This window comes from Emys orbicularis, chromosome 19, assembly GCF_028017835.1.
Source record: "Emys orbicularis isolate rEmyOrb1 chromosome 19, rEmyOrb1.hap1, whole genome shotgun sequence".
NCBI lineage: Eukaryota > Metazoa > Chordata > Testudines > Emydidae > Emys > Emys orbicularis.
In genome coordinates this window covers 9150406-9438763 of record NC_088701.1, presented here as the reverse complement: position 1 = coordinate 9438763, position 288358 = coordinate 9150406, and the positions used below count along the sequence as shown (strand labels likewise).

Sequence of the window (288358 nt, the reverse complement as noted above, 5' to 3'; positions counted from 1 at the left end):
CCAGGAGTTGGCAGAACTCTATTGGACAGTTTAAATATGACCCCAGGAGTTGTTTGAATGCTATGGGTCACTCTTTCTAGCAATTCAATGCCATTAAACGTTTAAAATAATATATTTACCAAAAAAACAAAACAAAACAAAAAACAAAAAAAACCCCACACACAAGGGTCTAACCCAAAACGGAAATGTTTCAAGGGTTCACAAACCTTCACCGTGCTTTAGAACAAGCATTTGCTCTAAAGACAAACAAACATTTAAAAGCTCTGGGTGCTTATTATGGTTGTGATACAACCATTTTATTTCAACCCCCCACCCCAAACTTTAAGCATGAAAGAAACATGTTTAAAGAAACAAGCCCCAAAGACATGTATTGATATCTGCAAAGGGTCCCCACTTGGGAATGGGGCAGTTACACTAAGGATTGGGGATTTGCTGTTTAATACTGTAAGAAGGCCCTACAGAAAAATGTATTTGAACTAAAAGGGAAAAAATGTAGCCAGAAGCAGCTCAGGTGTGCAGACAGCTTAATTCTCTCCCCCCCCCCCCCCCCCCCCCGATCACAAAAGGGAATGTTAGGGAGGGGCCTAAAGGTCTTAAGTGTCTATTATTTCAGAGTTGTAGCAATCAAATCAACCTGATAGCTACTATTTTGAAGTCTGTTTAAAAGAAAGGGTTAGGATGGCATAAAAACCTCAGGTATTTTGGAGACTGTCTTTTTCAACAGAAGCTCTCTTGAACGGCTGCTGGACTGCAAGAGGAGGTATGCTCCCTGTTAACTCTGAAAATATATATGATATAATATCACTCGTTGGCCATGTTGTCTTAGTAAATAATGATGCCTATGTTTATTGCAGTGTGATCTGTTTAGCATGGAACCAGTAACTTTCAATTGCATTTCATCACCAGGCCAAGGTAAAAACCATTTTAACTGTAGTTTTGCTTAATAACTTCAGGTATTACACAGGTTGTATAGGGTATTGGGGGTAATACTAACAAACATTTTTGCTTGTTCTTTAATCCAAAGGCCCAAACACACATGGGGGGAAAACAGAACAAGTATGTGCCTGCAACACTTTATCCTGTAGTAGAAGGTAACTTTCTGCAATTGGCTTTTAAATGCATGTGGATTTATTGAACAGTATTTTGTTGCAAACTGTGTTTTAAACTGTGTGTGTGTGTAAAACATAGGTGGGTTTTTTTAAGTATATGGCTGCAAACTGATGGTAATGGTGTGTTTCAAACTAAGAGGGTGGTTTTTTTTTTCCTGTGCAAAATGGTTTTAAACTGGATTTTAAAAGTTGATTTTAAAAGCAGTTTGGTTTTTATTTTGCAAAATGAGGTGTATTAAAAAAAATGTGGGTTTGTTGTTTTTTGTTTTAAAGTGGTAGAAATAAACTCAAAACTCCTGTTTGTTGTACAGCCTGAAATGGATTTTGTTTTAAAGCTATGACTTTTTAAATAGAAAAACACCCAAATAAATATTTTATTCTTAAGTTTACAAGACAGCTTCATGTGATTTATAATAATAATATTGTCTGCTCCACAGTACAGTCAAAACATGAGAGACCCTTAGACCAGAGGGTAAACAAGCTTAAAAGAAAAAGAAAAGAGACAGCTGAAAAGAAAATGTCACCAGTATCAGTGACCGATGGATGGATGAAGCCCAGTAAATATATTGTGTTTATTAGTTTGGTTAATGTATGAGGTTTTGTATTTTAAGTAAATGCAAAGGTGTGGGTGAGAAAGATGGTAAAGTTAAGTTTTGTAATATGTTCCTTCCCCCCTAATCAGGCACGTGCAGCTCTCCTGACAATGTTATAGTCAGAGCTACAGGGACACCTCCACCAGAACTGCCAAAGAACCAGAAATCTGCTTTGAGACCTTTAACAAGGCAAAACAACACAAGAGTGCAGATGAAGCATCAGGGCAGTCCAAACCTCATATGCGTCAAACCCAAGGACAAAACAAAAGACTCCGGTAAAAACCAACCATGCAAACACAACTCCAGTTCCTCAGTGACCACCACTACACCAAGCCCTGAAAAAACTGAGCGAAAACGCCCACATTCACAAACCCGGAGCATGCGCTCTAGGGGTTGTGAATAAAAAACCAAGGACTGACAAACCATTCCCCCAACACCATAAGCTCCAAACAGCTCCCCCATAGTCTAGTATGTGGGAAAAGTATGACGGTTCCATCAGAAAACTGATGGACGCAGTATCCTCGGGGGTTCTATAAGAACGGTATTCTAAAAACATTTGGGCAAAATATGACGCTTCGTTCAGAATACTGGTGACCGCTGTATCTTCAGGGGGCCTAAAAGGAAGGAGGGCTGGAAACCACATCAAAAATGCAAAAGCTTTGGCAGGTGACTTTTTGAAAAATACTTCCATTTTTCCAAAAGGGTGGCTCTGAGCAGGCGTGACTAGTCATGGAAAGGGGCCTGGGTAAAAGGGGCACCCTCAAGGCTACACATCAGCTCGGGTGTAAACAAAAGGGGGGACAGCGCTGGGTGGACAAACACATGGGTGCCAAAAAGTTCCAGGCCAGGATCGCTGTAAAAATTTTTAAAAGGGCTAAAGAGGTAATGAGGGGGGAAAAACAAAAAGAGATGCCCCCTACTGGAGGCTCTCAAACTGGCTTGTCAGAAAATGGGGAGGTGGAATCAGACTCTCACGCAGAGTCTGGTTTAGAAAATTCCCCAGAAGGCTCTCTAGATGGGTCCCCATCTACGCCCGATGACCCTCACGGAGGCACCTCGGAGTCTGACTCTCAAATAGCATCTGATGTAGAAAGATGCCACTGATGGTCCCGTAGAAGAACCCCCAAGTAACCCTGAAAATGCAGAGGTGTATATGGAGAGAGAGAGATGTTGGCAACATGAATTACCTAGATTTGGGAGGGGGGAGGGTTGGTGTATTGTGCAGAATTTCGTTTTGTCAATCTTGAGCGAATAAATTCAGCTCAGCAGGTTGTTGAAGCCATACACAGGGGAATACAGTTAGTGCTCGATGACGTTAATGGTAGGGTAGGCCCTGATGATTATGTTCAGCTACGTTTAGAGAGCTGTAATTTAACTAACCCTTTGTTTTTGGTCTGAAGAACTAGAGATGAGCTTTCTGCTGAGGATTTCTTAAATCAGACCTCAAAGCTGCTACAGAGCAATAGAGAGTTGCATGTTGATGGGACATTGCGCCTCGTTGTGACCATTGTAAAAACCAGGGGTGGGGGCATTCGTAGAGAATCCTCAGTAGTCAAATCATCCATAAAAAGAGACAATGTTCAGTAGACCTGACTTACACGGGTACCAATCTGTGTTTTGCGGGTGGGCTCTTGGCCGTCATGTCCGACCGTAAACCTAGGGATGTGGAATTGTTAGTGGGGGGCAAAAAAGTTGCATGAGAAACTGGGGTGGTCAGATCAAAAAAAGATTATGCTCAGTGACGTAGCAATGTTTGAGCAGCATTTAGGAGTCAACATACAGGTGGTGCAGTATGCGGCGAAAGGTGGATGGATCTTTTTTAAAATGGGGGCCCAGTGTACCCCAAGACTTATTTCATCCTGTTGCATAAAGAGAATTACTATGGGGTTCTGGATGTGAAAAAGTTGTTCGGCGCGAAACATTATTGTGAGATTTGCCACACGGTGTACAGTCACGACCACTCTTGCAGGTATCGTTGCCGCCTCTGCCTGAGCGTAACATGCTCAGACAGCGTGGGCATGCAGCTGAGGTGTCCTAGCTGTAGACTATATTGTCAGTCCAAAGAGTGTTTAGACAGACACATCGACTGTGCATCAAAAAAAAAACTAGTCAAATGCCTGTCTAACACTTTGTGTGATAAGTGTCAGTCTTATGTGGACAAGCGGCACAGGTGTAAAGAGAGGCGCTGTAAGCAGTGTCAGGCTTTGATCGCTGGTGATGTAGAAGTCACCTCTGTTTTATGGACCGCCTTAGAAAGCCTGAATCCTTAGAAAAGTATATTTTTTATGATTTTGAATAGACGGAGGAGACTGGGTTGCACACTCCCAATTACATTTTCACTATGTCCCTAAAGCCGGAAAAGTCCTGGGAATTTAAGGACAATGAGTGTCTTTCTATGGCTGTTAAGACCTTTATTGGCAAAGAGTTCCAGGACTACACATTCCTAGCGCACAATTCCAAAGGTTACGATGCGTACTTCATCGTTAGACAGTTACTGAAGGAAAACATGTGCCTAGAACTGATCACTCAGGGTAGTAAACTAATGTGTGTGGAAATTAAGGCCCTGGGCATTCGTTTTATAGACTCTCTTTAAACTTCTTCCCCATGAAGCTTAGCAAGCTCCCGCAGGCGATGGGGTTAGAAGGGTGCAAAGGGTATTTTCCACATTTTTTTAAACACTTGAGAAAATCAAAATTAAGTGGGGCCTATGCCCGGTGTGGAGCACTATGGTGTAGAAAGCATGATGCCCAGGGAAAAAGCAGAGTTTCTCAACTGATATTGGGACCACAGGTATGAGACGTTTGACTTGCAGCAAGAGCTCGCGTACAACTGTCAGCAGGATGTCAAAATTTTGAGACAGGCTTGTATCCTATACAGAAAAGAGATTATGAAAATGACGGAGAAGGGAGATATAGTAGAGACAGAACCTGGTACATTCACGGAGATAAAACTGTGTATAGATCCATTCCGGTACATAACACTGGCATGTGTCTGCATGGCTATGTACAGGTTTATGTTTTTGAAGCCTAACATGGTAGGTCTTCTCCCTCCAGATAACTATCACAGGCAGAAAAAGATATTCGACCCCAGCTATTCAGTGGCTGTTGTATACCTCTCACAAAGAAAATATACAAATACGGCATGCTTTACAGGGTGGGGAACTACAGGTAGGCCCCTACTGTTTAGACGGTTATGCCAATGTTGACGGGGTACACACAGCCTTTGAGTTTAACAGTTGTTTTTTTCCATGGTTGTGTCACTGTCATTGTGAAAAAGCACAAAACCCTATGACGGGGACAACTTTTGAGTTTCTTTATTACAAGACGCAGCTCAAGATCGACTGTCTGAAACGACTTGGTTTTGTAGTGAGGACTCTTTAGGAGCACGAGTGGCAGATGATGAAAGAAACAGACAGGAAGCTTGCACGTTTCTTAAACCGAGCCCAGCTGCCCCAGCCTCTCGTGCCTAGGGATGCGCTTTTTGGGGGGAGGACAAACGCTATCTGCCTATATTACAAACCTAACCCCAGGGAAGAAATCCACTATTGTGATTTTACCAGCCTGTACCCTTTCGTAAGCAAAACCAAAGAATACCCTATCGGACACCCCAATATAGTTTATGACGAATTGGGACCCCTTGCAAATTATTTTGGAATTGCAAAAGTTAAAGTGTACCCCCCACGAGGCTTCTTTTTCCCATTGTTACCGGTCAGAGTAGGTGGCAAGCTTACGTTCCCGCTATGCCGAACCTGTGTGGAAACCAAGCAGCGGGAGATGTGCACCCATACTGACAAGGAGAGGGCCATCCTGGGGACTTGGTGCACGATGGAATTGAACGCGGCCATAGCGAAGGGGTACGGCGGTGGCTAAAATATATGAAAACTGGCATTTTAATGAAAAATCTGATGAACTCTTTTCAGAGTACATAAAATTACACCTCCACCAGAAACAAGAGGCTTCAGGGTATCCCAGCTGGTGCACAGACAAAGAAAAACTAAATAAGTACATTAACGATTTCTACCAGAAAGAAGGCGTGCATTTATGCCAACATGAGATCAGGTTTAACACCGCTAAACGCCAAATCGCTAAACTGTTTTAAAATTCTCTGTGGGGTAAATTCGACCAAAGAACAAACCTACCCAACATCAGCATCGTGAGAGACCCTGACCAACTCTTTCAGTACCTGTTTCCCCCCAACTACGAGGTTTCATCCTGCGAGTTTATCGACAATGAAACAGCGTGCCTGTCTTGGAAACACACAAAAGACCGGTACTCTGGAAATACCAATGTTTTCATAGCCTGTTTCACCACTGCTTACGCCCGCTTAGAACTATGCAGCCTGCTAGACGGTTTGCAGGAGCGGTGCCTGTACCACGACACTGACTCGGTGAGATCTGTGAAAAGGGAGGGTGACTGGAATCCCCCTCTGCGGGATTATTTAGGGGACCTCACAAGCAAGGTCCTGCCAGATCAACACCCAGTTTGTGTTGGCAGGCCCGAAAACATACGGGTATAAGCTGTCGGGAAGAAAGGCCTGCATGAAAGTCAAAGGTATTACCCTGAACGTAGCAAACTGTGAAAAGACCAACTTTGACAGTCTGAAAGATCTAGTCTTGGACTATTGCACGAGCCTGCAAGAAAACACCTCAAAAAAGATAGAGGTGCAGCAGCCCTCTATCGTAAAGAACAAAAAATCAGTGGCAAATAGAGACAAAAACCCTTAAGAAAACACAGAAAGTCGTTTACAACAAGAGGGTCCTAGGAGAAGGGTTTAAAACCTTGCCCTACGGCTTTTAAAATAGATATGAGGTGGAAACACCTCTTTTCTGCAATTCTCGTGGGGCCTAGCAACTGTGGGAAAAGTTACTTTATAAAAAATGTGTTGGATAATGCCAAACAAACATTGTTATGCCTGAGAATATTGGATAACATGGCTATTAAAATCATTGCAAGATACGCATGTCTGGGCTTGTTGAAACATGTTTTGAGCAAGGCTAGGCATGCCCAAGAATTTAAATTTAGTTTTTACAAAATTCATCACCATCCGGTCGTTTTGCACTGAAGTCATTAGAATACAATTTTAAAATCTGGTCAAAAGATAAACCCTTGCTACGATTATGTAAGAAAAACACGCAGTGATAGCCGCAGGCGACAGAGCAGGGGTCTTGTAATTGTCTATTGTGAAACACGTCTGTGGCATTTTTGTTTAAAAATTTCATAATGCTTTTAGGAAACAACACGCTGTTTGGGGGGTGCCCGTACGAGTCAAAAAACTCTCCACGGTTCCGCTCCGCCAGATATAAGGTGAGCCAGTGTTCACCAGGTTGGTTGTGTGGATGCGTGTTGACCACCAAACCTAAGGGTCTCTGAGACAGCTTGCCGCCAGGGAGCCAATCGCAAAGGAACACATCTAAGAAATTCTTTTTCGTGTAAGGGGCCGTTGATAAGACACATGAGAGCTGCACGGTGTCCATGTTCACATATAGTCAAACAGAACGTTTCTCCTCTGATTTATCTCTATGACATTGTCAAAAACCCCATACACGATCATATTGACGGCGACGGTTAAAGCCTTCCCAAAACGTATTTCTGCTCTCAGGTTCCCGGTTTTAATCAGGGAATCCTGATCGGCGCATTCCTGGTCGGGAGACGGGTCAAAGGCAAATAAGGTGTAACCCTGTGCAAACTCCTCACGGTCGATTAACAGTGAACGACCTTTCATGTGTTTACCAGCTGTCTGTACCAGATTCATGTATTCTCTCATGCAGCGCCCTGCCTCGAAGTCTGGTTGCAGAGGCTTGGTTGGTATCTGTTCACCATCTACATACAAGGCCACAAAATTAATATCATAATGTTTAAAATGAAAGGGATTTGTATTGTAACTTCCGCTAAAGGCATCATTATCCACAAACCCTAGGACAAGCATTTTGGGTTACTGTCCCCAAAACAGGTTCTCCTGGTTACTGACCCCGCTGCTCGCAGGGTTGCTAAACACTTTCATTCCCACACGGTCCACGGGATATTTAGCATTAGGGGTAAGCAGGGCCTCTGCATGCCCCAGACGAACGCTCGGGGCCACCCATACTTTTTTCACAAAAAGGGATGCCGATACAATACGCAATTTAAAGCCTTCGCCTGCACTGCCCATTAAACAGAAGGCGTCTTTATTGTGCGTCGGTTTAATTTTCACATCCACTCCGTTCAAGAAGAGTTTTTCTTGAAAAAACAGGTCACTGCGTAGATGACCCAGCAGCTCTACCATCCTGCTCTGGGCTGTCAGCTTTGCAAGCCTCACAAACCCTAGATTCCCGCCATCCAACTCTGTTTCTTCGTTTTGTCCGGTAGCGTCTTTGTAAAACAGGCCAGCGGAAAATTGCGTGTCAAGGGTGTCGTCGCTGTAATTGAGCACCGATTCTATAAAGGCCCTGTAAGGGTAACAGTTGTTGCTTTGGCTTACAAGGCGGTCTCCCAGCATGACATCCAACTGACTGAAAACAGAGGCCACGGGGTAATTCACCAGGCCCACTTTGGCGTCCATGGCGAGTTCAGTTCCGTCTCCTTTTACAATCTTGCAACATAGATACAGCAGCGTGTTGTTTAAATCCATATAATTGATGCCATTCCGTGCTATAAAAACATCAATGGGGACAGACTCCGTAACAACCGATAGAGGCGGCACCTCGATGTAGATGCTTTTCTCAATGCTGGTCTGGGTAGGGGCTATTTGAAACAAGTCTAGTTCGGATTTGGTGCACTCTTCAGACCCGCAGTGAACAAAAGCCATGTTGATTAAAATATCGCTCTTTTACCAGGCGGAGAGCGTCTTCTCTTTCGCCCAGGCTTCCTCTTGGACTTTCGCTTATGGCTGACCCTGCGCATCAAAGCCCTTCTTTTAAAGGGTATTGGGGGACCTGTGCATTGCAGGTATGATACATTTCTCTTTCTCTTCCTCCTTTTAATGTACATCAGCCCCGATCCTTCCTGTGAAGCTGTATTCGAGCCAGTTTGTGTAAAGTGTAAGCATCCTGGTCTGAAAGCCAAGCTGTTACCTGTCTTCTAGTTAAAGTTTTACTATGCTTTTTGGCCACTTGAAAAAGAGGATTCACCGCGCCAAGCTCCCAACTTCCCTGGGGGTGTAATATATTTTCTTTAACAGAGCCATAGGTGAAGACATGACTGTTCCCGGTACCATCTTTTACTAACACAAGTATGGAGGGGGACACATTCATATGGACACATTTAAATAAGTTTTATTCATTGCCTGGTTTAACACAACCTTTTACAGCCGCCTGTAAAAATGGATGCTATGACCCCTACAATGAGGGAGTCTGATCTGGTTCATTCTTCTATTTTGTCCTTTTCTGGATTTTCCTCTTGAGATCTGTGTCTCAGACAGGAGCAAAAACAGCTGATGCATGATATATTTACTCCCACAGGGCTACCGATGTGTAAGTTCTCAAAGGCCTCTAGAAAGGCATCGTCGAGCTGTTGAGAGATTTTCAGACAAAAAACAGTGTAAGCACCCCACTGCTTGTTTTTACATTTATGCAATGTTAGGTCGATTCCTAACCCCATTACACCCCCATGATCAACCGTCGCTTCTTAATCATTCATTTACCTGAGCGACGTCTTTCCCGTTCACCTTGTCCGCTGGTGACTCCCCCAAACCATGATCCTCTTCCAACTTTAGGGGGGTGGACAATGAGAGGCCGTCACACTCATTGGTTTGGGTTTCGGGGTTGGGTTCCAAGGTATCTATCAACGGTGGAGTCAAAGGGCCCTCCTTGGAACTGTCACTGCTGTAGCACTTTCTCCATACAAGTCCAAAGGTCCTCGGGGCTAAAACAAAGTCTGAAGTTCTCACGGGGGTGGTAGAGGAGTTCATGTTTCCTCTCAGCCTTTCCACAATTTCTAAAACATGTCTTCTTGATAAGAGATGGCTTCCTCTGCCCGGTACTGGGACTTATGGGGTGATGGTTCTGCACTCTGATTGGCAGAGGGCATTGGGAGGAGTCCTTAGAGGGGTCGCATGACCCTCTTCTGGGCGGTTCACCCCATCCAAGAACCTGCCCTATTTTGGCCAAATCTCCTCTTGGGGTGGTTCTCTGCAGCCAAAACCCATCGCAATTGGTAAAGGGTGGTGGGAGGAGTTCTTAGAGGGGTCACACGAACCACTTCCGGATGGGTCACCCCACCCCAGAATTCCCCCCCAATTGGTCAGATCTCTCGGGGTGGTCCCCAGTGGCTGAAACCCCTCCTGATTGGTAGAGGGCGGTGGCAAGAGTTCTTAGAGGGGTCACAGAAACCACTTCCAGACAGGTCACCCCGCCCCGGAACTCCCCTTGATTGGTCAAATCTTCTCTCGGGGCTTTCCTATCAGGGTGAAACCAATCCTGATTGGTAGAGGACGGTGGGAGGAGTTCTTAGAGGGGTCACATGAACCATTTCCAGACAGGTCACCCCGCCCTGGAACTCCCCCCAATTGGTCAAATCTCCTCTCGGGGTGGTCCCCAGTGGCTGAAACCCCTCCTGATTGGTAGAGGGCAATGGGAGGAGTTCTTAGAGGGGCCACATGACACACCTTGCTTCTGGTTATGTGTCCGCCTTGACCCCGGGAGTAATACCCCATGGGTGTGGGACTTCTGGTGACCGGTGGGCAAGGGGTGGGTTTAACGTTTGATTGATGGTAGGGCCCTTATACTACTGGAGCGCCTTCTTCTGTTGTCTCCGTTCCGCTTCATTCCCCAATCACTCGGCCAGAACAGATGTCACTTATGATCTCAGTTGCCACCAGCTGGACAGTGGGACTTGGGTCTTTCTGTAGGACCTGGAGAGCTGAAATTACAGAGGACAACACGTTAGTGAACAGACTGTCAAATCACAGCTAAGTGTGATCACAGAACCTTGAGCTACCTAAGCAGAATGATCACATGGAAAAATGTGAAACTGGGCTCAGTCCTTCTATTGGGATGGAAAATACATGAGAGATCAATATGCCTCACTTTTCATATAGTCACCTGTGCCTGAAATAGCTGGAGACTTATTACCTCTGAATACCACGCTACAGCAGCTCTCCAATACAAACAAAGTTTTAGGTTCCTCCACTGGGTCCCTTCCATGCTCCCAACTGGGGGGAGACCCTGACTCTACCAGAAAGTCATCCACTCTGCTGTAAATGGAAGAAGGTCCATTGTTTCAATAGCTTCCACTTTTAAGTTTATTTTCCATCTCTATTCAGGAGACACTGCCTGAGCTCAAATAAACCTGGAATTTAACAGAGGCCAGGTCCAAGCAGGTTTATGCATGATACAGGGCACCTACTGGAAGAAAAATTGCTGGTGGGAAATTTGAGGTAGCAGAAAGTGGCTACAACTTCTTCTCACCTGGGGAGTCCACAGAGAGCCAATAAAGCCCAAAGAGTGGATAGCACTGGCTGTGGAGGGGGCATTGCCAGGACAACCAGGAGATGTACTGACTCATATCACACCTTCTGCAGCTTCCTCCTTCAGGGAAAATTAAAGCGGACTTTCTACTGGGCAAGAGTGAATTTGTCCTTTGCTGTGTGGCTGATGCACTTTGCACCAGTGGTATCGGTTACTGCTGCTTGCCAGCTAAATTCCTTTAGAACTCACTAATGAGCAGGACTTCAGCTGTATTTATTACTTACACATCAGCAGATGTTCCAGGTCCAGCCATTTCATACGCTGCCTGTCTGTGTGTTCCAGGATGATGCCTAAATACACAATGTAAAATAAATAACAATAATAATAAAACCTTCCCTTGTTGAGTGCAAAGTGATATTAGCAGCCCCTAGACACGTCTTTGGTGTCTCCTACTGTGGGCCTAAGGGTGAGCTGTGGGCAAGAGGATGCTAGAGCAGTTTAGAGTCCACACTGAAGAGAATGAGAGAGACATTTTTTTAAAAAGAATGTTTCCATAAAACCCATTTGCTTGAAACAGTCTGTGTTCCTCTTGCCACTGCTGTCAGTTATTGGAGACATACTAAGATAGTGTCTTGGTCTAGTGGTCTGAGCAAAGGACTGGGGCCAGGAATAAGTGAGTTCTAAGCAGGGATCTCACAAGGTGACTGATAGGTGAGACGTAGGCCACAATGCCTGCCTGTCTCACATGGGTGTGCTAGGGTGAAGAGGGCACAGGGCCAAAGAGGAGGAACCTAATGCTTCCTTGTCAAGATGGTGTGGCCAGGAACCTGAAACAGCAGGCGCTATGGGGAGGTGGGCTGCATGCCTCCCAATGATGAAGTAGCAGTGAGGAGCACTGAACAACACTGTGGGTAGGTCTGCACTTTGATCTAGGGGTTTCACTCCCAGTTCAATGGGACATGCCCACACTGGCTCTGACAGCGATAGCATGCTAACATTAGAATGTAGCTAAGGCAGCACGAGCAGTGGGAGGAGCTAGCCACCTTGAGAATAGACATTGGGGTTTGGATGGGATCATACTTGGGGTGGTTAAACCTCCTGCTGCTCCTGCCATCGCAACTACTCTATTTTTAGCACGCAGGACTAGTGCGGGTACGTCTCATCAAGCTGGGAATTATACACCCAGCTCAAAGTGTAACCATGCCCTACGTGACAATGTCCCAGCCTCTACTACTAAATGACTGCACCGTGCTTTCCCTGCAACGATCCCGAAGCACTTGATAGCAACTAATCCACCACACTGGAGAGGTAGGGATATTAACATCTCCATCTATGGATGGGAAGCTGAGGCACAGAGAGATTAATGGCAGCTCAGCGCTGCACAGTGGGATTGTTTCTGTCTCTCTCAATGGAAATACCAAAAGGGACACTGGGCATCATCTCTCACCAGCTAAGTTGGCTGCAGCTGCCCGGATCTCTTCCCAGCTGCTGTGGAAGTACATGGTGGTGTTTTTGTATAAGTTCTCCAGCAGCTCTGCATTCTCTTTGGCCTAGAGGAAATCAAGGACACATGAGCTCTCTCTGGCTAGAAGTGCCCCTTGACTGCCAGCACATGCTTTTACGAACCACAGGTAAATAAGATAGAGAACAGGTGGCTGGGTAGAAGTGGGAACAATGGGAATCTGTGGCAGATTTACATTTCCCATCACCCTCACTCAGATATCCCACTCTTACAGTTATTTACATTATCCATCACACATCCCCCCCCGCACACACACACACACCTCTACACCACCACTCCAGTCAATAATCTCAGACAGTTCAACAGCTCACTCACAAGGTGTCTGCAAATGTCCACCTGGAGCTCTTCAGGCTTCAGCTCGGCTGTGCCACCAAGGTGCTCATTAATTGCACTTTGGACTCTCTTCAGTCCCAAAAATGGGAAACAAAGGTGAAACGTAGCTCTGCATTCCTGAAAAAGAGTGTCACACCATTGGATTGTTCCCTACCGAGTGCTATGTTCATTCAAAGGGAACTCATCTGCGTGACTGCTCATCTATTCCAGGATCAAAAAAAGGGATTCATCTGGATATAATTGGCAGAAAACATGCAGGAATGACTAATAGACGGGAGAGCTTCAACTGAAACCTGGAGGTAGCATCAATGTCTTTTGGGAACAGATATACCGATGAAAGCTGCTGCACCAGGCATAGCTGTGGTCTCTCTGTTCTGGGGAGGCAGGGGCCTGGGGTGCAGAGACAGACAGGAACAGAGACCTGTCGGGGTCAGACCCATGACCTCTCCTGGATTCTGGTGAGGCAGCCATGGACCAACCTGGCTGGAACTGACTCAGCAGGAGGGCAATGAACTGAGGGGAGAATTTGGGCCTCCACAGCAGGCAGGAATAGCAGAGCTCCCCTGGCATTGGGAGGAAGATTCCTTTTGCTTAGTAAATAAGTCACTGTCGGTCTTACCATTGAAATTTCAGGGTTTGGGTCTTGCAGGTGCAGCAGAAGTGTGACCCAGCTCTTTTTAACCTGGTCGGCGAAATAGGTTTTCCATTTTTTCTTTGTCAGCCGGGCCAGGATGCCAAATAGGACAAAGGCCATTGAGCGAAGAGCATCATCCTCCTACAGCCAAGAAAGCGCCGCAAGTTAGTAACTAAGAGACAATCACATCATGCACTTTGCACAGCCATCTCTTCTACGCTAAAGTAGAGTGATTCCAACTACAGCTAGTCAGAAAAACGGTAATTAACCAATTTTTTGTTCGAATTTGCTGACTCGTCAAAATATTTTAGAGACAGTTCAGTTTTGATGAAATTCCTCCGGAAGCCAGGTAGGGGTCCTTAAAAACTTGCCTGGTGTCTTTCCAGTGCACCCATCCAGCTCTGTAGCAGCCAATCTAGCAGGCTGATTGGGATCGTGGGCTTCCAGGCCCCCAGCTTCTGGGACCCTGGGAGTCCTGGCTCTCAAATTTGCAACTCCCTGGCACCTCTAGCTCCCAGAGTTTCCTGGGTTCCCAGCACCGGGATAGTCTGAGAGCAGACTGCCCTGGGCCAACGCTTCCAATAGAGCTAGGTTGAGAATAGTAATTCTGTTTCACAGAGTTTTGAACTTTGGGGAGAGGGGTTCCCACAAATAGGAACAAAACCCAAATTTGAAATCTCTAAATTCTGTGCAAAACAGAATGATCATTCCAACCCTCTCACATAAAAATGGTATAGAACAGGCCCAACACTCTCTATTGTACTCTGTAACCCCCATTTCATGGTTATCTAGCTACCTAATCTAGTATTCAGACTTTCTTTGAGGTTCTCAGTGGCAATAAAGAAGAATAGAAGGGTGAGACTGTGGGAGCAGGGATGTCATCCCCATCCTCCTAATGTTCTCCTCCTCCGTAAAACACCTCTCTTCCCTGGGGCCTAAAATCTCTTCACTCCGACATGAGCAATGCCCAGGGAGTCCACATCACGCATTGTAAATGGAGTCTAATCAAGATCGGTTGAACTGGGGTTGGAGAGATCTGTTCACATACATCGTCAAAGTAAGTCCGGATCTGTTGGGTGAGGTCTTTGAAGGAAGAACCTATGTCCTTCTCTTTCAGCTCCTTCAGGACTTTGGCCAGTGCTTTCATGCTCTCGCCAATGACTTCCGAACTGAAAATGTCACGTAAGGCCCCGATCAGTATGTCCAGAAGAAACTTCTTGTACTTTTTCACCTGTACAAACATATGACATTAAAAAACACTTATCACTGATCACACTTCTAATAAGTTTTCTTTAGCAGTTATGAAGCTGTGGGAATTTCATCAACCCCGTCTCCCCCCCAGAGACCTATAGCTATATTTCAGACCAGGTGCTAGCTACAATGAGCCCAACTTGGTGCCATAATACACCTGTGTAATCCTATTATTAGATTCCTAGTTACTTAGATTCCAAGGCCAAAAGGGACCATTGTGATTATCCGGTCTGACCTCCTGCATAACATAGAACTTCCCCGAAATAGTCTCTGTTTGAACTAGAGTGTATCTTTTAGAAAAACATCCAATCTTGATTTTAAAATTGCTAGTGACAGAGGATCCACCACCACCTTTGGTAAATTGTTCCAATGGTTAATTAAAATTACCATTAAAAATGTATGCCTTATTTCCAGTCTGAATTAGCCTAGCTTCATTTTTCCCCCATCGAATCTTGTTATACCTTTGTTTGCTAATGTGAAGAACCCATTATCAAAATTTATTCCCCATGTGAGTAGTTATAGACTGTCCTCAAGTCACTCCTCTTTGTAAAGCTAAATAGATTGAGCTCCTTGAGTCTATCACTAAAGGTATATTTTCCAATCCTTTGATAATTCTTGAGACTCTTCTCTGAATCCTCTCTAATTTATCAGCATCCTTCTTGGATTGTGGATACCTGATCTGGACACAGTATTCCAGCAGTGCTCACATGAGTGCCATATTCAGAGGGAAAATAACTTCTTTACTCTTCTTCAAGATTCCTCTGTTTATACCTCCAAGGATCATTTCAGCCCTTTTGGCCACAACTTTGTATTGGGAGCTTATGTTCAACTGATTATCTGCCATGACTCAAGTTTTTTTCAGCATCATTGCTTCCTGGGATAGAGTCTCTCATCCTGTAAGTATGGCCTGCATTTTTTGTTCCCAGATGTATACATTTACATATGGTCATATTAAAGTGCCCATGGTTGACTTATGCCCAGCTTACCAAAGGATCCAGCTTGCTCTAGATTTACTGCAAAGAGGTTACTAGGGTATATGAGAGAGCAGAATTTGGCCTAGTGCATTTTGTGCAGCCTCTGTAAACTCTGAACAACTCTCTCTCTTGGTTTCTCTAGTTATGCTGCATTCTATTCAGTAATCTCTCTTACCTTCTCAGGTGCCCCATAGACTAAATTTCCCAGGCCTCTCACAGCCATCTGGCGGACAATGCTGTTCCTATCGTGTGACCTTTCTTCCAAGATCCTCAAGACAGACTTAAGGAACTTCTTCTCCCTGAGCATGGGATCACTCATTAGCTGAAATAAAATCAACATGTCCATTAGCCCCAATATGATCAGTAAGGTTGGGAATATAATTTGAGCAGACATGGAATACACTAAAAACAACAAGGAGTCCTCCTACAGCCACAGTCTTGTGGCTACAGACTAATATGGCTACCCCTCTGATACTTGGCACATAAGACACTGTAACTTTATTATTCCACACAAATGAGAAATGTCTTAAAACATGGAGCTTTCCTTTTGGGCACTATAATAGGGATCCACTCACCTCTTGAGAGCCTCTTAGTGGTTGGGTCTGGTACCACAGTCCTTTTCTCACCCCTGGCGCACCCTGCCAGCCAACCTCAGTGAGTCTTCTGTGTCTCAGGCCTCTGGCTGCGTCCCAAAGTCCAAATGAACCCCTTCTGGGGTAGTCAAGAACAATCCCATTGCCCTCACTAGGGTCTCCAGCCCCAACTCTGGGTTCTTGAAATTCTGCCCTTTGTTCAAGCTCTCCATAAGCATTGTCCCCTCCGTGGGGCTTATGCCACTGTAGATGGTAGGGGAACCAGGGCCTGCCCATAACTCTGGGTTCCAAACCATGGACCCTGGAAACAGTAGCTAGGCACTGCTTGATTTCAGTTCATTTTTGCTTCTTCCTACCGGCCACTTTTAGCTTCACCCTCACCTCCGGGTTAAAGTTCTTAGGGACCCTCTTCCTGCAAATCCAGCTTAAGCAAATGCTGCCAGAATCAAACTCTGGCTATCCCCTGAATTTCTGTGGCCAGAGAGCAGCACCCTTTCTTGCCCCTCCAGGTCCTGCCAGGAACTGACCTGCTAAGGCCCTGCAGCTCCTTTTAGCTGAGCCTGATGGGCTCTGATTGGCTGCTTTCATGAGTCCTCTCTAGTCAGACCCAGATTTGTGGCTGTTTTCCTGGGGCAGGGTGTAGTAGGACCACGGGGCCTCTTGTAAGGAGCCTCAAAGCCCAGGTACAGCCCACCACAGGCACAGATCGATTGTTTTTCTTAGAACCAGATGAGCCCCTAAGATAGTTGCTCAGCATAAGTGGGAAATATGATGCCGATGTTAGAGGAAGGCTGTGGAAAGGGTGGATGGTCCAGCTGTTATCACACTAGCCCAGGACTTAGGAGACCCAGGTTCAATTTCCTGCTCCCTCAAAGACCCTGGGCAAGTCACTTAGCCCTTCTGTGCATCAGCTCCCTGCCTGTAAAATAGGAATCATTGTGCTTCCCTACCTCGCAGGAGTGTCGTGGGGATACATACATTAAAGAGTTTTGAGGTACTCAGATACTACAGTAATGAGAACCTAAGATAGATGTGAATGTATTTGTATGTTGCTTGTTTTATAGTATTAGGACACTAGGTTCATTCAGAAGATCTGCTGAGCTAAACCAAAATCAGGAGCTGTTGGTTAGTATCAGCACTAGGACTTGGCAGAAGAGGTCCAGGAATTCAAACTCTGTCTGTATCTTTCTCAGCCAGCACCAGTGGTTGTGTAGCTAGCATAGGCAATGACAGCAATAAAAATATCAGAGAGAGAATGACTCAGAAAGGTGTAATGAAATTCCTTGTGAGCTTTCCATATAAAGGAGGACCCATTCTACTATCTAAAATGACAATTACTCCTATGAACTGAACTGTACAACTCCCGAAAGAAAGGCAAACATGAGACAACAGTCTAATGGTGAAACTGCTCTTCAGAGCCCTGTGTCTTACCTGGGCAAGGAAAGCTGTGCTGGTGACTCGGAGGTTTTCTGTTGGGGAATTCACCCAGGGGAGGAGGCTCTGTAAGATCTCAGGTGTTATTAGTTCAGCTCTTAGCAGAACACTGGAAGACAAAATAAACCGCTTATGGGGTAGATTGCACACTTCAAAAACTCAGCTGCTCTGAGCATACAGCACTGATATCTATGAATGGGAGCTGTGTGTTTCCACCCAGGGCACCCCCCACAAAGCTATAAACTGGAGGTTCCCTCTCAGCCACTCTATTTGCTACTGATTCCCAAGGATAAAATGATGCCTCCTAGATCTCTTACCTCACCAGCAGACACACTCCCTCATGGTGAGTCTTGGGGTTTTCAAGCAGACTCCATGTTCTCTGCTTCCTGAGCGCTCTCACCAGTCTCTCATTCCCAGCTTTGAAAAGCACAGTCTCCAATGCTTGGATAGAAAGCCTGGGGAAAGAGAGGCACAGAACTGCAGCAATCAGTAGGAAGGTGCAGCCTGAACAGAGCGAGGAAGCCCCGGTTACTTGTCAGGTCTGCTGTTCATCGACAGTTCATCCATTGGCAATATCCTGGACACCAGTGTCCCTGGAAGGACTTGATGCCGGGAGGTAAGTTTCAGTCTCATACATCTCATATGACTAGTTTTGCTAGGGACAAAATTTTGCAGTCATTTTTCCCTTTCTGCAAGGAGTATGGGCACTAGCAGAGTACAATGATATGGAAAGATACATGATCAGGACCCAAACACTGGGGGCATAGAGTGTGGTGATCACTAATGGACATTTTGGGGTCATATCTCCAGATATGATGTGACAGAGAGCTGAGGGTTTGCACTTGAATCAGCACTCTGGTCACTATTAGTACTAATTTGGTTCCTCACAGAAGGCCTAATTGGACAGAGGTGTACCTGATTACGAGGTCAGATTGGGGCTAGTGAGTCAAGGAACCAATCATTCCATTAACAGGGAAACTGTATAAAGGACATGGGCAGGAGCTCTTTGAGGGGAACAGACAGAGAAAGAAACTTGGGTGACCAGGTGTCCCGATATTTGGGGCTTTATCTTATACAGGTGCCTATTTCCCCCCACCCCCTGTCCTGATTTTTCACACTTGCTGTCTGGTCACGCTAGGAGAAACAGAAAGACAAAAAGCTAGGACAGCCTGACAAAGTGAGGTCTCTGAGTGGAAACACCTTACCCCCCACTTTTGGAGAAGAGTTTAGAAAGTTGAGATACAATATAAAGGTGGCAAGGAGTCCTGTGGCACCTTATAGACTAACAGATGTATAGGATGCGTCCGAAGAAGTGGGTATTCACCCATGAAAGCTCATGCTCCTATACGTCTGTTAGTCTATAAGGTGCCACAGGACTCCTTGCTGCTTTTACAGATCCAGACTAACACAGCTACCCCTTTGATACTTGAATAGAAAGGTGCTATGTATTGGTAGGGGGATTAAATAGACTATATGTTGGTGTTTACAAGCAAGAAAGTCTCAACGCGGTCTGTGTTTGTGGAAGATGTGGGGGTGCAACACCCCTCTCTGTCACAGCTGGGGGCTCATCAGGGATTTCCCTGTTATCTATGCAAATGGAGAGCCTGCTGGAGAAGCCGGTGTAGAGGTTTGGCAGTCTGGGTGATGGAGGGAACACTGAAATGGGTGGTGAAGCAGCAAAGAGAAGTGTAGAACAGGGGTTCTCAGCCTTTCTGTTTCTGAGCCTCCACCCACCCTCAACATGCTACAAATACTCCATGGCCCAGTTCCAGGCCTCTGCCCTGCCAGGCATCAGAGTTTGGGGCTCCTGGCTCCGGATTTTAACTCCACAGGGTGCAGGGGCTCGGGGCTTTAGTGCAGGTGCTGGGCCTCAGGGCTCCAGCGTGGCTGGGCTCAGAGCTTCAGCTTTCTTCCCTGAGCCCCAGCTAGTCTAATGCCAGCCCTGCTTGGCGAACCCCCTAAAACCGGCCCGGTTGAGGACTGCTGGTGTAGAATACCCTACAGACCTTCCAACAATCCCACCATGCAGAAAAACAGCCTTTGCTTGCCTGGTAGGTTTAACAGCAAAAGAGCCTTCAGGAATTTATATGGGAGCAAGCCCAGGTCTGGCAACAACTCCTCCAAAGTTTGGCCAGTCCTGTGACAGGAAATGGAAACCAGGCATAGGAGATCAGACTCTGTAAAATGGGACCTGCGAACAACCCTGATGTGTTTTTGGTTACTCTTAAAGGAGCAGCAGTGAGACCTCATAGGGATAGAACAATGTGGGGCCTTCGACTGACACCCTATTTAACTGGGGAAGCACATATATGGCTCTTAGTGATTAGCGGGCAAGAGATTATGACATGATTAAGGCAGCCATGCTGGATTAGGTGGGGCCTGTCCACAGAAAAGTACTGCCAGAAATGGAGAGTTGAAAGATGGATTGAGGGATTATGCCTCTGTGCATTTGGACAGAAATTAAAAGATTGGGCCACTCACTGGTAAGGCCAGATACTCAAACTGTGGGGGAGATCATGGACTGCATGATACTGGAAGTTTCTTCAGAGTCTCCCTGAGCATACCCGAGCATGGGTTACGTGGCGCCAGCCAGTTAATCTGGACCCCACAGTTAAAGTTACAGAGGAATTTGCAGAGGCGGACATTCCCAGAGTGAGTCAGTGGTTTAAGGGACTAGATTTGAGAAGGACCAGAGTGCCTCCAGCTGGGAAGGGCAGCAAGAAGAAGAGGGAGGCGCCTCAAAGAACTGTAGTGGGAGCTTGGCCTACAGTGTGCTACCAACATGGACATGAAGGACATCTAAAAAGAGACTGTCCTAAAATGGAATGTGGGTTTGCACAGTTTTATGGCTGGGATAAGACTCCCAGGCAGGGAAGAAAAAAGAAAGTACCTACCATATCGGTATGGGTAGGGAGGAGCCACCAAAGGGACTAATGGACACAGCTTCATCCTGTTTGTTAATCGGGCAGGAGTTAGTGAAACCCCACTGGATACTTCCCAGAGGTAGGATCAAAACTGACTATGTACATGGGGACACTAAATACTGTCCAATAGCAGAGGTGACTCTGGAAATCAAGGGGAAGTTTAGGCAGAAACATGTAGGGGTAGTGGATGGATTGCCCCACTGCCTTCTACTGGGCATGGACTGGGATCCCTTTCTAACAGGGACACCAAGGCATCTATGGAGGCCCAGGAGGGTGGAAATAAAACATTCAGGGCCAGGTAAAGAGGACATGTATGTAAAGGGGGTGGAGGAACCTAGACACGAAAGTACAAGCCACAGAGAAGGTGAGGATGGAGAAGTCCCCTGAGAGACAAGAGGGAGGAGAAAGAAAACAAAGGTCAAGAGTAAAGGTGACTTAAGATCATCCATTGGGGTCAAACAGTCATCAGAGCCCTTATCACCAGGATCTCAGGAGCAGGCATCCCTAGAACACTTTGGAGGTACTAAGTGCAGTCTGTGTTCATGGAAGAGGCTGGGGCACAGCATACCACCCCTCACATATAGGTACCTAAAATGGGCCTGCACATGGGCCAACAGCATGAGCAGAATATACACTTGTATCTGCAGCGCCAGCAATCACATAGCTAGGTACCCATCCATGTGAACAAATTCAAGTTTTGTGGACAAAACTTAGGCACCCATGCTTGAAAACCTGACTGACTGTGGCCACTACATAAGATCAGCCTTACTGGGTCAGTCCAATGGTCCATCTAGTCCAGTATACTGTCTTCCAACCATGGTCAATCCCAGCTTCTTCAGAAGGAATGAACAGAACAGGGCAATCATGAAGTGATCCAATCCCTGTTGTCCAGTCTCAGCTTCTGGCGGACAGAGGCCTAGGGACACCCAGAGCATGGGGTTGCATCCCTGATCATCTTGCCTAATAGCCATTGATGGACCTGTCCTCCATGAACTTATCTAATTCTTTTTTTAACCCAGTTATACTTTTGGCTTTCACGACATCCCTCGGCAATGAGTTCCACAGGTTGACCGTGTGTTGTGTGAAGTAGTACTTCACTATGTTTATTTTATACCCGCTGCCCATCCGTGAATAGAGTTTAGAGCCTGGTTTCCTAGGAAAAGTCAGAGACATGATAAAATCATGAAGTCTGTAATTTGAGCACCTTGTTGGCACGGAATAAAGAAACACAACAATAATAGAAACTAATAATGTTGTGAGATTGGTGGGAAATGTACATTAATGGGCTACCAGAGCTGAAGTCAACTGATGACTCAGGAATCTCTTAGTGTTAACTGGCGAGGGGCACAGAGTGGGTGCCGAGGGGTCTGGTATGTTAATTCTAGTTCACTAAAAGATTGCCATATGAGTCTCAAATAAAAGCCCATGTCACCAATATCATTGTGAAACACATGTACAGATGCGGTGTAAAGAGTCATGTATATGCATTGAAAATTACATTCTTATGATCTGTGTCTAGGGACTCGTCACCAGGAAAAGTGAAAAAATGGTTTTCTTTCAGGCAAGAAATGTTTATCCATCTGTTTGTTTACCTGTAAATTAAGCATGTAGGGTTCACATTCCGTTCAGAAGGACTGTGAGAACTTCAAAGAAAGAAAAGTAACAGGAAGTAGACGGGGGTGGGGACCCAATTTTGGGGTACACATCAAAGGTTTGCTCTAGTATATTTGGGGAACAAAGAAGACACCCTGGCATCTTTCACTTAGGAAGTCGATGGACAGCGAGATGGACAGTGGGGTCGCGATCAGGCTTGGTTGAGAACTTTGGGTGAGAAACATCTTTAGACAGGAGGTTAACCTGTTGGTTAAGTTTAGTCTCTAGGAGCATGTTATGATTTCATTTTACATGTAACCATTTTTTGCTCGCATTCTTACTCACTATCACTGGAATCTCTGTTCTTTGATCATCTCTGTTCTTGTTTTCACTATAAATATACCTAAGTGCTGTGTGTTTTGCAGTATAGAGTATAAGTAATAAAGTATAAAGTCTAAAGTATAAGTAATAAACTGGTGTGTACTGTTCCATTGGGAACAGCAGGCCTGGTAATTCTGTGGGTGTTCAGTGGATAAAGGTCTGGACACTATACGGAACGGTCAGAAGACTCGGGGGGTGGTGTGTGCCTATCACTAACCTGTACAAAGAGTCTGAGGTCTGAGGAGGCCTGGATGGCACTGTTTGTTTTGCCAGAGCCTGGTCGTTTCAGGGAACTGACCCACAGCAGACACAGACAAGATTTCCTCACTCTAAGGGCAGGCGATGGTAAGGTGCCTCGTAACCCTGGGAACTCCTAAGGAGCGTCACACAACTCTATTGGAATTCTCTTTGTTTCTCTCCCTTCCTTCTAATTACCGGCAAGGGTTGCCCTTAGTATGTTGTAGGTCTTTTCGGAATTGCCTCCGGCTGCTTATCCTGGGCAAAGGCATCTCTTGTCCTAGGGTTCGGCTGATCTGCTGCAGGAGAACAGGAAACAACTCTGGGAGCAGCTCCTGCACAGCTTTGCTTGACTGCAGTGCTGACACCACCTCAAAGATGGCACATGTTGCCTGAAAGGAGAGAATGGTAAAAAATGAGAGCTCTTCCCAACACCATCACACCCTCTCTCCCCTTCTGAGATCTGCTGTATGAAATTCTCACTTCTGCCAGTAACTTGAATGACTGCGAGCAACTCGCTTAACTCGTGGCTCAGTTTCCCACATCTGTACAGATGTGTATGACCTACCAAGGCATGTTGTGAGTCCTAAGGAATGTTTGCAAAGCACTGTGAGAAACCTGGTTCAAAGACTTTCTAATTGCCAGATGTTATTAAGTAAATCAGCCACATACTCTAAAACTGCCGTATTTGTTCCACAGACAGCAGAACTGGACTGAGGGAAATAGTACATCAGAGGAGAAGTGCCCACACAGCAATATTATACCACACTTCTAGCTTTCCATCAGCAGGATTGTCACAGGGCAGAGGAAAGCCTGAAAGACGTGTCTGTCATCTAACTTACTGAGAGAGGTTCAGCAGCTGCAAAATGCCTGTCGATTTCAGTCTCTGAGGTGAGGCTGTCTTCTTGGCTTGTTGGAGTCTTTATCTTGTCTTTCAGGACCTGTAGGACTTGAGTGGCAAGCAAGGGGTCTCCCCCCAGAAATCTCCACAGCTCAGTGGTGTAACTGCAATTTAACAGAAGTTACATGTGACCCCTGGACACTTTTGTGGCTCAGACTGAATGTGTCATATTTAAGTAAAGACCAAATTTTTTCCTTGCCAATGATGAGAAAGTTAGGAGTACTGTCCTCCTTTAACGCTCCTCGTGTTTAAATATTGAGTTTCCAGTTACAGAACTAGGTTAAGTGACCTAGTCGTACTGCAGCCTCACCATTAATACTAGACTGCAGAAGGACAGGACACAGAGCGCCAACCTCAGTTCCTGCTTTCCCTCTTCCCAGTAAATATGGAATCATGAACATGTGGCTCCAAAGATCTGGGGTTTGGAAGGCAAATTGATGAAAGAAAAGCCATATTCCTACTAACTGGATATACAACTATGAGAACGAATATTCATGGCCATCCTATGTCCCCTTCACAAAGGGTGTCCCTACCCTCTGTTTGCCAGAAGCTGGGACTGGGCAACAGGGGATGGATCACTTGACATTTACCTGTTCTGTTCATTCCCTCTGGGGCATGTGGCACTGGCCACTGTCGGAAGACAGGATACTGGGCTAGATGGACCTTTGGTCTGATCCAGTATGGCCATTCTTATGGTCTTAGATTCCAGCACTGATAACTGATAACTCAGTTAGGGATCTTTAAATGAAATGATGGATCTGCTTCCAGTCCAGTTTTAAGTACCCAGGACAGCAACTCTATTCTAGCAGCCACACCCTCACTGATACCAAGCGGAGGTCTGATGACAATATTGGCCCTATTCTTTGTAATTAGCCAGGGATTTGGACTTGAAGCTATCATGCTATCAGGAAACCAACAGCCACTGCTAATTTCCAGAGTCAGGTCAATTCAGGTGTCTAGAGAGGTAGATGTTTCCAACAATATACTCCAGTTATACCAGTAAAGATAGGTCTTTAGGATGTCAAAGCAGCTATTAATTAATGGAAACAGAATGACACTTAATTTCTCTCCGCACCCCACCTTAACATGTTCTTGGACCTTCCTGCCGAAAGACCCAGGCTATTAAACTTTAGGAATTATCCCAAACTCTCTGCTGCTTAAAGAAAGCCCTACATCTCCCAGTAAAGCTGTGGGATCCATGTTTTACCAAGAGGAATGCAATAGGTAGCGGTATATACCTGTCCATCGGCAGACGTTTTGTGAGGAGGCTGGAAATCACTGCCTCTACGTGATGGTGAGCGAGACTGCACACTGCCTCCACCAGGAACTGCCTCAAGCTGCCCTCCTGGATATTAGGCATGCAGCTATATATTTTATTCACGATATCTGGCACCTGGAAGGAACAAAACCAGAAAGAAATGTCTCTTTCTTTCTATCCATTCATTCTACAGAATAAAAACCTTTATTTAGCCATTTAGCCATTTGCTGCTTTTTTAGAAATTCCTCACTTCAAGAAACAAATGTTCAAATATGTCTGCGTAACTTTAACCCACAAAAATTGCCCACACTTGGCTGTAAAAATTAACACTGACACACACATATACATACCAGGTAATTTAATGTGGTGGTGCCCAGCTATGCATTAAATAAACCAGTTTGCATGCACAAAAGAAGGCTTTGCTTGCCCACATTTTGCAGGTGTGATTTAAGCAGCCAAATCCGACCATTTGCGTCGAAGAATGCGGAGTTCATAAACAACCACAAGCACAAAATATGCAAGTGCTTTAAACACAGTGTGCAAATGCCTGGGACTATGAACAGATGACGACCTCTCATAGTCATTCCAAGCCCTTCACATCTTCAAAACACTGTGCAAACATGGCAGTTCTGCTGCGAGGGTTCCCTGTCCTGAGGCCTTTCACCAGCCTTGTTAGAAGATTTGTGGAGTGCTCCTTTCATCTAGCCCTAACGCACTGGGCTCCAGAATAAGGCATATAAATAGTGGATCCCAAAAGACACTATAGTTTTCTCCCTCCCTCCTATTCTTAAAGGGTGCGTCTACACAGCAAAAAAATCCCACAGCAGTGTAAAAGTGTAGCTGTTCCTGCTTGGGCTGGAGCCCAGGCTCTGAAACCTGGCAAGAGGGTGGGTCTCAGAGCCCAGACTCCAGACTGACTGGGAATGACCACAGTGCTATTTTTATCCAGGTAGCCCTTAGCCATAGGCCTCCTAAGAACTGGATGATTCCAAGTGCCAATCATTCTGTCTTGTTGTATTTTCCCCAGAGTCTGTTTTTTCAAGCCTTTCTTGGCTGAATACTGTGGCAACAAGCTAGACAAATAAATAACCAACCATCTTCCTTTTCCCTTGGATTATCTCTGTCTACTGCGATTGATTCTGCCATTGCCTATCTTAGGGTAGGAACAGAGATGGAATCGACTCTATGTCCGAGGGGGAGAAACAGCAAGATTTTTGTTCATTACACATGAGGGCAAAGCTCTAAAAGCCTAGGGTTTAGGCAGAAAACCTCTCCAGTTTCCCGTTTTACCTGGTCCAGCATGGCATCTCCACGCTCCTTCAGGATGATCTTCATCCACAGTCCAGCTGCCGTGACACAGGTGGGGCTAGCAGACAGCATACCATCCAATGTGGCGTTAATAAAGTCTGTGGCCTGTTCTGAGGGAAAGTACCCACTAACAACCTGGGAACAAATCAAAAACAGCAGAGACTGCAATGATGTTTGGCTCCAGCACTTTTAAAAATGGAGGCCTAATATCTCTATGGAAAGATATATGCATCAGCAAATTGTTCATTAGCCTCATGTCTAGCGAGCCATTTGGGATGACAATTCTCTCGACAGTCTAGAGACGACATTTTTGTATTCGACACGAATGAGATCAGGTTAGAGCCAAAGCCTCTGTGGCACAGTTAGCACAACATTTTCTTCCCCAGGACAGAAGCGACTTTGTCTGTACCAAGTGCAAGCTGGTCTCCATATTGGAAGAGAAGGTTCGAGGTCTGGAGAAACAAGTATCGACCCTGCGTTGCATAAGAGAAAATGAAGATTTCCTGGACAGACGTCAGGATATGCTTCTACAGGCACAACGTTCTGAAGAATCGGAGCAGGTTGCGCAGAGGGGACTGAGGGATGGTGAAGAAAATTGGCAGCATGTGACCTCCAGAAGAAGAAAGAGGAACGTCCATGTACCAGCAATGGAGATACAGGTGAGCAACCGTTTCCATGTTCTCTCCAGAGGTACTAATGTGGAGAGTGGAGTAGATGATACAGTTGAGGGAAGGGAGCAGAGGGAGACTCCACCGATTGGAAGGCATGAGATGCACTGTCCTAGGGATGGGGGTTCCACGACCACCGCTCCCAAGAGAAGGAGGAGGGTGTTGGTGGTTGGGGACTCCCTCCTCAGGGGGACTGAGTCATCTATCTGCCGCCCTGACCGAGAAAACTGAGAGGTCTGCTGCTTGCCAGGAGCTAGGATTCACGATGTGACAGAGAGACTGCCGAGACTCATCAAGCCCTCGGATCGCTACCCCTTCCTGCTTCTCCACGTGAGCACCAATGATACTGCCAAGAATGACCTTGAGTGGATCACTGCAGACTACGTGGCTCTGGGAAGAAGGATAAAGGAGTTTGAAGTGCAACTGGTGTTCTCGTCCATCCTCCCTGTGCAGGGAAAAGGCCTGGGTAGAGACCATCGAATTGTGAAAGTCAACGAATGGCTACGCAGGTGGTGTCGGAGAGAAGGCTTTGGATTCTTCAACCACGGGATGGTGTTCCAAGAAGGAGGAGTGCTAGGCAGAGACGGGCTCCACCTAACGAAGAGAGGGAAGAGCATCTTCGCAAGCAGGCTGGCTAACCTAGTGAGGAGGGCTTTAAACTAGGTTCACCGGGAGAAGGAGACCAAAGCCCTGAAGTAAGTGGGGAAATGGGAGGAAACACAAGCAGGAGAGTGCAAGTGGGGAGGACTCCTGTCTCAGACTGAGAAAGCGGGACAATCAGCGAGTTATCTTAAGTGCCTATACACAAATGCAAGAAGCCTGGGAAACAAGCAGGGAGAACTGGAAGTCCTGGCACAGTCAAGGAACTATGATGTCATTGGAATAACAGAGACTTGGTGAGATAACTCACATGACTGGAGTACTGTTATGGATGGATATAAACTGTTCAGGAAGGACAGGCAGGGCAGAAAAGGTGGGGGAGTTGCATTGTATGTAAGAGAGGAGTATGACTGCTCAGAGCTCTGGTATGAAACTGCAGAAAAACTTGAGAGTCTCTGGATTAAGTTTAGAAGTGTGAGCAACAAGGGTGATGTTGTGGTGGGAGTCTGCTATAGACCACCAGACCAGGGGGATGAGGTGGACGAGGCTTTCTTCCGGCAACTAGCAGAAGTTACTAGATCGCAGGCCCTGGTTCTCATGGGAGACTTTAATCACCCTGATATCTGCTGGGAGAGCAATACAGTGATGCACAGACAATCCAGGAAGTTTTTGGAAAGTGTAGGGGACAATTTCCTGGTGCAAGTGCTGGAGGAACCAACTAGGGGCAGAGCTCTTCTAGACCTGCTGCTCACAAACCGGGAAGAATTAGTAGGGGAAGCAAAAGTGGATGGGAACCTGGGAGGCAGTGACCATGAGCTGGTTGAGTTCAGGATCCTGACACAAGGAAGAAAGGAGAGCAGCAGAATACGAACCCTGGACTTCAGAAAAGCAGACTTTGACTCCCTCAGGGAACTTATGGGCAGGATCCCTTGGGAGAATAACATGAGGGGGAAAGGAGTCCAGGAGAGCCGGCTGTATTTTAAAGAATCCTTATTGAGGTTGCAGGAAAAAACCATCCCAATGTGTAGAAAGAACAGTAAATATGGCAGGCGACCAGCTTGGCTTAACAGTGAAATCCTTGCTGATCTTAAACACAAAAAAGAAGCTTATAAGAAGTGGAAGATTGGACAAATGACCAGGGAGGAGTATAAAAATATTGCTCAGGCATGAAGGAGTGAAATCAGGAAGGCCAAATCACGCTTGGAGTTGCAGCTAGCAAGAGATGTTAAGAGTAACAAGAAGGGTTTCTTCAGGCATGTTAGCAACAAGAAGAAAGTCAAGGAAAGTGTGGGCCCCTTACTGAATGAGGGAGGCAACCTAGTGACAGAGGATGTGGAAAAAGCTAATGTACTCAATGATTTTTTTGCCTCTGTCTTCACGAACAAGGTCAGCTCCTAGACTGCTGCACAGGGCAGCCCAGTATGGGGAGAAGGTGACCAGCCTTCTGTGGAGAAAGAAGTGGTTCAGGACTATTTAGAAAAACTGGACGAGCACAAGTCCATGTGGCCGGATGCGCTGCATCCGAGGGTGCTAAAGGAGTTGGCGGATGTGATTGCAGAGCCATTGGCCATTATCTTTGAAAACTCATGGCGATCGGGGGAGGTCCCAAATGACTGGAAAAAGGCTAATGTAATTCCCATCTTTAAAAAAGGGAAGAAGGAGGATCCGGGGAACTACAGGCCAGTCAGCCTCACCTCAGTCCCTGGAAAAATCATGGAGCAGGTCCTCAAGGCATCAATTCTGAAGCACTTAGAGGAGAGGAAAGTGATCAGGAACAGTCAGCATGGATTCACCAAGGGCAAGTCATGCCTGACTAACCTAAGTGTCTTCTATGAGGAGATAACTGACTCTGTGGATGAGGGGAAAGCAGTGGATGTGTTATTCCTTGACTTTAGCAAAGCTTTTGATACGGTCTCCCACAGTATTCTTGCCACCAAGTTAAAGAAGTATGGGCTGGATGAATGGACTGTAAGGTGGATAGAAAGCTGGCTAGATCGTCGGGCTCAACGGGTAGTGATCAATGGCTCCATGTCTAGTTGGCAGCCGGTTTCAAGTGGAGTGCCCCAGGGGTCGGTCCTGGGGCTGGTTTTGTTCAATATCTTCATTAATGATCTGGAGGATGGCGTGGACTGCACTCTCAGCAAGTTTGCAGATGACACTAAACTGGGAGGAGTGGTAGATACGCTGGAGGGTAGGGATAGGATACAGAGGGACCTAGACAAATTAGAGGATTGGGCCAAAAGAAACCTGATGAGGTTCAACAAGGACAAGTGCAGAGTCCTGCACTTAGGACGGAAGAATCCCATGCACTGTTACTGACTAGGGACTGAATGGCTAGGAGGCAGTTCTGCAGAAAAGGACCTAGGGGTTACAGTGGAGGAGAAGCTGGATATGAGTCAACAGTGTGCCCTTGTTGCCAAGAAGGCTAACGGCATTTTGGGCTGTATAAGTAGGGGCATTGCCAGCAGATCGAGGGACGTGATCCTTCCCCTCTATTCAACATTGGTGAGGCCTCATCTGGAGTACTGTGTCCAGTTTTGGGCCCCACACTACAAGAAGGATGTGGAAAAATTGGAAAGAGTCCAGTGGAGGGCAACAAAAATGATTAGGGGGCTGGAGCACATGACTTATGAGGAGAGGCTGAGGGAACTGGGATTGTTTAGTCTGCAGAAGAGAAGAATGAGGGGGGGGATCTGATAGCTGCTTTCAACTATCTGAAGGGGGGTTCCAAAGAGGATGGATCTAGACTGTTCTCAGTGGTACCTGATGACAGAAGAAGTAGTAATGGTCTCAAGTTGCAGTTGGGGACGTTTAGGTTGGATATTAGGAAAAACTTTTTCACTAGGAGGGTGGTGAAGCACTGGAATGGGTTACCTAGGGAGGTGGTGGAATCTCCTTTCTTAGAGGTTTTTAAGGTCAGGCTTGACAAAGCCCTGGCTGGGATGATTTAGTTGGGAATTGGTCCTGCTTTGAGCAGGGGGTTGGACTAGATGACCTCCTGAGGTCCCTTCCAACCCTGATATTCTATGATTCTATGAACATTGTACTAGATATGCAGGAGGTAAGTTTCCAGTTTGTATTCTCTTATATACACTGCATCTTTTTACAACATATAAAATGAAGTAAAGAGAGGCATGCACACAAATATAGGCTAAGGCAAACCCACAAAGTGACAGAATGAAGACTGGGTGGTTTCTCAGCTTGATGTTCCACTAACACAGTTTTTTCTCGTGGATGGCTGGATAGGTACATGTGTGCGCAGCTGCGTGCGTATTTTCATGTGCGTGCAGCATTCTGTGGAATCTGTTTTTTACATGGCATTCATAGCACACATCTATGAAAAGCATCTTGCTGGTTACTAGCAATGAATGCCCCGCTCCCACAGCTCACTCCAAGTATGGAAAGGCATCATGAAAGCGTAAATGTAAAATGAATGGTGCCCCGTCACTAGAACATCCGCACAAGCTTTTTGAGTCAGTTACCCTGGCCATTTTGGAAGATGCCTGAAACAGAGCCTCAGGGTCTGGAGCTGTTAGTGCTTCACGGAGACATCTCAGCTCCTCCGCCACTGACCCCAGGTTCATGGACTGGCCTGGAGTGGAGAAAAGGAGAAAAAGTACTGTAACGATTAATGAAACTGAACCTCTACTGCATGGATATTCATACAGAAGGATCCATGTGCTATGCTGTTATCAGCATAGTGTAAAATCTTGGCTCCATCGAAGTCAATGGCAAAACTCCTGTTGACTGTAATGGAGTCGGGATTACACCCTAAATGTCTGAAAGTTAACAGTAGTGGTATGCTATTGTGAATGATACAGGATTGAACAAGCACTGTATTCAGCTTGGAGCAGCTTTCTGGGTGTGTCTGGTTTCAGTAGCCTCTCTGCTCTCAGTATTTAAATCTAATCTCATAATCAAGTACAACTCATGCAGGTAGATCTGAGGTTCCAATGTAGAGGTGAATCCCTCCACCAAACTCTCATTGTAAAAGAGATGGGGCTGGACAAAACCTTCGGCAGGAAACCCAGGCTCATCAGTCACTTCTAAACAATGCTGGGATTTCTATGTTGTACATTCAAAGATTGGAGTCCCTTCTTCTGTTTCTGAATCACCAACACTGTTTTTAGGACTGATTAATAATTGGAAATAGGGTGACCAGATGTCCCGATTTTATAGGGACAGTCCCGATTTTGGGGTCTTTTTCTTAAATAGACTCCAATTACCCCCCACCCCCTGTTCCAATGTTTCACATTTGCTGTCTGGTCACCCTAATTGGAAATGGCCTTAAACGATAACCAAGCTCTATCCCTTTACATCTAACCATTAGGTGAAAAGAATATCCTACTCTTTCACAAAGGGGAAAATGGCCTACACTTACTCCAATAGCTTTGAACGCTCATGACAGAGGGCTGCTAGAAGAACTTTTTGTTTAAAGAATTATTCCAGGAAACCCCTCCAATACAGTCAGTGGCAGGGTAAAGAGAATGAAAATGTTTAGTACCAAGGGCTTGTCTACATGGAGATAGTCAAGAAAGCTAATCCAAATTAATTTTCAAAATGCATTAGTTAAACTTCATTAAACTCCTATGGGGACACACTTATTTAGAATTAAAGGGGCCTTATTTCAGGTTAGTTTAATTCATGTAATTCACTAAAATTAATAAGGGCCATTTTAATTCAGAATCAGAGCATCCACACATGTGTTTAATGCCACTTTAAATTTACACCTTTAGTTCATTTGGATCAACTTTCCTTAGTTGTCCCTGTGTAGAGAAGCCTTAAGGAATTTAGCAGTTATCTACCTGTATGCAGACCATTTATTATTTGTACAGTTCCCAAAAGTGTGCTAGGCTCTTTACACATCATAATCTTCTCTTCTAATGAGGTATTTACAAGATGCCACCATTCTGTTATCTAAATACCAACAGACAGGACAGAAAGAACTAGACAGGCAGAAAAATGGACATTACAACAGTGAAAGAAGGTGAAGAGTTACTTATACCTGTTAATGGTCTCCTCACCTTGTATACAGAGAAGGCAGCTGATACAGTCAACCACCCACTGACGGGACGTGGCCAGTGAATCACAGCTGTATGGTGCTATTAGTCCAATCAGAGATCCAAACTGATTAAAAGTTTCCTGAGTCGAATTAAAAAAGAAAGAAGAATGAACGTTCTCCAGCTGTACGAGACTTCACTTGCCATCCTTATTGTTGATACCATAACTGCGCCCTGTGTTTTTGGGGAACCAGGGCGCAGTATCTAGCCAGTGTGACTCATGAAGGACACCCCCCACCCCCGTCTGTTTGAACCAAAACCGATCAGAGAAAAGGCTTGCAGAGAACAATGAAGGGTTTGGGGAGACACACCTAGACCCCTCCTGACAAGGGTGACAAGATTAAGACATCTCCATTTGCATACAGAATGAAGAACAGAGACAACTCCCCTAGCCTCATCTGCATGAAAGATGGAATAGGGATTAGCATAAAGAATGAAGAATAGAGAATCACACTGAACTCTGGGACCAGAAAAGCAGGGACGCACTGCATCATGGGAATCCCTGCTCCAGATGCTAATGAACCTACACCTGCACACACCCAGCTCAGCAATTATCAGACCAATTCTAGTAATAAATCTTTGACTGATATCCCAAAATACTGAAGCAGCCTAGTTGCCTTGTGAGCTCCCTGGAAGAAAACAACACCCATAGCCAAGAGTGATCAGCTCCTATTGACTAGTCTAAAGAAACCCTTGAGCCATCAGTTTACCCATAAACAAATCTAGTGTTCTCCCTTGAACCATTGTATTTTCTCTACAAAACCCCCGAACTATGCCCAAGTAAGGGTTCTGATGTATAGACCCAAACTCTGCATCAGTTCCACTGGGATTCCATCTCCTGACTGATCGTGCTGGGGGCTCTGCCTGTCTCCAGCACTCAGGACCCTGAGCTACCACCATCACCTGGGAACCCCGACCAGTTCAAGCCTCATGGAGTGAGAGAGAGAGAGAGAGAGAGAGAGAGAGAGATCTCTCTCTCTCTCTCTCTCTCTCTCTCTCCCCTTTTCTACCTCAGGTATTAACCTTTAAAATAACAAGGAGTCTGGTGGCACCTTAAAGACTAACAGATTTATTTGGGCATAAGCTTTCGTGGGTAAAAACCTCACTTCTTCGGATGCATACTTTCACTCTATGCACTTAGTCTTTAAGGTGCCACCAGACTCCTTGTTGTTTTTGTAGATACAGACTAACACGGTTACCCCCTGAACCTTTAAAATGTAACTGTTATGTTTGTTTAGCCCTCCTTGTGTAGTTATCACGATTATTCAATAAATAACTTTTATTGTTCAGCTGATTGCTTCTCTCTCTCTCTGAATTTTACTCTTTTGTGTTTTTAGCTTCCCCCATTTACTCTGCAGCAACGCTTCAAGTACCTAAGCTAAAGATCCCTGTAGTGCCCAAAAATACAGTGGGGTTTGCTCATCAAGTGTGTTACTCCCAGTACAATTGTAATGTGAAAGTGTGATAGGGATGTGTTAAACTTGGGGCACATAAGGGGGGGCAGCTGAAAGTGCTGCTTAACCCAATCCATTGAGTACAGGGACATATGAGGGGATCAGCTGGGGAGTGCTGATTGACTTGCTCTGCTAGTGTGTGTGTGCGCGTGCGCGCGCATGCTCATCTAGTTCTAGTTATTAGCCCTGGGGAACCTAGGTCCTGCAGGGTAGCTCCATTGGGAGGGGACTTGTAGAAGGAAGGAGTAGAGCTCCATATGAACACACAAGTGACATAAGCCCCACATTAATAAAATTACAGGAACCCCCCCCACACCCCCCGAAGTGTAACCCTAATCAATGAGCCTACCCAAAGTAACGGGCACATCCGGTAACATTGTGCCTCTGATTCCTGTACTGAACTGGGTAATGCACATTGGAAAACATAATCCCAATTGTACATACAAACGGATGGGGTCTAAATTAGCTGTTATCACTCAAGAAAGAGACCTCAGAGTCATTGTGTACAGTTCTCTGAAAGCATCTGCTCAACATGCAGTCAAAAACGCTAACAGCATGTTAGGAACCATTAGGAAAGGGATCGATAAGACAGTAAATATCATTATGCCACTGTATAAATCTACAGTACCCCCACACCTTGAATACTGTGTGCAGTTTTGGTCATCTCATCTCAAAAAAGATATGTTAGAATTGGAAGAAATACAGAGAAGAGCAACAAAAATTATTAGGCGTATGGGACAACTTCTCGTACAAGGAGAGATTAAAAAGACAGGGACTTTTCAGCTTGGAAAAGAGACGACTAAGAGGGAATATGATAGAGAACTATAAAATCATGACTGGTGTAGAGAAAGTCATTAAGGAAGTGTTATTTAGCCCTTCACATAACACAGAATCAAGGGGTCACCCAATGAAATTAATAGGCTGCAGGTTTAAAACAAACAAAAGGAAGCATTTCTTCACACAATGCAGTCAACCTGTGAAACTCATTGCCAGGGAGATGTTGTGAAGGCCAAAAGTATAACTGGGTTCAAAAAAGAATTAGATGAGTTCACGGAGGATAGGTCCATCAATGGCTATTAGCTAACATGGTCAGGGATGCAACCCCATGATCAGGGTGTCCCTAAGCCTCTGACTGCCAGAAGCTGGGGCTGGGACTGTCCAACAGGGGATGGTTCACTTGACAATTGCCTTGTTCTGGTCATTCCCTCTGAAGCATCTGGCACCCACCACTGTCAGAAGACAGGATACTGGGCTAGATGAACCATTCTTCTGGGGGATCCAGGATAACCACTCTTATGTTTTATGTTCTTAGCTGATTAAATAGAAATTCAGCTTTAGCATCCTGGGAGCATAAGAACCAAGAATGCATTTGTGACACTGGCAGACCAGTCAAGCTGTGTATGACCCATAATAACTTAACAAGAGGCACTTCTACTGTATCAAGACAGGTTTCAGAGTAGCAGCCGTGTTAGTCTGTATCCGCAAAAAGGACAGGAGTACTTGTGGCACCTTAGAGACTAACGAATTTATTTGAGCATAAGCTTTCGTAGACTACAGCCTACTTCATCGGATGCATAGAATGGAACACACAGAAAGAAGATATTTATACATACAGAGAACATGAAGAGGTGGGAGTAGCCATACCAACTGTAAAAGGCCAATCAATTGAGATGAGCTATCATCAGCAGGAGAGAGAAAAAAACCTTTGAAGTGATAATCGAGATGACCCATAGAAGGTGTGAGGATATTTTAACATATTTCAACATGAGGAAATAGACAGTTCACTTGCATGTGAATTTCAAAGAGATGTATTAGACTAGCAATCAGCAACTCATTCAAAAATGAACACTAGTTGCTAAGTGTATTTGTCTGTGTTTATCTATACCCGGTTAGAAGTTTCACAATGTAACCAAATTAGCTTGTAGATGCTAATTCCCTTTCATATCTTAATTGCCTTAATTATGTATGCAAGGTCTTCAGTTAACCTGAAAATCAAAGATGTAAGACACTTCAGGAAACCAATAATTTCTACATTATCTTCAGCTTAACTATCTGTGTTATAATGGAAGAACGACTAATTACCTTATGTGAATGAATGTAACTAGTTTACTGTGTATGCACAGGAAATAGAAGATTATCTTCAAAGCAAAGTACAACAGGCAATCTGCATTGGGGGAAGGTCCTTCTGTGACAATTTCTGTGAGGTAGGCTTGTCAGCCTGCTAGAATAGCTATAAAAGAGAAGGCTTGGGCCTGATCCTATCATCTCTAGTCTGCTTAAACTTTGAACAGGGAAAGTGTAAGTCATAGGACAGAGATTTTCCAAATAATCATTTGGAATAACCTGAAAAATGCATGGAAAAAACTAACAGACTTTACATCTAAGCTGCCTTTGGATTCTGATCTGTTGGGATGATTCCAGAGAGACTTTTACAAGCCAGCAGTTTATTCCATCACTGTTGTGATCCTGAACTATGAACATTGAAAGTCACTTGTATGGATATTGATCTTTTAACCATTTGTAACTCTCTTCTTTCTTTTAACAATAAATCTTAGATTTAGTTATTAAGGACTGGCTGACAACATGATATTTGGGAAAGACCTGAGATTCACATTGACCTGGGGATAAGCATCTGGTCCTTTATGATCAATGAACCTCACATATGTGAATCAGGTTTTCAGTAACCCCTCACTAGATTAGATATAGAATATCAGGGTTGGAAGGGACCTGAGGAGGTCATCTAGTCCAACCCCCTGCTCAAAGCAGGACCAATCCCCAGACAGATTTTTACCCCACTTCCCTAAATGGCCTCCTCAAGGATTGAACAAGAGATGTTAAGAGTGACAAGAAGGGTTTCTTCAGGTATGTTAGCAACAAGAAGAAAGTCAAGGAAAGTGTGGGCCCCTTACTGAATGAGGGAGGCAACCTAGTGACCGAGGATGTGGAAAAAACTAATGTACTCAATGATTTTTTTGCCTCTGTCTTCACGAACAAGGTCAGCTCCCAGACTGCTGCACTGGGCAGCACAGTATGGGGAGAAGGTGACCAGCCCTCTGTGGAGAAAGAAGTGGTTCGGGACTATTTAGAAAAACTGGACGAGCACAAGTCCATGGGGCCGGATGCACTGCATCCGAGGGTGCTAAAGGAGTTGGCGGATGAGATTGCAGAGCCATTAGCCATTATTTTTGAAAACTCATGGTGATCGGGGGAGGTCCCGGATGACTGGAAAAAGGCTAATGTAGTGCCCATCTTTAAAAAAGGGAAGGAGGATCCGGGGAACTACAGGCCAGTCAGCCTCACCTCAGTCCCTGGAAAAATCATGGAGCAGGTCCTCAAGGAATCAATTATGAAACACTTAGAGGAGAGGAAAGTGATCAGGAACCGTCAGCATGGATTCACCAAGGGCAAGTCATGCCTGACTAACCTAATTGCCTTCTATGATGAGCTAACTGGCTCTGTGGATGAGGGGAAAGCAGTGGATGTGTTATTCCTTGACTTTAGCAAAGCTTTTGATACGGTCTCCCACAGTATTCTTGCTGCCAAGTTAAAGAAGTATGGGCTGGATGAATGGACTGTAAAGTGGATAGAAAGCTAGCTAGATCATCGGGCTCAACAGGTAGTGATCAATGGCTCCATGTCTAGTTGGCAGCCAGTTTCAAGCAGAGTGCCCCAAGGGTCGGTCCTGGGGACGGTTTTGTTTAATATCTTTATTAATGATCTGGAGGATGGTGTGGACTGCACTCTCAGCAAGTTTGCAGATGACACTAAACTGGGAGGCATGGTAGATACACTGGAGGGTACGGATCGGATACAGAGGGACCTAGACAAATTAGAGGATTGGGCCAAAAAAAAAAAAAAAAAAAACCTGATGAGGTTCAACAAGGACAAGTGCAGAGTCCTGCACTTAGGACGGAAGAATCCCATGCACTGCTACAGACTAGGGACCGAATGGCTGGGTAGCAGTTCTGCAGAAAAGGACCTAGGGGTCACAGTGGACGAGAAACTGGATATGAGTCAACAGTGTGCTTTTGTTGCTAAGAAGGCTAATGGCATTTTGGGCTGTATAAGTAGGGGCATTGCCAGCAGATCGAGGAACGTGATCGTTCCCCTTTATTCGACATTGGTGAGGCCTCATCTGGAATACTGTGTCCAGTTTTGGGCCCCACACTACAAGAAGGATGTGGAAAAATTGGAAAGAGTCCAGCGGAGGGCAACAAAAATGATTAGGGGTCTGGAGCACATGACTTATGAGGAGAGGCTAAGGGAACTGGGATTGTTTAGTCTCCAGAAGAGAAGAATGAGGGGGGATTTGATAGCTGCTTTCAACTACCTGAGGGGGGGTTCCAGGGAGGATGGAGCTCGGCTGTTCTCAGTGGTGGCAGATGACAGAACAAGGAGCAATGGTCTCAAGTTGCAGTGGGGGAGGTCTAGGTTGGATATTAGGAAAAACTTTTTCACTAGGAGGGTGGTGAAGCACTGGAATGCGTTACCTAGGGAGGTGGTGGAGTCTCCTTCTTTGGAGGTTTTTAAGGGCCGGCTTGACAAAGCCCTGGCTGGGATGATTTAGTTGGGAATTGGTCCTGCTTTGAGCAGGGGGTTGGACTAGATGACCTCCTGAGGTCCCTTCCAACCCTGATATTCTATGATTCTATGAACTCACAACCCTGGGTTTAGCAGGCCAATGCTCAAACCACTGAGCTATCCCTCCCCCCGCTTCCAAGACGTGGATGTTTAGATGGGAGCCAAGGTCTGGAATGCCAAAAGGGGGCTGCATTTGGCATCTTGTTAACTAGGGTGGAAGCTCTTTTGTTGTTGACTTGGTGAATCTAATTATAGAATAAGCCATCAGTTTGGGGGATTGGCTGCCCTCTACTTTTTGCAGTCTGCCCAGAGTGTGGTCACGGCATTGTTGTGTAAACCTCTCTCTTATGGAAACAGAGGGATCTTAGTCGCCTTGAGATCCCAGCTGCTGCCCTGGAAGAGTTTTTCATGCATTTGCGTTGAGTGTCAGATCGGATATAAGCAGGGAAGTCGCTCAAGGAAGAGTAAGAGGCTATACTCACTGTGCTATTAACTGTCTCTTGATAGGCAGTCAGCAGTTGGGTGCTGGCCTGCAAGGCCCTTTCTCTCTCCCACTCCTTCCCTGAACTGACCCATGGCCTTAGTAGCTGTTGGTAGAGCAGGGGAATGGACAGAGTTAGTACCAGAAAATCCCTCCCAAAAGTTCCTCTTAAACAGGTTTAATTGTCACTAAAATCCCTCTCCAAAGCATCTGACCTCAGTGTAGCAAAGGAATTACATGTCTAAGGGAAGAGCCCCTTAGATATACAAGTCCCAGGGACCAGATTCACCTCTGGTGATTGAAGCCAAAGGAGTTACATGAGAGATGAATCTGGGCCCGTGTATGTGATGCCTGCTGTAGACTGTCTGATGGGAGCTGTCTAGCACTTTGCCTGCTGTTTGATGTCTGCTGCTGTGGTCTGATTCCTGGGCAACTTCTCCCACGTCGAGTGGCAAAATGACAGAGAGGAGCATTTCTTTTTATTAATTTGAATAAGAGCAGAGAAGTCCCCCCCAGCCCAGCTCCTTTTATAACTTCATTTTTATACTGAAGGTGCAACAAACTCCCCACCCTTCAGCTCTTCAAGATATTCTGTTCATGTCTGAGGACCGGGAAGTCTCCTCTGAATGAGTTTCCATACACAGGGCGTAACTCAATAGTAATGAATTCCTCTTCGAAGAAATGATCAGTTTCAACTGGTTCTCTTGGATTTGGCTACTGCAGTGGTGATTTTCTTGCCGGTCCAAGTAGTGTCAACTCCATTGTAAGAACTCGATCCCAATCCAGCCCTGGCATAAAATGGCATAGCTTCCGTGGATTTCAATGGGGCACATGCCCACTTATCACAAGGAAGAATGTAGTGCTTTCTCCCTAAAATTCACTCCGTTGTGGAAAATTCCTCCACAACTGAAGCTTGACCCCCTAAATCTCTGACTCTTCCCGGCTGTAACACAAGAAACAATCTCCACCGCGGTTCAATGGTCTACTCACTTCAAACATTTCCTGGAACCAGTCTGCGGTTGGTTCTTCCTCCAGCAAAGTCTTCATTAGCTTGCCAAGGGCTTCCAAGGACCTCACGTACAGTGACTGAAACCAGAAGAGAAGGAGTGAGGCTCAGCACAGATCATTTATGTGTGTGGGCCGGGGAAAGCTAACCATAACCTTGCCAGGGAGGCCATGTGTGACTGCCATCACCCAGTGCCTGCTGGGCAGAAATACAGTGGATGGTGCCAGAGGAGAATTGTTGTCACGTACCTGTCTATGCAGAGCATCCTTTGCTGTCTCACCTTCCTCTTTCATCTTCTCCAAGGGAGGAAGGGGAAATAAACTTTTGAAACACTCATCAAGGAGTTCACGGTTTTCCTCCAAGGTCAAAGATGGTTTGAGTTTGCTGGCAGAAGAAAGATAGGGAGAAAAGTCATGCATTAGACTCAGTACCACCTCCAAGTACAAGAAATGGGTCCAATGACTAGAGATTGCCCCAGTCTAGAACCCCAAATGCAAACAACCCTTCACTTTGCAGCTAAGCACCTCTTTGCACCTCTATTAAGTATTGGCTCATCTAGAAGTAAAGCTAAAGCTTCAAGTCCCATTTTTAGAGAAACCCACAAGCTTCCTTCCCCCTGCCAGCTAGCCAGACACCTCCCTCCCCATCTGAACTCTCCTCCATTGTACTGCATGCCCCTCAACCTCCAATCTTGTGTCTTTCAAGCACAAACCTCCAAATGGACACATTCAAACCCTCAAGAACAAAAGTTCTGCTGGTGAGCAGCATGTGAGCCAAACCCTGCAGGCATCAGACTGCTCCCAACCTGACACTCATGAATTAACAAATAAGAAGTCATCACAGTGCCAGGAAATATGGCAGAAAATAGCCTACCTCAGATGTTCAATGGCAAGAATTGCCTTGTAGCGAACTGGAGATGCCAGGGAATCCAGTGGTTCCTTTTTAATGAAGTCCTGAAATACATTAATAGGGACATAAAAAATGGGAAATGGATTTGAAAGGCAGAGAGGTCTTCCTCTCACACCCTGAAATAGGGCCATATGCCAGACCTGTAATAAACAGACACCGGGCTCAGCAGGCTCTCTGCCTCTGAAATGGACCGTAGGGCCATCTGCAGGCTATACGGAGGACAGAAAGATAACTCACCAGACACAAGCCATTCCTTCCAGTTACAGCCCACAATATGTCAGCATCCCTGCCGAGCTCAGAGTGGACCCAGCATTCGGGGTGCCATGCAGGTAGCTCATGAGACTGCAGTAGTACAGTCACAGCCAATGGATAAAATAACATCTCCCTGGAAAACCAGTCTTATTGCATTACAACAAACTCCTTTGTACTTCAGTCCTCAAAGCTCCTAATCACTCACCAGCATGTAGCCAAGGAGCTCCTGTTTGTAAGAGAATTCGAACTCCCGGGAGTCTCTGGTCTCCAAGATGGCACAGCTAATCTCCGTGACATTCTGGATGAGGGTTAATTTTAGGTACCTGTCCTACATAATCCAGAAGGAGAAACAAGAGGATGTGGATGAGAAACTAAGAGAAGAACCAGAGTCCAGAAGATAAAGATCAGGAATTAAATCTAGCCTCAGGAGAGAATAGAGGTGTCCGCAGACCCCAGAAGGCAGAGGACCCCGGCTCTGCACCCACCTCAGAAGAAAAGAAAACCCAGGTTCATCAAATAAATCCAGGTCCACTTACACCAGAGCAGCCAGGACTCCTGCTTGATGTAGCAAGGAAATCAAGCTCTGTGCAATTTAAACAAGCAACTTTTGTATAGAAAATGCAAGAGCTGAGGGCAGATTATTTAGAATTTACCTTGTTCCCAACAGTGATGCCCAGCACCTGAAAAACAAAATGCAAAACAGCTATTAGCAATGTATGTCCAACATAACACACATCCTCAAAATGTCCTGGCTGGTGAATATGGAGCAGAGAGAAATCACTATTGTTAAATCTTCCAAAAGGCAGGAAATGTATCCAGAGGGGGTGTTTTGTAGAGGTCAATATCAGGGGCCATCCTATGTAATATTTGCATTTGTGAACTACTGGAAGATATCAGTTTGGTTCAACTGTTTTTGACAATGCCTAAATGAGAGTCTCAGTCAGACAGGGCAGAATTGAATGGCAAAGTGACGTGGAGAGGTTGCTCTGAGATGAGAGTCAGTGCCAGCAGTCAGACACCTAGGGAACAGAAATAAGGAGCACACAGACAAACAAGAAGACAGATAAGAGGTAAGGGAAGTAGTGCGTCCAAGAAACAGAGTGACAGCAAATCAACTAAATACAAGCTAGCACTAGTCTCTCTTGGGTAGCGAAAGATAGCGCTAGATACACATACATATTAGGGGAGTTAGAGTGTTATTCTGAATAGCCTGAGTCTGACTGCATCTGAATTACTGTGTAGCTGTGGTCTACAGAATTTCAGAAGAATATAGAGAAACTAGAGAAAATACAAAGAAGAGCAACAAAAATGATACAACATGTGACAGCTCACGCTCCATCCATTACAGTTTTAAATTTGAGTTATGTGACAAATTATTGCTCAAAGGAGAGTTTTAGAAAATACAAGCCCTCTCTCTATAAACTCAGAGGCAATGCTATAACTTCAGGGTAATGCCCCTAACACTTATCATGCAAAAGCTCTTACCCGACAACTGGCTCTGTAATGGTGAAGGATGTTCCCTGTGATGTCTGCCTCTACTCGGGAGAGAAGCTGCTCTTTTGGAACATGGACAGCCACGTTGCTGTATGTCAGCATCAGGGTGCTGCGAGTCTTGCCTCTTTTCCCATGGTGGTAGTCCTAGACAATCGGAAACGTCACTAGAGACAAGTTCTTCTGATTCGTTTTGCCTTGGAATTCTGATCTGCTGCTGACCGAGGAATTGCTCACAGCAGCAATGGCAGTTTGCACTTGCAAAGCTCTTTTCAGCCGAAGATCTCAAACCACGTGCAAACAGTATTTAAGCAATATAACAACTGTGTGAGGTAGGGAGTTATTAGTATCTCCATCATTCCCACGGGTCACTCTGACACAGAGAGCCTAAAATGCTGAACCTACAGCAGTGAAGTACACCGGAGCTTAGTCGTTGACACTGATGGGTACAAGATCAGGCGCTGAATGTCTTGCCTAAGGCTGCACAGTGAGTAAATGCAGAGCCAGCAATGGAAGCCCAGAGGCCTAGTCTCCTGCTCTATCCTCTAGATCAGTGGTTTTCAACCAGGGGTACTTGTGTACCCCTGAGGGTCTGCAGAGGTCTTCCAGGGGGTATATCAACTCATCTAGATATTTGCCAAGTTTTACAGCAGACTACAAAGAAAGTACTTGCAAAGTTACTAACTAAAATTTCATACAATGGCTTCTTTATACTACTCTATATACTACACACTGAAATGCAAGTACAATATTTATATTCCAGTTCATTTATTTTATAATTATATAGTAAAAATGAGAAAATAAGCAATTTTTCAGTAATAATGTGCTGTGACACTTTTTAATAATTTTATGCCTGATTTTGTAAGCAAGCAGTTTTTAAGTGAGGTGAAATTTGGGGTACACAAGACAAATCAGACTCCTGAAAGGGGTACACTAATCTGGAAAGGTTGAGAACCACTGCTCTAAATCAGAGGTTCCATAATTGTCATCCGTAGACCTCTGGTGGTCTACCTACAGCAGGTTGGTTAGCCATATGTTGCTTACAACACCTCCTCATTTCCAGCTACTAACCGGGATTAAAAAACATCTAAAAATACCTTAAATGCTTTTCCATGCAAGCAACTGATGTAGTTCCCACACATTGTGCATGGGAGGGGAGCTCAAGCCATGAGACATCAGACGATAAAAATCATTTGAGAGAACCCCAGCTCCAGATTGTGCTCCTCTCTGCTTAACTGCAGGCATCACGCAGAACGCATACATTGGGGGACAATGCTAGCTGACCAGAGCAGACACTACTGCAGGGTTGCTGCCCCTGCTTTAGAGGGAGAGGAAGTTTGAGAGAAGCCCCTGGCTCCTTTACCTTCAGACGGTCCATGAGCCCAGAAATCTTAACCTTGCTCATTGCAGCCCCAAACTCCTGAAGTGCGTTCAAGGTGAGGTCCAAGTGGCTCTCAGCAGAGAATGCGAGGATGGAAATGACTCCCTGTCACCCAAGAAAAATACTGGTTAGGATCTAACCAGGTGCCTGATAGACCCCACGAGTCCATTCCTTTCACCTGAAGTGGTGTAAAGTGCCAGTGAGGCCTGAGACACATGGGCAGCGGGGGCTGAATGAAATAGCAATGAAGAGGATATGAAGCAAAATGGCATCTGTCCCAGGCCAACTCAGAGCTGAGCCCCACAGGGAGCATTCAGGGATTACTTGGTAAAGTGGGGAGAGGGACAGAGTCCTCACCTCTCTCTCAGGGTCTTCCATATAATTTGTTGTCGTCAGAAATTTATTAATCTGTGATTTCACATGGACCAGGTCCTGACAAACTGCTAAGGACATTCCTAGCGCCTTATACAGGAAACTCTGAAAGAAAGAGACCAGCACTGAGATATCAGTAACACAACGTGCCTGTCAGTACAGACCCAGCTCAGCAACACTCAGGAAGGAACGAGATAGCCAAGTCCAAGCATCCATACTGCAGAAACATCCCATCATCTAGCCCAGCCAGAGAACCAACAATGCAGTACAGACAAGCAGCCTGTCCAAGCAAATATTGGAAGGGCGGGTGGGGGGCAAGAGAGCAGGGAACAAGTAAAAACCAATTTTATATGCAGAATAAAATATAAAGTAATGAAGCCTTGAGAGAAGCCTTATGCAGCCCCCCAATCAGAATTTCAAGGGAAATTAACTAGAAACTAAGCCTTAACAGATAACAAACCTTCTCTTTGGAGGGGCTGGCATAGCCGGCCATCTGCTGACTCAACTCAAGGCTTATCTGGCTGCTCCAGGCACTGTTGTCTATCCTCTCCAGAGATGTTCTTAGGAACTGAGTGTAAAACAAGAGGTAAAGCAGATGGTTAATTGCAAGAATTTGGGGGTTGTGGTGGGGTTGGTTTGTTTGTTTGGTGGTTTTTTTCTTCCTTGTTCTCTATTGTAAACTTTCCAATATTCAGGTGTCATGGGAAGATTATTTCCCTATTGAGAACTAGAAACATCAACAACCCAGACTTCCTCTGCCTGTTGTTCTTTAACCTTTGCCTGATGATTCCTCTCAGTCTCCAAACCCAGATGGACAGTGAATTGGAGAATGAGCTGGAGCCAAGAAATCGGACCATTGAGGAGTGATTTTATAGTGGATGGAGAATGGGTCTAATAAATTTTGAACAAAGGGCCCTGGACTATGAACTACCAGGAACCTTCTCTGAAGTGCTGTGGACCCTTTATGACACCTCCCGAGGGTCCCCAGGGTTGTGAGGTACCTCACTACCACCTGCCCTTAGCATGAGGAAGCCTCCTCTGTGCCTGCCAGGTGTCAGCTCCTGACTCTGCCAGCCACAGGAAACACAAGCACACCCTTCTCACCCCATCCAGCTCCACTGTCCTTCTACAGAAGAGCAATCGGTACACTCCAACCGCCGAGCCCTCTGTGCAGCCCCAGAATGTCCAGCCCCTGTTCCACTGGACACTCACAGAATTCATAGGTTTGCTACACACCACGTCACCGGTGTCACCTCAGCATCACCGCTCCATTTAACACACTTAGATACGTTTAGAGTGAAAACAACTATGCTTCACTTAGATACGTTTATAGTGAAAACAAGTAGAGTTTAATTCATAAAGAACAGAGATTTGAGAAGCAGCAAGTAAAATTAATGTAAACAAATGGTTACATAAAAATAAAATCATAACACACTTCTAGAGCTTAAACTTAGATAACCAAACATTCCCCTGTCTCACAAAGGACAGCTCCCCCAAATCTCTCTCCCAGCATGAAACACCCAGACCAAACGTGATCCTCCATTCATGAGACAAACCAGCTGGCAGTTCGTCCAATAGGTGAAGGATACCTGGTACAGGATACCTCTGGACCTCCAGATATAGTTCCAAGCATCCATTGTCTTCACTTGTAAACAGGGTACCCCCTATTGTTTGTTTGTTTTTCTTGTATCGAATCTCCTCTGGAGACTTTGCAATCACTTGATTAGAATGTTGCTCTACTGATTAGCATCCACTGTGAATAATTACTCATCTACATACAGCCATTCAGGCAGATAAGCATCTCCTGCCTGAAAGAAACTTGTTTATCACTTTCTGGTGACCAGCCCCAACTCACAGACCTTAAAAGCATAAATTTCAGTATACAACCATAACGCCTTATATATTATCCATCCAGTCACTGTGCAATGATTATGATGATCCGTGTGGCACAGGTATCCAGTAAAGTCTTTACATGACACCCTTTGATTATATAGAGATCAGATCCAGGGAATCCTGGTAATCCTATGCACTCCTGTGGCCTCTGCCACTGGGCACCCAAAGGACCCGGGGTCACATTCTCAACTCCCATTGAAGTCAGCGAGAGGTTAGTAACTCTCAGCACTTTGCTGTTTCAGGCCCGAATTTTGAACAGCAGCCAGGAAATATCAGAAACCTCACAAGAAAACCTAATCTTATTTGATTTTTTAGCCCAAAGAATTTCAAATGAGGCTGGATCTGGAATGGGAAATTCTAGAGTGTAATCCAACCCCAAATGGAACTCCAAACCTTCTGGGGCTTATTTGTCACTAGGTCCTTTCCTTTCATTTTCAGCGCTCGCCATAAAAATGTTCCTTGTCTATCCATGAGGCTGCAAAGAGCTCTTTCTGACCAGAAAGGCTTCTCCATGAGATACAGTCACCAAACCTTGTCTTGTCTCTTTTCCTTTTTGGGTTTCTCCGAGCAAATTTTCTTTTGAGTGGCAAATAGAAAAAAAGAATCCTTTAGATGTCCCCCAGTGATGCATTAGCATGCTGGTTTTCTGGTTAAGTTTTGTGTTGTTCCCAGTGGTAATACAGAGTTATTTATAAGTAGAGCTGGTTGAACAATAGTAAGTCCATTTCACAAAACAAGTGGGATTTTTCACCACACAAATGAAAAGTGAAAGAAACAAAAATATTTTGCTTTTCAAAATCAAAAATGACCATTATTCAATTCTTTGTTTTCCCCCTTTCCTTCCCTTTATCCCTCGTCCCCGTGCCTTTTTCCCCTCTTCCACTTTGTGACTGAAAAAGCCAGAGAGGGGAGGAGACAAACAGGAAAGCAACTAGGAAAAAAACCCCAAAAATCAACTTCAGTTTAAAAAAACTGAAACATTTTCTATTTGGGTTGGGGTTGTTTTGTTTTTTGTAAAAACTGAAAAATTTGAAAATGTCCCATGAAAATAAAAAAGGCCATTTTTCACTGAACAAAAGTTGCAAATGAAATGGTTTGACCAGCTCTGCTTATAATGAATAATTTATCATTAATTTTTTCCCCAGCTGGTACATTTGGAGGGGGGAGGGAGGGCTGTGACAATACATCTGAAAGCCATCTTGTACCTGAAGCAGCATGTGCTCCCACCGTTCATGGTCCAGGGAATTCTCTGTGTTTCCTATAAAGCAGGAGGCAAAACAATAACGTCACCTAGGTTAGCAAGAGTCGTCGTCCCAGGTATCTCCTTTGCATAGGGTGACCAGACAGCAAATGTGAAACATCGGGACAAGGGGTGGGGGGCTAATAGGAGTCTATATAAGAAAAAGACCCCAAAATCAGGACTATCCCTATAAAATCGGGACATCTGGTCACCCTACCTTTGCAATCTGTCCTTCTAAAACCCCTGGTCTGCCAAGCTGTAACATACCTGGGCTTTCAAGGCTAAATGGGACCTACGCCAACGTTCTTTGTTGGACCAACAGAAAGTATCATGTTATGTACCCTGCTGGCATTTTTATTCAGGGTCAGTCAACCCACCAGGAGTGAGATGCTGAGCACTCCCAATTCCTGTTGACTTTCATGGGAGCTGAGGGTGCTGAGCACCTCACAAAACGGTTTAGCACATCAGAGGACTGGGTTTAATGTGAATACAAACTTTTCCTGCATAATAAGAGATTCTGGACTTGATCCTAACTTGATGTAAATCGGTGTAGCTTCACTGAAGTCAATGGAATTATACTGATTTACATCAGCTGAGAATCTGGCCCTGTTTCTGAATGTCCAGCTCTAACTACCCTTCTTTAATGTCGGCACAATGTAATACTGGGGACTCTGTACAGCAACAACAACTAGGGAAGATACAGCTCATTTCGTAAATCTTTTTTTGAATATCAAACCCACTTGAACATTGTGGGGTCCGACGTTCATCAAACACATATCGGGTTTGTGCTCCACGTAGGGTCTGTCATACTCCACAGAGACTACACTGGCACAGCTACGTCATTGGAGCTCTGCTGGCATAACCCCATACTATAGACGCAGCCTACACTGACTGAGGAGGTCAATAGATTCATACCACTGTAAAATTGGTGAAAGACATTATTAGGCCCACAATACCTAGATTCTACAGAGGGCAGCCACTTGGCCAACCTAGCTTTTATGGCTCCGGTTTCCTTACAGAAAGGAAACTCTGGGTTTTTTAATTGAATAACCATTGAAAGTAAACATGGGGTTTAATTTTCAGAAAAATTTAGTTTGCAAAATCAGACTATATATGTAACCCCAAAATATTTCACTAACCTCCAGCTTCGTGGGTATTCACCTTCCCAACTAATAACCTAGCAAAGGTGTGGGGGGAACTGCTGTATAATTTCCATTCAGCTGAAACCTTCCTGGCCTGATTCTGCCCTGATTGAATTGGCCTGAGTGGTTCAACTCTGGATTTACCCCAGTGGTTCACAGTTATCCAGGTGAAGGAAAAGTGAGGGCCCAGAACCCCAACTTCAATTCCCCACTGTTCTCATGTACTGCAACAGGAATGGCACAACACGTGTCAATACGAAGCTGCATTTTGTGGCTTCCCCTCTATTCTCTATGGACCGCACTCCTCCTAACTAGCACTTTACCTTCAATGTACTGCAGCAGAGGTGGGATCTTTAGTACCCACATCTCACCCACTGCTGCATGGATAGTTTCATGCAGGGCCTTAAGTAATTGCAAGGCAGCATATCCATGTCCTTCTCTTTCATAAGGGGATGAGGCTACTACCTGTCAATGAGAGAGAAAGAACAGGCTAAGTTTTGTCAGCACAACACCAGTTTGTTCCTGAAGGAGGGAATAGTTCAGACTCTCTCATTGTGGAGACCATACAATAGAGTTTTTGCTTCTACGGCAGTGTCTTCCTGAAGAAGCAAGCATTCTAGCTAGTACGAGGATGCAGAACATTGTGTCTCAGGAGAGGGTGGAGAGAGAGAGACCCAATCATACACATTCCTCAGCCTGTCTATAAGCATCTAGCTATAAAACCGATTTTTATAGTTAACTGTCCCACTTCACATTTTGCAGAAACCCTATTCTCATGGTCTACTCACCAGGAGTCGCGCCAGCAGCCCCTGGGGTGTAGGGAGTTTCACTAGGGAAAGAAACAGAATAGCATTAATTATGCCAGGCTTTGCAGAGAGTCCTGCTGATGTTATTCACCTATCCATTTCCAACCTGCCCACCAATGTTGAATACAGCTGATAATAATTTGCATTTCCATAGTGCTTTCAGTCTGAGCATCTCAAAATGCTTTACAAACAGGAATGAATTCCGCCTTACAGCACCTCTATGAGGTTGGCATTAATTACTCCTTCATTTCACAAGTGGGGAAGCTGAGAGAGAAAGATCAAGTGATTTCCCCCAAGATCACATCAGAATTTTGGTGGCAAGCTGGGAACAGAACCCACGTTTCCTAGCTCCCTCCCATGGCCATGTTGTAATCACAAGACCATCCCTCATTCATTTTAGCCTCCTGATTGCAGATGAGAGAACTGGAGCAGACTGAACCTGTTCATTTCATAGTGTGCCTGGAGAGAATAAATGAAAGTTTCTGTTATAAACCTGGTCCACCGTAGTTGAGGCAAGCAGCTTCTTCTCCTTCCCGCTGCTTTTTTTCAGCCAGTTCCCTAAGGCATCTGCAGAGAGGCTTCAAAGTACCAGTGTACTGAGCTGGCACCACATACTCCAGCAGCCTTGGCCATAACACCTGCAGAGAAGAGCGAGACTGTTCAGTACACAGCTATTTCCATTCCCCCACCTCCAGTATCCTGCTGTCTGAATCCCTCCCTGTCATGTAGCTTCTCCTTTTATTCCTCACTGACCCTTCCCTAACCTATCACCTCATCTCTCTCTCCCCATCATCTCACTCTACCTGTCCGGTGCCCCCGCACTCTGTCTTTTAAATACACTGCCTTGTTTGGTGAATCCTCTTTCCCTGCATTAGAGCATTATGGAGCTATTTAGATAGCACCATAAACTCACCCAGAACTTTACAGACCTATATAAGGCACAGTTCCATCCCCAGTATCTGTTCAAATCCAGGATCACCAAATCTAAATTTCAGAAGGGGGGGTTCAGACAGTGGAAAGAATTAAGGGAAGATCTTTGCAACATGATTCCTTCCAGTTAAGTTGCTTTATATCTTTTCTCTAATGTGAACCACATACTCCATGATGAAGGGGTCACACCATCCCGGACATGAATTTGACATGCTGTTCCTCCATTATGCTGACAGTTCAAAAAGCTTCCTTGCGGAGAGGTACAAGGAACGTAAGGAAGAATGTCCCTATTTCAAGAAGCAGTAGCAACAGGTCACTTACTTGGGTCATTCCACTGACTGAGGTGTCCAGACATTGCAGGATGTCAATGCACAGGGTTTGGATAGTGCTTTCTTCCTCAATATCCTGGGTGAGAAGTGTTGTACCCTGCTGTGAGATAGCTATATAGAACTTATGAGCTAGTAGCAAGACACTGGCTATAGAATCAGTGTCCTTCTCTTACAAAGCCATCTTAAACATTGACCTATGCCTGCTTTTATATTGCACCGGAAGTGCACAAACGTCTGAAGGGAAGAGCATAATAGAAACTCCTAACTGGTGGGTCAGATCCCAGGCTTAGGAAAACCCTAAAGTGAAGGGAATGATTCACTGAACACAAAAGAGTTTCCCCAACAGTGTTAAAAAATTTTAAATTTGAAAAACTGTTTCATCTTTTTATCTCTGAGGAAAAATATTCAGACTCCGCCCAGTGGAAATAAATATGCAGAACCAGGGGGATCCACTCTGTTTGTTCTGATGCCCCAACCAGCTTGGTCATTCTGTGTGTAGTGAGTGTGATTCTACCAATGGGCCTAATTCTGCTCTTACTTACACTGGATTAAATATTGATTTGCTCTCCTTTAAACTGAAATCAGTAGAGTCAAACTGGCCCGATGAGAAAAAGCAGCCTTCTTTAAGATGGGGGTGTGTGGGGGTGTAAAAAAAAAGGCCCTTGGGAGTATTGCCACATGCTCCAACTTAGTAGAAAAGGGGCCAGGCAGAGCTAAGATCTTCAACAACTTACTGTAAAGTTGAACTGTTTATGTTAATACATATCATGGATCCAGTCATGGAGCACAAAGTGTCTGGAGCCCCTGGCTGTGTCCATGGATAGAAATACGGATTGAAGATATTTTTAAACTAGTACATGTAGAGTAGAGTATGTAGTGAGGGAAATATGCAGCAAGCTTTTCCAGGCTCCTGACAGTCTGGGATGCAGCCTGCATAACCTCGGTGTTGTGCTGATAGTTTATGTATGCTTCAACAGCCACAGAATTGGGCATCATTATGTTCTCTGGAGAGTCTATTGAAAACAAAAAGATGTGCTTCCTTGTACAAGAACATTTCACTGAAAAATGGTGTTTTCAGAATTTTCAATGTCTCATCAGAGGTTTGAGTAACCTAGATAACTCTGTTAGATGTAAATACCCAGTGTGAAATTCTGATCTCTGTTACACTAGTATAAATCCAGAGTAATGCCACTAAAGTCAGTGGAGTTACCTTGACTTTACACCAATATAACTGATCAGATTCTGGCTCTAATCATTCAGTCCAGCTGTCCTTGAGTCAAAACTCCCACGGAAGGCAAGGGGAGCAATCAGCATGCAAGAATGGTAGGACCGAGTCCTAAGTGTTAAGAACTCTCCTTACCAGTTTGCTGGTGGACACACTGAACTCGTGGAAAACATATGCTACCATATCCCATGCTGCACAATTCTCCACACTTCCTGAACTGAGCAGCCTCCTGATGAAATGAAGAACTGCCTTCCTCACCTGCAAGGGTAGAGATTACACACAAGAGTTATTGTTATCCCTTCTGCCTGAAATAGGAGATAGGATATGAGAGTCCTTATGCTTTTGAGTTTATCTCCTTGGATTATAAACATGGCTACATTTAACACAGGCAGGAGAATGACATGCCTTTTCTAGTCTGCAGTCTCTCCCCTGGATCTGAATGAAACCTCCACCCAGATCCGTATCCATCCATTCATCCCGTATCATTGAAAAAAACTGAAATATTTCACTGCTCCACACACAATCTTACCTTAGCATTCTGATCACTGAGAGTGGATTTCACTGCCTTCACAATCAGAAACTTTTTAACTCTTGTCTCGGGCACTGAAAGATAAGGAGAGGTGTACAGTACTTCTTTGTTCCACTCACTCACTTTCCACATTGGAATTAATCCTGGATTTCAAAGGGCCCTATTTAAGAATAGTACCAAGCTTCTCTCATCTACAGAATCAGTGGGAAAAACATAGGACCAGACTCTGGTCTCAGTTACACCAGTGTAAATCTAAAGTAATTCCATTTCTATAACGAGTGCCATCATACTACCATGATGGAAATCTTATAAAAGAGTTAGATAGACTGAGGTCACTGAAGTTAATCTGTGTTTACACCTGTAGAACAGAACTCAGAATCTAGTCTATAGTGTATAATACTGACGAATATCGAGTCAGGAGTCCTATTTTATTTGTATCTGATTATTGTCAACATGCATTAGCCCCAAGTTAACTTCTGTATTTGAAGTTGAAAAATATATTGGGCTACATTCAGCACTTAGTTGAACCTGTTGATTTCTGGGTGGCCATAGGTGGGTAACTTAGGACAGCATTTGGTCCCTTAGTGGATATCCAAACCACTGGTGACTGTGTGTTAGAGACACTCTGTGCCCCATTTGCAGAGGCGATGAGTCTGTTACAGCCCTGCCGTGCCTACAAAGCCTTGGTTCTTTAGCTCAATCTATAGTAGCTCATGCTTTTAGCTCTGGATCAGGGCCGGCTTTAGGCCGATTCCCCCGATTCTCCCGAATTGGGCCCCGTGCCTAAGAGGGCCCCGCACCCCACGCCTAACAGGGCCCCGTGCCCAGTGGCCTTTTTAATTTTTACTCACCCAGCGGCGCTCAGGGTCTTTGGCGGCACTTCAGCGGCGGGTCCTTCACTCCCTCCGGCTCTTCGGCGGCACATGAAGGAGCCGCCGCCGAAGTGCCGCCGAAGACTCGGAGCGAGTGAAGGACCCGCCGCCAAAGACTCGGAGCGCTGCCCGGTGAGTACAAGCCCCATGAATCAGACCCCACACTTCCTAAAGCCGGCCCTGCACTGGATGTCCCCAACTCAACCCTCAGCATGTCGGCCAAGAGGGCAGCTGGCACAGTTGCTCCTGTGTTACTTACAGTCGGCACCAACAATAGCACTGAGCAGATTCAAAGAGGCCACACGAACAGCCTCATTCTCAATCTCCAGCTGCGAGTGCAGAAATGCTATCAGATCATCAGGAGACGAACGGGCTGCAAGGGAACAAATCACGTCCTCACTGACAACAGAACTCTTATTCTTACCATACCTGCCAAAGGAAGTTACAAGGAAACCACTGTGCAACTCAGAGTCTCTTCCCCTTACCTAGCAGAACTATACAATCGAACAGCTCTGTGTGATTTTCCGTGCTAAGCGGCTTAGCTTGAGAACAGATCTGTGGGAAGAAGGGAAATGGTCAAAGAAAAACTAATCAGAAGCAATTGAAAAGAAAATGTTCAATTAATTTCTAAGCTTCCACTTCCTACTTGTCCAACTAGAGGTCTGAACCCCAGGTAGATGGTACTGAATGCACAGCAAGAATCAAACACAATGACCAATACATTAGATAAGAGAAGCTAAAGGGTTTTAAGCAGCAGAGCTGATCTAATCAAGACACATCCACAGTTTTTACTATACAACTGCTGATAATCGGCTTATGGTGAAATTGCTTTACAAACTGAGCTGGATATTAGCTAAGAAAATGAGACCGCTACCTGCTTACTCTTGAGCCTGCAGAAATCAGTAAGGCATGAGGAGGTCCCCAGGCTCTGCACTATCATTCGATAGATTTTTATTGTTAATATGCTTCAGATCTGCTGTGCCTAAGCTCAAGGGATCCAAGCAAAACCACCTCTCACCTGGTTGTGCAGAGCACTGCAGATGGCTTGAAACTTCCCTTTAGTAGGTAGAGGGATCTTATATTCAAAAGAGACCTTCAAGAGCTGGCTCAGACTCTGCAACAGAGGGTGAAAGTCAGATGGTGGGCACACAAAGGAGCAATATGTAGTGATTGAAGCAGCTTCAGGGGATTCCTAGATTCCAAGGCTGGAACGGATTATTGCCATCATCTAGTCTGACCTCCGGTATAACACTAGCCATAGACCTTGCCCAGAATAATTCCCAGAGCAGAGCTTTTAGAAGTTTACCAAGTGATCTAGATCACTCTGAATCAGTGAGCTGTCCTCTCCATTATTTACCACTCCCCAATTTTTATCTCATCTGCCAACTTTACCAGTGATGATTTTATGTCCTCTGCCAGCTGATTGATAAAAAAGGTGAAAATCTAATTCCTTCCTGCATCTAAACACTTTTCTCCTTTGCTGCTTGAAGCTTCCAGAATGTCTCTGAGGCCATCTACATATTTTACTATGTTTAAGCAGTTGTGTAGTGCCCTGATGCTATCAAACAAGTCCATGATGCATTGGTTCCCTCCAAATCATGGGTATTTCAACCCCAAAAGTGACCACATACTCTGTACCAGAAAGCTTCAACCAACAGCGATGGTGAGTAAATATCACTACCAAGAAGTTATAGCTGTCTCATGACTTCATTTACAACTGTGTAGCCCCACTGAAGACAGAATATGGCCCCTTACTTCTTGCTCATGTGGTACTGAGGGTAGATGAAATAGAGAGACGAGGGGAGTGAGACAATATCTTTAATTAGATTATCTCACCCACCTTGTCGCTCTAATATCTTGGGACCAACATGGCTACAACAGCACTGCATAGAACGGTAGATGAAATAGACATGCAATGCTTTTATATCGATCTAGTTACATAATCCAAAGAAATCACCCTCAAGCCTCCTTAGTATTAATTTTCAACCATTGACAGTTGGCTTGGTACTGACCAGAGACAACATATGGCAGCCCCTGCTCTGAGCAGCTTATGATCTAAAAGAGAGACACAGAGTTGACAGGATGTACTGGGAAATCACAAGGGGGGAGTATCTTGTTGGGGAGGGGGGCAGATGTTTTGTTTTTTATCTCCTTATCCTCCTCCCCAGGAAACAGAGGATGCTTTTCATAAGAGGCATTTACCTACAAATCTTGTTGCCTGGGTCACCATGTGTATAAACCCAGAACTCGTGGGGATATTTATTATCTAACAAGTCACTGTCTAGACCAGGAAACCCCACTGGCAGCAAATTCCTCGTGCAGTTCATACATGCACACACATAGACCTTAATGAGTGGTACCTCACCTTGATGATGTGAAAAACATCAATGTCCTCCTTATATTGCTCAAGGAGCCATGAGATCAGTTCAAATATCCGATCTTGCTGCTCCTCTTTGTGTAGCAAGAGGCTCATCATGGGACCAAGGGCTTTGATGATGGCCTGCTTGAGCTGCATAGATGAGACACAGAATTTATGTTCCTAAGAATTCATTCAATATCATCCAATGGGCACACCTTTTCTACTTCTAATGAGTGCAACTTCCCTTGTTCCACTGTAGGAACGGCCCTATCTCAATATTTCCTGGTAAAGAACCGGGACTCGTAGGGTTGGTTTCAGGATTATATTCTAATGCACCTCACAACTATACCAGGTAAGATATTCCCCAGATTAGTAGGCATTCTGGGCCAACTCAAAACTGCTGTAACTCCACTGGGGCTGAATGGACTTATACCAGGAATTAATTTAGCCCACTATCCCGTGTTCATCTGCACATTAGTTTTATACACCTAGAATCCATGTACACAGTGTACAGACAGATTATAAATATATGGGTTTTAGATGTTTTACATGACACTCTGTTCCATCCAAAAGGACCTACCATTAAATGCCATCATCACAAAGAGTGACAGACACATAGAATTTAACATTACAATTTCTGCTAAAGGTTTAGAAAGCCAGCAATTCTCACCTCCAGCTCTTCACATTTCAGCCAGCTGCTGGTCACATGGCATTGTAAAGGAAGAATTAGATCGCAGAATCCCGATGCACCCATTCTGGGGAATCTGCACTTTTCCCAGTTAGTCAAATACAGATGGACTGCCATTGACCATTTTTCCAGAACTGCATGGAAGGAGAGAAGACAGGCAATGTGAAAAGGACATATTAGTAACGAGGAGAAGTTGCTTTATCAGTGAACACACCCAGGCCTAAAGTTTACTACACAGCCTTTGTGTCTGTTTATTTTAAATTATATCCGTGAGTCATAAAGGGCCTGAACTTACAAATGCTCAGCACCTCCTGCAAAGTACGGAGCACTCTCAACTTCACTGAGAGCCACGGCAGCCAAGGAACGCAGCACCTGGTGCAATCCAGGGCAGGGAGCACAGTTCAAAGCCTGTTTGCAAACTTGGCCAGTCACTTCAATCTGTACCAAGACCCCCTCAATATCCATTTTGGGCACCTACAGTAAGTGCTGCACTTACCACCACAAAATGCTAGTCTCAGCCTGCTGTCCTTGACTAACTCGAACATGTAGAGCATGCTCTTCAGGGTAGTTTCCACATAAGGGATACACTCAAGTGCTGCAGAGAAAGGCCAGAAGAGAAGGAAGGAAGATAATCAGCTGCTCTCTGCCTTCTTACAACACACTTAGAAACACCGTGGGGCAGGATGCTATGGGCTCCTAGGCCATTTTGTGCTGCGTAAGCAGAGCAGAATGGCTTTAAAGCAGCCATTGAAAGCCAGTGGGGGATTCACCCTGAAGAGGGGAATCCTCTACCAGGGTACAGCTGTGCCCGAAGCCCAACTCACTCCCAGAGTAAGGGGAGAGAGCACTGGGGCAGGATGGGAAGTGGGGTGGAGAAGAGCTCCACTAGACCTGATCTTCCACTCATTCCCATCCTCAAGGAACTTCAGTCAGGGGCATAAGTTAGAGCTTGCACCTCCGTCTGGATAGCTCATGATCTGGAAGCCAAGAACTAGCAACAGCAGTTAATCTTGTGTCTCTCCCCACACACCCCCGCATGCACACACGCAAACAGAGCTCTGTTTAGCTGTAACATTTTTAGGTAGAGAGAGTAATCCCCTGTCCTTAAATGAAAGACAATAACTTTGAAACAAAAGATGGAAGTTACCATACCATAGGCTGATGACAGGTTGCCCAACGTAATGAAAATAAACTCTTCAGGCAGCTCCTGTGATTTCAGATGACACTGCAGCTCGCGCATCACAGCATTGAAATAGCAGCGTGCCAGGGTCACTAAGGTGTTGCTAGCTGCCACTTTTAGTTCACTTGTTGCTTCCTAAAAAAAAAAAAAAAAAAAAAGAGAGAGAGAGAGAGAGACAGACTGAGGTGACTGAAGCCGGTTGCACTAGCCAGAGTCCTTATTTCTGTGCATAAGTTGTGAATGAACCCTCCCAACTTTCTGTGGCTAGAGTCATTAGTCATAAATATTCATAGAGTCATTTGGCTAAACAATTTTCAGCCTTTGAGTTGCTTGCAAGCTGCTTAGTTAGACTATTTACTATTAGCTACTTGTGGTGGATGATTGGTCACCATAGTCACATGATATTTTTCCCTGCCCTTCCCTGAGGAGGTAGTGAGACACAGACTGGGCAGCTTCAAGATATTCAGAGAGCTTTCCTGGAATAAACTTTCCCCCAAAAGGAGGCTGACTTCCTTTGGAACAAGAGAGGGATTTTTCCATGGGTTTTCCTGCTGGCAAACTATATTCTAAATCCAATGCTGCTTCTTTTGGCAATAGCTCAGATTCTGTCTGTCTTGGGGCTTTATACTGCCACTTATCGCTATAGTATCAGAGCGCCTTCCACATAACATCAGGATCAGTAATGAAATCCCTAGTAGACTTCGGGAAAGACTTGCTCGTTAAGAAACCATAGGCCTGTCTCTGTGTCTGATATCATGTGTCTCGGGTCCTGATCCTGCAAAGCACTTAAGCACATGTATAACTTTCGCATGTGAGTTCTCCCATCCTATGCATGTGCACAAGTGCTGTCTAGGACCTGGGCTTTGGTCTGGAGGAAGGTGTGGGCCTCTAACAGGAGAATATATTTTTGTTTCAGTATACAGTTTACCCCCTCAAAAAGAGAGTTTTAATTAGTTAAAGCTTTGGATCCTTTGATTAGTATCTCGGGAGAACTAACTTACCTGAGTCTCTCTGATGTGGTTTGAGGCCAGGGTTATTATTTTCTTCAGTAGCCTACTCTCTAGGCCCCCGGTGTCCTGCTGCAATACTTTCTCCAGGACACAGTAGATGTCTGCTCTGTTTTGCTGGGGACAAAACATAAAAGAGAACAAACAATTGGGAAAAGGTTTTCTTGATGACCACACAGTAATTTGGCTAATAAGCCCCTGCCCTAAAGAGTTTACAATCCACACATGAAATGAGGAGCCCAAGTCTTATCATAACAGAGCAGGTCTGTGGCCAGGAAGAGAATCCAGGTCTCCTGAGTCATTATCCAGAGTTCTATCCACTAGGCCACACTGACTCCTCAGCCTGCATGCTCACACAACTAATCCATTGGCTTAATTGGTGTAAAACAGGCCATGCCCTCCAATCACCACATTTAGCAGCACCTCAGAAGCAGCTGAGCAATTTACATATTTTAATCTTCCTGGAGAGAAAAGCACCAGAATAAGCCTCCTTCACTGCCCCCTTATCGAGTTTCATTTATTTAAAACAAACAATAAAAATGAGCACCTTGCCCTTGCTCTATCCACGCCAGACAGAATTTGTAAATGTGTCATTACAAAATACCCAACTCCCGCAGTACGTCCTCAACAGCTCCTAGGGGAAATTAGCTCAGCAGTTAGATCGACATCTATGTGACCTGCATGCCAAGGTCATAAAGCACTTTGGAATGTTCAAAGCCAATCAGATCTCTTGACTGGCTAAACAGTCCAGTGGTTCTGCTTGAAAAGGACTGCTTCTGCACACTGCAATCATACCAGACAGCTCCCCTGGGGAGACGCTCCTTCCATTCATTTTTAAATGTAAGGAGGATTTGTTTAATTGAAAATTGTCACTGATAACTTACGAATACATAAGCAGTACGTAATTCAAGTAATTAATCAAATTAATTAGCATAATTAATTGAGTAATTCAAATAATTAAAGTACTAGGAGGCCAAGTTCAGTTCTGAACTGAACTGCTTGTCTTGGCCTCCTAGTACTTTAATTGAAACTAAAATGCCTTCTGTGTTGGCCCTTAATAGAGAAATGGACTTGTTGGATGCAAGTATTCATAAATGGAAAAAGGGGTCTGAATATTACTCCTGGGGGAATTCTGCACTACTGCGCACGTGCATAATTAATGAGCCTAGGATTTAGAGCAGGGAGTCAGTTCACTTGGGTTTTATTCACATTCTTTTACTAACTTGCTAAGTGGTGTTGAGCAAGTAACTTAATTCCCTGTGACACAAATCATCCGTAAATGGGGATAATGCTTACCATTCTCACAAGGGTGCTGTGAGTCTTAATTCATTAGTATTAGGTAAGTGCTTTGAGATTTTTGGATGAAGATGCTAAAGAAGGGCAAAGTATTATTGGAAGAGCTTACTGCAAGTCCTGTAGTGTACTTTTACTATATCCAGCCCATGTACTCCACTGTGTGTAAAAGGACAACGCTTTCTTTATAGAGCATTATATCATCCTGATCTGTAATAACAGCATTTTGCATTCTGAGTTTATGCCTGAGGACAGAAGGGTGAATACTGATTATACTGATGGTGCGCCAGGCCAAGTTTTATACTGAATTACCCCCCATGCATTCCCCTATACCCCCCTGAAGTCAGGCAGAATTTGGTGTGGACACATGGAATGCAGATGTAATTTCATGAAACTGCCCTACCTCATCCTGTTGCAGTTTCTCTAGCAGAACTGTCACAACGCTAGCCAGCTTGGTCTCAGCTATACAGGCAATCCTGAGGGCAATTTTGCCCTTATCTTGGTCATCCATATTTTCCAGGAGGGAAACAACCTCATTATAAACACCTGCAATTAAATAAAAGGATTCGGCTGGTTACCACTGATAGTAGAAATTGATGCTGGCCTCTTTAATTCATTATCCAGTAAAGATTCTGCAGGAGCCCAAACACTGTGAGAAGTAGACCTGGGAATCATGTAAATCCTCTTCTTTGCTCCTGATGACCAGGTTTGTTTGCTGAACTACCCAATGTGTTTGGGGGGAAATCATAATGAAGAAAATTTGCTCCTTTCAAGTAGATTCTCACGTAAATTAATCTTCCTTTCCCTCTTTACTATCAATTCAAGAGTTTTGATCACATACAGAATAATAATTTATGGTCAAAATTTTCAAAACTGGGTGCCTAAACTTAAGCTCCTAAATCCATATTAAAGCACCTATGCCCTGAGTCAGCATCCTAATCACATGCTTAACTCTAAGCCAACAAAGAGACCTAAAGTTAAGCACATGCTTAAGAGTTTTGCTTAGTCAGGGCCTCATTTTCAAAAATCCTGAGCACCCAGATGTACCTATTGGCTATGCTGGGAACCTTTTGGGGCTCAGTATCTCTTGAAAATCAGGCCACTTTTTTAGACCTCAGTATGAATTTAGAAGCCTAACTTTAGGCCCCCTGTTTTGAAGAAAGCCTTTAATCTTATTGTATGGTCGTTTAAATACTTGCAGAGAAGACTCATGGAACAGAGTTCATCCGGTTGCCTGTAGAGGTCATAAAGGACTTTTCCCCCCATGCACAATTGACTAGGTGTACGCTGTGAGTGGGGTCAAGTGGTTCCCTCCAACCTTCATCTGAAACATCAGGGACTGACCATAGCAGGAGAAGGGACACCTGGTAAGGTGGACCAGTGCTCCAAGATGGTTCAGAGAATCTGTTTCCTTAGATGTCCTGCTCACATGCTCAGGGTCCAATTGATCTCCAGAGTTGTGGGTGGGAAGGAATTTTCCCCTGCTCAAATTGGCAGGGACCTTTGGGTGGGAGGATGGGACACTGATCACCTGCTAGGATCATCTGGGTATAGCTGACCTAATCAATTCTCTACCGTTGCAAGGGCCTCAGGCATTGGTGGAACCGCAGTCTCTCCTGTCCTCTGCCTATGGCACACAAGAGTTTAGTCTTCTAAAGACTGAAATGTTTTAGTCCAAGACAAGTTTTTGGGTTCAGTGTAGGGTTGCTAGGTGACATTTTAATGGCCTGTGAAATACAGGAAGTCAGACTAGATGATCTAATGGTCCCTTCTGGCCTTAAACTCTATGAAACTATGAAATAGCTGATATATTAAAAAAATCCGGATTTTATCTCCCATGTATCTCTTAGCTGTGGGCAGAAATTCTCCAGGTGACTTAATATTTAACAAGAACTCTGAAATGCCAGATTTATCTGTCTCCATTGTAACAGCATTCCAAAGCATGAAGGAGGAACGAACAAGATTTCCCCTTCCCAGGAAAGACTGCTTGAGGTTAGGTGATTACCCATCCTTTATGCAAATTGCATCCTTCAGTTCTAACACCCAGATGCAAACTGAATCATAATTGTAACCTACACTGCCCATCTAGCTGCAGTAGTGATAGTGTGGGATTAGGAGCACTAGTGTTGCTAAGAAATGTGACCCCATGCTTTCTTATCCTGCATTTAAGATATTAGCAGAACTTCATTTAGACAGCTAGAGGAGAAGTCCTTCTGCATTTTTTTGTTCTAATTTCCCCCATCTCTGGTGGATTCCACAGCTAGATGTTGGCTCCATGGATGCAGAAGACACAAAATGAGGACCCATAATAAACATAAAACAACTGGGAGAAAGATGGAAGATCTCCCCCATAGCATTCAATAGAAACTCAGATTCTCAGGAAAGTTTGCAGGTCCAGAGGCTGTAGGCCAACTCCTCAACTGGTGTAAATCAACACAGCTACAAGGAAGTCAACAGAGCGACACTGGTTTACAGCAGCTGAGGTTCTGGTCATATAAATGGAGAACATTACAGCTAATCTATCTGTATGCCTATGCTTTCTAAATGTGTTTGTGATTATAGAAAGGATATAGAGAATACAATGCTGACCCTTACCTCTGTCGGTTACCTCCTGCTTACTCACAAATTTATTCATTTTTAATACTTCCTCCAGTCCGACCTCCAAACAGCTCCCGTACTGATAGGCAGCTGGCCTCTCAATCAGTCGTGTCCAGGATAGCCAGTTAAGATTATGCAAGCACTATTATGACATCCATGTGACTGTGGCACACCACATAAACTGCTGCTGACCAGGTATGTGCTGTAATTACATGGTCAAAGTTATTTAGGCTCCTAACTCGCACTGAAATCAATACCGTAGATGTTAGGAACCTTAATACATTTCAATATCTGGGCCCATACATGTAAGCAGTCCAATAGGTGGCTAAATTTGCTCCAGTGTCGAATTTCTCATTCTCTCTACATCATTTTGAATTTTGGTTCGGTCCCTCTCTCAGTTTGCCACACTTTCCAATATCGGTTTAATCTGAAAATCTGCTCCTGGTTGAAATTATATAAAATAAAAGCACCAAACAAAGAAAGAGAAGAAACAGCCTTGGAGAATGCACAGTGACACTTGAGTGTGGTTGGCTGGCTGGTTTCCTTTGCTTTTTAATTTGGTTGATCAAAAAGCCAGATGAAACTTTATTGAACTGTATTACAAATATTGATTTTATATTGTTTTACAATGAATTGAAATTTATACTTCATTTCCATGTCCTGCCAAACAAATCAACGACATTAATTTTTATTGTGTTTAATACAGTGTGGTATCATATGTATGGCCATATGTAGAGCCAACACTTGATTTTGGAAGTTATGTTGCCTTTAAAGCATTCAGAGTGATGACACTCTTTGCAGTAAACCATATGGAAAAAGAATTCCAATTACATTTGTCCCTTGCTATGCATAACTTATTTTGTGCCTTACCCTTTCTGATTTTGTCCTTACACATATATGCTATTCTTTTGTACTCCGCCTTAGTAATTCGTCCATGTTTCCACATTTTGTAGGGTTTCTTTTTGATTTTCGTGTCACTAAAAAACTTCGGATGGAGCCATATTGGCCTCTTACTATTCTTCCTGTCTTTCCTTTGCATTGGCAGTTGTGCCTTTAATATTGTCTCCTTGAGAAACTGCCAGCTTTCCTGAACTCCTTTATGCCTTAGATTTTTTTCTCATGGGTGGCTACCGACCAATTCTCTGAGTATGTTAAAGTCTGCTTTTTCTAGTCCTTCTTCTATCATTCTCACTCCTTCCTTTCCTTAGAATCATGAAATCTATCATTCAAGATCACTTTCACCCAAATCACCTTCCACCTTCACAACCAGCTCCTCCCTGTTGGTCAGAATCAAATCTAAAATGGCTGTCCCCCTGGTTACTTCCTCCATTTTCTGAAACAAAGCATTGTCCCCAGTATATTCCAGGAACTTATTGGATAATTTTGTGTTTTGCCATATTCCTTTTTCAATAGATGTCTGGGGAGGTAAAGTCCCCCATTATTATCAGGATTTGTGTTTTGGATATTTCTGTTATTTGTTCTAGAAATGCCTCATCTCCCTCCTCTTCCTGATTTGGTGGTGTCATAAGTATAAAGGGAAAGGTAACAGCCCTCCTGTGTACAATACTGTAGAATCCCTCCTGGCCAGAGACTCCAAAGTCCTTTTGCCTGTAAAGGGTTAAGAAGCTCAGGTAACCTGGCTGACACCTGACCCAAAGGACCAATAAGGGGACAAGATCCTTTCAAATCTTGGTGGGGGAAGGTTTTTGTTTGTCCTCTTTGTTTTGGTGGTTGTTCGCTCTTGGGACTAAGAGGGACCAGACGTCAATCCATGCTCTCCACATCTTTCTGAACAAGTCTCTCATATTTCAAACTTGTAAGTACAGCCAGGCAAGGCGTGTTAGTTTTATCTTTGTTTTCTCAACTTGTAAACGTTTCTTTTGCTAGAGTGTTTACCTCTGTTTGCTGTAACTTTGAACCTAAGGCTAGAGGGGGTTCCTCTGGGCTCTTTAAGTTTGATTACCCTGTAAAGTTATTTTCCATCCTGATTTTACAGAGATGATTTTACCTTTCTTTCTTTAATTAAAAGCCTTCTGTTTAAGAACCTGATTGATTTTTCCTTGTTCTAAGATCCAAGGGGATTGATCTGGACTCACCAGGAATTGGTGGGGGGAAAGGGAAGGGGGGGGAATGATTAATTTCTCCTTGTTTTAAGATCCAAGGGGTTTTGGATCAGTGTTCACCAGGGAATTGGTGGAAGAGTCTCTCAAGGCTACCCAGGGAAGGGACTTAGCACATTGGGAGTGGTGGCAGCAAAAGCAGATCTAAGCTGGTAGAGAAGCTTAGAGGTTTTCATGCAGGTCCCTACATCTGTACCCTAAAGTTCAGAGTGGGGAAGGAACCTTGACAGGTGGTATGTAATAGACCCCTACCAGGACATCACCCCTGTTTTTTCCCTCTTTTATCTTTACTCAGAGACTTTCAACTGGTCTGCTTCTCACCTCCTTCCAGACCTCAGAACAAGTGTACAATGCAATACTTCCTCTTTTTTTTTCCTGCCTGTCCTTCCTGAACAAGCTATAGGCCTCTATACCAATATTCCAGTCATGAGATTTAACCCATCAAGTATCTGTGGTGCCAGTTAAGCTGAGTTATGACTTATGTACTAAAACTCCCAGTTCTTACTGTTTATTCCCCATTATTATCACTCCTTGCATTTGTGTATAGACATCTAACATGTTAAGCAGATGCCCCCATAGATTTCCCTCTCGTTTCTCCTATAATTCGACTGCAATTTTCCACATCTACTTCTCCTCAAATATCTAGTCCTCTATTAAGGTCACCTTTTTTTACCTGGTGGCTTTTTTCACTTGCCCCCTCTGAACTTAGTTTTAAGCTCTTCTCATAAGGTTGGTGAGTCAATGCATGAAGATGTTCTTCTCCTTCTTGGTCAGACGGATCCCATCTCTTCCCAGCAAACCTCCTTCCTGCAATAGACCCATGGTAGAGGAAGTCAAACCCTCCCATAGACCCATCTTCATAACCCTATTATGTGGGGCTAACGTGGCAGCTCTGGGCACTGACAGGCAGGCTGCTGCCCATGGTGCCACACAGCACCTGGGGGGGAAATGGCTCTGCCCGACGGGACAGGTCAGCAGCTCTCATCAGGCAGTAAAGCGGAGTGCCCCAGAGTGCCCTGCCCCCCAGAGAATCCCTACTGCCCCTCACCAGCCCCACAGAGCACCCTGCCCCCCCATCAGCCCCACTGAATGCCCTGCCCCCCGCCCACTAACAGCCCCAACCCCGTTACCTTGTTGAGCTCTCTCTGGTACTCGGGCATCTTCCTCAGGATCTGCGACAGGTCTTTGGCTTCAGCACCATGCAGTGGGGCTTTGGCTTTCTGTCCTGGACCCCCCAAGTCTAATGCTGGCCATGCTTTGTGGACCCCTGAAACCTCCTTGCGGCCCCCCTCAGGGGGCCCCAGACCCCTGCTTGAGAACCACTGTTGTAGATGTCTTATGTGTACAAACTGTAGATGTACTGTTCTTTTTCCTTCATTGGGGGAAATCAGACTCTTGAAAAGGGTACAGTAGTCTGGAAAGGTTGAGTCCCACTGCTCTACAGTGCTTCTTGCACCTTCTTCTGAAATATCTGGTACTGGCCACTGCCTCTCTATTCTGTGGTGAACTTTTAGGAAAACAAGCAGCGAATGTTGCATGCTTCCAGTGACTGACACAATCTTTTTCTGAGTTCAGTAGCTTCCAAAAAGAATTTAAATTCCCAAGTTCAACCAAGGGAAAATAGTGCACACAAGCTCATCTGCTTTTTATTTCAAAGAGGGGGGGATTCCTAAACCCATGTTCTTGGTCAATCAAGAGCAACAATACACTATGCTCTGAGCTGTAGTGCCGCTCTTCTCTCTCCCACCTGCTTCTCTGATCTCCAGTGGCATTGCAGCCATTCGTTAGTGGTAAGTTTGGAACCACTGTCTGAATTCTATGGCTAAAGCTTGCTGCTCAAGCGTCACTCCTCCACTGCAAAAGAAATCGAACTTTCTTTCTTCTGTTGCATATTAGCTCCTTGGGAATGTTCCACCTTTCTTTGTTATGACCATTGTTATGACCACGTTTATAGTCACTGGTTTGTATACCGTTTGTTTGCAAATTACCAAGCATACTTCTAGGTGGTATATAAATGTAATTAACGGTATGATATCGTAGTGTAACTGTCTCTACACTGCAGGTCAACAAGTGGCCCTGGAAGCTCAAGTAGTGCCTCTGGCAGTAACCGTCACCTTGAGCAGACACAACACCACGTAGATGAGGTATGGCTCTTGTATAGAGCAGCTTTACCATTCCTTTGACCTTGGGAAACCTGACAGAGGGAAGACACATGGAAGTGCTGTGTGGGCAAAGAGTAAATTTGTCTGCTTCAGTGTATGAACCAAAAGCTAGAATGTCTTCGTCGTTTGTCCCTCTTGTGATCTGAACTATCATCTTGAGATTCGTTGCAGGAAACCTGTGATACTTCCCAGGTGTTGACCTGATCTTGCAAAGATGACTATCTTGTGAGCCAATGTGTTAACTGCATGACTCCAGTTGGTTTCTGACAGAGAATGAGCTATGCTATGTGGAAATCCACAATTCCCAGGGGTTTCTAGTTCTATATCAAAACTATGGCAAACTTCCTGCATGAGCCAAAAACCATCCTTGACTGAGAGCCTCATTTCTTTCTGACTGGATAGGGTAGCACATCACTTCCTTTTCAGAAGTCATAGGTGCTTTGTGTGTCAAAAGAAACATCGTACAGTAACTCCTCGCTTAATGTTGTAGTTATGTTCCTGAAAAATGCTACTTTATGCGAAACGATGTTAAGTGAATCCAGTTTTCCCATAAGAATTAATGTAAAAGGACGGGGGAGTTAGGTCCCAGAAAAAAAATTTTCGTCCGACAAGAGACTATATTTTAATTTTTATATATGTGTGTGTGTGTGTGTGTGTATGTGTGTGTGTGTGTATATATATATATATATATATAAATATACAATATACATACATACATACATACACACAGTATAAGTTTTAAACAATTTAATACTGTACGCAGCAATGATGATTGTGAAGCGTGGTTGAGGTGGTGGAGTCAGAGGGTGGGATATTTCCCAGGGAATGCCTTACTGTTAAATGATGAACTAGCACTCGCCTGAGCCCTCAAGGATTAACACATTGTTGTTAATGTAGCCTCACACTCTACAAAGCAGCACAGATGCTGGGAGGAGACACAGCATGGCAGAGAGAGACTGTGTCTCTGTGAGAGAGGGAGAGACAGATACACACACCCTGTGTGTGTGTGTGTGTGTGAGAGAGAGAGAGATGTGCCTTGTCCCTTTAAGTACACTCACCCCCACTCTAAGTACACTACCTTTTTAAGAAGATCGGCAAGTTGAGACAGCAGCTGCTTCCAGCAAGCTCCCTCTGTCCTGAGCCCTGTCATGTCCCCCCTTGCTCTGTGGAGATAGGGTACAGGAGCAGGGGGGAGGGGGACACCCTGACATTAGCATTCCTCTTCCCCGCCACCCCCATCCCCCGCACAGCAAGCAGGAGGCTCCCGGGAGCAGCTCCAAGGCAGAGGGCAGGAGTAGCATATGGCAGTGGGGGAAGGGACAGCTGAACTGCCCGGCAATTGATAGCCTGCTGGGCGGCTGTCGCACAGGGAACTTAGGGAGGCTGCTGGTTTACCCTGGTTCCAAGCCCCATCAGCTAGCTCCAATAGGCTGCTCTTTCTGCAAGCAGTGGACAAAGCAGGTGGCTGCCAAACAACATTATAAGGGAGCATTGCGCAACTTTAAACGAGCGTGTTCTCTAATTGATTAGTAATGTAATAACATTAACCGGGATGATGTTAAATGAGCAGTTACTGTATTGTTCAAATGCCAGCTGTGGCTTCCATAACTGAGTTTTTCTTATACAGTGATGACCCTTCTCTAACATGCTAGATTGTTAGTGGAATACTTTACTTTCAGTAGGAGTAAGTTTATAAACAAAGCTTCTGATATTGAAACCCCAAGGCAGGTATTGGGAATCTCCAATTCAATTACTTAGTTCCACAAATCTTTTAGCTCATATAAGAACCTAAATTCAGTATTGTCTACTCTTAATCAAAAAGGCAATATCTTCTGCTTTATTTAAAAACAAACGCTTGAATGATGTTAATGTTATAAAAGGTGTCTGTCAGGATATGCTGCATGCTTAAAGTGTTTGAGGAGATGAACATCTAACACATGAATAACTTACTGTGACTATTAAATCACTGTAGGTGATTGACATCATGATGGTGAACGTGGACAAGGTTTTGGAACGAGATCAGAAGCTGTCAGAGTTGGATGATGCACTGCGGCGGAATTTGAGACCAGTGCTGCCAAGCTGAAAAGAAAGTATTGGTGGAAGAACTATAAGGTAACCATGACTCGAGTATTTCCAATGCAAATTAATGTCACTAAGAACTATAAGTTGTTGAATACTACATAAAGGGAAAGAAATCCAGATAACTTTAACCATGAAAACATATGGCCAATTTCTGCAGCCTTTACTCATGGTGAATAGTATTTAAGATTACAACATACGGTCCTTAATGAGCATTTGGCTTAGTGAAGTAGATGAACTTTCCAAAAGTTGGGTGGCCTGGCCAAGTTCCTTTACACAAAACGTTCTCCAGGCCAGAAATGTGGCTAAGGATAAATGAATGTACTAGTTTAAGGTGTTGGAGATCTAGGAGGAAGAAATTCAGTGCTATGGACTGAATGACGACAACACACACAGCAGCACAAAGAACTTTTAGTCTCTAAGGGTACGTCTATACCCAGCCACTAGTTCGGCGGCTGGCAATCGAAGTTCTGGGTTCGACTTATCGCGTCTTGTCTGGACGCGATAAGTCGAACCCGGAAGTGCTCGCCGTCGACTGCAGTACTCCAGCTAGACGAGAGGAGTACCGCGGAGTCGACGGGGGAGCCTGCCTGTCGCGTGTGGACCGAGGTAAGATCGAACTAAGGTACTTCGAACTTCAGCTACGTTATTCACGTAGCTGAAGTTGCGTACCTTAGTTCAATTTGGGGGGTTAGTGTAGACCAAGCCTTACAGTCATGTGTGCTAATTACACATGCCCTCTTTTAAAAATATCTAAGTGAGTTGTTTGTACTAAATTATGTGCTTTTTTTAACAGATATGGGCAGTATTGATAGCATTTGTTCTCATTATCATCATCATCATTGGTAAGTGTTTAGCTAAAGCACTGTTTTGTCAGTAGGACTAGCGTACATGGGGCATAAGACTGTAAATCGAATGCAAAAAGTTGTTAATGTAACACACTCTGGTTGTGACTGCTAGTACATAGGTCATCATATTCAAAAGTTAAGGTTCACACAGTAACGCTAACTTAGCCATATTGCATGCCTGACATATGCAGTAGTTCAAAGTAGTACTTATGCTGCTAAATTGATGTTTGAATGTAATCTGTGTGATGTGGTGAAGTTATGTCTTCTGTGGGAACCTTAACTGTTGAATCTCAGGCTCTTGTGCATTGAGCAGAAATGGGATCCCACAGGAGACTGGGACCCCTGAGTCCCAGTCCCAGCTCTGCGAGTGACTCTGAGCGTGACCAGGTCACTTGACCACTTCTTTGCCTCAGTTTTTCAATCTTTAAAATGGGGATAATGATGCATACCTCACAGGGGCTTCCAAAGAGTAACATGAAATGCTTTGAGAACTTAGATGACAGGAGCTGTGGACATACACCTTTCTCAAATTCATCTTTCGTGATATTTCTACATTTATTAATCCTTTAGACTCCAGGTTCAACATCCTTATGTCACTTTTCTTTCTTGCAAAGCAGTCTGGCCCTCTTCTAGTGGGTCACACCCTTTTCTTAACCCCCAAATGGGTACTCCAGCCAATCAGACTGCCCTTGCTGTCTTCCAGCCCAGAAGTCAGGCAAAACAAACCACAAAAAAAGTAGGGAAGCTTCATATGAAACTCCTCCTCCAATCCTCAATAGTGCTTAGATAGCAAGGTAGTTAGGACAGGTCTACACTGTAAACTTACCCCCAGGGCCGGCTCCAGGCACCAGGCAACCTAGCTGGTGCTTGGAGCGGCACCTGGAGGGGGGCGGCGCGGCGCTCCGGCCGCCGGGGAGAGCGGGGCCACAGCCGGGCTCGCCGCCCTCCCCCCGGCGCTCTGGCCGCCCTCCCCTCCCCCGCGCCCTCCCCCCGGCCGCCGGGGGGAGAGCGGCGAGCCCCAGCCGAGTCTCGCCGCCCTCTCGCCGCCCTGCCCCCGGCGCTCTGGCCGCCGGGGGGAGAGCCGAGCCCCAGCCGGGGCTCGCCGCCCTGCCCCCGGCGCTCTAGCCGCGGGGGCGGGGGGGAGAGCCGAGCCCCCGCCGGGGCTCGCCGCCCTCCCCCCCCGGCGCCCTCCCCCCGACCGCCGGGGGGAGAGCGGAGCCCCCGCCGGGGCTCGCCACCCTCGCCCCGGGGCAGCCGGCCCTGCTTACCCCTGCATGCCATTGATATAACTGTGTTAAAAATCCACACCTGTGAGCGACGCAGTTACACCTACCTAACCCCTATTGTAGACAGCGCTATGTGGACAGGAGAGCTTTTCCCCTCAACATAGCTACCGTCTCTCATGGAGGTGGATTAAATATGCCAATGGGAGAAGCTCTCCCATCAGTGTAATATTGTCTTCACTGAAGCGCTATAGCAGTCCAGCTGCACTGGTGCCACTGCAGGTAGACACTTAAAACCCTGCCCTTAAACTCAGTCCAGGCAAGAGCCTTGATCTGACTAGCCTCACTTGCGTGCAGGAAATGCCACTGACTTCATGCACTAGCTTTCCTGCTGGAGGAGAATCCTGGGGGAGGAGGAGGAGGACAGACAGTTCTCAAGGATTCATCACCGGTGAACAAGCTGTTTAAACAGAAATATATTGCAGTAGAAGCTTTGAGAGGAAAGAAATTCATGCTCCCTTGTTTGATATCCAGATTTCACTTGTCCCAACTTCTGAATGTTGCCAGATGTACCCGTATGTATCCAACAGCCACGAGCCCATCATTATAACTGGTAACAAACCTGTAAATACAAACGCAAGTGGAGATGTTTCTGGTGGGTGCAAGGAAGACTGTGGATTCATATTCTGGCCATAGTAGAGTCAGGGAGCTTCTGCCTAGTTACACTGCTTGGTGTTCAGCTGTTTGAATTTGTGATGTAGCTGTTAACAAGCTTTCCAGCAGGCTTCATTTACTCTCGAGCTCTGACAGCGTATTCATTTCTCACCTTTGGGCCTGTTTGTAACACAGTCTACAGCAACTAATTGTGATGCTACAAACAGAATTGTGACCATAGGTGAGAAATACTTAGTACATGAATTCTAAAAGCTAATCCTGTGCAAGAATGAAACTATGGTAAAACAAACACAGGAAATTATTTACAATTTCCTTTTGTTGAATATTTTGAGTGTTCCGTAGCTCAAGTCTTTAAGTTGCAGGGTTGTTTTATGCCTCTTTGATGTGGGGGGAAGAGGACTGTCGTTTTTCCAATCCTTATTTTTCTGTTATAGTCTGGAGTGTGTCCTCATGAGTTACAAGAAGAAATGCAAACCAGCAGAAGCCATCTCTCTCCTTCAAACCTGCTGTATTCTCAAGCTCTCACCTACTGATGTATAAAGCAAAATTATTTTGATTAGTCATGTGATAACTTTCTCTCATTTATAGGAAATGTGCCTTTATTTAAAAGTTACACTCCTAATTTTAAAAGACTAATAAGCACAGCCCACAACTTGCACAGTGCCTTGGTAATCTTGAGTATGAGCTGGTGAAGAGGATTTCATGTTTGCATTTCAGAATCTAGAAGCAATGTATTGTTGCCAGTGAGTACTGCGTTCTACATAAATGTGAAGAGTATGTTTGGGTATCTGTCCTCTTCGCTGTCTCCTTCATGCCCCAATTTAAAGGTGTCTCTTCTGACACACTACTAATGGGATGGGAACCAAATCTTAAATTTGTGCCTTCTTGGAAGAAACTCTTAACACGTCTGCCATTTGAACAGACTTTCCCTGCCTTGCCTTACTCCATTAATGCCTTCTGACTAGTTGTGGAAGAGCCTGCCACCCTTGTAAACACTACTTGTCATTCACTACTGTTTTAAGAATATGCAGTTAAATTCTATTATTGAAGTTCTAAATATTTGAGCACTGAACCGTTAGTGCTGCTTTGTGGTATTTGTGATTAAACACTTCTCTATAAGTTGTTTACATTCTCTTCAAAAGACAGTCTGTCACTTTTTGGTGTCAGTTTAATCTGAAAGAGTACCTTTAAAAACGTTTAGTGTTTGTAATGTAGACACTTACCAAAGTTGGTTTTGTTTGAGGTTTTTGTCTTTTGCCAAAAAGTAGATCAGTGAAAACTTTTCTCTCCAAGCCAGCAAGATGTTTCCAGAGTAGAATCAGTGCCAAATGTAGTTTAAAATTTTATATATATTTATATGTAATCTGTTTGCATTACTTCACAAATTATCTTCCCTCTAATCTAGTCCCCTGAGTGAGTGTTCCCTTAGGACTTCAGGAAAGGCTGGTAACAAACGCCGTTGCCTCTTCCCTCTTACCGACAAACTTTTTAGGTATGGGTGACTGCTCTCTATGAGGAGGGAAAGAAATAACTTGGTGCTTCACACAGAGTCACCACTGTGTGTACCCTCTAATCTGTCGGTTTCTAATTTCCTTCCAGTCCTTGTTTCTACTTCCTCTGTATAGTTTTTCCTTTCTCTTGTCTCTTTTTTCGTCCCTTACTTTTTGGGGTAGATTTGCAAGTAGCTACACTGTGAAATTGATTCACAAACCTAATCGACATAGCCTACTTCTTTGAGTGTTGGATGTTGCTTTGGCTGTTATCACAAAAAATGAGCTAGACTCTGGAGCGACAACTACCAGAAAGATGTGACAGAGCGCTCAGAGGGTGGCTAAGCCCAATGGTGGATCTGCCCTCTAAACACCTAGCAAGAAATATTGGCCTCTTTACCCCAAAGTACAAGATGCTTTTTGGTAGTGAGTGTTGTGGAAAGTTGCTCTGTTGGCTTATAATTAACTATCTAAGGCCTTGCCTGTTTCGTTGAGGATGAAGAGAGAGAGAAAGGCAAGGATTTCTGTGCCTACTGAAGTATTTTAATTTCTGCTCTATCTTTATCACTGCAGTGACTTCTTTAAATGTACAAAGTCTCTAGAAAAATAACTCTACTGTATGAATGCACCATGGACCAGTAACAAAGCTAACTGTACAAAAATGTAATCTTATTTACTCACAATTAAGAAACTTTTTACTATTATGTTTATGCTGCAGCTTTTAAAGAAATATCAACTCTCTGTACTAGTTCCTACATTGTCAGAGGTTTCTAAATGTATGTCACCAGGGAGGCGTGTGTCCCTGCACTGTGTTGGCCTTTGTAACGTTTAATAAAGTGGCTGTTGAAACTACTATGTGTTCCTCGGCGTGTGTGTGGGTGGGCGGGCGGGGGTGTTAGGAAGAAAGGTCTCTGCTGCCTTGCGCTGCTGGGGGGGCGGCTGCACCTCCTGGGGGGCGGCCGTTGAGGGCAGAGTGGCCCATGGACGGTTGCTGCGCTGGGCCAGGCTGTAGCCCCGGATCCCCGCCCTGGGTGATGGGGTGGGGGGAGCTAGGTGCTGAAGCGGCAGCTCGAGCCCCAGCCAGTAGCTGGTTCCGGCTCTAGTTCTAGCCCCTGAGGGGGTTGGGGGCAGGACTCCCTGACAGCTGCTCTGCCCCACCCCCACTCGTCTTGCCCTATGGGAATGTGGGGGGAGGCCAGCCTGAGGTCCAATGGGAGGCAGCTGCACGGTGAGTCGGAGGCCGAACCCGCTTGCTGTGGGGCCACGTGAGGCTCTCAGGAAGGGGGAGAGAGACCCCGCTAGCGGCTCGAGCCCGGGGAGTGATGGGGGGGCAAGCTCTGGGGGCTCTACCTATAGAACCGCCAGGCTAAGGGCAAGGGCTGTAACTCTCCAGCCTTGGGGGGGCTTTATAACCCCTCCTAGGAGCTGGGGTGCAGGTGAGGGGTTGGGGGACTCTTTAACCCCCCCCCCGGGCAAAATGAGACATGGACTTTCTTTCACCCTGCACTGAATTGCAGCCACTTCTGGGGTGGAGCGCAGTAGCTGCATAACAACACACAGCAACACTGCACAGGGATTGCCTGCCCAGCACTGAAATGCAGATACCTCTGGGGTGGAGCGCAGCAGTAGTGTAGTAACACAGCAACACTATACAGGGATCACTCACCTGGCACTGAAATGATGCCATCTCTGGGTGGGGAGGTAGAGTGAACAGCCACAGAGCGACACAACTCACTGTTTAGAGCAGGATGTGAAGAAGACTCTCACTTCCATTCGAAAGCTCTGGGGGAGTTTACAGAAACAGAACATGCTGTTAACCTGAGCTGAACAGCAGCCAGGACACAATAGATTGGGTCTGCACTGTGGGTAACCAGACAACAGCTCTGCCATGAGGGATTTGTTCTGATTGATGGAGGAGGGATGGGGCAGGGATCCAGTCAAGCCTGGGGAACAAATTCCTTCTCCAGGACGCTTTGCTCCAGGATCTTGGAGCCCAGGCTCTATGGCCATTAATTACTGCACCACCCAGCCAGAAGGGAAGGGCTGGGGCAGGTCTCTGCGCTCCACATGTCACAAGCAGACAAGGCAGAACGAACCATGTCACAGAATGAATCAATTGCATAGCCTGGACTAGAACCCAGGAATCCTAACTTTCAGCTCTCTGCTCCAACCATTAGACCCCACTCCGCTTGCAGTCAGGATTGAACCCAGGAGTCCTGATTTCTAGGACCCCCTCCCCTCGTTTCTCTAATCCAGTGGTTCTCAACCAGGGTTACGTGTGCCCCTGGGGGTACGCAGAGGTCTTCCAGGGGGTACATCAACAGGCTACATAAAAAGCATTAGTGAAGTCAGTACAAACTAAAATTACATACAGACAATGACTTGTTTATACTGCTCTATATACTGCTGGGTGTGTTTTGTTATAGGATTATAGTCTGTTAAAATATGTGTATATTAAATTCAATGTGTAGTTTGTACAGATATAGCAGCAATCCAAGATGGCGTCTGAACTGCCATCTTGTGACCGCCATCTTGCTGTTTACTGTTATCATGGCCCAGTCATAACTGGATCCAACTGGTTTTTCCTGCCATTGGCCACTCCAAGGACAATTTTACCTCAGACTGTTTTCCACCCTTGCTGGGACTGTACCATATTTTCCCGCCACTAAATGCGGAAAGGGACTGAGCTCCCTGCCGAGTGGTGCAGTCCGTCCCAGTGACTGTGTGTGCGCAGCTCAGGCCGTCCCAGCACGTTCTGGTCGAAGTGAAGAGCGAGGGAAGGAGACATTCCTGCTCCTGGGTACAACACGGGGCCTGGTTGGGGGGCCTGGCTGGGGGGGCTGAGTGGAGGGGGGCTGAGGAGCCTGGCTGGGGCGGGGGGGGGCTGGGTGGAGGTGGGCAAGAGACTTGACTCGGGGGGGCAAGGGGCACTGCTAGGGGGGGGCACTGGTTGGGGGGGACTTGCAGCTCGGTGGGGGGCCCTAACCGGAGTGGGTTGAGGCCCCACTACCCCAACCCAGTCCTCGCTTTAACCCTGCAAGGGGGCCCCGCCTTCCTCTGTGCCCCACGTGACCGGGTGGGGGATCAGCGGGGACCTGCGTGGCCCTGTCACCAGGCGCAGGCCCATGGGTGCCCAGGCACAGCCCCCGCAGCGCCAGAAGTGGGGGGCTGCGGCGCTCGGCCGTCATCAGCCTTGCAGACATCGACCCACCAGCACCCCAGTTGCTTTATACTCAAATCAGTCACTGGGGGGGCTGGGCCCATCCATCAGTGACACTAGAGGGAACTGGGCCCCTCCCTCAGTGTCACTAGGGGCCGTCGCCCAGTGTCACAGACACTCCCCAGAGCACGGCAGGGAGAAGCCAGGGCGCGCACAAGGGCAGGAGCAGAGCAGGGGCAGAACCCAGGAGTCCTGACTCCAGCCCTGCCCCGCACACAGCTGAGTCCCACTTCCATCCACAGGACTCGAAGGTGCGTGAGAGAAGGCGGAGATGACACCATCCGGGCTGAAGGCGGTGGTGCGCGAGAGTGAGTGCAGAGCTGGGGGGTCTGAGCCCGGTCGGGGGCAGAATCCAGTCGGGTGTGGGTCTGGGGGAACAGGACCCAGTTGGGGGGCCCGGGGAGGGCAGGGCGGGGCGCTTATGGGGGTGTCGCACCCTCGGGGAGGATTAGGAGTCAGTCAGAGCAGAAAGAACAGGAGTACTTGTGGCACCTTAGAGACTAACAAGTTTATTAGAGCATAAGCTTTCGTGGGGTACAGACTAACACGGCTGCTACTCTGAAACCAGTCAGAGCAGAGAGCTCCTCCTCCCCCTGCCTGCCTGTCACACACCAGGAGGGTGTCTGCCCCACCCCCAAGGGCTGCCCCCTCCCATAGGAGCTGCACTTTGGGGGGAATCATCGTCATCTCTTTCCATCGGGGTGACTCCCGCCAGGGCCGGTGCAAGGATATTTTGCGCCCTAGGCGAAACTTCCACCTTGCACCCCCTCTCCTCCCCCAACCACCTCCGAAAACTAGTAAACTTAGCATTATAAACAGCCTGTCAGAACGGGTAACAGCTGCACACGAGGAGAAAAATGACGTCATAGCCACTTTGTACCGTAGTGAAGCAGTACGCTTCTGCCCGGCCGCAACGCAGAGCTGGCATAGGCTATAGCTGTAATGTAGGAGAGAACAAGTTAAAGCCTTACACCTGATCAGCATGGCCTCCGCTGCCTTGTGCATGCTGGACTCTGAGGTGTTAGTTGCTATGTGTTAGTCATTATCTTCTGGCAACACCCTGACCCGCTGTGTGGGCTGTGTTACTTCAGAAGCCCAAGCCACTCTGAATCTCCAGCCCCAGCTGCAGTGGACGGGGCCTGTGGCTAAATCCAGACCACAGGCCTGGGGTTTAAAAGACCCTTGGAAAGTGGATTCAGTTCAGATGTTCCATGGTTGCCCCCAGAACTGGGACAGAGCAAAAGTGGCCCACAGGTCAGGACGGCCGGTGGTGCTAATAACCCTTAGCTCTTCTCTTAGTTTTTCCTCAGTAAATCACACAATTAGGAGGGCCTGACACGTGACTTTTGAATACTTGGGCTGGGCCATACTGCCCCGGTTCAAGAGGGGTCTCTGAACAGGAATAGCAGGGGGCTGCAGGTCAGGAGTGAGGGGCATTTGCAGAGCCGTGAGGGGGGGGGGGACCCAGGACTGGAATAGCTGCGGGTCAGGAGTGAGGAGCTCTGGCAGAGCTGGTGGGGACAGACCAGGGCTGGCATAGCAGGGGGCTGCAGTAAAGGGCACTGGCGGAGCTGGGAGTGGGTGGGATCCAAGGGCTGGGATAGCGGGGGCTGAGGACAGGAATGAGGGGCATCTGCAGAGCTGTGAGATGGGGAACCCAGGACTGGAATAGCTGCGGTTCAAGAGTGAGGAGCACTGGCAGAGCTGGTGGGGGACAGACCAGGGCTGGGATAGCAGGGGGCTGCAGACAGGAGTGAGGGGCACTGGCAGAGCTGGGAATGGGAGGGAGCCCAGGGCTGGGGTAGCAGGGGGCTCCAGTCAGTAGTGAGGGGCACTGGCACAGCTGGTGGGGGCAGCCCAGGGCTGGTGTGGGGGGCCGTAGCTGCAGTTCAGGGTTGAAATGCCTGTATTACGGTAGGACCCAGGAGCCCAAGTCATGGACCAAGGCCCCATTGTGCTGGGTGCTGTACATTATTCATTAGGTGTATTACGGTAGTTCCCAGGAGCACCAGTCGTGGGCCAGGACCCCATTGTGCTGGGTGCTGTACATTATTTATTAGGTGTATTACGGTAGTGCCCAGGAGTGCCAGTCATGGGTCAGGGTACCATTCTGCTGGGCATAACAAAAAGATGGTGCTTGGCTCGAAGAGCTGACTATCTAATTGCTTAGCTTGGCCGTGGAAGGTGCCCAGGAGACAGGCCGGCAGTTCCCTGAGCGGGGCATGCCTTGGAGGGGTTCTTTGTGCAGGACTCAGGATTTGAAGTCTTTGTCGTGTTGTCGTCCCCCACACACAGTAGAGGGTCCCTGGATCCCCTCCAGTCAAGAGGTGCTGGACAGGATCTGTTCTCTTGCTGCACGGGGCCAGATCCTTAGTTCAGCTGCGCTCGTATCCAGCCTGGCAGAAAGGAAGGGGGATCAGAGCCATGGCCCATCTAGCCTGCCACCCCACCACGATCGCTGACTGGGGGCTCTGCTAGGAGCACATCACTAGCTGGCCTGAGAGCAGCCTCTGAGCCACTTCCCCAAGGGGTCCTTCCACCAGCCAGTGGGTCCTGGCTCAGGGCACAGCCGTCCCATCCAATCCCCACCACTAATCCCCATCTCTTTCCCTCGCAGAGATCCTCAGCGTTGTCTTTCGCAGTGTGAAGAAGGAAGGAGAATGGAAGGTAAGCAGGCCGGGCCTGCTGCCCTGGTGTTCCCCTGGGGATATGCTGTATCCGTATATCGTGCTCCTTCCCCTCCAGCTTCTTGGGATTCATTAGGACCCTGAGGTTTTCCAGGTTGGATCAGATCCCTGCTCTGTCTAGCCGATCATCTGCCCCCAGCTAGGCTTGGGTATGTCTGCATTCCCGCTGTGCTGGATAAGACCCAGCTGGTCCAGCTAGCCCCATATCTCCCCCCACACACACCGGATCAGACCACTGGGCCCAGTGAGCCAGCCTGGGTGGGAGGAGGAGCAGGAAAGCACCAAGCATGGGGGCAGCATGCACCATTGGGCAGGCAGGTTATTGAGCCCCCGGCATGGACTGGGCTGGGGTGTGTGGAGCAGTGGGCTTGGCCGGTGCGGCAGAGGGAGCACAGGGGACTAGGTTTCCCAGTGGCTGAATCTGGTGCAGCAGGATGCTGGGCTGCACGGAGCAATGGGTTCATTCGGCACGGCAGGAAGGCAGTAGAGATGTTGGGCCGATGGCCTACAGGGCTTTCCTAGGGGAACACGGAGACTCCCCTCGTTCCATTCCTCTGTGCCCTGATCCTGGTTCTGTCCGAGGGCTGGGGAGTGGGTATCTGGTGGATCAGAGGAGGGCACTGGGAGCTAGGACTCCTGGGTTCTGTCCCTGCCTCTTGCACTCACCCTGTCACCTGGGCCAAGAGGCTGATCTCCTCCAGTCTAGGAGGATGGAACCATTCGGAATAGCCGGGTGTCCCAGGTTTGTCTCCGACATCTCGTACCAGCCACTCTGCTCGGAGCCTGCTCTCCTTGTCGCTCCTCACGCAGTCCTTAGCACGGTCAGCTCAGCCAAGTGCAGGCTTGGTAACGGCCCTGCCGCTCTGCTGTGGAAGGGCTGGGCCAGGAGCCGTCGGCTCTGCCGTTAGCAGTCGCTCTGCTCCCTTGGCTGTGCCGTGGATGATGATGGTGGGCGGCTGGGCTCAGGGCAGTGACTAGCTCGTCCGAAGCGGCACGCTCCCCTCTCGCTACCCCAGGTGCTGATCATGGACCACCCCAGCACGCGCATCCTTTCGTCGTGCTGCAAGATGTCCGACATCGTGGATGAAGGCATCACACGTGAGTGGCCCCTCCCTCCCGTCTGCTCCCCCCACCAGGGCTCCCCTCCCCCTTGGATACACCTCACAGTCGGGGAGTTGACTTGTCTACATTCACATTTGCATCTAGTTTTCCCCCTTTGCAGCCCCCTAGATGCCCTCCTTGCTATTGGTACCTTCCCAGCCAGATCTAGTTCCCTTAGCCCAGCGCTTTCAGCCCCTGGAGCCTCTTCACCGCTTTTCTCAGACTCCCGTTAACTCCTCGCTGCTCCTCCCCCATGCTGTGGGCAGGGTCCTGGCAGGGGAGGGGGAATGCTGGCTCCCTGCTCCAGGGTGGAGGAGCCCTGGGGTTGAGGGGCACAGAGCTGAGCCAGCGCTCTAGCGGGCTGTCCCCAGCACAGTACAGAGGGACGTTTCCTCCCTGCTCTGTACTGGGGCAGCATCGCAGCCCATGGCCCCACATCAAAGCTGCTGCTGCATTGTAGCCTGTGGAACCCCTCAGCCTGCTGCCAGCGAACATCCCTGTTCCCCTTGGCTTCCCCTCCCCCCATCCCGGTGGAGAGCGGCTGGGGCGGGTGGCTAGGACATACTGACCCGCGCCCAATGTTTGCTCTCTCCTAGTTGTGGAAGATATTAACAAGCGCCGGGAGCCAATCCCCAGCCTGGAGGCCATCTACCTGCTCAGCCCTGTGGAGAAGGTAGGAGCTCGGGCCTGGGGCAGCTGGATGGGGAGCAGAGGAGACCCCGGGGCAGCACCTAGTGCAGCCTGGAGGTGACGCTGTCCGGGGGGATGCGCAGCACAAGGTCAGGATGGGAATGGGGCCAGTAGGGGCTCCCCAAGAGGCTGTTTCCCCGGAGCTGGGCTTCGTGTTCTTTGCCACGTGAGGCACAGACTGTCCCCTAGACCTCTCCGCAGTGCAGTCCCGTGGGGGTTGGATGGGAAGGTGCAGCAGGCGGAGAGAGGCAACCTCAGCTAGGCTGACCAGATAGCAAGTGTGAAAAACCGGGACAGGTGTTGGGGGGTAACAGGAGCCTATAGAAGGGAAAAAAACTAAATATTGCGACTGTCCCTATAAAATCGGGACATCTGGTCACCCTAAGTCCTCAGCTGAGACTCAAAGTGAAGGAGAATCGCTGAGGCAGAGGCTCAGGTAGCAGGGGCTGTGGGGGAGGAGGCTCCTGCGTCTGCAGCAGGGAGGCCAGTGGAGGGAGACCAGGGGCAGGGGGGTGAAAACCAGCCCACCTCCCGATGGCATCATGCTGGGCCCTGAGTCCCCAGGGGCTGAGCATGGGCTGGGCCCTTCGGGCAGCAGGGAGGGGCCTTGGCTGGTGCTGACAACCCCTCCTCTCCCCCCTTTGCAGTCGGTGCAGGCTCTGATCGATGACTTCCAGGGCACCCCCACCTTCACCTACAAGGCAGCTCACGTCTTCTTCCTCAGCCGTGAGTATCTGGGGCGGGGAATCCCCCTGCCGGGAGCCTGGCCAGCGGCACACTGGAGCCTGGGGGTGGGGGGGTCCTTCTCTGCCAGCAGGCCAATGCGCAGCACCCTGATTACGCTCTGCCCTCCTGCAGGGGGATGCAGACCCAGCAGGCCAGACCGAACGACCCCACCGATCCCTTCCCCCCCCTTCTCCCCCATGGGCCTGCCTCCAGCCAGCACGGCTCACAGACACCTGCAGGGTGCGCCCAGAAAGGCGGCCTCTGGCTACCATTCCCAGCATGCATTGCTCCATCAGTCCCAACTGGGGTGTGGGAATGGTATACCCAGAATACCCAGTGTGTCAAGGTCACATCTGCTTCTCCCCATTACAGCCCAAGTCCCTGTTCCTCCTTGTGCATCATCCTGAGTTGTACACTCCAGTCACTTCCCCCTGCGGTGGGCTGAGGGCAGGGTGTGAGAAAGGGACTGCGTAGGAGAGATTGTGCCCCCGCCCTCCTCGCTGCTGATGCTGCAGAAGCCGAGAACCTGGCGTGACTCTGGTTCAGGGGGGTTGGACTCATAGTTGACTCCTGTGTGGCCCTGCTGACCTGCCCAGGTTCCCCACAGGTGTGCAGCACTACTGCCCCTGCTGTGCCCGTCCTGGCCCCGTCCGTGGGGGCTGGCGCTGTGCTGGTGGTCCTGAGCCCTGTGCCTGTCACCCCCACCCACTGCCTTTGCCTTGCAGCCTGTCCTGACCCTCTGTTCAACAAGCTGCGGAAGTCACGGATCACCAAGGCCATCAAAATCCTCAAGGAGATCAACATGGCCTTCCTGCCCTATGAGAGCCAGGTAAGGGGTGACCGGGCTTTGGAGGAGCAGGGCCGCAGGGCAGATGGGTGACGTATGACACCCCAACCTTAGTGTTCCACATGGCTCAGGGCGGGGACACCTTTCCCTTCTAGGGTCCTGGGTTTGACGCCAGCCCAGGGCAGCACGTTTTCCCCAATGGCTCGTTCTGTTCGTCCAGTGAAATAAGCGACAGCGGCAGACGCGCGTTGATGCCGGGTTTGCCTGTGGCTACGCTGGGGCTTTCGCCAGACTAGAAGCATGTCCAAGCCCCCTCCCCCAACATTGACTTCTCCAGGGCAGAGATACACCGCTGCAGCTCAGTAAGGACCTGAATCCGGGGCATCTTCATCCCAGGCTGGTGCATGAATCTCTGGGCCGCTGTCCCTCTACCACAACAGGAGTGGCTTTGGCAAAGGGATCTCTCCCTCACTAGGGGCTCGTTCCGGCTCCGCCAGGCTGGCCTGGTCCAACAGCGCATCTTAGGGGCGCGGTATGGGGCACAGCTGGCCTGACTGCCAGCAGTTGGCACCAGGGTCTGACCTCTGCTCCCCCCGCCCCCCAGGTGTACTCCCTGGACAGGCCACAGAGTTTCCACAACTGGTTCAGCCCCTGCTGCGCCTGGGAAAGGAACAAGGAGCTGGAGATGCTGGCAGAGCAGATTGCTTCATTGTGTGAAACCCTGGAGGAGTATCCAGCCATCCGCTACAGGAAGTGAGTGTGCCCGGGGGGAGGGGTACCCAGCCATCCGCTACAGGAAGTGAGTGTGCCCGGGGGGAGGGGTACCCGGCCATCCGCTACAGGAAGTGAGTGTGCCCGGGGGGAGTGGTACCCGGCCATCCGCTACAGGAAGTGAGTTTGCCCGGGGGGAGGGGTACCCGGCCATCCGCTACAGGAAGTGAGTGTGCCCGGGGGGAGGGGTACCCGGCCATCCGCTACAGGAAGTGAGTGTGCCCGGGGGAGGGGTACCTGGCCATCCGCTACAGGAAGTGAGTTTGCCCGGGGGGGAGGGGTACCCGGCCATCCGCTACAGGAAGTGAGTGTGCCCGGGGGGAGGGGTACCCGGCCATCCGCTACAGGAAGTGAGTGTGCCCGGGGGGAGGGGTACCCGGCCATCCGCTACAGGAAGTGAGTGTGCCCGGGGGGAGGGGTACTCGGCCATCCGCTACAGGAAGTGAGTGTGCCCGGGAGGAGGGGTACCCAGTTATCCCTTATAGGAAGTGAGTGTGCCATGGGGAGGTACCCAGCCATCCGCTACAGGAAGTGAGTGTGCCCAGAGGGAGACGGTTACCTGGTCATCTCCTACAGGAAGTGCGTGTGCCCCTGGGGGAGGAGCTGTTTCTACCCACAGGGTTTGTCTTTGCTGCAGGGCCCATGAAGATAACTTCCACCTGGCGCATGCTGTACTGGCCAAACTCAAGGTGTTCAAGACATACGAGCCCAGCATGGGAGAGGTGAGCGAGCTGTGCCGGCCACGCCCTCACCATGGGACAGAGCTGCGAGGGGAGGGGGAGTACATGAGAAGTAGAAGGAAGGAGGAGTGATTTAGAACCTGCTCGGAGATCCTGGCGGGGGGAGGGGTGGGGTCTAGACCCCCTTGGAGATCCTGAGGGCTCGGGAGAAAAATAGCATTCCCTGTGTGGTTGGACTAACGGCCCCAGCCCTTCTCTAACAATGGCCGTGGGCGGATCGCAAAGTGCTCTACAAAGGCCAGTGTCCTTATCCCCTCTCTATGGATGGGGAAACCGAGGCACCGACTGGGGAAGTGTGTGCCCAGCACAATCTCTGTTTATAAACAGGGCAGTTCGGTCACAGAAGTAAGCTTTGCACACAGAGCCTCTTCCACACCTGGACACTCCTGTCTGTGTGTGCTCCTACACCCATCACCGTGGTATCGGAACCTCACTAATGAATTCAGCCTCCCAGGGGAGGCAGGGGGGCCTGTGTTACAGATGGGAAACTGAGGCATGCAGGGAGTCTGTCAGAGCAGGAGTAGAACCCAGCTCTCCTGAGCCTTAGCCACAAGTCAGCCCTGACCCAGCTCCTGCCGTCCCCGTCCCACCCCCAGCAGAGGGGAGCTGCAAACCCACCCTGCCCTGGATTCTCGCATGGGAAACCCAGTGGCTCCTGTCTCCCTAGGAGAAGCAAAGTGATGTAAAATCCAAGGCCTGCCCAGATCTCTCCCTCCTGTTGCTTCTGCTCTTGCTTCCAGCCTTTGCCGAGCTGCTGGGAGACTGTGCACCTGTGACCAACTGGGAATGTTTGTAATATCTTTTATGAAGCCGATGCGTGCCTCAGTTTCCCCTATATGTTTCATGGCTTCTCTGGTGGGGCGTGGGGGGAAGGACTCTCAGGGAAGGTAAGAATCATGGTGTGGGGGGGTGTCACATCCCTGTCTTGGTGAAATGAAGAGAATCCAACCCAGATCAGCCTGGGGGCCAGAAAGACCATGACATCTCCAATGGCTCCTGGCTGGACACTCCCAGCAGGGAATCGGAGCAGGGGCCCCAGCTCGAGAACACAGGGTTGGGAAGGTTTGAGCTGGGGGATAAGTGGGGGAAGCTGGGAGCTCTCGCCTGAGAACTGACCAAGGTCAGACTGAAGAGGCCTGGTCTACAGGAGGCAATTGCCTCGCTCGGGGGTATGAGAAAGGCGGCGTCACTGAAGCGGCGCAGCTGCAGGGGTTTACATATAGACAGGCCCTGAGCGAGAGACCCGGAGCCTGAAAACAGGTTTCGCTGCAGCTCGGCCGGGCTCTGGGCTAACCAGAATGGCCTCTTGCTTTAACCTTCAGTGGGCTGGGCTGCCCGGGCTGGGGTCCAGGTGCCTAAGAAACCCGACTGTTCTGACAACGCTGGGGGAGTGGCCCTGTCACCCGGGCTGAGTGGCATCGGGCCCTGCGGAGTGGACGGGTCTGTCCCAGGGTCTGTCTCAGCTGGACTCGCTGGGCAGGGCTCACGGGGTGAAGCCCAGCGGTTCGGTCTCAGGAGGTGGGAGGCCGTATGGCTTGTCCTGGAGGAAGAGAGAGACCTGTTGGGGTCTGGCACAGCAAAGGGCTTCCTCCCAGAGACTTCCCCAGCTGGGGCCCTGGCACCGACCCTGTGGATCCATGAGCGCACCTTTCCTCTCTACTTTCCCATCCACCGAGGCAATGTTGTCTAGTGGCTAGAGCCTTGGACTGGGACGGGAGACCGAGGTTCTATTCCCAGCTGGGTGACCTTGGGCAAGTCACCTCCCCTATTTGTGCCTCAGTTTCCCCATCTGTAAAATGGGGATAATGATACCAGTCTCGGGCAGGGGGGCCCCCTCTGGGATAGCTGGCTGCCATGGCACAGACGCTCTGTAACTCACAGCTGGCAGCACAGGCCTGCCTCCAAAGGGGAGCCTGGCTCACACCTGGCTGCCCAAACCATCTACCCAGGGAAGGGATTGACAGCATGCTTGTTAACCACTGGAGCTACTTGCTGCAGCAGAGCTGGCTCCAGCCTGCAGCCCCCGTCTGATCTGTGCTATTCTCAGGAGCTGAGAGCGGCGCTGGGGAGGGCAAAGTCCTGCTCCGTGCACACCCTGCTCCTCTGAGCCCCCCCAGGGATATTCCTGAGACTCTTGCCAAGCCTCCCTGTCACAGGTGTCAGCACTATCCCTATGTTACACGGGGGAAACTGAGGCATGGAGCAGCGTGCCAGGAGTAGGTGGCAAAGGCAGGAATAGGAGCCAGGAGTCCAGACAGCACGCCCACCGCAGGGCCGGGAGGGCTGACTCAAGCTCCTGCTCTCAATGCAGTGCTGGCTCCATGCTGCACAATCCCGGCTGGCCAGTCCAGTGTGCCCCCGCCTTGCCAGCTGGCGCAGAACCCCAGGGACTCTTGTAGCATGGCCTCTAGCAGTCAGGTCTCCAAAGCCACCCAGCCCACGGTCACGGCGCCCTGGGGCCTTGTCTGCAGTAGTCCCTCTTGCCCTGATGTTTCCCAGCTGCCAGCCCTGAGGGGTAGCTGGCCCAGGCAGTGCTGTGGCACTCACCAGTGCACTAAGCGCCCCTCTGTTCTGGGGGGTGACCTGGTGGTTACGCCAGCCCCCATCTGCACTCGGGGATCCCTCCAGCCGAGCTGAACTGGCAAAGGTGTGAGCAGAGTCCGGGAGGGGCGCTGGGCATAGCAACCCCCCCAGGCTGGGTAGTGCTGGAGAGGAATGATGGTGCCAGTTCTGGGTTCATGTCCCTGCTTTGCCACAGACTTCCTGTGTGACCTTGGGTGAGTCACCCAGCCCCTCTGGGCCTCCATCCCCCTCTGCAATGGGGTGACAGCCCTGCCCAGCCCCACGTGCATGGGGGGGCAGGATGCAGCAATGATAGTGCTACAGTGGTGGGGTCCAGATACTCCTCCGAGAGAGGCGCTCCCCCGTCAGCCTCAACCCATTTACCCAGAGGCTGTGGAGACCAAGTGTGGCTGAAAATCGGGCTACGTACTGAGGTGGGACAGTTGGGGAAGGGTCAGGGGCTGTACGTCCCCGGCCCCCCTGACTGTTTGTGCTACCCAGCAAAGAGCAGACGCAGCCCCTTGCTGAGGTGCTCCTGGGTGGGCTTGGGTTCCACTGGAGCTGCTGGAGCCGGTTTCAGAGCAGTCTGCCATGGGAGCGCAGGGCTGGTCTCCTATCGCCACCTGCTGTGCTAAGAGGGCAGTGCATGCTGATCAGGCAGGGAGCGGGGGCTGGGCCAGCCCCTAATGATGTGGGTCTGAGATGCTGACCATTTGAGTGGTCTCTGTCCAGCTGGATGCTGGGGGGGGCCACCCAGGCTGGGAGTGGGGAGCTAAAGCCTCATATGGGGTCCCAGCTCAGATGCAAGGTGGGGCATCGGGATAACGTCCCATTGTCCCCCTCTGGGACCTTATATCAAAGAGTCTCTGGGCCTGGTGTTGGTTAACGATAGACTAGCCAGGGCCTTCTGGTGTAGTTCCCCCCCTTCCCACGCAGCATATGGGGCAGGGCGCAGTCGGGGGGCTGCCTTGTAAGGGGCATGCTCCCGTTGGTGGAGAGGCACGAGCAGAGAGCGTGCTTGGGGGAGTGGCCATTGCTATTTGCACGAGGGGCAGGTGGCCCGTCCCTGCAGGGGGCGTTGCAGCGCAGCTGGGTGGGGAGCTCTCCCTGCTGGTCAGGGCGGGACCCCAGGGCACGTCTCAGCTAGCTTGGTGGGTGTCTCCTGGCTTCCCCTGGGGTTGGGGGCTGGGCCACAGAGAGGGTGGGTGGTGAAGTTTCAGGCCCACCAGGGCCCATTGGATTGTGCCGTGTAAGCCAGGCCAGGAACCATCCGCCGGAGCAGGGGGTGACGGGTCTCTCGCTCCTTTGCCCCAGGGCCCCGACAAAGCCCGCTCTCAGCTGTTGATCGTGGACCGGAGCTTCGACCTGGTGTCCCCACTGCTGCATGAGCTCACCTTCCAGGCCATGGCCTACGACCTGCTCAGCATCGAGAACAACACCTACAGGTAGGGCCTGGCTGCCAGCAGGGGGCGCCCCGCACTCCTCCTCAGGCGGGCTGAGGGGATGTGACCCAGGCACCGGCACTGCTCTGTAGCTCCCACGCTCGGAGGAGGGGTGTCGCAGCCTGACCCCATCCCCCCTCCGCAGGTACGAGACAACGGGCACCAGCGACTCGCGGGAGAAGGAGGCGCTGCTGGATGAAGATGACGAACTCTGGGTGCAGCTACGCCACATGCACATCGCTGACGTCTCCCAGTGAGCGCGCTCAGCCCTGCCCCTGACACGCCCCTCTGTGCCCCGTCCATCACCCCGGATATGCCCCTCCGTGCCCCACCCAGGGCCGGGACCCATCCGCCCCCGCCCTCCCCGGACACACCACTTTGTGCCCCACCCAATGCCTAGTCCCGGACTCGCTACCCCCCCCTTCGGTACACCTCTCCCCTCCCCGCCCAGTGCCAGGACCCCCTACCCCCACTTTGGCACAGCCCTCTCCTCCCCGCCCACTGCCAGGACCTCCCCCTCGGACACACCTCTCCCACCCAGTGCCAGGACAGCCCACCCCGTTGACACCCCCCCTCTTTTCCAGTGCCGGGACTTCCCCCATCCTCCCCTTCAGACACAGCCCTCCCCACCCTGGGGCCCCCTCGGACACACCCCTCCCCTTCCCTTCCCACCCAGTGCTGGAACCCCACTCCCCCTTGGATACACTCCTCTCCCACCCAGTGCAAGGACACCCCCCAGCAACACACCCCTCTCCTGCTCACTGCCAGGACTCCCCCTTCCCCTCCCACCCAGTGCTGGGGCCTGTCCCTCAGACATGCTCCTCTCTGAGTGCTGAGACCCCCTGGACCCAGCCCCTCTCCCCAAAGGACCCCTGAGCGCTCCCTTCCAGAGCAACTGTCTGCATCTCCTCTTGGGGATCCCCCTGGACACTGTCTTCCCCCGATCCCAGGATCTCCCCAGGCACCTCACAGCCCCTTGAGTGAGTCCCTCACTGACCTCCTGCTGGGCCTGCCTCTGCCCCCAGGCCCCACCCCCATCAGGGCACCAGGAGCCCCCAGAGGTGCACTGAACTCTGCCTTGGGGTAACTTGGGAAGAGCCCCCCCCCCGCCCCATCTGAGACTCTCGAGGCAGAGAACCGTGGTGCCCGTGGGGTGGGGGCTCCATCCCCTGTAGCATAGGAGAGGGCACCCCCTACCTCTAAGGCAGTGCCTGGCTCCAGCCTGACCCCTCTCCCTGCTGCAGGAAGGTGACTGAGCTGCTGCACACCTTCTGTGAGAGCAAGAGGCTGACCACGGACGAGGTGCGGTGGGGGCTGGGAGGGGGAGCGATTGGGGAGTCTGGGACGGGGGGACCCATCCCACTGCCACTGATGGGGAGGGGAGGCTGCCCTGCTGCCCTAGGAGGGGTTGGGGGGGGGCTGTCCAATTGCTCCCAGGGTTTGCCTGTAAAGGGCTAAGAGGTGTATGTGGAGCCCCCTGCCCCGCAGCCAGAGCTCTGGAGCTCCCCACGGTGAGGGAGGGCAAAGGCCCATGGGGCGGGGTCAGAAAGCAGGGTCAGGGCCTTGCAGGGAGAGCTGCAGGGAGCCAATGCTGGCATCTCCCTGGCCCGCTGCCGCTTTACACCTCAAGGGGCACTCGGGTTGCGGGGCTCCCGTCTCATTCCAGCTGGCCTGGGAAGAGCAGGTCTAACCCAAGCCACAGCCACACGTGGCCTGAGTGACCCACCCTGGCACGCGTGGTTGGGCTGCTGCGGCTGTCCCCAGGCGAGGCCTCTGCCTTGCAGGGGGCTCTGTGTGCTGGGAGGGGCCGGGATCTCACCACCGCCTCCCTCCAGGCCGACATCGAGGACCTGTCCCAGATCCTGAAGAAGCTGCCTGAGTACCAGAGAGAGCTGAACAAGGTAACGGGGCTGGGGCTGTTAGTGGGGGGGGGCAGGGCATTCAGTGGGGCTGATGGGGGGGCAGGGTGCTCTGTGGGGCTGGTGAGGGACAGTAGGGACTCTCTGGGGGGCGGGGCACTCTGGGGCACTCCGCTTTACTGCCTGATGAGAGCTTCTGACCTGTCCCATCGAGCAGAGCCATTTCCCCCCCAGGTGCTGTGTGGCACCATGGGCAGCAGCCTGCCCGTCAGTGCCCAGAGCTGCCATGTTAGCCGCAGCAATGGCAGCCCTTGGGTAACGCCCACGCCTTGCTGCTGCAGCTCTCGGGAGAGGGCCTTGGTGGGCTTCCAAACCAGCCCGTTGGAGCCACTCCTGGTGCCACTGGGCCACGTGCCAACAGAAAGCTCCTGGCCACTGGCACAGGTACCCCGACACCTGCTGGTCTCCAAGCCCCCAACCTCATGCTGACTAACAGAGAAGCCGTGGGCTGATTTGGAAGCTGCTCCCTCCTCCTGATCCTCCCCTCCAGCTGCCCCACTCCATCCCAGAGGTGGCTGCACTTCAGTGCTGGGCAAAACAATCCCTATATACTCGGCTTACACAGCCGATTGGGGCTGCTCCTCTGGCCAAGGGGCCCTCCTTGGGGGCTGGGGGTGCTCTGGACCAGCCGGTGATGCAGTGCCGCAGTAAACTCCCCCCTGTCCCGGTCTCTCCCCGCAGTACTCCACGCACCTGAACCTGGCCGAGCACTGCATGCGGCACTTCAAAGGGACGGTGGAGAAGCTGTGCAGCATGGAGCAGGTGGGTCTGTGGGCAGAGCCTGGCTGGGGGCCAGAGTCTGGCTCATGGACTCAACCCGGAGAAAGGGGTCTCAGAGCCGCAGGCTCGCTGGAGCCAGGGCCAGCCCCCCCATGTAGCACCGCGGGTGCAGAAGGGGGACATGGGGCTTGGGTTACTCCCTGGGGGCCCGTTGCTCACCCCAGGGGGAGCTGACCCCAGGGAGGAGGGGGCCCTGGCACAGGGGGTAGGCGACCTGTGGGTCGTGGGGCCATTGCGTCTCCCATCCTGCTGTGGGGCAGGAGGAAGCGGAGCAGCCTGACCTGGGCCTTGTGTGTGCGCCCCCCTCCCCCCCAGGACCTGGCCATGGGGACGGACGTGGATGGGAAGGTGATCAGGGACCCGATGGAGATCATCCGGCCCGTCCTGCTGGACCCCAGCGTGCAGGCCTGCGACAAGACGCGCATCATCCTGCTCTACATCTTCCTGAAGAACGGTAACGCCACAGGCCTGCAGGGCGCAGCTCTGGGAGGCCTGCTGCTGCAGGGGGTGCTCCTGGAGGCGGGGCCCAGGCCTGTGGGGCTGGGGGGGAATAGCACTGCTCAGACTGGCACGCCCCCCAGCCACGCAGGGCGTCTCCCAGCCAGCCGCTTCCCGGGGCCTGTGTCCAGCCTGGCTCTACGGCCCTGTCTCCCCTCTGCCCACCTCTCGGTGCCTGCGAGCCAGACAGTGTGCCGCGCCCACGCTCCGCACTGCCCCCTGGGGTCAGACCTGGCGGCCTTTGCTCCCTGCTGCTGCCTTCCCAGCAGTGTCCGCCCTCCACGATTCCCCCGGCCCATTCTCTGCAGGGAGGGGAAATGGAGACACACCCCCGGAACGGCCCCCCCCCGGCCCGTTCTCTGCAGGGACGGGGGATGGAGACGTACACCCCGAGCAGCCCCCTGGCCCATTCTCTAGCTCCCCCTGGCAGTGCAGAGGGAGTCCCCCTCCCCCTGATCTGGGCTCCCCCATCTGCAGCCAGTCTTAAGGACCCAGGCCTCGGCTCTGACACTGTACCTGACTGGCTGCAGATGGGGGAGCCCAGATCAGGGGGAGGGGGACTCCCTCTGCACTGCCAGGGGGAGCTAGAGAGACCCCTGCCCCCTGCTCCCGAGAGAACCTCTGGAGGGAGGGAAGAGCATCAAGAACCTAAATTCAGTCATTAACTGCGTGCGGTCTAGTGGGTTAGAGGGGGGCTGGGAGCCAGGACTCGTGGGTTCTACCTAGGGTGACCAGATGTCCCGATTTTATAGGGACAGTCCTGATATTTGGGGCTTTTTCTTATATAGGCACCTATTACCCCCCACCCTCTGTCCCGATTTTTCACACTTACTATCTGGTCACCCTCAGCCAGTTCTACCCCCAGCTCTGGGAGGGGTAGGAAGAGCAGGATCTCAGGGAGGGGTAGGAAGAGTTCTACCCCCAGCTCTGGGAGGGGTAGGAAGAGCAGGATCTCAGGGTTTGATCAGGGAACTAGGACTCCTGGGCCATGGACTGAATGTGCCAAGGCTGTGGGTGCGTCCCAGGGGTGCTAGCGCTGACCTGTCTCTCCCCATGCAGGTGTGAGCAAGGAGAACCTCGCCAAGCTGATCCAGTGTGCCAAGATCCAGCAGCTGAGCGGCAGCATCAACAACATGGACTTCCTGGGCATCTCTTTCACGCCTGGGGTAAGGGAATGGGGCCAGGGGCCAGCAGCTGTACCCATGGCAGGGGAGCCCAGGCCATCCTGGAGGTGCCCTCCATGGCAGTGACCTACTCCCAGCACAAAGGTGGCCTCTGCCCCATCCAATGGGGTGACGCCCTCCCCATATGAGGGTGACCCCCGAGTTACTCCCCATCTGGGGTGACCTCTTCTGCCCTGCAGAGGACCCTGGGGGTCAGGACCTCAGATCGCCAGGGAGCTGGAGCTGGTGACCACTGCATGGGGTGGCCATGTGACGAATGGGGGGAAGCGTCTCTGTTCTCGCATCAGTCTCTCTCCCCTCCTCTCTCTCTCTCTCTCTCGCTCAGTGATCCATTCTGTTCTTTTCTCTGCCCCTCCCCTGCCAGCCCGGCTGGAGCGACTCAGGTAGGCTGCGCTCTCCCTGTCTGCCCCCGTTCCCATCCCGCACCCCCTCCCTGCTGCCTCTCACCCCCTCTCCCTTCCTCCCCCAGAGCGGGCAGCTGCGACCCGAGAGGAAGGTGCGGCCGGAGTCCACCTACCTGCTTTCCCGCTGGACCCCCAGGCTCAAGGACGTCATGGAGGTACCAGGCCGTCTGCTTCCTGGCCTTGGGGGTGGGGGTCACACCTGGCAGGCTGGGCCCAAGGGGGAGGGGCTGGTTTGGGGTCAGCCATGTGTGGAGCCCTGCATATCCGTGCACCATTTCTGCGGATAGTGGATCGGTTGCAGATACAACCGGGTCGGGCTCTACTCCCCAGCAGCGCCTGGCCCACGGCATCCAGCTCAGGCAGCCTGGGGGGCACAGCGCGCTCGGGGCCGCCGGCCAGCAGCCAGTGGCTGGGCGACAGGTCGGAGTCGGGGCTGGCTGGCACCCACTCGCCTTGCCACGCTGAGCAGCACCAGCGTCCCCACCAGCTCCCGGGCAGCACCCCACTGTGATGCAACATGCTTTGCTGCTGCCGTGTACCGTCGCTTGTGACCTCCCAGGAGCATCACTTGATGAGAAACCCCTCCCCCCAGCCCCTACCCCCTCCACGCTGCCCCTTCTTGAGACCCCGCCCCCGCGCTACCCATTCTCCTCTAGACCCTGCCCCCTCCACGCTGCCCCTTCCCCCAAACCCCCACCCCTCCAAGCTGCCCCTTACCCCCAAGCCCCACCCTCGCGCTGCCTCTTCCAAGCAAGACCCCTTCCCCCCCTCGCTAGCCCTTGTGAGGGCTTGCTGCTACCCATGAGGATGCGGATACAGACGGCTAGTGGATCGCGGGCTGATGCACATCCACATTTTTGTATCCGTGCAGGGCTCTAGCCATGTGAGGGGCTCATCAGAAAGTGCTCTCCTGCTGCCATCCTTAGGGGTCTTAGGCTAGGTCTACACTACCCGCCTGAATCGGCGGGTAGAAATCGACCTCTCGGGGATCGAATTATCGCGTCTCGTCGGGACGCGACAATCGATCCCCGAATCGACGCTCTTACTCCACCAGCGGAGGTGGGAGTAAGCGCCGTCGACGGGAAGCCGCGGAGGTCGATTTTGCCACCGTCCTTACAGCGGGGTAAGTCGGCTGCGATACGTCGAATTCAGCTACGCTATTCGCGTAGCTGAATTTGCATATCTTAAATCGACCCCCCCCTGTAGTGAAGACCTGCCCTTAGATCATAGACACGAGTGCAGGGCAGTTGTCTTACCCGGTACTGAGATGCTGCCACCTCTGGGGTGGGGCAGAGGCGGTTTATACAGGGGTCCCTCACTGGGGCTGAATTCCTCCTGAGGACTGGCAGGCAGCTGTTAACAGCCGCACAGCAGCACTGCCCGAGAGTCTAGGGCAGGAGGTGATCAGCGTGTGGGGCTGGAAGTGCAGGGGATCCAGGCAGCACACTGTCATGACTGGCACTGGAAACTGAATGGCCGGCAGGGTCCTTGGCCTAACCTCCAGTGAGCAGCAGCTGTTTGACGTTCATCTAAAGGACGAACTCCTGCAGCACAGTACTGGTCACTGACTGACCGGGGAGAGCGCCCCCTGCTCAGCCCCCCGCCCGCTCCCTGCAATACAGCGCCCCCTAGCGCCGCACTGGGGCCAGCACTGACTGACCGGGGAGAGCCCCCCCTGCTGAGCCCCCCGCCCGCTCCCTGCAGGACAGCGCCCCCTAGCGCCGCACTGGGGCCAGCACTGACTGCCAGGGGAGAGCGCCCCCTGCAGAGCCCCCTGCCCGCTCCCTGCAATACAGCGCCCCCTAGCGCCGCACTGGGGCCAGCACTGACTGCCAGGGGAGAGCGCCCCCTACTGAGCCCCCCGCCCGCTCCCTGCAGGACAGCGCCCCCTAGCGCCGCACTGGGGCCAGCATTGACTGCCAGGGGAGAGAGCCCCCTGCTGAGCCCCCCGCCCGCTCCCTGCAGGACAGCGCCCCCTAGCGCCGCACTGTGGCCAGCACTGACTGCCAGGGGAGAGCGCCCCCTACTGAGCCCCCCGCCCGCTCCCTGCAATACAGCGCCGCCTAGCACCGCATTGGGGCCAGCACTGACTGACCGGGGAGAGCCCCCCCTGCTGAGCCCCCCACCCGCTCCCTGCAGGACAGCGCCCCCTAGCGCCGCACTGGGGCCAGCACTGACTGCCAGGGGAGAGCGCCCCCTGCAGAGCCCCCCGCCCGCTCCCTGCAATACAGCGCCCCCTAGCGCCGCACTGGGGCCAGCACTGACTGCCAGGGGAGAGCGCCCCCTGCTGAGCCCCCCGCCCGCTCCCTGCAAGACAGCGCCCCCTAGCGCCGCACTGGGGCCAGCACTGACTGCCAGGGGAGAGCGCCCCCTACTGAGCCCCCCGCCCGCTCCCTGCAATACAGCGCCGCCTAGCACCGCATTGGGGCCAGCACTGACTGACCAGGGAGAGCCCCCCCTGCTGAGCCCCCCGCCCGCTCCCTGCAGGACAGCGCCCCCTAGCGCCGCACTGGGGCCAGCACTGACTGCCAGGGGAGAGCGCCCCCTACTGGGCCCTCCGCCTGCTCCTGGCAGTACAGCGCCCCCTAGCGCCGCACTGGGGCCAGCACTGACTGACCGGGGAGAGCCCCCCCTGCTGAGCCCCCCGCCCGCTCCCTGCAATACAGCGCCCCCTAGCGCCGCACTGGGGCCAGCACTGACTGCCAGGGGAGAGCGCCCCCTGCAGAGCCCCCCGCCCGCTCCTGGCAGTACAGCGCCCCCTAGCGCCGCACTGGGGACATAAAGCACCCTCTGCTGACTCACTAGCACCCCCCAGCACCCACTGGCTTTTCCTTAGAGGTCTCCTATCCAAGCACTGCCTGGGCCCAAACCTGCTTAGCTTGTGAGAGGTGACATGGTCGCTCCTTCCCCCAATGCCTGCTGGGGGCTGAGCCCCTCATCCCCCTGCCCTGTGGGGCACTCTTCAAGGGGGTGAGGGGCACACTTAGTTGCCTTCAGCCTACTGCCTTGGGGCTCCTCCAGGCCAAGAATTAACCCCCCACACCTGAGGGAGGCTCCCAGGCCCCTGCTCCAACACTGTGATGGTTCCTCCTGTGGGATTTTGGGGCAGGCAGTTGTGGTAGCCTCAATCCTGTGCCTAATCCAACCCCCCCACCCCCACCCCCACGCTAGCCGCAGCTCGGCAGGCCTTAAGCCTCACTGTACAAGTCAAGGCAGCGGATTAATGTAAAAGCCCCTATTATGTGGTATTAGGATGTATCATAGCCTGGGCCCCCTGCGTGGCTGGGACACACCTCATGGGGCAAGAGGCAGGGCCTGGATCTGCCCGCAGCAGGGAAGGGGCACTGAGGGCAGCCCCCTGCCTCCCTCCTCCCCCAAGTGAGGGGCCCTGGATCCGGCTGCAGGAGGTCTCTGCCCTCCCCATAACGGTGGATGGGTGGGGAGTTCACAGCAGGGCACTGAGCAGCTGAGGGGAAGGTGGGGAGATGGAGGGGGCATCACGGGAGGAGTCAACGTGCTTTTTGCTGGCTTCCCATGTCCCACCCCAGAAAGGGGGCCCCAGGCTGCTCCCACAGGGACTGTCAATCATTCAGGGAGGAGCCGTCCCAGCCCCTCCCCCCAATGGGGCCTGGCTTGGCCACCAGGTCCAAGGTTCCTGCTGCTTAGCCCCTGCTGACCTGTCCTCTTCCCCCCTCCCCCTGTCCAGGACATCATTGAGGAGAAATTGGACACCAAGTTGTGGCCCTTCATGTCAGACGTGGTCCCTACCACCAGCTCTCAGGCTGCTGTCAGGTAAGGCTGAGCCCGGCTGGGCTGTGGGGGGCAGAGCCCTGACACCCTCCCACCCCCCCGGGTGTAGGAGCCTCTGTGCCTGGGAGTGTGTGGCCAGGACCCTGCCCTCTACGGGGGAGGGGGTGTCCAAGAGCCTGGAGCCCTGGACCCATCTCACCATGTCCCCACACCCCAGCAGGCCCTCAACACACCAGGGCTCAGGATGGAGGAAAGGGACTGGCTGAGCTTTAGACAGCACCCCCAGCCCAGGGCAGGTGCCACCCTCCCCTACTCCCTCTTGCCTCCTTTGGGACTCCTGTCCCACTGCCTTGGGCAGGGCCTGCTCCCCATCCCCCTCCAGGCCCTGCCCTTCCATCTGGCCTTACCTCAGCGAGCCCCTGGTAACCACACTGCCCCTCTCCCCCCAGCCCCCGCTTCGGGCAGTGCCCATCCCTCCGCCTGGCATTCCGTCAGCGAGCCCCTGGTATCTACACTGCCCGTCTACCCCCCAGCCCCCGCTTCGGGCAGTGCCCACCTCTCCGCCTGGCATTCCCTCAGCGAGCCCCTGGTATCCACACTGCTCCTTTCTCCCCCAGCACCCGCTTCGGGCATTGGCACAAGAGCAAGCCAGCGGCCGAGTACCGGACGGGCCCGCGCCTCATCATCTACGTGCTGGGTGGGGTGACCATGTCTGAGATGCGCTGCGCCTACGAAGTGACCCGGGCCACCAAGGGCGAGTGGGAGGTGGTGATCGGTGAGTGGGGCGAGTCCTGGGGGGAGAGGTGGCTGGAATGCCCAGGTCAGGGACAGTCGGGACCCCCTGGGAGGGGGAGACGCTAGAACTGCCTGCCTAGCACCCACAGGGCGCCCCTGCCACCCTCTGTCCTCCCGCACCCGGGGGCCTGGGAATAGATGCACTTGCCCCACCTGCCTCAGCCACGCATGGCCTGTATCTAGACACCTGATCTCCTAGTCCCTGGCTCCCCAGGCCTCTCCTTGCCCAGGGACCATGTGTGAGGGTCCAGTCAGACACCCCCAGTAACACCCATAGGGATATGGCTCACCCCCTGCACACACCCCTCTAAGACTCAAGGGTGAGGAACGCTGTCAGCGCATGGATTCTTGCCTGGCCATGCAGGGTACAGCGGCACAAGGGGTGCGGTGCCAGGCCGCGGCGGGCAGGAGACAGCCCCTCCCCCCCTGCACTAGAGCAGGGTCCAGCTGCAAGGATGGGGGAGATGGTGATGCCAGCCTCATGCCCGCCTCACTGTGCCCACCGCTGCCAACCACCTCTCTCCCCCCCAGGTTCCAGTCACATCCTAAACCCCAAGAGCTTCCTGGATGACGTCCAAACCCTCGACCAGGAGGCCCCTGAGGAGGTCTAGAAGCAGCCCCCTCCCCGCAGAGACTCTGCCCCCCACAGCTCGCTGCCCCCAGAGCCACCTGCTCTTCGCAATAAAGCACCTTCCCCGCTACTCTTGGCAGCGCTGTCAGTTCTTGGGGAGGGACGGGAGAGGGGACGGGACCCCCAGGCTGCTTGGCTGTTAGGGCAGGGGGCAGGCCAGGCTCCCATCTAGGGTTGTGGCCCTCTGTGCCCCATGGCCACCGCCCCACTGATGGGATAGGGGAAGAGTCAGACTCCGTTATGTACAGCCTCAGCCATTCCTAACTCCCCTCCCTGGGACCCAAGGCATAGCCCCTCCCCCTCCTGTCACCCCTCTGCCAGCGATGGGGGGCGCACAGAGGCTGCTACCAGCGACCGGCTTTGGGGGGGATGTGATCCAGCCACTGAGCCCCAGGCTGTGTCTGTCCAGTCTGCAAAGGGTTAAAGAAAACCCCCCTTCTGCCCCCATCTCATCCCCCTTCACTGCCTTGGGGTGCTGGCCCAGCCCTGGCTCCCTGCACCCCTCCCAGCACAGCCTGGCACCCTGCCTCTCGGTGGGAACCTCGGCTCCCCCTCTCCAGCCCAGAGCCCCCCTGCTTCCCAGCTGGGCATCTGATATCACCTCCCCCAAGCCCCGCCTCTGTCCATTGTCTTCTCTTCAGGGAAACAGGGTTGTAAACCGGGGCCTCCTCTCCCCTCTTCTGTCCTCTGGCTGGAATCGGCTGGTTAGGTCACTGGGTGCTCACTCTGCAGCCCATTGTCCGCCCACTGGCCAGAACCGGCTGCAGCTCCTAAGCTGGGCCTCCGGGTCGCCAGGTCACCGGTCGCTGGGGTATCCATCCTCCAGGCCATCGGCTGGGGCCCCAAGTTCTCTCTCTGGTCCTCTGCAACAACAAACTCCCTCTCCCCTCACCTTGTTAAACCAGTAACACCCAGGGAAACTGAGTCCCACCCCCTCCGCATGCAAACCATTGAAACCCCACTGAAAACAAGAAACGCCCCCACTTCGTCACAGCATAGCACAGCTCACAGGCCTGAAGCCTCCCTCCCACCTTGTGGGGTGCACGACTATGTGCCCCCGGGGCACCAAGGGAGCAGGGGATGGGCTGGGAGAGGGCAGGAGGGGCCATGGCCTGTGCGCAGGGGGAGCAGGCAGAGCCGACCGGGGTGCAGAGAGACTGGGGTGTGCTGGGCTGAGGGAGGCCAGGCCTGAGGCCCTGAGAGCTTCCCGTGCTGTGTTCAACTCTCAATAAACCCTCCTGTTTTATGCTGGCTGAGAGTCACTCCGGTCTAGAGAACAGGGTTGCATCAACCCCTTTGGGGGTGGAGGCCCAGGGGTCCAGAGCGAGTGGACTCCCTGAGGGGGCCCACAGCGAGAAACAGGTGTGCTAAGGCTCCGAGAGGTGCGGCTCCAGGAGGTGGAGGGGCCTGACCCCGAGAGAGAGTGTACCCCCGCGAAGGGCTGTATCACTAACAGGGGCACCCCCACGGACTGCATGGGGCCAGGAGTGGGCACGATCTGTGAGTCCGTGACAACGTGGTGTCAGAAGTGGGATTGTTCGTGGATGCACCCTGTAGACATGGGCTGCGAGCGCCGGCGCTTTGCGGTGAGTGGCTGCCAGTGATAGAACGAGGGTATTGAACGGAACCAGCCTGGAAATGGCCTAGAACCAGCTCCGTAAGAGCGACCTGGCACGTCTGTGCAGGGAGAGGGGGCTGAGCGTGGGGAGGCTCACTAAGGAGCGGCTGATTGCTCAGCTTGTAGAGAATGACCCGTCTGAGGTGCAGGCTCCAGACCCCAGGGGGGCTCCCGGGGTGCCCGGAGAGCTGGGGAGTAGCCGTGGAGGCAGTCTGTATAGTGACCGGGAGTGGGTCAGACCTGACTCCCCAGTCAGTACAGGGAGACCCCAGTCAGGTTCCTCCCTAGAGGAGACTGGAACTGCAGCTGAAAGCAAAGGAGCGGAGGCTGGTGGACCGTGTAGAACAGCGGAAGCACGACTTGGAGATGGACGAGAGGCGGGCCAAGAGGGCCTGCCGGGGGGTAAGTGGGGAAGGGCCCCAAGCCGCCAGTGGTGTGGGGAATCTAGACACCAAACTGCTGCCCCAGTTCGAAGGGGGCGGGATATTGATGCCTACCTCACAGCCTGTGTGAAGGCTTGTGAACTGAACCAGATTGACCGCGCAGACAGGCTTCGCTGGCTGACCCCCCTGCTGGGTCCCAAAGCCATACAGGCATTCAGCCAAATGGATGGTGTTGAGAAGGGGGACTATGACCTGTTCAAAGAGGCTTTGCTGCTGAAGTTTGAACTGACCCCCGAGGCGTACAGGAAACGATTCCAGGGCGTACGCAAGACCCCAGGTGTTTCTTACAAGGAGGTCGCCAACCTGCTGGGGGAATATCTCCGCAAGTGGGGGAAGGGCGCAGGGGCCACTACCGCAGAGGACGTGTATAACCTGGTGGGGTTGGAGCAGCTGTAGGACATCTGCCCTCTGGACCTAAAGATGTGGTTAGTGGACCGGAAGCCCAAAGATCTGCGCAGTGCAGGGGCACTGGCAGATGAGTTTGTGGACAGCAGATCGGGGGCAGGAGGGAGACCCACATCAGGGACTCATAAGGGGAGTCACCCAGAGACCTCTCAAAGGTGGGACCCCAACTCAGGGGTGCCCGGGAATGCCGGGGCGGGGCCACCCCCGTCGTGGGACTTGAGGGACCTGAAATGTAATTACTGTGGCCAAAAGGGGCACAAGATGGCACAGTGCCTGAAGATGAAGGAAATGGCAGCCAAGCAGAACCCGCGGGGTGTTAACTGGGTGGAAGCCCACCGAGAGGGGGCACCGCCGGGCCCGGGGGCTGCAGTCGAGAGGGCTGTGCCAGGGGGAGGGGATCACCAGGCCAGCAGGGGAAGGCGGGGTCCCAGGTCCAGAGCACCCGTACCCAATCCGCCGGGTGAGCGTGGGACAGGGCCCGGGGGACAATCTCCACATCATCCCCATTGAGGTGGGGGGAAGGAGCGTCCAGGAGTTCTGGGACACGGGTGCAGAGGTGACGCTGGCGCGGTCCGAGGTGGTGGACCCAGACCAGCTAGTGCCTGATGCCTACCTGACCCTGAGGGGAGTGTTTGAGCCCCCCGTCAAGGTGCCTGTAGCGAGGATACACCTGAAATGGGGGGGCTAAGGAGGGACCCAAAGAGATCAGGGTGCACGATCACCTGCCTACCGAGGTGCTAATGGGTAATGACTTGGAGAACTGGCCGGATGGCATTCAGAGCGCCCTGGTCCTTACCCGGAGCCAGAGCCAGCGAAGGGCACGGGAACTCCTGAGCGGGGGGCTGAAGCGCCGAGGGTAGGGCTCGACAGGGTTGGGCCGGAGCCTCCGTCCCAAGGTGGGGAAACTGAGGCGCCACCAGCCAGGGCTGTATCCTCAGACCCAGCAGCTGAATTCCAAATGGAGCTGCAGGTGGATCCCTCCTTGGAGAAACTGAGGGCCCTGGCCGGCCACAGCAGTGCACGGTCCCAGGAGGAGGACCGCCGGGAGCAATGCCTGTGGGAGAAGGGATTCCTGTACCGGGAATGGGCTGGTTCAGGGCGAACTGAATCTTGGAAAGTCGGGAGGCAGCTGGTGGTTCCCCAGAGGTACTGCCGAAGGGAGGGGGTGCAGTGGGACTGGGAGGTGCAGGCCGAGGGGAGGGGGTGCAGTGAGATTGGGGGTGCAGGCTGAAGGGAAGGGGTGCAGTGGGACTGGGGGGTGCAGTCTCTGGGGAGGGGGTGCAGTGGGACTGGGGGGCAGGCTGAAGGGAGGGGGTGCAGTGAGATTGGGGTGCAGGCTGAGGGGAGGGGTGCAGTGGGACTGGGGGGTGCAGGCTGAAGGGAGAGGGTGCAGTGAGACTGGGGGGCAGGCTGAAGGGAGGGGTTGCAGTGGGACTGGGGGGCAGGCTGAAGGGAGGGGGTGCAGTGAGATTGGGGGTGCAGGCTGAGGGGAGGGGGTGCAGTGAGATTGGGGGTGCAGGCTGAGGGGAGGGGTGCAGTGGGACTGGGGGGTGCAGGCTGAAGGGAGGAGGTGCAGTGAGACTGGGGGGCAGGCTGAAGGGAGGGGGTGCAGTGGGACTGGGAGGTGCAGGCTGAAGGGAGGGGGTGCAGTGAGACTGGGGGGCAGGCTGAAGGGAGGGGGTGCAGTGGGACTGGGAGGTGCAGGCTGAGGGGAGGGGGTGCAGTGAGATTGGGGGTGCAGGCTGAAGGGAGGGGTGCAGTGAGATTGGGGGGGCAGGCTGAAGGGAGGGGGTGCTGCCGGACAGTCGGGGGGCAGCTCTGGTAACTGCTGTCTGGAGAACCGGGGAGGGGATCGCGCCAGCTGTGAGTCCCAGGGGAGCCCCCTCTTCCCCGGTGGTCTCTACCTGCAACCCCCTGAGTTGGGGGTCTGGTGCAGTTTCTGGGGTGGGGGGCACCCCGCTTCCATAGCGGTGGGAGCCCTGGCGTTCCCGGGGCCCTCGTGGCGGGTCTGCGCCGCCCCGGTTTGAAGCTGCAGCTTTGTCTCCTTATTGCCTAGAAGTAACTTTCCCGCAGCCTGCGCCAGCCAGCCTGGGCGCGCGGGGAAACCTGGAGCTGGAGCGCGGAGCCGGCTTCTCTCGGTGCCCCCGGCCGGCGCCCGGCTCCCTTGTCGCCCTTCCCCCACTCTGCGGGCGCGGCCTCCTGCCCCTGAAATCCCCACGAGCCAGGCGCAGAGCGTGGGGCGGGGGGATCCCATTGCATTGTGGTGGGGCTGTGCAATGGGGGGCTCGTGGTGACTTGTTGCGGGGGGAGCAGGGCGGGAGCTGAACTTGTGTTTGAGGTCACGTTTGTTGTGGTTCAGTGTGTGGAACAGGGCAGAGGTTCTCAATCGTTTTCTTTCCGAGCACCCCTGCTCCCCTCCCGCACCAACATGCTATAAAACCTCGACAGCCCACCTGGGCCACAATAACTGGTTTTCTGCATGTACAAGTCAGGACCGGCAGTAGAGGGTAGCAAGCAGGGCAATTGCCTGGGGCCCCATGCCAAGGGGCCCCCACAAATCTACATCGCTCAGGCTTCAGCCCCAGCCCGCGGGGCTCAGGGACCTGGGCCTTGGAAGGAAGCCAGCAGGGATGTTTTTTGCACATGGGACTGGCTGGAAAGGCAGACTTGGATTTCTGATCAAGGAAAGTGGTTGGGGAATGGTCTCTGTTCGTGCTTTGTAAATAAACAGGACTGTACTGCAGAAATACTGGACTCCACCTCAATTTCTCCTCCGAATGGAAACAACTTAGCGAGGCCTCCAATAGCAGCGAACTGCTGAGACCAACAGGCGCACCACATGTCAGGAGCACAGCTGGGAATGGAACTTGGGAGTCCTGGCTCCCAGACCCACCAATCACTCAAAACCAGTCTTTTCCCCAACCTGGGACTAGAACCCAGGAGTCCTGGCTTCTAGCCTCTCCTTCTGTAACTCACTAGACCCTGCATGCTCCCAGACCCAAGGATAGAACTGAGGTGCCCTGACTGCCAGTGCCCCCCTGCTCTAACCACTAGACTCTGCTGTCTCTGAGCCCAGTAATGCCCTTCTTTGTGAATCACTTCAATTTCCTTCCTGCATCTGACTGCAGTGTGAGATCTGGGTGTGGGGGCTGCTCAGGGGGGCAAGGCAGGCCGAATAGGGAGTGGCTCTCTGGGAATCCTGTTTCCAGGGCAGGGCTAGGAGCCCTGATATTGGGGCTGTTGGAACCGGACAGGGCCGAGCCCTGTAGACCGGGCGGCATGCGCCTGGGCGGGCAGGCAGTTAGGCTGGGCCCCCCCGTTGGCTCCCAGTAGAGTCTCTGCAAAGCCAGCTCTGCCCCCCTCACCCGGGTTGTGGGCTCCAGGCAGAAATGGCTGGCACTTGGGGGGAGTGAGGGCAGTCACTGGCTGAGTGGTGTCAGCCTGGGTGGCCCCACAGTCACCACTTCCTGCCAGCGGAGCCAGGAACAGCTGCACGGGCTCGGTGCTGCGCCCTCGCTAGGCAATGGCACCGTGCAGCCCCTTGTGCCTCTAGAGCTAGGCTGCCACATGGGCAGGTGCCAGAGCTCAGCCAGGCAGGTACCCGTCTCCTTGCTGCCTGCCTCGGAATGCCAGACAGGTGGCTGGGCCTCCTGCCACCCTGCCCAGAACAGGTGAATCCAGCTGCTGCCCTGCCTGGCCAGGAGCGGGATGGGCCTGTGCTGCCTGGCTGCTGGAAACCGTGGGCTGGGGCACCTGGCTGAAAGTTGCCATGGCCCGATGCTGAGATGGGCACGGTCCCCCTCCCCCATCCAAGACTGTGGCTCAACTTCCACCCACCCAGCCTGAGAACAACCCGGTGGCCGTCAGTGAGGGGTGAGAGCAGAAGTGTGTGTGAGGGGGGCAATAGCACAGCCAGATCTCAGCCCAGGCAGGCTTGGCTTCCCTCTCCTCCTCTCCCCTTGCCCTGGTAGAGCCCGGGTCAGCCCCTCCTGTCCGCATCTCCAAACCCAGCATGAGGGAGTGGCTGAAGCCCCATCCCCAGTCCCCATTGCAGAGCTCCCAGCATGCACTGCTCTACATTGGCATGGGCAGCTGGCTCAAAATCAGGATGGAGGTGGGTAATAGGCATCTATATAAGACAAAGACCCAAATATCAGGATTATACCTATATATTTGGGACATGTGGTCACCCCAGCTGGACCCCACTTGCCAGGGGGCTGGGACCTGCCCTGTCTCAGTCCCATTGGACATACATAGAATCATAGAATATCAGGGTTAGAAGGGACCTCAGGAGATCATCTAGTCCAACCCCCTGCTCAAAGCAGGACCAATCCCCAATTAAATCATCCAACAGATTTTTGCCCCATATCCCTAAATGGCCCCCTCAAGGATTGAACTCACAACCCTGGGTTTAGGAGGCCAATCCTCAAACCACTGAGCTATCCCTCACAGGGGGCAGAGACAGAGTTCAGGGCCCCTGCATGTCCCAATTTTATAGGGACAGTCCCAATATTTGGGGCTTTTTCTTACATAGGCTCCTATTACCTCCCACCCCCTGTCCCGATTTTTCACACTTGCTGTCTGGTCACCCTACTCTCACCCCACAGCAGGTCGGAGCTGACCCCGGCTCCACTCCCCACAGGAGCCTGCTGCTGGGCTTCCGCCTGCCCCAGCTGACAGCCCACGCCTCTCCTGCCTTGCTCCCTTTCCATGCCCTGGCTTAGCCCACAGTCCCCTTCCCCTCTGCTGTTACCCCCTGCTGGGACTCTTCTTCCCCAGCCCACTGCCCTCTCCTCCGGCTCCTGGGAGGACAGGAGCAGCTAAGGGGGAAAAGGACGTAGCAGAGAAGAGCTGGGTTCCTCCAAGCAGGTGCGAAACCCCTTTGTCCTTAAGGCACCAGGGATGAGGTGCATCAGGAGAGCAGGGGCTGAGCCAAATTGTGCCATCCCAGAGCAGCGAGTCCCTGGGTGAGGCCGAGGCCTAGGAGCTCAGCTGGGTCGGGCCATGGTGCAGGTACACTATTTTCCTCCACAGTGATTCATGTTCTTCCTCCGAGAGACCCCAATGCTCTGCCATTGTCCCCCGTTAGCCAGCGCTCAGAGCATACATCCTGAAGACCTGTGCTAGGACCGACTTGTTCTAACGGGGGGCCCTTGAGAGCCTGTGCTGGTCCAGTGCAGTGGCTGCCTTTTCCTCCGTCTGTCCATCCAAGGCCCCCCCTCATCCAGTCCCATCACAGGCTGGGCGCCTCCCACTCATTCCTGCATTTATCCTCACGCACCCTGGGAGGCAGGGCAGAGCTGTTTTCCCCCTCTGTCCAGTGGGGCTCTGAGGTACAGAGCCACCAAGGGACTTAGGTGCCTAAACCCCAGTTTAAAGTACCCCTGCAATCCACAAAGCTGCCACTCGGCTGCTGCCGAGCACTGCAGGCGCCTAACATCCCCCTACATTTCTGCCTCTGGGCACACGCATGGCAGCCGCAGTTTAAGCATCTGGACGCGTCTCCCACCCAAACCCCAGTGTGAGCCACAAATTCCAACGTGAGCACTGCCCCACTGCAGATTCTGTGGGGTGTCGGGGGGAAGGCACAGCTCCATTCCATGCAGGGTAAAGGGCAGCTGAGCCTGTCTACACGAGGGTTTGGGCTGGGCCAGCTGCAGCAGGGGATGCCAGCATCTGCTGGGATTGGGGCACCCCCGGCAGACCAGGCCCTAGGGGGACGAGCTGCAGTTCCAGCAGGGAGCTCCACAGGCAGCTCTTGGAGGCAGGGTGGAGGCTTTAGCCTAAGAAAGGTGAGCAGAGCAGCCGAATGATGAGTGTGCCTCAGCGAGAGAAAACCGCGCCCTGCTGGAGGGACGAGCACAGATCTATTTCAAGGGGGCTGGGACAAGGTGGCCCCAGTGCTGGGACTCTCCAGTTTCCCTGCAGCAGCAGGCCGAGTGTCACAGCCTCTCCCTGTGCATGAATCGCGTACAGGCCTCGTCCATCCCAGGAGAATGTCTGGCCCAGCCACATGGGGGCGCCAAATGGAATCACAGATGAATCCTGAGACAGTCGAAGGCTCCACCCAGAGCAGCCCAGCCTGGGCACAAAGCTTCCCCCTCACTCCCACCCCCCGTTGCACTGCCCTTGCTGGCTCTAGTGCCCAGCGCTCTGCCCTAGAGCCCCCACTAAGCCCAGCCACAGGAACCCTGATTCTCCATGGGTGGCTCTTAACTCCTCCTGCTTGGGAACTGGGCCCGATCTCAGTGGGAGATGGACTGTGAGAGGCCTCCCTGCCCCCCCAACCTCCTGAATTCCCCCCCCCCAGCCCTCTCCACATGTCCCCTTCCTCCAGGGGACAGGGCTCCCCCCACTGCTTCCAAGCCCACCCCAAGGCCCGGCTGGTGTAGCAGACAGATTCTAGCACAGAGTGTGGCAGGGCCAAGAGCTGCCAAGTGCCTGGTGGAGGGGTCTGGACACGGGCGGCCTGTCCATAGAGGCGAACTAGGCGGTTGCCTAGGGTGCCAAGTTAAATAGGGCACCAAATTCAAGGAAAAAAATAAAGAGATGAAAAAAACCCAAATAAAATAATGAAGATGTCATTATTTCAATTCCTGTGCGTGTACAGAGGGAATATGAATTCTAATTCATTTCTCTACATTTCTGAGAATTTATTAATATGTCAAATCTTGTATTTACTGCAAATATAAATAATATTGTAGTGATTTTTTTTTTCAGTTTGCAACGTAGGGTCAAGATGACCCACTCCGCAATTTTGATAAACAATAACTCAGCCACAATGAACACATCCGCCAGCGGCAAGAGCTGCAATGTTAGTGACACCTAACTTGAATATACATCAAGGTCGCATAGCCAGAAATTCACGTAGAGCGGAGATATCGCAAGTTGATACATGTCAAATGGTCATTTTAACACACATCGCAGGCAGATGGTTAAGAATCAAGTGAATACTGTGGAAAATTGTGTTTCTTGGTGCCAAAGAATAAAGAATAACATCTTTCAGCATTATAAATCCAAAACGGGAGTAGCTTTAAGCGTTATTAAACCTTAGCGTTATTATCGGGCTGTATAATTATGAACTTTTCTTTGTTATAACTGGTTCACATGTAATAAATAAGATCCATAAAAGAAAAGTAACAGCATTAATGCTTAATAGACTATAAAAGTGATGACACCACACTCCAAGAGGGTAACCGTGAGGAAGGGGATTACTTTCCAAACAACCGGTGTCGGGTTATAACGTTGAAAATGGTCATTTTGTTTCTGCGTAAATGCTGTAACTAACTGTTTTAATAGGTAAGTGAGTATATGTTACTAATCATTGAACCTTTAAGTAGTGAAAAGACGTGTTGGGATGGCTGCAATGTGGTTTAAATCACCAACCATGTGGTGGGTGGGTCAGCCATCCTTAACGCTATAATGCTTGCAGTCGGGAGCACAGTACATAATAATATTCAAATGCCCCATGGCAGAAAGAGGAAAAAGAAAACCCTCAAGCGCTGAGTATCGTAAATGAAAGGCTGAGAAGGAAAAAGGACCAAGCAAAACAGCAGGGATCCTTCCTGAAATATCTTCTCTTTAATCCAAATAAAGATGGAAGCAGTGCACAGCATCCAGATGAAGGAATTTTACTTGGAGAGGAGGTTAGCTCACATCTGCATGGAAGCAGTTGTTTGGAACATCAAGATGAAGGTATATTACTTCGAGATGAGGGTAGCTCACATCCACAAAAAAGCAGTTTGGAAACTCAAGATGATGGAAACTTACTTCTAGATGAAGGCAGCTCACAGCATCAGACTGATATGGAAGTGGAGAAAATTTATTCACCTTCAGAGACACATGCAGAAATTGAAGTAAATGAAGAAAGGATGAGGAAGTTACAAACAAGTTACAGTATGGGGACCCAGCTTCATGGCCCAGATGTGCTGACAGCGTGCGGAAAATTCTCATGGAACATGGACCCGAACAAGTTCATGAATTTCCCTTCCCGAAGGATGGAAATAAAAAAATTTTCTGCTCAGCATTACAAGAGGAAACTCATTAATAGGGAAGAAATTCATCGAAACTGGTTACAATATTCAATGTTGAAGGACTCTGTGTTTTGCTTTGGCTGAAAGTTGTTTAGAAATCAAGCAACTGGTACACCACTTACTGAAAATGGTTCAAAGGACTGGAAAAACATCTTCAATTCTCTCTTCACATGAAAAGTACAGGACATTTGGAATGTTTTCAAATTTGGAAAGAACTTGAATTACAATTGCAAAAAGGAAAAACTATCGAAGAAAATTTGTGTGTGATCAAAGAAAAAAAATATTGGCAACAAATATTAGAGAGTCTGATTGCTTTAGTGAGAGTTCTCGATGGGCAAAATTTAGCATTCCGCGGCAGAAAAGAAAAAAGAAAAAATTCCGGGTAAGGGAAACTTTTTAAAATTTGTTGAATACCTAGCTTTGTTTGATCCAGTCATGAAGGAGCATCTACGTAAAATAACTGATCATGAAACAGAGGTTCATTACTTAGGAAAAAATATGCAGAATGAACTGATTCAAATCCTAGCAAATGCCATTAAAAAGAAAATTGTAGAAGCTGCCCATTCTGCAAAATACTTTTCAATAATACTGGACTGTACACCAGATGTGAGTTATGTTGAACAAATGATGATCATTCATTTTGTGGATATGGAAAAGTCTGCAGATGAAGATAATGTTGAAGTGCTCATAAAGGAATATTTTTTGGGTTTCATACCACTGAAGGAGACAACTGGAGCATTTATGACTGAAATTATTCTATAAGAGCTTGAAACTATGTCATCTGTTGAAAACTTACATGGCCAAGGCTATGATAATGGGAGTAATATGAAGGGTAAAGACAGTGATGTGCAAAGGAGAATGATGGAAATCAATCCTAGGGCCTTATTCGTTCCTTGCAGTGAGCACTCTCTGAATTTGGTTGGCAGTGATGCTGCTAGATGCTGTTTGGAGGCAAGCAGTTTCTTTGACCTGGTGCAATGTGTTTGTGTTTTTCTCAGGCTCAACATGCCGTTGGGAGATTCTGACTCGCCATGTAAATTCTCTAACTGTGAAACCACTTAGTCAGACAAGATAGGAGAGTCGCATTGATGCTATGAACTTGGAAACATTTATGATACCCTAATTGAAATTTCTGATGATACTACCTTTACTGGATCATCTGGCAATACTGCACGTTCAGATGCAGAAGCTCTTGCAAATGGCCTTTCCAAGTTCAAATTTGTGACTTCACTCATTTTGTGGTATAATATCCTTTTCGAGATTAACCTCACTACTAAGCAGATTCAGGAAAAGAACTTGAACCTACATTCTGCTATTCAAAAACTGCTGCAAACTAAAAATATTCAGAAGTGCTGAAGGGTTCAAAAGAACACTGGGAGATGCTCTTGAGCTTGCTGAAAAAATAGACTTTCTGACAGAATTTGAACCAGAGCCAGTTCACATTCAGCAAAAGAAACAGCAGTTTTTGTATGAAGGACGAGACACACCCATTCAGAACCCAAAACAAAGGTTCAAAGTGAATTTCGACTTTGGAGTCCTTGATACTGCTGTTCACTTGGTTGACGAAAGATTTCAACAAATGCGGCAGCTGGAGTCAGTATTTGGCGTTCTATAGGATATCCACAGATTGCAAAAGAAAACAGCAAAACAGATAAGAGAATTTTGTATAAAACTGGAGTCGGCATTGACTCATGAAAATTCAAAAGACATTGATGCTACAGATTTGTGTAGTGAGGTTCAGGCTTTTTCAAGACGACTTAAGAAACATTCCACTCCTGAAGAAATTCTGAAGTTTGTTTGTGAAAATAAACTCACAATTTTCCAAACATTTTTATAGCTCTACGCATTCTTTTAACTTTGCCAGTTTCCGTAGCTAGTGGGGAACGTAGCTTCTCAAAGTTAAAATGGATAAAAACATATCTGCGTTCAACAATGGTGCAAGAGAGACTTGTTGGACTTGCCACAATGTCAATAGAGCATGAAATAGCTGGAAAACTTGATCTAAAAGAACTAGAGACTGAATTTTCAAAACTTAAAGCAAGAAAAGTCATGTTTTAAGAGCACAGAGTGTTTTTTATTTGGAGTGTTTTGTAAATACAGGTTAAAGTTCATTGAAGAGTTTTCTTATTTCTTTCTATATTGGATGTGGTGGAAATGACAGTTAAAGCAGTATAGCGTAATGGATGATTTTGGATTTGTAATTATAAAAATTATAAACAACATTTTTTAATGCATTTTATTTGAAATCAGACTGAAACATCATCTAGCTGTCATGTACAAATCTATTCTGAAAATTTCGTGTCTCTATTTTATCTGATCTCAGAAACATTGGTTGGACAGATGGACAGACAAACCGAATAATTAAGCCTCTGTTTAAAGCTTAAAAAACATTAAAAGGAAAAAAAGGGGCAAAATGTTTCCCAGTTTACCAAAAACCTCAGCCTAGATCTGCCCTTGGGGTTTGGGGCGCCGATTGCATGGTTCTCCTAGGATGCCAGTTGCTGGCAGCTAGTCTAGGGCCACCCCTGGGTCTGGAGCACAGGGATGAATCCAGAGAACCCGGCTGCTTTGGACGCTGGCTACTCCAGAGCCAGCTGCTTCTCCTGTGCCCAGCCTGTGCCATCAGCAGAGACACTGGCCATCCCTACTAGCAAAGGACGGGGCCTGGGAGAAGGGGCTGCAGGCCTGCCCAAGGAGGGGTCCGTGGATAAGGTCCAGGCCTAGGAGCTATGTGCCCTGGGTTCTAGCCTAGCCTCTGCCCCATGCTCCTGCTGGGCTGTCAGACAACTCAGCCCCTTTGTGGGGGAGGCTGCTCGTTCTGGCCCTAACCTCTCTGAGCCTCCAGTGTGCAATGCAACTCCAGCCAGGGCTGGGAAAGGAGAGCGTCCAGCGGCAGAGGTGACTGGAGCTGGGGCAGAGGGGTGTGGCTGTGCTGGGGAGAAGGCAGGCCAGGCCTCCCCTGCTGAAGTCTCTTTCTAGCCCTGGGCACTTTAAGCAGGAGGCTGGTCTGTGGTTCTGGTGCTGGGCCAGGCCACCTGGGTTCATTCTGCCACAGACTCTGCACAGCCTTAGGCGAGTCCCTTCCACTCTCTGTACAATGGGGATAAGGAAGCTTCTTCCCTCTTAAACCCAGGGGTGTCTGTGATATGCCCAGATACCCCAGTGAGGGGCCCAGCCTTGGGGACAGGGGAGCTCTGTGCAGCAGCTGATGGAAAAGCAAAAGTGAGCCGTTTTACTGGGCGGGGGCAGCAACAGCCAACTCCCTCCTGCTCAGGGCCGGCTTCCGTGGGGGGAGGCTGGGGCCCTAGCAATTCGGACAGCAAGCAAGTGGGGCAGCCCAGGTGGTCTCCTGTCCCCCGCCAGCCACTTGGGAGGAAGCAGGCACAGCTTTACCTCTCTGCCCAGTCAGTGGCTGTAAGCTGGGCTGCTGCCCCCTACTTACCCAGTCAGCCCCAGAGGCATCCACACGCCCATTTACCAGATCCCTGGCCGTCAGCAATCCCAGCTGGGAACTGCAGCCTCTCTGCAAGCAGGGGCAGCCTGGGGCGGGGAGGGGGGAGGAAGCACAGCCCCACACAGGCACGTTCAGGGCAGCCCTAACTCACACAGTAAACACAGATCTCTGACTAGTCCTGGGAGGCTTCCCGAGGTGCAGATCCCTTGTCCAAGGCTGGCCACACCTGCCGGCTGGTGAACAGCCCACACCAGGGAGGTTTCTGTCCCAAATGTCATTTATTAAACACACTCAGAGCACTGGGACCATAAGGCAGCACTTTCTATCCACGGGCCACTACCCTCTGCAAATGGATTTACAGTCCAGGCGCTAAGGGGCCCATCCCTGGCAGAGAGGCACCCTGAGCTCCAGCCATATGCATGGTGAGCACAGCACAGGGAGTCACTAAGGGGAACGGTAAGTGTGGGGAATCCACAGCAGAAAAGTGCTGCTTGCCCCCAGCCATCCTTTCTAGCGAGGTCAGCGCTAAGCTCCCCCCACCGCCCCGGCACCACTGCAGTGAAACCCTGGCTCCAGGCACTGAGCAGGGGCTCCCACCTGCCAGGAACAACAGAGCTAAAGACCATTGTGACCAGAGTCCCAGGGGAGCCTGCACTGAGGTCACTCAATTAAGGTGAGCTACAAAGAATGGGGCAGACAATCCCCAAAGCTGGTGGATATTCCAATACTTACATTTACCAAGTCAGCGCAAAACAGCTTCTGTTGTACCCCACTGGTTACCCAGAAACTAACAGCACAGTTCCCTTAAAGCAACCCAGCCTCAGGCCTCCACCCAGACACCCAAGTCAAATAGGAGGAGGATCAATGAAAATCTTATTCATCATACCAGAAAGTTCTACCAATCCTAAAGAATCAGATACATTACCTCCCGGGTTAATGAATATTCCAGATCTTACCCAAATACACCCTTCCAGCCAATTCTTCTAAACTACACTAAAATTTATTAAAAGAAAAGAGAGAGGGAATTGGTTAAAAGATCAGCATAAAAGATCAGACACGAGTACAGTTCTTGAGATTAAATTCAGAGTAGAGATGGTGAGCTTTGTAGTTGCAAAGAGTTCTTTCAGAATTAGTCCACGGGGTTCTAGTCCAATGTCCATATTCAGGGCGATTCCAGATTAAAACTGTATTGCCACCCTTCCTTCTGCGCTGTCTTCAGAGCTGGGTGGCCGGAGAGAGGCAGCCGTTGGCCGGGCGCCCAGCTCTTAAGGCAGTGCCCCACCTGCAGAAGCGCAGAAGTAAGGGTGGCAATACCATACCCTGCCACCCTTATTTCTGTGCTGCTGCCTTCAGAGTCGGGCGGCTGGAGAGTGGCGGCTGCTGACTGAGGGCCCAGCTCTGCAGGGAGCAGCACAGAAGTAAGGGTGGCAATACCATCCCATCCTTCTGTGCTACTGCTGACGGCAGCTCTGCCTTCAGAGCTGGGCTCCTGGCCAGCAGCTGCTGCTCGCCAGCTGCCCAGCTCTGAAGGCAGCGCCGTCGGCAGCAACAGCCCAATAGGAAGGATAGCAGCACCGCAACCCCACACACAATAACCTTGCAACCCTCCGACAACTCCCTTTTGGGTCAGGACCCATACAGTTACAACACCCTGATGCAAATAGCTGAAATCATGAATTTTTTTTTTTTTTTTTTAAATCCTATGACTCTGAAATTGACCAAAATGGACCGTGAATTTGGTAGGGCCCTACCTATACGTCTGGGAGTTCAGGGCTCCTCTCTGCAGGAGGGCTCAGGCAGGATCTGGAGGGGTGACCTGCTGCTGGAGGGATGGTACCCCAGGCACAAGACCAATTAGTGCGGGGGGGGAGGGGGGCTTGGCCCAGTGGAGGGTCCGGGGCTGGTTTGCCAGGATCAGGTCCCTGCCTTGCCACACCCAAGCCAGTAAATGGGGCCCAGGCATGGCACCAGCCCCGCTCAGTCACTCTCCCGCAGGAAGCTCCAGATCAGCTGATTGACCTTGTCGGGCTGGTCCTCGCTGACAAAGTGGCTGGCCTCTGGGATGCGCCGCACGCGGCAGCGCTTGCGCACATACTGCTCCAGGAGGGGGATCATCCCAGCCTCCAGGTACACGTCCTTCTCCCCCCAGATCACCAGCGTGGGCACCAGCACGTCCTTGCACTGCATGGAGCTCCTGCTGCAGGGAGGGGGAGAGAGAGGTGACCACTTGCCCAGGGCAGTGGGCACAGAGCCCCCTCACAGCACAGGGATGGTGAGCAAAGACAGGAGGGTAAGCGGAATACGGGGGAGGGCGTTCAGGTTACCTTAGTGCTGATGGGGGGTGGCACAGCCTCTGGGGCAGCTGCCTGACTGCACCTTCCTTCCCAGAACTCCATAGTTAGACCTGCTACCCCAGCGAGAGCCTGGGGGTTTGTCTTGCCACTCACAGGCCTGGCAGCACCTGACTAAGGCCTGGTCTACACTACACAGTTAGGTAGACGTAAGCTGCCTTACATCGACCTAGCTATATCAGTGTCCACCCTACTACTCCTGAGGGCATTCTGCACCAAAAAATTAATTCTGCAAGTTTTATTTGTCAATAAATAAATGCAGAGGCTCCAGCATGGCAGTGGGGAGCACAGGCCGATGGCTGTACGAAGATGGGAGATCACCCTACAGCCTCCCCACCCCCACCCCCAGGAACACAGACTCAGTGGTGAGGCTGCACCCAATCCTGACACAGCACAAGGCCTGGGCCTACTCCAGAAACACACTGGGGCCCTGGCCCTCTGCACCAGGCACACCAGGTCTGGGGTAGGCAGGCTCAACCAGGGAGGATCAAAGTGTGGAGGGGCTCAGTGTTGGGGTTTTGGATTCTGTGTGGGACAATCTGGATGCAGGCAGCTCAGTGTGGGGTCTAGGTATGAGGGAATCTGATGCACAGAGGCTCATTGGGGGGGTGCAATGGGACTCTGCAGGGGCTTCCAGGTGAAAGGGGTTGGGGCCCAGCACGGGGGTCTGGGTGCAGCTAGTTGGGGGTCAGTGGCCTGGGGGTCTGGATATGGGAGCTCAGGGTGGTGCAGGGGGTGGGACTCATCAGGATGGGGGTTTGAGTGTAGAGAGCTCAGTGGGGGGTGATTGGAGGCAGGGGGTCTGGGTGCAGGGGGCTGCAGATGCAGGGGTTGAGGTTCAGTGGTGTTGGGGTTCGGGCATGGAGGTTCTGGGTGTACGGGGTGAAGCTTGGCAGGGGTGTCTGGGTATGGGAGGTCCATATGCACAGGGGTTGAGTGGATGGGAGAGCAGCTCCCTGTACACTGCCCCCCGTCCCCACAGCTTAGGAACGATGGGGGCCGGAAGCAGGGGAGGATGCTGAGCTTCCTGCAGCTGAGGGAGGTTTCTGGGGGTGGGTCTGACACAGCCCCAGCACTCCTTGCAGGGGAAGAGGAAGTCCCGTCCCCTCCTGCCTCCAGCCCAGCCGGGACTAGCAGCTAATCCCAGCTCAGGGTAGGAGCCACTGGCCGGGGTGTTCCCAGCCCTATGGTGATTTACGTCACCACTGGCTACTCCGGATGCCTGAAATGATGTACCTGCGCAGCTAAGGAGTGGTGCGTGACTGCTCTTGGAGCTTCCCTTTGCTTCCCTGCCAGAAAATCATTTTTCTGCAGGGAAGCAAAGAAATCTGCAGGGAACATGAATTCTGCGCACACGCAGTGGCGCAGAATTTCCCCAGGAGTAACACTACAGCCTTGCTCCTGCTGATGTAAGTGCACTACTACTCTGACATAACTACTCCACCTCCACAAGAGGCTTAGGGCTTATGTCAGTGTAGATAGGGTGACACAGCGTCCGTGTCATCCAACATCAGCTATTGGATGTCATTTTTGTTAATTTCACGGCTCCCTCTTAGAGCCCAGCTCACAGTTCAGGCTGTCACCCTGGGGTGGGTGTAAGGCTCCAGCTAGAGCCCGGCTGCCCTCGGACTCCCAGTTCCTGGCTCCCCATCAGGAGCCTGGCAGCCGCCCAGGCTCTGGGTGCGGAGTTCCCTGTGGGGAGCCGTGGCGGGGAGGGGCATCAGGGCTCCCAGCAGTGGGTATCTGGGAGTTGAGAGCCCAAGGAAGGGTGGGGGGCAGCCACGCACAGAGCTGAGAGCCCTGGCTCTCAGCCTCCTGCACTGCCCCACTCAAGTCGGTGGAATCGTGCTGGTAAGGAGGGTAGTGTGGATACGAATCTGCAGTGGCTGTAAGTCAACCTAACATAGGTCAACCTAAGTTTGTAGTGTCAACATGCCCATAGTTACCCCTGGCAGCAGGGCCGGCTCCAGGCACCAGCTTGGCAAGCAGGTGCTTGGGGCGGCCACTCCGGAGAGGGGCAGCAGGTCCAGCTATTCGGCGGCAATTCGGCGGACGGTCCCTCACTCCCGCTCGGAGCGAAGGACCTTCCACCGAATTGCCGCCGCAGATGGCGATCGCGGCTTTTTTTTTTGGCTGCTTGGGGCGGCCAAAACCCTGGAGCCAGCCCTGCCTGGCAGCACCAGACTCTGCCAGGGGCGCCTACACCACAGATTTGGTTCTGGGAGCAGAGAGGGGCAGCAGCTCCCAGTGCAGACAGATCCCCCGGCCCTTGGCTCTGGGCAGTGTCAGGGAAGCACGGGGTGGAATGGGATCCTACAGTCCTGTGCAAGCCCCAGCACTTCCCTTCCCTGCCTCGGGGCTGCCACCCACTAGCCCCTCCACTCATTCCCTGCAGGGCTGCTCGGGCAGCCAGTGGGGCCGCAGCAGCCACTTCCCCCTCCTGCTCCTCCCAGCCCAGCACGTGTGCCCTCACCCGTCCCATCTCCCCAGCATCAGAGGGGCAACTCACTGGGTTCAGTGTGCTGCACTGGGGTGAGCTCCATGCAGGGGCAGGGGCCCTACCTGAGCATGTTCCTGTAGTAATCGAGGGGTGGCGTCAGCGCTCTGGGCTTGGAGAAGCTGAACATGTAGGCCTCCAGCTCCTGTGTCGTCAGGCGCCGCTCAGGGTTCTGGATTCCTCCCTTCCTGCCTCCCAAAGTGTCCTTCAACAGCTGCCTCAGGACAGACATTGCCAGGGTCAGGGACAGCTCAGATCTGGGGCTTGGTGAGCAGCTCCCATCATGCTCCATCCAGAGCCAGGTAGCCTAATCCCTCCGCAGGGATGGCTCGGATCTGGAGCCTGGCAAGCCAAAGGGGTGGGGGCCTGGCTCCTGGCCAACAGACTGTCCTGCCCCAAATCTTAGCTCCCTACAGAGCCCAGTGAGCCTGATCCCCACGGCAGGGATGGGGAGCCCCCATGAAATGCAGAAAGAGAGTTCCAGCTAGTGTCAAAAGCCTGGCGTATGGGGGCTCCCTCTCCCAGAGATGACCCTGCCCGGCTACTGGGACAGGTGGGGTGCTCCCCAAAATTGCCCCCCATTCTTCCTAGCCTGCAGGCTTAGCCTGGAGTCAACGGCCTCCACAGAGGAAACTGACCTATTCCGTCTCCTCTATCCCAGAATGGGCCCCTCGCATGCTCATGCTGCTTCTCCTAGAACAGTGCTGCTCAACCTTTTTCGTACCAGGAACAAGCTTGCTGTCTTCCAAACGTGTCAGGGAGATCTCAGGGACTGGTGCTGGTCCTAGCACTGGTCGTTGAGAAGCACTGCTCTAGAACCCCCACCTAGGGGGACCAGGTGAGGGAAAGAAAAAATTGGGACACATGGGGGGAGCAAAATAAAAAAGCGCTGCCGGCAGATATCGGGACAATTTGTAGGGACAATATCGGGATGTCTGGTCACCCTACCCCCACGTGGCTTTGATCAAGCAAGGGCTGTCTCCCCGGTGGTGGCCCAAACAGTGTGTGTAGAGAGGGCCGAGTCCTGACCCTCCCCATGACAGAGCATCCCGAATCCCAGGGGAGAATCCCAGAATAATGAGGGACCCTAAAATACATCTCCTCAGTGAGTCCTGGAGGATGTAGAGAGAGGTGGTCACACTGCTGAGCTCCTGCCTCCAGATCAGGCATGGACAGGACAGACACAGATGGGGAGGAGGGGACATGGGCATCACCAACCTGGATCAGCCACACACCCCATCTAGCCCAGGATCCCATCTCGGACAGGGCTAGTGCCAGCTGCTAGAGAGGAAGGGGTAAGAACTCACCCCCAGTCCCCACAAGGTCTCCTCCCAGGCTCTGAAGCAGGACTGTCGATCTCCTGGCCAACATGGTGTTTTGCCTTTGGTTTTGGTCATAACCTAACAACTCTGGCTCTCTTCCTTACCCAGAGAATCATCACTAAGTTTGAACCTCACTAAGTTCAGGCCTCAATGACTTCCCATAGCAGTGAGTTCCACCAGCTAATTATTTTCTTTCATGGGTTTGACTTTCCCACCTTTCTCCTGAAGTCTGGCTCTAGGCAGCCCAGAACAAAGCACCTTGCTCCAAAGGGCCAGGGTCCTTTAGTATAAAGCTCAGCTCCCTCCAAAGCAGAGGTCATTGGATTGCTATTTAGCTGCTCCTGCAGCAGTTCCAGTAATTACTGCCCCAAAGGCAGTCAGTAGCTTTTATCCCAGCCCCCCCTCCACCCCCACAACACAGTCTGTGGCCCCATCCTGGGAGGGTCATGCCCATTGTTCCCCCCTTCACTTCAGGTCTGTTGGGATATTATCAGCTGCCAAATTAATTGATACTCATTCCCGCCCCGCTCGCTGGGATCCCCCAATCCCATGCTCTCTAGCTGCATTACCGGTTCCTAGCTTCTCCCCCATTTAATGTAGGGCTGACTAGTTCTCCCTTCCCAACCCTGCTGTAGGAGCGACCTTTATCCAGCATGAATTCCATGGTGTCACTCCTGCCCCTCCTTCTAGCTACTCCCAGCCCCTTCCCATTAATCTCTATCCTCCGCACCTGCTAATTAACCAGCAGTTTATTACTGCAGCCATTAGGAACGGGATGATCCCTAATTAGCATGGGTGTTTCCCGTTTACAAAGCAGCCACTGTCCCTCTGACTTACAGGGCCATGGTTAATACACACACAAAAAATGGTAGATTAGATTTCCACCCACCACTGACATGCAGCCACTGCTGGGGTGGAACCTAGCCACTGGGACAGGAGGAGGAGAGGGAGCTCAACTGGTGCATCCAAAAGAAAGCAGCGGGGTGGGGAGATGGACAGAATTGAATTCCCTAGGTGGGTATAATCCCAGAATTCAGCCAGACCAGCACCCTTGCAAAAAGCACCCGAGATCTTTAACAAGTGCCAGTGGGGTTAGGGCCTCTGTTTTACCCCCCAAGCTGAAAGGCAAGGGAGTGCCGGACGCAGTGCCAGTCACCACTCAGTAGGCAGGTTTTCTCCCCCTGCACTGTGCTGGCCCCAAGGTGCTGGGCCCTCACCTCAGGAGTCAGTGCCGATCCCAATACCCCAGCAGGGCTGTATGGGGTGCTGAAGGAGCTGCACACCAGAGCTGTAAATGTCTGCAGTCATTAACGATCCCCTGGCAGCTTTCCCAAGTCAGGGTTAAACTCCCACTGGGGCCATTCCACCCTGCCCTTCAGCCCTAACATGCTGCATAGTGGGTGGTTACCAGGTGCCACATCCCTCCCCAGAGGTGGCTACACCCAGGGAGAGCGAAGGGGCAGTTCTATAAATGGGCACATTTGGAATCCTAATTAAGCTGAGCCACGGCTGCCAGGTCCCTTCCCACCCCCCTCCTCCCCGGATCCCCAGCTCCCCCAGCCAACTAGCCCCACTCCCTGCTCCCACCTCCCCCACCCCCAACTCCCCACTCCCACCTCACCCACCCCCCTCCTCCCCGGATCCCCAGCTCCCCCAGCCAACTAGCCCCACTCCCTGCTCCCACCTCCCCCACCCCCAACTCCCCACTCCCACCTCACCCACCCCCCTCCTCCCCGGATCCCCAGCTCCCCCAGCCAACTAGCCCCACTCCCTGCTCCCACCTCCCCCACCCCCAACTCCCACCTCACCCACCCCCCTCCTCCCCGGATCCCCAGCTCCCCCAGCCAACTAGCCCCACTCCCTGCTCCCACCTCCCCCACCCCCAACTCCCCACTCCCACCTCACCCACCCCCCTCCTCCCCGGATCCCCAGCTCCCCCAGCCAACTAGCCCCACTCCCTGCTCCCACCTCCCCCACCCCCCTCCTCCCCGGATCCCCAGCTCCCCCAGCCAACTAGCCCCACTCCCTGCTCCCACCTCACCCACCCCCCTCCTCCCCGGATCCCCAGCTCCCCCAGCCAACTAGCCCCACTCCCTGCTCCCACCTCACCCACCCCCCTCCTCCCCGGATCCCCAGCTCCCCCAGCCAACTAGCCCCACTCCCTGCTCCCACCTCCCCGCTCCCACCTGGAAGTCACCCAAAGACAAGAGCAGTTCAGGCAGCCTCTGCAGCTGGAACATGACTATGTAGCTGGAGCGCAGCAGCTGGCAGGGGTGGCCTCCTCCGTACTCTGCAGCGGGTGGGCAGAAAGGCAGACACCGACATGCTGAGGCTGGAGGGCCTCCTACCCCGGGGCCCCCTGGAACGCTCAGGGCTCCCACCAGAGACAGGAGCGAAAGTCACGCGGCATGTGCCAGTGATGTCATTTCAGAGCTCGCTTGGGCTGGCCTGGTGCTCGGAGAGCCTGCAGCCCCTGTGGGGGGGCGGGACGGGTTGGGAGCCCCAGCCACAATGTAGAGACCCCAAGAGCCTTCGTCTCCCCACCCCAAGGAGTGCTACTGTCACCTGCTCGAAACCTCCGTGCTGCTGGCAGGCACCACAGCCGCCTGTGCTGCAAGAACCAGCCTCCTCCACCCTGGACCTGCCACTGACCCTCGTGGGGGGAGCCCAGCACCCCTGCAGGTCAGAGCATCACCTTTAAGCACGGCCGGGTTGGTGGCATTCATGATAATGAGCTTCTCCACCATGTTGGGGTGATTCATGGCGAACTTCCACGCGATGGTGCCGCCCCAGTCATGCCCCACCAGGATGCATTTGGTAAAGCCTGGAAGCAGAGACAGCGAGGCAGACCGACTGTCAGGGCAGAGTGACGCTGGACAGAGCTGGACTTCCACAGTCAGGGTGCCCCACCACTGCCTCTCCCACCCCACCCGCCTCCCCCTCTACCTTACCCTGCCAAGGGTATGTCCACTTCTCCCACAGAGTTGCCCTACCCCCCGCACCTCCCTCCTGCCACAGAGTTGCCCCCCTCCATTGTCTCCCTGCTCCCCAACTGGGGCAATAGCCAGAGGCTCGGACAGCCTGGACAGACCAAGCAAACAAGCAGGTGGGATGGGACACTGAGCGTCTGTCTCTGCTGTAGACACACCTGCTCATTGATCCAATTCTCGCCCCAGAAATGGAACTCCCGACTCAGCAGAGCACAGCCACGCTGCCACACGGCAGCCAAGCTCTGCCCACTTGCTGCTTTGCCCACTTTGCTACCAGCCCCACTGGTACCAGCAGGCAAAGGGTTCACGGTTCCAACAGCCTGACAAACTCACTACACCAAGCACACCACTTAATGGCGTTTACCCAGCAATGACATCATGGGAGGTTTCCAATGGAAGGCGATGTCATCCCGCTCCTCAGAATCCTTGCAGGTGGGGGGGATGGCTGATATTGAAGGAGTTGTGTATATGCATTGAACACATGGTTAAATAAGTGAAGTTTAGTCTCTAAGCATCGTGTTACGCTTTTGTCTTGTGTCACCTTCCCATTTCCATCATCCTCGCTCGCTAGCTCTTAGCTCTCGCTCTTCGTTACGACCTGTACGCCTGTTCTCACCCGAACTGGAACTCAGCCCTGTGATGTTAGACACGATGCTGAACCATCCCAGCTGGTGTGCGCTGTCCCTTGGACAGCTGACCTGCCAAGTCTCCGTGTTCAGTGGACGGGGGCTAGGCACTACAGGGGAATGCTTCACAGGGGCTCTGGGACTGCGGTGCACCTATTGTTAATCTGCAAGGCAAAGGAAGGGCTGCCTGGGGGCTAACAGACTGGAGGTGGCAGGGAGCTGACACCCACTTAAGCACAAAGACTTCCTCTGGCTGGAGGCCGGGGGTTCCAAAGTGACTCATTCCTGGGCATCCCAAGAACCATCACAGGGGTAAGAGCTGCAGCCTGGACTCTGCAGGCCACTGCCCCTCAAGACTCTGCAGGAGGATCCAGCCCCACTGTCCCACCCATCCCTCCCCCCCCCACACACACCCCACAGCACCTTAAGCTGCAGGTAGCAGTGCTCCCCATAGGAGGCATCGGTAAGGCATGCTAGGCATGCTAGGAGGTCTCTGCCAGAGACGGAGAAGCTGGGTGAGTGGTGCTAGAGCCCTGCTGTGACATGGGATGGAGAAGAGCAGAGCTGGCACCTTCTGTGCCACTGGACAGCATGTCTCACACATCTGCACACCCGGCCTGGACTGGCATAGCTGAGCCCTGCCTCACTCCCAGCCTGGAGTAGGAGAAACATCTGCGGGGACCCACAAAGGGGCAGCAACCACCAGGCCACTCCTGGCAGTGCCTGGACCAGGACCCAGATTTAGGTTCCCAGGTTTGGAAAGTTCAGTGAGAGATTTAAACAGTGACAAAGATCTCGCTACCTCAGCCAGAAGGGACCTTTCTCACCTAGCTGCAGACCCCACCCAGGGACTCCTGCATGGACCCAGAACTGCCGGCTGAGGGATGGGGCTCTCACACACATCCCACCTCTGGGTGATGGCGAAACCAGCTCTTCCCCGGGGAAGTTGTCCCAATGCCAATCCTCCTCCCTGGCAAATATCTGTGCCTCATTGCCAATCTGACGCTATCTCAGTTCAGGTCCCAGCTGCTGGAATTCGTTCTGCCTTTGACGGCTAGGTTAGCGAGCCCGGCCAGCTGCCTGCTCGCCCATGGAACCCACCAGGCTAAACTGGAACTGAATGTCTAGTGCAAGAAGTGAGCGAGAGAGCGTGCGTCTGTCTGTCTCCAACTCTCCCAGCGCTTCTGTATCCCCCAATGAGCAGGAGCAAAGGGCACAAGCCCAGTTCCTTTCCCTGGGCTCCAAAGCGAAGCGCTCCGGCAGTGCACTGGCTCAGGAGGCAGTGGCTTGGGGGGGGTGACTCACTTGGACCCACTGCTGCACACTGGTCCATCCAGTGCCCAGGAGCCCCAGCCTCGAACCTGCACCCTGGCCTCTCAGATGGCGCAACAGGACAATAATGATCTGCCAACAAGGGAATTGTTTTTAAAAGCCAGGGGCCCACAGCTTTGACCCCCAGACATGTGTTCACCCTGGTGGCCACACAGCAGGAACCACACTCCCCCCTCTGCCGAAGGTGGACTACCTCAGCACAGGATGGGGAGGGGGCAGAAGGAGAGGGGGAGGTGTCTCTACCAACTGCCAACATTCACCCACCCACCCAATGTCTGACCCCTGCCCGCTTCACTAGCCACCTCCTCCCCAGTTGCATTTAGTGCCTCTGGTTGCCCCCACTCTTTTACTATTGGCTCCCCCACCCCAAAGGGCTCAGCCCCTCTGTCCAGCTTGTAACCAAGTCTTGGGGCTTTTCTCTCCCACATCCTTCCCACTCGATAAACCTCTGGGTCCCTCTCAGCTACCACAGCCTCCCTTCCCCTCGGCCACCCCCCCAATCTCACCTCAGCTCTGCTCCAGTTCAATCTAACCCCAGCTGTAGAGCAGCTTCTTCTGCGTCCAGCTTGCTTTTCAGACTCTGCACAAATACAACCCAGCTCCAGGCCCCTCACACCCTCTCTATTCCCTGCCCACACTCTTTAATCTCCTTCACCCACTCCTGACTTCATGGCACCTGCATTGAATGCCGCACCACTGCCCCACCCAGGCCACAGGGGTCCTGGCACGATGCTGCGTAGTGTACAGCACTAGCTCCTCTGGGCAGGGCTTGCCTCACTGTACAGCACCATCCATGCCTGCCTTGGCCCCCAGCTCCTCCTCCATTGGGGTGTGTGTGATCTCCCTCAAATCTGCCCCCTGTGCCCATCATATCCAGGTCCAGGAGGAAGAGAACACACATAGTGTCACATCCCAGGGCCATGTCTGTCCAGCCATGACCAGGGGTTGAACCAAGAGCTGAACCCATGAGCTCACCGACAGCCGGGAACAGGCCCGTTCAGCTGAAAGCCCACTCTGTGGCTGGCCCTACAGAGCATGATCCCCCCAGCTCAGATCAGGGCTCAGGCCTGAGGCAGAGGCTCTCCCACCAGTGGGACTCGGCTGGGGCAGCCACGATGTAGCCCCTGGAATCCAGTTGGGGGTCACAGGACCTAGAGGCAGAAGGGACCTCTTGGGGCATCAAGTCCAGGCCCTGCTACGGCAGGCAACCCCATCACCTGGTCCCTTCTCTGCAAGATGCCCTAGAGGGCAGGGCTGGGGGACAGCCTGTCCGATCCGGCCACGAGGCTCCTGGGGTCACAGTGCACTCTAGGTCCAGCTTGCTGCCTCCAGAGTCTGCCTGAGCCAAGGCCTGGATTAGGCGTAGCCCAGACAAGGCTGGGGTGACGCTAACAGGACGTGGGTGTAACTGGGGGAGATGGCACTCCAACCAGGGAGCACTTCTTCATGGGCTACACAGGCTTGTGGCTGGGGGCAGCCTCCCCGGGCACCTGGGTCCCAGCTGCAGCCTTGAACTCCAGGGGTCGGTGCTGTCTCCAGAAACTGGAAAGGGGCTGCCAGTGGCCCAGTTTCCACCATGACCAAGCCTCCCAAAGCAACTGCAGCTCCACCCTTCACACCCTTCCAAACCTGCCCCCCGTATTCCCAGTTCCTAGGGTCAGCTGTCCCAGTAATGCCCCCAGCTACAGCTCCAACCCTCAGTCTTCTCTGATCCTGCACCCGATAGCCCCAGCCCCTTCTGAATCTGCCCTCTATAACCCCAGTACTAGAACTACAGCTCCGACCCGCAGTCCTCTCTGATTCTGACCCCCATAACCCCAGCCCCAAAGCTACAGCTCTGACCCCCAGCCCCTTGTGAACCTGCCCCCCATAACCCCAGCTACAGCTCCGACCCCCAGCCCTCTCTGATCCTGCACCCCATAGCCTGAGCCCCCAGTTACAGCTCCGACCCCCAGCCCTCTCTGATCCTGCACCCCATAGCCTGAGCCCCCAGTTACAGCTCCGACCCCCAGCCCTCTCTGATCCTGCACCCCATAGCCTGAGCCCCCAGTTACAGCTCCGACCCCCAGCCCCTTGTGAACCTGCCCCCATAACCCCAGCTACAGCTCCAACCCCCAGCCCTCTCTGATCCTGCACCCCATAGCCTGAGCCCCCAGTTACAGCTCCAACCCCCAGCCCTCTCTGATCCTGCACCCCATAGCCTGAGCCCCCAGCTACAGCTCCGACCCCCAGCCCCTTGTGAAGCTGCTCCGCCCTCTAACCCGGCCCTACCTACCTACCTGAGCTCTCGGCCCAGCCAGCCCGCTCCCTGCCGGCTCAAGCGCAGGCTCCGCCCTCATCCCGCTCAATGATTGGCCAGCCGACTCTCACAGCCGCCGGGAGCGGCCGGTGGGCGCAGGAGTTCTGTGCGGCTGGGAGCCAATGAGAACGGGGGTGGGCGGGATCAGCGCACTCAGACCCGCCCCCTGGTTGGGGAGCGCGCACCGGGGGGGCGCGATGGCCCTTGGCCAAACACAGGCCGCGCATGCTGGGCCTGGGCCTCCCGGCCAAATGAGTCACGTGGTTGAAGGCCAGGCCTTGGGCCTGCTGGGTGGAGGTCAGCCCCCCTCTGCCCAGCTGCTGGGGGAGCTCCCCACGCAGGGCCCATCTCTCAGTCTATGCAGCACCCAGCACCACTGGGGCTGCCTGCTGCAGCCATAAGACCCCGAGCAATGACTGCTGGGCTCTTTCCCAGCCGGGGGTGGGGGGCTGGCAGCCAGGACGCCTGGTTCTGGCCCCAGCTCTGCTGCTAGCTGACTGCACACTTGGGCCAGCTCCCTGCCTTCTTGATGTCTCAACTGCGCTGTGGGACAGGACGAGGGGGACCAGGCCGCTGGTTTTTGAACGGACCCTGACAGCAGAGCGAAGGCAGGCTAGTCCCTACCTGTCCTGACTCCATGTGCTGCCCCCCCCGGGAGCTGCGGGGGCAGTGCCTGTGGGCGAGAGCAGTGCAGAGTTGCCTGTTGTGCCTCCGCCTAGGACCCAGACTTGCTGACCACGGCCAGGGCACAGCGCGGAGTCAGGACAGGTAGGAAGCCAGCCTTAATGCCCCCACTGTGCCGCTGTCTGAGAGCCACTGGAGGTAAGCCCACGCCCCAACCCCAAGCCCCCCCCCAACACAGAGCTCCCTCCTGTACTCCAAACCCCTCATCCCCCACCCCTGCCCCACTCTCCGACTCCTTGCCCCAGCCCAGAGCCCCAGCCCACACCCTGAACCCCTCTGCCCCAGTCTGGAGCCCCCTCCTGCACCCCAAACCCCTCATTCTGAGCCCCACCCCAGAGCCCCCACTCCCAGTTAGAGCCCTCCCCGCACCCCAGCCCAGTGAAAGTGAGTGAGGGTTGGGGAGAGGCAATGTAGCAAGCGGGGGTCAGGTGCTCGGGGAAGGGGGGCATGGCCTTGGGGAAGGGGTAGGGCTAGGGTGTTCGGTTTTGTGCAATTAGAAAGTTGGCAACCCTGGACAGGACTGACCCTCCCCTCCCTTCAGTCTATGGTTGTGAGGCAGACCGAGCCCTGGGGGAGACAAGGGCTGTGCGTTGGTCCGGCTAGGCAGGAAGCCGGGTTTGGGATCAGCTGTTGGGTACCCTCAGTGCCCCATAGTGCAGAGACAGGAAATCACCATGCCCTTAGCGTGCCAGGATGCCAGGCGCGGCCCAGTGACAGACTCTTTCGAGAGAGTTAGCCAGACCGAACTGCTGTGACAGGATGTCCTGGGGTTGTGAGAAGTGCCCCGGGCTAGCCAGGCAGACTGCTAGCTTGCAAGACTCGGGGAGAGGAGGTGGGGATCCCATTTCCTGGGTAACTGAGCTGTGGTGTTTCCAGCTCAAGGGCTAGGCAGGCAGATGGGTAACACCAGCCAGCATGGGCAAGGTCCTAGGGAGCCTGAGGGTTTGTGTTTCCAGCAGCATGGATTCACCTGCATTCATCACAGCGCAGACCTAGCTGTACTGCAAGGGAGAACGGGGGTGGGGGGCTGTCAGAACACAGGGGCTGCTGGACTGGATTGGAGTTGAGGTCCATTTAGCCCAGGATCCCCACGTTAGCAGAGCCCAGCACCAGCTGCTGCAGCGGCAGGTGTCTGAGCCCTGCAGTAACAGCTGGGGGATAATCTACCCCTATGAAGGTCTTGTGTCAAACTCAGCAGCAGGAGGTTTTCTTTTTTCTTTCCCAAACTGTCAGCAGAGCTGTTAACTCCGGATACTCCCGTTATCCATACAAATGTCCAGTCTGTCAGGGAATGGTGTGACATTCTCGGCCTCGACCCCATTGCACGGCCGGCAAATCACACGCTGAATGAAAACTGATCTTGTATCTGTTCCGAATGAGCTGCCTTCCTCTTGCGTTGACCATTCCCTTGTGTGTGTGTTGGGGGGAGCAGCCAGTGCTCAGTCCCTGGAACACGGTGGGAGCCCAGTACACTCCATGGGGCTGGGTTAATGCTTTTCTCCCCGCTTGGGCTCCAGGAGGCCTGGTATTGATTGTGATCACTGCAGGGCCCAGGTCACAGGCAGACAGAGGGGGGGAGTAAGCTAAGAGCAGTCCATGGGGGAGCAGGGCTTGTGTGTCTGGGGCTGGACAGTGGGGATCTAAGGCAGATCACACGGGCCCTGAGACAGTGAGGAGATCCCGGCTCAGCTGCTCTGGGTGGAACCTTCAGCTCCCATTTCAGGACTCCCTTGCACAGCCAATGATTCTATCTAGCCCCTGCCCACCTGGCTTGGCCAGAACATCTTTTTGGGTTAGGGAAAGGACCAGTGGCGACTTCCTAGCTCCCAGCACAAGGAGGGACTCGGATACTGGGCGCTCTGTCCCCAGGAAAAGGAGCATCCCAGCACTAGGGGCCATTTCATCCCAGCCACGGTGCCCAAATGAAATAGATCTCTGCTCATCCCTCCAGCACCTCTGCCACTTTGTAACCTCCCTAGAGCCATCTCACTCCTAGGGGCAGACGCATCGGTGCTGGAACTAGGGATGCTGCCAAGCCCCTGACTTGAAGTGGTTCCCATCATATACAGGGTTTACAGTTTGGTTCAATGGCTCTCAGCACCCCCTGTATACCAATTGTTCCAGCACCTCGGGGCAGAAGTTATTGTACTTGGTTTAAAAAAAAAAGTGGTTTTTTAAATTTTATTTTTATGAGATGAGAAAAACCAAAAGAGAAGATGGAAATATCTTTTATTGGACCACCTTCTGTTGGGGTTCCCAGACCTGAAGAAGAGCTCTGTGTGGCTTGAAAGCTTGTCTCTCTCACCAACAGAAGTTGGTCCAATACGTGATATTACCTCACCCACCTTGTCTCTCTAATATCCTGGGATCAACACATCTACAACAAAACTGCGTACAAAAAACAAGATACGTATTTATGCACTTGTTCAGTATAAGAAATATTCAAGCATTCAAATAATTCAAAGATTCAGAACTATAGATCTTAACATGAAAGTGCTGGTCATGAAAATAACATATGTAACAAACACTGGTCATAAAGCGAAACCTGACAATTTCTTGGATAATGGTGTCTGAGTTCTTCCACAAAGACATCCAGGGTCAGTTCTGAAGTAAAAGCATTTTCATATGACAGGACAAATAGGCTTCCCTTTCTTTCATGGGTCATGCTCATCCTTTGGTGTGATAACATTATTTTCAAACAAGAAAAGGAAACGTTAAAAGCTACAGTTGATGCTCCAAACAACAAGACTACTACAGACATTTTTAAAATGCCATGGGAAAGCCTCCTTTAATTCCTTGGCAACAGCTCAAACTTCTTCAAATGCTTTGCAATTTCTCGTATCTATCAGCGGTTTAAATAAAGGCATTTCAGCTTTCACCTTCTCAATATCTAATCCGAGCAAGCACACAGTGATTCCAATTTCAAGACGTCTGGAGAGCTGGTGGAATAGGTTGCTGACAAGCTTTTGTATAACATGGAGTTCTCCTCAGAAAATCACCAGTGGTTTCATCAATCAATTCCTGAGAAATCTGGGACCACTGATGCCCATTAACGCTTTGGAATCCTGGTAAGTGCTCAATGACTATGAAATCTTGACATTTTGGGAGCAGTACCGTGGCTTTTTGGGTGGCACTTCTTAATATTGATGCTTCATCACATGCATCTTTCAAAACGGTGCTTGGGTGAAATCTCAGAAAAAATCTTCAAATGTCTCTTTTGTTGAAGTTCTTCACAGGCAAGTTATCAATTCACCTACATTAGCAAGGCACATTGGGTCCTTTAGAAGGTAAACGTTCACAGGAGCAAAATCTTTTAAAATCATTCTCATAACCTCAGCTAAGAACAAGAATTTGGATGATTCTGTAACTGCCAACAGCCCTCTTGCTTCAATGGACATATCCACTCACAAATGTTGACAGAAAACTCTGAATCTCTTCCCAATTATTGAAAATTATTCCCAAGGTTTTCAAGTGACCAGTCCAGCTTGTTTCCATGAGTTTTTGCAGGTGCTGCCTATGTACAGAAGACTCACCTTGGGTCTGTGAAAATAATTTGTATAGAGTTACAATTTTAGAACATATTTGGCACTGCTGAGTTCTTTCTTCCCACACACGAGTAACCACCAGATGTAACTGGTGAGTCAAGCAGTGAGTGTCAGGTATTTGCTTGTTTAATTTCTCTTGCAAAAGCATTTGTGCCCTTCCTTTGCACCTGGACATAACTTTGGCACCATCAGAGCAAGAACAAAGTATTTTGAGGGTCAAGACTCAGTGGAGGTCTTTCAAAATTTATTGTGAGAGATCTTCAGCAGTGAGGCCATGCAATGGGGCTAGTCCAATAAGTCCTTGGCTTTGCCATCAACAGAGTAGCATACAATGGTGGGAAATTTTCTATATTCACAGCATCCCTTGTCATGTCACATGGCAGGCAGAAGAACTGGACACCACCATTTTCAACAATATCTTTCAAAACTATCCTCATATCAATTATTTCATTCTGAATCTCAACAGAAATGTACTTTGCATTTTTCAGAGCGGTTTTCAGCGCATCCTTGAATTTTGGTTCTTGTCCTGCAGTAAATCTATGCAGATGGAAGAAAATTCCCGATGAACTGTTTAGAGTAGGTCTACACTTAAAATGCTGCATCAGCACAGCTGCAGCGCTCAAGTGAAGCTGTTCCTACGCTGACAGCATAGTTAATCCACCTCCCCAGAGACAGTAGCTATGTTGACAGTAGCCGCTCTCCCGTTGACATCGCGCTGTCTACACGGCGGCTAGGTCAGTATAACTAAGTCACTCAGGTTAGTGTAAGTAAGTGACGTCGTTAAACCGATATAGGTCTGTAGTGTAGATCTGGCCTTAGTCTCTGAAGTTTATGATCTCGTGATATCCTCTCAGAAGCAACTCGTTTATCACAGCAAACTGGATAATTTTTGCTAAGGTTTTAAAATACTGTTTCTTACCATTCGTGAGGATGAGACAAAAGCAGCAATTGTAGCACCTGAAAAAAAGTTGATTAAAATAAGCATCACATTCATAATTCAGTAATGTTATTGAGCAAGTGAGTAAACTGAAATCATAAAATTTGTCAATGTTTTGTATGCTGGATCTGCCACATCAAATCTTGGAGTTTCCTCAAGTTTCTAGGGGCCGAAGAGCCTGTTTGGAAAAGGTTTTTTTCTCCTTCTCTTGGCACAGTCATTCATGGTTATTCAGGGTGGGAAAAAATCCCTCCTTTCTTAGTTTTCCAAGACTGGGGCTTTCTTTTCCAATTTCAAGCTGTTGCAGTGTTTTCCCATTAACTTTAATAGCCCACCATTGTCTTTTCCTGGGTCTTACAATGCTAGTTACTAGGAGCTAGTCTCTGGAGGGGAAGGCGGCCCCTCCCTGCCTGTAGTGAGGTGGAGCTGAATGTTGCAGCACAAATTATGAGTGTTACATATACATGTAAGCAGAGTCAGGATGAGCTCTACCCTGACATCTGGTGGTGAATTATGGCAAGTGTGGAAAAGAACTTCAGGGGCTGATCTTGTTTGAATAGGCACACACCCACCCGCCTAGCATGAGCCCACAGCAACCGAAAGTGGTTACTCTGGCTGATGTAGGATCCCCAGTTTCTCTGTTATTGGGGCAGGAAGAATAAATTGATGTTACCCTGATTATGTGAATCAACGCCAGTGGAACTGTTGTATGACAGAGAGATTCACCATTAACTAAATAGCACTTGCTAGACAAGGAGCATGGGTTCCAACTCCCAGTGAATGGAGAGAGGCTGGGGACAGGTGTTTGTACTTGATGGTATGGGCCCCTTTTGAGAGCCTGAAACACCAATTGCACTGTCTCCTCTCTCTTGCATTGCGTTATTGAATAGCAGAGCTAATTTTGATTCCATTAAGAGTCTAGTTACAGGCTGCTGAGCTGAATTCGCTTTGGGCCAATGGTGCACCAGCACTGGGGCTCCCTTACTACAAGCTGAAATCACTAAGAGCTGAGTGCTGTGTTAACTAGTAGGGGAGCCTGAAGATTTATTGCTAAGCGGCTGGCAGAGCAGAGCAGTTTGTGGGACGGTTGGTGTGGCCCACGGGATGGCGAGCGGAGCAGTTTGTGGGATGGCTGGAGCGGCTCACAGGACGGCTGGAGGAGCGGAGCAGCTGGTGGTGAAGGCTGCAGCAGAACCCCATGGAGAGGCGGGGCAGTCGGCCTCGGACCATGTAAGGTGCCCCTTAATACCCCACGTGCCCCTTTCTCCCCCCCCATTTCTCCCCAGGCTGGGGATGGGGTCAGGTAAGACTCTGCAGATAAACTTTTCAACTCTGGGGCTGCACTGACCAGGGACAGAGACTTTTGGGGTGTGGGACTTTGGGGGTGGGTCTTTTGCTGATGGTTTGTGTTATTAATCCTGTTTGTGGTGTTTTCCCAATTTAATGCTGATGTCGTTTACCTCATGTTATTAAACATTTTCTGCTACACTCAGACTCCGCGCTTGTGAGAGGGGAAGTTTTGCCTCTTAGAGGCGCCCGGGGGGTGGTATGTAATTGTCCCAGGTCACTGGGTGGGGGCTCGAGCCAGTTTTGCATTGTGTTATAGATTCATAGATTCTAGGACTGGAAGGGACCTCGAGAGGTCATCGAGTCCACTCCCCTGCCCTCATGGCAGGACCAATACTGGTGTTATTGAAACGGAACCCCTAGATACTGAATGGGCAGAAGGGTTCCATACACAAATGCAGTCTGTACACATCTCATAATGACCTTCGGGTCAGAACATTACAAGCCTTCATAAGAGACTTGACCTGACAGATTTACACACAACGCATGCAGCCAGTAGATTAAATTGCACATTCTTTGGGGTTTTAGATTCCCCTGTTCTCCCCTTGGGGTGTCTGGATCCTGATAGTCACAGAAATGTAGAAATAGCAACAGATTCGCTTTTCCTTGCTGCAGTCCAAGCAGCCATTGCATTCATATCGGATTAAGCCTTTGCCCAGAGAAAGGGCATTTTTCCAATTGCAAAATCCAGATGTGATAAAAACCACATCAGCTCCCCTTCCACCAGTATTGTGCATACATCGGCCAAGGAAAACAAAAGGCCTTATCAGCTTTAACAGAGATGGGGCTCACAACCCTGTTGCCTGTCAACGTAGAGCCAGCTCTACAATCCAAAGTTAAATTGACCCAGCTACGTTGCTCAGGGATATGAAAAATCCACACCCCTGTGTGCCGTAGTTAGGTAGACCTACCCCCCCGTGTAGACCAAGGGCGCCGGAGTCCTCCCAAAAGTGAGGGGGCCAGGGGTCCCCACCCCTGCCCCTCAGACCCCACTCCCAGCCAAGCTGGAAGCTGGAGCGGGGCTGGGGAACCCCCCCCACACACACACAGGGTGGGGTGGGGTGGCAAAAACAGCCTACTGCCCGCCCTCCAGACCCCCTGCCCAGGGCAGGTGGAGGGACCCAGGCTCACCACAGCTGCCCACCTGGCTCTTGCCGTGGCTGGGCTGCGGTTCTGAGGGTCCCACCCCCAGCCAGAGCTGGGTTGAGGAGAGCCGTGCGGGCAGCTGTGGGAAGCTGTTGCGGAGTCATGCACCCTCCACCTACCGGGGGGAGCGGGGACACGGCCGGGGGCTGCTCTCAAGCCTCTCTGCACTGCAGGCAGGTGGAGGGTTCGCTGCGGCTCCCCACAGCTGCCCAGGCTCCCCGGCTGGCTTGGCGGGAGGGTGGGGTCTCGGGGGGAAGAGGGGAAGGGGGCAGGGTCTGTCCGCCCTAGTGAAAAGTGGATGGGCCAGGCCCCCCCACTTTCAAAAAGTGGGAGGGCCCTGCCCCCGCCCCCCCCGGTTCCAGCACCACTGGTGTAAACAGAGGCCTGATCTACACTACAAGGTTAGGGGTGACGAAAGGACAGCTTACATCGACCTAACCTTGTGCGTAGCTGCGAAGCATCTTCACTCAAATTTGGCTCCCGCTGACGTAAGTGCCTCTCTACGCCGATTTTGTAACCCCACCTTCCCGAGCGGCAGACAGTCGTGGTCGCCCTAGCTAGGTCGATGCAGTGTTGGTGTAGATGTTGCGTTGCTTATGTCACTGTTACTGGCTTTCAGGAGCGGTCCCACAGTGCCCCACACTGACGATACCATCAACACAAGCGCCCCTGGTGAGGACACACCCCGCCGGCCCAAGGAGCCAAGCGTGCGCCCACACAAGCGATTTAATGACTGCAGTGCCTGTGTGCCGACATAACTTAGGGCAACATAATTTTGTAGCATAGACATGGCCAGAGCTAGGTCAATGGATGAATTCTTCTGCCGACCTAGCTACCACCTCTCGGGGAGGTGGATTAATGGCGCCAAAGGGAGACCCCCCCCCCCCCCGTCGCTGTGATGAGTGTCCACACGGACGAGCTACCATGGCGCAGCTGCGGTGCTGCCGCTGCTGTACCGTTTCGAAGGTAGACAAGCCCTAGGAGTTCCCCTGGACCCTGCAGTAGCGTTGCAGTCCCTGGACAGTCCTTCTAAGGTTGCTTCTGGGCTCTGGAGGAACCTTCCAGCTCTGGGCAGCCCATCCACACTCTCTTGTGCTCTAAAAGCAGCTTTCTCCTCTCCCTCAGTTCGAAAGGACTCTTTCCTCTCTGGACAGGTAGGCAGGGTCTGGCATGGAAACTCCAGCATCGACCCCTGCGTCCCCACTTTGTAGGGCTCCCTGCAGAGGCCCCTCGCTGCAGACACTTTCTTACCAGGGTTACCCATCTTTTATTGTAGCAGCAACACAATGCAGTTGCCAAACTTCACTTAGCTGAAACGCAGTCAATAATACGGCCCGCTGGCCCCTTAGGCCTACAAGCACTCACCTGAGGAAACTCCGATTAAGAAACAGAGATGAGGGGACTGGAACACATCTTCTTCCGGGCGTGGAGGGGTGGGGAGGGCAGGGCAAAGAAATTGAGGGCTATGGGCCTGAGACAGGCTCACCCACCATTTGCCCCATTGTAGTTTGCCCTGCACAGCATGGAGCCTTCTGCCCTCTGGGGGATCAGCCCTGGGGCAGCTGCTGGGATGGCTGCCATCAACAGCTGGAATGGGGGCAAACACGTTGCAGGCTGGGGTTGCATGGGACTCAGCACAGCCACCTCGCCATGGAGCCAGCCGCATTGGGACTTGGTCTCATGTTGATAAGGCAGCTGGGAATTCAGGTGCAGACCGGACATGGAGTTTGTGGCTCATCATGAGCCAGAGCCCAGTGCCACCCGCGGGCAATGCTGGAGCCCTGCACCAAGCCACACTCCAAGGCTGGAATTCACCAGCAGCTTCATTACCAAGTGGTGAAGCACAGTGGCCCATTCAAGCCTGGCCACAACCTAAGGGGCCATGGAGCAGCTCAGCTCCAAAGGCCAGAAACCCAAGGCCCAGCCAGCATGTGTGTCTGCCAGGCCCAGAGCTGTTGCTTGCCAGGGATCAGTGAGGGGGCGGGCGTGGGGTTGAACAGGATAACCTGCCCCTCCCTGCAGCCTCCCAGCACCAACCCAGGGAGGGACCTGCCTTTGCCTCTTCTCACCAGCCCGGTGTTTGCTCTTCAGCATGGCGATGGTGTTCTCTCCATACACACTTGTCCAGAGCCAACGGGCCCCTCCAGCTTGGCACAGTTGCGTAGCTCTGCAATGCAACCACCACCACACCCACCCTTCCCTTCTGACCCCTTGGCAGCTCAATTTCATCCCTTAGATTGAAACTCTCCTCTACCTTCCTTGGTATTCACATGCAGGGCAGCTCTGAAACTGAGTAATGCATTCCAAGCATTCTCCCATCCTGAATGGCACCAGCTCCAGGACTGCACCCTGAGAGCTGGCCAGACTGGTTCTAAAGTACCTGGCCCAACAAGAACCCAGCCGCCCACGAGCTCCTGAAGCGTCTGTGGGTGTCAGGGAAAAGGAAGACGAGGTTACACCTTGGACAGGGGCTGTGGTTCTTCGAGATGTCTCCCTGCCCCACAGGATGCTCTCACCGCTAGGGCGCCTCCTCCTGTCCGCACTGGGGATTAGCTTTTTCCAGGTCTGACACCCCCTTCTGCTGGTCACCACACACCTGCTGCCTCCTCTCTCTCTCACCCTCTTCTGCCAGGGTGCTCTGTCGTCGTGGCTTGGCCCTCCGGGCAGGTCGTGTGTGTTTCCCTTTCTGAGGTATCAAAGTCTCTTCCTCCAAGATGGCCATCACCCCTTCACCTGCCTGGACCAGGCCTCTTCCCCAGTGGCTGGTAGGGGAACCTGGGCCTGCTGTCTACTCTGGGTTCCAGCTTAGGGACGCTCTGATCAGCAGCCAAGGTCTGCACCCCCTTAAACCTTGCCACCTTTTCCTGCACCCTGCCACCTAATTTCCTTCTTTCCCTCTCGACTGTCCAGAGGGACTACAGACTCCTCACTGCAGCCCCATTCCACGGCCAGCTTCCTGGCTTTAGCTTACCCCGCCTGCTCCTTCCCATCTGGGGTGGAGCATTATTCAGGGATTACTTAGGCCAGCTAATTCCCCTCAGCTGAGGCCTATCCAGATAATTGGTCTCATTAACCCCTTCTAGGCTGATGTGCTATGAACACCCCATCACAGGCCCCCTATAGGTGCTCCACTTCAGGTTTGTATGCGCCTCTTGAGGCCTTGTCTGGAAATTTTCCATTAGAATCTGTTCAGTCCGCTCATACGCTCTATACAACCGCGCTCCGAGGGCTGTGTAGGCCAACTGCCATCAGCAACTTCTCTATCCAAACATCCAACAAAAACAGTCCAAAGCAGAGGGGAAGGAGGGCAGGCAGTGGAGCAGCCATACGGACACACGCCTCAAAGAGCCAGTTAGTGCACAAGGTGAGTAACCTTTTCTTTGAGTAGCGTCCCCATGGGTGCTCCACTTCAGGTGACTCCCGAGCAGTATCCTCACAGGGAGAAGGGGGCTTCGGAATCAAGTTTAAGACTGAAGACAGAACAGCAAAACCAAACACCACGAGAGATCTGAGGGTGTGGACCAAGGCATAGTGTTTAGAAGATGTGTACACTAAAGCCCATGTAGCAGTTCTCAGGCACTAGAATGTTTTTGAGTAACGCTGTGGAAACTGCCTGTGACCAGGTAGAGTGTGCTGTAATCATTTGGAGAGGAAAGGCACCAGCTCCATCATAGCAAGCAGTAAGATACTCAGAAATCCATCTCAACCATCTCTGTGAAGAGATCATGGACCCCTTTGATCCTTCTGCGATGGAGACAGAATCTAGGTGATTTCCAAAATTGCTTAGTCCTATCCAGCCAAAAGGTCAATGCCCATCACATAGCGGGAGAATTCCCTTCACATTAGCTGAGATTTATGTGGTTTAGGGAAAAATACTGGCTGAAGAATAGACTGGATGGAAATCTATCAGTGCTGTAGGTAAGAACTTTGGGTGAGGTCATAGATAGAAGGAGGAGGGGTGCCTTGGGTGTCTCCTACATTTTTATAGTGTCAGGCCCCTCTTAGACAACATTTCCACCTGTGATTCAGGAGTCAAAAAGTCTCCAGGGGAGGATGTCTCCTCCTGGTTTCCCCACCTGTTGGAACTTCCTTTGTGCTTGAGGACTCTGTTTACTGCTTAAATGCAAATGAAGCAGAGCACACATTCTTTTGTTTCAGACAGAGCTGTTTGGGCAGGGTGTGGTTTGGAACCTCTGTTCTGTCTAATAATTAACTTCCTTTATGATGGCCTGGAAGCATTCATAGAATATCAGAGTTGGAAGGGACCTCAGGAGGTCATCTAGTCCAACCCCCTGCTCAAAGCAGGACCAATCCCCAGACAGATTATTATCCCAGTTCCCTAAATGGCCCCCTCAAGGACTGAACTCACAACCCTGGGTTTAGCAGGCCAATGCTCAAACCACTGAGCTATCCCTCCCCCTGTGGATAGAGTGACCAGACAGCAAGTGTGAAAAATCGGAACAGGGCTGTGGGGTAATAGGAGCCTATATAAGAAAAAGACCCCAAAATTGGGACTGTCCCTATAAAATCGGGACATCTGGTCACTCTACCTGTGGAAGATGTTCAGTAAAGGTTGCAAACTTGTAATGTCGGACTTGGCTGTGACTGCCTTACATTTTCCCATCCGAAATCGGAAGGTCGTGGATGAGTAGGCCTTTTGGTCATAAAGGTCTGACTTCTGGTCCTTATATTAAGGGGTAGACCGGGAGTAATGCTGTTTATCCCACTGGTTTACAGCATCCACCACCAGGGAAGGAGATAGTAGTGGTGGGGAAGCGGGGGGACAAATTCTGAGTCCCTGGGGGGAACATATTTCTTATCTGCCCATTTGCAACGTGGCGGGATGGTGGCAGAATTTGCCACACAGTCTTTGCTGGATCCAGGAGCATTTCATTAATGGGTAGTGCAATCCAGGTGAGTGCTGCCCACTGCAGAATGCTGAGGAGCTTGTGTTTGAGTCTTAACCGCCTCACAACGTATCTCTGGGGGGTGTCTGCCACCCTCTCCACAAGGGCCTGGAATTGGCAGAAATCATGGTGGGGGAGGCAGGACCTTCTCTGGAGATAAAGAGAAAACGGGGGTTTGAGAGGTAGCCTCTCTTTTCCTCCCTAGCCTTCTGTTCTTCAAAGGCCTCCTCATGTTGGGGATTTGGTGGAGGAGAATGTTTGACCCTAATTTCCTGGTGCAGTGGAGCGAGAGGTCTGGCAAATTGCTGCCAATTCGCTGCCCAAGGAGCCCAGCATGGCCATATTGGGGGGGCATACAGGAGAGGGGGGGGGTACCCAGGACTGATGCCACCATTCCTGATGTGGGCGAGGATCTTTGTCAGAGCATGGGTTCCTGCAATGATGCACAGGGCAGCCTGCCAAAGAGGGCGCCATGCACTGGCCCGGTGCTCCACTTGCGCGCTGCGGCCAAGCAGCCACAGCCCTGGTTCCTCTCCACCCGGCCCAGCTCCCCCCTGCTCACTTGCTCCTCTTGGCCAGACAGGGGTAGAGAGAAGCCCTCAGCTGCTGTGGCTCTGCTTTGGCCCCACCCCACCTCCTCCCCCCAGAGGCTTGTACCACTTGGTGGAGCGAGTGGGAAGGAGGAGAGGGGGAGGCTAGGCGGCGGGCCCTGGGGTTTCTGGCTCCCCCGTGGTGCGGCCCCCCTGCCTCCTCCCTGGGCTCTTGGGCCCCTGCCAGCCCTGGGGCAGCGCTGGTGGGAGGGTGTTGAGCATACAGCTCCCCCCCGCCCGACCCAGCCCTACCTTTATTCAAAAGCAGAGGCCAGGAAGCGTGGGGGTCCCGGACTATGCTGGGCAGGAGGTGGCACCGGCCCCCAGTGGACGGACACCCAAACCAGTGGGCGCTCCTTGCTCCAGGTAAGCCCTCTCGGCCTGGGCCCTGCAGAGCAACTGGAGTCCCTTCACCCCATCCCCCCACCAGCGCCCCTGGGGGAGACCCAGTGCCCCCTGCCCCATCCCCCCATGAGCGCCCCTGGTCTAGGGAGGGATGTGGGTCTGGTCCAGTTCGCTCTGGGGAGGGATGTGGGTCTGGTCCAGTTCGGGGGGTTCAGACTGGGGAGGGATGCAGGTCAGGTCCTGTTTGGTCTGGGGAGGGATGTGGGTCTGGTCCAATTTGGAGGGTTGGCCTGGTCTTTTGGGGGCACAGCTGGTCCTGATCCTAGTCTCTTTGCCCCTCTGCCTGGGAGGTGGGCGGGGGGGGGGGAAGGACTAGCGAGACTAGTATGAATAATGACACTAAATAAAATGTATTAAAGTTTTTCATATTTTTTAATTTTTAAAACATTTTAAACAGTTTTTAAATTCGCCCCAATTTCATACAAAAATTTAATTCAAGGCCTGATAGTTCATATGAGAAATGTGAAGGATGAGAGTGTGATGGTTGGTTCCCTTTTAGTGGGAGCATGCTTTGGCTTTTGTTAGCTGTTTTTACCCACACGCTCTCACACACACAGTCCCCCCAGCACACACACCAGGGCTCCCTGCATCCAGGTCACGTTCCCCACCTGAGCTGTGCTGTGAGGCATCACGAGCTGCTGCTCTCCTGCCCTCTCCTTACGCAGCCCAGGCAGGGAAAGTGACCTGGATGCAGGGAGCCCTGATGTTGCTCCTCGCTCCCCCCTCACAGCTTCCTACGGGTCTGCGGGGCAGAGGAGCAGCAGTCCGGGGAGGAGCGAGCAGCAATGCCAGCTGCTTTGGGCATCCAGGTCAGTTTCCCCATGTGGGTGCAGGAGGGGGATGCAGGAGTCAGGAGTGAAGGAGGTGCAGGGATTAGGGGCGCAGTTGAGAGTTCGAGGTCTCTAACACCATAGACTTAGCAGGAGATTGGGGCCTTTTGGGAGCTGGCTTCTTGCGGTGGGAGACCAAACTCCTCCTCTTTGGACCCTCACTGAGTCCTCTGAAGTCTTCCCCCTCTTAGGGAAGACCTTAGCTGAGGTCGGAGGGGCACTGGATCAGTCTGGAGACAGATGTGCTGGTGTATGTCTACTGACCTGGCTTGGAAGACCCAATTGAAGCTTCTGAAGCTGGAACTCTCCCTGCGACCTGCTTCCAAACTCTAGATTTCAGAGCCAGGCACGAGTGACATGTCTGGGAGATATGGGACTCCCCCAAACACGGGATACACTTAGAGTGGCTGTTGCTGATCTGGATAGTCTCCCAACAAGAGGCATCATTTGAAACCTGGTGAACCAGGCCTGCCCACCCCGGCCAAACAAGTTCCCTAGAAAAAATGGAGGAGAAAGGGAGAGCAAAAAATTCAAACCTCTCATGATCATCTAATTCTGTACTGACAACTAACACTAACTAGAACCACTAAACTAACTGCATGAATACAGGAGGTTATCCAAAATGAGATTCTCTGGGCTGAAACTGGTAGGCCTTTCATCCTATCTGCTATTGCCACAAAGAGTTGCATGGATTTACGGAATGGCTTGGTCTTCTCAATGTAGAAGGCTGGGGCACATCTAATGTCCAATGAGTAAAGACACCGCTCCTCTGAATTCCTGTGCAGTTTCGGGAAGAAAACTGGCAGAAAATAGCCTGGTTATTGTGGAACTACGAGACCACCTTTAGAAGAAATGCTGGGTGGGAGCGTAGTTGAACCTTGTCCTTGAAGAACACCATGTTCGGTGGTTTTGACGTAAGGGTCCTGATTGCCGAGACTCCTCTGGCCAAGGTAATTGCCACCAGGGAGGCAACCTTCCAGGAGAGGTACAGCAGAGGACTTGATGCTAGCAGTTCAAAGGGAAGGCCTGAGAGTCTTGACAGGATCAGGTTTAGGTCCCATGGTGGAATTGGTTTGCAACTTTGAGGGTAAAGTATTTTTAACCCTTTAAGGAAGCAAATGGACATCTCATGTGAGAAGACCCACCTACCGCTCACCGGAGTGTGGAAGGCCAAGATCGTTGCTAAGTGTACCTTGATGAAAGCAAGGGCCAGGCCTTGTTGTTTCTGATGGAGCAGGTATTCCAGCACAGACTGGAGGGAAGACCGAGTCAGCCAAAGACCTTGTTGGGAAGACCATACTGAGAAATGCTTAGACTTGGCCAGGTAAATAGTTCTAGTAGACGGCTTCCTACTACCTAGCAAAACCTGGTGAACTTGCTCCGAACAGGCCTGTTCCTCCGGGTTCAACCATGGAGCTTCCACTTGATGGAGTAAGCAGCTGTGATCTGGTCAGAGCAGGTCCGGGAGGGGTGGGAGCAGCAGCCAGGGCGCCACTGACAAGTCGAGTAGTGTGTCAAGCCAGCGTTGGCGCAGCCACGCGAAGGCTATAAGAATAACCCTTGCCTTGTCCCACTTGACTTTCAGAAGGACCTGGTGCACCAGAGGAACTGGAGGAAATGCATAAAATAGGAACTCTGTCCGTGGAAGCAGGAAGACGTCTGAGAAGGTGCCCGGACTGTGTCTGCACAGCGAGCCAAATTGTTTACATTTCCTGTTTGGCCTGGTTGTGAACAGGTCTACCTGGGGAGACCCCCAACCTCTGGAAGACGTATCTGGTCACCTCTGGGTGAAGTGACAACTCGTGGTGAGAGGAGAAAGATCTAGTGAGGTGATCTGCCAGGGCGTTCCAGGCTCCCGGAAGATGGGAATCCTCGAGGTGGATGGCGTGCTTCACGCAGAAGTTCCACAGATGGATAGCCTCCTGGCACACGGTGGAGGAGCGCGCTCTTCCCTGCTTGCTGATGTAGAACATGGCTGCCATGTTGTCCGTTAGCATTCGTACTACTTTGCCCATGATCTGGAGAAGGAACGCTTGGCAAGCTAAGAGGACTGCTCTGAGCTCTCTGATGTTTATGTGTAGGGAGAGCTCTTCCTCAGACCACAGGCCCTGTCTCCTGAGGGGTTTGAGGTGAGCTCCCCAACCTGGATCAGATGTGTCCAAAATTAAAGACACTGAAGACTAGGGAGGTAACGAAAGGAATGCCTGCAGTTACTGACTGTGGGTCCTTCCACCAGTTAAGGAAGGCGAGGACCAAGGCGAGAACTATAAGCACCGAGTCTAAGTGGATTTGGTGAGCACACCGAGGCCAACCAAGTCTGCAGGGGTCTGAGGTGCAGCACTGAGCGCCGTACCATGTAAGCGCACATGGCCATGTGTTCCAAAAGTTTGAGGCAGAACCAGACTGTCAAGATGGGGTGGACTTGACCTTGGATATCAAGATCCAATGTTCTCCAGAATCGAGCCTCGGGAAGGGAGGCTCTGGCCTGGGTCAAGTCTAGAACTGCCCCAATAAACTCTATTCTCTGGACTGGAGTGAATGTTGACTTTTGCTCGTTTATCAACAGGCCCAGTGCTCAGAAGGTGGCTTGGACCAGGCTGATGATGTTCTTCACTTGAGCCTTTGAGTGGCCCTTGATTAGCCAATCATTGAGGTACGGGTACCATCATCATGCATTTTGTAGAAATCCGAGGGGCTGCAGACAGACCAAAGGGGAGGATGGTGAATGATAATGGGTCTGGTTTATGATAAACCTGAGGAAACTTCGGTGGCCTTGGAAGATGACAAGGTGGAAATATGCATGGGGGGAGGGATAGCTCAGTGGTTTGAGCATTGGCCTGCTAAACCCAGGGTTGTGAGTTCAATCCTTGAGGGGGCCACTTAGGGATCTGGGGCAAAATCAGTACTTGGCCCTGCTAGTGAAGGCAGGGGGCTGGACTCGATGACCTTTCAAGGTCCCTTCCAGTTCTAGGAGATAGGATATCTCCATTAATTTATTTAATTTATCTTTCAAGTCAAGAGCGGTCCCCTGGATCCAGGGAGACCATGCAGAACCTCCATTTCTTGAGATAACTGTTGAGGACGCAGGTCCAAGATGGGTCAAAGATGCCCTCTGGCCTTCAGGATTAGGAAATATCTGGAGTAAAACCCCTTTCTCTCTCAAGTTCTGGGGCACCTCCTCCACAGCTCCTACCCGTAGGAGGGCTTGTACCTCAAGCTAAAAGTTGCTCATGAGATGGGTCCCTGAAGAGGGATGGGTAGAAGAAAATTGAAGGGTAACTGTCCGCCACCATACTCAGCACCCAGCGATCCGAGGTGATGAGGGACCATGCCGGACTGAAGTAGGAGAGTTGGTCTGAAAATAAAAAAAAAGGGGGGGGGGGCGCGGAGGATCCAAGGCAGGAACTGATATATTGCCCTCAGGCACACCTTCAAAAGCTCTGTTTGGGGCCTCCTGAGGATCTGTGCGACCCTGGTAGTGTGGCTGAAGTGGATTGGGGCAGTTGCCTACGCTTCTAACCCCTGCTCCTTTTCTCGAACGGGTTCTGACATAGTAGTGGAGTCAAGAAGTGGGCTGGTTGCTGGGGCATAAAATGCTTCCTCGAAGGAGCTGGGGAGTAGAGGCCCAGGAGTCCTTCAGACCACGGAGCTGTGTGTCCATTTGCTCTGTGAAGAGGGAGGTACCCTCGAATGGGAGGTCCTGGATTGACTGTTGGCGCTCCAGTGGTAGCCCCGAGGGTTGAAGCCAGGAGCATTGCCTCACAAACACTGCAGAAGCCGTCGTTCTGGCTGCTGGGTCAGCTGCATCCAGAGCTGCTTGGAGTGAGGCTCTGGCTACAGTTTTCTCCTCCTCTAACAGGATGGAAAACTCTTGCCTGGAGTCCTGAGGCAGAGTGTCCTTAAACTTGGCCATAGAGTCTCGCATATTGTAATCATACTTCCCATGCAGGGCTTGTTGGCTGGAAATACGAAGCTGTAACCCAGCCAGCGAATACATTTGTCTGCTGAACAAGTCTAGCTTCCTTGAGTTCTTCTGCTGCCTGCCTGGCCTTGCCTGTCCCTCTCATTGGCTGCTGTGACCACAAGAGACCCAGGAGGAGGGCCAGAACACAAGTATTCGTACCCCTTGGCCAACACGTAGTATTTCTTTTCTGCCTTCTTTGAAGTAGGAGGCAGAGAAGATGGAGTGTGCCACCCAGGGACCTGACCGGACCCATAACATCCTTGTTAATGAGTAGGGCAACCTTGGATGGGACTGCTGTGGACAAAATGTCAGTGAGGCTATGCGCTAACTCCTTGAGTACCTCCACCACCAGCCCCATGTTAGCAGCTTCACTTTTTAGAAGCTCCTGATGGGTTCTAAAGTCATCTTGTGGCACCAAGCAGCTCGGTCCCAAGACAGCTTCATCTGTGGAGGAAGAGGAAGAGGCCTGAACCAGTGGGGTCTTCCTTCTCTTGTTTGGCCCCAATTACATTCCCCAGGCCCACATCTTGTGTGTTGGTATTGGGCTCAGTATCAGAGTCTGGGTCAGATGCAGAATGGTGAGGTGGAGGGGCCCTCCTCTTGGACACAAGCAAATAGGAATGATTGGATGGTGGTCCTGGTACTGCGGGGAAAGCCCCACAGGTTCCAGAATGGCCACTGGATCTGCATTGGCCATTGTTCTCCAGGCCAGGTGCCGGCAGGTGGACCTACACTGGGATCAGGAGGGATGTAGGATGGGTAGTAGCAGCGGCCCTTAGGCTGGGTGCAGGGCTCGATCTCCAACTCCAAAGAAGAGCTTTCCTGAGGTGACCATGGGGGAGTGGTGCCCCTTACTTCTCCTGGTCAGTCATGAGGGTCTGGGGATCGGTGCTGGATCAGGGAAGACCTTGTCAACCACAGGAGGGCCGGTTTGCCTGTGGTCAGTACTGAGGCCCCTGGTGCCAGGTAAGAGCTCGAAGCCCCATGCTCCTTCTGCTCGTCACACTCATGAGACCCAGTGGTTGTCCCATTGACAGTACCGGGAGGGACAGTAGGTCCCTGCCACTGCAAAGGCCTCCAGGGTGGAAGGCACCGTGATCCTGCTGGCGTCACAATGACTCCCCAGCATCGACAGGTGATCCTACTCCAGACTCAACAGCACCTGTGGGCAGGGTGGAGTCAATGGTGCCGCTAGGGCACCGGAGGTGGAGGAGTGGCCTGACGTGGGTCACACTCCGCTGCACTCACCTTGTTTGTCCTTTTTTGGGACCGGGGAGCATCCCCTCTCAGACCGTTGCTTCTTATGTTTCTTTCTTGTCACTGGAGATGGAGAACAGTGCCAAGAAACATGCGGTGCTGGAGGGGCACTTCGCCCTGAAGCCGAGGTGCTCGGTGCCAAATCCAACTGGCTTGGCTCGGACACCGGCCTAAGTGCGGCTTCCATTAGGATAGCCCTTAGTCTAGCCTCCCTGTCTTCCTTTGTACGAGGCTTAAAGTCTCGACAGATTTGACAACACACTCATATGTGAGCCTCTCTCAGACACTTCAGACAGCTGGAGTGTGGGTCGCTCCCCAGCATAGACTTGCTGCAGGAGGCACAGAGTTTGAAGCTGGAGGACAGGGACATACCCAGCCCCAGTGGCAAAGGGAGCCCCTCTATGCTAAGAGAGGGAGCTCTATCTACACCAATGCTATTTACATTACTACTAAAACTAAGACTAATAAACTAAGCTGAAGAGAAACCACTGAATAACACCTTGCTGAAGCAAGTGTTGTTCTAGCGACTGTCACGGGGGGTAAGAAGGAATTGAGAGGCTGCGGGGCTGGCAGTGCCCCTTATAACGGCACATAAGCAAAGCGCATGGCACCAAAAGGCACTAGAGCTGGCCTGACTGATATCACTATGGGAAAAAATTCTGGCGAATGTGCACACGGTGTGCATATACCTAATGTAGAACTTGAAGAACCTGCTTTTCATATTTAAATGAATCTGTGATTCACCCATAATCCCGACTCTGGGAGCTGGGTCTTTATGGCTGAAGGAATACAAGACACTATCAAGGCCTTGAGAAATGGGCAGGGATAGGGGGGTTGCTAGTAAAATGGTGCCTGAGTCAGGAGGTGAAATTAGGCAAATTGGTTATAGTCAACTTTGTAACTGTTAGGCAAATTAGACCTTTTCTCGGGAGGTTAGGGACTCCCTGTCAGAGCCAGAGACCTAGTAGGAGCTAGCTGTAACTGCTATGCACAGAAACAGTTGAGACAATTGTGGAAGAAACAAACTCCACTCTCAGGTTGGAAGCAACAAAATCAGAGACAGCTTTATTCAAGCAATTGCAAGGGAAGAATACAGCTGGCAGAGAGCATCCCTGCCTCAGTTTCTCCAAAGCACAAGCAAAATCACACAAGCATTTATACCTCTTTGTGACATGCATTAATTAAAAACATCTGCATTTTATTTAGACTGTTTGCTATCTAGTCCAGTATTTACTCACTTTCTCTTCTCAAAACATCATTCTCTCAAGGCTGGTCACACCGACTATTCTGCTGTTTTCCACTCGCTTCTGACGTGAGCCCGGCTTCTACAGGTCTCGCGATATTAGGCTAAGACTTAGCTCAACAGTTGCTCTGTTTCTTACACTTAAATAGCAACTTAAACGCTCTCTTTTTTCCCCCTGCTTCCACACTAGTGAGTGCTATGCAAGCAGTTGCAGGCAGACACAGCCCAAGTGCAGCTGAACCCACGGGCAAGGGGTGTAGGGGGTAAGTTAGGAAAAGCAGCTCAGAAGGTCCGTCGACAGCCAAAACCACGAAACACCCGGAAGATGTGATGGGTTCTATTTCTGACTCTGCTGTAAGTATCCGATGGCTCCTTACAGTATTTAGGTGGGGACAATTCATTCATATAATCATTTAATATGCTATTGGGCTGACCAGCCTTTGGACTAACAAAGGTACTTTCAGTTAAAGCGTAGACTGGGGTGGGCAAACTTTTTGGCTCGAGGGCCACATCGGGGAATAAATTGTATGGCGGGCCATGAATGCTCACAAAATTGGGGTTGGGGTGTGGGAGGGGGTACAGGTTCGGCTGGGGGTGTGGGCTCTGGGGTGGGGCTGGGGATGAGGAGTTTGGGGTGTAGGAGGGTGCTCTGGGCTGGGACAGAGGGGTTCGGAGAGCAGGAGGGGGATCAGGGCTGGGGCGTGGGGAGAGGCTCAGGGGTGCAGGCTCTGAGCGGCACTTACCTCAAGAGTGGTGCAGCCCTGACCCAGCACCCCGGCTGGAGCAGGGCCAAGCCGCTGGTGCGGCCCCCGACCCAGTGCCCCATCCGGAGTGTTGGAGCAGTCCCAAGCTGCGTGGTGTGGCCCTGACCCAGCACTCCGGCTGGAGCGGGGCCGAGCCACATGGTGCATCCCCCGACCCAGCGCCCCAGCCGGAGCCGGGCCGAGCCGCGTGGTGCAGCTCACAGGTCGGTTTAAAATGGCCCGCAGGTCGTAGTTTACCCACCCCTGGTGTAGACTCATTGAACCTTATGGGGAAGGGATAAAGATTCCCAACCATGGCAAATACCAACTATCACCCAAGTTGGCCACATGCTATTTACACTTCAGCAGCTGAAGCGGCTCAGCTGGGCCGTGCAGCTCAGTGCTTGGAAGCAGAAGGAATTTCAGATCGAAACTAAAAGCTAAAAATCCAGCTGTCAAATGTTGAGAGGTCTGTGTCATGGGTGGCCAAACAGGGTGATCACACCAGGGAAGTGCTGTCTGGGATTAAAGCCTATGAAGTCTGTTATGGGCTTGATGTTTGTGCCCCCCCCCCTCCAGCCCCTCTTCGTCTCATCCCTGGGTGACATTGGAACCCAAGGGGGAGTGGTAGCTGGTACACACCAGGGGGCAGTTTTCAAGGGCAGGAACAGTCCCATGTCTGTTTAGATGCACTTTTCTTTCAATCAAGCTGATGCAGAAGGCCCCCCGCCCCCAGTGCTGGGGATGATTCCCACCTGTGAACTGCAATTGGGACATTTCAAAGTGGAAGGCGACTCTAGGATCTTGTGCAATGATTTCTCCTGCTGTGTTCACCACCAAACGCCCCTTGGCCCAGGGAAATGTCCACAGGCCCATTTTCCAGTGGGGGGAAACAGAGAGAGAGGCAGCGTAAGTGACTTGGAAAAGGTTACATAGAAAATGCAGGGCAGAATGGGGAAAAGAGCTCTGCTCTCGATGGCAGCAGCTCTAGGTCTGAGCCAACAGAGCCCAGAGCCTCACACAACAGACTTCAAATCGCTGACTTCAGGCCACCATCCAATGGAGCGAACAATTCTCACCCACCTTTGTGAAAGACTTTGAGATACGTAGGCAACAGCGTGCTGTGCAAATGCAACGGAGCGCCCTTAGCCACGCGCTCAGACATGAAGCCCAGAGAAGGTCAGTACAGGGCAGGGAGGTCACATGGCCCCACTGGTGGCATCAGCTGTGAAGCCATGAGAACTGGGCTCTAGTCTTGGGGCTGACACTTATTTGGCATTTTCCTTCTCGATGTTCATAGTGAAAGGAGCTGTGTGACTCTTTGGGGGTGTTGCCACTGACATCAGCAGGGCCAGGGATTGCACCCTCGGCCAGGTGTTGAACGACCACAATGTACTTCATACAATATCGCACCATTTCCAAAACACAAGCATTTAGAGCAAGGAGCAGAGCCTTTCAGGACAGCAGAAAGCTTGCACTGCCCATGTGAGGGGGATGGTCATGATTCAATCCAGACTGAAGATCTTAGGTGCCAGTTTGTGATATCTTACAGGAGTCAAGTATGAGAGGGGTAGCTGTGTTAGTCTGGATCTGTAAAAAGCAACAAGAGAGTCCTGTGGCACCTTATAGACTAACAGACGTATTGGTTTTCACACCTCAACTGCTAGAAGAGGGCCTCATCCTCCCTGATTGAACTGACCTCGTTATCGCCAGACTGATTCTGGCCTGCATATTTATACCTGCCTCTGGAAATTTCCACCACGTGGGTATTCACCCACGAAAGCTTATGCTCCAATACATCTTACAGGAGTGACATTTTCAGAGGGGGTACCTGGCACTTACATGAAACTAGGCTCCTTCAAGGGGTCTCCTGTTGGGCCCCCTTCATCACTGTGAAGACTCTTGGCCAGTGCATTGTTGACCATGTGGCAGCAAACATTAGAATAGCCAGCACTATCCATTGCCTTGCTTTAAGCGCTGGGGGTTTTTATCAATGAGGTCGGTGGCACTGTTGCAATTTAGCCATGTTAGCTGGTTTTTGGAATATAAAACACGATGATTAAGGTGTCGATCCTGCAATAAGCCCTTTATGGAGCTGGGGCCCAAACACTATCGCAGTCTTGGGGGGAATCCAGTCTCAATGCAGAAAACCAGATAAAATTTCAGACAAAGTAGTTTTAGCTTTATATTCAGTACAAATGTTTATTTTTGCAATGAGAACCGCACAAAAAAACCTTTAGTATATAAGTGAAAACTCTATGAATTCCCTTCTACAAATGTCTAAAGTGTTTAATACAAGTCTCAAATTCACTGACAGAATTATTTGTCAAGCGTTCCGTGCAAAAAGTACAGTGGGATTGTACGTTTCTCTTATTCTTTTGTACAGGATTAAAGAGGAGGAGAAAATAACCAGGATTACATCATTTAGACTAGACTTCTATAGCAAGAAGATGCATTCTAATGTCCATAACTGTTAAATCATACACAAGGGGATGGGGTGGGGGGAAATTAAATAGTGTATCATCTGAATTACAACCCAATTATAAACACACACAGTAAAACAGGGAAAAAAACATGAGAATAGCAAAAAAACCCAAACCAAAACCAAAAAAACCACAACCACCTTTGGCAGAAAAAAACCTGAAGGAATCATTTCTCCAGCTAAAGATACCACGTTATGGTCATCATTCGGCGACGTGTAAAAAACAAACAAAAAAAATGCACAGAATAGAACAAGAAGAGTACAACTTAAAAAAATATTTAAAGTTACAGAGTATGTAGGTGCAACCTGTAAACGTTTCCAGATATTTGCAAACAATACAGAGGTGAGCAAGAAAGGGAAAAAAACAGACTACTGGATTAACCCACCAGTTAAAAAAATGCTACCGCTACTCTGAATTATTAACTACTGACGATAAAGGTTTGGCAAATTTCAAATGCAAAAAAGGGCTGAACATTAAAAAAAGGACTAATATCGCTATTGACTAGATACAGGGGGGTTTGTTCTTTGCATACATATAAATTATATAATATTTGTTTTCTTTATTTTACAACCTAGGGTGCTCTCTTAGAAGTTCCAGCACTTCCAATTGGTTTGTTTTCTTGTTTGCAATGTGGTGGATTTTATGTACAATTGCGATGAGTGTGTGTGTGGTCACTCTTACAGCGGATGTGCACTTAAAAATACCCGGAAACCCTGAGCTTAAAATTAAAGGAGGGAGGAGATGATCACCCAAAGTGCTTTCATAAGAAGAGGAGAGAGCGTGGAAAGAGGAATACTGCCCAAGAAGGGTGAGAGATGGAAGCAGCTCACCCCATGGTTCTGCGTGAGGTTCAAGAGACGTCGTTGGAAGAGGTTAGAGGAGAAGCCAAAGGTTCAGATTTCCCCCACTATGCACAACCAAAAAAAGATTGAAATCCAGAGGCAATTTACAGACTGTGACACAGGCCTGTTCTGCAGAGGATGCAGCTGAAGCCTTGGGAAAGGACTGTAAGAAGTGACTGTTACTAGCCCTCGGGACATGGGAATGGCACGTTCCCTACCTCTCTTCCATGCCCTACAGTGCCATGAGGTTTTGCTCCTGCCAATTCTTGGCGATCAGAGTAAAATCAAGCATATCCCCTATTCCCCTGCTTGGCACAGCACAGAGAATCTGCCCAAGCCAAGAGAGCCTGCCCACACTTTGCCCAACCTGAGGCCCCATCAACCATTTGCCAGCAACATAAGGGTGGCTCCTAATTTGCATAAAATGATGCCAGTTGTGTCCATTATCATCATGGGTGGGGGGCCTTGGCTCACAAGAATACTACAAGTCCCAGCATGCAATGATCTTGGCCAGGCCACTAGCATGAGCACAGGATACTGGGACCTTTCAGATTGCAGTTGTATTTTAAAGTTAAGGGCAGCCACCACTTGTTGATCCACACTGGCACATCTCATCTAAACAAACCCACTGAGCTCGGAGGCTAAGCTGCAGCCAGTCCCTGGTCTGGCCTGGGCTCTGCCAAGCAAGGAGAACAGGGATGCTGCTCTCTTGGGTTTCTCTTTGCAACAGCAGCAGGATCAGCTGCTAATGAAGTTCCCTGGTGCAGGTTCTCCCAGACAAAGGAAATCAGGACTTTTCCAGTAGACACACCAAGGGGCTCTAATGAGACAGGCAGTTCACTGGGATGATTTCCTCAAATAGCCAACAGAAAAGTGGGGCTCTACATTCCCAAGCACAGACAGATCCTCACCTGATGCAGTTAATAAGCTCCCTATGATAATTAGATAGAATCAAGAACTATTCCTCATGCCATCACCAGACAAATCCTGCACTCTGCTTCTCTGGTCTTGCCTGTGACTATGGATAGCACAGTGGGGAGGCCAGAGATTAAGAGCTACAGAGATGAGGGACTTGAATGTCCTGACCATTCTCTTGCTCAGTACAAGTTTCGATCGGGAGGAGCCTGTCAGGTTTGACTGAGTGTTGTTTCATTAGAGTGGGGGGTAGGGGATGGACTTGGGCAGGTTTATGGGATGGATTTCTAGACTTTCTTGCAGCCTCCCCACTACCCCAGCCTCAGCTGGCTCACACATCACTAGGTCGATCATGTTAGCTAAGAGAAACTTAACAGGCTGATTTCTTTTAAACTTATTCCCCTCCCCACTGGCAGCAGAGAGCTCTAAGGGATGACAAGAAAGTAGCTTAGAAAACACTGAAGTCAGCTTATGGCAGACAGTCAAACCCTACAACCTGAGGCTGCTATTTCAACGCTTGCTTGGTCACTGAGACAATACCAAAGTGGAGTTTATCCATACTAGTGCCGACTAATCTGTCCCCTGTCCTGACTGGATCTTCCCAGGGATAGCTGCACCCAGTTCTCACACTGAACTAGGTCTGGAATGTGAAGAGAAGGCCCTCCCACCCCGTCATCCAACCCCCACATTCAAACCTCAGAAAGCAAGTATCAATGGAAGCCATCAGCTCTCAAAATGAATAGCTTGGCCAAGGCTTGGAGAATCCCAGCTCTTGCTCAGTGGGACAAACGTCACCTCTGGAGTTAGGCAGGCTCTTGTGCTTGCTTTACATAGTGTCAGCTACGTCTGCATCACAATCTCAGAAACTGGGAAGGGACTGCGCTGGTTGTCTGAGACGCTGTGGGTGTCAGTGCTTGGGGTCCTGATGCGCCCTCTGGGTGAGAGAGGGGGGCCAACAGCAGGATGAAGCCTTCACACAAGTTCAGCCTCACTACACCTTGTCCAGGATTGTGTTGCTTTAGCATGGCAGCTCTCCTAGCCCTCGTTTAGGAGGGAAAATGCACACTGGCTACCTAGGACAAGCTTCCCCCCAGGATGGGGACAGGAGCGTGAGAACTCCTTCCTTTCCCCTAGAGCACAGTCAGGAGATAGGGACAACCTTTCCTCAACAATCCTCACCCCTTTAAACAACTTAATCACAAATAGGATTCAAAGAAATGTCAGTACGACACCATCTTTTAAAAAAAAAGAGATGAGTTTATTCCATGATCAGTACAGACCAAATGCATATTCACTGTATTTAAGTAAAACCAATCAATTACTCCAGCGCTCACCCCATACTGACACACCAGTATTGTACTGTATAGTGGGTATTTATGGCACATAACGTTTTAACAGTTCATAGAATAAAATTAAAAGCGCACACACTGAAGGCGCATGGGAAAGCGCCCGCTGCTAGTGAGTGAGATTTGATAGGTGGTGGAAGGAGCCTTTCCAAAACTGCCGCCTCCACTTGCCCTCCTCTCAGCCACTTCTTTTAGGTATAAAAACTTTTTTTTTTTTAATCATATTTTATGACATTTAAAAAAAACCCAAAATGCAGCTTTCTGGTTTTACAGTTAAAAATATAGACTAAAAGTTTGAAACTGAGCAAAATATAAGCAGTGTTTTTACACCGAGTTTGGTGGCTCACCAAAAGCCTCAAACAAATATATGCCAACTATAGTCACTATACAATACAGCCACAGTCAAACACTAGTGACAGGGTGGTAGCTTCCCCTGGTGTTACTGGTTTCTCCACTCCACTCTATAACAAAGAGACAATTAATACCCAGTCAAGAGCTGAGCAGTAACAAACTGCCTGGAGGAAAAAAACAGACTGAAAGAAACTGACTTTGGTTGGTAGTCTAGCTCCAATTCCCGGACCTCCACACAATGCTAAAACAAAAACCTCACTCAAATGGCCAGTTACACTTGACACCTCCACTGTACTATTCCCTTTTTCACAAGCGAACACTTACAGAGAATGGCTCCCAGCTAAAGGCTTGTGGGAAGTTAAGTTAAAGGCAAAGCCAGTGATGAAAGGACCAGACACAGCTTGTGTATTTTCCCAGCTGGACCCCAGGTCTCCCATTCTTGCCAGGATACTCCCATAGGCAGCCTCTCAGTGAAGAGCATCTCTTGCTGTCATGACACAGCACTGTTTATTCATAGACATTCTGTAACTTAGAACCTTTATGGATAGAAAAGGTGTGAAGAACATGAAGTCCTGGATATACTGTGAATACGTTTGGCATAGAGAATGTCGAGTGATCAGGGCACCCTTCCCAGCAGCTGCATGTCCAATCAAACCTAGTACGTAGTTGGCTTGTCTTGGTCGGTCTTTCTTCAGTGTGTGAGGGGGGGCAAAAGTCAAACTGTAAGGCAGACTCTGCTGATCCTTCGGAGGCCTCGACTGAAAGATCTGCAATGGTCAGACATGCAGAAGGGCTGCAGGAATGCTCCCCCTCCCAGCCGCCATTAACACTATGGAGAGTCAAAGATTCGCCGGGAAATTAAAGAGTCAGGAGAAGAAAACCAGGCGCTATTAGAAAAGATTCTCTTCGAATATTGCCAACAAATCGCTCTGGAAATTCATGTCGATAGTAGCTGCCATCTGAAGGGGGAGAGGAGATAGGAGAATTACAAAGGCTGCAGGATTGATGCTCACAGGAGCACATTGCAGGGATGCTGCACTTGACTCAATGGGTGGCATTAGGGGCCAGGGATTTTGCTGGGCTACCTAAACTTTTTACTGGTATAATCTAGTATTTTTGCCCTATAAAAGTGGACCTAAGTCTCCTGGCACAGTTGTCTGCCAATCTGTTCAAGTTGGGAGTCTTCACTCAGTTCACCAAGGGATCAGCATCCCAGCAAAAGCACTCTGGCCTGCTTGTAACCCCTGGCCGATAAACCCAGCGTGCTCTAGGACTATCAATTAAACTGCAGAGTGATGCTCTGTCACTCAGCTCACTGCCTGAACATCTGCCTCAAATTGCCCCCCATCAGAGTGCCCAATATCTCTCCCCCCCCCACTCACCGCCTCTCTGCGCCTTCGCTCCTGCTCCCGTTTTCTGGCCATCTCTCTCTGCTGATCCAGCATAGACTGAGAGGACTGTGGCTGAGAGCTCTGTGTTTGGAGCGCAGAGGCTGCAGCTGACACCTGCTGCTGCTGCTGCTCCTGGCATCTTCGGACTTCTTCCTGAACTCTGCGAGCTTGCTCCAGGGCATCCTCATCATCACGACTCCTGCCAAGACCCAAAAGTGTCATTAGAATGGTGGGGCGCTTTGTGCAAACCCATAAGGCATAGAAGTTTCTTAAACAGCTCTATGGGGGTACTGCTGGGTCCTTCTTCCACCCATGGGCTGGTTCATCATTGCTGTGATGAAGGACTATTTGAGGAAACACCATTCTAGAGTGGGAAGGGAGGTCTCAGATTTGGCTGTTTCAAACTTGTTCCTAGTGTGACCCGTATCTTAGATTTCAGAGTAGCAGCCATGTTAGTCTGTATCAGCAAAAAGAACAGGAGTACTTGTGGCACCTTAGAGTGTCTCATGGATGCCTCCCCTCTGTGATCCTATAACCTTCCTGTGGGAACTCCAGCAATCACTGACATAGTGAAGTCTCTCAGGAAAGGACTCAATGTATTACATTTTTAATGCCAGGTAGCAACTGGAAACGAGGAAGAGCAGCCAGCACCATGTGTCCAGCCATCTCCCCCAGCAAGTGCTCCCTGGGGATCCCAGTTGGAGAATGGGCAGCTAAGGGGTTTCTCCCTGTGGAGTTTGTTGCATAGTCAAGCCACCCATTTTGCGACACCCACACTGTGGAATGGGAAGTGCTTAGCGCATCAAGAGATTCTTGCTCATGTTGCTTCTTGCTTAACAGTACAGTTAGTCAGCTTGAGAAGGAGGAAACCGCAGCTGTTATCCAGCTGGCACACCCAGATACCTCAGTGGTATGAACTGTGAACAGAGTATGATGTTGGAACTCTACAACTTGCACTGGCTCCTGCGTGGGCAAGGAGCCCACCTCCTCGTGAGCCCACCATGGAAGCGGTGGCTATATTACACACACTGATTATGTTCAGAGTTCCTGCACTGCAGCATGTAAGTGCTGCCACGCGTCTAGGCTAACAGAGCCCAGGTACAACCCAAGGGAGCTAGAGAAAAGGTGGCCTGGACAACAGGGCCATGTCTGGTATACCCCTCAAAAGGGCAGTGGAGACAGCTTTACCCTCACTGTCTTCTGGTTGATCATGCTGAAAAACCTGTCTTTCCCCAAAGAATCAGCAGTGGCTCCAAGGCACCAAGCTGACAAGTGAAGCAAAAAGCAGAAGTGACTGTCCCCAATGGGGACATAACCCCATTCACAGCACCTCGGTACCCTGGGGAGACAAGCTTTAGGAGCAATGAAATACAGATGTGCAGGCCTCTCACCTCATCCTTTCCTGCTCCCGCCTCAGCCGCTCCTTCTCCTTTTCCACCTGTTCTGCCTGAGCTTTGAGTGCCTTCTCCCGCTCCTCCTTCTCCCGCGCTGCCCTCTTGAAATGCTCAAAGCTATCGCTGGAGGACTTTGCTGTGGAGGATGGAGTCGTGAGGGGTTTCTGGACCAAGCTTGCCCACGAGCCCATGTTCTTTATTTTCAGATCCTGTGAAGTCAAGAAGGCAGCATTAGTGTTGAACTGGGCCATAGCTAGCAGACAAAGCCTCCCAGCTAATGTTAACAGCACACAGAAGCATGATGAGTCTGGCATGAACCTTAGTGCTAGGCATTATGGTTAAGTTCAGAGAGTCACAGTAAGAGGCCACAGAACTCCCCCAAAATCATTTGCTGAAGGGAACCTTCAGCACTTGTGACCTGTTTCAATACAGCACAGACTGATAGTTACTGAAAGAGGAGGTTACTTACCTATAACTGGAGGTTCTTCGAGATGTGTGGTCCATATTTGTATTCCACTGAGGGGTTACGCACGCGAACCATGCGCCTGCAATCAGAGCTTTTGAAAGTAGTGTGCATTGGTCCATGCATGCGCCCTGGTTCACCTTGCGCTTCCAGCCGAGGTGACAAAGGGTGAGTCGAACTGGACCGTGTCGCCAGTTCCTTCTCCAACACGAATCAGACAGATGCGTAGCAGAGAGGAAGGAGGGTAGGAAGTGGAATACACATAGGGACCACGCATCTCAAAGAACCTCCAATTACATGCAAGTAACCACCTCTTCTTCGAGTGATGATCCCTACTATTCCACTGGTGGTGATTAACAAGCAGTACCTAAGTCGGAAGAGGGTGCAAGGATGGGGAAGGAATGGTTGTGTGGAGAACTGCCATCCAAAGGAGGCATCTGCCACTGAGTCCTGCACTAAGACAGTGTGCTGCAAAGGTGTGTAAGAACTCCCCGTGGCCACTCTACATTGTCCCTAACTGAAGGGAGTCCATGGTCAAAGCCTGAGCTCTCGTGGAGTTAGCCTGCACCCCTGTGGGGATAGGTAGGCCTGACAGTTGGTAGCAGAGTGAAATGCAACCCGAAATCCATTTAGAGATCCTCTAGGTGGAGATGGCTCGCCCCCTGAGTCTTTCTGCTACTGCAACATATACAGCCTAGGGGAGTTCCTGATTGGTTTTGTTCTCTGCAAGCAACAGGCCAGAGCTGGTCAGACATTGAGGGAATGGAGTTGATGTTCCTCTGCAGATGCGTGTGGTTTCAGGAAGAAAATAGGTAAGTGAATAGATTGATTGATGTGAAACTGGGAGACCACGTTTGGTAAAAAGCTGGGGTGTAGATGTAGGGAAATGATCCTTCTCTAACACTATAAAAGGCGGGTCCTCTATCATAGCTTCAAGTTCACCAACCCTTCTCGCTGAAGTGATAGCAACAAGGAAAGCAACTTTCATGGAAAGGAGGGACAGAGCACGATGGTAACAGTTCAAAGTGTGGTTTCGTTAGCATGGAGAGAACTAGATTCAGGTAACCATTGGGGTGTGATCGTTTGGATGGGAGAGGTTGTGATGAGGCCTTTCCAAAACCTAGTGGTTGTGTAAAGACAGTGCAACCTTCCACTGGACAGTAGAACGCGCTAATCACTGCACCAGGTGGACTCTCAAAGAGTTGAGACAAAACCTGATGACTTCAAGGACAGAACATAATCCAGGATCAGGGGGATCCCCATCAGTTCAGGCAGAAGTACTTTTTGTTAGACCCAAGATGAGAAACGTTTCCATTTGGCTCGGTGACATTGCCTAGTGGAGTCCTTCCTGCTGCTGGAGAGGATGTCTTGCACAGCAGGAGAGCACGTGGAGGCTAAAGCAAATGGCCATCCAAATACCATGTTCTGGGGTGGAGCGCATGTGGATTGGGATGCCTGATCTCGCTGTTGTACTGGGTCAGGAGATCGGGGAAGTTGTGGAGGGGAATTGGTGGGCAGAATGACATGTGGAGGAGATTGGGAAACTGGAATTGCTTGGGCCAACAGGGTGCGATCAGAATGACCATTGCGCTGTCTTGTTAGATCTTGTGCAGTACCTGAGGCAGGAGGGAAGGCGTAGTTGATTTGGTCTGACCAAGGGAGCAGGAGAGCATCACCCGGAGAGTGGTGACCGAGGCCTCCTCTGGAGCAGTATGTGGTACATTTGCTGTTAGTTTGTGATGTGAATAGGTCTCTGGTCAGGGTCCTCCATCAGGTGAAGATGCTGTGTACTACTGAATTGTGTACTACTGAATTGTGAAGTTCCCTCTCGTGGGAATTGCAAAACGTCTGCTGATCGAGTCCGAGACTACATTCTGTGTCCCTGGATGACAGCCTGCAGACAAGAGAATCTGGTGATTGATGAACCAATTGCAGAGATTGTGCATAGAGCGGCCCATCATGTTCCTGTTTGTTGATATAGGAAACGGCAGTAGTGTTGTCTGACATGAGGAGACCATGATGGGAGTGAATAAACAGAAGAAAGGATTGGCATGCCTTTCTTACAGCTCAGAGTTCCAGGATATTTATGTACATCCTGGATTCTCGGGGAGACCATGTGGCCTGTGCTCATCCATGTGGGCTCTTCAGCCTATCGGGGATGCATTGGTGATGATCATCTTGTCTGGTAGGAGGGAAGGAAGGGAACCTGCACGCATATATGACGTGGCTCTGACCACCATCGGAGGGATGACAGCATGAAATCCAGGGAGTGATGATTTGGTGAGTAAACGTACTGGAGCCACGTCTCAAGGCAGCAAAGGTGGAGTTGTGCAAATGGATCACACATGTACACAAAAGCCACGTGGCCCAGGAGGGACAGGCAAGTCCTGGCTGGTACATAATGATTGCTCATGATGTGAGTTATGGCGTCACTAACTGTCTAGAACCTGTCTTTCAGTAAGTAGGCCCGTACTGTGTCCGAACTGATGATAGCTCCTGTGAAGTCCAGAGACTGTGTGGGGTCTAGGATTGGATTTCTCGACATTGATGTGGACTCCAAGGTGTAGCGGGGTGAACACCCGCTCCAGCCCTGAAGGGGTTGGAAAAGCCCTGCAGAGGGCTGGGGCTGTGTAAAGGAGCAAAACCCCGGCTGATTGGGGAAGTGGCTGCAGCTGGGGCCACGCCCCAAACTGAGCCACTCGGCCTTATAAGAAGGCCAGGGTAGCCAGAGCTGAAGAGTCTCCCTCTGACTGCAGAGAGAGACAGGCCTGGCTGCAGGGAGCTCACCCGGGGACCTAGAGTGAGGCAGGGCTGGGGAAAGGCCTTGGGGGCTGGGAAGCTCTAGGCCAGCAACTCCCCAGGCTGCAGGGCCTGGTCCTAGGCCCATATAGGTATTGGGGTTGCAGAGGGGCAACCTGAGGGTGGGTAAAGGCAGACAGTCCAAACCCTTTGTTGCCTGTGATGGTTGGCTGATAGACTGCGGTCTGCTCCAGGGCGCGGGGGCTAGATGGTGACTGGCAGTAGCCATGACTGAGGCGACATTGGGATAGGGGGTGGGGAGACCCAGAGAAAGAGACTGGGGTACTGCCAGGGGGGCAGCACCCAAGCTAAGGGCACTGGGGTCCGGGAGGGATACGGGGGCCAACAACAGGTGGGACACCAGGCCTGCAGAGGGCGATCCGGATGCTGGTGAGCTAATTCCTGAGACGATCAGTAGGAGGCGCCGCAGGGGTGAGTCCACGCCTGATTACACAAGGGATGAAAGGAAGTTGAGCAACATGGAGGTTGCTTCTTGCCTGGATCGTGCAATTAGAAGCCAATCTAATGTCTGACATAGACCGCAAAGATGGAAAAAACTTTGGCGAAGACTCGGAGTGGTGGCTATTCTGAAGGGGAGCACCCTGTACTGGAAATAGTGGGTGCCCACTATGAATCTCAGGAAATGTCTGTGGGACGGATAGATATCAATGTGAAAATAAGCAACTTTCATATCGAGAACCGTAAACCACATGCCCTTTTCTATGGATAGGATAATCGCTGCCAGCATGACCATATAAAACTTGAGCTTGTGAATGTACCAACAGATGTCGGAGATTGAGGATTGGTCTCCACCTGCCTTTCTTCTTGGGTATCAAGAAGTAAGTTGAGTAAAACCCTGTTCCCTGGTATTCTGTGTGTGTGTGTTCTACTGCTCCCTGTTGTAATAAGGAGTTCACCATTTGGGTGAGAATGCTGTTGTGAGGGCGGTCCTGAAGAGGGACAGGGAGGGGGGTCTCGGAGGAGGTAATTCGATGAACTCGATCACATAGCCCTGGTGGATGATGTTCAACACCCATTTGTCTATTATCATCACACTCCAACTGTGGGAAAAGAGTGCTAAATGACCCCCAACGGGGGGGAGTGTGGTTGTGAGGTTGCAGGAATAGTTGTTGGCAGCTCTGGGGCTCGCCTCAGAAATACTTCTTGGTTGGAGGTTGTAGCTGTGATGTTGAAGCATGCAAAGGAGGCCCAGGAGGGGGCGAGATAGCTGAGTCTTTTGATGCTTCCTTGGAGGCCCAGGGGGTCTTTGAAGGCAAAATTGTGGGGACCTATAGCACTGGTGGAATTTGAGCTTGGGGGCAGGAGCATAGATGCCCAGTGAGCGAAGGGTGGCTCTGGAGTCCTTGAGGGAATGCAGCGATTTATCTGTCTTTTGGTTAAAAGGATGGGATTCACCAAAAGCGAGGTCTTCAACAGTGTTCTGTACCTCCCTCGGGAAAGGACAGTTACCTGTTCCGTAACTGGCGTTCGAGATGTGTTGCTCATGTCTATTCCACAGTAGGTGTGCGTGCTCGCCACGTGCACCGGTGCCGAAAGTTTTTCCCTCAGAAGTACCCGTAGGGGGAGCGCTGCTGCGACCCCTGGAGTGGCGCCTCTATAGCGCGCTATAAGGGGAGCCGCGTGCTCCCCCCACCCTCAGTTCCTTCTTGCCGGACCAACTCCAACAGAGGGGAAGGAGGGCGGGATGTGGAATAGACATGAGCAACACATCGCGAAGAATGCCAGTTACGGAACAGGTAACTGTCCTTTCTTCTTCAAGTGCTTGCTCATGTGTATTCCACAGTAGCTGATTGCAAGCTATGTCTGATGGAGGTGGGTAGGAGTTCAGATTCCCTGGCTGAAGCACAGCTCTACCGAAAACAGCGTCATCCCTGGTGTGGGAGACGATCGCATAGTGCGATGTGAACGTGTGTACTGAGGACCAGGTAGCGCCTCTACTGATGTCCTGGATAGGGACACGGGCTACAAAGGCCGCCGCCGAGGCATGAACCCTTGTCGAGTGAGCCCTTATGATAGGTGGTGCGGGAACCCCTGCTAGGTCGTAGCATGTGTGGATGCATGATGTAATCCACCGGGAAAGCCTCTGGATGGAGATCAGTTGACCCCTCATGCGCTCGACTGAAGCAACAAAGCGTTGCGAAGAGCTAGTCTGATCCAGACTCTGTGCACATCGAGCGTATGGAGGCGACGTTCCTCGTTAGAGGCATGAGGTTTGGGGCAGAGGATAGGCAGGAAGATGTCCTGGCCCATGGGAAAAGCGGAGACTACCTTAGGGAGGAATGCCGGGTGTGGGCGGAGCTGAATCTTGTCCTTGTGAAAGACTGTGTAAGGGGGGGTCGCAGGTCAGGGCCCCAAGCTCCGAGACCCGCCAGGCTGACGTGATGGCCCCGAGGAAGGCCACCTTCCATGAAAGGTGAGACCATGAGCATGTGGCCAGGGGTTCGAACGGGGGCCCCATGAGGCGGGATAACACTAAATTTAGATCCCACTGAGGGACAGGGGTTCTAGCATAAGGAAAGGACCGATCTAGCCCTTTGAGGAAACGCCCAGTCATGGCATGGGAGAAAACGGAGCAGCCCTGGACCGGCAGATGGAACGCCGAAATAGCCGCCAGGTGCACCCTGACGGAGGAAGGGGCGAGGCCTTGAGTTCTAAGGTGAAGAAGGTACTCAAGGATAAGTTGGAGCGGGGCAGACATTGGGGAAGTACCCTGCTCGCCCGCCCACCTGGAGAACCTGGACCACTTCGTCAGGTAGGCTCGGCGCGTAGATGGCTTTCTACTTTCGAGGAGGACACGCCTGACCCCTTCCGAACACCTTCTCTCCTCCGCATCTAGCCAATGATCAGCCACGCTGTCAAATGGAGGGTGGCCAGATTGGGGTGGAGGCAGCGGCCCTGGTCGAGTAGGTCCGGGCGGAGCGGCAACGGCCGCGGAGGGGCCACGAGCAAGCCCAGGAGGGTCCTGTACCAATGTTGCTGGGACCCAGCTGGGGCGATCAGGAGGACGCGCGCCTTGTCCGTTTTCACTTTCTCCAGTACCTTGCCAATGAGGGGAAACAGGGGAAAGGCGTAAAGGAGTTGACCCGACCATGACAGGAGAAAGGCATCTGAGATCGCGTTCCTCCCCACGCCCCCTCTGGAACAGAACCTGTGGCAACGGCGGTTCTGTCAATACCGAGAGGATCTTGTCCAGTTTGTCCCAGGCCTGGGAGAACTCTGAGGCCAACCAGAGTTGGAGTAGCCTCATCCGAAGCCTGGCGTGGCGGACTACGTACGTGCACGCCGCCATGTGGCCCAGGAGCTGCAGGCATGCCCTGGCTGTGGTGACGGGGAACTCCGTGACTGAGGCTATAAGTCCCTTCAGGGTCTGGAACCTGTCCAGGGGAAGGGAGGCTGTGGCCTTGGAGGCATCCAGGAGAGTGCCTATGAATTCTATGCGCTGCACCGGAACCAATGTTGACTTGGCCTCGTTTATTAGGAGGCCTAGGTTGGCACACGTAGCCAAGAGCAGGTCCACGTGGTTCTGTACCTAGGACTGAAAGCTGCCCTTGAGCAGCCAGTCGTCGAATAGGGGAATATCTGTACCCCTCGGCGACTGAGGTAGGCCGCCACTACCGCCATACACTTTGTGAATACCCTGGGCACGGTGGACAGGCCAAACGGGAGGACCGTAAATTGGTAGTGGTCCTGTCCCACTAGGAAATGGAGGAAGCGTCTGTGCCCCTCGAATATATGGATATGGAAGTATGCGTCCTGAAGATCCAGGGCCGCATACCAATCGCCAGGGTCCAGAGTGGGTATGATACATGCCAGAGACACGATGCGGAACTGGCATTTTGCCATGAACTGATTGAGGTCTCGCAGATCCAGGATGGGCCTGAGCCCCCCTTTCGCCTTGGGGATCAGGAAGTAACGGGAGTAAAACCCTTTCCTCCGGAACTCCCCCGGAACCTTCTCCACAGCTCCCAAGCTGAGGAGCCGATCCACTTCCTGCTGTAGTGGGGTAAATGCGACGGATCCCCCTTGCCGTCCGAGGGAGGGGGGTGGGAGGGCGTGTAACCCTGGGAAATGGTGTTGCGGACCCATCGGTCCGATGTTATTCGGGACCATTCCATAAGGAATGCACACAAGCGGTTGCTGAAGGCAAACTTTATTGGTAGGAGGGTCCTCTCGGGGGTCACCGGGGTACCCTCCTGCAACCAGTCAAAACCGCCTCTTGCCCTGCTGCTTGCCCCTGGAGGGCCGAAGCTGCGGGGCAGAGCGAGACTGCCTCTGAGGTCGCCTCTTTTGGGTCTTGGATCTCTTGTAGGCGGGCTTGTATCTCGGCTGGGGCGCAGGGACGGAGGCTTGCGTCTTAGGCTTGTCCTGGGGTGGGACGTAGAGCCCAAGGGTTTGAAGGGTAGTACGTGAGTCCTTCATGTCATAGAGCCTCACGTATGTTTGTTCTGCGAAGAGCCTCCGCGGAGAGCCCAGACAGCAGTAGCCACGATGCCCTGCGCATGGACACGGCCGAGGCCATGGACCGAGCAGCCGTGTCAGCTGCACCCGACGCCGCCTGCAGAGCAGCCTTCGCGGCGGCAGCGCCCTCCTCCACCAGTGCCTTAAAATCCTTCCGTTCGCGCTCTGGAAGGGAGGGCTCGGATTTCGGCCGTGACCCCCACAAGTTAAACTCGTATCAACTGAGGAGGGCCTGGTGGTTGGCCACCCGAAGCTGGAAGCTGGCCAACGAATAAAGCTTCCTGCCAAACGAGTCAAGTCTTTTAGCGTCTTTATTTTTGGGTGTGGGTCCTGGTTGACCCCGTCTTTCCCTATGATTTACGGACTCCACCACTAGGGAGTTGGGGGCCGGGTGGGTATAAAGGTATTCGTGCCCTTTCGTGGGCACGAAGTATTTGCGCTCTGCCTTTTTCGATATTGGGACGAGGGAGGCCAGCGTTGGCCAGAGGGCATTGGAGATATTAGTCACCCCTTCGTGCAGCAGGAGGGCCACTCTGCCTGGTACCGAGGATGAGAGCACGTTAAACAGTGAGTCTGAGGGTCCCTCCATCTCCTCAGCTTGGAGTTGGAGACAGGATGCAACTTGCTTTAGTAGCTCCTGATGAGCCCTGAAGTCCTCCTGCGGTGCGGAGGGGGGTGGGGCTGCAATTTTGTCATCTGGTGCAGGGGAGGGGGCCGGTACGGGGCTCTGCACGTCGGCCGGTGCCACGGGATCCACCCCTTGGTTGGACTCCTCGTGCGGTGCGGAGGATCCATGATCCACCGATCTATCCCTCGGGGGTCTGGATAGTGCAGCTGAAGGGGCCTCCGATGCCCCGGCTATTGACTGAGGGCCTTGCTGGGCGTGCACAGGGGCCCAGGGGTCCACTGGCACCACTGGCCTTGCCACAGGGGCCCTTGCCATTGACTGTGGTGCGGCACCAGCGGCACCAGCTAGTCAGGTTGGCCCGGCTGAGTCGTAGGGCGCTGCCTGTAGGCCGAGGTCGGGGTTACCAACGACCTATCGGTGCCGTGGGAGCGGTACGAGCGGTGATACCGAGAGCAACGTCTGCCATGGGACCGGGACTCCGATGTCGACAAACGGTGCCGCCTCGAGCTGCTACTCCTCGAGACGCTTCGACGCCTGGATCTGCGACGACGCGGAGCTGGCGATCCCCGCCAGGAGCCGTGGGCACGGTGCCTCGATGTGAGAGAGCTGGAGCGAGACCGGCGACGACGCCCATGCTGGGAGCGGCTTCGGTAGGTCCTCCGAGAATAGGAGCGTCTACGGCGTCTGCCCGTCCTGCCGATACTCTGTACTCGGCGTGGAGCAGTGCCTGGAACTTCGCTCAGACGGCACCCAACCAGACAACCTGTTGGGCGACGAAAGTGGAGGCTGGAGACTGTCCTGACAGGACACTGAGCGGCGAGCGGGCCCGAGAGCGATCCCCTGACCGGGATTGGCATTGGGTCGGTGTCGACTGTCGAGAGCCCAGCGGCGGCAACTGAGTCGACACAACCGGGCTGCTCCGCTCAACCTGAGTCGGAGCTCTAGAGCCTGGGGGGGAGGGGGGAGCGGAAACTGGGGCTGCCTGACGTGGGTCTAGCCTCACCCCTTGCTCTCTCTCAACGCCTTTGAGAGGACAGGGCCTTTCTCTGCTTCTTGGACGGGGAGCGGTGCCGGCCATCGGAAGGTGCCGGGAGATCGCGGCGCACCGAAGACGAAGTGCCCGGTGCCGATTCTGCTCGGTGCACCAGGGTTGGGGCCAGTGCTGACTCCATGAGAAGGGCCCGAAGTCTAATGTCTCTCTCTTTTTGAGTTCTGGGTTTAAAGGACCTGCAGATTTTACAGCGGTCGCTGATGTGAGATTCGCCCAAGCAGCGGAGACAGTCGGCGTGCGGGTCACTTCTAGGCATCCAACACCTGCAAGTCTCGCACGATCTAAACCCCGGGGCCCGGAGCATGCCCCGGCCCGAACACTAACTAACTAAGCTGAAACTTTATTGAACTAATACACACAGGTACTAACAACGACGAAACGAGCTCTGGGACGAGCTGCAGCAAAGCTGGAGCAAGTAGTTCCGATGCACCGTCACTGGCGGCAAGAAGGAACTGAGGGTGGGGGGAGCACACAGCTCCCCTTATAGTGCGCTATAGAGGTGCCACTCCAGGGGTCGCAGCAGCGCTCCCCCTACGGGTACTGCTGAGGGAAAAACTTCCGGCACCGGTGCACGTGGCGAGCACGCACACCTACTGTGGAATACACATGAGCAAGCACTCGAAGAAGAAACCAAAGGAATGGAGCCAAGACATTCTACGCATAACTATGGCGGTAGCCATGGCCCTGCAAGAGGTATCTGCTGCATCTACCCCCGACTGGAAGGCTATTCTGGCTATCAGCTTCCCTTCCTCAATAAGTGTCTGAAAGTGAGCCCAATCGTGTTGTGGCAGGCTATCAGTAAATTCCTGGAACTTGCTGTAATTCAGGAAGTCGCACTTGACTAGTAATGCCTGAGAGTTCACAATACAGAATTGAAGGCTGGCTAAGGAAAACACCTTGCGTCCCAAAAGGACCAAATGTTTGCCCTCCTTATCATCAGGCGTAGATTGAAGGTGCTGTTGCTTGGCTTGTGCAGTCGTTGCCTGGACAACTAGAGTGTTTGGAGGAGAATGCAAAAAATAAAAAATAAAAGGGGGGGGTCTCAGACCCCTTAGCAAGAACGTAATGCTTTTTGGCCCCTCTGGGGTAGCCATACATGTGGGAGGGGTGTGCCACATGGTCCTGGCAGGCTCTAGAATAGCTTCAGTAATAGGAAGTGCAATTGTGGCTGGTCCCGGGGTCCTAGATTTCTTCCAGCGGAAACTGGAGTTCCCTTGAGAATCTCTGCAACAGTTCCTTGAAATTGCCTGAAGTCATCCAGAGGCGAAGGGGATGCTGCAGTCACTGCTTCACCTGGAGACGAAGAGGGAAAACTTACCAATTCTTGCAGCACCGCGGGGACCAGACGGAGGTGTTCCTCCTCTACCAACAGATCTGAGAGTCTGCTCGAAGGAGCCTTTAAGGAGGAGGCAGGAAAAATGTACCATGGACCAGGCTGGTTCCAGGGGGGGGAAGGGGGGGGAGAGGGTATTGGGACCAGGTCCCCAGTATAGCCAATAGGCCAGATCTGAGGAAGGTTGTGGTGGCCCCCACGGTACCAATGGCTCTGAGGCCGTTGAAATGGTGGATGCTGCCATGGATGTAGCAGTCTCTGTGAAGACACGTAGGGGTGATAGGACATAGCTGGTTCCTCTCCTGGTTCCGATTCTTCAGAGGAGGAGAAGGCAGACTGGTTCAAATGGTGGTACCGTCCGAACCGGCGGAAGGGTGTAGACCATCGGAGCAGATGGTGAGAGGACCTGTAGTGGGGACATATCCTGAGGTGAAGAAATCCTCTCTCTAAAGGTGGAAGGGCTGGCTGGCTGGGGTGACTTTGGGTCCGGCAAGGCGAACATGTCCTGGGGTTCAGGTACAATTCCAGATCTCCCCGGTGTCACAGGCACCCTTTCCCTGGGCTCGTATCAGTGCCGGTGGCATGGACTTTCCCAGAACAGGAGGATTCCATGTCTTGTGGAGGGTTGGTGATGATGGTACTGTTGGACAGGTGCTTGGAAGTACCAGATTCCATTGCTTGTGGGACTTCTTCTCATGCCTATGGGACTTAGTGAGAGTTCCATCCCCATGGCTCGAACTCATGGAAGGAGCGTCCACTTTCTTTGGCTTTGAGGAAGACTTAGTACCATGCGTATGGGTATGCTTCCTTACCTCCCAGTTAGACCCCGCCACAGGGTTTGTGGGGGTGGTTCTGCCGGTACTGGCTTTGGATGTGGTAATGGGAGGTGTGCGTTCCTCGCTGATTCAGGCTGATACACAGGGGGAGTTTCTCTGCCTGGATCCGAGTGAGGCCTCATGGCAAGCTCCATGTGGTGCTTTTGGAAGCGGAGGATCTGGTCTTTTTTGGTGTGGCTGGGAAAGGATTGGCAAATACTGCACCTGGATGTGATGTGAGCTTCCCCCAAGCAGTAGAGACAGTATTGGGTTCATCACTGATGGAGAAGAAGCACGTGCAGGAGGCGCAGAGTTTGAAGCCCAGAATTCTGGGCATAGTCCAGTACCTGCACACGGGTACTGGGTGGTGTGTTGGATGAAGGAAAAAAACAAGCCCCAATCTTATCTTAACTAAATGCTAAAACTGCAATAAAAACTGTAATAAACTACCATAAAACTGGGTAAAACTATGTACAACTATCTTAATTAAAGATGCACCAGAGAGGAGGACATTGAAAGTTCCGACCTGAACCATGCGGCAGTGAGAAGAACTGGAGATGCGGTTGGTCAGCCCCTCCCTTTAACACCTTGGATGAAGCACAAGATGATCCAGGGCGCATGAAAGGACCAACAGACACTACTTTCAAATTCTCCAACTCGGGGCACATGATGCGCATGGCTTAACCCCTCAGTGGAACACAAATAGGGACCATTACTTGAAGAAGGTGATATTACCATCTGAAAGCTGTTCACAGTGGCATGTACGAAATGAGTTGGTAGTCTCATTTTACAGCTCCTGGTTCCCGTATTGTCAAAACCACCACATCTGTGCCTGCCATTTGTGGTCAGAAGTGTAGGGCTGAATGGGTCACAGAGACTGAGCTCCCTTCCCACGCATAGGGAGTCCCCTCTGCATCCCAGCGACACAGGTGGGAGATGCTTGCCCTGCTGTGCCCAGGCTGTTCCTGATCTGCAGATAGAAGCCATCAGTCCTTACAGCTCTCAGCCAGGCCAAACTCTCTTGTACAATCACTTTCACATTCAAAAATTGAGCCCAAACCTACATGAAGCAGTGAGGCTAATGGTGCCCCCCCACCCCCCAGACACTTGCATACTCAGGGGAAGCTGAACTAATTACTATAGGGATTGATCCTTGAAGTGGGACTCCAAGAATATTCCAGCACCCATATAAATATGAGCTAAGATACACTGATGGCAATGTCATTCTTTAGCTCCCAAGCAGCCATTGCACCCGAATAAACTGTATCTCACAGCACTGGTGCACCCAGAGCTCAACGTCTCAAAACACTTCACAAACAACCTTTCCCCCTGCAATGGGCAGGGCAGGTATCATCTCATCATTTTAGAAATGGGGACACAGAGGCTCAAAGGTGAAAGCTGTTGCCCACTGAGCCTCATGTTTGTTTCCCCAGACCCCAAGCTGTGACCAGATGTGCCTAATTAACGGTATTTTAAGTCTTGTTATAGCCAGGTTGGCCCCAGCATATGAGAGGTAATATATTTTATTGGACCAACTTCTGCTGGTGGAAGGTACAAGCTTTCAAGCTTCACAGAGCTCTTCTCCATGTCTGGGGAAGGAAGAAGTCTGATTTCCTTCTCCAGACCTGAAAAGAGCTCTGTGAAGCTTAAATGCTTGTACCTTCCACCAACAGAAGCTGGTTCAATAAAAGCTATTACCTCACCTACCGTGTCTCGGTGTATTTTAGAATAGCTCTGTGCTTACTGGCTCTATGGCACACAGAGTTGCTCTACCCTTGCAAGCGGCCAGGACAGCCCCCTGCTGGTAGTAGGATGCATCCACTGCATCCATTTTCTGCACCCAAAACAAACAGCATATTTCGTTAACTCAGGCAACTGAAATGGTTACCAGTGGTGAGAGGGAAACATGAACACCCTTCCCATATGATGTGAAGAGCAAGGCCCAGGAATGGACCCATGCATATTCCCCAAGTAATCAGACACCAGGCACATCTCCCATGGCCCAGTGCAGGACTGCGCACCAGTGTCTATTTGTTCAGTACAGTTAAAGGACTTTCCACCTTTTCCTTTATGTCTTTAAGTGACCTAGCAGTAGATCACACTGCGAGTGAGCTTTGACTTTTGCTGCTATTCAGCCGGTATTTTATTTTGCATCCAGAATATTGAGTACTAATCCCCATAGCTCAGAAACCATTGCAGGGCACAGCATCAGGGAGAGAGCACTAAAACTAGTTTACTCTGGTGAGCCTCACCCTGGCGTGAAGGGACAGGTCTGCTCAATCTGGGATAAGACATGAGGCCAAGTCCACTTCGAGGCACCCCAACCTGTGTCCTAAGCAGAAGAGGATGGGGGACCTAGCTGAGTAGATCAAACCGTTAGAGAAGGGCCAACTTTGGCCTAGAATTTTTAAGAGCTTTACACTGAGTTCAGCCTCTCCTAGTAGCTTAGAGTTCCTGTGCCCCATTCGCACAAAGAATATAGACCAAATGCTGGAGGGTAGGCAGGTCAGACCAGGTCACTAAACAACCCCTTCCCCCAAACCGACTGCATCCAGGTGTGGTGAACTGTTACCTTTTTAGGGGCGACGGGTGTTTTCAGTTCCTGTTTTTGTCTGTCTTTGTCCTGTACTCCAGGTGGCGGCACATTCTGCTCAGGGGGTCTGATTACAGGCCGCCCACCCTCCATTGGTTTCATTTCTGTTCCTGAAACACACACACACACACACCACAGTAAGGGCAAAAGACCAATCCTGCAGGCTGCCAGGGTGTCTGAGTTTCCTAGAGCATTTAGGGAGTGATCCTGTCCCTTCCTTCCCCACTGTCGAGGGAAGGCCAATAGACTGAGGTGTAGACTCTCAGGCTTTCACCATGATGAGCAGTCCATTTCTCCATCTCAGCCTTCAAAGGGAAACAGACTAGCTCATGTTACACCCAAAATACACATTTCAACACTAACAGCACAGGGGCTCCAACTCACTTTGCTGGATATGTGCAGGGGGTTTGATGCTCTCTGGGTGCTTGGGAGGTTCCTGTCGCAACGTGGGGCTGAATGTTTCGTTTCGGATGACTGGTGAATGCATCTTCTCTTCCTTTGCCGCCATGGGCTGGGATTGTACGACAGAGGGTGCTCTCAGCTCCTGCCATGTTAGCACATTGAGATGGGTCAGTCACTATCCAAACACCTTCCTTGATGTAAGTCCATCCCACATCCACAGAGCCAGTAACATCCTGAACAATCCACCACGAGGGTCCCACAATGGGGCTGGCCTAGCCTCTAATGCATGCTCATGGAGTGTGCACCATTGTGAGCATGTGCCCAAGCTACCCACACAGGTTGGGAACCCTGTGCTTTGAGAGCAGGCCCTTTGGGACCCCACATTCAGGCTATGCCTTCCTTTACCTGTTTTTTCGGCTGGATATTTTGCTGAGGTGGTGACTGGTGGCCCAGACCCTGGAACTGGGGCATCTGTGGGGAATGCATCATGAGAGGGGAAGGCGCTTCCCTCAAGTGACCTGGAACAATTCAGCACCAGTCAGTTAACCTGTCATCACTATCGCTTATCCAAACATTAACCAAGGTGAGAACTCGTCCTTGAGTCAGATCGAGCAGCACGCAGGTTGAGTTTAACCCAGGCACACCTTACAAATATAGGGAGACTCTACACCAGTTTGGCAGTTTCTGTAGTCTAGTCCTACCCCTCAGTACTTCCAGGTGTCACATGGGCTGCACTGCTACACAGCATGCACTAATTTAGAAGCAACTTTAGGACTCTGTCACTCAGATCAGCACACAAACAGCCATACACTTAATTGCATCTATTTATTGTTCTCCATAAGCCTGCCAGACTTGCATGGAGTGGTATTCAGATAGGGGGAACCTCCCACCAGCCTTCTTACTGTCCGGTGTCAGGCCAGTGCCATGGTTGTCACAGGCACATTCACAATGCACAAGGGCTGTAGGGGACTGGGCAGTGGCAAGTGAAAAGGATTTTGTTGGATTGCCCTTTGGATTTGGCCATGAAGCCTATGGACTTCATTCTGAGGAATGGAAAAACTCCATCCAAAACACATTCATATTTTAAAGAATTTGTAAGCTCCCCTGTGCAATTTCTTCCACTGAATCACTGAACATTTGAGAATCACTGAACATTTACTATTTTAAAACTCTCCCCTTACATTTCTATGCCCCCAGTCTCTCTCAAGACCTCTGTTCAGGAATCACACATGCACTTTAGGGCACAGAGAACTGAGGGAGCACCTGGGGACATCCATTTCATTTGCTGTTCACTGAAATTTATAAGGGAAGTGAGCTTTCCTTTTTCAAGCTCTGGTTGGACTCAGCCAACACACTAAGGCACTAGAGAGGTGCTCAGCAGATTGTCTTATGGGTGGGGGGCAACTGAATTTCACTTGTCTGCCCTCTATTGTTATATCTCCCTGGCTTGTAACAGCTCACAGAAATCCTATATGATGATTTATGGCAGGAATGGAAGAATCCTGCATTCATTTGAAACTACAGGTGGAGGGGGGGAGAGAAGAGAGGGTGGGTGGGGGCATTGAAAGAGGCAGGATGTAGTAATTCCAATTAGAATTTAACCAAGGCACCATGGACAAACACCCCTAACTAGAGATCTTTAATGAACCAAAGTGAGCCTCAGTTTTACATTTAATTGGAAAGACAGGACTCCAGCAGCACCCTGCTGGGGGCACCAGCCTGGTGCTAAAGAGAACCACCTCCTGAATCGCTAAATGACCTGTAACACTTTTTGCAATGCCTGGGTTTTTCTTGGAGGCCTCTCCTCTCCCATCGAAATCCTGCTCAACCCATTGACATCTGAGAAGGTCACAGCCCAAAGTATGATGGCTGAAGGCCACTGACACATTCCTCTTATTTCTCCTACACACAGTTCAATGTTTAGCATAGGAGGAAAAAATAGCACTCCACCCAACAGCCAGGGGTCATTACATAACATATCTAAAACAACACAAAGGTAAGGAGAAGCAAAAAGAATTCATGCTAAATATTTAAGACAGAGAAAAATAGATTTGTCCTTCACACAAAAAATGAATACCCTTCTTTCTGTGCACTATTATCCTATAACAAAGCTTGTTAGAGATTGTAGAGAAAATATTCTTGATCAAGGGCACTATGAGGGAGACTAGGCTACACCATTATCAGCTCAAATAATCTTACAAGGGTTTAAAACATGCCCATAGCTAGGAGGGACAAGGCCCTGTCTATGTCTCAGGGACCAGTCTGAGCACTTCGCTTGAGACTTCCACTCGCCCAAGCTGGGTAGAACCACTCACGCAGTCATAGGCACTTTATGTCCTTTTCAGCTGTGCCTCCACTGGAGCATACTCCTGAAGGGCTGTCATTACGGCAGGGAAAGCACTTTGGGAAGGGTGCTTGCCATCTGCTCACGTGCTGGGGGCTAGCATACATGTCTATGTTTAGTGTTGTAATGCTAGCTTGGCTATTCTGGAGATGCTGGCTCTTTCCAGAGTTTGACTGTCACCAGATTCTAACTATTTGTATTTTAACTTCTAATAAACTACTCAAGGGGACAACTTAAAGTGCTTGGCTAGTAAACAATACTTAACAGCCGTCCTCCTGAACTTCAGTTTATCTCCTTTTACCGGATACTACGCTGGCAGTCATGCACTTTCAATCCTTTCATGGGGAACGTCACAACACGCCTGCCAACAGCACGAGAACTTTAAATCCAAACAGAATCAGGAAGCCTGATCTGCTCCTGGGGAGGTGGTGATTTATGCTATTACTATGATATCACAAACCAAATGTCCTGCCAAAGGGAGCAAACAAGCCCCTTTTCTAGATGGAGCTCGCCAACTGTACCCTGATTTCAGGACAGCTAGACTTCTGGGCTGAAATGGGACGGGATGAATCTTAACAGGGCACAGCACTGCCAATTAGAATCTGTTTCCTAACTTTGAGCCCTACAACAGTTGGTTCCCCCATGGATTGGGATTTAAGCTCCCAGGAGAAAAGCTTAGAGTCCTCAATAGGCTATCAAGTTATCAAGGAATTCCTCCGAGACTAAGTACGTTAATTGATGACCTGTCTGTGCTCTAAGCCCGATGCCAACTCACCACCAGTATTCGCAAAGCTCAGAAGATTGTGGAACAATCATATTCCAACCAGGCATCCACCGCCCTTAATTTGTTACGAATTTTAGCTGCCCTGATGTTAAGAACTCCGAGGGGAAATTTCAGCACTCACCCGTTGAGTAGGGGTCGGGCTTATGGTGCCGTGGTGACGGGTGGTGCTGGATGACTTGCTGAGGTTTAGCTGGCTGCGGGAGTGGATGCTGCTGTGGAGCTGGCTGAGGCGGAGGGATATGAGGAGGGAACTGCATGGGCTGCATGTGCATCGGCCTCTGCTGCTGCTGCTGTTGCACTGAGGGATGAGCAGGAGGCTGAAGGGGGGGCTGAGGCTGCGACTGGACCTTCACTGAAGGGAGGAGAGGAGTCTGCGGCTGCACTTTCTGCAGCTGTTGAAGGTAGAGCTGCATCTGGCTGGTGCTCAGAGGCAGGCTGTGATGAGGCGTGGGAGGCTCCTCATCCTCCAGGAGGACCTGGGGAGGCTGAGGCAAAGGCGGCTGGGGGAGCATGGGCTGCTGGCTTATGGCTGGTGACGCTGCTGGAGGACGCGAAGGCTTAGGGGGTAGTGCTGCGGCTCGATTACTGGGTCTCGATGGCTGCTGAGGCAGAGCGTTGTGCAAAGCTGGGGAAGAAGAGCAGGAATACATGGCATCACATACAACAGAAGAAAGAGAGCACAACTCCCCACAGCAAAACTGCACAAGTTGTTCTGCTTATTAGACCGCCCATGCCAAACAGAGGAAAAGATGTGCCATTATATCACACAGAATACCCGTGGAATATAAATAAGATCCCATGGCATCTAACCCCGTTTCTTAATCACGTGACCATACGTCCTTCTCTAACACATCAAGTTATCCCCAGACTTGCACAGCCTGGGACCATGTGGTGCCAACTAGGGAACCCAGGGCTGTAGAAAAAACAATGACTTACTGTAACCATGTTTCTTTGAGATGTGACGCAGATGCGTATTCCACTTAGGTGTGTATGTGTGCTCAGAGCACTGGAGATGGAGAAATTTGCCTAGCAGTACCCGTAGAGGGGCAGTGCTCATGCCTCATGGCTATATGAGGCAGCACCACCCCAACCATCCCTCATTGAATGCCCAGACATGAGAGACTGACGCAAAGTGGACAGACAGTGGGTCGTAGAATACACACCTGCATCACATCTTGAAAAACCACAAGTACAGTAAGTAACCATTTCTTCTTCTTCAAGTAGATGCAGCTGTGTATTCTATTTTCCACTTAGGTGAATTACAAGGAGTACCACCCCCCTGGAGGTGGGGCTCAGAGTCTACCTAAACAAGGATTGCAGGGCAGCTCTACCAAAGCTTGCTTCTGCCCTGGAAGATGTGGTGATGGCGTAATGGTTCGTGAATGTATGTATCAATGATCACGTAGCAGCCCTGGAAATGTCCAATATGGAAAGATTACTAAGGAACACTCTGGACAATGCTTGCGTCCTTGTACAATGAGCTTACACGCACTGAGGAGTGTAGCCAAGGCTATTTCATGTGCTGTCAATGCAGGATGTTACCCATTTGGAGATCTGTGACGAGACCAGTTGACCCTTCATGCAATCTGCATATGGCACAAACAAATGAAGTGAGGCACAAACCAGTTTAGTTCTGTCCAGATAAAAAGGCTAGATATTGCCTGACATCTAAGATATGGAAATGCAGGTCCTCCAGAGATGAATGCGGTTTAGTAAAAAACTCCAGTAAATACATCACCTGGTTCCAATGAAACAGAAACCACTTTAGACAAAAACGTGGGGTGTGGTTGTAAAGTTACCTTGTCTTTGGAGGACTGTATACAAGGAGGTTCTGCCATTGGAGCTTGCAACTCTCACAGTCTCCTTGCTGATCTTATTGCTAACAGGAAAGCGGTTTTCTGACACAAGAGCAAAAAGGGACAAGATAATAGGGGCTACAATGGATGACCCATCAGAGTTGCCAGGACTGTGTTTAGGTCCGACAAGGGAACCGACTCTCATAATGGAAGATATAGACAAAGAAGCCCTCATAAGAATCTCATTACCATGGCACTGGAGAAGACTGATTTTCCCTGAACAGGGGGATGAAGTGCCGGTATTGCTGCCAGATGCGCTTTCAATGGACTAAGCCAGTGGTCTTCAACCTATTTACCATTGTGGGCCACATATGCAGGTCTGTGTGTGTTATGTGGGCTGCACCCACACAATATATATATATATATATTTTTTTTGTGATAAAGGCTAGGTCCACACTACCCGCCCGATTCAGCGGGTAGAGATCGATCTTCTGGGATTGATTTATCGTGTCCCATCTGGACGTGATAAATCGATCCCAGAAGCGCTCCCCCGTCGACTGCGGAACTCCTGCTCACCGAGAGGAGGAAGCGCTGTCGAAGGGGGAGCTTGCCTGCGCCGCGTGGACCCGCAGTAAGTAAACTTAGTTCGATCTAGGAAACGTCGACTTCAGCTACGCTATTCTCGTAGCTGAAGTTGCGTTTCCTAGATCGATCCCCCGCCCCAGTGTGGACCAGCCCAAAGTTCCTCCTCTACCTTGGTGGGTCCTGCACTTATTGGCGGATTTGCTCGCTTCACAGATTCACCCTGTGGGTCAGGAAACAGTCCAGAGACCTTCCCCTCTGGTAGAAGCTATAGTCCAGGTCAATTCCTCCTGTGTTTGATCAGGAGTTGGGAGGTATGGGGGGAAACCAGGGCCCGCCCTCTACTCCGGGTTCCAGCCCAGGGCCCTGTGGACTGCAGCTGTTTAGAGTGCCTCCTGGTACAGTTGCACGACACCTACAACTCCCTGGGCTACTTCCCCGTGGCCTCCTCCCAACACCTTCTTTGTCCTCACCACCGGACCTTCCTCCTGATGTCTGATAACGCTTGTACTTCTCAGTCCTCCAGCAGTATGCCTACTCACTCTCAGCTTCTTGCACACCTCTTGCTCCCAGTTCCTCAAACACACTTCCTCTCCTCTGGCTCCCTGGCTCCCCCTGGCTTGACTGGAGTGAGCCCTTTTATAGCATCAGAGGAGCCTTAATTAGAGTCAGGTGCTTAACTGCCTCACCTGACCTCTTAGCAGGTTAATTGGAGTCAGGTGGTCTATTAGCCTGGAGCAGCCCCTGCTCTGGTCACTCAGGGAACAGAAAACTACTTATCCAGTGGCCAGTATATCTCCCTTCTGCTACTCTGCTGTTCCCAACTGGTCTGGGTCTATCACAATATATATAACCTGTATGGCCCTGAGGATGTCACATGGGCTGCAACTGTGTGCTGATTGGGGCAGGAGTGGCCCACGGGTTGAGAACCACTGGACTAAGTGCAAGCCCCCACGTCTAAAGGTGTAGCAGGTACTCCTAGATGTCGTGGGGAGAAGTCAGTTTCGATTGGATTCCACGAGCTAATGACCATACCAAAAAAGGTTTACATTTTGCTGAGTAGGCCATTCTGGTAGAGGACTTTCTACTGTTGAGCAGCACTTGTTCGATAGCCACTGAACACTGCTCTTCCTCCTCATTCAGGCATGCAGAAGCCATGCCGTGAGATGCAGAGAGCTGAGCACGTGATGCAAGATGTGTCCGTGATTCTGATTTAGCAGGTTGTGATGGAGAGGAAGCCTCATGGGAGGCTGAATTGTCAGCATAAGAAAGTCAGAGAAGCAGCTTTGTCTTGGCCACAATGTGGCACCAAGAATGATCTTGGCCTGAGCCACCTTGAGCTAGAGAATGACCTGAGGAGGATCAGGACCACAGTGAGTTTGGACAGGGAGGCTTGACTGAGGCCCGGTTGAGAGCAGAACAGACGACATTTCCTCTTGTCCCTTGTAGTGAACAGGTCGATCATTGGGATGCCCCAAGCTGTGAAGATAACCCAGAGGACACTTGTTTTCAGGGACCATTTGTGTCTTAGGGAAAAATACTTGCTGAGATAGTCTGAAAGTTATTTTGAACCCCAGGCAAGTGAATGACTATCGGAGTAACATTCTTCTCGATGCAGAACTGCCACAGCCTGATTGCCTCTAGGCAGAGCAATCTGGAGCATGCTCCCCCTTGTTTGTTTACATAACACATCGCGGTGATATTGTCAGTAAGTATGCGAATCACCGAGTCTCTGATATGTTGCCAAAAAGAGTGACATGCATTTTAGATGGCCCAAAGCTCCAGCAAGTTGATATGGAGTGAGGCTTCCTGTGCCGATCACAGTCTCTGTACTTTCAATGACCCCAGGTGCACCCTCCAATCCATCAGGGAGGCTTTGGTAACAACCGGACTTGGTTGGCGAGGGATGGACAAAGAGAACGCCTTGGCAAACATTCTGTGGACACATCCACCACTACAAAGAGTCTACGACTAGTGGAGGCAGATGAACCAGTCTGTTTAGAGAATAAAGAGTAGGATGCAAGACTGTCCTGAGCCACATTTAAAGGGGATGGAGGTATAACTTTGCAAACTGGACCACCTGTGTGCAAGCAGACACGTGGCTCAAATCTCAGGCATGGTCTAACTGTCATGGAAGGCTGAGATTTCAGACTGAAGCAAAGATGGCGAATTATCTGAAAACGGTCAGTCAGCAGAAATGCTCCTGATGTCGTGGAATATAACAGGGCCCCAAGTAACTCAATATTCTGAGTGGGAGCCAAGGTTGACTTTCTGGTGTTTAGGGTGAGACCCAGACAGTCAGGCAACCGCAGTGTGGTACTGATATGAGCAAGAACTTCCTCTCTGGATCTGCCCCATAGTAACTACTTGTTAAGATACAGGAAGATGTGAATTACATTCTTCCTGAGATATGCCAGAACAATTGTGCATTTAGTAAAAACCCTGGGGGCAGAAGAGAGGCCAAATGAAGCACCGTGTACTGAAACTGGCATTCTGCCATGATGAACTGAAGGAATTTTCTGTGACTTGGTATAATTGCACTCCTGGGGGAATTCTGTGCCAAAAATTTACAAATTCTGCACTAAAAAAGAGAAAGTTACTCATCTTGTGCAGTAATGTAGGTTCTTTGAGATGTGTCCCCCTATGGATGCACCACTCTAGGTGTTCGGGCACCCCTGCACTCATAATCAGAGATTTATGGTAGCAGTGCCTGGCAGGATCACACATGCACAGTCCCCGTCTTGCGCTGCTTCAGGTGGTTAATTAGCGCTGTGCGATAAACTCCCCCTCAGTTCCTTCTCTACTGCAGAGCCTAGCAATAACTCTGAAGTAGTTATTGCAACGTTACTGCACAAGGGAGTAACTTTCTCTTCAAGTGATGTCCCTGGGTGATTTCAGAGCAGTACCCTTCGGAAGGCTTCGGAGTTGAAGTCGTAGCAGACGAAAGCACAGTGAGTCCAAACAGGGCATTGGAGGTTGCCTGTTGTTCTAAAGTGTAATGTTGAGTAAATGTATGGGCTGACACCTAGGTTGTGGTCTTACAGATTTCCGCAACAGGGACACTGTTAAGAAACGCTACAGAGGTCGATAAGGCTCTGGTGGAATGCGTGTGAATCCCCATAGGGCAGTGGTGGGCAACCTTTGGCCCGTCAGGGCTATCTGCTGTCAGGCCGTGCGACAGTTTGTTTACATTGCCCGTCCACAGGCACAGCCGCCCGCAGCTCCCAGTGGCTGCGGGAAGCAGCAGTCAGCATGTCCTTGTGGCCTGTGCCACTTCCCGGAGCTCCCATTGGCCGGGAACAGTGAACCGCGGCGATTGGGAGCTGCAGGTGGCCGTGCCTGTGGATGGTCAGTGTAAACAAACCATCTCGTGGCCCGCCAGCGGATTACCCTGATGGGCCGTTTGTGGCCCACTACTGCCGTAGGGGGTTGTTGACCACATTGGGAGTAACAGTTTTATGCAATCTGAAATCCATTTGGAGAGACTCTGTGTAGATATGGCGTTCCCTTTGGATCGTTCAGTGATTGAGACAAACCGTTTCCGAGACTTACAGAATGCTTTTGTTCTGTCTAAGTAGAAAGCAATTGCCCTGTGTACACCCAGGGTACATAGTGTGGATTGTTGTCTATCCTGGCGGGGTTTAGGATAGAATGTCAGAAGGTAGATAGGCTGGTTGAGGTGAAAAGATGAGGCAATCTTGGGCAAAAACTTAGGATTTGATCTCAAAAACTTTATCTTTGAAAAAGACTGTCTGGCAGATCTGCCAAAAGAGAACCCAATTCTCCCACCCATCTGGCAGATGTAATGGCAATGAGGAACACTACTTTCATAAAAAGATGTAACAAAGAGCATGTCGCCATGGGTTCAAATGGAGGGCCAGTTAGGACTTGGAGGATAGGTTGAGTCCCATGGTGGGGTAGGTTCTCTCACTTCAGGATAGAAATTGCTGAGGCCTCTGAGGAATCTTTTGGTGAGTGGGTGAGCAAATATGGAGAATTCATCTACTTTGCTGTGGAACGCTGTGATAGCAGAGAGCTGCACTTAACTGAGCTCATGGAGAGGCCTGACTTCTCAATATTCCAATAGTCCAATATTCAGGGTAAAGAGGCTGACACAGCCGGAATTCATTTTTGTTGGCACATGCCTCAAATTGTTTCCATTGGTGGAGGCAGTTGGTGTGGCTGGTTGTTCTGTGACTGTGTTTTGTACTTCATTGGAACACATTATTTCAGGTTGCTTGAGCCATGGAGTAGCCACGCTTTGAGATGGAGTCTTTGGGGATCTGGATGAAGAACGTGACCTGCATCCTGAGATAGGAGACGAGGCAGAAGCGGAAGCATCCATGGTGGGCATACTGATAATTTGAGACGGTAAGGATACCAAGTTTGGCAAGGCCACATGGGGGCTATTAGAATTACCCTGGAGTTGTCCTGCCTGATCTTGTGGATCACCAAGGCCAAAAGGGAGGTTGGGGGAAACGCATAAAGGAGAGGAGTGTTCCACTTCATGAGGAAGGCATCGCCCAGAGAGTGGCGACTGAGCCTCCCCCCAGAGCAGAACTGTGGGCATTTGGTGTTTTGTGTGGCTGCGAACAGGTCTATTGTCAGGAATCCCCAATGTTTGAAGATGTCCCAGAGCATGCGTGTTGAGTTTCCACTTGTGGTCCTGGGAGAAATTCCTGCTTAATGGATCTGCCGTGGTGTTCTGGAAGCCATGTAGGCATGTTCTGGCGGGGACTTGTGGGCTGATTTGTACTGTAGCAATCAGGTTGGTCAATGTGAGGAATCGCTGTTGTGGTAGAGAGGTCATCGCCTCGAGAGAGTTGAGGAAGACTCCAATGAACTCTATTTGTTGCACGGGTATTAGTGTGGACTTTTGGCATTTATTTAGGGCAGGGGTGGGCAAACTTTTTGGCCCGAGGGCCACATCTGGGTGGGGAAATTGCATGCAGGGCCAAGAATGTAGGGCTGGGGTTGGGTTGTGGAAGGGAGTGCGGGGTATGGGACGGGGTGCAGTGTGCAGGAAGGGACTCAGGGCAAGGGGTTGGGGCAGAGGAGGGGTGTGGGGTGTATGACGGGGCTCAGGGAAGGGGGTTGGGGTGCAGGAGCGGGGGCACAGTGCAGGAAGGGGCTCTGGGCAGGGGGCTGGGGTGCAGGAGGGGTGCGGCAGGGGGCTCAGGGCAGGGAGTTGGGGTGCAAGAGGGGTTCAGGTGCGCTTGACAGCCCTAGTGGAAAAGGTTTTTTGGGGGGGAGGGGCTGAGGGGTGGGATTGTAAGGGAGTTGGGGAACCTTCCCCATGCAGATCCTGGCTGACCCCAAGCCTCTCCCATTCAGTCAGGCACATCTGCCCCTGTCCCCGCACCTCGCATCCCCAGGGGTCTCTACAGCCTCCTTCCCCATCCCCATGTGTCCCTGCAGTCCCCCTCCCCCATCCCATCTCAATGCTGTCACCCCACTAGCTCCTGAGCCCGCACCCCAGTCTGCCCCCCCCACTAGCCATTCTGAACCCATGTCTGTTACCCCCCAGCAGCCCCATGTGCCCCACTCTGTTCTAACCTGGCTCCATGGGCACGGTGCTGTGATGAACTTCTACTCCTGGGGGAATTCTGCAGCACTAGGCACGCACAGAATTCCCCCAACACAGAAAATACGTTCTGCCCCAAAAGTGCTGCAATTCTGCCTTCTGCCCACCAGAGGCCGCTGTGGCACCAGAACAGCCAGCTGCGTTCATGCTGCTGGTTCTTCTGGCGCCACAGTGGACTCTGGTTGGCGAAAGGCAGAACTGCAGCACTTCTGGGGCAAAAATGTAATTTCTGCTGAAAAAAAATTCTGCGGGACACATGAATTCTGCATGTCCGTAGATGCACAGAATTCCCCAGGAGTAAATAATTGCCATGTGAAAGTAGGTGTCCTGAAGCTCCAGAGCATGCAGGGAAGACAGTCTATAGAGTGACCATTCAGAACCCCATGTACCTGATGTATTTGTTGAGGCCTTACTCCTACTCCCAGTACTTCCTGGTATCCAAAGCAGAAGCTGTGCCCCGTGTTCCAGTGGAACCTTCTCCACTGCTCCCAAAGGCAGCAGAGAGTAGACCTCCTCGAGGAGCAGTATCTCATGAGAGGGGTCCCTGAAGAGGGACAGGGAGGGAGGGTTGGGAGGTGGTGTAGAGAGGAACTGGAAGGCATAACCCAATCTGACGGTACTTAGGACCCCGCTGTCAGTAGTGATTGAACCCCAATCACTGTGAAAGAGGGCCAGCCTGTCCCCAAAAGAGGGAGATGAGGAGGAAGGAGCAATGACTAGGACAGTGCTCTGGAGCAAGGAGTCAAATGGGCACTTGGAAAGGCACCAGGGAAAGGTGTGGGGACTGGCCAAACCCCAAGCCCAACAGCTTCCTCCTGTGGGATCTATCCCTCTTTCTGGTGTAATCCTGTGCCTCAGGGCATGTCTACACTTACCTCTGGAGAGATCGATCCAGAGGGGGTCGATTTATCGCGTCTAGTGAAGATGCGATAAATCGACCGCCGAGCGCTCTCCCGTCGACTCCGGTACTCCACCAGAGCGAGAAGCGTAGGCGGAGTCGACGGGGGAGCATCAGCAGTCGACCTACCGCAGTGAAGACAATGTAAGTAGATGTAAGTACGTTGACTTCAGCTATGTTATTCATGTAACTGAAGTTGCGTAACTTAGACCGATCCCCCCCAATGTAGACCAGGCCTCAGAGGAGGGAAAGGCTGGCCAAATGTGCACTGCAGACAATACTGCTGCCGCTGGATGCCACAGTGGCGCCTCTGCAGCCTGAAGGACTGCAGGGTAGTCCTGGAATTCTTAAAGGACCGCAGCGTCTCCTCAGTTTTGTCTGAGAACAGTGTTCAGCCGTCGAAGGCCAAAGAAAGCCAGGAACCCCATCTCATGGTGACCACATAGGCCACGCACCCTGGCCGAGGTGTTCATGATATCGAGTGTGGATTACAAAAGGCATCTTAGCCACCAAGCAGCCCTCAGTGACAAATACCAGAAATTCCTCGTGACATAGCTGTCCAGTTAACAAAACTGTACTTGGACAGCAAGGCTTGCTGATTGGCAATTCACATCTGTAAGGAAAAGGTGGTGTAAATCTTCCTGCCCATGAAGTCCAATCGTTTAGAATCCCTAATCTTTAGGGGTGAACTTAAACCTGCCCTGCTGGGCTCTGTTGTTCACCGCAGTTACAACTATTGAATTTGGGGCCAGATGGGAGTTAAACCCCTCAAATCCCAGCATGGGAATGAAATAGTGCTTTTCTATGTGCTTAGCTATAGGTGGTGTCAAAGCCAGAGTGCTCCAGAGGGCCTTAGCCAGTTCAAGGAGCACACTGCTGATAGAGAGGGTGACTCTCCCAGGGGCACAGAGCTGTAAAATGTCCATCAATTTGTGGGGGGTTCTCTTAAAAAAAAAAAAAAAAAAAAAAAAACTCTGCTTGGATACCAAGAAAAGCAGCTACATACTGCAAAAGGACTTGGTACACCTTAAAATCAAGGACCGAAGGGGAAGATGAGCCATGCAGCACAGCATCATCTGGAGATGAAGATGAGGCCCTTAACTGAGCCAAAGCCGGATCTTGTTCCAGGGATGACGGACCCAGATGGAACAACTCTGGACGCGCCACAGGGAGGACTGCCAGTGCCTTGGCCTGCAGTGGATCGAGGGTCACCACCACAGACTGGCCAGCAATCTTGCCTTTGAGCAAGATGAAGAGTAGGACCTCTGCGACCGAGGAGTGTCCCACGGATTCCACTGACATGGATAAGGCACTGGTGGCCAACAGGTGCAGGGCCAGGGACCTCCGTCCTGAGCATGAGATGTGCGCCAATCCGGTTACATGTAACAGTCCATCAGTGGCCCTCAATGCTGGTCGGGCAATGGAGAGTGGGAGGATGACAACCCTGACTCAAAGGAGCCTCAGGATTCCGGAGATAAGGGCAGAGCCAAACCAGAGGGAGCAAGTAGATGTTTGACTCGTCTATTGTCCAGAATGAGGCAGGAAACAGAGCTGCCAATGGAAGCAATACCATTGGTACCAAGCATGCCAGTGCTTGAAGCAGTGTCAGTCCCAAAGTGAACAGTGGTACCAGAGTGTCTGATGGCACCGTCAAGAGTGGTTAAAGCCACCATGGAAACATCTGCTGTGCCGACTGCAGCAGTGCCGAGGAGGTTCCTGGTACCGGGGTCCCACGTACCAATCAGAGTACCAGCCCTATTTCCACAATTTGTGGAAGGGGAACATTGGGGCGCAGTGTCAACAGACCCAAGGATTCAGTGGCTTGTTCAATAGAAGGGGCTACAGTTGACAGAGACTTGGCAAAGTCCTGGACCAAAGGAGAGGTCAGGACTGAAAGGCAGAAGGAGGTCTGTAGCTAATTGGTATGCTGCCGACGCAGAAACAGTCGGTACTGGCATCTCCCTCATCAGTACCAGACTCAATGGATGTCCAGAGGCTGGAACCAAAGTCAACGGTAAAGGGTTTCTCACCTCCCTACTAGGTACCGGGGAACGGTTAGAAGCACCAGCTCCATGCTGTTCCATGCTTTTCCTGGGGGAGGTGGAAGAGCCACCACAAAACCTGGAGCAGTCCCTACTGGCGGATGTGATTGCAGAGCCATGGGCCATTATCTTTGAAAACTCATGGCGATCGGGGGAGGTCCCGGATGACTGGAAAAAGGCTAATGTAGTGCCCATCTTTAAAAAAAGGGAAGGAGGAGGATCCGGGGAACTACAGGCCAGTCAGCCTTACCTCAGTCCCTGGAAAAATCATGGAGCAGGTCCTCAAGGAATCAATTTTGAAGCACTTCAAGGAGAGGAAAGTGATCAGGAACAGTCAGCCTGGATTCACCAAGGGCAAGTCATGCCTGACAAACCTAATTGCCTTCTATGAAGAGATAACTGGCTCTGTGGATTAGGGGAAAACAGTGAACATGTTATTCCTTGACTTTAGCAAATCTTTTGACACGGTCTCCAACAGTATTCTTGCCAGCAAGTTAAAGAAGTATGGGCTGGATGAATGGACTATTAGGTGGATAGAAAGCTGGCTAGATTGTCGGACTCAACGGGTAGTGATCAATGGCTCCATGTCTAGTTGGCAGCTGGTATCAAGCAGAGTGCCCCAAGGGTCGGTCCTGGGGCCGGTTTTGTTCAATATCTTCATTAATGATCTGGAGGATGGCGTGGATTGCACCCTCAGCAAGTTTGCAGATGACACTAAATTGGGAGGAGTGGTAGATACGCTGGAGGGTAGGGATAGGATACTGAAGGACCCAGTCAAATTAGAGGATTGGGCCAAAAGAAATCTGATGAGGTTCAACAAGGACAAGTGCAGAGTCCTGCACTTAGTAAAGAAGAATCCCATGCACTGCTACAGATTAGGGACAGAGTGGCTAGGCAGCAGTTCTGCAGAAAAGGACCTAGGGGTTACGGTGGATGAGAAGCTGTATATGAGTCAACAGTGTGCCCTTGTTGCCAAGAAGGCTAACGGCATTTTGGGCTGTATAAGTAGGAGCATTGCCACCAGATCGAGGGACGTGATCATTCCCCTCTATTCGGCATTAGTGAGGCCTCATCTGGAGTACTATGTCGTTTTGGGCCCCACACAACAAGGAGGATGTGGAAAAACTGGAAAGAATCCAGCGGAGGGCAACAAAAATGATTAGGGGGCTGGAGCACATGCTTTATGAGGAGAGGCTGAGAGAGCTGGGATTATTTAGTCTCCAGAAGAGAAGAATGAGGAGGGATTTGATAGCTGCTTTCAACTACCTGAAAGGGGGTTCCAAAGAGATGGATCTAGACTGTTCTCAGTGGTACCAGATGACAGAACAAGGAGTAATGGTCTCAAGTTACAGTGGGGGAGGCTTAGGTTGGATCTTAGGAAAAACTTTTTCACTAGGAGGGTGAAGCAGCTCTGGAACGGGTTACCTAAGGAGGTGGTGGAATCTCCTTCCTTAGAGGATTTTAAGGTCAGGCTTGACAAAGCCTTGGCTGGGATGATTTAGTTGGGCATTAGGTCCTGCTTTGAGCAGGGGGTTGGACTAGATGACCTCCTGAGGTCCCTTCCAACCCTGATATTCTATGATTGGTCTTATGAGACCGTCTCCTCGGCAGTCAACAGGGAAGAGCCCCTATTGAAGTACCTGCTCCAGAATGTGAAGTGGCAGTGCTGTTGGAGCCCAAGGGCAACCTCTGACCCTCTGAGGGCCTTGGGACCAAAGCAGGCCGCATGGCCTGTTCGAGCAGGCGCTTCTTTAGGCGAAGGTCCCGAGCCACTTGAGTCAGTTTCTTAAAAACTGATCGGCAGATTGCGCAATGCTTCTTGACATGGGCCTTGCTACCGGGGATCGCTTCCCCACATGAAAGACAATGTTTAAACCCCAGGAGGGCATCACTGAGGAAACAGACTGGTAACACAAACTACTCTAACATTAAGAGTACTACTAACTATATACAAGAGAAAAAACTAAATTAGTTGAGAGGTTGAGACCACACAAAGCTCCGACTCCAGTCATGGGCGGTAAGAAGGAACTGAGGAAGGGTCAGGACAGCACTGCCTCATGTAGCCAGGACTATAACCAAAAGGTGCGAGTGCCACCCCTCTACAGGTACTGCTGGGCAAATTTCTCCTGTTCTGGTGTGCTGGGGAGACACACACCTACATGGAATACATGGCTGCATCTACTCCAAGAAGAAGAAAGGGCTACAGCTTTAGACACACAGCATTGCCCATTAAGTGCTTACCTGGAGGAGAGACTACTGCATGTTGGTTCAAGTGAGGAGGAGTGCTATGCTCAGGTTGCTGGGGGAGATGGGGTGGCATCTCTGGCTGAGGAAGATGCATGATGGGCTGGGTGAAATGTGTGATAGTGTCAAACATGTTCCCTGGGAGCGGATGCTCCATGATGGGGACCTGTGCAGGTACGAAAGGAGGGGGAGAAGACTTCATCGGAGGCGGTGCTTGTTGAGGGACAGGCTGTGGAGGCAGTGGTTGCATCTGCTGCTGCTGCTGCACCTGCTGATGGTGGTGGTGGTGATGCTAGGGAAGACAAAAACTCATGAGATCAGCAGAACACCACCTCATTTAAGTTTCCAGCCTTGTGTCATCTGGTATGCAGGGAGGCAGCTCAGAACAATTCCAGACATCAATAATGGAGGGACTGAGCCTGTGGTTGACTATAAGCTCCTGATCTAAAAGGGAGATCTAAATAAGAGTATTGTTTTAACAGCCTGTGTGCCCGGCCCAGCCCAACCTCTCTGATGATTCGGCGGTCAATGTATACTGAGGACGCTAATTCATAGGAATTCTCTCATGGCTCCAGGAGGGAGGCTTCTCCAAAACTCACCTTTTTTTGCTCTCTCCCAGAGTGCCCTTTCTTCTTCAATTTTGGTGCCATTTCTGTGGAGAAAGGAAGAAGGGATAATAAAAGGGTTAGCATCCACGTGCTGCTCTTCCAGGAATCACTGACACAAATATGGGAGCAACTAATATTACTGATCTCAGTTACAAGTACAACACTTAAATCACAGGAAGAGTAGCGAAGTTTTGGTGCTCACTGCAAACTGCTCTCTCTGAAGCACTCACGAAGAACACATTTTCAGACACAAAAACAGGCAGCTTTTCCCTGATTTTACCTTTGCAACTTACTACAGATTCCTGAGGAAAGAAATTCAGTTTCCTTGGCTACATCTTTGTTCCTTCACAAAACCAGGAAGGATCAGAACTTTCAAAACATTAACTACAATGATTTACAAAGAAATTTCTTCAAGACTTTGACCAACACTAATTCTTCGGCCACAGGCCTTTGGGACACCAAAGTGACAGATTATAAGAATTGGTTAGCCCTTGCCTATATTAGAGTTTCTTGGAAATCTCTCACCAGTGCAGTGCCACCGGTGGTAACCAAAGTGGGAGTTGGTGTGGATAGGACTCAGGGAGCTGCCAGAATTTGTGTCATGGTGTCTTCTATACCCATGCTGACCAGTGTTAGATAACGGTGGTAAAAATGCCAGTGATCTACTGAAAATACTTCCATTGCTACCATTGGTGGAGCTGGAATGATAGAAAAATCTTTCAAATAGCCTATTGGAGATACAACCTGACAGGGCTGCAGAGAGCTGGCTGTGAAGCAAGTGTTTTCACAGCTCATTAGTTAGCTCAAGAGCACTTATTTGAACATGACAATGTCAGTGATGGAGAAGAGAAAATAAATAGACAGCAGCCATGATAGAACAGATGCAACACAGAAAGCCATCCTTCCTCTCACACTGGAGAATTGTTAAGAGTTTGCATCCAAGGGCCTCTTGCTGTTTAAACAAGAAGAGGGCTTAAACTCACCGCTTTCTATCAGAGGTCATACTGGGAGTCAAACAGAAGAAACTTTCTTCTCCACCCTAAAACAAAACTGTCTGGGACTTTCAGCAGCTTTCACTACCAGTCAGCCTCTCTCCATTGGTGAAAATTTGTTATATATTAGAGCTTCCCAAGACTTCCTTTGCAGCTTACATCAGAGTTTATTAAATCAACAAAAATGAAAGGCACAATATTGACCATCTGGCTTAAATTTCCTCCCCTGGAGAATTCCAGCCAAACACCTGAATCAATTCCCTTGCTTGAACGTGTTCTACTTCATCATTATTTGGCACGCCCAGTGGTGTGGGGTTAAGACTCAAGCACTACCCCTGAACATGGGTTTAAAACAGCCTTGGCAAAATTCTAGTGGCCCATTCATGCCCCAGGTGTTTTTTTTTTTTTTAAATCGGTAAGTCAAGTATTCCTATTTTCACCACCGTGAATCCTCATGGGAGGGGACAGGCAAATATGGTAGAATTTGTACTTAGGCTGGTAAATTGAAGCCAGACTAGATAATCACTTTTGTACCTTCCGGCCTTGGAATCTATGAAATTTTCATAATTTTGCAAGGCCAATACAAAGTCAAACCATTTTGTAGCAAAATGTAAGATGATCTAGTAAGTATTCAGACCCCCTTCCTATGTATATCATGCTTCCTTCATATGTGTCTCTCATTATGAGTTTCCCTGTGGTATAAGGTAAATACAGCACAATTAAAGAATTCCTGGAGGTCCCTGCAGCCACCAGGGTCTATCATTACAGGGATTCCCTACGCTTTTCAGGAAGCGATATCATTTTACCAGAGCAAGATCTCAAGTGTGTTGACAGACTCTCATTCAACTGTTCACATTTTCCATGGTTCAGGCTGTTTTCGTGACCACTAGGAACAGCCCAAGCTCAGCTGCAGGTCAGAACATGTCCAAGAGTAAATGGAAGGTGGGTAGCAGAGATCCTCATTACAATATTGGGAGATGAAGCATCAACACCATTGGTTGGGGCCACTAGTCATTTGAGGACTACTGTACAAATCTGACACTTTGCCAGTCTAACTTGGTACGAATAATTACTTAACTAGGCCTTGACCCAGCAGAAGACATTTCAAAGAGCCAATAAAACCTCAGTAAATTACATGCATTAAAGCTCATGTGCTAAACATCCATACAGAAGTGGATGGAACAAAAAATAAACAATCCTTTGCACTTTTCCTCCGAGGCTCTCCAACCGTTTTACAAATGGGGCCAAGTATCATCATTCCCATTTTACAGATGGGGAATCTAAAACATGGGAGGTTTAACGTCTCTCTTGAAACTCTACATGGTAGAGCTGAAAACTGGATCCCAGTCCAGTGCATTTTCCACTGGACTAAAATTGAAAAATGATTATGGTTAATCTGCTTGCAAACTTGTTTAAAAGAATAGATTTTGACTTAAATATACAAAGCCATCGTAACCAGCCACCTTGACGTTACTTTGCACAAAGGAGAAAGAGAGAGTGGTTGATGTTTTCTGCTATTAAGTGACTTGCCCCACATAGACTTTCCCCATCTGAGTCAAAAACCCAGGTAACCGAGAGAGAGGCTGAGAGAGAATTAATCACAGGAACACCACACCAATCAACTGAAGAGTCACCACCGAGCCACTGAAAGGCAAGAAAGAAACACAGCAACATGTAGGTCTTCAGGAAAATCATGTTTTACAACTATTCCCTGAGGTCTTTTCTGAGTTCCTACTCTATGACTGAGGGCAGAAAATAGAAGCCCCATACTAATCAGTAAACTAAAATCAAATTTACAGAAAAATCGTCAAAATGACAGATGTCAGTCTCTGTAACAGTTAAGTATCTAAGAGACTGGTCTGCTTTACTGTGAGCCATACACTATGTGAGGGGTTTGCAAATGTGCTTTGGAGCCTGTAACTGCCACATTCTTATCTGATGCAAGTGTAATATATATAGCAAACAGAACCTGATTCACTTTGCTATAAACATTCTACTTGCTGATCCACTTTTACCTTGTCTGCATCACAAGAAACTTCCTACCATGCATACCAAACTAGGAGGAAACTGAATAAGCTGTGTGGCTGGGAAAAAAAAGTTACTGAAGGAACCAATATTTCTGTCATGTTCCATTTATTCAGAAGAAAAAATACCAATGGGAAGAAATCAAAGGATGGGATACAAACAAATGTGGGGGGTTCCAGGAAAGGAGGAGTTTTGTAAAAGGACACCACCACTTGAGGGGAAGAGACAAGGAAAACTATGAAATATTTGAGCTTTGCAAATCAATGGGATTTGAGAGAATTCCTCTCGACAAGTTGCAGATTCGCTGCATAAGTACACAAGGAAGTTGCACTAGTAAACATTATCAGCGAAAAGGCAATTAAGCCAGTGTCACTCCTATGTGAATGGGACTGGAAATGGGAGATTATACATAGACAGTCCCCAGTTTCAGGAGTCAGCCAAAAATGCCATGTTTAATATATAACATTTCTCATTTGTACTTTATGTCAGAGACCCCCTAGCTTCATGGTTTCCATGCAGCTGCTCAACATGTATGTGTTTTGCAATAGTAAAGGTGTGAAAAAGAGGGACTATCAGACATGTTATAAGGCTGTGTGCAAGTATCAACCCTGAAAAGCAGTTAAAAAGGTACCAAGTGGTGTCACTCTGACCTAGTTGCTTCTTTGTACAGGTGTTTGCTCTCACTCCTATATTCCTCAGAGGTGTGATGGCTAGCTTCTAACCAAGCTCCTCAGAAGCGGCACGTTTGCTTACTGGTGTGCATATTTCTTGTAATGATATTGTCTTTAGTTTAAACTGAATTATTGACAAACTATCACGTTTAGCCAAGATACTGGACCATGCTCTGCACATAGGTAAGAGAAAATGGTTTGGTCTGGATTGACAAGAAGCCCCATTCACTTTATATTGCTCTGAGCAAACGGTTGTGCATCTCCTGGTTTGTTTGGATCAGCAGTTCTGTTTAATATTAGACTCACGGGTGTGATTCCGTGGGACTAAAGAAGCTATGGACACAGCTCCACTCCGCTCCACTCCAGCCAGCCACAGTACACTAACCTTCTGGCCATTTAACTAACCAGGAGGTCTCCAGAAATGCAAGAACAGGCAAACAAAAGACAAAGTTATAAAACGTGGCCCAGAAAATCACTTTTCAGTTTTACTCTGAATAGTCACATCAGCTATTTTAGAGATAAAATTTTGCTGCTTTTTATTCTTATTAACCCTGCAGAGCCAACACAGCCAAGACTGACTGAGCTGCTGATTCTATTCCATCTCGTGTATCTACAAAATTGCTTATTAAGTTCCAAATCAGTGTTACACCTATGGAAGTCCATGAAAGGCACCAAGGGCTCCGCATGAACTAAATCTGGTTCACAGAACCATTATGATGGTTCTCTTCATACTGCATTTCAACTAAGCTTTGGCTCTTAGAGCCCAGGTTGAGATTTCAAGGCTGGTAGTTAGAAAAAAATTTCTACTTGTGCACACAGCACATCTGACACAGAAATCCTCAAGACACAATAAATATGGGATTCCACGATGCCATTCTCACAAAGTCACTTTTCAGAGTAGAAACACGAAGATCAGAGCCCAGTTTCCAGTACGTGAAGCCTCTGCTTACAATTAACTTATTCTATCAAATAGCTTTCCTCTCTGGAAGGTTCTAGGGTATCTTCCCCACTCTCACAAGTTTTTCCAATTATTAATTAGTTACTTCCCCACACTTTCACTGAGGAAGGTGAAATACTCAATATAATAGTATACAATTATACACTTGGTAAAAATATTCTTTCCATTTTGAAATGACTTCTTAAAACTGCAATTCCATTATACAAAAGGTACATTTTCTGTAGCAAACCAAACACTTTATTTATTTTTATTTAAAAACAAAAATATAAAAAAACTATACAGCTTGTTTTAAAAAAGATTGTGGTTACATTACTGTTAAATCAAAAAGCATGCAGATAAAAATATAAAAATAAACAGATTTGTATAAAGTAATTATTTGTAGATGATAAATGCTAATTGAAGTGCCTTAAAAGGAATCTGAATCAAAATGGCAATGACAGTCCATTCATTGTCAAATGCATTCTTACTTTCTAGGATTACAGTTTTGCTAGTAACATGCAGTTATACATTCCAGTAAAAATCAATCCCAGTTCCCAGCAGTTTATAGAAAAATAAAATACAACAGGAACAATCATGTGATTTGCAGAAAACATTTTAACAATGCTAAGAGACTGCAAGTAAAAACTTTACCAAATAGTTTTGGTTATAAAATAAACTTCCCTTGATAGCACAGAGAACCTCCATACTACTCTGGTATTAGAGATGAGCTCAAAATGTGAATACTGTGTATAAGTGACTCATGGTTTCCAGACTGTGTTGTGGTGCTTTCTTGGCATTTTGCTGGAAGACAATTAAATCTAATTGCTTCCCTTCCCCTGTTGTGCAGGGAGAGCAGATCAACTCATTGTGGCTTCTATGCCACTGACACAGTCATGTAAGGCAGAAGGGTTTCCTAAAAAATGTGGCTAAAGAAAGTTGTTAGCAGTAGCAAGAGCACTAAAGCCCAAGGTTCAAATTGGTCTTGGATAAGATGTATATCTAGCTACAGAAAAAGGGATACCTATATTCTAATGTGCTGGCATATCAGTTTATTGAATTTCTAATGGAACTATCACCTTAGTAGAAAAATGCTGATGCGATATTTGTCAAATTATTACATTAAAAAACACTAGGATTTTGAAGAAAAAACCCAACAACCCTAATCTTAACAGGGCAAAAGAACAGTGATTAAAAATAGTACTTAGCTTTTCTATGTATCACAGTACATAAACACACTAAGGCCTGGATCCTGCAATCAGTCATGCAAGTGAATAGTTTCTTAAAATAGGATTACACTCAAGTGCAGGTGCCTAGTGGACTTTGAAGCTCTGTATGGTGCTTTACAAATATTAATTAGTTCTCCTTCCTCAATTCAGATGCAACCAGAATCAGCATGTTGTAAACTGACAAGGAGTGGTGTATCAAGATGGTAATTCTTCAGTGGGCTCAAAACCAAAGCAAAGCACTTTTCCTGACGTCTCATTAGAAAATATGGAAACTATGTTTTAAAAAATGAACATCCCCAGTGAAAAGAATAAAGAGAAGAATATCCCATACCCAAACTCCCAACAAAAGAGCTTCTATTAAAACTCACCACATTAAAATAGAATATTAAGCCAAATTTTATACAGTTATCAGAACAGTAAGGGTGCAAATTTGATCAGTCATAGAGCCTTGACAGTTGAATTTCAATAGTCAACTCCCCAACTGCACAGTTCTCCGAGTAACTACTCAAGTGGTTTGCAGGACCATAGATATAGCAGTGCTCTTCTGCAAAGCCCCTTTACTGATGCTTAGGGCCCTACCAAATTTATGGCTACGAAAAAAATTGTCATGGACCGTGAAATCTGGTCTCCCCCTGTGAAATCTGATCTTTTGTGTGCTTTTACCCTATAGTATACAGATTTCACAGGGGAGACGAGCTTTTCTCAAATTGGGGGTCCTGACCCAAAAGGGAGCTGCGGGGGAGGGGGGGGTGTCACAAGATTATTTTAGGGGACTCATAGTACTGCCACCCTTACTTCTGCGCTGCCTTCAGAGCTGAGTGGCTGGAGAGCAGTGGCTGTTGGCCGGACGCCCAGCTTTGAAGGCAGTGCCCTGCCAGCAGCAGCACAAAGAAGGGTGGCAATACCATACCATGCCATCCTTACCTCTGTGCTGTTGCTGGCGGTGGCTCTGCCTTCAGAACTGGACTCCCAGCCAGAAGCCGCTGCTCTCCAGCTACCCAGCTCTGAAGACAGAGCCACCGCCAGCAGCAGCGCAGAAGTAAGGGCATCAGTACCACAATCCCCCCTACAATAACCTTGCAACCCCCCACCCCTTTTTGGGTCAGGACCTCTACAATTACAACATCATAAAATTTCAGATTTAAATACCTGAAATAATGAAATTTATTATTGTAAAAATCCTATGATTGTGAAATTGACCAAAATGGACCCTGAATTTGGTAGGGTCCTACTGATGCTATTAGGAGTGTCCTTGGTGATTAATACAAAGTTAATTCTAGATTCTACTGAGAGAAAATTAATCTCTTATTTTTTCTTCCCCCATTTGGTGTTTCCCAGGGAGGAGCTACAACAGATAGGAGGTAGTGAGCACTTCGAAACATTATCTGCACAGTAAGGCCTTGGCTACACTTGCAAGTTACAGCGCTGTAAAGCCTCCCCCCAGCGCTGTAACTCACTCCCCGTCCACACTGGCAGGGCACTTACAGCGCTGTATCTCCCTGGGTACACCGCTGCAGGTACTCCACATCTCCGAGAGGAATAACAGCTGCAGCGGAGGTGGCTAGGACTCAGGGGTGTGAGTGTAAACGCTTGCAGGGCTGTACTAATCACCTTGTCAAGTGGTCAGTCCTCTCCATTGTTGTGACCGGCTGCAGGAATGCGGAAGTGCCGGTTTCAAAGCTCCTACCACAGAGAAAAGCAAATAGTTTGCAGCTTGCTTTCAGTGAGTAAATGAATGAGCAGGGGGCCGGGAGTTCGGAACTTGCAAAATAGAGAGCTGACACGTTCCAAAAAGCACTCTCTCTCCCCCCACACTCCCTGTCACAATCCACCCCACCCCCCCTTTTGAAAAGCACGTTGCAGCCACATGAATGCTGGGATAGCTGCCCATAATGCACCGCTCCCAACACAGCTGCAAATGTTGCAAGTGTGGCCACACCACTGAGCTGGCAGCTGTCAGTGTGGACAGACTGCAGCGCTTTTCCCTACTCAGCTGTACGAAGACAGGTTTACCTCACAGCGCTCTACAGCTGCACGTGTAGCCAAGGCCTAAGTTAAGACTACAGAGAAACAAGTGTCCTATTTCAGAACCCAAGGGCCAAATCACCTCTAGGAGTTTAGCAAAGTAAGTTTATTCATATAGAGCCATATGAGGTATTGAAGGTACAACTGTATGAGGGGAATGGTGGCCTACTGAATTAGTAGGCAGGTCAGCTGCTGTGTACAAGCTCTGCCAATCTGACACCTGGCATTCTGTTCACAAATCACTATGTGTGGATAGGAATGCCTCCTCAGATGCACCATTCAAACTACATCCTGAATGCAGGACACTAGGGTAGAATATCCTAGTTCATCTACATTTCCTAGGTGCCAGATGATCAGGAACTTTGGGCATTAAGCCCACTAAATCTGAATTGGTAGAGACTCCCAGCCCATGTGAGAAAAAGAGGATGAGAGGAAGTTTCTGCATAGAGGACCCCCCCACACCAAATCTAGATGCCCCCATTCTCTTAAGTTTCTCAGTCACCACAGTATATCGACGTTGTTAAGGAGTTTGATTGTTGAGAAGGGCAGGGCTGTCAAACATGACTAAAAAGCTACCTGATGCCTGATAAAGACAAAACAGAAGCCAATTAAATTCAAATGGGTGAAGTACTGTTGAGGAGGGAAGTGTTTTCCCCCCTCAGATTCATAAGGAAACAGGAAACTCTATTAAGGAACAGATTACAAGTTAGCAGGGTCTGAAGTTTGAAAGGTCAGCCATTTAATCCATGCATAAAAATACATATTACAAACACAGGCAAAGTATCTTTCTTTTGCACAACTCACAGCTGAATTGGAGTTGACTCAAAATGTTCAACCCAAAAGTTTACCTCTGAGCTGAGCTACAGCATAGGAAGTTTCAGAACAAAAGCAAAATTTGCGAGAAAGCTGACACAAGTCAAGTTGAAACCTTAACTTTAGTGTTTGTTACCATGGAAATAATTTTAGTAGAATGGTTTCTACATATCAATGGTCTTTGAGGCTTTTCAGGAGTCATCTCAGGCTTGCTAGCTAAGGCATGAACACAAAATAATACTCGAGATCTTTAGATGAGGTATAACATCACAATATTACTTCATTCATTAAAACTATGAAACATGAAACAATAGCTATGAAACATGGAGACCGAGTTCACCACAAGTATTGCCTCCCACATTCCTTTCCTCCCCCCAGTATGAATAAAACTGAGCTCTTTTGCTTCACTAAAGAGGTAAGAGGATACTCAAGCCAGAAAGACCCAGCACTGCACCTCTAAAGATAATTTCTGACTTGTTAACGTATATTTGTGTGTTCTGTGAGCTCTAGACACTCTCTGCCATAAAGATGCACCACTGTATATTATAGCCTGATCATTCATGACTGAATGATTAAGATCAAAAGAACAGATATGCTTACAAAACTATTTGTATTCTGTAGAAAAAAGGTTACTTACATGCAACCTCACCTAAGGCTGAAGATACAAAAACCATAACTGAAAGAGGCAATGAAATCTATTCGAAATTTCACGGTACTTGCATAGAAAGTCAGGAGGTAAGAAAGTTACCAGCTAACTTGATGGTCGTGTTTAGTCTATATCACAAGTAGGTGTTTCCAGGATGAATTTCAATCTCATTACAATTCATAAAGATACTATCAAAACACAACTAAAATTAAACTGCACTAATCCTTTAATCCTGTACCTCTGTTTTCATAGATTATAAAACTAAGGGACCATTCTGTTCACCTGGTCCAATCCTCCTGCAAAATATCCTCCAGTAATTTGTTTTCTCTACTAATATCAATCTTCAAGGTACTAAATCTTCCAGGGCTGATTTTCAATGTAAGTATAGTATTCATGATTATTAACAAGAATGCTTTATAAATTCTGTTTTAAATTCTAGATTAAGGATTATCAACAACAGGTGGATTAAAGTGAGTGGAGCAAAATCAACCCAGAATGTAAGTAGCTTTTCAGAAATCTGGACTACAGAGATGAGTCAGGCAGCTGTAAGAGAGCACTGTACTAGTGCATTAAAACCTGTCTTTAGTGACTACGGAGAGTGAACTGCAGGAGATTGGAGCAGAAGTGTAATTTCAGTATAACTAGTTATATAATGTGTACCTATTTTTTCTTATATATTATAGAATTAACTGGTGTGTATTTTTACATGTATCAAAGTGCTTTATGATAAACCAAACCAAGATAAAATAACTTACAATTATAGTATTAAGATTTTTAGATGATTTAAAACTACATATATCTATTGCACAAAACACCAAGTACACCCACCAAACAGCAGCTCAGTGGGTAAAAAAAGGAAAAACAGAAACCAAGTTATTATAAAAGAGGAGCATAAGAAGCCAGATCTTATTACAAATTGAAGTGCAAAGATTATCAGTAAGATTTTAAATCTAATTTTCCACTTCACCAGTGGAGGTGTTTCCAAGATTCTCCTATCAGGATATATATTTTGCAACTTCTCCAGAATCATATTGCTCATTTAAACATTACAGAGAGAGAAGCTCAAAGGATGGCCAACGACAGGGCTGTTACAGTAAAGGGTATTGTGAACTAACAATACATTAGTTACATAAGGTGTCAAATATACAATTCTAAAATGTTTAAACAATTACATTTCAATTCATGGGAAACAGTATTCTATATGTTAATAATTAAGTTACTATCCTGCAGTACAGGGTCAAGAAGGGCCCCTATATTTAATCAGAAAAGCAGGAGAAAGATTTAGCAAAACAAACATCACTGTAAATATTCTAGACCAGAAAAATTTAGTTTCTTTTTTTGGTAACAAAGTATTATCAAAACAAGTATATTCATTTGTACATATTCAAAGACTACTAAAAAAAAATCTGGTGACTGTAGCTTTATTATGTGGCAGAAAGCTTGATAAATAATACAAACTGCATTCAGGGTTGCTGGTTTTTAAAAACAATGTTTAAACTGAGAGAATTATAAACATATTATATGATTAATTTTGGAACAGAAAGTGAAAGATAAGAGCCAACAAGCTAAAACAAAACCAAAAATTGCATCCCAAGGAACATTTGCAATTTCAAAATAAATTTGAAGGGAAAGAAGGCTCACATACCACACACATTGCACTATACCTAGAGGCAGAGTGCTGTCCAATGGCTCTAATGATAGCACTAAATCACTTAATGCCAACATTTTCAAAAACATCTGATTTCCAGTAGCCAACATGGGACACCCTGGCCACGATTTTCAGAGATACTGGGCACCTATTGGGGCGCCAATTCAAGTTAAAGAGCTGGGTGGGGGGGTAGTGGGGGCACCTCAGCACCTGTGATAATCAAGTCCAAAATGGACACCCAAAAACAGAGGCAACCAAAATTAAGAGGCCAGTTTTGAAAACACTGGCCCTGTCATCCCAAGACTGTCAAGATGGAATCAGACTAGGAGATATGGATATGTTTTGGGAAGAGCAGTTTTACAGTCAGTTCTTATAGTTTTATGGAACAGAGAACATTAGAGAAAAAAAGTTCAGTCACGTTTAGAACTCCCCCAAGGAAGTGCAGTTATGGTACACAGTGGAGTACACTGGAGGCACTAATGTGACTGTTATGTTGCAAAGTTGAGCAAACTGTCATCTTACAGATTTCCATACCATACACCACATAAAACTTATAAAGAGCCAAGGTTTTAATTAGCTCTGCCTAGTGACAGCTTACTCAAAATACAAAAACTATAAAGCAATTCATTCTTAAGGATAAAGTGCTCTATGGCAGAAGAACAGAAGAGGTCTGCTCCCTAAGCCAATCACAATCCAAGAGGTCAATTACAGGACAATGAGCAAGTGAAGCTCAATTTCACTCATATCCACCCAATCAAATGAATCAGGTTCCACTGCCTCATTCTCAGGAAGATTATGAAAAACATTTAACTTAGAAATGGTTTTGTCTGGATCATGCACACTTGCCATGGAAAAAGACAGATGAGAACGTACGTTCTGTTTTTACCATATTGTGGCATCTTAGGGTTTGTCTACATACAGGTTTTGCACTGATTTAACTATAGTAGTATAGCCAAATAGTAGTACAAAAACTTCGTAAACCAGGCCAAGATATCCATAACTGTGCTTTTGCAGACAACTGCATCACACTGGGAATAAATTTCTGGGCAAAGAGGAACAATACTTTTTTCATTCCCGTGTCTCAGACCTGAATGAGCAAAGAGTCATGCAAGAAAGACCAGAGAACTTGATTTCTAAACAAGTTTTTCACAGAAGCTTTGGCAGGCCTAAGTCTGCATTAGTCAAATAAAGCCACTGAAATACAACAATTGTACAACAACAGTCTATGGCTTGAGTGTAAATGTGGCAGCTCTGCCTCAAGACTTATCTAGTAGCAGGAGACCATTTTCTTCTAACATTCTCGTCCGCTAACACACACTATGAGGACAGCATTCGCGAACACTGACAGTTATATTTTGACCAGTATTAAATATAATTTCCTCTAAAGAACTATCGTCAGGAGTTCCTTTCAAAAAACTGAATTTAACTTAAAAATATGCTTGACAATATAATGCAACTTAAATGTGTTATATTTAACTACAGTTTAGTGCAGATTTTTCCCCCCAAAGAAAATACAGGCTTAAAATCGGAGTGTTTGTAGGAAGTGTCATCAGTAAGCATCCAAAGCAACTCCTATAAATACTAATCTCTGCTGATTTTGGGGGCGGGGGGGGGGGGGGCGAGTATTTAGCATACATGTGGGGCTTGTTTTGAAGTTTTAGAGCAGTATGCATTCAGCACCTGTGCTCTTAGGCCTCTCCAAACGCAATGGCAGGCCTGAAAATGTATTACTTCAGTCACAGAATTTCTTACATTACAAGTGCATTTTTATTTATTTTTACTCCTGTTTGCACTTCAGAGTCAATCCAGCTATAGAAGTGGAAGCAGGACTCTTTTCTACCTCATACATCTTCATCAGACATAGTTAACTACGTTAAAGTTGCAGAAACTTTATTACTGGTGATTTGTGTGCCAGAAAGAACCCAGCTTAACTTTCAGAACCCACACAGAGCTGGCAGTTCGAGAAAGAATAACTCGAATTCTTAGCTATGCAGCTTTGCTCACTTCGACACACATGAATGCCACTTTAGTTTCTTAAAGTATGGTTCTTCCTCTATTTCAGAAGTGCAAAAACACCCTCAGCTTAACATGCCTAAATCACAAATTCTGAGGGCGTATCAGCTGAGAATAGAAAAGCTATACAAAGTCATTACTGCTCACTAAATTCATCCTACTTTTCCTGAAGAGAATTGTTTCATGCCACTGTTTTTATTTTTTATACATAAACCCACATTTCCTCAGCTGTTGTTCAGCAAAATGCCCTGGTGCAGAAGTGTTCCTGGTGAGAACACTTACACTCCCCAAGAGCAAACTGTAATTTAAAAATATGTAATTACATCACTGGCCAGATAGAAAGTATCTGGGCATATGTTACAGGTTGGCTCTCCCACAGCAAGGAAGAAAAGCAATAAAATCTTGTAATCTTGGGAAGTGCAAGATGCCATACCCCCATTTCCAAGTTTCATATGTCGGGTCCAATACAGGCAACTGCAACATGCAGGATCTACACTGTGTGTACTGTTTTAATTACAAAGACAAAAAAATTAAAGACCAAGCCAGTACTGAAAACATATTTATTTATACAGAAGACAGGTATAGGACTGAGTCTTTAAATAAGCTGCATCTAACCTGTTTCTGAATCTTCACTGTCGGAGGAGCTGGATTCACTGGTGCTCTCAGACTCTGAGGAGGAGAACCCCTTCATTTTAGAGGAACCAGCAATTACATCCACTTTCTCTGCTGCAACAAGATAATAGTACAATATTGTCAAAGGATGACAAAAATAACCCAGAATCCAGTCTTGTGCTGTATGGTCCTCCTGTAATCAACAACGCCCGTAATAGGAATTCTATTGTATGGAGGGCTGCTCGTATGCTGATGCTCTATAGTTGGGGTCATAAGTAGCTTAACTAAGTAAAGTACTATTGCAATTGGGCAAAGCAAACTCACTGCCCTGTTCCCATGTTCCTTCCTAGTCCTAACCCTAGAAGGAAAGTGTGCTAGAAATGTTCACACACATTTACTGACTAGATTATACTGGCCCATAATTAATGCATAGTATTTTTTTAAAATAATGCTATTGACCCAATGAATTACAATGGGTCCAAAACTGCATATACTCAATCCTGCACATGACCCAATCCTTCTGCAATCTGTGTTAGAGAAGGCTTTTCATGCATATGCAGCATTTGACATTTACACTTCAAGCTCTAGGCTATTTTTCTTTCCAAAACACCAAAATAAGCTTACAAGTGATGCTTAGGCCAGCAGCACATAGGGCAATTTCACATCTTCTTATGGCTTGCTGAATTCCAAACGTAAAGGTTTTATTCGGATATATCAGTACAAAGAAAAGCATGGGAATGGGATATTGGAGAGTTCTGCAAACTCCCCTCTACGTGCGCAGTCACTTTTGATTCTGTAAGAGGCTTTATTCAACTTTAAAATGCTTTTCTGAGCATTAACCATATATTAAAAACTAAAACAAAGTCCAAAAACAGCTCCAAAAACTGGTGGAAAGAATCCAGGATGGCAGCCCCAGTGTAGTGAGTCTCATGCCTGGGACAATCCAAAATCCAGGCCTATACATGTGCCAACTGTTTCACAGGATGGCACCCCAGTTTGGCATGAGAGCATTCTTTCAGTGAGAAGAGGTGCTTTGGGGCTTTTTTGGCACACTGAAGGTGAGTTTGCAGCCCAGAGCAAATACTGTTGTACAATAAAAGAAAACTAAATGGTTTTTACAAGAAAAGTTTGCATGAGATTGAAACAGCATGTAATATTCCATTTAGCTGGTAGTATGATGTGTCCCTTGTATCAAGTGTTTGGAGTGAAGAAAATATTTACATTAGAGATCAAAGTACAGGGATATTAAGATAAAATGAGCCCTAAATCACAAGCCATTGAGTTAAAGTCCAGTGGTAAGATTTAACACACATGCTGTTGTGCCATTAATCTATCTTTTGATAGAAAAGTAGTAGTTTTGAAATGAGTTCTTCTCTTCCCTGGCATGAGGATATAAATACCTATATACACAGTATGTGCATCATCTCTCTCTACATGTGTGTGTCTGTGTGTGTGCGCGTGTGTGTGTCTCTCTCACAAGATTTGCACTACATCGCTGGAATGTGAAGTAAACTGCTTTGAGGATGAAAGGTACCTTGAGGTTTCCTCTTCTTCCGTAAACATGATGTTACATATCTCTCCAACTCCCGCAACGTGGATGGCTTTAATGTCTCAAAGTCAATTTCAATCTCATCAGGATTGGAGGTTTTAAGCGAGGGTTCTCTTGACTGGATGATATGGACAACTCGGCCCAGTTTCTCACCAGGGAGTTTATTAATGTCCAGGCTCAGCTGCCTCTTTTCCTCATAGGACATTGGCTTACACTTGTCCTCCTCCTCAGACTCGTAGACAGGAGGGGGTTTGCTGTTCTTCACCACCACAGGCTCCTTCTTACTACTTAGGAATAATTATAAAACATTATTATAGAAACACCAAAATCGTGAGGAGTTTAAAAAGCAGCAGCTTGATATTAATGTCTTAAATGTAACATTGATTACATTACACTCTAATTAAAAATGATCAAAGTTGTTTGTTTTCAGTAGGCTATTAAGAGTACAATTGGAATGGGTGGGTAAGAGGGCAGAGAGAACAGAACGTGATAGACAGGCGCTCCTTGGTGACATTCATTTTCAGCATTAAATATATGGATCCCTCTTATGATTTCTGACTTGCTGATCTATATGTGCGTGTGGGAGAGGAGGGGAAGCAAGAAGCAGCAGGCATAAAAAAACAAAACAAAAAAACAACTGTCCTCAGAATAAGTAACGATCTGTTAGAGACTTCATATACTAGGGTTGTGGTTTTATTCTGAGAATACAGAAATTAGACTATCACTGATTTTGAGAAACTAGGTTTGTAGTTATAAAAAGGATGTGTATCTAATTGAAGAGGTCACACTTCAGCCAGATTCATAGCACCTCAGCGTTAACACAGAATGCACAGCCTATGTAGCGAAAGGATTACCAATGAAATTAGAGAAGTAAGAGATCTATTAGGCCACAGTCAGTTCAGTTCCCTGGGAAGAATTTACAATTGAGCTCTACAGTACATTGTCTAGTATTTTATCCAGCCTCAATGCCCTAAATGGGGGGTGGGGGTAGGGGATGAGAAATGGGCTCATATCCCTTACTTTTGACAATTTTGCAGCCTAATCAAGCTCACTGCAAGCAGTTTGTACTTATATGCAAACTACATTTTCCCCTTTCTTCATTTCATCCCATTACCTGAAGTTATGATGCTTTGTTGCACCGTAAATAGTTTCTCCCCCTGGCTGAGGGTTATGCCCTTGAAATACTTGGATATTTTACCTCTGCTGAGTTGTCACTTACCCAACTGTAAATATCTAGCTCATAACCTTTTCCCTGATAAGCCAATCCCTCCAGCACCCAGGAGGGGAAGATAGATGAAATCTAAAAAACTCCAGGATCTGGGATTCAATGTCACAGTGACAATATATAGAGGAACAAAAATTAATTCTCTATCATATCTCATACTGGATACTAATGGCAGCCCCACAAGCCAGACACAGAAGCACAGGGGTGCATGAGTGAAAACAAGTACTGTCACACTGAGGCACAACGGATTGGGGGCTGCACCAACACGTGTTCCTGGAACTGATACTATCAATGCCAAGGCCCTTACAGAAGCTAGAAACCCCAGAGTGAGCCATCACTACACCACAGGCACTAGGGGTTACTGTTTGAAGTAATCCTGAATGCAAGAAGGTTGTCTCTAACTCTCTATTGTTCCTCAGTGCAGTAAAATACAAAAACTGCAAGATACGACAGACACAAAGCTGACCTTGAGTTACTGCTGTTGCTATTATTTTTCTTGGCCTTCTTGAGTGGTGGTTCCTTACTTTTCTTATTCTCCTCTACTTCTTCCTTCTTTTTGTGCTTCTCTTTTTTCTTTTCTTTCTTGTCTTTCTCCTTTTTCTTTGGTTTGCTCTGCTGTGGCTGGGACAGGGCAGCGAGCTGTTCATGCACTGCTTTAAGCTAAGAGGCAGACACACAAAGATCAAGATACTTTTGCTCTGCATCACCTCCACTCCCATATTCATTCCTTTCTTCTCCTTTCTGGCCTGGCTACTCTCACTTGCTTTCATCTCTTTGAATATTAAGTGGGTCAGTTCTAGATGCTTTTTATTGTACACTGATTTTTTTTCATTATACTTTAAAGCACCCTGACCCGCTTGACAGGGGGTAGGAAGTTTTTATAAAGTTACTACTCTCCTCACCTTTCAGCCAAGAACAGACTGCCCACTTCCTCTGCGCCAGTTGGACACTAAATGCTATTGACAATGAATGATTTAATGGACGAGGAGGGCCTGTGAGGCTACAATGATTCAGATGGAGCACTGCCTGTATTCGGGGCTGCACCTCCCTATCAGAGGTGGTGGCTACAGGCCCCATTTTATAAGTTCAGGTGCCACACTTTAGTCTTAAGTTGAGCCAGCCCAAAACTGTATTCTATCCATTCAAGTGACGCTACCTAACTCAAGGCAATGGTATAGTGTGCTGCTGTGATTTTTTTGAACATTATATGTGTACTAAATAGAACATAATCAAATGTTTTGAAAGACATCACGATATTTATTAATACTTTTCCCATTAAGCCCTTTCAACGACAGATGTCAGAGCACTTTACAATTGAGCTTCACAGCCCCTGGGAAGCCGGTAGCTCATTTTACAGATGGATAAACTAAGGCAAAGAGCTAAAGCAAATTGCCCAAGGTCACCCAAGTCAGTAGAAGAGTTGAGAATGCCCGACTCCTAGTTCCCCCTACTCTAGCCCCTAGACCCGGAGAACACATTACCTGTTCCTGGAGTTCTGCTAGTCGCTGAGCTCGTTCTTCCTCAGAATCATCTGATGAGCTATCGCTATCGGAGGAGCTATCACTGCTGCTATCGCTGGACGAAGGGGGGGCCACCTTGGTTGGGGGTGGCACCACTACTGGAGAGGAGGCTGGAATCATGGGTTCTTCAGGTTCATCTGGCATTTTAGCAAAGCGCATCTCAAAAACATCCTGGGGGAGAAAAACACATTGAAAAATAATGCTAGCTTTGCAAGTACTATACAAATACACATTTACAAGCAGCTCAGCATGTAATAATGATTATTATTCAAGCAACATAAGCACCTGACAAACACAGACAAGCCTTCCTCCTTGAAGGAACGAAGGGAGGACAGCCTAAGATTCAATATATGTTCTGTACAGGCTTGGCAGAATTCAACTTCTGATATCGATGTTTATTTTTAAGCATTTTTTGTCCATTTAATTTTTCACAGTTGCAAAAAATTACAAGTTTTAAACTTTTTTTTTTCTACTTATCTATTTAAATGTCCACAGTCGCAGGGCAGCATGGGGTGGTCAGTCAATTATTTAATGACAGCAGATGTAGAGATTCAAAAAGTTAAAGCTTTATTACCATTAAAATACAAATTGCCAATATCACATATACAAACAAACAAAGTAAATCTCCTTAAATCAAACAGTTCTCAAGCAGCATTTTTCTTACTTTGCTTATCTGTAACTTTCTATTATCGCTAGAAATATTCAGTTTGTGTGTGTATAGTGAAATTGAGGTTTACTGACATTTACCGATAAAAATCTGAACCTTCAAAGCCTACTTATGTAACTAAATAAGGTAAGAGTGCTGAATTGATGATACTATCTACACAATAAATACTAAGGTGCAGGATGATCAAACCTACTAAAACAGCAGAACAGCTCTATGGATTAGCAAAAAGAAACGTTGATTGTCCAATTCAGGGCAGAAGCTTCCTTATTCAATAAGACAAAGTTCAGAGGGCGCAAACAATTCCTCAACATTACTTCTAAAGGATAGAATTCAATGTTTTAGCTTCCTTAATTAAAAATAACTTTGAGGCAGCTTAAAGCTTACTACACTACTATACTACCTCTCTGTTCACTCCTTAACTGATATTTTAAACAAAATTAAAGTCAAAAGGTAAACCTGAGATTTGGAGGATATGGTAGATTGAAGTCCTAAAGAAAAATTACAACTATGCTTGCAGAGTCAAGACCTTAATACAAAACCCAGTACAGAGATATACTGAAATGTTGAAAAAAATCCCCTTACAGAATGGCTAATACTAAATCTGAACAACCAGATGACATGGTTCAATGTGGACACAGGTGCTGAACGGCTGCATTTTATCTCCATTGTCATTTGGCATTGCAAAAGACTGGATAACAAAGTGCATTAGCAACACAAACACCAGAACAGCATGGGCAGATGGAAAATGCCTAGAAGACCTAGACTTTGCTGATACTACACTAGTGAGTGAGGCCCATAAAAGACAGACAACTTGGCAAAAATAACACGCTAAGCAAGTTATAAGGCTAAAATATCAAAAAAGTAAAACAGTTCATCCACCTGGGCAGCACCGTTAGCCAACAGAGACCTCAAGAAGGAAGTGACATCAAGAACAGAGACACATCCACAGCATACACTAAACTCAACCACCTATGGAAATCAAAAATATACAGTGCCAGAACAAAACAGCATTTTCAATTCAAAAGTAATCTCGGTGCTAACACACGGCTGCGAGAGCTGGAGAGCTACTAAAACGTTAGTCAGAAAACCAGACACCTTCGAAAGTAAGTGCCTATGAAAGAGTCTGGGCATTGGTTGGAAAAAATCACCAATGAAGAGATCTGAGAAATCACTAACCAGCAGCTCATTTCCACCAGAATCAGAAGAAAGCACTTGACATATCTGAAGCATGTACTGCAGATGCCAACATAAACCCCCATGTGAAGCTGCCAAGTGGAAATGAAAGCACCCAAGAGCAATCTTAGGAACCCCCTTTAGTAGTGAGGGCAGAATAGTTGATCTCAACACCACAGAGCTAATGGGGAGCAGCAGCAAAGGACTGGTTTCTGCCTTCTGCACCAACATTGGCATGGAAAGGATGTAAAAAGACCTTTACCAATGCTACTTCTCGGACAGACTATCTGTAAAGATTTGTCCAGGGGGAGGTATTCCTCCATCCTGCTTTTGTGGTTAAATAATTTTAGCTTCTCTGAAGTCTTATTGTGTTCTTTAAAACCCTGGCAGGCTCTCCACCTGCTCTACAGTACTGGGTTGCTTAGAGTATGGTCGGAAAGGCAACTATGTAAAAAGGGCATCTTCTTACTCGACAGGTCTCTTCCCTGTGCGTAATATGTAAGGTTAAGATTTTGTCACTTTTACTAAAAATAACAGTCAGGTTGTGGGCAATAAGCAAAAATTCACAGGAGCCATGACCTCTCTGTGACTTTTACTTAAAATAACGGGGGGGGGGGGCAGCTGCTGGGGGTGGTATGACAGCTGGAGCCCCTGGGGGACTGACAGCCCGAGCCCCATTGCCACAGGGGTGGGGGGCACAGCCCTGGCTCCAGACACGAGTGGGTGGGGGCAGAGGAGATAGCCATGGCTCCAGCTGCAGGGGAGTGGTGCACAGCCCTGGGTGAATCATAGAATATCAGGGTTGGAAGGGACCTCAGGAGGTTCTAGTCCAACCCCCTGCTCAAAGCAGGACCAATTCCCAACTAAATCATCCCAGCCAAGGCTTTGTCAAGCCGGGCCTTAAAAACCTCTAAGGAAGGAGATTCCACCACCTCCCTAGGTAACCCATTCCAGTGCTTCACCACCCTCCTAGTGAACAGGGTGAAGTTAAAGAAGTCAAGAAGGCCTGGTAAAGTCACAGAATTCATGACTTCCATGACCTCTGTGACTAAATTGTATCCTCAGTAATATATATTGCATCCACTTTAGTGCCAAAATAAGATTTTTATATTGACATTAGTCTTGCAGAGCCAATGGGAGGGAGAAATGGATTTTACCCTGCGTCAGTCATTATCCTCTGAATTGTTAAACAAGTTCTGGTGCAGAATCTTTCTTGCTGACAAATTATATTCAGATATAACCCAAGTTGATTCTCAGATCCCAGATAGTAGGGCTGGCAATTAGGCCTGGTTTACGCTAGGAGGTTATGTCGAATTTAGCAGCGTTAAATCGAATTAACCCTGCACCCGTCCACACAACGAAGCTATTTAGTTCGACATAGAGGTCTCTTAAATTCGACTTCTGTACTCCTCCCCAACGAGGGGAGTAGCGCTAAATTCGACATGGCCATGTCGAATTAGGCTAGGTGTGGATGGAAATCGACGGTAATAGCTCCGGGAGCTATCCCACAGTGCACCACTCTGTTGACTCTCTGGACAGCAGTCCGAGCTCGGATGCTCTGACCAGCCACACAGGAAAAGCCCCGGGAAAATTTGAATTCCTTTTCCTGTCTGGGCAGTTTGAATCTCATTTCCTGTTTGGACATTGTGGCGAGCTCAGCAGCACTGGCAACGATGCAGAGCTCTCCAGCAGAGATGGCCATGCAATCTCAGAATAGAAAGAGGGCCCCAGCATGGACTGATCGGGAAGTCTTGGATCTGATCGCTGTGTGGGGCGATGAGTCCGTGCTTTCCGAGCTGCGATCGAAAAGACGGAATGCAAAGATCTACGAGAAGATCTCAAAAGCCACGACAGAGAGAGGATACAGCCGGGATGCAACGCAGTGCCGCGTGAAAATCAAGGAGCTGAGACAAGGGTACCAGAAGACCAAAGAGGCAAACGGACGCTCCGGATCCCAGCCCCAGACATGCCGTTTCTATGAGGCACTGCATTCCATCCTAGGTGCAGCCGCCACCACTACCCCACCACTGACCGTGGACTCTGAGGATGAGATATTGTCGACGGCCGCTTCCTCGGAGATGTTAGCGGACGGGAAAGATGAGGAAGGAGATGAGGAGGACGAGGCAGTCGACAGCGCTTACAACGCTGATTTCCCAGACAGCCAGGATCTCTTCATCACCCTCACAGAGATCCCCTACCAACCGTCCCCAGGCGTTAACCCTAACCCAGAATCAAGGGAAGGATCAGTCGGTAAGTGTTTTAAACATGTAAACATTTATTTTGAACAGAACATTCATATTAACAGTGGGTTTTTCATGATTTGTTTGCCCTAGGCGCTTAACGTTTCAGTCCTTGGCAGTGCAACTACTGCAAAAAAATCTAACAATGTCTGGTTTATCATGATTGGTTTGCCCTAGGCGCTCTACTGTTTAGTCCGTGCCAGTGCAGCTACAGTAAAATTCGGTCTATATGTCCGGGGATAGAGCTGAAATCCTCATGGGACATCTCCATGAAGCTCTCCTGGAGGTAATTGGAAAGCCTTTGCATGAGGTTCCTTGGGAGAGCGGCCTTATTGTGTCCTCCGTAGTAGGAAACGTTTCCGCGCCAGGAGATCATCAAGTACTCCGGGATCATTGCCTTGCAGAGCAGGGCGGCATGCGGCCCTGGTCTTTGCAGGCTTTCCCGAAGCAGCCGTTCTTTCTCGGTCTCTGAAATCCTCATAAGAGTGATGTCGCTCATGGTGACCTGCTTTGAATTAGGTAGGGGAATGTTAGTATTGGGACTGCTTGCCTGTTCCTTTACAGAACTGTAACCGGCGGTTTACAGCCACGCGGTGGAGGCGGGAGAGGGGCAGCATACAGGGATCTTTCCCTGGGACAGCCGCGAGGGGGTGGGACAGGGGCAGAGTTCATGCTTGCCGGATTGCTGGCAGCAGGAACTGGCCAACGCTAGGAGCATTGCTTTGACCGTGAAAGGAGGCCAGTGCGATTATTAAAGTTTTAAGCAGCCACAAGTCTACGGCTTACCATGTCAGCCTGCTACCCAAATTCCGCTGTCCTGCCCCGCTTCTCTGATCTGCAATGCAAGACCCCAGGCACTGAATGCGAAGGCCGATAATTCGACCTTGTCCTGAGTGCGCATGTGATAGGTGCTGTGCATGGTCTTGTTCACAGGGAAAGACTATGTTCTTTGTTCACAACAAAATTTATCTTTCTGAGGAATTCACTCCCTTTTTCCCATCCCACAGCTGCGACTGTCTCCCGACCTACCCTGGCATCACACTCCCAGAGGCTGGCGCAGATTAGGCGTAGAAAGAAAAGGACATGGGACGACATGTTCTCAGAACTTATGGGCTGCTCCCGAGCCGAGGCAGCCCAGCAGACCCAGTGGAGGGAGAACATGTCCCAAATCCATCGAGCACACATTGAACGGGAGGAGAGGTGGCGGCAGGAAGACCAGCAGGCGACTCAAACGCTGCTTGGACTAATGAGGGAGCAAACGGACACGCTCCGGCGCCTTGTGGATGTTCTGCAGGACCGGAGGCAGGAGGACAGAGCCCCGCTGCAGTCTCTCTCTAACCGCCCTCCCCCGCCACAAAGTCCCATACCCCCCTCACCAAAAGTACCAAGAAGGAGGGGCGGCAGAGTCCGTGAAAACTCTCACTCCACCCCTGCCGACTGCTCAAGGACCAGAAGGCTGTCATTCCCCAAAATTTGATAAGTCCTTTCCTTCCCGCCTCACCCAAGCCCCCGTATCAGTTTCATCCCCTAACTGTGTAGTTGCTAATAAAAAATACATTCCTGTTAATTACTGTTTCCATCATGTTCTTTTTGAGGAGAGTCTGTTTGAAGGGGGGGAAGGGGGTTGGTAATTGGACAGGACAGTCACCTTTACCAGGGTACAGACGCGGGGGCAGGTTCAGCAGCAGGTCACACACACATTGCAGTCACTAGGCACCCTGGTCAGTCTGGGAGGTGGTTTTCATCTTCTTGGGGGGGGGGGGGGGGGGGGGCTATGTGACTTTGTGGCGGGGGAGGGCGGTTAGAGATCTTATGCAGCGGTCCTTATCCTGGATCACAGAGCCATGCAGCAGGGGATCTGTAACCGTCCTCCCACTGCCACAAAGTCACATAGCCCCCACACACAGAGTCCCGAACAGGAGGGGTGGCAGGCTCCGTTGAAACAACCAGTCCACCAGTGCAGAGCCTGTCATTCCTGGAGTTTAGAAGCGTCCTTTGCATCACTACACTACACCCGCTCCCCACCACAGTCTGCGTCCCAGTTTCAACACTTTACCGCGAAAACAGTAATAAAGAAAACGGTGTTCATTAACAAATTTTCAGTGATTTTATTTTTAAACGTGTGTTGGAAGGGGGGGAACGGGGTATGTAACTGGAGAGGATAGTGAACATTCACTGGGTAAAGAAACGGGGGCAGGTTCAGCTTCTCTGTAAACAAACTTAATAGTCACAGGTTACCCTGCTCACTGAGGAACCTAGCTTTCAAAGCCTCCCGGATGCACAGCGCGTCCCGCTGGGCTCTTCTAATCGCACGGCTGTCTGGCTGGGCGTAATCAGCAGCCAGGCTATTTGCCTCAACCTTCCACCCCGCCATAAAGGTCTCCCCCTTGCTCTCACAGAGATTGTGGAGCACACAGCAAGCTGCAATAACAATGGGGATATTGGTTTCGCTGAGATCAGAGCGAGTCAGTAAGCTTCTCCATCTCCCCTTGAGACGTCCAAAAGCACACTCCACCACCATTCTGCACTTGCTCAGACGGTAGTTGAAGAGTTCTTTTTCACTGTCCAGGGCGCCTGTATAGGGCTTCATGAGCCAGGGCATTAGCGGGTAGGCTGGGTCCCCGAGGATCACTATAGGCATCTCCACATCCCCAACAGTTATTTTGTGGTCCGGGAAGTAAATACCTTCCTGCAGCCGTCTAAACAGACCAGAGTTCCTGAAAACACGAGCGTCATGAACCTTGCCCGGCCATCCGACGTTGATCATAGAATCATAGAATATCAGGGTTGGAAGGGACCTCAAGAGGTCATCTAGTCCAACCCCCTGCTCAAAGCAGGACCAATTCCCAACTAAATCATCCCAGCCAGGGCTTTGTCAAGCCGGGCCTTAAAAACCTCCAAGGAAGGAGACTCCACCACCTCCCTAGGTAACGCATTCCAGTGCTTCACCACCCTCCTAGTGAAATAGTGTTTCCTAATATCCAACCTGGACCTCCCCCACTGCAACTTGAGACCATTGCTCCTTGTTCTGTCATCTGCCACCACTGAGAACAGCCGAGCTCCATCCTCTTTGGAACCTCCCTTCAGGTAGTTGAAGGCTGCTATCAAATCCCCCCTCATTCTTCTCTTCTGGAGACTAAACAATCCCAGTTCCCTCAGCCTCTCCTCATAAGTCATGTGCTCCAGACCCCTAATCATTTTTGTTGCCCTCCGCTGGACTCTTTCCAATTTTTCCACATCCTTCTTGTAGTGTGGGGCCCAAAATTGGACACAGTATTCCAGATGAGGCCTCACCAATGTCGAATAAAGGGGAACGATCACGTTCCTCGATCTGCTGGCAATGCCCCTACTTATACAGCCCAAAATGCCGTTAGCCTTCTTGGCAACAAGAGCAGACTGTTGACTCATATCCAGCTTCTCGTCCACTGTGACCCCTAGGTCCTTTTCTGCAGAACTGCTACCTAGCCATTCGGTCCCTAGTCTGTAGCAGTGCATGGGATTCTTCCGTCCTAAGTGCAGGACTCTGCACTTATCCTTGTTGAACCTCATCAGGTTTTTTTTGGCCCAATCCTCTAATTTGTCTAGGTCCCTCTGTATCCGATCCCTACCCTCTAGTGTATCTACCACGCCTCCTAGTTTAGTGTCATCTGCAAACTTGCTGAGAGTGCAGTCCACACCATCCTCCAGATCATTAATAAAGATATTAAACAAAACCGGCCCCAGGACCGACCCTTGGGGCACTCCGCTTGAAACCGGCTGCCAACTAGACATGGAGCCATTGATCACTACCCGTTGAGCCCGACGATCTAGCCAGCTTTCTATCCACCTTACAGTCCATTCATCCAGCCCATATTTCTTTAACTTGGCGGCAAGAATACTGTGGGAGACTGTATCAAAAGCTTTGCTAAAGTCAAGGAATAACACATCCACTGCTTTCCCCTCATCCACAGAGCCAGTTATCTCATCATAGAAGGCAATTAGGTTAGTCAGGCACGACTTCCCTTTGGTGAATCCATGCTGACTGTTCCTGATCACTTTCCTCTCCTCTAAGTGTTTCATAATTGATTCCTTGAGGACCTGTTCCATGATTTTTCCAGGGACTGAGGTGAGGCTGACTGGCCTGTAGTTCCCCGGATCCTCCTTCTTCCCTTTTTTAAAGATGGGCACTACATTAGCCTTTTTCCAGTCATCCGGGACCTCCCCCGATCGCCATGAGTTTTCAAAAATAATGGCTAATGGCTCTGCAATCTCATCCGCCAACTCCTTTAGCACCCTCGGATGCAGCGCATCCGGCCCCATGGACTTGTGCACATCCAGTTTTTCTAAATAGTCCCGAACCACTTCTTTCTCCACATAGGGCTGGTCACCTTCTCCCCATATTGTGCTGCCCAGTGCAGCAGTCTGGGAGCTGACCTTGTTTGTGAAGACCGAGGCAAAAAAATCATTGAGTACATTAGCTTTTTCCACATCCTCGGTCACTAGGTTGCCTCCCACATTCAGTAAGGGGCCCACACTTTCCTTGACTTTCTTCTTGTTGCTAACATACCTGAAGAAACCTTTCTTGTTACTCTTAACATCTCTTGCTAGCTGCAACTCCAAGTGTGATTTGGCCTTCCTGATTTCATTCCTGCATGCCTGAGCAATAGTTTTATACTCCTCCCTGGTCATTTGTCCAATCTTCCACTTCTTGTAAGCTTCTTTTTTGCGTTTAAGTTCAGCAAGGATTTCACTGTTTAGCCAAGCTGGTCGCCTGCCATATTTACTATTCTTTCTACACATCGGGATGTTTTTTTCCTGCAACCGCAATAAGGATTCTTTAAAATACAGCCAGCTCTCCTGGACCCCTTTGCCCTTCATGTTATTCTCCCAGGGGATCCTGCCCATCTGTTCCCTGAGGGAGTCAAAGTCTGCTTTTCTGAAGTCCAGGGTCCGTATTCTGCTGCTCTCCTTTCTTCCTTGTGTCAGGATCCTGAACTCGACCATCTCATGGTCACTGCCTCCCAGGTTCCCATCCACTTTTGCTTCCCCTACTAATTCTTCCCTGTTTGTGAGCAGCAGGTCAAGAAAAGCTCTGCCCCTAGTTGGTTCCTCCAGCACTTGCACCAGGAAATTGTCCCCTACACTTTCCAAAAACTTCCTGGATTGTCTGTGCACCGCTGTATTGCTCTCCCAGCAGATATCAGGGTGATTAAAGTCTCCCATGAGAACCAGGGCCTGCGATCTAGCAACTTCTGCTAGTTGCCAGAAGAAAGCCTCATCCACCTCATCCCCCTGGTCTGGTGGTCTATAGCAGACTCCAACCACGACATCACCCTTGTTGCTCACACTTCTCAACTTTATCCAGAGACTCTCAGGTTTTTCTGCAGTTTCATATCGGAGCTCTGAGCAGTCATACTCCTCTCTTACATACAACGCAACTCCCCCACCTTTTCTGCCCTGCCTGTCCTTCCTGAACAGTTTATATCCATCCATGACAGTACTCCAGTCATGTGAGTTATCCCACCAAGTCTCTGTTATTCCAATCGCATCATAGTTCCCTGATTGTGCCAGGACTTCCAGTTCTCCCTGCTTGTTTCCCAGGCTTCTTGCATTTGTGTATAGGCACTTAAGATAACTCATCGATCGTCCCTCTTTCTCAGCATGAGACAGGAGTCCTCCCCTCTTGCGCTCTCCTGCTTGTGCTTCCTCCCAGGATCCCATTTCCCCACTTACCTCAGGGCTTTGGTCTCCTTCCCCCGGTGAACCTAGTTTAAAGCCCTCCTCACTAGGTTAGCCAGCCTGCTGGCGAAGATGCTCTTCCCTCTCTTCGTTAGGTGGAGCCCGTCTCTGCCCAGCACTCCTCCTTCTTGGAACACCATCCCATGGTCGAAGAATCCAAAGCCTTCTCTCCGACACCACCTGCGTAGCCATTCATTGACTTCCACGATTCGACGGTCTCTACCCAGGCCTTTTCCTTGCACAGGGAGGATGGACGAGAACACCACTTGCGCCTCAAACTCCTTTATCCTTCTTCCCAGAGCCACGTAGTCTGCAGTGATCCGCTCAAGGTCATTCTTGGCAGTATCATTGGTGCCCACATGGAGAAGCAGGAAGGGGTAGCGATCCGAGGGCTTGATGAGTCTCGGCAGTCTCTCTGTCACATCGTGTATCCTAGCTCCTGGCAAGCAGCAGACCTCTCGGTTTTCCCGGTCGGGGCGGCAGATAGATGACTCAGTCCCCCTGAGGAGGGAGTCCCCGACCACCACCACCCACCTCCTCCTCTTGGGAGTGGTGGTCGTGGAACCCATAGGGCTTCATGAGTTGATGTTTGTAAAACATCCCCTATGATCCACCAGTGCTTGCAGCACCATTGAAAAGTAGCCCTTTCGGTTAATGTACTGGCTGGCCTGGTGGTCCGGTCCCAGGATAGGGATGTGAGTTCCATCTATAGCCCCACCACAGTTTGGGAATCCCATCGCGGCGAAGCCATCTATGATGACCTGCACATTTCCCAGGGTCGCTACCTTTGACAGCAGTACCTCAACGATTGCGTTGGCTACTTGCATCACAACAACCCCCACGGTAGATTTGCCCACGCCAAAGTGGTTCGCGACTGACCGGTAGCTGTCTGGCGTTGCAAGCTTCCAGAGGGCTATGGCCACTCGCTTCTGGACACTCAGGGCTGCTCGCATCCGGGTGTCCTTGCGCTTCAGGGCAGGGGACAGCAACTCACAAAGTTCCAGGAGAGTTCCCTTCCGCATCCGAAAGTTTCGCAGCCACTGTGATTCATCCCAGACCTGCAGCACTATGCGGTCCCACCAGTCCGTGCTTGTTTCCCGGGCCCAGAATCGCCGTTCCACAGCATCAACATGACCCATTGCCACCATGATGTCCACGGTGCGGGGTCCCGTGCTTTGTGACAGGTCTGTGCCACTCTCAGACTTCATGTCCTCACCGCGCTGCCGTAGCCTCCTCGCCCGATTTCTCAGCATCTGCCTCTGGAAAAGGTGGATGATAAGGTGCGAGGTGTTGACAACGGGCATAACTGCAGTGATGGTCGCAGCGGGCTCCATGCTCGCAGTGCTGTGGCGTCCGCGCTGTCACTGACCAGAAAAGTGCGCGAACTGATTGCCCGCCGGCGCTTTCAGGGAGGGATGGCGGGAGTGACGGTTGGATGACGACAGTTACCCAAAACCACCCTCGACACATTTTTTTCCCCAGAAGGCATTGTGGGCTCGACCCAGAATTCCAATGGGCAGCGGGGACTGCGGGAACTGTGGGATAGCTGCCCACAGTGCACTGCTTCCAATGTCGACGCTTGCCCCGTTAGTGTGGACTCACAAAGTCGAATTACTGTCCTTAGTGTGGATACACACGTTCGACTTTGTAATATCGATTCCACATATTCGATTTAAGTAAAATCGAACTACTCTCGTAGTGTAGACATACCCTTAGAAACACCATCTTTTTACAGGTAAGGCAAATGAGAGACAGACACACAACGCTATCTGAACTAAATTCTCAGAGCACATCCTAACTGCTCAGTCAGGTAAATAGTGGCTGGGATTTAGTTTTTAAATAAGGCAAATGTAAAAAAGTTCTTCATGGTACAGAGGAGTCCCAAACGCCAACATTTAGTTACTGTGACATGCCAAAGCACCATCCCCACCTAGAGCAAAGGCAGCTGGGGAAACAAAGTTAGTCTAACAGCAGAAGAATCCATTTTAAATATTCTCTAACCCATTTATCATTCAATATGTAAAAACTAAAGCATGACTCTTTAAAAGGGTTATATTTAAAAAATGTAAAAACACATTTATGGTGAAAAGCCACATAAATGCTACCAATCATAATATTAAGTCTGTATTTGTCAGTTAAGCATGTACTGCTCAGTCATGCATGTTACAAGCAATCTGTGGCTTGTGCCTCAGAACAATTAAGGGGGTAATTCTGCCTGATTGATATGCAGTCATTTTGCTCACATATGGCCTACCTGACTTAGCTATTTAAACATACATTTAAAAGGAAATAACTAGTAGTGGGCCACATTACCATGACATCAAGGTTAAAGGCCCAAATCCAGGACCTTACTGTAAGTCTAGCTACCTTTCTGATATTTTACTTATAATTTCAGAATGCTGAATGCATTAGCTGCCTGGAGACAAACAACTAGGCTATTAGAAATATAAGGCTGTACCATTTAAGTAATTTCCCCAAGATCTGCAATCTGTCTGGAAACTGGACTTTAACCACAATACCCTTGAAGGAAACAATAGGGACAGGGGAGAAATAGTTTAAAAATTGTATTATTTTTTGTTTGTTTGTTTTTAAGACAACTCTTGCATGCTGAAATTTTCTGTGCCAAGTTATACCCTGTACTAACACTTTATTCAGCACAGACAGTTTAAAACAAGAATTATGCAAATACCCTCTTACCAGTACCACTGCAGTGACTACTGTCTGCCCTCCTTCTTAGCAAAGGTACAAGCTCCATTTCCTAAAGACAATGATTACATCATAACCAGCTGGCTACAGAAAGCAAACACCACCTCAATTACATTTACCACTTGACCAAGCAACTTGCAATTATATTTTAGTGTGAACCAGGGCGCAGAGTCACCTTTATGTGAAACACTGACTTAAATCAATGATATGGCAACTGTAAACTGAGAACATTTAAGAGTCTGATATGAAAGCCTAAAAGTATTTTTCAACATCTGTCCATTTTGTTTGTTTGAATGTTTAACTGCAAAGTTTTTTTTTCCTGTAAGATTCCAAAAGACGACATAACCAACGACATAGGATTTTAGCAACACTTGAAACACTCACCATTATCCTTAAGAGGTTGAAAAAACTGAACTTTAGAGACATTAGTTTTTTCTCTCACAAACCTTATGCTGTTTCCCTTTGTGAACTCTCTCACTCTAGCAGAGAGACCAAGATGACCACATCTCAGATTTCTGACTCTTAAGAGAAACAGTTTTGTTTATATGTATTTTCAAGAGCCATAGCCCTTTTACTTTTAAAATCAGATAAACAAGTTTTTTACTTATCAAAATCTTTGTGATTCACATTTGAATCCCTTTCATAGAAAGAGTGAAGGATTTTACAAATAAAACGTAATTTGTGAATAATTTAGATCTGAAGAAAATAAGGGATTTTGTTCATATAACTGCAGCTCTTCTCTTCAACTATATTTATATAGAGAAAGAGTAAATGTGGGTAAAACAAAAATACAATGGTTAGAAACGAAGTTTTGAAATGATAAATATGAAGAACAGCCCTAATTAACTGCTGCAAAAAACAAAACAAAAAAAAAAGCGGGGGGGGGGAGAGGGGGGAAGGGCGGGCGCACAAATTCTCATCTTTCTCTATGACACACTTCTGCTGTCAGGATTTTCAGTACCATCCCTCTATCAAGTTTTGAATGCATTTAAAAGAATAAGGCAAAAATTCACCTTCTGCCTGGAAGTTCAACATTTAACCTATAGAGGTTGTTTTGTGTATGTAAGAGTTTATCTCTTAACTCTACTGTGTATACAACTTAGATTAGAAACTCTTTAGCACAGGGCACATGTCTGCTCATCATGGTGCTATGCATACTGTTGGTATGAAAATAAATATTTACCCATGTATTTACCCATAACTCATTTTAATCACTCACCAAATAAAATATGCTGCAGTATAAAAATTTACTATTTAAATATGAAACTATTTTAACACACAGTTAAATAAAATAAATCAATAACCTCATTTCACAAATCAGCTATTAAGCATTATCAAAAATATTTACACAAGAGACTAATGATTCCTTTGAACAACAAACATTTAACAGGACTTTTTAAATAAGGAAACTGAACACAAAACCAACATGCTTTTCCTTCTCCTTTGTCCTCCCTTAGAGTACAGGCAAAGGATCACAGATACGAAATTTGTACTGACTTATATACTAGTCTACTTTGGCTCTTGTACCACACCTGTCACTACGACTTGAATGAAATCCTTTCTTGAAACCTTCTTGCACTTTTAATTCAGTCGCACCCATCTCTGAACTCTCATCAGTTTTGGCCTCAAGAACTTGTATCTGTAGGATTTTTTCCTCTATATGCTTTTTGTAAATCAAAGTAATTATAGCACCATTTGCCTTCCCATAGACTTTGTATACACTAGATTTTTTGCCAAAATATTCTCTCTGTTGCTACCTCCAGTTCAGCTTCTCAACTTGGTAGCAATGGTGAGTGCACAGGTAACTCCAGGTGTGCATTTACATTTTAACTACCGTATCATCTAACTTTGCTTACAGAAGGTCTAAGAAGATGCAGTGGGGTAGACTGTAGGCTCTTGAGGGGCAGGGACTGCCATTTATTGTGTGTGGATATCTATCACATTAGGGACCCAATCTGTTGACCTTTAAGCACTACCGTAATACAAATTTTGATTAATCATATCATAGGTGGCCACCTAAAGCCCTGTCTGCCCTAACAAGTAGCACGGTTAGTGGCAAGTTTTTGGCAAAAAAAGCCTCGTGCAGACAAGGCTCTAAAGTTCCTGAAGTGCTTCACAAGCTTTACTAATCAGACAACCTTCCCGCCACAAACAAACAAATTGCCTCTGCATCTGAGGTGTTTAACAATGAAAAGCAACACTTTCACAGCAGGTTAATGCAGAAACTGAAAACTACAATTGCCAACTGGATCAAGTAATAAATTAAAAATAAAACAGGCAGAAAAAATAATCCAATAAAAGCAGCTTGAAGTTGACACAGATACCATCTAGTGGCAAAAATACATTGTTAACCTACTGACAAAAATTCACTAATTTATACTCAAATACAAGCAAACATCTTTATGAACAGCACAAAATAGTGATCAGAAATGGGCAAAGGGTTAACTAGTCATATCAAAACATGACACTATTGAGCACAGAGCCACAGAAAGAACCAATTTCTAGCACATTCTCAGTGGTTACAGACTGACTTTCCATTTTTAGTATGATGTAGGCGTCTCTTAACGTGCAATTTAAAACCTTATCTATGATCAATCATAATATTCTCAGTTACCAGAGGTCTGCTCAGACCTAATTTTTAGGTCCCGCCCAAGTAGGGTCAAGTCATTTTTTGACCTGACTTCAACCCTGACCCTTCTACTCCATTCCCCTGAACCCGAATTGCGACTGTTGCTGCCTCCTGCCGTGGGGTTGGCACAGAGGCAGCTGCATGCTCTGGTCCTGTCACCCATGCTCTGCTGTGTGTACCCTGCAAAATGAGTATGCTGAGGCATCACAATACCTCTCACACTGCAGCACACACACAGAGTAGCAGATGGTGGCAGACAGCAGGAGTAAGGCACACAGCTGCTGTCACAAATAACCACCACAGGCTGACCTCACAGGCAAGTGGAGAGCCAAACCCAGCTGTCCCAGACTTGACACTTGTAGTCTGGTTCAGACTGGATTGCAGGGCTTAGTATGAAAAACTGTTACTAACCTGTTCCGTAACTACTGTTTGAGATGTGTTGCACATGTCAATTTCGCTTTTGGAGTCTGTATGCCCAGTGCATGGCCATCAAACTTTTTCCTTCAGCAGTACCCGTTTGGTGGCTCAAACTTCCTCTGCTACTGTGCGTCACTGCATGCAGGTATAAAGAGCAGAGCTCCCTCTAGCCCCCTCAGTTCCTTCTTGCCATAACTCCAATGAAGATGGGTACGAGTGCATGTCATGGAATGGACACGTGCAACAGATCTCTAAGAAGAGCAGTTATGGAACAGGTTAGTAACCCTTTTTCTTCTTCGAGTAATTGCACATGTTCATTCCACTCTTGGAGACTCAGAAGCCAGAAGACAGGAAGTGGGATTGGAATCTATTTCAATAAAGATTGGAGAACAACTTGTTCTCCTCTAGCATTGTCTTTGGAGTCTTAAGCACAGCATGTGGATCATGGAGATGTGGACCAAGGACCAGGCTGCCACTACAAATGTCTGCAACTGGGACTTGTGTCAGAAAGGTCGCTGGGGCTGACCGTGACCTCATCAAATGAGCTGTGACATTAGCCAAAGTCATCGCGCATGCATATGCAGGGTGCAATCCAGGAAAAAATTCTCTGGGTGGAGGAGACCTCTTACCGTTTGCCAATGCTACAAACAACTGGAAGGATCTATGAAAGTGACTGATTTGTCCAGAAAAAAGAACAGGAGTACTTGTGGCACCTTAGAGACTAACACATTTATTAGAGCATAAGCTTTCGTGGACTACAGCCCACTTCTTCTACAGAAGTGGGCTGTAGTCCACGAAAGCTTATGCTCTAATAAATGTGTTAGTCTCTAAGGTGCCACAAGTACTCCTGTTCTTTTTGCGGATACAGACTAACACGGCTGCTTCTCTGAAACCTGATTTGTCCAGGTAAAATGGCAAGGCTCTTATGTCCAACATATGCAAATGCTCTTCTACCCAATACCACATATAAGCAGGGAGGAATACTGGCAAATAAATTGGCTGGTTGATGTGGAAAGTGGAAGCCACCTTTGGGACCAACTTCAGATGAGGATGCAGGTAAACCTTGTCCTTAAAGATCATCATCTGTGGAAGTCCCAACATTAATGCCAGCAACTCCCCTGCTCATTTGGCCATGGCTAATAATACTAAAGACTAGACTATGTATATATACACACACGTTATGTTCACAAAGGCTGAGAGAAAGAACTGCTCTGATATAGAACAGAGTTCCAATGAGTGTCATGGGCAATAAAAAGGAACTGAGGGGGGCTACCTTTTATATCTGCATGTAATGGTGAATGGGGTGGGGGCTCAAGCTACTAAGCGAGTACTATAGAGGGGAAAAGTTTCTGACAGCCATGCGCACCAACACCTAGAGTGGAATGCACATGTGTAGTTACTCAAGGAACTATTGTTTATTTGCATACTATATAGACTTTGCATACTATACAGACTTTCATGAAGTCTGTTTTTTCTATTATACACAGATTAGTAGCCAGTGTTGCAAGATTTTACACATTCAGTCTTAACTTTAGCATTTCCTGGCTTCCAAGTGCTTAACTTCGCAATATTGATATTTTCTTAATGTCATTTTTTTGCATGGAGTTTCCTAGCTAAAATTATTTGTATTGAATCTCCAAGCAAGCCAACAAAAAAACAAAACAAAACAAACAAACAAAACCAGTTACCTACCTTTTTGTAAATGTTGTTCTTTCAGATGTGTTGCTCATGTCCATTCCATTCTAGGTGTGTGCATGCCCACATGCACAGTTGGAAGATTTTTGCCTTAGTGGTATCTGTAGGGTCGGCCACGCTCATGTATTGGTATATTAGGCGTTGCCGACCCTGTGCCCTTTCAGTTCCTTCTTACTGCCCATGACGGTTGGTTGGAGCGCCATGTCTTGCATCGCAAGAGTGTTAGTGGTCCTTACAGTCCATTGTTCTGTCTCCTTTGTTGTTAGTTGCTAGGTACTTAGTTAGATCTTTAAGTTAAGTGTTAGAGTAGTTGTTTAGAGTCCCGGCTTGGACTGAGCCTCGGAGCGGGGCATGCCCGTGCCCCAGATTTTAAGCCATGTTCATTGTGTAGACGGCCGATGCCCATTAGTGACTGTTTAAAACGTTTGAGGGAGTCCCACAGAAAGGATAAGTGCAGAATCTGCAAAAACTTTCACCCTCAAACTCAGAAGGAGCGGGATATTTGCTTAAGGGCCCTCCTCATGGAGCTTGCGCTTCGTCCTACCTCTCGATCGGACTCCACACCTGGTACCTCGATTTGACAGTCCAACTCACATTCTTAGTCCTGGGAGAAGTGCCGGCTGAGCCAACTGGCTGTGACATTCTGGGCTCCAGGAAGGCAAAACGGCTGAGATCTGACTCTGATTGGCTATATACCAGTTCCATAACTTTCTAGCTTCGGCGCACAGGAAAGGGAATCTCTCTCTTCTGGTTGTTATCAAACATGCAAGCCACGTTGTCTGTCATGATTGTGATTGTTTTGCTACTGATGAGGGCAGGAACTCAAGGTAGGCAATCCTTGAGTTCCAACAAATTGATATAGAGACCAGTTGACTGAGGTGACTACCTGCCCTGAGTTATGAGTGAGGGATGGGGGTATATCTCAACAAACAGCGATGCATCTGTTGTCACACTTATTATTGGAGCAGGTTGGATCAACGGGACACCCACACAGACTTTGCATTAATCTTGCCATCAATCCAGAGAGTTCTTCACCTGGAGGGGAACCTTAACCTGTTCGTCCAATAGGTCCCCCTGAATCAGCCCTAAAAGCAGCAGAGGCATAATCTTGCATGCTTGGTCACAAAGGTGCAAACTGTCATATGACCCAGGAGCTGCAAACAGTTCCTTACTGTAGTACAGGGTCTTCCTTGACTTGTCCCAACCAGATGTGACAAAGTTACGAATCTGTATGTGGGAAAGAAGTCCCTGGCTACCAACGAATCCAAATATACCCCTATGAATTGTATTCTCTGTTACAGGGGCTAATGTGAATAATTTTTTTTTAATGTTTAGCTGGAGACCCAATTCTTGGAGGAGAGGGGGGGCTCTGGATGGAAGTTAGTACCGGTTTGTAAGATCAGCCCTTGACTAACCAGTCGTCAAGATACCAGATGACTAAAATTGCTTCTCACCAAAGGTGAGCAGCTACTACTGCTAAAGCCTTTCAGAATGCCTTTGGGGCCAAACAAAGTCTGAAGAGAAGTACTCAGCACTAAAAACAATCCTGGCCCATGGTGAAGTGCAGGTATCCCCTGTGTGCAGGATGTATCTCTAGATGGAAATAGGCAATCTATAGATTGAGGGCCGAAAACCAATCTCCTGCCTTTAGAGAAGAGATTAGGGCTGCCAGAGCCACCATCTGGAACTTTTTTGAGACGTGATACAAAAGTATACCTTGAGTAAAACTCCTTCCCCTGTGAGGTCTACTGCTCCTTGTCGCAGGGCTGGTACATCCAGTCACCCTTTGGGGGTGGGGGAGAGCTGCTTTACAGCCCTGTGGCTGGGTCTGTAGGACTGTCCTTGGTCTTGAGGCAGCACGGCCTAGCGGCCAGAGTCAATAGCTCGGCCCTTGCTGCCAGGGCAGCGCGGCCTAGCGGCCAGAGTCAATAGTACAGGTGAGCTGGGCCACACGCTGGGGTGAGTGGTGGCCAGGGTAGGGGGACCCGGGCCCTCCCTCTCCACTGGGTCCCAACCCAGGGCCCTGTTGGTGGTGGGGTTGCCCACCACCAGCTCACCGGGGATCCTACCGAAACACGCCGAGCTAGTCTGGTTCTACAACTGATTCCCTGCCAAGTTTCCCTGGGTCACTTCCTACTCAATTCTCTGCAGTTTGCCGTCTCTGGGTCCCCACGGTCTCTCCACTCTCTGTGGCATCCTGAGCCTGGGGGGTTGTCTTTGTCTGACTGGCCTCTGAATCCTGGAGTGCAGGCGGTCCTCAGACAGGAGCCAGCAGTGCACTTCCTTCCTCGCCAGCGGTCAGCCCAGACTGAGCAGCTCTGCTTCCTTTTATACCCTGTCTCCCGCTGGAGCATGCCCAGCAGAGCTGAGGGAGCATGGCCGCCTCCTCAGCCCAAAGCAAAGGATTAACCGCTGCTGCACCAGGGCGGGGCTGGTACAACTAAACAAAGGAGGGAGTGTACTTCTTGGCTCAGTATAGTCTTGTTAGAGGAGTCCCTGAAGAGGATGTGGAAGGGAGGAAGGGACAAAGTGGATGGTGGAGTCCAATGTTATAACCTCCATGACACTTGTGTCTGCTGGAAATGGGAAAGGCAGTCTCCAAAAGTGTGGAGGTGGGCAAAAGGTCGCAGCTTGCAAACTAGAGGTGAGGGAGGAGTTGAGCCCTTGACCATCCTGTCAAAATAGCTATTTCAAAGATGACTGGGTACTTGCTGAAGGCGGGTGGGAAACTTTTCCCTCCGAAATCTCAGTCTCTTTCTAGCAGGTTCTGTGAAATCCAGAGAATTGTGTTGGGTATGATCTTTGGGCAGTTTGAGACCCACTAAATCTCCTCTTTTTTGTAGGAGTACATATACCAGAAACCTCACCATAGCCCTGGAGTTCTTCAGCGTGTGCAGGGACTCGTCTGTATTCCTGAGAAGAGCTTCTGATCAAACAGGAGGTCCTCAACTGCATTTTGTACCTCTCTCACGAACCCCAACAGCTGGAGCCACGACACCCTGTGCATGACAATTGCTGTGGAGATGGATCTAGTGGCAGTGTCTGCAGCATTCAAGAATGCTGGGAGAGGGGTTCTGGCTAATAACTGCCCTTAATGATAGCCTGAAAGTGCTCTCTATGCTCTTGTGGAAGATGTTCAATAAAGGTTGCAAACTTGCTGTAACTCTTGTGACATCATACTTAGCCATGTCTGCCTGATAATTTGTGATCCAAAATTGAAGGGTCGCGGATGAGTACGCCTTTCACCCAAAAAGGTCTATCCTTTTCTGGTCCTTGTCATAAGAGGCAGATCTGGAATAATGCTGTTTACCTGGCTCGTTTACGGCATCCAACACATGGGAATTAGTTGGAGGATGGCAAAACAAAAATCCTGAGTCTTGGGGTAACAATATTTTTTATCTGTCCATTTACAAGTTGCCAGTATAGTGCCATAAATTTTCCACACAGCCTTTGCTGGATCCATGAGCTCGTCATTATTGGGTAACGCAACCTGGGTAGGTGTCACTGGCTACAAAGGAGCTTGCATTGTGTGTCTTTAACCTCCTCAAGAGGTATCAAGGGGGTGTCCACCATCCTCTTCACAAGATCCTGTAATCAGCAAAAAAGCTCAACCATCGATAGTGATGGAAACAGGACTACTTCATCCAGAGACAAAAATTAAACAGGGGTTTGAGGGGTAGCCTTGTTGTCCACCCTAGCCTCCTGTCCCTCAAAGGTCTTCTGGTGTTGGGGGTTTGGTGGAGGAGAATGTTTGAGACTAGTTTCCTGGTGCAGTGGAGCCAGAGGTCTAGAAAATTGCTGCGGATACGCTGCCCAAAGACCCTAGTGGTCCATACAGGAGAAGGGGTGGGACTGATCCCAGGACTGATCCCACTGTCTCTGACATGGACGAGAATCCTTATGGGTTCCTGTAAGTATGGGTTCCACAATCTCAGTTCAGGCCTCTACGTGCTAAAGTAATGCAAACAAACAAACGAAAACAACATGGAAGACTTCCTTGCATGGAATCAGACAGTTATGATCACCAGCCTATCAATACTTCTTGTCTTTGTGAACCTGCTCCAAGTAGAACAGTAGTCAAACTGACAGTGCTCAAAAAGTTCTCCAGACAAAAAGCCTATAGACAAGTGAGGTACAACCAATTTTTTCTTCACTTAAAACAAAGGATTGAGCTCTGCTCAAAAAAACCAGAATCCAAATTAAGAAGTTTCCAGAAGTTGGTGAATAGGAAACCCTTGTAACCCACCATTCAGCAATAAATTAAACCCCCATAAAAATGCAAACAAAGCAGGAAACTATTTTAAAATCTTGCCCGGAAGGATGTCATTGATATATTTTGGTGCATATCAGAGGGAAGAACATTCTGAAGTTGCAGGCACTCAGTGGAAAAAGACCAGCCTTTCACTCCTCTGTTATACAATAGGACAGTCAGCAGGCTTAAAACTGCTCACTTCTAGTGCTATACTAGAAGGCTGGGCACAAAATGACCTTCAGATTGGCCCAAGACCTTGTCATGCAATCGTTGGATCCATCTATGCAGTATTGTACAGTGAAGACTGGGTAGAGATCTGATACAGATGATTTAACATGGATCCCTAACATCACTTCAAAGCCTGAAAGGAGGAGTTCCATGCATCTAACTTTTCACATCTTCATAATTTAGTCTCATTCTCCTAAGCAAAGTTAGAGGACACAATTAATGCGAAAATGCCCAGAATGCTGAGACTGGGAGGCCAGGATTTCAAATAAATTACTATAGGAGGCAGGGAGGAAGGAGAACAGTGATCTCCATGTAGTAATAGCCTGCAGCCTGGTACAGCACCCATATACCGAAGCCCTGATGTTTAGAACTGTGAGCTGTAATTTAAATTCCCTTGTGCTAGCCAAGTGCTTCCTGCCACATATACCAGCATCATTGATGCTTGCAGGCTCTCTGTGGTGAATCCCTCAGTTCCTCCTTAAAACATATCTCTCTCCTTTTAACAATTTTAACAATGATTTTAAAAACTAACATGCTGTGTAAAATGCTAAGCAGATCACTCAGTAGTATGGAAATTCAGAGTGTGGCTTTGAGCATTGCTGTAGCTAGACAGTTATGATGCACTGAGCAGAAACTTGAGAGGTCACACACAGTGTGATGATGCAGTCAAAAGATCTAATGCTCCTTTGAGCTACAGTGCAGGATTCTTTATCCAAAGCCACACAGGAATAGAAGGACATATATATATAGCTTGAGTAAATGCAGCACACAGCAGCAAAAGTGATAGGAATTTAGATTCATGAGGAATATGAAACAAACATTAAAAAATGGCATATAGGAAAAATTCCCTGCATATAAGCCAACAATTTCTGCGGCATTTAACCTTTCATTTTAAAAAACAAAAGCAAGTTTTCACTCTTTAATGGCTGGGAAGAAAGCTTCCCAATGTGCAGACCTGCCTTCTTAAGTCTGCAGACAGGTCTAGTGTGTGGATGAAATCCTGGTCCCACTGAAATCAATAGGAATCTTGCCTCTGCCTTCAATAGGGCCAGGATTTCACCCTGTACTTCTTGCTGATTAAGGCTTTCAAAAACAGAGCTGAGCAAAATTAAGACTGGTCAGTGTCAGTGCAGCTATTCAGAAATTGACTAGAATTTCAGTATCAGAGAAGCCAGTCTCACTCTGCTGTTGCTTGGGAAAAGCTGTGAAAACCAGCAATGGAAGGTATATATAGGAGAAGAGGGTGCAAAAATGGAGGTTAAAGTAGCAAGGGGAAGGGGCTGAGTTTTAAAATTTATCTGAAATGTATTTGGTAGGCAGGATCCAGCAAAACACTGCTATTTATGCATGACACTGTACCATGAGGACCACATCTGCCACGTCACCACTGGCTGCCTTAACTAAGGAGTGCAATTCATTGGGTTCTCATCAGGTCATTCAAAAACATGAAGCTTAAATAATGTATTCAAGGAGAACTCCTTCACCAACAGAACCAGTGTGTGAACTGTGAAAGAAACAACGCTGTTATTTAGGACATCATTAGGAGAAACAGTGGTTTCACTAGGTAGCTTTGGTTACAGCACAACACATATGCCTAGCCTGCACAAGACAGCTGCTACCAAATACCACTGTCTCTCTTAACCTGAAGAAGAGCTCTGTGAAAGCTTGTCTCCCTTACCAACAGAAGGTTGGTCCAATAAAAGACATTACCTCTCCCATATTGTCTCTAATATCCTGGGACCAACACAACTACAACAACTCTGCATACATGGATCAGAAGCAGCTTTTTAGGGCTGTGAAAGCTCAGGCTAATTATGTCTTTAAACAGTCCCACAATTGCAGCAAAGAAGCCACAAAATAGCCACCCATAGTGCCTTTGGAGTCGAAACATAAAAGAGCAACCAGCATTGAAAAAGTAGAACAGTGAAACCTAGTGTCTGAGAATATATAGCAGTACACATCCCTAGGACAATAGTAACTGTATAATTCTCCTGTCCTCAAAGTGCATAGCCTAAAAGAGATCTGTTGGAATTTAAAACCCAATATCTGGGGTTGGAAAGCAGAAAGAACTGATTAAACTGCTCTAAAATGGAAAAAAGATGTGAAACTTCCAGCTGAATAGCCAAATCTTCATATGACCACCCGATGGCTCCTACCTCCTTGAATATTATCTACCAAAAGAGATTAGTCTCTCAAAGCATATCTTGGAGAGAAGTACTTTGGCTCACTTCAGGAGGAACTCCTCAGTTTTCCCTTGGGTAGCTTGCCTACATATTTCCGAAGATAGTTTGTAATCCAACCCTTACAAAATGCTTCAAGACCTGATGAATGGGCAAAGTGCTTTCAGGTTTCTTCTCCTCTTGGAAGGAAGGTGAAAACTTTACATGTTTCCGGTTCACATTTACATCAATAAGTGCCTGACAATTCTCCAATATAAGATCATCTCCAAGGGAGGGGAGATGCAGGAGCAAGATGATGAGTTAAGTTGCAGCCAAATATAATTCCCTTTAAAAAGCCATCCTGACAAGCTGTCAGTCTGGATGGATCTGGTCTTCACTGAAAAGGCTAGATTAAGCAGAACATCCAAGTATACCAATATAGTATGGTGTACAGGGCAATACAATGGAGTAGCTTTCATGATAGTTATAGGAGGCCTTCAATATTCTGTTCTAAGCCGAGCAATATCCACAAACTACATGCCAAAATGCCCAATGCAGAGTGTGCACGTGTGTTTTCAGCATAAAAAATGAGATGGCACAAGGGAGCACAGCACCGTGGGAACCTTGGGCTCTTATTCTGGATCTTCTTCCTGTTACGAGTGTGAAGTTATTGAAAGATAATTGACTGTTCCTACACAGGCTACTGGAACTAGGAGAGTCATTCCAGCTGCTCTGAATACGAATGTAAACAGACATTTTCATGGAATACTGAAGTTTCCATATTGAGTGAAACACTTCCCTTCTGTAAGCTACACTGCTATTTAAAAAAGCCCTACAGACTGCAGAAGTGAGTGGAGAGTTGCACATTTTAATGAAAGGCTCTGACGCAAAGGATTACTGAATTTTGATAAAGGATTACTGTGATGGCAACACAGAGTACTGAGTACGACAAAGTTAGTTATAAAGTTATTTGCTTCTGAGGCTTTACAAGATGGGAAGCAAAACAAGTTTTCACTTCAGTTAAAGGGTGGTAAACAAAGTACACAGTTACAGAGACCAAGGAGAGATTACTCACATTGTGCGGTAACTACAGTTCTTCAAGATATTTCCCCACCACCACCACTCTTATGGATGCTCAACTTCAGATGCCTCCCAGGAGGTTTGTATCAGAGTTTCAGCAGCAGTGCCCATTTGTCTCACACAAGCACTCCTGATGGCCTCATGCCCTGTACTGAGATATAGAGCTGCATGGGCAAACTACCCCCAGTTCCTTTTCCACTGTGATTTCTGCGAGACAAAACTTTGAACCAGAGAGAAAGGAGGGTGGGTAGTGGGGCACCCATAGAGAGACATCTTGAAGAAGTGCAGTTACTGCACAAGGTGAGTAACCTCTCCTTCTTCGAGTAATGTCCCTATAGGTGCTCCATTTCAGGTGACTCCCGAGCAGTATCCCTGGAAGCAGGAGGGAGCTTTGGATTTGAGTCCAACACTGAAGTTATAACTGCAATGTTAAATACAGCATCTGATCTGGCAGCATGAATCAAAGCTTAGTGTTTGGAGACCAGGTTGCCACTGTTCAGATATCAGCCAATGAAATATCCTTCAGCAGTGCTATAGAAGCATGCTGAGATCATGTAGAATGGGCTAGGCACTTCAGAAGGAGGCTGAACCTTGAGAGTTTTGAGTGGAGATTGTGGATCCTCTGGATCTGTCTATAAACAAACTGTCTGGGAGACTTTCAAAATGGTTGGGTTCTGTCCAGATAGAAGGCTAATGCTCTTCTGACATCCAAAGTGAGGAGGGAAAAATCTTCAGTGGTCTGGTGTGGTTTTGGGAAGAAGACTGGAAGATGAATATCCAGGAATATTAATGGTTAATACAGAATTCAAAATATACCTTTAGTAGAAGGCTATGATGTGGTCATAATGAAACTTTCTCCCTGAAGAATACTATAAAGGGAGGGTCTGGGATTATAGCCCCCTTTCCCCAACTCTTTTGGCAGAAGTGACAGCCACCAAGACAGCAGTTTTCATGGCCAGGTGAAGATGGGAACAGGCAGCCACTGGCTCAAAGGGGACTATTAAGGACCAAGTTAAGTTTAGGGGAGAGCTCTATTCAGTGGAAAGGTTCAACCTCTTAATGAATTTTGCTGTCCTGGAGTGAGCAAGCACTGAGAATCCCTCAACACAGCAATGAAAGGTCATTTTGGCTGCCATATGAGCTTTACTGAACTCATGGAGAGTCCTGACTTTTTCAATTCCAACAGGTAGTCAAGGACAGCGAAGAGGGAAGAATGAACACGTGAAAACTGCTGCCCAGTACAACAGTGGTGAAATCTCTTACATTTCTGAAGGCAAATGTTTCACAAGATATCTTTCTGCTGTTTAACATCACTGTTATACCTCTGCAGAATAGGAAGATGCTATCCCCAAGAACCATCAAGGAACCAAGCTCTGAGATGAAGAATTCCCAGGTTGGGATGAAGAGTCCAACGGGAATCCTGAGACAGCAAGTGGGGAGATGCCAGACAACAAAGACGAATCAGCTAAGGGTACCACCCTTGACTTGGTCACTATGGGATAACTAAAATGGCCCTGGGTTTTTCTTGTCTGATCTTGTTCAACACTCTCAAGATCAAAGCTGTGGGAGGATATGCATGGAGAAGGGGCCTTTTTTCCAAGGAATGAGGAAAGGAGTCCACCCTCCTCTTGAGCAGAATTTCTTGTACTTCCTGTTGGTGGTGGCAGTAAACAAGTCCACCTCTGGAAACTCCAGGGTCAGAAAAATGCAATTGCGGATCCATAAGTCCAGCTCCCAATTGTTATCTAGGGAGAAGTGACAGCTGAGATTGCCACCCATCATGTTTTATATACCTGGAAGGTGAGACTGAAATAAGGTCGTGATTGGTTATTACATCAGTTCTATAGCTTTATTGCTTCAGCACGGGGGGGGGGGGGGAATCTTGCACCCCTTTCCTCCTGACAACTGACGTAGAACATGCAAGCTATGCTGTCTGTCAAGACTTTGATGGATTTGCCTTTGATTAATGGAATGAAATAGCTACAGGCATTTTTGACTGCCCTCAGCTCCAGGAGGTTGATGTGTAGAAGAGACACTTGGGCAGACAATTTGCCCTGAATGGTGAGCGTCCCCAAGTGTGCCCCTGCACCCCACCATGGCTGCATCTAATGTTACGGTGATATGAGGCTGGATGAAAGGAACACCTGCACAAACATTGGATGGGTCCTTCCACCAACTGAGTAAGTCCAGTACTCAGTGAGGGAAAGACACTAGATTGTGCTTCTTCAGGCTATAAATTATCCTGAGCCATCCCTGGACACAGCAAAGATGTAACCTGGCATGTTATGTTACAAAGGTACAAGCTGCATGCGTTCTGGCAGTTGGAAGCAACGGTCTTCCCAGTGGTCACCATGAGAAAGGCATGAGGCTCTTGAAAACCGTTAATTGGTGGCCCAAAGATTCTAATATAGCCACTGAGGAAAGCCATTAAGCACAGAAGATGGCATCCAATGCTGCTCAGACCAATGAGAAGGGACATAGATTTGTCTTGCCCCTAGATCCTCTCTTTCCATAAAGGTGTTAGGGAAGATGTCCCTATGCCGACAGGTCCTTGCACAAAGATTTGGGAATCTGAAGAGAGGTCCTCATTATTGTCTACAGGATGAGCTCTGCCTAGCTCAGAAAGTACTGGAGAAGCAGGTGGCACCAGGGAAAGATCTAATCCTGGTGACCCGGTTGATATCAGTATCAACAGGTACTCCCCATTGAGAGGGGAGACTTCGGCTCTTCTGAGACAAACAAGTCTCTTGAATACCTAAATTCTTGTGGTATCAGGTGGATTTGTGCTGAGAATGAGGAATGTTCCACAATCTGTACCAGGTTGAGACCTGCTTTGATGGGTCCTGTCTAGCAGAAGTCATTGGTACCAAAGATGACGACTCCTTTGGACGCACAAGGGACCCTGGATCACTTGTCTAGAAACCAAAGGCAGCACAGGATGGCCTGTCGGTACAGCGCTTCTGGAAGCAGAGAATGTATTGTCTCTCCTAATGCGTTCATGCTTAGGTGGTACTGAGTATAGCTTTGATACCAATGTATGGTTGTTACTGTGGCTCTTTGAAGGGCTCTGAGTCTTAGAAGACTTCCCAGTATTACCAGAGCCTGGAGCCTCAGCAGTATTCAGTCCGGGACCTGAGGTCTCTGACAGTCAATTTCTGAAGACACTGGGGCTTTTTTGAAATAGGCTCTTCATGAGGAGAACTAGAACTCCTCTTTTGAAGTGCCTATTTGGTACCCTCCAACATCTTTCCCTGAAAAGGTGTGGGGAAATCTGGTGCAGAAGCTGATGAGGCACTACGCTCAAAGGCTGATGTACAGGGGAGTATCGTGGCCTGGATCCGAAGATGGGAGTGCTCCATCGTAGAGGAGCTTGAATTTAATCTCCTGTTTTTTTTCTAGCTTTGATCTTAAAGTTAAATAGGTATTGTGCTTTTGAGGGATATGACTGTACCCCAAACAGTAATTGTACTGGCAATGTCCAGCACTCAGTGGGACAGATTCCTGAGATATGAGACTGTACTTGAATCCCAGAGATCCTGGCATACTCTGGCGACAAGGCAAAAAACCCCACAGGGAACCCCTCAGGCGGGGAGAAGGAGAAGCACTGAAAAAAGCTCGCCTCAAATGAAGCAAAGAAATTATAAAATACAACTTGTAGAAGTGAATAATTACACGAAATTAAAAATTAGATGATCCTAAAGCAAGCTTAGGGCAATGCTAGAAGCAGGCATGCTAGACACTCTCTCAGGCTGAGGGAGGTTTGCCACACAGCTCTACTCAGAGTTGGGACAGGGAACGAGGATGTCTGGAGTTCATGCATGGGCTTAACAGGCACTGCTACTGAAAACCTCCAATCAAAGATGCAAGGGATGCATGCACACCTGAAGTGGAGTGCCTATAGGGACACTACTCGAAGAAGAAAAAAAAAGTTACCAGTTCAGTCTGTTCAAGCTGGTATAGCAACTACAGTTCATGCTAACACTGCAATGTGGAAGATTTGTTTTTGAAAATTTAGTGTACCATTCTGGTATATTTCTGTACTTCAATTTATTTTACTTTTAAGTTTAGGGTATAGGTTATGATAAAGTTTCAGGTACGAGTTCAAAACAGAAAAGCACTCTAACAAAGCAGTTTCTTTACCTGCAGTTTCCGTGCCATAGCTACCACCTCATGATCAGCAGGGTTGTATTTGTAACAATTGGAAAACATCAATCGGACATCTGCTGCAAATTCCTGAGCATCTCTGTATTCCCGGTTCTCCAGTTTAGACTAGAAGGGAAAACAAAACTCCACTATCAACAGAGCAAGCAAAACAAGTTACTGAATGGACAAGAAATATCTTGGATCTATGGCAGCCATAGAGTTCTGGGCTTCCACCTAATCTCCATCTATATCTAACCTTTGCCAAATGGAGCATTGCTTTGGAAACTTGCCAGAAACCTGAGATCTGCACTGGATTTACATAAAATGGAGCACATTACAGCCATCCTGAACTATAACATGGAGGTGCATCCAAAAGACGACTACAGAAATAGCATACAATGCAGCTAAACTGCTGAGACCAAAATGGAACATTGTATGCTGGAGCTGGTATTCCTTCATAGAACATCCATCCATAATAACGGGCAGCTGCAAGCTACATGGGAGAACGCGACTGCCCACATCTGGCAGACACTTTCACTGACTACCAATTCAAAGGACAGTATGAAGGAACTAATCCACTAGATTACTGGTCCCCATGCCCATGAACATCATTACCAATCACAGTGCAGGGTTTTGTTTCAACAACAATGCGCTAAAACTTCACACACACACCTGAAATTATTTTTTAAACAAACAAGTTTTTAATCTTTGTATCACTTTCTTATAAGAGAAATCCCAAACTGTCAGTAGCAGTTAAAGACATCCCGCAAGTCGGGTCAGTCCAGGATAGCAGTGACAGTTTGAGGAATTAGAAATTGGGACCACAGGATAATCCCTCCTTCAGGTCAGCAGGAACTTGGAAGCATTCAAGAAGGCAACATGCTTGGCATTTTTCTGTCAGACACAGGGAACCACATCCAACTGGCTGTGGCAATGTAGGATTTTTGAGAGTAGTGTGGGAACAAATCCCCCAAGGATCTAAGGATGAATCTTATTCCCACCCCCGGGGAAGAGATAGAGCTTGATTAAAGAAACAAAGCAGTTGAACTGTGCAGGCTTAGTCAGTCCAGAGTGAGACTGTCGGGCATTACAAAAACACAAGCCTTAAAATAAACTCCCTGCACAGCAACCTCATTTTATTATGAAGTGAATGTAGTGGTGTGAAGCCCTGATGTGTGCAGATCTCAATTTATCGACAGTTGTCCACACCATCTCATTATATACCTCAATTTTTGTCTGAAGGAGCCAGAGGTGAGGATAGTTCTGTCTCCATGGCTCATTCAATCCTTTGCCTCTCTGCTGTGCCTGCCAACAACAAGGCCAAAAGTGATGGTGTTTTTTTGAGAGGTGGACACCTGACCATCAGCAACTGGAACAAGACCCACCAATGCATTTCATATAAACATAAAACTGTTGTCATGGGCAATGATTTTTGCTCACAACCAACTTGAACTAAATTTCAACCAGTGACCTGGAATAAAGAACTTTGTTATCCCATTACCAATGCTTCAGCCATCCAGATCCTCTCTGTACTTGTGGTTTTTCAGAATTTCCTAGCTGTTTTTTTTTTTTTTTTTTGGTTAGATTTGGAGAATACTACAGAATGTGCAAAGTTATTATGCATATTCAGAAAAAGGGGCGATTGTACCAGCTCAATCTTCAGCACAGTTTTTAATTATTCAATTGAAGAAAAAAAACTATACTCCTTCATTCACTTCATTCTGGCAAAGTTCTAGAGTAATCTCAATATGGGGGTGGGGGAGAGAGAAATTTGTCTCTTTCTTCTGCTTGAAGTATTTTAAAAAAGAAACCTGGGTTGTGTGAATATTAGGGCTCAGAGTTAAATTGATACAACCAAAGAATTCTGCAGTTTAAAGCTATGTCCATGATGAGGTTATAAAATGACAGTGCTCCAAACAATGAATTGACATTTTCAGCAGAGATATGGACTGCTTTCCAATTACTTCTCTTGGATAAGTAACTCCCAAATACTCCATGAGAGGGAGCTAGCTGTGTCCTCACAGCAGAAGGCTTCGATTTAGATGCTCTGGAAACATAGTCCTTTACATTAAGCAGAACATTTCCTTTAAAGGTGAATAGCCAATGTGGTGGTGGTTTTTCTTTTTTTTTGTTTTTTAAAGAAAATTCCCCTACTACAGCAATCTGTACTGATTGATTGAGCCCATTATCTTGGCTAAGGGTATTCAGTGTAGGCTGGCCATAGTAGAGGACATTTACTTTTTAAAAATGCACAGGCAATTTTTTTTTTTTTTTTTAAGACCCATTCTGGAAAGGACTGTCTTCTTTTCAGGACCTGTCACTTAAAGAGTAGCACACTATGGACAGATGAGAGACTCCACCTACCAGAATTCTCAGGTTACACAGAATGAATGGTTAATTGATTTCAGACAGAGTCCCAGAGAAGAATCCTTTCTTTTGCAACACACACATTTTTGGTGGATATCTACAACACACCATGTTAAGCATGCAGCTGCACACGTACGCCCATATACAGGAGTTGGCATGTCAAACAGACTGCATTTCCCCAGGGAAGCTATTCCTCCTGCACAGTCAATTTTTTTTTTTTTTTTTGGCTATGTGAAACTGAGCTTACTTTGATTGTGCTCAGATCCATGGGATGTTTAATGATATCACAATAATCATGCAGTCCCAGTGCTTCCACGTCCACAGGTTTGTAGAAGGGCCATGCGTAGGCAGCATGCTTCTTGGCAAACATCTCTTTGATGATGCCACTGCAATACTTTAACTGCTCAGACACTTTGTTACTGTTACTCTTTTCTACCACATGCTGCTGAGAGTCCGGAACATCCTTCTTTGGAGGTTTCACTGGCCGGCTGCTTTCCCTTCGGGGGCCCATCTTGGCAGACTTGGGTTCAGTGGGCAGCGAGGAGGATTCGTGGATTGCATCTATTGTTGTTGGCGTTGTGGTGTCTGCTTTCCTCTTCACTCCTTTTTTTGTCTGTAAAACAACAAATACAACAGCATTATAATATTTTATTTAGTCTTGTGCTCTTTTGTTACTATTGTATTCACAGGATCCACCTCTGGTTGTATATTAAAGTCTAACCACTAAGTACTCAGGTGAGATAGGACTAAAAAGTTAAAAAGCTTTCTATAAATATGCATGCTGGAAGCAGTTTGTACTGAGCCCTCTAGAAAATGTGAAACTACAAATTATCTTTATTATATTAGCAAAGGTCAAGAGGATGGTTAAATGAGTACACCTCTACCCCGAAATAACGCTGTCCTCGGGAGCCAAAAAAAATCTTACTGCGTTATAGGTGAAACCGCATTATATCGAACTCGCTTTGATCCGCCGGAGCACGCAGCCCCGCCCCCCAGTAGCGCTGCTTTACCGCGTTATATCCGAATTCGTGTTATATCGGGGTAGAGGTGTATTCAAAATCTTTTACTTAAGAACCATGTTAGGGTCAAGTAAACCTCTTAGGATTCATTTCTACAGCTTGTGCGGTGTTTACAGAAGCCCAGATCTTGGATTATTTTGGCTGAGTTGCTTGATGGGATTTTCAGAAGTACCTAAGGCAATCAGGTGACAACTCCCACTGAAGGGTCATATAACTTGGGTACCTAACTCTGTCAAGAACTTCTGTGGCTGTCAGGTGCCATTTACAAAAGTGCCATGTCTCAGGAGAAAGGAAGTGGCAATCTTACTGATGCAATGATATAAAAGGCATTGCTCAAAATAAGAAATATTAGTTAGCAGGATCTGATCTGCTGAAGATGTATGCCAAAATTTTCAAAAGCAACTAGTGATTCAGGTACTCAACTTGAGACATAATAAAGGAGCCCAATTTTATTGGGTGGGAACTCAGCTCTTTTTGAATAGTAAATTTAAAGAATGTTATGTTGCACATCCAAAAATTGAGGCACCCAAAATTACTAGTCACTTTTGGATAGCTTAGCCACAGTGACACAGCTTTTCAAGCCAGATGGCTTTCTTTTCCTTGAAAAGCCTCAAAAAAACCACTATTAACCCCAGTACACAAGGCTGCTGGCTAAATGTTTAGTGGAAATTGTGATGGGCAAATACTGTTCTACTCAATGACTTTGCTACAGTCAACAATCTATGGAAAACAGATTCTACTTTTAATGGATAAGGACAAGTGAGGCAGGGTCTTAGTGGTTAGAGAAGAGGACTGAGAATCAGAACTCCTGGACCCTAATCATCAATCTATGGTTCTGCCCTTGACCTGCTGTATGACCTTGGACAAGTACTAGGTCTACACTACAGCGGGGGTCCGACCTAAGATACGCAACTTCAGCTACGTGAATACCGTAGCTGAAGTTGCGTATTTTAGGTCGGCTTAGCTAGCGGTGAGGACGCGGGAAAGTCGACCGCTGCAACGCTGCCGCGCTGCCGCCGACTCCGCTGCCGCCTCCTGCCGAGGTGGATTTCCGGAGTCGACGGCAGAGCGATCAGGGATTGATTTTACCGCGTCTTCACTAGACGCGGTAAGCCGATCCCCGATAAACCGATTGCTACCCGCCGGATCGGCGGGTAGTGAAGACAAAGCCTCCTCAGGTGGGATTTTCGAAGACAAATGAGGAGTTAGGAGCCTAACTCTCCTAAGTGCTCTTGAAAATCCCACCCTTCACTTCTGTGTGTCTCAGTCCCATCCCTCCAATCAGTAAAAATCTGTAAAGCAATTTTAAACCCTAAGATGAAAGGGATTTCACAGTGAATGTTTTAAAATAGTCATCCAATAAAAATCTTCTCTCTTCTAGAGAGAAAATTGAACACAAAGAATCCTGACTCATTAACTCCACAGAGTCCCTGTTTACTCACCTTCACAGGCTATGCAGCTGTTGGGATAACAGGTGGGTGTGCCTGAATGGGCTGGGGAGTGGGGGTTGGGGGAACAGAAGGTGGGGGAGGAGGGGGAGGAGGTGCAGGTGGTTGAGGAGGCACCACTGTCATTACTGGAGGCTGGACAATAAGGTCAGGGGTCACAGAAGGAAAGGAATGAGTTGTTTGCACAGACTGAAGATTCTGTTGTGGGGCCTGCGTCTGAGCTGGGGATGATGCTTGAGTTACGTTTTGTACCGTAGATGCTCCTGGCTTGGGTGTAACTGTCAAAAAATGAAGGAATAAAGAAGGGCCACACTTAATGCTTCAAACGTACTCATTTTGATCAGGCAACAAATGCACATTTCATAATGGTCATTATTATTTTTTAAATAGTGGTGCTTGGGTAACAATACTTTAGCGCATCCTTCCCGAGTAATCAAATTCAGGACATCTGAAGAAGTGAGGTTCTTACCCACGAAAGCTTATGCTCCCAATACTTCTGTTAGTCTTAAAGGTGCCACAGGACCCTCTGTTGCTTTTTACAGATTCAGACTAACACGGCTACCCCTCTGATACTTGAAATTCAGGACAGATACTAATCAAATTTTTCATGGTCCATTTTAAGTAGAATCAGGTCCAAAGACACACTGCCCTCAGAGGGGTCCCCATCAGAGCCAGGTGAGAGTCTATTCTCCTTCCCCTGCCTGCTTAGCTTTTTCTGGCCATTCACCTGGCTACAGTTCCCAGTTACCAGGCTTGTGGTACCGCACTGGGCAGAACTTCCTTCAGAAGCAGTCAATACCCATCAATGAACAACAGCCATTGCTATTCAGTGGCAATAAGCAGCCACGTCAACACATCTGCAACAGTCTCAGAGAAAGATCATCCATCTGCCCGCTAGCAGGAACTCCCAGGAGGCAACTTTTAACGTGAAATGCAACAAGAACCTCAGATACCTGTGCAAAAGCCAGATACCTGTGAACACAGGGTTTCCACATTAAAGGATGGGAAAGGCATTTTGAAAGTCATGCCCCTAAGTAATTGAGGAATTCCACCATACTTGGTGGCACCTTAAAGACTAACAGATTTATCTGGGCATAAGATTTCGTGGGTAAAAAACCCACTTCTTTTTGCACTTCTTCTGGGTTTCTTACCCACGAAAGCTTATGCCCAAATAAATCTGTTAGTTTTTAAGGTGTCACTGGACTCCTTGTTGTTTTTGTGGATACAGACTAACACAGTTACCCCTCTGATACTTGGTACCATACCTGGTGTTAACCAGAAGCACTGCCTCCTTTTGATAGTGTTTGCAGGGTGACGTTTGCCAGCACAGTAATCTCATGCTAGGAGGCAGTACTTCTGAGAAAGACACCCACCCATTGCAGGCCAGCAGGCATTACAAGAGTACCCTCCTAGCAGACATCAGATATATTTCACTGTGTCTGTTTAGCAACAGTTCTATTTTTATATATGCAAATTGCAGGAAAAGGAGCACCTATCATTCTAGACAGGGACTTCCTGACATTTTAACTTACATACTATTTGGAACATCCATTCGCCCAATCACTAACAAAACCTAATCATGAGCAAAAAATGACTGATTTTTAGCTTGCAGAAGTTCTAACTAGGATAGCAACCTGAAATTAAGAGATCACAGTGTAGGCCAGCAAATACAGTAGAACTTCAGAGTTATGAACACACCAGTCACCCACACATCCCATTTGGAACTGGAAGCACGCAATCAGGCAGTAGCAGAGACCAAAAAAAGAAAGGCAAATACAGTAAAGCACTGTGTTAAACGTAAACTACCAAAAAAGGGAAAGTTTAAAAAAAGATTTGACAAAGGTAAGGAAACTGTTTCTCTGTTTCTTTCATTTAAATTAAGATGGTTAAAAACAGCATTTTTCTTCTGCATAATAAAGTTTCAAAACTGTATTAACTCAATGCTCAGTTGTAAACTTTTGAAAGAACCACCATAATGCTTTGTTCAGAGTTCCGAACCACCTCCATTCCCGAGGTGTTCATAACTCTGAAGTTCTACTGTATCTATATTTTGGCTGCCATTTCCCAGTATTGCTCTTTCAGCAAAGCACTGGAAACTCTTTAGCAGGACATGCAGCAGCATGTGCATGACTTCAGTAAGCAGGGATGTGTCCACAGATTCAATTTATTGAGGAAAAAAGCTGTGGCCAAATTTAGTCACTTATAAATTATAGCTACAATTTCAACACAAAACCGTGGCATTGTGTAACAGTTAAGATGTCTCAAGTACAACCACCACTAACCCAACCATTCTTCTTATTGGATGCGGAGCTTGGCAAACCAATTTACAGCGGCCTCATCACTGAAACGCAAAGCCCTCAGACTAAAAAGCTAGGAAAAGCAGTGGAAAGGCCGAAGGGTAGTACTCTGTATTGAAAATGCTGTTTCCCTAGGCTGAATCTCAGGAATCTTCTGAGTGGCGGGTGAATGGTAATATGAAAATAAGCGTTCTGGAGGTCGGGGGCCAAAAGCCAGTGTTCTTTCTCTAACCACAATAATTCTGACATTAGAGTCACCACTTTGAAATGTTGTGTTCTCATAAATTTGTTGAGTTTTTGTAAATCCAGGATGGGTTTCCACCTGCCAGTCTTTTTCTGAGTTAGAACGTAATGGGAATAAAAACCTCTCCCCGTGTTCTGATGGTACAGGTTCTATGGCACCTAATTGTATGAAGTGGTTTATTTCCTGTTACAACAGGTGCTCGTGAGAGGGGTCCCTGAAGAGGGACGGGGAAGAGGGGTGGGATAGAAATAAAAAGAGGATGGAGTAGCACTTCTGGATAACCTCTACAACTCATTTGTCTGTCATGATGGTGTTCCAGACTGGGTAGCATGGTGACAGATGGTCTCCAAATGGGTGGGGCACCATATCTGGTTTCGGAATCAGAGTGTGGTGGTCTCGTGCCCTCGATCACACCTTCAAAATGATTGTCTGGAGGTGGATGGTTGAGACGTCAAAGGTTGATCTTGGTTCTGCCGACGTCTGTTCCATTTTTGTTTATGCCATTGATTGTACTGTCTTTGTGGTCGGAAGTATGGCAGAGACCGGAATCTCTGGTTGTAAAACCTACTGTTTCTTATTTGCAGATATAAAGATATCCAGGGCTTTTAAGGTCACCCTCGGGTGCGTAGAGAGACACCGGTTTTGTCTGTGAATAATTTTTGATCTTCAAAGGGCAAGTCCTCAACAGTTGCTTGGACCTCCCTTGGGAACCCAGAAAGATGGAGCCAGGATGCATGGTGCATGACCATAGATGTAGCAATGGACCATGCTGCTGTGTCTGCAGAGTCAAGAGAGGCCTGTAGAGCCATCCTGGCGATGAGATACCCCTCAGAAATGTTTGCCTTATATTGCTCTTTTTTGTCATCAGGCAAACTTTCAATAAATTCTGACATTTTAGCAAACAGACTGTGTGTGTATTTTGCCAGTAGGGCCGCAAAATCAGCTATGTGGAACTGGAGTGTAGCGGAGGAGTAGGCTTTCCATTCGAAGAGATCTAGCCTTTTCTAATCCTTATTATATGGGGTCGTTCTGGACTGGTGTTGTTTTCCCCTTTGGTTGACCGTACCCACCACCAGAGAGTTTGGTGCGGGGTGAGTGAATAAAAACTCAGCGCCTTTTGCTGTCATGTAATACTGTTTATCAGACCGCTTACACAAGGGAGGGGCTGTAGAAGGTGTCTGCTAGGTTATTTTTACAGGCTCCCTGATAGCATCATGAATTGGCAGGGCTATCTTTGCTGCTGGGGATGCCTGGAGTATGTCCGTGAGCTTGTGTTAAGTCTCTGGTAGTTGTGCTTTTGAAGAGGTCTTGAAAAGATATAAAATCATCCCCTGTAGTTTGGGGGAAGGGGGGGAGGAGGAGAGAAGAATGAGATGTGAGTGGGCAGCAAAGTGTCACCTTCAGTTGTGTCCTCAGGCTCCTGGGTCTCTTCCTCTTGTGTCTCTGAGAGTGCTGGGACAGTTGGCAAAGAGGACCATGCTACTATGGACCTAGACGGGATAGGGGGCCTGAGGTTTTGGGCCCTATACATTACCCGTGGATCCCAGTATGGCCAGTTTGGTGGGAATGGTATAGAGGCAGTGCCCATGGTTGACCATACCAGCCCTGCATGTCTGTAGATGTTTAGTGATGAAGTGTATATTACTGCCTCATCCTCTTCTTCCTCATCATTGGAGATAGGAGGGGCTGATCCACAGGGAGTGGTTAACAGGCTTGGTCCTGGTCTAGATGGGGTAATGTCCGTACCAAGTAGAGGAGATTCAAGTGTTGAGGTCACTTTCAGGTCCACACGCCCAATTGCTGCGGAACTGTGACACTCGGTGCCAGGGACGTGCACTGACCAGGAATAAGAGTTGAAGCTGTCGGTGCAGATGACAGAGCTGTGCTTCATAGGTACAGCAGATGGCGCCATTGTACTGCTTGGTGCAGAGGTTTTCTTCTGCTGCGTAGGTGCCAAGCTGGGAGGCTTGACTTTACTGTGTGAACCTCTATTAGAGCTTGCCCACATAGGGTCTTTAGCTCCTCGGAAAGTCTCAGTACCGGACGTTCCCGGTGCGCTCTTGGTGCCATCAATACCGGGGCAGATTTTTCATTTGGAGATCACTTTCTTTTAGGCAATTCTCGGTGTGGGGATGAGTGTGGCTTTTTGGTATCCTTTCTAGAAGCAGGCTCCTTAGCAGCCGCTGTTGAAGCAGACCCCGTCAGATGCTGCCGCCCGTTGGCCAGGAAGCGTCCTGGACTCGGGCTTGGAGGCCAGTCTGAGGGATTTCTTCATCATAAGGAGCTTCAATTGAAGATCCCTGGCCTTCCTTGTCCAGGCTGTCAGTTTTCTGCAGTGCAGACACTTTTGGGTAATGTGTGTCTTGCCGAGGCAGGGGGGACACTGTGCATAGCCGTTAGAGACCAGTATGGAAAGTCTGCAAATCAGGCAGTGTTTAAAGCCAGGTGCGCTGGGCAGGCTTGAGAGAACAAGTCCTTGGAAAGAAAAACAGGGTTTATCCCTGTTTCTCCATTCCCCTCCCGCCCTTTTTCTTTTAAGGCAATAGCTGAGTACCTGACAAGGGAGGCAGGGGTAAAAGAGGAAAGGTGAAAAATATAATTTTTTTAAAATGAAAAAGTAAAATATTAAATATGAAGGGCAAGGGGATGGGGCAGCTAACTACAACTAAGCTAACACTATCAGGAACAACTATGAACTATTAAGCTTATTTGAGGTAAAAGAGGGTGCTGCTGGTCACTCCGACTCAAGCCAAAAGTGGTAGAGAAGGAACTGGGGGGTTGGCTGCACACCACTAATGTAACCGCTTGGCAGGGCGCGAGATGGCTACACCGTGTGCATGGCCCAACCAAGCACTGCTACCACAAATCTCTGATTAAAAGCACATGGCATCAAGACACCTAAAGCGGAACACCCACAGGGACACTTCTAGAAGAAGAATATATGCTTTCAAAACTTCTGCTGGCTACATTTGGGATTCTGGTAATATAAGACTCAATCTACACACTGGAGAACTTCATGCTGTGGAACACACACACACACACACACACACTCTCTCCCTCCCCCTCCTCCTCTCTCTCCCCCTCTTTTACAGTCTGCCTCTCTCCCTACCTGAATTCTACAGGTTGGTCTCTAAAGTGTCCTGTTACAGCTTTAGTTTTTTAATCTCAACCAAAAACATTAATTTATAAAACAAAGTCCATTCTTCATAATCACAAACTTAGAACAGTGAGAATTGTGCTGTGGCTTATCCCAGACACCAGCAGCTAACTGAACATATCCAGATTGCAGGAAGGATTCGTACACTACAAGATGCAGGTCAAAGAGATGCTCAGTTCTTGAGGCTTCTGGCAGATTCCACTCCTCGTGGCTATTCCTGACACACCCACTAGTACTGGGCACAGTTTACTAGGCTAATGAGAGGCTTATTTGAAGGTACATTTCCCCAGAGGGCACACCCACTCTAATACTGAATTGATATCAGGGAACCCTGAAGTGATGCCAACACACTAATGTCACAAATATGACATTATAACTTCACTGCAAGATCAAGCAGAGGGTGAGCTAGTGAACATTATCCTATTGGAAACTTAAATACAGAAGACAGCTGTCCAAGAACACTCTGTTTGCAGAAAGGTTCTTCCTCAACACCTGCAGTAAGCTTCCCATCCTCCACAGCTTATCACATGAACTATCTTATTTATCAGTTAAACCAAAGACTAGTGACTATACAGTGAAGTCATTGTTAAATCTGCTTATAAAGATGATAGAAACCAGTAAGCCATTTTCTCCACTAGGATCCTATACTACTGGTGTTAGAAGAGTAACCTTTCAGCAAGGTGGTGGTCAAACCCACAAAGATGCTAATTAAAACCTATTTTCAAATACAACATACAAGAGATGTAAAAAAACATTTGTTGAGCAAGAGCTTTGGGCCTGAACTAAACCAGTGCAGAGCAATGTTTTATGGAACACTAGTCTACTTTCTATGGAGAGAGGGGGCTGTATAGCTTGGATGGCCTTCATCCCAGGAGAACGGGAACCAATCTTCTAGGGGACAGACTGGCTAGACTAGACAGGTGGGCATTAAACTAACAAAAGGGGAGGATGAAAACAGGGAACAAATGATGTTGAAAACAAAAGGAATCAAGGAACAAAGGGATGTGAAGAGAAGAAATGCTATAATTGCCTATACATTAATGCCAGGAGCCTGGATAATAAAAAAGTAGAAATGGAATTGCTCATTTACAAGTGTATCATCTCACTTGTTCATATCACTAAAACCCAGTGGGAAAATTAGCATGATTGGAATGTTAAAACTAATGGTTATAAGTAGCTATTTAGGAAAGACTAAGCCCAGGTCTACACTAGTGGGGGGGTCGACCTAAGATACGCAACTTCAGCTACACGAATAGCGTAGCTGAAGTCGGTGTATCTTAGGTTGACCTACCTGGCTGTGTGGACGGCGGTGAGTTGACCGCTCCCGCTCCCCCGTCAACTCCGCTTCCATCTCTCGCGAGCTGGAGTTCCGGAGTCGATGGGGAGCGTGATCGGGGATTGATTTTATCGCGTCTTCACTACCCGATCCGGCGGGTAGTGAAGACCTGCCCTAAGTGGACAAAAGGGGGTGGAGATTGGCATTCTGTCAAAACCAGCACTGCCTGCTTCCGAGTTACTGAGAAGTCAAAAGCAAGTGATCTTGAAAGCTTATGGAACAATGTTCTCTAACAGATTAAGGCACAAGATGGGGTATTAGCTGGTGGCTGTTACAGACCACCAAATCACAATGGAGAACAGGATGGCTGTATCCTTAAAAGACCTACCTATAACTTGGGGAGGACTTCAATTTGAATGACATGCTCGAGGGTCTCATGCTGCCAGTATTAAAACATCCTCAGAATTTTTAAAACTATAAATGACAATTTCCTAACTCAAAAAATGATGCATCCAATATGGGGAAAAATCTATAGCAGACCTCACCTTGACAAATGAAGAATTAGTCACAGAACTAAAATATTCAGAGATGCAAGTGATTATGATTTGATTGCATTTGTTAATAATGTCCAAGCCAGTAATATGGATAAGTAATGTTTTAAAAGGCTAATTTCACAAAGATGAAGATAACTCAGTCAAATCAGCTGGAAGAAAGAATTTACACACAAAAATGTGAATGATAATTGGGAACTGTGTAAGAACTTTTAACTAAATGCTCAAAAAGTCACAACTGAGAAAGATGGTTAACAATTGAGAACACTGAATAAAAGACCAGCCAAGCCAAGGGGAAGTGAAAGCAACTATAAAAATAATTCTCATACACACACACATATATATACATACATACACACACACACACACACACACACACACACACAGACACACACACAGATCGATCTCTCCATGAAAACAAATGAAAAGAGGGGAAGTTGATTGCAATATATATAAATTAGAAGGTAGAAAATATAGAAAATTGATAAGGGAAGCAAAAGTATACAGAGAAATCTATGGTCAGCAGAGTTAAGAATAAAAAGTTTTTACATTATATTAAGAACAAAAGGAATCATAACAATGCTATTAGTCCATTACTTGATGGAAATGGTAGAGTTGTCAATAATAATATGGCAGAATCATAGATTCACAGAATATCAGGGTTGGAAGGGACCTCAGGAGGTCATGTAGTCCAACCCCCTGCTCAAAGCAGGACCAATCCCCAACTAAATCATCCCAGCCAGGGCTTTGTCAAGCCTGACCTTAAAAACCTCTAAGGAAGGAGATTCCACCACCTCCCTAGGTAACCCATTCCAGTGCTTTACCACCCTACTAGTGAAAAAGTTTTTCCTAAGATCCAACCTAAACCTCCCCCACTGTAATTTGAGACCATTACTCCTTGTTCTGTCATCTGGTACCACTGAGAACAGTCTAGATCCATCCTCTTTGGAACCCCCTTTCAGGTACTTGAAAGCAGCTATCAAATCCCCCCTCATTCTTCTCTTCTGGAGACTAAACAATCCCAGTTCCCTCAGCCTCTCCTCATAAGTCATGTGCTCCAGCCTCCTAATCATTTTTGTTGCCCTCCGCTGGACTCTTTCCAATTTTTCCCACAGCCTTCTTGTAGCGTGGGGCCCAAAATTGGACACAGTACTCCAGATGAGGCCTCACCAATGTTGAATAGAGGGGAATGATCACATCCCTTGATCTGCTGGCAATGCCCCTACTTATACAGCCCAAAATGCCGTTAGCCTTCTTGGCAATAAAGGCACACTGTTGACTCATATCCAGCTTCTCAGCCACTGTAACCCCTAGGTCCTTTTCTGCAGAACTGCTGCTTAGCCATTCAGTCCCTAGTCTGTAGCAGTGCATGGGATTCTTCCGTCCTAAGTGCAGGACTCTGCACTTGTCCTTGTTGAACCTCATCAAATTTCTTTTGGCCCAATCCTCTAATTTGTCTAGGTCCCTCTGTATCCTATCCCTACCCTCCAATGTCTCTACCACTCCTCCCAGTTTAGTGTCATCTGCAAACTTGCTGAGGGTGCAGTCCATACCATCCTCCAGATCATTAATGAAGATACTGAACAAAACCAGCCCCAGGACCGACCCTTGGGGCACTCCGCTTGATACCGGCTGCCAACTAGACATGGAGCCATTGATCACTACACGTTGAGCCCGACGATCTAGCCAGCTTTCTATCCACCTTACAGTCCATTCATCCCACCCATACTACTTTAACTTGCTGGCAAGAATACCGTGTCATTTATTTCTGTTCTGCTTTTGGGAAAGAGCCAGATGAATTCACAACATAAGATGATGATGAAACACTTTCCATTCCAACAGTAACTAAGAAGCACATTAAACAGCAGCTACTGAAGTCAGACATTTTTAAAATCAGCAGCTCTGGGTAACTTGCCTCCAAGGGTTTTAAAAGAGCAAGCTGAGGAGCTTGCTGCACTCAACATGATTTTCAATAAGTCTTGGAATAGTGGAGAAGTTACAGAGGAAAGAAACCAAGCTAAGGTTGTGCCAGTATTTAGAAAGGATACACAGGATGACTCAAGTAACTATAGGCCTCTCCGACTGACACTGAGCCTGGGCAAAATAATGGAGCAGCTGCTACGGGACTTGATTAATAAAGAATTAAAGGAGGGTAATGCCAATTAGACATGATTCATATAAAAAAGATCTTGTCAAACTAACTTGATTTTTTAAATTTAAAAGTATGATATTATATTGCCTCAGACTTTGGCACTGTTGCAACTGCTATTGGAATACTATATCCAGTTCTGGTGTCCACAATTCCAGGACGTTGAAAAATTTGGAGAGGTTAAATAGGTAAAGGCTCAAGGAGCTCAATTTATTTAACTCAGCCCTGGTCTACACTGGGTGTGGGGGGAAATCGATCTAAGTGAATAAGGTAGCTGAAGTCAACATACTTAGATCTACCATTGGAACATCTTACCAAGGGCTGTTGTTGAGTCTCTCTGGAAATTTTTAAATCAAGGTTGGATTGGTCTTATTCAAATCTGAATTAATGTAGAGATGTCCTATGTCCTGCAATATACAGGAGGTCAGTCCTAGATCACAATGGCCCTTCCAGCCTTAAGACTATGAATCTATGAACCAAGCTCCAAAAAACCTAAATTATTAAAAATGTGTAGGCTTGAGATGTAAGCACACAATACAAATATCGAACGTAAGTTTACATGCATAGTTTTACTGATTGTAATTTTAAATATCCTTCAATGTGATGTAGTTCACCTTTAAATAAACAAAGTATAAAGCATTCAGGCTGAAAACCCCACCATGCAAAGATCCACACAAAGCCAATGCATCAGTTTAGCCCTCAAAATAGAGCATGAGTGATAATTCAGTGGGGCACATGCCTTGTGTAAGCTGTCTACACAAAGCTGAATTTATCTTCAGTGAAGAGCATTTCATCTCAAAGGTAGCAGAAACACTTTTTCAAATGATGGCAGATTATTACAAAATGCAATAAAAATATGTTGTATATACATAACCTTGGAAAACCCACCCAGTAGATAGATCTATCAAAATTAAAAGCTGTCACCAATATGGATGCCTCTTAGGTGCAAAAACGACTTCAGTGCTTTATTCTGCTTGTTGCTCCTGTTTTCAGATGCTTTTTGCATTAGGAGCATGGTTACATCTAAACCTTAATATTCTTGAAGGGTTATGTAGGTGTCACCAAAACAAACATGCAAGTAACGTTAGACTTTTGAGAATCAGTTTCCCTTCAGTTACTAATCCTTTCCTAATTACAGTAGAACCTGCTATTTGCCATGATGACTTAATTAACCAAATTAGCTGTTACATGAAAACACAGTAAAACTCAGGGAAATGGTATAATACAACATACTCTGCTTGTTTGACTACTGTAATTTACTTTTATGGGCCTTCACAATGTACTGATAGTATATTTAGTAAATATAATGAAGTGACAGTAATAAGATTTCACTCCTATAATCCTCATCTTTTAAACTTCACTGAAAAGTAAGGAGAGAACCATTTACTTGTGCTAATTATAATGTGTACATATTAGTATGGTTCTACTGCATAAGCAGGGTGCCCAAAGGCAAACATGGTCAAGGGAGTTCTAAAATGTGGCCCATATCCATTCGCTGTCAACAGCTCAGATATCCAATGTAGATAAGCAGCTGAAATTAAGATTAAGCACTGTATGTTGTGATTTGTAGTTTGACAATTACATGAGGGTGGCTGTTAATTTTTTGCTATTTTATTCAAATTGCATGGACCCTGCAACCAGTGGGCACTAGAGGGTACCCCTGAACAATAACAAGGACTGAACTCAAGAGTGGTCAGTAAAGTACTTTACCTGCTTCCTTCCTCCCACGTCCTCTTCCTTTTGCCTGGACTATTACAATTTCAGTTTCTTCCTCAGTCATTTCAGAGATTTTCTGCAGAAAAAGCTTTTCTAGAGCTTCTGCCATTAAGACTATGTCATCCCCTGGCTGGATTAACGATAGATAAAATAAATTAGGCCTGGCACACACTTTCGAAGCAAGGTTTGCATGAGATTGTAACCTAGAAAATTAATGCCACATTTAGGATTTTGCTCCGTCTTTTTCTCCCTTTAATATTGAGTTTAGTCATAACCAAGATTGAAAATGCAACAAAACCATTTCCGTACAGACATCATACATCTTTCACCCACCTATCCTATCCTGCACTCTAATACAGCGATCCCCAAACTTTTGAGGATCACATCCCCCTTACCTCGTGTCTTCCCCCCACCCCCCAGTACCTCCCTGAACCGGGGCTGGGAGTGGGGATGCGGCATGGGGGAGACACGGACAGCGATAAGGGGGACTCAGGGTGGGGCAGGAGCAGAGCCGCAGCTGGGCTGGGATGGGGGCTGGCATCCAGGCCCACGGTCGGGTGTGGCTCCACTCCAGGCCTTGCCCCCAGCCTCAGCCTCGGAATGGAGCTGGGGCCACCGGCCAAGGCTGGGGATGGGGCCAGGCACACATGTGGGGCTGGGAACTGGGGATGCAGCTAGGGGGCGGAGCAGAGCAGAGCTGGGGACAGTTAGGGGCTGGATGGCACTCCCTCCCTGTCCCCGTGGGGGCTGGCCCAGGCCCCGCCCTGCCCCCCCAGACAGTCATCCACACCCCTTAGGGGAGCTCACCCCACACTTTGGGGACCTCTGCTCTAATACTTCTGGATCCCAACCAAGTGGTTCCTCTAATGTTTCTTTTTTAAATGTTTACATTAGGAGTAGTAGTAGTGGTATTTATATTATGATCATATCCAAAGGCCTATGGCCCTACGACACTGGATGCTGAACAAACAGAAAAGAGAGATACATTATCCTTGCACTGAAGGGCTTACATTCTAAAGACAGCACAAACAGATGATGGGTAGAGAGATGTGAATACAACGTACAGACAAATGAGTATGGTGAACAACAGCTTTGTTGCTGCACTGTAATTTGGTTTTTCAACTGGAAACAGAAGTAGGGAGTGGGAAAAGAAAGGAAGTGGAATAATCCCAGTTTGTCACCTGCTAGTGGTATGATCAGCAGGCTGCATTTTGTAGGCATCATGGCAGGTGTGTGTTAAGGAGGGATCTGAAGGACAATATGGCAATGGCTCTTTGGATTTTATCAGGGAATTTTACCCACTCATAAGGGGAATTATGGGAGAAAGCATAGAGATGTTTAAGGAAGAAGCTGACTGGTGGGCAGCAAAGGCTGGGAATTCTGGCAGTGAGAAGGAAAGGGTCATTATAAAAAGAAGCCAGTTGCGAACCAGCTGAGTGGTGAACAGCGGAGAGGCTAACAGAGGAAGTTTGACTGGCAGTTCACCTGGGAAGAGCCCACTGAGGCTTTCATCTTGCAGGCTTCTCTGAGTAGTTACTGCAACAGCTAAGGAAGCTCTTAGAAGGGAGGTAATATGGATGGTGAGTGATCAGCTGTTGTGACCTGCACAGGATGTGCCATGTTTATCTTTCTTCCACAGGACAGAAGCGACTTTGTGCAAGCTGGTCTCCATACTGAAAGAGAAGGTTCAAGGACTGGAGAAACAAGTATCAACACTGCACTGCGTAAGAGAAAACAAAGGTTTCCTGGACAGAGGTCAGGATATGCTTCTGCGGGCACAACATTCTGAAGAATCAGAGCAGGCTGCACAGTGGGGACAGAAGGACGGTGAAGAAAATTGGCAGCATGTGACCTCCAGAAGAAGAAAGAGGAGCATCCATGTACCAGCAATGCAGATACAGGTGAGCAACCGTTTTCATGTTCTCTCCACAGGTACTAATGCAGAGAGTGGACTAGATGATACATCCAAGGGAAGGGAGCAGAAGGAGACTCCACAGATTAGAAGGCATGAGATGCACTGTCCTACGGATGGAGGTTCCACAACCACCACTCCCAAGAGAAGGAGGCGGGGGGGGGGGGGGGGGTTGGGGACTTCCTCCTAAGGGGGACAGAGTCATCTATCTGCCGTCCCAACCAGGAAAACCGAAAAGTGTGCTGCTTCCCAGGAGCTAGGATTCACGATGTGAGAGAGAGACTGCCACCACTCATCAAGCCCTCGGATCACTACCCCTTCCTGCTTCTCCACGTGGGCACCAATGATACTACCAAGAATGACCTTGAGCAGATCACTGCAGACTACGTGGCTCTGGGAAGAAGCATAAAGGAATTTGAGGCACAAGTGGTGTTCTCGTCCATCCTCCCTGTGGAAGGAAAAGGCCCATGTAGAGATTGTTGAATCGTAGAAGTCAATGAATGGCTACGCAGGTGGTGTCAGAGAGAAGGCTTTGGATTGTTTGACCATGGGATGGTGTTCCAAGAAAAAGGATTGCTAGGCAGAGACGGGCTCCACCTAACGAAGAGCGGGAACAGCATCTTCGCAAGCAGACTGGCTAACCTAGTGAGGAGGGCTTTAAACTAGGTTCACCGGGGGAAGGAGACCAAAGCCCTGAGGTAAGTGGGGAAATGGGATACCGGGAGGAAGCACGAGCAGGAGAGTGCAAGAGGGGAGGATTCCTGCCTCAAACTGAGAAAGCAGGACTATCAGCGAGTTATCATAAGTGCCTATACACAAATGCAAGAAACCTGGGAAACAAGCAGGGAGAACTGGAAGTCCTGGCACAGTCAAGGAACTATGATGTGATTAGAATAACAGAGACTTGATGGGATAACTCACATGACTGGAGTACTGTCATGGATGGATATAAACTGTTCAGGAACAACAGGCAGGGCAGAAAAGGTGGGGGAGTTGCATTGTATGTAAGAGAGCAGTATGACTGGTCCGGTATGAAACTGCAGAAAAACCTGAGAGTCTCTGGATTAAGTTTAGAAGTGTGAGCAACAAGGGTGATGTCGTGAAGGTAATCTGCTATAGACCACCAGACCAGGGGGATGAGGTGGACGAGGCTTTCTTCCGGCAACTAACAGAAGTTACTAGATCACAGGCCCTGGTTCTCATGGGGGACTTCAATCACCCCGATATCTGCTGGGAGAGCAATACACCAGTGCACAGACAATCCAGGAAGTTTTTGGAAAGTGTAGGAGACAATTTCCCGGTGCAAGTGCTGGAGGAACCAACTAGGGGCAGAGCTCTTCTTGACCTGCTTCTCACAAACAGGGAAGAATTTGTAGGGGAAGCAAAGTGGATGGGAACCTGGGAGGCAGTGATCATGAGATGGTCGAGTTCAGGATCCTGACACAAGGAAGAAAGAAGAACAGCAGAATAAGGACCCTGGACTTCAGAAAAGCAGACTTTGACTCCCTCAGGGAACTGATGGGCAGGATCCCCTGGGAGAACAACATGAGGGGGAAAGGAGTCCTGGGGAGCTGGCTGTATTTTAAAGAATCCTTATTGCGGTTGCAGGAACAAACCATCCCGATGTGTAGAAAGAATAGCAAATATGGCAGGCGACCAGCTTGGCTTAACAGTGAAATCCTTGCTGATCTTAAACACAAAAAAGAAGCTTACAAGAAGTGGAAGATTGGACAAATGTCCAGGGAGAAGTATAAAAATATTGCTCAGGCATGCAGGAGTAAAATCAGGAAGGCCAAATCACACTTGTAGTTGCAGCTAGCAAGGTATGTTAAGAACAACAAGAAGGGTTTCTACAGGTATGTTAGCAACAAGAAGATGGTCAAGGAAAGTGTGGGCCCCTTACTGAATGGGGGAGGCAATCTAGTGACAGAGTATGTGGAAAAAGCTAATGTACTCAATGCTTTTTTTGCCTCGGTCTTCACGAAAAAGGTCAGCTCCCAGACTACTGCACTGGGCAGCACACTATGGGGAGGAGGTGACCAGCCGTCTGTGGAGAAAGAAGTGGTTCAGGACTATTTAGAAAAGCTGGATGAGCACAAGTCCATGGGGCCGGATACACTGCATCCGAGGGTGCTAAAGGAATTGGCGGATGTGATTGCAGAGCCACTGGCCATTATCTTTGAAACCTCATGGTGATCAGGGGAGGTCCCGGATGACTGGAAGAAGGCTAATGTAGTGCCCATCTTTAAAAAAGGGGAGGAGGAGGATCCGGGGAACTACAGGCCAGTCAGCCTCACCTCAGTCCATGGAAAAATCATGGAGCAGGTCCTCAAGGAATCAATTTTGAAGCACTTAGAGGAGAGGAAAGTGATCAGGAACAGTCAGCATGGATTCACCAAGGGCAAGCCATGCCTAACTAACCTAATTGCCTTCTATGATGAGATAACTGGCTCTGTGGATGAGGGGAAAGCAGTGGACGTGTTATTCCTTGACTTTAGCAAAGTTTTTGACACTGTCTCCCACAGTATTCTTGCCAGCAAGTTAAAGAAGTATTGGCTGGATGAATGGACTATAAGGTGGATAGAAAGCTGGCTAGATCGTCGGGCTCAACGGGTAGTGTTCAATGGCTCCAGGTCTAGTTGGCAGCCAGTATCAAGTGGAGTGCCCCAAGGGTCGGTCCTGGGGCCGGTTTTGTTCAATATCTTCATTAATGATCTGGAGGATGGCATGGATTGCACCCTCAGCAAGTCTGTAGATGACACTAAACTGGGAGGACTGGTAGATATGCTGGAAGGTAGGGATAGGATACAGAGGGAGCTAGACAAATCAGAGGACTGGGCCAAAAGAAATTTTATGAGGTTCAACAAGGACAAGTGCAGAGTCCTGCACTTAGGACCGAAGAATCCCATGCACTGCTCCAGACTAGGGACAGAGTGGCTAGGCAGCAGTTCTGCAGAAAAGGATCTAGGGGTTACAGTAAACGAAAACCTGGATATGAGTCAACAGTGTGCCCTTGTTGCCAAGAAAAATTGGAAAGAGTCCAGCGGAGGGCAACAAAAATGATTAGGGGGCTGAAGCATATGACTTATGAGGAGAGGCTGAGGGAACTGGGATTGTTTACTCTGCAGAAGAGAAGAATGAAGGGGGATTTGATAGCTGCTTTCAACTACCTGAAAGGGGGTTCCAAAGAGGATGGACTAGACTGTTCTCAGTGGTACCAGATGACAGAACAAGGAATAATGGTCTCAAGTTGCAGAGGGGATATTAGGATATTATCACTTTTTCACTAGGAGGGCAGTGAAGCACTGGAATGGGTTACTAGGGAGGTGGTGGAATCTCCTTCCTTAGATGTTTTTAAGTTCAGGCTTGACAGCCCTGGCTGGGATGATTTAGTTGGGGATTGGTCCTGCTTTGAACAGGGAGTTGGACTACATGACCTCCTGAGGTCCCTTCCAACCCTGATATTTTAGGAATATGCTGATAATATTACTAGATGAGTTTGGTATGGATGGGGCTAAGTTAGGAACATCCTTAAAGATGAAGACAAGAAACCTGTATGTGATGCACAGGTGAAGGTGGTGTCAACGTGAGGAATCAACAAGAGCTGATATCGTCAGAGCAACAAGCCAAGATGATCATTTTAGCAGCAGCTCCTCATGGAAGCAGGCAGCAGCAGTTAAGGGCAGAAGAGGGGAGACTGCAGTTGTCAAGACATGAATGATGAGGGCTTGGGTGAAAGTTTTGGCTGTGTGGACAGAGGTCATATTTTAAAGATGTGTAAGAAAACAGCAATATATAAAAAAAAAGAACTGAATTCATGGGTGGAGGGTATAATAGGCCAGGGAAGCTCTGCATGCCAGCCCGGGCTGCCGGACTCCCGGTTGCAGGGTTTGGCAGTGAAGTTTTTGCTTTATTATGCCCCATGCAGGTTCCAAGGCGCCTGAGGAGGCACATACCACCTCCTCAGCTGCTCTGGAACTTGCATGGGGCATATCAGACACTTTTCCCCTGGGCGGGTTGGGTCCGGGGAGGGGGAAGCACGGCACAGCTTCGGCCAACCCAAGGCTTTGGGGGGCGGGGGAGAGAAGAGGGTCTCCACCCACCACCCAAGGCTTTGGGGGGGGGAGCCCCTCCTCCCACCACCCATGACTGAATGTGTGGGTCCAGTGACAGGGCAGAGTCAAAAGCTTACACCCAGGTTATGGGCCTGAGTGCCTGGGAGGAAGGGGGAATGTGGAGGGCTTGAAAGGAAAGATCAAGAACTGAGTTTTGGCCATGTTAAGGTTAAGATGATGACTGGACTTCCATGAAGAGATGTCAGAAAAACAGGTTGAGATACTAGACTGGATAAAAAGAGATAATATATCAGTGGAGAGGTAAGATTGTGAGTCATGAGCATAAAGATCATCACTAAAACCATGTTTGCAGATAGAATGCCTAGAGTGTTGAGGGAGAAAAAGAGAAAGCCCTAGGAGGAAGCCTTGAGGGACACAACAGCAGAAGAAAATATGAACGAGCAGTCTGAGGAAAAAAGAACCATGAGAAGACAGAATCATGAAAAGCCAACAAAGGGGAAAATTTCCAGACGTAAGGAGTGGTTGATGGTGTCTAAAGCTGCCGAGAGGTCAAGGAGGATAAAGAAAGAGTACAGAAACCGAGTTTTGGCCATGGAAAGGTCATTAGAGACTTTACTGTGCAATTTCAGTGAAGTGCAGAGGGCAGAAGCCAGTTTGGAGGGTCAACAACAGAACTGGAAGAAAAACTCCAAACAGCAGTTGCAGATAGAATGTTTAATGAGTTTGGAGATGAAGGTGAGAAGAGAGACTGGACCATGGTCTGAGGGGGAAGATAGGGAGGCCTAAACATGCTTGCATTGTAAGGGAAAAGGAATGTGATGAAAGAGAGGATGATAAGAGTGAGAAAAGGGTGAGAGCAGATGTAAGGGAGGTTAGAAGACAAGAGCGGATGGGGCACTTGGGCAGGAAGAGGAGAGGAGGCAGGAAGTCTTGGTGCCAATGATGGGGGAGGGGGAGGAGGAGGAGGAGGAGTGTGTACTAAGGGCAAGAGGAGGAAGGGAAGTGTAGTGTAGTGGGAGGATCACACTAGATCTTTGAACAAATGAACAAAATCCTGTGGGGGTCACACAGCTTCTTCGCTGCCTATGGAACCTACAAGTTAATAACTCACTCTAAGGAAGCGTCTCTTAACACTTAGTCCCAGATCCCGTTCACAGCTCCTTGTTCTTAAGACTATTACCTTCTCCAACAGTTTGGTGGCCTCCATCTTCTCTCTACCTCATAGTTTCACAACTCAGCCATGTCCCCTATTTCAGTTTTAGAAGCATAAATCAATTCTTTTCCCGACCTATCCTCAATTATAAACACCCCACTCCCTGCCATCCTAGAGATCTTTTCTGCTCTCTGTATCTTTTTTAATTCCTTGATAGCCCCCCTGTAAAATGGCATGCAGAACAGTGCACACTGTGCAAGGGGGAATCGCATAGCGCTATAGTAAGAACACAACTGGGCCCAAAGGATTCATTGCAGCATTCCACTTCTCACCTCCTTCCTACCACCAAGCATGTAGCCTCACCCCCCAGCAGTCTCCGGCCTCTTAACCATAGATATTTAAATGCCAATATCCACTATTAACTCATCTGAGAGAATATCAGGAAGATAGGTCTGTCTTGTCTTTTCATTGCATAAAGGCAAGAGGGGCCTAAACGGCTATCAAATAATTAGTATCCACAGTTCTCAAGAAACTAACTGTTAATCTGGATTCAGTTACATTTAAGGATTGTTATAAGTAGTAACATCTGAACCAACCACATGCAGTTCTGAAGTGGTGCAATGATTACAGTACATTCGTTTGGCAGGCCCAAATTCATAGTCATATACCTCATTGTAGATGTAACAATTTGTAAACATTGTATTAAAGTCCTGGATACATTCTTGAGCATTCCAGTAGTAGTTATTCTCCAAACGTTTCCTTATTGTTCCCATGTCCATAGGAGTTTTAATAATCTTATAATAATCCTGTGGAAATCAGAGAGAGAAATATCAGTTTAGAACCTGGAAAAATCCAACAATGCTGGTACATAAAGTGCATATTTACAGGTACTATTATAGGATAAATGCAAAGCTTTGATAAGCTTTTTCATGCCTCTTACTTCTAATCACTGAACTTTACTGATTACTCTAACCCAGGGATGCTCAACCTATGACCCACGGGCCATAAACAGCCCACTAGATTTCATAAGGCCCGTGGCCTGCTTCAACACAATATACTAACGGCTGATTCATTAGAGTTTTGTCGTCATATTTACATCATTTTCGTTTAAACAAGGATGTAAAATCTGTTTGGCCCACACAAGGTTGTGTGTAGGTTTATGTGGCCCTCCTGTGTTATAAGGTTAGGCACCACTGCTCTAACCAAACCCGTGGGGAGCTTTCAAATGAAAACTATACTCAGAACTCCTATCTATCACAAAGAGTTCTTGCCTCAGCCACCATCAATCACTTTACAGTAACTTAGGCCGGGTCAACACTACAAAGTTAGGCTGATGTAAATCATCTTGGGTTGATCTATTTGTGCATAAAATGGTATTTGGCGAACGTAAGCGCCCCATTGCGGTGATGCAGTAAAACCACCTCCCTAAATTGCACTGAGCCATGGTCGATCTACTGAGGTTGACAGTGAGTGTAGATGCTGCATGACATATGTCATAGACTTTAAGGTCAGAGGGGATGGTCATGATCATCTAGTCTGACCTCCTGCACATTGCAGGCCACAGTACCTTACCCATCCACTCCTGAAATAAACCCCATAACTCTGGCTGAGTTACTGAAGTTCTCAAATCATGGTTTTAAGACTTCAAGTTACAGAGAATTCGCCATTTACACTAGTTTAAACCCGTAAGTGACCCGTGCAGCAGAGGAAGGCGAAAACTCCCGGGGTCTCTGCCTGGGGAAAAATTCCTTCCTGACCCCGAATATGAGCATGAACAGCCAGGCAGATACCTGGGAAAGAATTCTCTGTAGAAGCTCAGAGCCCTCCTCATCTAATGTCCCATCTCCAGCCGCTGGGGATTTTTGCTTCTGGCAGTCGCAGATGGGCCACATGCCATTGGAGGCAGTCCCATCATCCCATCCCCTCCGTAAATTTATCAAGCTCAGTCTTGAAGTCAGTTAGGTTTTTGCCCCCACTGCTTCCCTTGGAAGGCTTTTCCAGAATTTCACTCCTCTATGGTTAGGGTTAGAAACCTTCGCCTAATTTCAAGCTTAAACTTGCTGATGGCCAGTTTACATCCATTCGTTTTTGTGTCCACATTGGTGCTAAAATAACTCCTCTCCCCTCGGGTATTTATCCCTCTGACGTATTTATAGAGAGCAATCATATCTCCCCTCAGCCTTCTTTTGCTTAGGCTAAACAAGGCAAGCTCTTTGAGTCTCCTCTCATAGGTAGGTTTTCGATCCTCCAGCAGTTGTCACACAATGACCAACAGTGACTGCTCTTGGTCACATTTGTGAACTCCACTGCCCAAGCATCAAGATCGGAAGATACTCCCTTACCCGTTAAAATCTCCACATATTTTTTTAAATGCCAGAGATCCTAGAAATCCGTTTGCCACCGAAAAACGTGGAATTTGCATTTTTACGGAGAATCTTTAGTTTTCACATTTCTAAAAACATATACTATGGAACTCCGATTATCCAATCTAATTGGGATTGGGGCCAGAGTAACGGAATTTTTGATTATCCAATCAGCAGAATAGGCGGGGCTCGGGTTGCCAGCCCCAGGCGGCGGGGCTTGGTCTGTCAGCCCAAAAATTCTAAATATATCAATAAAACATTGGTGTTCAACTGATACCTATATATATTATGGCTAGGGAAACTAAAGTTCAGCATTTCATTTTAATTACAGAAAAACTACAGGGCTTTGGAGCTGTGCTCCGGTTCCGCTCCAGCTCCAGGCAAAAACCTGCAGTTCCACTGCTCCGGAGCTGCTCTGGGCTCCGCTCCAAAGCCCTGGATTTTTATGTTTTTATCATCGGATAATTTTGAGTTATCACAGAAAACTAGGATTCCTGCTGATAGCGCACCTCAGAAAGCACATCTAGAAGCTCTCCTTTGTTGTGTGCAACTGCCCAACCAACCATGCCGGCTCTGTATACTAGACACTTTCCTGCTTGGAGTAGACAGGAGGTATTGGATCTACTGGGCCTGAGGGGAGAAGAGGCTGTACAGGCACAGCTGTGGACCAGCCACAGAAATGTGGACAGCTACGAAATGATTGCACAGGTGATGCAGATGAAGGAGTACAACAGGGATCAGCAGCAGTGACGTGTGAAACTGAAGGTATCGTGGAAGGCATACCACAAGGCCAGACCAGTTGCCTTTACACCAAGCTGCATGACATACTTGGCAGAGACCCCACCAGCCACCTGGATACCTCTGAGGAGCCCAAGGCAGAGAACCCTGCCTTAAACAGCAAGGAGGAGAAGTACTGGAGGGAGAGGGGTCCAGCTATGCCACAAACCAGGACCAGTTTGAGACTCTACCTCAGTTTAGCCAGTGTCACCAGCTGAGCATGAATGAGCCCAGTCCAGGGTACGGAACTTCAGGTAAGCGTGTGCATACATTTTCCCTTACAATATGTAAATGTAAAGATGATGCCTGGACCAACCCCGAGACAGCAGGAGAAAGGTATTGACTTCCCATCGTTTTACTCGTTCAAGAGGAGGTAGTGGTACAACCAACAGAGGGAGAGTTATTTGCTCTTCGTTCCCAGGCAGAGTTAGGCGCAGGGTAGGAGCCCATGCAGGAGCAGTTTATGTCCATAAGGACGTATCTTTTGTATCCTCCTGAGAGGCCTCATGATGGTACTCTGCAATCCTCTCCTCAAAAGATTTAGGGATGATAGCTTTATTTCTTCCTCTCATGGCACTCCATGACGGCTGCAACAGTGCCTTCTGAAGTCAACGAGCTAGCGGCATATGGGCTTGGGCAGTTTTGGGATGCCAGCAGCAGCTGTGCTCTCTGTGCCCGTTTTACCCTAAGGTTGACTGTGCGCTGTGTGAAGAAGTACTTATTTTTGTTTGTTTTAAACCTCCTGCCTATTAATTTCACTGGGTGCCCCCTGGCTCTTGTGTTAGCCATATTCCCTTTCTCCACACTATTCATGATTTTATAAACCTCTATCATATCCCCCCTTAGTAATCTCTTTTCCAAGCTGAAAAGTCTCAGTCTTTTTAATCTCTCCTCACATGGAAGCTCTTCCATAACCTTAATCATTTTTGTTGTCCTTTTTTGTACCTTTTCCAATACTAAGCATCTTTTTTGAGATGGGGCAACCAACTCACATGCAGTATTCAAGGTGTGGATGCACCATGGATTTATATAGTGACATAATGATATTTTCTGTCTTATTATCTATCGCTTTCTTAATGGTTCCTAACATTGTTAGCTTTTTTGACTGCGGATGCATATTGAGCGGCATTTTCAGAGAACTCTACACAACTCCAAAATCTCTTTCCAGAGTGGTAACAGGTTCTAAATTAGCTATCATTTTGTGTGTATAGTTGGGATTGTGTTTTCCAATGTGCATTATTTTGCAATTTATCAACCATTTTCTTGCCTAGTCACCCAGTTTTCTGAGATCCCCTTCTAACTCTTCACAGTCTGTTTTGCACTTAACTATCTTGAGTAATTTTGTATCGTCTGCAAATTTTGCCAACTCACTGTTCACCCCTTTTTCCAGAACATTTATGAATATGATGAACAGCACTGTTCTCAGTACCGTTTCCTGGAGGATACCACTATTTACCTCTCTCCATTCTGAAAAGTGACCATTTATTCCTACCCTTTGTTTCCTGACTTTTAACCAGTCCTTGATCCATGAAAGGACCTTTCCTCTTATCCCATGACGGCTTACTTTGCTCAGGGACCATGTCAAAGGCTTTCTGAAAGTCTAAGTACACTATATCCACTGGATTATCCTTGTCACGTGCTTGTCTCCTCCCTCAAAGAATCTAATAGGTTGGTGAGGCATGATTTCCCTTTACAAAAGCAGTGTTGACTCTTCCCCAACAAACTGTGTTCATCTATACGTCTGATAATTCTGTTTTTTGCTATAGTTTCATCCAATTTGCCTGCCTCTGAAAGTTAGGCTTATTGGCCTATAATTGCTAGGATCACCTCTGGAGCTTTTTTTAAAAATTGGTGTCACAATTTATCCTCCAGGCATCTGGTACAGAAGCTGATCTAAATGATAGGGTAGTTTTGCAATTTCATATCTGAATTCCTTCAGAACTCTTGGGTGAATACCATCTGGTCCTGGTGACTTATTAGTTTCATTTATCAATTTGTTCAAAAATCTCCTCTACTGACAACTCTATCTGTGACAGTTCCTCAGATCTGTCACCTAAGAAGAGTGGCTCAGTTATGAGAAACTCCCTCACATCCTCTGCAAAGACTGATGCAAAGTTTTGTTTAGTTTCTCCACAGTGGCCTAATCTTTTTTGAATGCCCCGTTAGCATGTTGATCGTCCGGCGAACCCACTGATTGTTTGGCAAGCTTCCTGCTTCTAATGGATGTACTTAAAAAAAAATTGCTGTTTGTTTTTAAGACTTTGGTTAGTTGGTCTTCAAATTCTTTTTTGGCCTGCCTAATTATATTTTTACACTTGACTTCCCACAATTTATGCTCCTTTCCATTTTCCTCAGTAAGACTTAACTTCCACTTTTTAAAGGATGCCTTTTTGCCTCTCACCGCTTCTTTTACTTTGTTGTTTAGCCATAGTGGCACTTTTTTGGTCCTTTTACAATGTTTTTAATTTGGGGTATACATTTAATGTGAGCCATTATTATGGTGATTAAAAAAAAATTCCATGCAGCTTGCAGGCATTTCACTTTTGACTGTGCCTTTTAATTTCCATTTAACTAGCTTCCTAATTTATGTATAGTTCACCTTTCTGAAGTTAAATGCTACTATGGTGGGGCTTCTTTGCTGTCCCCCCCCCCCCCCCGGATGTTAAATTCAATTATATTATGGTTGCAATTACCAAGCGATTCAGCTATATTCACCTCTTGGAACAGATCCTGTGCTCTGCTTAGGACTAAATCAAGAACTGCCTTTCCCCTTGTGGGTTCTAGGACTAGCTGTTCCAAGGAGGAGTTATTGAATGGTGTCTAGAAACTTTATCTTCGCATACCATCCTTAGGTGACATGGATCCATTAATATGGGGATAGTTGAAATCCTGCATTATTATTGAGATTTCTATTTTTTACAGCCTCTCTAATCTCCCTGAGCATTTCACAATCACCATCTTGGTCAGGTGGTCGGTAATATATTTCTACTGCTATATTCACATGGCGCTCTCTCCAGAAGAGCTCTCAATGGCTTCCCCAACCATTCTGTGGTCTTTTAGTATAGGCAGATGGCATATTTTACAACCCTTTGTCCCTCCCTGCCTGTGAAGATGTTATGTGAGCCACAGGACTCTGGCAGACAGTTAAGGAGTGACCATGGAGGCACAAGAGGCTTCAAAATGTCTGTAAGCCAATTAAGTATGTTTACATTTAAAAATCTTCCCTTATAAAATTACTGAATATTACTGAACAGCACTGGAGGCCACAACAAACCTAGCTGCAGGCAGCCTGTAGGCTGTATGAGTACCAAGGCACTCCACTAAGGCCATGAGTATTTTAGCTTCCATCAAGGTCTATGCTAACTAATACAAAATAGCACAGATGAAGCAATTGACTACACAGAACACAGAACAGTATTCTGAGTGGCAGGGAAGAGTGAAGTCCAAGGTGGGAAATACCTTGGCTCATCTTCTTAATGATTCCTGCTGCTTTACAGCCAGAGAGATGAATTAACTAGTCTGGACTGGGGGACAGGAGGGAATAGTATCCTAACATATTAAACAACTCAAAATATTTATTCCTAATGCATTTTCTGTCTATAAACCAGAAGGGATATTATTCCTAATTATAAATACCCTCCCCTCCACAAAATGTGAAGACTGGCTGGATCATTGAGAGTATACCCCTCCCGGTGTCCATCTCCAAAAACCACTGATTCGGTGATTTCAGTAGGAGGGAGAAAATACCCATGATACAAAGGACTTCATATTCTTCATAGACATTGTGGCATTACGCCCCATATACTTCATAGAGATATTGTTATATAGGATATGATTATGGCATACCTATAGTGTATTTTATACAAGGTAAGACATGTGAGAGATCATTGGCAAGGTTATGATTCAGTGAATAGGATTATCCTATTTGTATGCATGTATCATTTTGGTATCTAAAGTTAGGAATACTGTCTATGCATCAATTACAAACGTGTTTACACCTGGGGAATGCCCACTAGGCAGAATGCAATCAGTTTAGATGTCTCACTGGGAAGAACAATAGGTCTTAGAAAATGCTGATCACCCACCGAGAAGCCTTCCAGGGGACGATGCAAACAGACTCTGGGTTATGGCTGCAGGGACCTGTGACCAAGTCACCTGGTACTGAACTCCATAATAATACTAGTGTTTTTCCACTGACCGGGTTTGAGGATCAAACTGGTAGACAAAGGATTCCTGCCATATGCGAAAGCTATTTAAGGCAGGGGAGTGACATCATTGTGCTTCGTTCTTCTTTGACTCCCTGTCCAAGGAAGAGGACTACTGGAAACACCTGAGAACAAGACTGGACTAGGGGAAAAGGGCTGAGCCCAGGCTAGAGAGTGTCTGGCCTGTGAAAGGAATATCTGGAGTTTTAAGCTGCAAGCAAGTGCAGCTTACCTTCAAGAATCTCGGCAATCTGCCTAAAACAACATTTTGGGTGAGAATTTGCTACTTATAACCAGTTCCTTTGGTTTATTAAGCTTAGATTGTGTGTTTGTTTTATTTGCTAGGTAATCTGCTTTGAACGGTTTGCTAGCCCTTATAATCACTTAAAATCTATCTTTTGTAGTTAATAAACTTGTTTTGTCTAAAACCAGTGTGTGGGGAAATCATAATTTGGGGCAAAAAGCTGTGTATATCCCTCTCCACATTGAGTGAGGGGGCGAATTTCATGAGCTTACACTGTACAGTTCTCTGTGCCGCGCAAGACGGTACAATTGTTACCCTCTTGAGGGGGGTGTGCACTTGAGTACTGAGCAATTCCTTAGCTGTGCCTTCCCATACACAGTTGATCTCAGCATCTGTGTGTACAGCTGAAGCTGGGTGTGTCCCTACCTGTATGTGTGCTGGTCAAGTGCAGTCTGAAGCCCAAGGGAGGGCTTGGCTGGCTTGCCTTACCAATACAGTGTAAATGGAGCCCAGGCTGGAGGGTCAGGTGGACTCAGTGGTACCCCAGTTCCAGGCAGCACCCCAAAGTGGGGGGAACCTGTCACAGACATGTAATGTGTAATCTGAGAAGAAGCAGCAGCAGATTTCTCAATCTGTACTTACAGGGAGGTTTAGCTTGACAGCGTCCACAGGATGATGGAAAGGCCACGCAAACTGGTGTTTCCATAGTGTCTTGAGCACCACTTTGAGTAGATACTGCAGTTGGTTGGTCTGTCGTTTGGGCTTGTTAGGGTTGGAGGTCTCTGGTGGAGGGGGGTTAGTGCCTACAATATTGCCTTGTTGGGGTTGGGTCTGTGCCGGTGTTGTAGACATTTGTGTAGTTTCTAGTCCATCCCCCATTACTGGTAAATTTCTCAGTCTTGTCCCAGGGCCGCTCTCCACAGACATGCTATTGATCCCATCGCATTCCTCACCAGGCACTCTGTAAGACAAATGCAACAGAATTAACTGCAGGTCAGTTAAAACTGACAGTTTTCATTAGTAACTACATATTGCTTAAGTACAAACCAGGAAATCACTGCATACTTCAAATTTACTGAGAATACTGGATATACTTCCAACAGCCTGCAACCTTCGCAGGATAGTTCAGTAAAAGCCTTCTGTTGTTCAGTAGCATGTATTAGCCAAATGATTGGACATATTCCTAGATCCCAAGGCTGAAAAGGATATCCCGGGTAAGTCAGTTGACTCTAGTTCCCCTCTTTTCGCACCTAGCCATTTTCTTCTGTCTCCTTACAGGATATATCTTATTTTTGTATTTGCCCATGTTAGAGTAAGTTTTTTCAACAAGGAGCCCAGAAAGGAATAGAATACCTCAATATGAGTAGTCTTATTAATGCTGTGTAGGGAAGAATCACCTCCTCCCTGGTATCACAAATGAGAACCAAATTAGCATGGCATTGTTAGCTGCGACAGTTAACGTTTCATTGCCTTTGCCACTTAAAGCCTTTCATTTTCTATGAAGAGCAAGAACCTTAATTATCAGATTTAAGCCCCTCACTATAAGAGTTCTTCTAATTTCTGAGACGAGGCTGTGTTGGGTCAGGGTTAGCTAACACATTACTTAACCGCAACCAACCACAATGTTTACTGCAACCAACCACAATGTTTACTGAAGTGTAGATGCTGATTAACACCTTTATATCTCAACAAGTTATACTGAAAATGTCATGGTTAGGTAGGAAGTAGCTAACATGTCAGCTAACCCAAATAGAACTCAAACTTTTCCTAATTTAGGCAAACCATATGAGACTCATAGCTAACAATTTCTATGAAGTGTTTCAATCATATTATTCAGCAGTGACTAATCATTGGAATCTGCTTCGGTGTGTCTTCTTTGCTAATTCTTATAGTTTAACATTGAGAAACACTGATAGTTCAAACTTGAGACGAGACGTACAGAAATATTGATTAGAGCAGATATTGATATCAGACTACTTTTATCTCATCAAAATATGAGTCTCTCAAAATGTAAGTTTCTCTCATTATTCACCAAAACTGCTTTCATGTAACACCAAAGGAAGCTGACAGAGAAAGCATTGGTCTTAAACAACTGTATTACATCCCAACCAGTTATGTGCTTAATCTGTTGGACTAGAAGTACTGACCTGTTCCTAGAGCGCCTCTCCTACCCATCTAGAACCTTGGAAAGCAACACCAGCCTATACCGCCACATCTCTCAGATGCACAAAGCAGTGTTGGCATCTCTTCCCTGAACCACTCATGCTAGATCAAAATCCAGCTATAGCAAGATGTTACAACAAAGTGTCAGCTGACCATGCTATTGGGTCTCTTCTACATGCAGTCAAGCACCTCATCGAACACCAGGCCACGGACAGGGGTGAAAGTAGGCCAGTACGGCATACCGGTAAGAAGCCCGTACACAGTCAACGTTAAAGCGCTGCCGCAGCAAAGCATTAAATTGCTCCTGAGGGTCCTTAAAGTGCTACTGCGGTGGCGGCCGGAGCCCCAGGTGGTGCGTGCAGGCAAGGCAGTGCAGATGGGCTGGCTGGGGGAGGTGAACCTCCAGTCCCGCCCCTTCCGCTCAAGGCCTGGAGTAAGTGTTCCATATTACTTTCATCCCTGACCACGGATGACAGTAACGACAGGGTGGGTGAGGCAGTATCTTTTATTGGACCGACTTCCGTTGGTGAAAGAGACAAGCTTTTGTCTCACAGAGCTCTTCTTCAGTTCTGGGAAAGGAACTCAATGTCACAACTAAATGCAAGGTAGAACAGACAAGCATAAAAGAGTTAACACACATTGCAAGAGACCACTGAAGGTGAAATGGACAGTTAAAAACTTTGCAGCCATAGGATAAAGGCAGGTGAGTGGGTTACAAATTGTTGTAATGAGCCATAAATCCAGTGTCTTTATTAAATCAATGATTTTTAGGGTCTAACAAAGTTATGAATTTAACTATCAAAAGACAAGCTTGGGAGCTATTATGCAGGTTTCCTTTGAGAAAAAGGACTAAGATATCAGATATGGAGTGACCATTTTATGAAAAGTGTTCACCCACAGGCGTTTTTGTTTTATCATTTTTCTGTGCGAGTTCATTTGAGAATGTAGTGATGATTAGTTTGTTTCACCCACATAGATACTGGGGCATTTAGTGCACTGGATGAGGTACACCACGTGATAAGCATGTGTAGGACCCATGGATCTTGAAAGGTGTGTTGTGAGGGGTACTGATCATTGTAGTAGCGGAGGTATGTCTACAGGTTTTGCATCTGTTACGACAGGGTCTGGTGCCACTTTGAGTTGGTGCGTCCTGTTCTGAGGGTAGCTTGCTTTTGATTTGCTTGAAGAAGCTGGGGGGTTGTATGAAGGCCAGAAGAGGGGATTTAGGAAAGATTTATTTCAAGATGTGGTCCACATCAAGTATGTTGTTTAATGATACCCCCTACAGACTGCAGTGTGGGGTGGTAGTGACAAGTAGGGAAGTGCAGTGTCGTCGTCCCCCAACCCCGTACTGAAGCAAGTCCTTTTAGGGTAATTGGGCAGCCCATTCCATGATGTGATCTACTTCTCTGGTGGAGTGTACTTGTTTGGTGAACATGGTTTTAAGTGTGTTACGGTGTGTATCCCAGACTTTCTCCAAGAAACATTCTATGGTAGCTGAGTGCCTGGCTGTAGATAACATTTTTGGGGTGTTTGGGGTGGTTACTGGATCTGTGAAGGTAAGTGTAGTGATCTGTGAGTTTCTTGTATATAGTTATCTTCAGCTGATCGTGGAGTCTAGGAAGTTGATACTGGTGTGAGTTTTAGCTCTGGTCTACGCTACAGAGTTAGGTCGACATAAGCTGCCTTTCGTCATCTTAATAATGTCAGTATCTACACTGCAAGATCCCTCCCTCTAACTTATCCCGCCTGCTACGTTAACTTAGCTCCACCTCCGTGAGAGGTGTAGTGATTAAGTCAATGTAGTTAGGTCGACGTAACAGCAGTATAGACAATGCATTCCTTACATCAACTTAACTGGCCTCCAGGAGGTGTCTCACAATGCTCCATTGTGACCACTCTGGTCACAGTCTTCAACTCCTCTGCCCAGTGGTCAGGTATAATGGAAAAAGCCCCTCCCCTATTAAAGGACCACTAATTTTGAATTTCCATTTCCTGTTTGCTTGGTGTGGAGAGCTTGCCTGCCCAGCTAAGCATGCCAGTTCCACACTCCAAATGCGCGCCTGCCTGGATTACACAGGAGGTGGTGGATCTCCTGGGTTTGTGGGGAGAAGGGGCTGTCCAGACACATTTCAGCTCCAGCCATAGAAATGTGAACATCTATGAGCAGATCTCTTGGGGCATAGTGCAGAATGGCTACCAGAGGACCTGCAGCAGTGCCGTGTGAAAGCCAAGGAGCTGCGGCAGGCATAGTAGAAGACAAAGAAGGCAAGCAGTTGCTCTGGTGCAGCGCCACAAACATGCCGCTTTTACAAGGAGCTGCATGCTATATTTGGCAGCGACCACACAACCACCCCCAACAGCTGTGCGAATACCTTGGATAAGTCAGAGTCATGGGACAACATAGGCAACACTGTTGTTGCACAAGGAAGAGAGACAGGCAAATAAGGGATCCATTGTCCCAGAGAGCCAGGAGCTATTTGTAACCCCAGAGCAGTTCAGCCAGTCACAGCAGTCCAGCATGGGTGAGCATGATGCAGGGAAGGAACCTCTCGTAAGTATGCAGTTCACAATATTGTGGGGGCACATTTTATTTGCTATTTTTTCTTGAAATAACCAGTGCAGGTACAGTGGCTATCTGCTTCTAATTGCCTGGCACAGATAGCCAGGGGGCGCCCTGCAAAAAAAGATGATTTATGCACACCGAGATGTCCTGTGAATCCTCCACAGAAATAAGAACATTACCTACCTTTCGTAACTGTTGTTCTTCGAGATGTGTTGCTCATGTCCATTCCGGGAGCGCACATTCCGTGTGCACTGTTGCCAGAGATTTTTTCCCCCTAGTGGTATCTGTAGGGCCAGCTCTGGCAACTCCTGGAGGCCAGCACTTATACACCGATATAAGTGGCGCCACCGGCCCTGCACCGTTTCAGTTCCTTTTTGCTGTGAACTCCTATGGCGGGACAGGTGGGCAGGTCATGGAATGGACACGAGCAACAGCTCGAAGAACAACAGTTACGAAAGGTAAGTAACCGTCCTTTCTTCTTCGAGTGCTTGCGCATGTCGATTCCATTCTGGGAGACACACAAGCAGAAGTCCTGGAGGTGGGTTAGGAGTTTAAGGTCGTGTCCACTGCAGCACAGCCCTCCTGAAACTAGCATCATCTTTTGCCTGTGGGGTGATCGCATAGTGGGATTCGAATGTGTGGACCGAGGACCATGTCACTGCCTTGCAGATGTCCTGTATTGGTATATGTGCCAGAAACGCAGCTGAAGATGCTTGAGCCCTTGTTGAGTGGGCCTTCATGATGCCTGCGCCAGACACCACCGCCTGCTCATAGCAGACCCGGATATGGGCCATGATCCATGGCTAGACTGTTTGGACCGTTACTGGGAGGCCTTTCACAAAAAGCCATGTGGATTTGCAGAAAGGTCTTCTCCTGTCTATATAAAAGGCCAAGGCACTTCTAATATCCAGAGAATGCAGATGCCACTCTTCTTCTGTATTATGCGATTTAGGGCAGAAGACTTGTAGGAAGATGTTCTGGTTGTAAAAAAGACACCACCTTGGGGAAAGAGGCTGAGCGGGGGCGCAATCAGACCTTGTCCTTAAAGAATACAATATAGGGAAGCTCCGATGTTAGCACCTGAAGCACCTAGACTCTTTCTAGCAAAGTAATTGCTACCAGGAAGGTGACTTTCAAAGAGAGTAGCAGAGGAGAGCATTTTGCCAATGGCTCGAACAGAGGCCCAGTGAGCTTGGACAACACCAGGTTTAAATCCCATGGCGATTTAAACGAACCTGCGGGTACAGCTTCTCCAGACCTTCACTGAATCTGTCATACCCTTGGCAAAGACTGTCCAACCCTGGATTGGAGGATGGAATACCGATATCACTGTCAAATGCACCTTGATAGAGGCTAGCGACAGACCTTAATGCTTCACATAAAGGAGGTAGTCCAGGATGGACTGTAAGGACACTTGCAGAGGAGGGAAGCCACACTCGGCGGCACAGTAAGTAAAGCATTTTCACTTGACCAGGTAAGTGGCCCTAGTCAAGGGCTTTCTGCTACCTAGCCAAAAAAAACCAAAAAACCAAAGAAACACGGTTACTCACCTTCTCATAACTGTTGTTCTTCGAGATATGTTGCTCATGTACATTCCAATTAGGTGTGTGCGCTCCGCATGCACAGTCATTGGAAAGTTTTTCCCCTAGCAGCACCTGTCAGGTCAGCTATAGAGCCCCTGGGAGTGGCGCCTCCATGGCCTCTTCAGTTCCTTTTTGCTGGCTACTCCAACAGAGGGTTTGGAATGGACATGAGCAACATCTCAAAAAAACAACGGTTACGAGAAGGTGAGTAACCATTTTTTCTTTCGAGTGCTTTCTCATGTCGATTCCAATTAGGTGACTCCCAAGCCCTACCCAGGAGGTGGGGTTGGAGTTACGGAATCTCTGACTGAAACGCCGCTTTGCCGAATGCTGAATCATCTCTGGCATGCTGGGTGATAGCATAATGAGAGGAAAACATGTGAACCGAGGACCACGTCACTGCCCTGCAGATTTCTTGAATTGGGACCTAGGCCAGGAACACCGCCGAGAAGGCCTGTGCCGTTGTGGAATGCACCATTAGTGCCAGGGCTGGAACTCTGGCTAAGTTGTAGCATGTTCGGATGCATGACACGATCTATGACTAAATCCTCTGCGACGAGATCGGGAGTCCTTTCATCCGGTCTGCTAACGCCACGAACAGCTGGTTCGATTTACGGAACAGCTTTTTGCGGTCAATGTAAAAAGGCCAGCGCTCAAATGTCCAGTGAGCGAAGCCTCTGTTCTCAGCTACTTGAGTGAGGCTTAGGGTAAAAGAAAAATGTCCTGGTTGGAACGGAACTGGGACACCACCTTTGGAAGAAATGCTGGATGAGGCCTGAGTTGCACCTTGTCCTTAAAGAAAACAGTGTAGGGAGGGTCGGAGGTGAGGGCTTGAAGCTCCGATACCCTCCTTGCCGAAGTAATGGCGACTAGGAAGACCACCTTCTATGATAGGTATAGCAGCGAGCAAAGCGTCAGGGGCTCCAACGTGGGGGGAGGAGGTGTGTGTGTGTGAAAGGACCAGGCAGAGGTCCCACACCAGGACCGGTTGTCTAACCTGAGGGTACAGCCTTTCCAGACCTCTCAGGAAATGTCCAACCATGGGGTTGGCAAAACGGAACACCCAGCTGCTCCTGGCTGGAAGGCAGAAATGGTTGCCAAGTGCACCTTGATGGACGATGCCACCAGACCTTGCTGTTTTAAGTGCAATAGATAGTCCAGGATGAGAGATATGGGCACCTGCAGCTGAGGTGTGCGGCCCAGAGGGCACCAGATTGCAAACCTTTTCCACTTGACCAGGTAGGTGGCCCTGGTGGAGGGCTTCTGCTACCAAACAAGACCTCCCTAACAGGCTCTGAGTACGAGTTCCATGGGGTTTAGCCATGAAGCCATGTGCTGAAGGGACTGGAGGTTGGGGTAATGAAGGCAACCGTGGTCTTGGGTGATCAGGTCCGGGACCAGGGTCAGTGCGATGAGGCGTCCACCAACAGCTCCAGGAGTGTGGTGTACCAGTGTTGGTGAGGCCATGCCAATGCCACCAGTATGACCACCGCCTTGTCCCTGCAGATCTTGAGCAGGACCTTGTGCACGAGTGGGAACGGTGGGAATGCCTACAGCAGATGTTCCGTCCAGGGGAGGAGAAATGCATCTGTAAGCGAGCCCAGGCTATGATTCTGGAAGGAGCAGAGTCACAGACACTTTGTTGCCTCATGTGGCAAACAGGTCAAGTGATCTTGTGCGTAAAAAGGTTGGAGACCACTGGTCTATACGGTCTTGCCTTTGACAATCTGTAAGAAATGGGAGCAGGTGTTTCGAACAGCTCATAGCGCTAAAAGATTTATATGAAGATTGGATTCCACCGGCCCTGGACAGAACGTGAGTTTAGTATGCACCCCAACCCCGGATGGATGCATCTGTGGTGATAGTGAGCGTTGGCCGATTCTGTACAAAGGGCACCCCCCTGCAGACACCGTGGATAAATAAGGGAGTCTTATTTGTTCAACATTGTGATGTGCTTGTTTATATTGTGCTTGTGTGGGACAGTTTGTCTGGAGCCAAGTTTGTAGACACCGCATGTGTAACCTTGCATGTCTGACGACGAAGGTCGTGGCAGCCCTGTGGCCTAGAAATTGCAGTCAAGTTCTGGCAGATACTTATGGACTGTTTCACGTTGTGGAGATCAGGTTGGTTAAAATCAGAAATCGTTTTCTTGGTAGATAGGTCGTCGCCTAGGGAGACTTGAGATAGAACCCAATAAACTCTAGTTCTTGTACTGGTGTCAGAGTTGATTTTTTTATATTTATTTGAAGGCCTAACCTTGTAAATAGAGTTACTGTCTGTTCGGTGGACTCTAATGCTGCTTGCAGTGTCGGCAGTTTCAGCAGCCAGTCATCCAACTACGGAAATACACCTCTACCCCGATATAACGCGACCCAATATAACACAAATTTGGATATAACGTGGTAAAGCAGCGCTCCGGGAGGGCAGGGCTGCACACTCCGGTGGATCAAAGCAAGTTAGATATAACGCGGTTTCACCTATAACGCAGTAAGATTTTTTGGCTCCCGAGCACAGCGTTATATTGGGGTAGAGGTGTATCATGATTCCTTTTTCTGCGGAGGTAGGCAGCTACAACAGCTAAGACATTTGAAAATACCCAAGGGGAAGTGGATAGGGTAGGACCCTGTATTGGAAATGTTCCTGCGCTACTGCAAATTGGAGAACCTTCCAATGTGAGGGATGGATGGTTATATGAAAATACACGTCCTGGAGGTCGAGGGTTGAGAACCAATCCCTCCTTTCTAGCACTGGAATTATGGTACCTGGTGTGACCATTTTGAATCGCTGTCTCTTCACAAACTTGTTGAGTCGCCGTAGGCAAGGATGGGTCGCCACCTTCCTGGTTTTTTTTCCTGCATGAGAAAGTGGTATGAAGAGAATCCCTTATTTCTATATTCTGTTGGGATGGGTTCTACTGCTCCTAGGTGTAAGAGGTGGCTACATCTTGTTGCAGTAAATGTTCGTGAGAGGGGCCCCTAAAGAGGGACGGGGAGGGAGAGTGGGTAGGGGAATCTGGAGGTAATGGGGATGGAGTAACACTCTGGATAATTTCTAATACATCAGACAGATGGGTAATAGTTTTCCAGATTGGGTAGAATGGAAGGAAGCAGATGACACTAAACAGGGAGGAGTGGTAGATATGCTGGAGGGTAGGGATAGGATACAGAGGGACCTAGACAAATTAGAGGATTGGGCCAAAAGAAATCTGATGAGGTTCAACAAGGACAAGTGCAGAGTCCTGCACTTAGGACGGAAGAATCCCATGCACTGCTACAGACTAGGGCCCGAATGGCTAGGCATCAGTTCTGCCTAAAAGGACCTAGGGGTTACAGTGGATGAGAAGCTGGATATGAGTCAACAGTGTGCCCTTGTTGCTACGAAGGCTAACAGCATTTTGGGCTATATAAGTAGGGGCATTGCCATCAGATCAAGGGATGTGATCATTCCCCTCTATTCAACATTGGTGAGGCCTCATCTGGAGTACTGTGTCCAGTTTTGGGCCCCACACTACAAGGAGGATGTGGAAAAATTGGAAAGAGTCCAGCGGAGGGCAACAAAAATGATTAGGAGGCTGGAGCACATGACTTATGAGGAGAGGCTGAGGGAACTGGGATTGCTTAGTCTGCAGAAGAGAAGAATGAGGGGGGATTTGATAGCTGCTTTCAACTACCTGAAAGGGGGTTCCAAAGAGGATGGATCTAGACTGTTCTCAGTGGTACCAGATGACAGAACAAGGAGTAATGGTCTCAAGTTGCAGTGGGAGAGGTTTAGGTTGGATATTAGGAAAAACTTTTTCACTAGGAGGGTGGTGAAGCACTGGGAATGGGTCACCTAGGGAGGTGGTGGAATCTCCTTAGAGGTTTTTAAGGTCAGGATTGACAAAGCCCTGGCTGGGATGATTTAGTTGGGGATTGGTCCTGCTTTGAGCAGGGGGTTAGACTAGATGACCTCCTGAGGTCCCTTCCAACCCTGATATTCTATGATTCTATTAAGCAATCTCCAAAAAGTTTGAAGATTGTAGATGGTTCCAGCATTGAAAGATGCAGGGTTCACAGGCCCTCCACCAAGGCCTCAAATTTGTTGTCTGGAGGCCGATGGTTGGGATGTAGTATTTGAGGGAGTAGATAGTCCTCCCCTCAATGTTTTCTGTTTCTGCCCCTGGTGGTCATAATATCTGTGGCACTGTGCATAAGGAGGGGGTGGAATCTTCGAGGGGCCTGATAATTTCCTTGTCTTCATTTGGTTCTAGGTGTGTAAATACCCAGGGATCGTAATGCCGCCCTTGAGAGTATGTAGCGACTCGCCTGTTTTGGCCGCAAAGAATTTGGGTCCTTCGAATGGCAGGTCTTCGACCATCAACTGTACTGGTTCAGGGAACCCAGAAAGATGGAGCCAGGAAGCCGTTCTCATAATCACATTGGTGGCTATGGACCTCGCTGCTGTATCTGCCAAATCCAGAGCAGCCTGTAATGCTATCCTGGTTATGAGTTGTCCTTCTGATACAAATGATCTGAATTGCTCTCTCTCTTCCAGAATAAAATCAATAAATTCAAGAGAATTTTGCGTAATTATTATGATCGTACTTAGCTAGTAACACTTCTTAGTTAGCTATTCTCAAGTGTAAGGTCACCAAGGAGTATGCTTTGCGGCCAAAGAGATTGAGCCTCTTCCAATTCTTTTCATATGGCATGTTCCTGGGGGTAGCTGTCGTCTGCCCTGCTCATTGACCGCAAGAAGAGAAATTCAGTTCCCTTCGCAATCATGTAGTATTTTTTTAATTAGACCTCTTGCTGGGGTCTGAGAGATTAACTTCACTGGTACCATAATCACATCATTCATAGGAAGAGAGATTTTGGAGGAAGTAGGTGTGTGCAGTATGTCTATGATGCCATGCTTCCTGGACTTCTTCGAGCGAAATATCCAGTGAACTCACAACTCTCTTACAGAGGTCTTGGAATTGCTTGAAATCATCTCATGTGTTGGGAGGCGGGGACAGGATAGTGTCATCAGGCGAAGATGAGGAGAAGTGAGCCTCAGGTGCGGTGTCCTGGTCAGAGAATTCCTCCTCCTCTTCAGCCCCATTCTGTAGGTTCAGATGGTCCCTGTGCCGTCGATAAGGGTGAATGTGCTCTCTCTCTGGGTGGGCCAATAGGTCTGTATTGTTGCTGCTATAGCGGGTAAGCCGTTCCTGGACTCCAAAACGGCCACTGTGGAAAGAAGGGTATAGGTGGCATCCAGGGGTGCCCACACCAGGGCTGGTACTTCGGGTCAACCAGGTAGCCCTTGTGCGCAGGAACTGATTTGATGGGAGCACTCACAGGAGAGGAATGCTGTGGAGAGTGTAGAACATCATCATCATCGCTCGAAAATGGCAGACCGGAAAGACATGGAGAGGTGGGTTGACTTGGTATTGAGTGTTCCTGAGGTACTGTTGGTACCGAGAATGGCAGACCCTAGCAGCAAGGTGTCAATGGCATTGGTACCACTGGCATCATAGGAATCCGTACCAGATGTTGCAATCTTCTTGTCGGTGCCGTTATGCGGCCCCAGGTGTGTGGTGCCTGTACTAGGTGGTGCCATCATCTGCGGAAGTGCTGAGACTCTCGGTACTGGGTGTTTGATCAGCTCCGCCAGTACTGTAGTATGGGGTTTCAGTTTCTCCTTGCTGCCTGTGTCAGAGCTCGGCCGCTTGGCATCTTTTGTTTTCTTGGCACCAACAGTGCCAGATCATCCTGCTATTTCAGTGATGGGAGGACCTGGTGCAGTTGGTACTGAAGCTGTTTGCCCGTTGGAGGAGCGCCTTTTATTGGCCAACTCATGAGTCAGGGTCGTTGTACTTTTTTTTTTTTTTTTTTTTTGCTGCCTTCTTGGCAGTTGGTTGGGAGCCTGGACCATGGAAGAAAGGCCCTGTCAGAGGCTGTTGTTGGAGATCTCTGGCCATGAAGGGTGTGTACCTCGGGCTCAGAAGCAGGGCGGAGACACTTCTCCATGAGGAAGAGTTTAAGTTGAAGGTCTCTCGCCTTCCTGGTGTGGGCTTTGAGGTTGTGGTAGTGCAAGCACTTCTGCGGAATACCTGTCTCACCAAGACAGCAGACACACAGAGTGTCTGTCTGAAACTGGTATTGAAAGTCTGTAAGTAAGGCAGTGTTTGAACCCTGAGGAGGCAGGCATGCCCCTCAGGGAGCATTTTCTCCCTGTAAAGGGAGATCAGGGGGGAGAAAAACGACTACTCTACAGTGACAGTTGAACGGAAACCTGCAATCCTATGAAGAGAAACAATTTTTATTTGGGGGGGGGGGGGGGAGAGAGGACGGAGACAAAAGAATAAAGCTAACTAGTTTAAACTAGGACTGTCAAGCGATTAAAAAATTAATCACGACTAATCACACTGCTAAACAATAATAAAATACCATTTATTTACATATTTTTTGATGTTTTCTACATTTTCAAATATATTGATTTCAATTACAACACAATACGAAGTGTACAGTGTTCACTTTAGATTTTTGATTACAAATATTTGCACTGTAAAAAATAGTATTTTTCAATTCACCCAATACAAGTACTGTAGTGCAATCTCATTATCATGAAAGTTGAACTTACAAATGTAGAATTATGTACAAAAAAGTGCACTCAAAAATAAAACAATGTAAAATTTTAGAACTACAAGTCTGCTCAGTCCTACTTCATTCATGTTCAGCCAATCGCTCAGGCAAACAAGTTTGTTTACATTTGCAGGAGATAATGCTGCCAATGTCGCCTGAAAGTGAGAACAAGCATACTCATGGCACTGTTGTAGCTGGCGTCACAAGTTATTTCCGTGCCAGATGAGCTAAAGATTCATATGTCCCTTCATGCTTCAACCACCATTCCAGGGGACATGCGTCCATGCTGATGACGGGTTCTGCTGGATAACAATTCAAAGCAGTGCAGACCGACATGTTCATTTTCATTATCGGAGTCAGATGCCACCAGCAGAAGGTTGATTTTCTTTTTTGGAAATTCGGGTTGTGTAGTTTCTGTTTCAGCGTTGCTGTTTTGAGACTTTTGAAAGCATGCTACACACCTCGTCCCACTCAGATTTTAGAAGGCACTTGAGATTCTTAAACCTTGGGTCGAGTGCTGTAGCTATCGTTAGAAATCTCACATCGATACCTTCTTTGCATTTTGTGAAATGTGCAGCAAAAGTGTTCTTAAAATGAACAACGTGTGCTGGGTCAATATCTGAGACTTCTAGAACATGAAATATATGGCAGAATGCAGGTAAAACAGAGCAGAGGACATACAAGTCTCCCACAAGGAGTTCAGTCACAAATTTAATTAACGCTTTTTTTTTTTTTTTTTTAAACAAGCGTCATCAGAATGGAAGCATGTCCTCTGGAATGGTGGCCAAAACATGAAGGAGCACACGAATGATAAACCTATCCTACTCAGAATAAGCTGAAAGGGCTGCTAGCTGTTCCGACTTGAGTCAATGGCGGAAGAGGAGGAACTGAGGAGGGGTTGGTCGCACAGTGCCAGATACCTGCCTGAAGCGGCGCAAGATTACGAGCTCCAGGGCGCACGAACACCTAAAGTGGAACACCTACAGGGACATCACTCAAAGAGGAACATAAGTTTTCAGTGTAAAACAGCTGAGGTAAGGATTATTTCCATGTCTTTCCCTAGCACCCAAGTCATTTATTTCACTCTCTCTGGGCCAGCCATTCACAAATCCTACTTAAGTCTCTGCTGAAGAAGATGGTCCAACTTCATATAACAGATTTAAGTTATCCAGAGAAGCCTGGTGCTCACTAAATCCTGAAAGCATTCATGAGATACTGTAACTGTGATTATCAAGGCAAATAGTACCTGCTGCATTGAAACCTTGTTACTAGGCATGGGAAGGGGACAACCTATAGCATCTCCACTTTAAAAGTTTAGCTCGAACGTTTAGAGGGTTTTGCACTAAACATGCTTTCTTGGATGTCTTGCTTGGACTCTCCTGCCATTTCAACAGAGCCAGAGAGGGCTCTGTTCTACACACACCTTTTCCATATACATAACAAACAGGATGAAAACTGACAAGCTGTTCAGCTAAGATTTTACCAAATACAAACATTCTTGGTTAATATGATGGAACTGTCTCACAAGGAGAAGCCAAAAGTCACAGAACTGATTTGCCACTTGATGTAATCTGAATATTGTGGAGTCTCAGATGAGATGAGTAGCTCATCTGTCTTGTCTCTAGCAGTTGACCAGAAACCCCCCAGAACTACCGCCTGTCTCATGGAAAGGACACAAGTCTTTCCCTGGAGCAAAATGGGATAGAGGTGCCTTGGGAGGGAACAAAAAAATCTTAAGAACCTGGTAAGATTTGTATTTGGTAGATCTACAGGTGCTCAAAAGAGAGCAGCATTTCCCAATAATAGCTGCAGCAGGGTAAGTATAAATTAAGATTTTACTATGCATTAACAAGACCATTTTACTAGCTTAATTTTTCACCCATAATGCCAGGAGCAAAAGCACATTACTAAACAGTTTAACAGTCACTAATGTGACTTTTTGCACCCATAAAATGCTGCCTAGTAAAATGTTAATTAACAATTTAATGTTTAAAGTTTCTCCCCTGACAGGGGATTTTTTTTTTATTTTTTGGTGCCAACATGGAAAATAAGAGACGAGACAACTGCCTTACTACTACAACAAGACAATTTCAAAACTGCTTTAAAAACTTAAACAGATAAAAGTATAATTAAGGGAAATATTGCTGTGATAGAATATACTATCCCTAAGGGGACCACTACAGTTCAGGGCATGACCAAGGAAGGAAGCCAGGAGGCTTCAAGATGGGAAGACACGGATCAATGAACAGATTCAGAGTCAGCTAGGGCCTGTTAGCCTTCAAGCAACACAGGCTGGAGCAAATATTGAAACAGGAAGGCAGCTGCTACTATTGCTGGGAGTAAATAGATCATCCTGTGCGGTGGGCCTCTGGGAAAGTTTGTGCCACACCAGTAGGCAAAAGTTAGTGAAGAAACTAAGTTTGTTTTTCTTTGATTTGTTCACATGGTGAGTATACCCAGCCTGGAAAGACTTGCTCCAAGGAAGAGAGATTATGTTTCTTTCATATTTGTTCATGGTGGGATTGTAGTCAGCCTGAAGAGAGCTTCACAATAGACTGTTTTACTACAATTTACTCTTCAGACAAAAAGGCTAACCTGTTTATATGTCTGTTAGTCTATAAGGTGCCACAAGACTATTTGTCGCTTTTTACAGATCCAGGCTAACACGGCTACCCCTCTGATGTTTAAGTTCTGTTTGCTAAAGATGTGCTAGGCTTTCCTTTCAGAGGAAAAAGACTGAATTATTTTGGCTTCTGTTTTCATCTTAAAACAAACAGTCTTTCAAACTCACCCTTGCAGAACAGAAAGACTTTGGACTCTCTGTTTTTCCAGCCTGCCATGAAATGCTCTGGAGGGACCTCTGCTCTGAGTGCAGATGCAGAAAACAATGTGGCTGCAATGCATCAGACTGGTCAGGAGAGGGTGCTGATAGGCTATACTGAAAAAAAGCTACCAGTGATCCACACATAAGGGGAGCTATGGAGAGGAAAAAACAGAGGTGGTTATGGGACAAACGCGCAAATGGGGTTCTAAGGCTGTCATCCTTCGGAGTTTGACAAGAGACAGTCAAATGAGTGAGGATGAATAGCTGTGAAGGGCTTTGAAGGCTTGAATTTGATGTGGTGGAGAACGGGGAGCAAAACAAAGGATTCGAGGTAAGGAGGCCGACATGGTCAGAATGATGGATCCAGGTGATCTCAGAAGCTCTGTGTTTAAAGGAGAGGCATGGAGCAGCAGCTATCAAGGAAGCCAGAGAAGTTGTGGGAGATAACAGGAGCCTGGATAGGAGTATGGACAAGAGGGTCTTAAAAAAATTGTGAAAGCAGCAGCAGAATGTGAATATTGCCTGGATGATCTGGATGAGATAGGACCCCACAGGTTATGGGTTTGAGACAGGATGGATGGTGATGTGTTCAGTAGTGGGGGAGAGCTTTAGCCATATCAAGTTTAAGCTGACAGCAGATGTGAATTCTCAGGAATTAGAAAGGAAAAACTAGTGAAACAAGAAGTACAAACATGACAGTTGGAAGAGAGGGAGATCGAGCAGTCAGTTGTAAATGGTCAGTTTAACGTTGCTGCTACATGGTCCTGCCAAATTAAAAAGGTCAGCCCCAGAATGACATGCTGGAGAAAGTTTCTGTAAGAGAGAAGCCATGCCCAAGAGAGTGTTGGTATAAACTAGGAAGGTATCAAAGAAGGTACCACTTCTGTGTTGTGCACACCAGTTATCCTGGATACCTTTAAAATAAAGGCAGAGGTGACAGCCTGGATCAAGAGATGGGCCAGGAACAGAAAGATAGATTTGCAAGTTCAGCACAGAAACTGTAGTCGATGCAGTGAGAGTGGATGACCTCACCCAGTGAGATAGGGTATAGAGGGAGAAGAGGAGAGGACAAAGACAGTCAAACAGGACCCCTAAAAAAGAAGTCAGAGGAAGCTTTACCAACACACACACTTATACACACACTCACACTCACTCTGAACGAACAATCACAGGTAAGGAGAGCACACCAGGACACGACAGTCTTGTGAAAGTAAAAGGCGAACAAGATGTTAAGCAGGTGGGCGAGCTCTGAGCTGCATTTCCTAGACACACAGAACAAAACATTCAAGATGCTAGGGGTAGGATATACTGCAACAACATCATGTTGCATCATCTCAAGTTGCAGTGGGGGAGGTTTAGGTTGGATATTAGGGAAAAAAATTTCACTAGGAGAGTGGTGAAGCACTGCAATGGGTTACCTAGGGAGGTGGTGGAATCTCCTTCCTTAGAGGTTTTTAAGGTCAGGCTTGACAAAGCCCTGGCTGGGATGATTTAGTTGGGGATTGGTCCTGCTCTGAGCAGGGGATTGGACTAGATGACCTCCCGAGGTCCCTTCCAACCCTGATATTCTAGGATTCTATGTCAGAGCAATTACGCTAGTCAGATGTTTCAAGATGCTTCCATTAACAGCATGAAGCTGGAAAACCAAGTGGTTTCAAAAAGAGTGTGTGAATAAGGCCTGCTCCAGAAAAAAGCTGTGGCTCCTGGGTAGCACATGTAATATTTTTAAAATAAGACACGTGGATTAGTCTGCATTCTGAACAAGCTGCCTCCAGGTGGCCCCTTATTTGTCACAGTCCAAAAAACAAAAAAAGTTTCTTTTCCCACTACTTTATTTGGGCTATTTGTAATCCAGCAATTAAAATGACCTGCATATTCGCTTAAATGAGCTAACTGAGGCACCCTGTGTCTAAAACAATTTAATATAAGAGGTTATTCAGGCAGAAAATGGATCCTCCTCTGTTTTCAGATGGATGCTGAGGTGTGCCAGAAGCATGGGTCCAAGCCCACCATGACTTCTGGGAACTTAACATCCCAACCACAGGCACACAAATGTACGTGTAGTAGGTTCTCTTCTGTGCCAATACCCATACAACCTGGGCATTTTTAGGGTATTCATCACATAACCTTACAGCAAAAATGGGGCAGGTCATCTGAAATGGTTAAGCCTAATTTTTTTTTTCCAAAATACATTTCAATTTAACCAGATTCCATCCATTTTAAATCCAAGCAAACAGAGGCATCATCAACAAGCCATTTACCTACTGGTGGTGAGGAGAGGATAAAATTTTCAAAAAGTGCTTAAGTGACTTAGGCACCTACGTTCCATTTTCAAAAGTGATTTAAGTGTCAATGAGACAGGCCATTACATCACTTAAGCGCTTTGAAAATTTTATCCAAAGTAAAATGTCAAGCTCGAAAAGGTGTTGAATGGAGTGTAAAATAAAAACTGAAGATTTATTTGACACTGTTCATTTCACATTTTTAATTTATCTGAAGAACTAAGATTATAAGCCATTAGCAGCAACTCAGATGTTTCCAGAAAGAAAAGTCAGTGTAAGTGAAACAAACAATCCTCACTCTAATCAGTAAGTGCACCACTAGCCTCAGGAAACAGGACGTATACTGTCTTCTGGCTTCAGACTGAGTTTCTCCTCCACTGAGTCTTTGTTCCTCTCATCAGTCCCTACAATAAGGGCACATGACTAAAAAACATGACTCACCCGAAAGTGCTGACTCACAGCCTGTAAAAGGAATCCAATACTGCAGACTGGAGAATGGCCAAGTTACTAGGTCATTTTATAATGAGTAAGGTCCGACTTCATTTGCGATATTGCGGATTCCACAATATTAGGCTTCCACCGCAATTTTGTTTTAAATTAGCTTACTTTGCACAGTTCATGATTTTGCATACATTGAGGTTTGCAACACACACTCTCCTCCTCCCGCTCCCCTCCCATTATTACATTAAATGATCTTGAAGAGTTTTGGGCAGGGCAAGGGAGGCAGATGCCCAGGTGCAAAGCTGGGGGATGGGGCGGGGATGAAAAAATGAGGAGAAACACACTAGGGAGTAGAGCCTTGCAGCAGGCATAGTACTGTCACCTTACTTCTGCGCTGCTGCTCCTGGCAGCAGCATTGCCTTCAGAGCGGGATGCCCAGCCAACATCCACCACTCTCCGGCTGCCCAGTTCAGACGGCAGCACTGCCACCACCAGCAGCGCAGAAGTAAGGTTGGCAATATCAGGTCCACTGCAGGGTTCTATCCCCTACCACTTCCCCCCTCCTTCCCCAGCTTTGCATCCTGGGCAGCTGCCCCGCTTGCCCTGCCCCCTAGGGACAGCCCTGCAGTTGCACCAAACTGTCTGGTTATCAAAAACATTCCAGGCATAACTAGTTGAATGTTTATATCCTTCCAGCATTTTTTTCTGAAACAAATACAGCTACTGCGGCTTTTCCAAATTACTCCTATTAATAAAGGTCCATTATTACTTTCCGCGATATTCTAGCCCAAGGGTCAGCAACCTTTCAGAAGTGGTGTGCGAGTCTTCATTTATTCACTTTAATTTAAGGTTTCGCGTGCCGGTAATACATGTTAACGTTTTTTAGAAGGGGTCTCTCTCTAAGTCTATATTATATAACTAAACTATTGTTGTATGTAAAGTAAACAAGGTTTTCAAAATGTTTAAGAAGCTTCATTTAAAATTAAATTAAAATGCTGATCTTACACCGCCAGCCTGCTCAGCCCGCTGGGTGGGGGGTTCAGGGCAGAGGGCTGGGTGTTGGGGGGGGGGGGAGACTCGAGGTCAGGGCAGAAGGCTGGGGGGGTTCAGGGCAGAGGGCTGGGTGTGGGGGGGGACTCGAGGTCAGGGCAGAGGGCTGGGGGGGTTCAGGGCAGAGGGCTGGGTGTTGGGGGGGGAGACTCGAGGTCAGGGCAGAAGGCTGGGTGAGGGGGGGTTCAGGGCAGAGGGCTGGGTGTTGGGGGGGACTCGAGGTCAGGGCAGAGGGCTGGGGTGTGTGGACGTGCAGGGCATAAGACTGGGGGGGGGGTTCAGGGCAGAGGGCTGGGGGGTGTGTGTGGAGATGCAGGGCAGAGGGATGGGTGTGTGTTGGGGTGGGGAGGTGCAGGGCAGAAGGCTGGGGGGTGTGTGGGGGGGTGCAGGGCAGAGGGATGGGTGTGTGTTGGGGTGGGGAGGTGCAGGGCAGAAGGCTGGGGGAGGTGTGGGGGGGTGCAGGGCAGAGGGATGGGTGTGTGTTGGGGTGGGGAGGTGCAGGGCAGAAGGCTGGGTGTTGGGGGGGGACTCGAGGTCAGGACAGAGGGCTGGGGGGGGTGCAGGGCAGAGGGATGGGTGTGTGTTGGGGTGGGGAGGTGCAGGGCAGAAGGCTGGGGGAGGTGTGGGGGGGTGCAGGGCAGAGGGATGGGTGTGTGTTGGGGTGGGGAGGTGCAGGGCAGAAGGCTGGGTGTGGGGGGGGTTCAGGGCAGAGGGCTGGGGTGTGTGTGGAGATGCAGGGCAGAGGGATGGGTGTGTGTTGGGGTGGGGAGGTGCAGGGCAGAAGGCTGGGGGGGGTGTGGGGGGGTGCAGGGCAGAGGGATGGGTGTGTGTTGGGGTGGGGAGGTGCAGGGCAGAAGGCTGGGGGAGGTGTGGGGGGGTGCAGGGCAGAGGGATGGGTGTGTGTTGGGGTGGGGAGGTGCAGGGCAGAAGGCTGGGGGAGGTGTGGGGGGGTGCAGGGCAGAGGGATGGGTGTGTGTTGGGGTGGGGAGGTGCAGGGCAGAAGGCTGGGTGTTGGGGGGGGACTCGAGGTCAGGACAGAGGGCTGGGGGGGGTGCAGGGCAGAGGGATGGGTGTGTGTTGGGGTGGGGAGGTGCAGGGCAGAAGGCTGGGGGAGGTGTGGGGGGGTGCAGGGCAGAGGGATGGGTGTGTGTTGGGGTGGGGAGGTGCAGGGCAGAAGGCTGGGTGTGGGGGGGGTTCAGGGCAGAGGGCTGGGGTGTGTGTGGAGATGCAGGGCAGAGGGATGGGTGTGTGTTGGGGTGGGGAGGTGCAGGGCAGAAGGCTGGGGGGGGTGTGGGGGGGTGCAGGGCAGAGGGATGGGTGTGTGTTGGGGTGGGGAGGTGCAGGGCAGAAGGCTGGGGGAGGTGTGGGGGGGTGCAGGGCAGAGAGATGGGTGTGTGTTGGGGTGGGGAGGTGCAGGGCAGAAGGCTGGGGTGCTCGGCTCGTGGGGGTGCTCCCAGCCCCCTGCCCTGAGCGGCTCACGGCAGGGGGCTGGGAGGGATATGACCTGTTCCACCCCCTTCCCTAAGGCCCGTCCCTACCTCTCTCTGCCTCCTCTACGGAGCAGCCAGCACGCTGCGCTCGGCTCTGGCTCCTCTGGGAGGAGGAGGGGCCGGAATGCACCACGTTGTGGGAAGAAACGGGGGGGGGGCGAGAGCGTGGCTGCCACAGGACCAAACTTCTGCCTCCTGCCCCCGCAGGGGAGAGCGGGGGGCGGGGGGGCTGAGTGGGGCGGGGGGCCGTGACCCCCTCCCCACCGCTCTCCCCTGCGGGGGCAGGAGGCAGACGCTTGATCCTGCGGCAGCCAAGCTTCCCCCTTCCCCTTCTTCCCACATTCCGGCCCCTCCGCCCCTCCTCCTCTCAGTGGGCAGCAGCGTGCCACTCAGAATCGGCTCGCGTGCCGTAGGTTGCCGACCCCTGTTCTATGCTTTGTCCGCCACTCAGCTGCAATTATTGAAGATCATCCCGCAATTGAGTTAGGGTCTTAATACTGAGAGATTTATGCTGCTATCACAGAAGGCAAATACAATAGCTGCATTTTAAAGCGGGGCCTTGGCTTTCCCATTTCAAAAACAAAAAAAAAACACAAACTATTTCTATTCCCAGGCCTGTGTATCAAATAAGAGTTGTTAGAATTAAACGCGGGTAATGCTTAAATGCAGTTTTAGATCATAACGGTCTTCCCAATTGCTTTGCTAAAGCCACAAACATGTATTTGAACACAAACTATTGCAGAAAAGGTGCAAATGGGAAGTAAAAAGGGCAAAAACATGATCTGTACAAACAGCTTGCCAGGGAAAAAAGTAAGTAAACTTTAAATAAAAAACCCAACATTAAGGTGATATTAAAGTTGTCCATTTAAAAATAAGTCTGATAGCACAGATATTAACGCTCCTACAATATGGTTGTCAGTCATTTTACATATTACACACACAAACAAGTATTTTGTTAACTAATGTTATTTAGTGTACGTTAAGCACCTGAAAGCTAGGAAATGCCAGATTTATGTTTGCTTGCATGACCTTAATTCTACCCTCTTGTGCATTCATGTTGTGCACATCCTGTGAAAAACACAAGTATCATATAAAAAGACTGTACCATAATGAATATATAGGGGAGGGATAGCTCAGCGGTTTGAGCATTGGCTTGCTAAACCCAGGGTTGTGAGTTCAATCCTTGAGGGGGCCATTTGGGCAAAAATCTGTCTGGGGATTGGTCCTGCTTTGAGCAGGAGGTTGGACTAGATGACCTCCTGAGGTCCCTTCCAATCCTGATATTCTATGATTCTATGAACAAGGGGACCAAATTAAGGTCGCATGCAAATGTAAATCTGGCACTTCCTAACTTTCAAGTGCTTGACTTTGTAACCTAAACAAAAAGTTATGGGGGGGTGGGGAAAGAGATATTTCCTAGTCATTTTTTTTTTCTTTCAAGAAAGGTAAAAACTACATGCAACTAACAGTCATCCCCAACCCTATCATGAGTCATCAGCAGCATCTGACCTCTGAATCTTCAACATTGAAGTACAGACTACTGCTACTGGACCCACAGGACTAACAGCATCAGCTAGCAGCAGTTGAAGGCTGTTTCCCAGAGGAATTGGGATGAGTACTTGGATCTAGTGGTTAGTGGGGGTGGGCAGAGGAGAAGCCCAGCCCAGCCTTATTCACATGCACGCTCTCTCTTCCTTGCTCACTAGTTGCAGGGGATCTTGCCCTGTGTTTTGCCACAGAGGAGGAACACACAGGAGGAGGTTGCTGGCCCATGCACTGGGTACAGGGGGTAGCTGGGGGGAAGCTTGGCCCATCTTTCTTTTTCTTCCCCTCTCCGCCCGGTAGCCAAGGAAGCCTGGTTGCTATCAGCTCCACCTATAGTAAACAACATTTTCTATTCTTGTAGAATAGAATATCACTGTTTAATCCCTCCTCTCATTTAACATCACCTGTCCTTCACTGAGGATTGTGTGTGTGTCAAGTTGGAGGTTTCAAAACACATTGCTTGAGACAGGGAAGGGAAGGGTTCAATTCTTAAAATAAATAAATTAAAGTGAAAGGGATTTTACTCAACTTCATGAAAGTTCCCCTTCTGTGCAGAGAGCAAACACTGAAGATTTCAGCTCAAAAGGTGACACTTGAGAAAGCTGCAACTGTGAAAACTGTGTGGCTCGAAAGCTTGTCTCTCTCATGAATAGA

At 48.7% G+C, this 288358-nt stretch overlaps 3 protein-coding genes across 7 annotated transcripts; 1 reads left to right on the top strand and 2 right to left on the bottom strand.

Moving 5' to 3' along the window:
- Nucleotides 1–76861: 76861 nt before the first annotated feature.
- LOC135891576 (syntaxin-binding protein 2-like) lies at nt 76862–98126 on the top strand. Of its 5 annotated transcripts, XM_065419157.1 has the most exons (20): nt 76862–76898; nt 79208–79257; nt 80294–80375; nt 80975–81070; nt 81592–81605; nt 81716–81794; nt 82520–82623; nt 83186–83334; nt 83990–84074; nt 87969–88099; nt 88242–88349; nt 89341–89398; nt 89932–89997; nt 90697–90777; nt 91111–91249; nt 92353–92483; nt 92947–93036; nt 96588–96673; nt 97249–97406; nt 97958–98126. In XM_065419157.1, the coding sequence occupies exons 1-20, from the start codon at nt 76862–76864 to the stop codon at nt 98035–98037; spliced, it is 1824 nt and encodes a 607-aa protein (XP_065275229.1). In that variant the 3' UTR covers nt 98038–98126. The 5 variants fall into 5 exon arrangements, with proteins under 5 accessions (XP_065275229.1, XP_065275232.1, XP_065275233.1 ...); XM_065419160.1 differs by lacking the exon at nt 81592–81605 and having other exon boundaries at nt 80975–81051; nt 81725–81794; XM_065419161.1 differs by lacking the exon at nt 81592–81605 and having other exon boundaries at nt 80975–81051; nt 92353–92459.
- A 15861-nt stretch (nt 98127–113987) lies between these two features.
- Nucleotides 113988–141815, bottom strand: EPHX3 (epoxide hydrolase 3). Its single transcript, XM_065419660.1, has 5 exons — nt 141560–141815; nt 120876–121004; nt 120367–120470; nt 116924–117072; nt 113988–114207 (listed from the first exon to the last, which is right to left on the bottom strand). The coding sequence occupies exons 1-5, from the start codon at nt 141813–141815 to the stop codon at nt 113988–113990; spliced, it is 858 nt and encodes a 285-aa protein (XP_065275732.1).
- An 11164-nt stretch (nt 141816–152979) lies between these two features.
- Nucleotides 152980–237220, bottom strand: LOC135891978 (bromodomain-containing protein 4-like; the record flags this gene model as incomplete). Its single annotated transcript, XM_065419659.1, has 16 exons — nt 152980–153921; nt 154345–154552; nt 155745–155956; nt 169888–170018; nt 170293–170452; nt 170716–170828; nt 173560–174063; nt 186582–186876; nt 187184–187236; nt 200804–200914; nt 202335–202636; nt 204041–204234; nt 205056–205265; nt 234199–234327; nt 235426–235506; nt 236816–237220. Coding segments are annotated over 16 exons (3177 nt in total), but the record flags the coding sequence as incomplete, so codon positions are not given.
- Nucleotides 237221–288358: the final 51138 nt, after the last annotated feature.

Bases quoted from the DNA above. Each gene is read 5' to 3' on its own strand.
- LOC135891576 (XM_065419157.1), top strand. From the start codon at position 76,862: ATGACACCATCCGGGCTGAAGGCGGTGGTGCGCGAGA. The intron at 76,899-79,207 runs GTGAGTGCAGAG...TTTCCCTCGCAG, and splicing joins GAAGGCGGTGGTGCGCGAGA to AGATCCTCAGCGTTGTCTTT. The intron at 84,075-87,968 runs GTGAGCGAGCTG...CCTTTGCCCCAG, and splicing joins ACGAGCCCAGCATGGGAGAG to GGCCCCGACAAAGCCCGCTC.
- EPHX3 (XM_065419660.1), bottom strand. From the start codon at position 141,815: ATGCTAACGGACAACATGGCAGCCATGTTCTACATCAGCAAGCAGGGA. The intron at 121,005-141,559 runs GTAGACCTGTTC...CTCTGCTTCCAG, and splicing joins GAGGTTGGGGGTCTCCCCAG to GCTTTACCAAATGCATCCTG. The intron at 117,073-120,366 runs GTGGGAGCGGGG...GTCCTGAGGCAG, and splicing joins TGTCTTTGGGTGACTTCCAG to CTGTTGAAGGACACTTTGGG.